At 41.7% G+C, this 288,336-nt stretch overlaps 1 protein-coding gene and 1 long non-coding RNA gene across 2 annotated transcripts; one reads left to right on the top strand and one right to left on the bottom strand.

The window, feature by feature from the left end:
* Positions 1-46,865: 46,865 nt before the first annotated feature.
* On the bottom strand, positions 46,866-278,574 carry LOC137227992 (uncharacterized). The gene is made up of 4 exons (XR_010945099.1): positions 278,187-278,574; positions 264,223-264,425; positions 137,962-138,083; positions 46,866-47,776 (listed from the first exon to the last, which is right to left on the bottom strand). It is a non-coding gene; the product is annotated as an uncharacterized lncRNA (long non-coding RNA).
* On the top strand, positions 201,270-258,873 carry SLC28A3 (solute carrier family 28 member 3). Its single transcript, XM_067744736.1, has 18 exons — positions 201,270-201,347; positions 228,827-228,925; positions 232,154-232,233; positions 235,164-235,255; positions 236,666-236,855; positions 237,898-238,042; positions 239,299-239,412; positions 240,024-240,101; positions 242,953-243,033; positions 244,432-244,512; positions 246,702-246,827; positions 248,418-248,548; positions 250,111-250,279; positions 250,678-250,875; positions 256,402-256,483; positions 257,137-257,235; positions 257,446-257,566; positions 258,414-258,873. Exons 1-18 carry the CDS (start codon positions 201,270-201,272, stop codon positions 258,532-258,534), a joined length of 2,085 nt encoding a protein of 694 aa, XP_067600837.1. The 3' UTR covers positions 258,535-258,873.
* Positions 278,575-288,336: the final 9,762 nt, after the last annotated feature.

The raw sequence follows: 288,336 nt of genomic DNA, 5'->3' as shown, positions 1-288,336 counted from the left end.
GAGTTTTCCTACCCATCTTTTTTGTGTATAAACAGATAACAAAAACATTTATTTTGTGGTCAGATAGCATGCTCTATATGTTGTCAGTCTTTTGAAATTTGTTAAGATGTGTTTTGTGGTCTATTAGGTGATTGTTTTTCACAGATTATTCTTATGTGCATTTAAAAATGTGTGTTTTGGAGTTAATTATAAAATCTGATCAAGTTTAATTGTAATATTCAAACATTCTATATGTTTATTGACTTTTAAAAGATCCATTTTATTACTAACATTGGTGAGTGAAAATCACCCACCATGATGATGAATTTGTGTTTTACTCCTTGTACTTTTAACAGCTTTCGCTTTAGATTTGTGGCTATTTTACTAAAAGTATACAAGTTTTGAATTTTAAATCTCCTGTGCATTGAATCTTTTATATTTATGTAGTGACTCATTTTATTCTGCTAAATATTGTTTTATTAATATAATTATGCCAGCTTTTTTCATTGCTACTTGTTTTTTCCACCTTTTTATTGGTACATGTTTTTTCCATCTTTTTATTGGTACATTTTTTTCCATCTTTTTATTTTCAACATTATTTGTCCCTAATTTTATGTTTTTATTAATAGCATAAAGATATTTAATTCAATCTGATAATCTTTGTCTTTTATCAGATTGATTTTCCATTGACATTAACTGGATTACTAGTATTTGGATTTATTTCTATCATTTGGTTTTGTACTGCCTATTCTAATTTTTCTCTTTTTTTCTGTTTTCTGTCTTGACCCTTTTTATATTGACTCCATTTTTATCTCATTTCAATTTTTCCCTCTAGTAATTTGAAAATTATAAAAGATTTTTTTTCTTTCTTTTTTGAGGGGAGGTGATTTCCCTAAAATTTTAACATGAAAATTTAACCTAAAAAATCCAAAACTGATCACTATGTTCACCTTTGTCACAAAGAATCCAAGAACTCCAGAATATCTTAACTTTAATCACCTTTACAACTGACTTATATGCCACTCTTAATCAGTGTTTATGTTCTATTATTTTAATCCACAAATCATCATGAGTGTTACCCAATCAATATGTGTTTATATTGACTTTTATATTTACCAGTTTATATGTTTTTCCTTCCTTCCTGCATCTCAGATCTTCTACCTGGGATCATTTTCATTTTCCCTAAAATAGACATTTCCAAATTTTCTTTACAGACAGACATCTGTGGGTAGAAACACAATTTTTGTTTATCTGAAACTAGCTTTCCTTAACTTTGAAAAACAGTTTCATTAGATATAGAATATAGAGAATAGAATATCACTAGATATAGATTCAGCACTCACGAATATTATTTTATAGTCTATGACTTCTGTTTATGGAAGTCAGCTGTAAGTTGAATTGTCATTCTTTTGTAGCTGATTTTTCTTTTCTTTTCACTGTCTTCTTTTGATTTTTTTTCTTGTTTCTGGTATCCTTTCTGTTGGTTCTAGATATGGATTTTTCTTTATTTAACTGAATTCAGATTTATTGGGCTTCCTGAAACTGAGAATTGGTGCTTTCAGTTCTCAAAGTACTGAGTATGGCTTTTTGCTTTTGAATGTTAAATCTATCTTATTCTCTCTCTTCTCTCCTTCTTGAATTCTCTTTAAACATAGCTTAGACCTGTTTCATGTTTTCCATTCCTTTGTCTTTTTTTTTGCTACATTCTATAGAATTCCTTCAGCTCTATTTCTGTTCACTTATTTTCTCTTCAGCTGTGTCTTATCTGATGTTTAAACCAGCCAATGCCTCTTACATATTAACTGTGATTTTTTTTCCAGTCTTAGAAGTTTCAATTGGCTCATTTTATATCTCTTTACTGATCTTAATACTGATCTCTTTTTCCATAATATTTCTTTCTCTTTTTTAAATTTCTTTTCATTCGCTCTGACCTTGTATTTTACTTCTCCCACTTGACTCTACCTCAGCCATCCTGACTCCCTTCTATTCCAAGTATACCCCCATATCCAAATTTTTGCTCTGACTGATCTCTCTGTAGAATGTTTTCACTTGACTACAAGAAATATGCATGCCTTACCTCCTCACTTCCTTCGAGTTTTTATTTAAATGTCATCTTCCTTATACCCACTCCCTGCTTTATCTTCCTCTACAGCACCTCTTACCTTCAAAGACTATATAGTTGAGACATTTAACTTGAATGTATATGATTAAAAGCAGAGATATATTTTGGTTTTTTCATTATTATATCTCCAGTACCTAAAATAGTACCTGACACTTAGTGGACACAATAAGTATTTGTGAATAAATATTAAATACACTTACTTTTTCTGTTGTGTCTAATAATCTTGGTTCCTGCTTTTATTTATGATGTTTTGTTTCCCTGAACTCAAGTTCCTTGAATTTATATATGTGAATTCTTTGAGACCTGCTTTGAAGCTATGGTAGCCCAGAGATTTACATTTGCTTCTGCCAGGCATCTTGGATTACAATAAATTCATGGCCTTGCTTATATAATTTATTTGTTTGAAGTTTTTCAGACTGAATACAAAATTGTTGCTAATTATATGTCAAAAACTATCAGACATGCAAATAGTAGGGTACTTTAATGTACCTTTTCAGGGCACACCTTGAAAGCAAAAAATAAGTGAGTATATAGAGTAATTAGCACATATATAAGAACTCACATCCCTGAACAGAAAACATATGCTTATTTGTATGCCCAAAATAAATCAAATACTTGGCCATAAAGAAAATCTTCATAAATTTTAAAAGGTAAGAGTTGTTGAGGTCACATGCACAACTGTAAGCTTGATAATAATAACAATAATTTCAACTATTGTAAATTGAGAAACACTTGTATCCAATCTTTGTATCAAAGATGAATTAAAACTGATACTTAAAGCTATCTAGGAAGCTATTAAAATGAGACTACCTTAGAACAAAGATTTTGGGGATGCAGCAAAAGCTGTTCTTAGAAAAAGATTATAGCTTTAAATAGTTTCAGACACTAAAATTAAAGATACTTAGCATTCATCTTAATAAATTTTTTTTGAAAAGCAATACAATTAACTGGATGTAGAAAGAAAAAGAGATAGAAAATACGAAAGTAAAGAGAAAAGAGAAATAAAAACAAAATCTCATTTTCTGAAAAGACCAATAAAAACGGTAAACCTTTCTCAGCCTGATTAGGGAAAAAGAGAAAAATTATTTAAAATTAGGGTTGAGAAACGAGACATAATCACAGATACAGAAAAGACCAAAATAATCATGAGAGAATATTCTGTGAAAATTGATGGCAATGAGTTTGAAAAGTTAGATAAAATGGATAATTTCCTAGCAAAATTCCAATAAAAAACTTGCTTAGAGCAATTACAATAGAGAAGCTGGAGCATGTGATTAAAGGTCTTCTTTCAGAATGCAACTTTCAACACAGGAAAGCACAGCAACTTCTAGGGCTGAAGAATGCACAGAGTCTTCTGGGCAATTCCAAAGTAGCCAGCTCCAGAAAAGTCGTGACCCCAACACCCTCCTCCTAAACACTGTGTAAATCCAATATTAGGATAATCGGGCCTAAGATTACAACATCACATTGAATCTTATTGGGAGCCCTGGATTCCAGAGCTAGCTTGGGGACAGGTTCAATGAAAGATGCTGAGAAGATAACAACCTATGAGGATGTTGAGTCCCTTTGGAATCAGTATGTTGGACAGGCTATAAATAAATTTCAGGTAAATCATGAAGCTGCGCCCTCTTGGTTCCAATGCCTCAGCAGAAAATTCCAACAATTTCTCAAGACATGCAAATCATCAAATTCAGCTGTGTCAAAATCTGCATTCCTGAGCTATTGTTGGTATTGGCCATTTCTTGGGAAAGTGTCAACATCATGTTCATATGATTACTTCTCAGATGGAAACATTTTAAAACTTATGAAAAGGAGAAATTAATGAGAATGCAGTCTCCAAGGTCAGAGTCATGCATTTCAGTTAAAGTTTACCTCCTTCCAAAACACAAAAAGTGATATTGAACCACAGTTTCTGGTGGGGGGCAGAGGCCAGGAAAGGAGTAAATTAACCAGTATTTTATCAAAATGGGCTGCAGAGATTATATATTACAGGGGTTTTTTGTTTTGTTTTGTTTTGTTTACCTATAGTCTCACCATTGAACCATGAAAGTTGCATGATTGTTTTTTGCAGCAGGGTGGCTGACAAACTGAAGCAGAGAATCCAGCCAAGTGGTGCCTGGAGTCCTGACCCACAGAAACTGTGAGATAATAAATATATGGGTCAGTTTAAGCTACTAAATTTGTGGCAATTTGTTATGTAGCAATAGAAAATTAATACACACCCCTCTGACTCTCTCCTCATGCTCTTCTCACTGCCTGTACAGATTCCCACCTCTCCCATCCATTCTCCAGACAGATAATTCCTACTCATCTTTTCAGGCTCAGTTTGAACATCCTCTCTTTCAAGAACCCTTCTCTTCACTCACCCCTCCACCCCTGTTCTTAGCCTCCATAATACCCACAGATACCTATTATTATACATTTATATTACATGTATATTTGAAGCTTCCTCATCTTATACGTCTGCCCCTTTGACTAGATGTGTGCACCTTTGAAGCAAAGGGGCATGTCTTCATCATTTTTATATTCTCAGTGTCAAGCATGATGCCTGCCACATAGTAAACACTCAATAACTGTTTGTGTAGTGGGTATGCACCTAAGTCCCAAAACTCCTTGTTTTGTATGTCAGCAAAATTGTCAGCCTCAAGCCCCCTCTTCACCAGGCTGGCAGGAAACTTACCCTTAGTCCTTCTTTAGTTTTCCTTCCCCCTTCCTGAAAGTCGTCTAAAAATCCAAGATCTTACCCTATGCCAAAGTATTATGGGTAGGAGTCTCCATCATCTGTCCACCCTGGTTGCTGCTAAGATATTCATTGTCTCTGTCTACAGTTTCTTTTTTTTTCTTTTTCATTTTCTAAAGCTAATGCTGACTGGTTTAACTTCCACCCTCTGTGGGACACCTTTTATAAGCCCTCTTGATTTTAGAACACCTAAGGTGGACAGCTCTATGCGTGCTGCCAGCTTTGCATCTTGAGTCTCATCTCAAGGGCCTCCCTGCTTTTCTGCCTCCAGCCTTTCTCCTAAGCCCTGGAGGACCACTAAGCCTAGGCTCAGGCTCACCCCAGAAGCAGGGAGGAGTTAACACCCCCCTCGGAAACCCTCTGCCAATGGGTCACAGGAGTTGGTGGATAAGTGTCCCAGGCTCCTGACATTCAGAAGGACAATTCCAAGGTGCATTGTACACAGTTCCCCAGAGGCCCACAGGGGACTGAGCCTCGTTGCCCACAGTGGTGACCAAGTTGATTTCACATTCTCTGTTGGCTTTTCCTCCTTCTCCATCTCACTCCTCACTCCCACATTTTGGCTTCTAGAAATCACTCCCAAATTAACTACCATTCTCAGGCTCAGCTTTCAGGGGAAACTCAGACAACCCACTGCACCTTTTCTGGAGAAGGTTCTAATGAGGAGTGATAAACCCAAGAGGTAAATTCTAGACTGAGCAGAATGGGGAGGTGGGGCAGGAATAGATGAACAAAATAAGAAAATTGGATGATCACCTACAGAGCTGCCCCAAATGAAGGAGCTGAAACTGGCCTCTAAAGTTTCATGTGTGCAATGTTTGGACCGAGTTCAAGAGGAGGAGCAAGCTGTTTCCAGGATCGGGGTACTGACAGATCGCTGCTCATAGGCGGATGGAAAGAGTGCTAGCTCAGGCTCTGACTGCTTAAGCGATGCAAATGCTGATGCACCAGCCACACTGTGACCTCATCCTCAGCCTCTCAAAGTGGGACAGCAAGGGGAGAGGAGTGCTTAGACAGCTCTCTGGGAAGAGGAACGAAGCCAGCATAACCCGAAAGGTATAAAGAATGAGGCTGCTGGGAAAGATTAGAGCATCTAGAGCAAGTCAATGAGGTCACAGTCAAGGAAAGGGAGAGAAAGGAGCAATGAGGTCAGGCATTTCCAGCGCTCCTCTAAGGTGCTCGGCACCGGGCTAAGAGGTAGACTTATATAACTGGGGTTTCCTTGGCCACACCAGTCCAGAATTAGATATGGGCATATATTGTTTCAAAATGTAGGTTTTATCATTATTCAGGTATGAGGAGGCCAAAATATTAGGAGACAACTGCCACTGAAAAGAGAGCTTGCTACTCACAGTTCCCAAGAGGAGGGAGCAGGCCATGCCATGCAGGGCCACATGGAGAAGCACCAGGATCAGTCAGGAGGGAGAAGGAGGGAGAGGAGATGGTGGGCAAGAGACCTTATTGCGCTTTCCATGGAAAGGAAAGGGAGAGGCAGGGTAAGCAGATTTAGGTTAGCTAACCTGAAAAGTTTCAGTGAGCTCTGGTATGGAGAGTCCATCCCAAGTTGTCTGGTATGATTAGGAATGATTAGGGCAGGGAGCTAGCTGCCTGAGTGTGACAGCCCTGTGAGAACCTGATGAAGGAGGTGCTTGGGAGATGGGCTTCAAATTGGCTACTTTGCATATGAAAGGCACTTTTCCAGGGAGTTGTTTGCTGTCTCTGGGAATCAGATAATCCCAGGAGGGACAGTCTCTTCCAGTGTCAGCAAGCCCCAAGATGTCAAAGCATCAAAATAAAATGATATGCTCAATCCACATATTAAGAGTAAGAATCTGCATTTCTAATCTGCTCTTGCCCCTACCTGCTACTGCAGGAGTTCCAGCCTCTACAAAGCCTTTCCCATTATTTTTGGCACGACCAGTGAGGATAATCCTGTGCTTGGCAAGAAGTCTGGGCATTCACTATATAGCAATTATTTCCTTCTTCTCTTACTCTGAGACAATAAACGTCTGTAAAGCTATAGGAAAGCAAGGGCACCACACTTGGCCATTGCTTCTGGAGTCTGTCATCAAGCTGCCTCCCACCAGACACCGTGGCTGGTCCTGCTGGGAATCAGTGCTTCTGTCTAGCGTTGCCATCTCTCGCATGCCTGCTAGGTATCACAGTTTCTACCAGAAACTACTTCTGCCTCCTCCGTGGGTAGTAACGCAACCCTTGGGAACACCAGGGACACCTCTGCTAGAGACAAGCCCCTACAACACAGCACTGCTGCCATTTCCACGGCCCCTGTGGTGGGTTGTCATCCTCAAGGCACCAGAGCCCAGCGGTGTTCAGATCAAAGGAGAAAGCACTCCTACCTCCATTTATTAGCTTTACATTCGGTTGAGGTATAAGAAAAACAGGAGTGGCCAATATATATGACGCTTTCAACTTAAGCCCATGTGCTGGCCACACAATAATGGTCCCTCAAAAGTCATGATCTCCAGAACCTGTGACCATATTACCTTACGTAGCAAAAGAGACTTTGCAGGTTTGATTAAATTAAGATCTTGAGATGGAGAGATTCTCCAGGATTCTGTGGGTGGGCCCAATGTAATCAAAAGAGTGAAAGATGGAGGCAGGAGCATCAGAATCATAGATAGATCTGAAGATACTGCATTACTAGCTCTGAGGATAGAGGGAGGGTCCACAAACCAAGGAATGAAGCCTGCTTTAAGAAGCTGGAAAAGGCAGGGGAATGGATTCTCCCTCTGTCTCCAGAAGGAATGCAGCCCTGCTGATACCTTGATTTTAGATCAGTGAGAGCCAGTTCAGTCTTCTGACCTCCAGAATCTCCAGAATTGTAAGACACTAACTTTGTGTTGTTTTAAGCCATTAAGTTTGCGGGTGTTTGTTACAGCAGCCATAGGAATCTAATACCGCCAAGTTCTGGGCCAAGTACTTTGCATGCATTGTCTCAATCCTCCCAAGAACTCGATGAGGAAATAGCACGATTAGTACCACTCAGTAAGTGAGGAAACTGAGTCATGGGTAGTTGGGTTAATTGCCCAGTCTCACAGCGACTGAGTAGCAGAACCAGGCTCCACACCAAGGCCATCTTAATTCAGAGTCAGTGCACTTAACCAATTTGCAGCACGGCCTCCTGGCCATGCATGGCATTGTGCTCAGTGTTTTGCAGCATTTTCAGTGAAATGGTAGTAGCTAGAGAATGACAGGGCCACTCCTTTGCAGTCTCAAAGGATGTGCCTTACCAAGACAGGGTAATAATTGGGGAATTCAGTCTTTCTCTGCTCCTCCTGGCCTGAGAATGTTCCGTTTCTAAACCTGTCCAGCCAGAACCCTCTACAGAAAACTGGGCTGCCACTGCTGTCCCTGGCCTTAGCCTCACCCGCCTGATCTTGACCAATCATGTGCAAGTATGTGGGGGTCTTTACTAAGGAGTCTAATGGATCTCAGTGTAGGAAAACAAACACTGAAGCTTTATGGAATTTGCCATTATTTTGGATCCCTCAGAGGAAGGTCTGGTAGCCTGAGACCTTCTAAAGGAACATGCCCAATGCTGGCACCTTCTTTCCTGACTTGTGCCAGCCCCACATTCTTCTGTGAAGTCCCCTTTTCCAAGTACCCCCAAGTCTAGGGTCCCACTTCCTTGGGATTCCCTGCCCCTCCTCATTTCTTCTTGCTATCATCTTGCAAACTGCGTGTTGATGGGGTGTTTCTCTGCTCTGTCGCTCAATCTGGAGAGGACATCTGTGACCTCAGGCTATGGGGTGAGGACAAAAGCAGTGGATGCTGACTTTCAGTGCAGTCTCCCCACCAGTAAAGGCTGTACCTGATATCCTCACTCAGCTCAACAAGGGGAGCATAACTGTTCTCAGACTCAACACCATCTAGCCCAGTATGAGGAGAGCTCCTTGTCCTAACAACGGGGCTGTGACTACTTGTGAATGAATGACCCTTTTCTCCTTGGCTGAGGACCATCTCGCTGTCTCAGGTCAGACTTAGTACCACCAGCCCAGCTGTCCTGGATCTCCCAGCCCAGCTGTCCTGGATCTCCCTTGGACAGCCTGGTGAAGCAACACTGGCTTTGATTCTATATGAAACGGGCAGGTGGGCTGCAGGAAGGAGGTTTTACCATTCATCCTAACTCTTCCATCCTCCAGCTTCCACTTCCAGGCTGGGCCAGGAGACAATTGGGCTGCAGATGCCATGCCGCTCTTAGGCCCAAAGTCCTGGGCCTAACGTCTGCCTGATTCTCCCTGACTTCGGGTTGCCTTCTCTCTAGGGATGCTCCTTACCTCCTTATGCAAAGAGATGACCAGAAGCCTTGAGCATATGAGTAAGTATCCAAAGTTTCTTGCAAAGGTCTTTGACACTTCTTGGAAGGTAGAAAAATGGACCTTTTGTTATGATTATTGCTGCTTTGGTGGCTGTTGTGTTTAACTGTGCTGATGGTTCTTTGGGGCTTTGTTCCCCGGGGAGACTGAAGTTCATACACTAAGCAGCCCTGAGGGGTGTGAGTGTATGTTTGTGTGTGACCTTCCTCCAAAGCCCCAAGAACTCTGTGAATCAGTCTTAACATTGACCGTTCGTCTAGACTGCCCAAATGGGGATCTGAAGCCCCTTCAGGCCTCTCACCTGCCAAGCTTGCTCCTGCAGACAGAGAAGCTGTTGTCCTAGACAAGGCTCCCTCAAGTTCTGTGGAAACAACTTCAGAGCTCTTAGGGTGAGGAGGTGGGCAGTAGATCTCTTTAGCTTACAGGCAATAGCCTGAGCTTGAGGCCACATGAGTTGACTACATAGCCTTTTCCTCCACCATAGCTTCTTCCTCTCCCTGGGTCCTCAGGCTCTCCTGAAGGGCTTCCTCCCTGAAAATTACCCAACCATCTCCCACTCACTCTGATCTGTACTCCCCAGCAGGGAAGGGGCAAACTGGGTGAAAGTCAGTTCCTGATCAGGGACATGGGATCCAGAAAGGTGTGCCCCTCACCACCATCCCAGAACCTGAGTTCCAGTTGACATGAGTACCATGGCTGTGAATCAGGTGGGCAGGATGGAGACCAGGATGGTGGTAGAATAACAGGGGATGGTGGGCAGATGCTATGCCAGACACTAAGTGCCAATACCAGGAGCAACTTCTTACACTCCAGCCTAAGCTTGGGAGAGTGAGTGGGTTTATTCTCACAGTTACTGGACTCGGCCCCCAATGTCACCTCAGATCCTGCGCCCTAGCTTTGGACATGATTTTCTGGCTTTATTTGGCATCTGTCCTCGTCACGATTCTTATACACCACTGCCACAGCGGAAGACTATATTGGTTTCCTGGGGCTGCTATAAAAAATACCACGAACTTGGTGGCTTAAAACAGCACATGTTTGGGGGCTTCCCTGGTGGCACAGTGGTTGAGAGTCTACCTGCCGATGCAGGGGACACAGGTTCGTGCCCCGGTCAGCGAAGATCCCACATGCCGCGGAGCGGCTGGGCCCGTGAGCCATGGCCGCTGAGCCTGCGCGTCCGGAGCCTGTGCTCCGCAACGGGAGAGGCCACAACAGTGAGAGGCCCGCGTACTGCAAAAAAAAAAAAAAAAAAAAAAAATAGCACATTTATTCTCATAGCTCTGGAGGACAAAAGTCCAAAGCCAGTTTCACTGGGCAAGAATCAAGGTGTCAGCAGGGTCATGCTCCCCCCAGAGGCTCTAGGGGAGAACCCATTTTTCTGCCTTTTCTAACTTCTGGTGGCTGCCGGCAGTCCTTGTGTTCCTTGGCTTGTGGTCCCTTCCTCCATCTTCAAAGCCGGTATGTAACATCCTCAAATCTTCCTCTGCTTCTGTCCTTATCACACTGCCCACTTCCTCTTCTGTGTCAGATAGCCCTCTGCCTCCTTCTTATATGAAGCCCACCCAGATAATCCAGGATCAGCTCCCCACCTCAGGACCCTTAACTTAATCGTATCTGCACAGACCCTTTTTCCACATAAGGTTAACATTCCCAGGATTCCAAGGCTTAGGATCTGGATATCTTTGGGGGCTTTACTCAGCCTACCACAGGGACATCCCAACCTCCTCCTCAGGCCTGGAAAGAATCAGACTCATGAGAGGACTGGCTAGTAAAGAAAAGGATTTAAATCGGGATCTTTTAGCCTCTGAAGCCCAACTTTCCCCATGCCATCATATTGCTCTCATGGAATACCTGTGAACTTCTGGATCTAGGAGTTTACAAATTTACCCTGGATCCCCCAGACAGAAATAGATCCCTGAGCTCCCGAGCCACTTAGAAGCAAGTGTCTGCGGCCTGAACTAAGGGTGACAGAGCCACTGCAATCCTTCCTGTGGCCGCAGCCCTCTGCCAGCTCCTGTGAAGCAAGCTAAGTCCTTCCAAACCTCAGACGGTCAGGGAGTGAAGTAGGGCGGAAGGAGGGTTTGCATGGCCAGCAGAGTTTTCTCATTGTTTTAAAAAACACCACTGGTGTCAGTTATCCTACGAGGAGTTGGTCAAGAGTATAGTTTTTATGGAGGCAAGAGAGCGTACTCATTATATTATAAAAATACCTGTGTTGGCTAAATGCTAAGTCAAATAATACCAAATAACACCGTAGCCATGGCTATGCCCCTTTTGTATGTCATCACATGTAAATCCTAATTTCATTAATCTCACATGCATTCCATTTACCCCTTTAAGTTCTTCCCAGAGATGCAATCTCTCACCATCTGTGTGAACAAAGCAAATGCAAGTGACATCTCCCTCACAATCAGCTCTCAGCAAAGATAAATTTACGTGTATTTCAGCAGCTTCTCCCTGCTGTGGTGGTTGTGCACAAAAGCAACACAGCTGGACTCATGAATGCCATCACCTAAGATGACTCTCCCAGCCAATCAGAGAAATGTTGGCAGTAAGATTCCACTCTAAGGGATTTTTTTTTTTTCATCAGGCAGGTGTACTTTAGCATTCCTAAAGAACTGGTTATACTGTAAATTTTGTAAAACAAATCTCATTTTAACATTGATTTCCATTATGTCAGAGACGTTCTCCCAAATCTTTTGCTCTTACTGCTTAGTTGTGATGACTGTGCAGACAAGGAGGGAGGGGAGGAGTGAGCTTCTTAAGGGCCAGCTGTCTACCTGGAAAGGATGGTCTAACAAACAGGGAGCCTCAAGCTGCAGAATATTCCTGAATCTCTCCGGTGGAATGACCCAAAGCCCGTTCCAACTCCCACAACCTCCAGTTCCTCAGCTACCATGAATTTGATGGAGAGGCAAAAGGGGGCAGAGACATATCACAGAGAGATGCCAAATCAAGGCACATTTTTGCTTCAGCAGAGGTGCAGGAGCTGGGGGTGGCTCAGTGGGGCAGCAAGGGCAGCCGTGGAGGTGACCTGGTTAGGTTAGGAAGGCAGAGGGGGTACAATGAAAGCTCTTGGACTCTGGTAACAGACTGGATAGAGGTCAAGTGTAGGTTTCATTCAGGCCTGGCGTGCTCATCCTCAGGCAAGTCAGGTACAATTTCTGAACCTGTTTCCCCATTTGTAAAAGAATAGTAATACTTACCTGGCAGTTGGTTGTGAAAGTCAGACATAACCTGAAAAGGCCACATAGTGAATGTTTTAAGCTTTGCAGGCCATATGGTCTCTGTCCCAGCAAATCAACTGTGCCCAAGTAGCATGAAAACAAGCATAGACAATACATAATGTAGGTTGTGACTGTGTTCCAGTAAAACTTTATTTATAAAAATGGGAAGTGGGCTGGATTTGACCTGTGGACCATAGTGTGCCAGCCTCTCATCTAGAATGTGCCTGGTGCACAGCCTGGTTGGGGTGCTGTTCCTGGGCCTGTTTGCTCTCAAATCCATTCGCCATCCTTGTGTGCACCTCTTTGGACCACTCTGGGGAGTGACCTCTGCAAACTATAATTCTTATCCTCCTTTGTCAGCTAGCTAGCTCCTGGATGGATTTGGCCAATGGGAGGAGTGGGTGGGAGTTTGGAGACGGGTTACTCTCTGTTTGGCCTGTGAGTCCGGCAGCATCTGTCCCACTAGACAGCTCGTCCCACCACAGCCCTGGCTTCCAGTTCCTCAGCATCTGGGCAGCAGTGCCATCTCCTGGATTTCTCTTCCACCCACCTTGGCATGGTCATAGCTGATCTCTGGGCTGCCTCACCATCCCCTGCTGGCTTTCTAGCTCTCCTGATCTTCTTGTAATTAGTTCAGTGACCTCTCCTGAACTATCTGGCTTGAACTCATTCGTTTTCCTGACTGGACTCTGACTAAAAGAGTTAGTTCTCCACAAATAGTTGATGTTCTTAATTTATTCATCTTAATACTTGGATATTTTTAATTTCACGAGGCAACATTTCTGCAGAATAAATTTCTGTAAATAGATTCTTACATAGTTCCTATAAGGAGAAACAGAATTTTTGTCATTCAATCAACAAGCAACTGTGTGGCAGGCATGGTTCTAGGCCCTGGAAATATAACAGTGAACACAAGGGTATACAGCCTAATAAACTAGTTGATGACTTTATCTGTCACTCAATCCAACTACTTCATATTGCACACAAGGAAAAAAAGACCCCCAAAATAATCACAGCTAATGTGTATTGGGAATGTAATTTGTGGAAGGCTTTCATCTAAGCACTTTGCCTGAATTAACTTACTTAACACTCATGACAGCCCAGTGACTTAGGCAGTATTGTTATTCCCCTTTTAGCAATGCACAGAGAGGTAAAATAATTTATCCAAAAGCACTTAGCTAGCAAGTGATGGAGCTGGGGTTTGAACCCAGGCAGTCTGGCTGCACATCTCAAGCTCCTAATCATATAGTAGACTGCCTCCCTCCCAAGAGAGTGAAGGATGTGTTCAAGGCCATGGTTAGTGGCGTAGTCAGACTAGAACCAGGTACTTAATTTCTAAGTATATGTTCCAACCATTAATGAATTGGCAGCCACTGCTGCAATCATTAAGGCAACAGCCATTCCTCTAGAAGAAATAACAAAAAATCACTGTATGTCTCTTTATAGTCTTTAATATACTCTGTAAAAGAATACAGAGGTCCATAAGGAATCTGCTGCACCGGCCATCAATAAGCACTTTACAAAACATCCAAAATCTAACAAACATTGGAAAAATCATGAAATCAGAAATTTCTATGTAAGAGATCATCTAGTTAAGTGGTTTTGAAACTGTTTAAACCTTGTAAGCCTTTCTTTAAGTCAAAGCTTCTAGGGGATTCCAATATGTAAAACAATTAACCCGGGTTTGGCGGAGCAGGGAAGAGGGTCCGACCTGGGAACGCTGGCAGCGCGGCTGAGGATGGGCTGGGGAGTACCAGCCGTGCGGATGAAAGGCTCTTGGTGCTGCAGCCAGGAGTTAGTGCTGTGCCTCTGAGGTGGGAGAGCCAACTTCAGGACACTGGTCCACAAGAGACCTCCCAGCTCCACATAATATCAAATGGCGAAAATCTCCATCTCAACACCAGCACCCAGCTTCACTCAATGACCAGCAAGATACAGTGCTGAACATCCTATGCCAAACAACTAGCAACACAGGAACACAACCCCACACATTAGCAGAGAGGCTGCCTAAGATCATAATAAGTCCACAGACACCCCAAAACACACCACCACACATGCACCTGCCCACCAGAAAGACAAGGTCCAGCCTCATCCACGAGAACACAGGCACTAGTCCCCTCCACCAGGAAGCCTACACAACCCACTGAACCAACCTTAGCCACTGGGCACAGACACCAAAAACAACAGGAACTACGAACCTGCAGCCTGAAAAAAGGAGACCCCAAACACAGTAAGATAAGCAAAATGAGAAGACGGAAAAACACACAGCAGATGAAGGAGCAAGATAAAAACCCACCAGACCTAACAAATGAAGAGGAAATAGGCAGTCTACCTGAAAAAGAATTCAGAATAATGATAGTAAGGATGATCCGAAATCTTGGAAATAGACAAAATGCAAGGAACATTTAACAAGGACCTAGAAGAACTAAAGATGAAACAAACACTGATGAACAACACAATAAATGAAATGAAAAATACTCTAGATGGGATCAATAGCAGAATAACTGAGGCAGAAGAACGGATAAGTGACCTGGAAGATAAAATAGTGGAAATAACTACTGCAGAGCAGAATAAAGAAAAAAGAATGAAAACAACTGAGGACAGTCTCAGAGACCTCTGGGACAATATTAAACACACCAACATTTGAATTATAGGGGTTCCAGAAGAAGAAGAGAAAAAGAAAGGGACTGAGAAGATATTTGAAGAGATTATAGGTGAAAACTTCCCTAATATGGGAAAGGAAATAGTTAATCAAGTCCAGGAATCACAGAGAGTCCCATACAGGATAAATCCAAGGAGAAATACTCCAAGACACATATTACTCAAACTGTCAAAAATTAAATACAAAGAAAACATATTAAAAGCAGCAAGGGAAAAACAACAAATAACACACAAGGGAATCCCCATAAGGTTAACAGCTGATCTTTCAGCAGAAACTCTGCAAGCCAGAAGGGACTGGCAGGACATATTTAAAGTGATGAAGGAGAAAAACCTGCAACCAAGATTACTCTACCCAGCAAGGATCTCATTCAGATTTGATGGAGAAATTAAAACCTTTACAGACAAGCAAAAGCTGAGAGAGTCCAGCACTACCAAACCAGCTCTACAACAACTGCTAAAGGAACTTCTCTAGGCAAGAAACACAAGAGAAGGAAAAGACCTACAATAACGAGCCCAAAACAATAAAGAAAATGGGACTAGGAACATACATATCGATAATTACCTTAAATGTAAATGGACTAAATGCTCCCACCAAAAGACACAGATTGGCTGAATGGATACAAAAACAAGACCCATATATTTGCTGTCTACAAGAGACCCACTTCAGACCTAGAGACACACACAGACTGAAAGTAAGGGGATGGAAAAAGATATTTCATGCAAATGGAAACCAAAAGAAAGCTGGAGTAGCAATTCTCATATCAGACAAAATAGACTTTAAAATAAAGACTATTAGAAGAGTCAAAGAAGGACACTACATAATGATCAAGGGATCAATCCAAGAAGAAGATATAACAATTGTAAATATTTATGCACCCAACATAGGAGCACCTCAATACATAAGGCAAATACTAACAGCCATAAATGGGGAAATCAACAGTAACACATTCATAGTAGGGGACTTTAACACCCCACTTTCAGCAATGGACACATCATCCAAAATGAAAATAAATAAGGAAACACAAGCTTTAAAGGATACATTAAACCAGATGGACTTAATTGATATTTATAGGACATTCCATCCAAAAACAACAGAATACACATTTTTCTCTAGTGCTCATGGAACATTCTTCAGGATAGATCATATCTTGTGTCACAAGTCAAGCCTTGCTAAATTTAAGAAAATCGAAATTGTATCAAGTATCTTTTCTGACCACAATGCTATGAGACTAGATATCAATTACAGGAAAAGATCTGTAAAAACTACAAACACATGGAGGCTAAACAATACACTACTTAATAACGAAGTGATCACTGAAGAAATCAAAGAGGAAATAAAAAAAATACCTTGAAACAATGACAATTGGAGACATGACGACCCAAAATCTATGGGATGCAGCAAAAGCAGTTCTAAGAGGGAAGTTTATAGCAATACAATCCTACCTTAAGAAACAGGAAACATCTCGAATAAACAACCTAACCTTGCACCTAAAACAATTAGAGAAAGAAGAACAAAAAAACCCCAAAGTTAGCAGAAGGAAAGAAATCATAAAAATCAGATCAGAAATAAATGAAAAAGAAATGAAGGAAACGATAGCAAAGATCAATAAAACGGAAAGCTGGTTCTTTGAGAAGATAAACAAAATTGATAAACCATTAGGCAGACTCATCAAGAAAAAAAGGGAGAAGACTCAAATCAATAGAATTAGAAATGAAAAAGGAGAAGTAACAACTGACACTGCAGAAATATAAAAGATCATGAGAGATTACTACTAGCAACTCTATGCCAATAAAATGGACAACCTGGAAGAAATAGAAAATGTGAACAGACCAATCACAAGCACTGAAATTGAAACTGTGATTAAAAATCTTCCAACAAACAAAAGCCCAGGACCAGATGGCTTCACAGGCGAATTCTATCAAACATTTAGAGAAGAACTAACACCTATCCTTCTCAAACTCTTCCAAAATACAGCAGAGGGAGGAACACTCCCAAACTCATTCTACGAGGCCACCATCACCCTGATACCAAAACCAGACAAGGATGTCACAAAGAAAGAAAACTACAGGCCAGTATCACTGATGAACATAGATGCAAAAATCCTCAACAAAATACTAGCAAACAGAATCCAACAGCACATTAAACGGATCATACACCATGATCAAGTGGGGTTTATTCCAGGAATGCAAGAATTCTTCAATATATGCAAATCAATCAACGTGATACACCATATTAACAAATTGAAGGAGAAAAACCATATGATCATCTCAATAGATGCAGAGAAAGCTTTCGACAAAATTCAACACCCATTTATGATAAAAACCCTGCATAAAGTAGGCATAGAGGGAACTTTCCTCAACATAATAAAGGCCATATATGACAAATCCACAGACAACATCGTCCTTAATGGTGAAAAACTGAAAGCATTTCCACTAAGATCAGGAACAAGACAAGGTTGCCCACTCTCACCACTCTTATTCAACATAGTTTTGGAAGTTTTAGCCACAGCAATCAGAGAAGAAAAGGAAATAAAAGGAATCCAAATCGGAAAAGAAGAAGTAAAGCTGTCACTGTTTGCAGATGACATGATACTATACATAGAGAATCCTAAAGATGCTACCAGAAAACCGCTAGAGCTAATTAATGAATTTGGTAAAGTAGCAGGATACAAAATTAAGGCACAGAAATCTCTGGCATTCCTATACACTAATGTGGAAAAATCTGAAAGTGAAATTGAGAAAACACTCCCATTTACCATTGCAACAAAAAGAATAAGATATCTAGGAATAAACCTACCTAAGGAGACAAAAGACCTGTATGCAGAAAATTATAAGACACTGATGAAAGAAATTAAAGATGATACAAATAGATGGAGACATATACCATGTTCTTGGATTGGAAGAATCAACATTGTGAAAATGACTCTACTACCCAAAGCAATCTACAGATTCAATGCAATCCCTTTCAAACTACCACTGGCATTTTTCACAGAACTAGAACAAAAAATCTCACAATTTGTATGGAAACACAAAAGACCCCCGAATAGCCAAAGCAATCTTGAGAATGAAAAATGGAGCTGGAGGAATCAGGCTCCCTGACTTCAGACTATACTACAAAGCTACAGTAATCAAGACAGTATGGTACTGGCACAAAAAAAGAAAGATAGATCAATGGAACAGGATAGAAAGCCCAGAGATAAACCCACGCACATATGGTCACCTTATCTTTGATAAAGGAGGCAGGAATGTATGGTGGAGAAAGGACAGTCTCTTCAATAAGTGGTGCTGGGGGCTTCCCTGGTGGCGCAGTGGTTGAGAGTCCGCCTGCCGATGCAGGGGACACGGGTTCGTGCCCCGGTCCGGGAAGATCCCACATGCCGCGGAGCGGCTGGGCCCGTGAGCCATGGCCGCTGCGCCTGTGCGTCCGGAGCCTGTGCTCCGCGACGGGAGAGGCCACAAAAAAAAAAAAAAAAAAAAAAAAAAAAAATAAGTGGTGCTGGGAAAACTGGACAGGTACATGTAAAAGTATGAGATTAGATCACTCCCTAACACCATACACAAAAATAATCTCAAAATGGATTAAAGACCTAAATGTAAGGCCAGAAACTATCAAACTCTTAGAGGAAAACATAGGCAGGACACTCTATGACATAAATCACAGCAATATCCTTTTTGACCCACCTCCTAGAGAAATGGAAATAGAAACAAAAATAAACAAATGGGACCTAATGAAACTTCAAAGCTTTTGCACAGCAAAGGAAACCATAAACAAGACCAAAAGACAACCCTCAGAATGGGAGAAAATATTTGCAAATGAAGCAACTGACAAAGTATTAATCTCCAAAATTTATAAGCAGCTCATGCAGCTCAATAACAAAAATACAAACAACCCAATCCAAAAATGGGCAGAAGACCTAAATAGACATTTTTCCAAAGAAGATATACAGACTGCCAAGAAACACATGAAAGAATGCTCAACATCATTAATCATTAGAGAAATACAAATCAAAACTACAATGAGATATCATCTCACACCAGTCTGAATGGCCATCATCAAAAACTCTAGAAACAATAAATGCTGGAGAGGGTGTGGAGAAAAGAGAACACTCCTGCACTGGTGGTGGGAATGTGAATTGGTACAGCCACTATGGAGAACAGTATGGAGGTGCCTTAAAAAACTACAAATAGAACTACCATATGACCCAGCAATCCCACTACTGGGCATATACCCTGAGAAAACCATAATTCAGAAAGAGTCATGTACCAAAATGTTCACTGCAGCTCTATTTACAATAGCCCAGAGATGGAAACAACCTAAGTGCCCATCATCAGATGAATGGATAAAGAATGGAATATTACTCAGCCATAAAAAGAAACGAAATTGAGCTATTTTTAATGAGGTGGATAGACCTAGAGACTGTCATACAGAGTGAAGTAAGTCAGAAAGAGAAAGACAAATACCATATGCTAACACATATATATGGAATTTAAGAAAAAAGAAAATGTCATGAAGAACCTAGGGGTAAGACAGGAATAAAGACACAGAACTACTAGAGAACGGACTTGAGGATATGGGGAGGGGGAAGGGTGAGCTGTGACAAAGCGAGAGAGAGGCATGGACATATATACACTACCAAACGTAAGGTAGATAGCTAGTGGGAAGCAGCCGCATAGCACAGAGAGATCAGCTCGGTGCTGTGTGACCGCCTGGAGGGGTGGGATAGGTAGGGTGGGAGGGTGGGAGACGCAAGGGGAAGAGATATGGGAACATATGTATATATATAACTGATTCATTTTGTTGTAAAGCAGAAACTAACACACCATTGTAAAGCAATTATACTCCAATAAAGATGTTAAAAAAAAAAACAAAAACAATTAACCCCGTAAAAGTGGACCTGCCCCAGTCGGGATGGGTGGAAGATGCTAGAAGTTTCCTCTCCTTGCCTCTGTCTCCATTTTCCACAGCCCCTGAGCAGACTCCTCGGAGCCCAGTTCTAAACCAATCAGGTCCAGTTCACCCCGGTCTCTCTAAACCCCTGAGTAGTGAGGGGACTTCCCCAAAATTATCTGGGGCAGTCCCAGCACAGTCAAGATCAGAGCCCAGACTCTGAGTCCCTCACCAATGCTCTTTTCAACTTCACCACTATATGCTCTTTTGTCTTGCTTTCTGGGAACCGTGAGTATCTTTGCAGCAGGCAAATGTGTCTGTGACTTTTGAGCTCATCCACGTGGGCAGCAATAATAGAAGCCGGAACGGCCAGCAGGGGGAGGATAAACGAGCAAAGCCTCAGAGCAGGGCTAATTTCTGAGGCTCTAACCATCCCCGGCTACACGGTCAAGGCTGTACTGAGCCAAATGGAGAAGAAAACAGCTCTTTGATGTACTTGTGGGGGGCACTCGAAACCGCTCAGGAAGAAGCGTTTCCCAAGATATCAAAAGCCCGAACTGCTGGGACTGCTGTGAGCTGGAGATGCGCATCTGCAGCCCCAGGCTTGCTGTTCCGCAGTTGTTTTTATGGCATAACAGCGGGTCTGCTGCAGCGCTGGAGCCCGGAATCAGAGAGGACCCGCGGGTTTCCATGCTGCAGTGGCTTTTACACATGATCTGTTTCTCTGAGTCTTTCCCTGATATAGCCAACAACCTCCAGCTGCCGTTTAGACTTCATGGGGCTTCCCAGTTCTCAGCAGGGAGAAAGGATAGCCCTGGAAACCCCAGCTTTGAGACAGCTCGCTTAGCTTTGGAGACCAATGACCCAGAGACAAATCCTTGATGACTGAGCAGGGCGGGCTGGATAGAGGAATCAGGGTGGCAGACCGGGTCCCTACTGCCCCGGAGTTTTTGTTATCTGCCATACACGTTCCAGCCCAATGGCCAGAGCAAGGTCACTGAAGATCATTGTCATTAACCAAGGTGGTTTCACCTCCAAAATCACTGGCCAGGTTTCACATCTGCAGCTACATATCAACTCTTTGTTCAGATTTCCTCTCCTTCTAAATAGACTATATTATCCAAATGCACTCTCTGCAGAACCAAACCTTTTCTCTGAATGGTTTATTTTCTTTACCATTAAGGTCTGGTTGAAAACTCAGAAGTTTTGCTTGATTTACCATCAAACCAAGTCTTGTAAAGACATAAGGGACTGACAGTTTTCCATTTATGGATTAGATACTCATTCTTTCTGCCTTTTAACAGCTTTTCAATCTAACTTGTCATTCCAATGTTCTTCCCATTCCAAGATGACAAGGCAAATTGGACACAGAGTGTGCACTTAGACGCGCCCTTCCAGAAAGGCTGAGCACCTAATGGTTTGTGAGGTTATTGGTTTGTGTTTTGTTTTCAAGTAAATTCTTTAAAAAACTTCCAGTAAATTGGTTAACTTCATGTCTTAAAGAAGAAAAAAAGGTCAATGTCCTTAATTGTTCTCTCTTCTCTTAGGGTGTCTTCCCATGGGAATGGGCTTCTTCAGACTTGGCTGAGGGTCCAACATGGTCAGCCTTCCTCTAATGTTCCAAGCTTTCCCTCTTCCTTTCTGTAGTCTCCAGCCTGACCTTGAAAATTTCATTCAGGAGCAATGACCAAGGCCCACAGTGCAGCAGGTTCTACCCTGCTCTGCTCTGGATGCATCAAGGTTCATCATTCAATTCCAGATTCTTCCCTTCTTAAAAAGGTGCAAAAATATTAGCAGTGGTCATGTCTAATTGGTAGGATTTGGGGAGATTTGAATTTTCTTCTCCTTTGCCTATTTTTTCCTGTATGTCCCATGGAATAAAGGAATATTATCTTTACTTCTGTGATAATCATCCCCCTGCAAACATCTTTAAGTAATAAATCTTTTAGTTTCAATTGTTCTGAAATTTCATATAAAAAGAATCCTACATTTTTTACATTTGTAAGAGTTTATCCAATAAAGGACAAAAATGTGATGATGCAGAAGGAAACTGTCTAGAACTATACTATCCAATATAATAGCTACCAACCACATGTGACTGTTGAGTACTTGAAATGAGACCAGTCCAAATTGATATGAACAGCAAGTGACAAATGCACACCAGATTTTGAAGACATTCCTTTTCATATGAGAAAAGGAATGTGAAATATCTCATTAATACTTTTATATTGATTACTTATTGAAATGTTGGTATTTTCAATATCTTGTTTTAAATAAAATATATTATCAAAATTAAGTTTACTTGTTTCTTTTTATTTTTTAAATGTAGCTACCAGAAAACTTTAAATTACACACGTGACTTGCATTAGATTTCTATTGGATGGCACTGGTCTACAAGCTCTCTGAATTCCTGACATTCAAAATTCCCACAAAACAACAGTTCTAAACAGTTTTTGGTGCCTACTGGACATCTATCCCAAGCCACTCATTTTGTTGTTGTTGTTCTTGCTTTGTTTTCTTTTTGACTTCTTCTTAGTCTAACTCCTTACAGTACAAAGCTCCTCCCGCACCCCTTGCCTTTCTCTCCTGCAGCTCTTCCACCCACCAACCAAAATGAGCATTGTGCCAATTTCTCCATGCCCCGACAAGTGGTCAGTCAGTGCCGTCATCCTCCAGTTCCTTTAACCTCCCCTTCTTTCTCCTACCCACACCAGCCCTTCATTCCTACACTTGGGTCCTCCCTCCCCACCCTCACCCCATCCTCTCATCCAAGACATCCCTTAGCTTTGGCTTACATGTGACTGATCATCACAGCCACATCACCATTGCAAGAAGACCTTCCTATCTCCTAAAACTAAAAGGCTTTACATCTCTTTTTATGTATATAATTGACATATAACATTATATTCGTTTCAGGTGTATGATGCAACAATTCGATATTTATATATGTTGTGAAATGATCACTACTATAAGTCGAGTTAACATCCATCACCACATTTTTTTCTTGTGATGAAAGCTTTGAAGATATACTTTCTTAGCAACTTGCAAATGTACAATACAGTATTATTAACTGTAGATACATCCCCAGGGCTCTTACAGCTGAAGTTTGTACTTTTAACCCACTTCACCCATTTTACCCACCCCCACCTTTTTTTTTAACATCTTTATTGGCGTATAATTGCTTTACAATGGTGTGTTAGTTTCTGCTTTATAACAAAGTGAATCAGTTATACATATACATATGTTCCCAAGCCTTTTTTTAAGGCTTTACATTTTAAAACAAAACACCTCATCATTATTTCTGCTCTACAGCAGGTTCTTTGAAGAGACAGGGCATCCATCGTGGTGATCCTGATGCCATGATGTCATGATGTGATATACTGAAGAAGCACTGGATTTAGAACCCAAAGGCCTCTCTCTGGTTATGCTTGTGCCTCTGAGCAACCTGCTTCTCCTCCTGGCAGCACAGATTCCTCCTCTGTGAAGCACAGTGCTGGATACTTATTATTTCAGACGAGCATGCTTGTTTGTGCAAAGACCGGTAACAGCCCGTTGGGGAGCGTATTATGCTCATTTTAGTGTATACTTACACTCGGTAGTTATTACTTCAGAAAAGTGTGCTGAATTTATTTTTACTTCCTTGGATCGGGCCTCCTCTCAATTTCCTCTCTTCCTGGCTGGTTCAGATCAGTTTCCAGCAGCAATGTGGATAGTGGAATCATAGCCCATGCACGACTCTTTTCAACTCTCCTCCATCTCCCATTACTTCTCTGTCCAATATCCATCCAGACGTTTTCTCATCAGATCCAACATAAGAGAAAACAGAATCTTAAATCATCCTCTTGCTCACTTTGGAGACATTATCTCAACTTCTTCCTCCCTCAAGCTTGGAGTCCTATCATTGTTTGAGATGGTTTTTCACCTCATCAGAGACCCTATAACTGCACACATGACTATTGAGCATTTGAAGTGTGGCTACTCCAAATTAAGATGTGCTGAAAGTTTAAAATATCCCCAGATTTTGAAGAGTGAGTGCAAAAATAAAAAAGGAATTAAAAACTTTTTTATATTGATTACACATTGAACTGATAACATTTTAGATATATTAGGTTAGGTAAAAATATATTAAGAAAATTAATTTCACCTGTTTATTTGACTTCTTTAATACGGCTACCAGAAGATTTTAAGTCACATGTACGATTTGCGTTATATTTCTATTGGCTAGTTAGTGCTGCATTTACAATGATCAGCTTCTACTGCTTACTACTCTGGAGTAATAGCACAGAGCCTTCCTTGTAAACTACTGGACTGCAATCAGTAAATGGAACAAATGGACATTTTGGGTGTAAGAATAAAGTGGCTTATTTTCTTCTTCCATTGTCTTTTAACTCTCTCAGGAGGGCTAGGCTGGTTTTCCCCTGCCCCTCCATGAAAATCTGACTTCTGATCACTCTTAAGTATTAGAAAATCTCAGAGTCATTTGAGTCACGAAACACATTCAATTCGTACTTAGAATTCTAAACTCACTACTAGCATCCAGCTTCATTTAAAGTTTGGAGGACTCACCCTTCCTTAGCTAGATCTGCTGTGGGGGAAAAAAAAAGCTGCAGTCAGTGAAAGAGGCAGGGCTGTCATATTCCTCTTTCTCTCCCAGTCACTCTCCCCCAGCTTGCTAACCCAGGCTTCCGATTCCTCCAGCGGTGGAGAGCAGGCAGGCAGGGAGGTGTGGTTCTGCTGAGAGCAGGCTGTGGGCTTTCCAGGCCCTGCTGCTGTTCCAAACTGGCTCTTCCTCTCAGATTCCATGAGGTCTTTTGAAACCTCCCTCGTTGCTGAGGACCACTCACTCGAAATTCCCTTGGTGTGGTGGATGTGTTCTCCAACATTTTGCTTACTGTTTCCACAGCCTGGAGGACTCCAGCAATGCTTTGCAATTCTCTCTGATGAGGCTTCTTTACTCTTTTCTTTTAGTTTTTATCGAGTACAATGTATGTATAAGTGGACCATGTGAAATGTCTCTTGGTGAGCAAACGTGTGTGACCATCACCTGAATCAACAGTCTTCACTTTTCTAATGGCTCCTGTAGACAAGGTCAACCCTTTCTGTGGTGTGGCCGCATCAGGTCCTGGGGATGCTCGTGCACCCTTTGCCTCCACAAATTCCGGGAGGACGTGCCCACGGCCATAGCAGCCCCTCCTTCACTCCCACCACCAGATCAGAAAGCAAGCTTTATGTTTCTTCAGGTGTGGATTATCCCCTTGTCCACCCAGCTGCTGGGACTGACGTCAAGCTCACTGAGTGGACTCAAAGGCCCTCCACTTGCTTTAGGGTGAAGGAGAGCCATCGTTACCCCTTGTCTTGGGTGGGGGTGGGACTGGGACTTGTAGCACTCCCCCAAAATTTTCCTCCTTCATCACCACTCCAGGTGGGAGAGGGGGCATTTGAAATGGTTCTCAGCTCCCTGCTTTGAACGTGTTCATCTTGATCTGGTGCCTCACTTGATCTAAAAATCATATTCATTTTTGCATAGATCAGAGAGCTGTGAAGACTTTGAGATAACATGTCTCTGGTCTCGACCAAGAGCATGATACACGTCCAGATCAATCTTCTTGACTTTCCATGTCTTATGTAAAAGAATATCACTGCTCCTAAAACTCAGATTATCTTTTTCTTCACCAAATATACATTTTTCCAAGCAGATTCAGTTAAAACTCTACTGCCCCTAAAAGAACAGATACATGGGTATAGTTTATACAGTACTTTGAACTTGTAAGAAGTTTGGGTTTCTTTTTTACAGCTGAATCCCAATCATTGCAGTTTCATATTTCTTTGCTTTTTAAGCAAACTAAAAGGTCTCACAGTCATCTGCCTCTAACACTGACTTACATGTTTCTCTGAGGATGCCAACATCGTCAGCTTCTCAGGGCTGCTTCTCAGACAAGGCAATCCACAGGTACAGTGGGAGACCTGAGAAAACAGTGAAAAGGGTCTCCGGGACGGCTCACACCAAGGAGTACTTCTCAGAACTTGTGCTGCAAGTGTCCTTGTCCCCGCAGTGACCACAGCCACTCCCAACCATTGCAGGAGATCCTCCAACACTAGCAGCCGTGTGGATGAAAGGCTCTTGGTGCTGCAGCCAGGAGTCAGTGCTGTGCCTCTGAGGTGGGAGAGCCAACTTCAGGACACTGGTCCACAAGAGACCTCCCAGCTCCACATAATATCAAACGGCGAAAATCTCCCAGAGATCTCCATCTCAACACCAGCACCCAGCTTCACTCAACGACCTGCAAGCTACAGTGCTAGACATCCTATGCCAAACAACTAGCAAGACAGGAACACAACCCCACTCATTAGCAGAGAGGCTGCTTAAAATCATAATAAGTCCACAGACACCCCAAAACACACCACCACACGTGGACCTGCCCACCAGAAAGATAAGATCCAGCCTCATCCACCAGAACACAGGCACTAGTCCCCTCCACCAGGAAGCCTACACAACCCACTGAACCAACCTTAGCCACTAGGGACAGTCACCAAAATCAACGGGAATTATGAACCTGCAGCCTGCAAAAAGGAGACCCCAAACACAGTAAGATAAGCAAAATGAGAAGACAGAAAAACACATAGCAGATGAAGGAGCAAGATAAAAACCCACCAGACCTAACAAATGAAGAGAAAATATGAAGTCTACTCGAAAAAGAATTCAGAATAATGATAGTAAACATGATCCAAAATCTTGGAAATAGAATAGACAAAATGCAAGAAACATTTAACAAGGACCTAGAAGAACTAAAGATGAAACAAACACTGATGAACAACACAATAAATGAAATGAAAAATACTCTAGATGGGATCAATAGCAGAATAACTGAGGCAGAAGAACGGATAAGTGACCTGGAAGATAAAATAGTGGAAATAACTACTGCAGAGCAGAATAAAGAAAAAAGAATGAAAACAACTGAGGACAGTCTCAGAGACCTCTGGGACAACATTAAACGCACCAACATTCGAATTATAGGGGTTCAAGAAGAAGAAGAGAAAAAGAAAGGAACTGAGAAAATATTTAAAGAGATTATAGATGAAAACATCCCTAATATGGGAAAGGAAATAGTTAATCAAGTCCAGGAAGCACAGAGAGTCCCATACAGGATAAATCCAAGGAGAAATACATCAAGACTCATATTAATCAAACTGTCAAAAATTAAATACAAAGAAAACATATTAAAAGCAGCAAGGGAAAAACAACAAATAACACAAAAGGGAATCCCCATAAGGTTAACAGCTGATCTTTCAGCAGAAACTCTGCAAGCCAGAAGGGACTGGCAGGACATATTTAAAGTGATGAAGGAGAAAAACCTGCAACCAAGATTACTCTACCCAGCAAGGAACTCATTCAGATTTGATGGAGAAATTAAAACCTTTACAGACAAGCAAAAGCTGAGAGAGTCCAGCACTACCAAACCAGCTCTACAACAACTGCTAAAGGAACTTCTCTAGGCAAGAAACACAAGAGAAGGAAAAGACCTACAATAACGAACCCAGAACAATTAAGAAAATGGGAATAGGAACATACATATCGATAATTACCTTAAATGTAAATGGACTAAATGCTCCCACCAAAAGACACAGATTGGCTGAATGGATACAAAAACAAGACCCATATATCTGCTGTCTACAAGAGACCCACTTCAGACCTAGACACACATAAGGACTGAAAGTAAGAGGATGGAGAAAGATATTTCATGCAAATGGAAACCAAAAGAAAGCTGGAGTAGCAATTCTCATATCAGACAAAATAGACTTTAAAATAAAGACTATTAGAAGAGTCAAAGAAGGACACTACATAATGATCAAGGGATCGATCCAAGAAGAAGATATAACAATTGTAAATATTTATGCACCTAACACAGAAGCACCTCAATACATAAGGCAAATATTAACAGCCATACAAGGGGAAATTGACAGTAACACATTCATAGTAGGGGACTTTAACATTCAACTTTCACCAATAGACACATCATCCAAAATGAAAATAAATAAGGAAACACAAGCTTTAAAGGATACATTAAACCAGATGGACTTAATTGATATTTATAGGACATTCCATCCAAAAACAACAGAATACACATTTTTCTCCAGTGCTCAAGGAACATTCTCCAGGATAGGTCATATCTTGGGTCACAAATCAAGCCTTGGTAAATTTAAGAAAATCAAAATTGTATCAAGTATCTTTTCCGACCACAATGCTATGAGACTAGATATCAATTACAGGAAAACATCTGTAAAAAATACAAACACATGGGGGCTAAACAATACACTACTTAATAATGAAGTGATCACTGAAGAAATCAAAGAGGAAATTAAAAAATACTTAGAAACAAATGACAATGGAGACACGACGACCCAAAATCTATGGGATGCAGCAAAAGCAGTTCTAAGAGGGAAGTTTATAGCAATACAATCCTACCTTAAGAAACAGGAAACATCTCGAATAAACAACCTATACTTGCACCTAAAGCAATTAGAGAAAGAAGAACAAAAAAAACCCCAAAGTTAGCAGAAGGAAAGAAATCATAAAAACCAGATCAGAAATAAATGAAAAAGAAATGAAGGAAACGATAGCAAAGATCAATAAAACTAAAAGCTGGTTCTTTGAGAAGATAAACAAAATTGATAAACCATTAGCCAGACTCATCAAGAAAAAAAGGGAGAAGACTCAAATCAATAGAATTAGAAATGAAAAAGGAGAAATAACAACTGACACTGCAGAAATACCAAAGATCATGAGAGATTACTACAAGCAACTCTATGCCAATAACATGGACAACCTGGAAGAAATGGACAAATTCTTAGAAATGCACAACCTGCCAAGACTGAATCAGGAAGAAATAGAAAATACGAACAGATCAATCTCAAGCACTGAAATTGAAACTGTGATTTAAAATCTTCCAATAAACAAAAGCCCAGGACCAGATGGCTTCACAGGCGAATTCTATCAAACATTTAGAGAAGAACTAACACCTATCCTTCTCAAACTCTTCCAAAATATAGCAGAAGGAGGAACACTCCCAAACTCATTCTACGAGGCCACCATCACCCTGATACCAAAACCAGACAAGGATGTCACAAAGAAAGAAAACTATAGGCCTATATCACTGATGAACATAGATGCAAAAATCCTCAACAAAATACTAGCAAACAGAATCCAACAGCACATTATACGGATCATACACCATGATCAAGTGGGGTTTATTCCAGGAATGCAAGGATTCTTCAGTATACGCAAATCAATCGTCGTGATACACCATATTTACAAATTGAAGGAGAAAAACCATATGATCATTTCAATAGATGCAGAGAAAGCTTTCGACAAAATTCAACACGCATTTATGATAAAACCCTGCATAAAGTAGGCATAGAGGGAACTTCCCTCAACATAATAAAGGCCATATATGACAAACTCACAGCCAATATCGTTCTCAATCGTGAAAAACTGAAACCATTTCCACTAAGATCAGAAACAAGACAAGGTTGCCCACTCTCACCACTCTTATTCAACATAGTTTTGGAAGTTTTAGCCACAGCAATCAGAGAAGAAAAGGAAAAAAAAGGAATCCAAATCGGAAAAGAAGAAGTAAAGCTGTCACTGTTTGCAGATGACATGATACTATACATAGAGAATCCTAAAGGTGCTACCAGGAAACTGCTAGAGCTAATCAGTGAATTTGGTAAAGTAGCAGGATACAAAATTAATGCACAGAAATCTCTGGCATTCCTATACAGTAATGAAAAAACATCTGAAAGTGAAATCAAGAAAACACTCCCATTTACCATTGCAACTAAAAGAATAAAATATCTAGGAATAAACCTACCTAAGGAGACAAAAGACCTGTATGCAGAAAATTATAAGACACTGATGAAAGAAATTAAAGATGATACAGATAGATGGAGACATATACCATGTTCTTGAATTGGAAGAATCAACATTGTGAAAATGACTCTACTACCCAAAGCAATCTACAGATTCAGTGCATCCCTATCAAACTACCACTGGCAATTTTCACAGAACTAGAACAAAAAAGTCTCACAATTTGTATGGAAACACAAAAGACCCCCGAATAGCCAAAGCAATCTTGAGAACGAAAAACGGAGCTGGAGGAATCAGGCTCCCTGACTTCAGACTATACTACAAAGCTACAGTAATCAAGACAGTATGGTACTGGCACAAAAAAAGAAAGATAGATCAATGGAACAGGATAGAAAGCCCAGAGATAAACCCACACACATATGGTCACCTTATCTTTGATAAAGGAGGCAGGAATGTATGGTGGAGAAAGGACAGCCTCTTCAATAAGTGGTGCTGGGAAAACTGGACAGGTACATGTAAAAGTATGAGATTAGACCACTCCCTAACACCATACACAAAAATAATCTCAAAATGGATTAAAGACCTAAATGTAAGGCCAGAAACTATCAAACTCTTAGAGGAAACATAGGCAGGACACTCTATGACATAAATCACAGCAAGATCCTTTTTGACCCACCTCCTAGAGAAATGGAAATAGAAACAAAAATAAACAAATGGGACCTAATGAAACTTCATAGCTTTTGCACAGCAAAGGAAACCATAAACAAGACCAAAACACAACCCTCAGAATGGGAGAAAATATTTGCAAATGAAGCAACTGACAAAGGATTAATCTCCAAAATTTACAAGCAGTTCATGCAGCTCAATAACAACAAAACCAACAACCCAATCCAAAAATGGGCAGAAGACCTAAATAGACATTTCTCCAAAGAAGATATACAGACTGCCAACAAACACATGAAAGAATGCTCAACAACACTAATTATTAGAGAAATGCAAATCGAAACTACAATGAGATATCATCTCACACCAGTCAGAATAGCCATCATCAAAAACTCTAGAAACCATAAATGCTGGAGAGGGTGTGGAGAAAAGGGAACCCTCTTGCACTGTTGGTGGGAATGTAAATTGATACAGCCACTGTGGAGAACAGTATGGAGGTTCCTTAAAAAACTACAAATAGAACTACCATATGACCCAGCAATCCCACTACTGGGCATATACCCTGAGAAAACCATAATTCAAAAAGAGTCACGTACCAAAATGTTCATTGCAGTTCTATTTACAATAGCCCAGAGATGGAAACACCCTAAGTGTCCATCATCAGATGAATGGATAAAGAAGATGTGGCACATATATACAATGGAATATTACTCAGCCATAAAAAGAAACGAAATTGAGCTATTTTTAATGAGGTGGATAGACCTAGAGTCTGTCATACAGAGTGAAGTAAGTTAGAAAGAGAGAGACAAATACCATATGCTAACACATATATATGGAATTTAAGAAAAAAAATGTCATGAAGAACCTAGGGGTAAGACAGGAATAAAGACACAGACCTACTAGAGAATGGACTTGAGGATATGGGGAGGGGGAAGGGTAAGCTGTGACAAAGAGAGAGAGAGGCATGGACATATATACACTACCAAACGTAAGGTAGATAGCTAGTGGGAAGCAGCCACATAGCACAGGGAGATCAGCTAGGTGCTTTGTGATCGCCTGTGCGGTGGGATAGGGAGGGTGGGAGGGAGGGAGACGTAAGAGGGAAGAGGTATGGGAACATATGTATATATATAACTGATTCATTTTGTTGTAAAGCAGAAACTGACACACCATTGTAAAGCAATTATACTCCAATAAAGATGTTAAAAAAAAAAAACAGTGAAAAGGCTGTTATGGGAGCAGACAGGATGTAGTGTTTGGCATCTGGTACAGGACAGAGAATGTGTTATGAGGCTGCTCAGCCTACTCAAGAATCCCACACATGTTTTCTGAAGTTCATCCCTGGATAATCCCACTGTAATAGGAAAAATGGTGGCCATGCTTGGTCTATTTCTACAGCTGAGTGCAAATGTCGACTGTGGAAAAGTCTACACAGGAGAACTCTGTCCTCAGTCATGGACCCTGGCCAGAGAGCATGAAATGTGTGTGGTTAGTTCAAAAGGGACCAGGACAAAAAGTACTAAAGGGTCATATGACCCATTCTCTTGGTTGGGAAAACAATTCAGTAACAGTCCCACTGACAGCGGGGCATCTCGGGAGGGAACCATCCCATGCTGTTGGGAGGTGTCGCTAGTCCTACGTGGGACTTTTCAACCACGTTCACACACCTGGCTACTGGGTTTCATCAGATGCACCATCAGGAATATGAAAGGCCAGAAATATAATAGAAACCAAAGAGTTCCTGTAGTTGAGAGACAGATGATGTCTGAAAAGCAGGGCAGAGTTGCTTCTTGTCTGGTCAGTGGCTTACTTTGTCAGACAGAAAAGGAAAATGTCTGTTACTATTTGTAGGACATAAAACAGGAGTAATAAAAGCTGTGTTCAGCACCAAAGGACCCATTGTTATAAAATACTACAAAATACCCCTGTTGGTTCTTAGAGTTTATAGAAGCTCCCCAGTGGAAGCTGTAGTTTTGCCCTTTGTGTTTTTTTGACTCCAGATGCAGCTCCTAAACTCCTGCATGTTAGTCAGAGGGACAAGGAGAGGTCATTTTGCAGCATCTTTCCCTTTCAACCCAGATGGATAGCCTGTGTTTACCTTTGCACACAGAAAACATCTTTGGAAATTTCTTCTTCCCACTCTGACTCTACTTGCCTAAACCAGTTTGTGTTCCATGAAGAGAAACAGGCAATGAATTCTCAAACAAAATAGGAGACCCTTCCAGCACACACACACACACACACGCACACGCACACACAAACACACACTCTCTCGCCTTGCCCTAAAACTCCCAGGGCAATAGAGTACGTTTCCAAGCCCAACCACCATCTGAGTAAGAGTCATTTTTTAATTAAACAAACCCAATTTCATATTTCACACAATGATGTAATGGCAGATCCTTGTGGAAACTGTGTGACACACAGCAACACATGTGAAATAGAGGTAAAAGGAAAAATTAAATGAAAATACATATTTTAGCTGGTTATTAGGAACAATAACATTTCCAGGAGTGGGTCACTTGTGGAAGCAGTTGATTTGGCTGGGGATAAACAGTGCCTCCTAAGTGTGCCCTGAGAAGAAACGATCAGAACTTAAATTTTAAATCTAAAGATTGTAATAAGAACTTGGTTATTTAAAGTCACTGCCAAAGAGAAGGGAGCAAGCATGAGCCAACCCCTAGAGGATGAATCATGGAATGCTCATGTTGCCCTTGAGGTCAGAAGGAGGGGCAGAGATTAGTTCAATATGCTAAAGCTAATTTCTTCTGGTCTTTTCCAATGCTGTAGCAATAGGAACCCTCTGGTTACACAGTTGTCTTCCGCAACAATGAGTTTCTGAGATCTGCATTAATGTATGCGGCAGAAAGGAGAGAAAAGATTCATTCCATAGAGAGCTCTCTGCCAGCTAAGGGTTTTGGTGAAATGTTTGTAATCCGATGCTTTTGGTCTTAATCTTCTCATTTATAGACTGATTTTACATTGCTGGACACTCACTATGTTCCTCCCAGACCAATGCTATTTTTGCAGAAGAATAAATACACGGTGGACATGAAATGACAATTCTTTTTTTGCCCGGGCTGGAATCTAAAATTTGAAACAGCTGATATTCTCTTCCTTAAATAACTAAAACACAGATTTGGTAGTTTACCTTGGTGTTCTACCAAGAGTGTGCTCAAATGGGCATACTTGAACAGTGCAAAGGGGTAGGAATTGAATGGTTGGGTGGGCGGGGGGGAACAGCAGGATTGGGTGCAAGATGAGCCATTTCCTGAGGCTGTGCAGGGGAGGACAACTCAGGGCAGTGCTTGGAAATGAAGAATTTGCAGTTAACAGTCCTTTAGGTATAACCCTGAGATCAAGAGAAAGCTAATGAAAGAATGATTTTACTCTGTCAGAATCAACCAAAATTAACTAGGCTCCTAATTTTACATATTATCATAAAGTCTATAAATAGATTATGTCAGGTTTAAGCTTCCCAGAGATTAAACTTGACTGTATTAATCTTTCTTTAAAGCATCATTATATTTCTCTGGAACACAAAAGCAAATGCTATGAGTCACAAAAGTATACAATTTCAAGGTCAGTTGATACTGTGTCACTCAAGGCTTCCCAGATACCAAATAAAAATTCCATTGCTTTGCATGTGTGTCTTACTGTCTTGCTCCCCTTGCCTGACTACAACTCAATGACCTTCAAATGCAATATCTATTGTTGCAGTAACTTTCATCTTTACCTAAGTGAAGCAGAATCAATGCACTTGACCAGCAATTCCAATTAGACCACTATAGACAATCCTGCTGAATCTGCAAGCTTTGGATTTATATTGAATTAATGAAAGCTGAAAGGGGTTCCCATATTACAGCCACACTTAATGCATCCTTGTCAAAAAGAAATGTAATTACAATATTACACGTACATAGTAGGTTGATCAACTTATGCAAGGTGACAACTATGAATTGATCATGTTAGAGTGTCAATAAAAATCCCTGTAACTATTACATAATGTGCCGCTTTTAGATTATTTAATTCCCTAGAGCCTGGATGGTTCAGATGATTGGTAAAGAGATATACATTTAGAGTCACTTATTTTCATGTCAATGGTTTAAATAGACTGGTAGGTAGTATCAAAGGCAACTGCTCCATATCAATTAGCTTTTAATGTTTAAACAAAACTCAGGTCTTAGTCTAACAATTTATTTCTATATGGGTAAATCCAAGAAAAAAATATTTTTAAATATTTACAGTTAATTTTTGGAGTAAAAAAAAAATCCTGAAAAAAAGGAAAAAAAAAAGCAAGGGAATGGATAAGATGGCAAAGAAACATTTACATCTACTGTCTGGGGGCTCTGATTTAAGCATTAGACATGCCTTAAAGCATTAGCTTTGCCAATCACCTTTAATATTAGTTTTTGGCTTGCTAGATTAATTAGAAGAGAAAAAGAATCTAAGCTCTAAAATGTTTTAAAAAGAGAGAGAGAAAGGTGCATCTAGTTACCTAAGTACTACGATCAGTTAACCTCTGTAGTAATGTTGACATGATGGTTAGCAAACTTGACTATCTTTTTTCATCAACAATAGTATCAATAGTATTATGTTAATTTCTTATTTGAGATATTACAGAAAAGAAGTCCCTATTCCCCTTTGACCCCTACTAACAAAAAAAACCAAAAAACAAAAACAAAAAACAAGGAAAAATAGGAAACACCATAACCCTGAACCAAAATTTATGACGAAGGGTTACTGAATGTACTGGAAACTGTGCCCAAGGAAAGGAAGACTCCAAAAGAAAAAGTCTGAGCTCTGCAGACCCTGAGATAACATGTTCTCCAGACCATATGGCCCACCAGAGGGGTCAACCCAGCTGCTTTGACTGGAGCAGCAAGGTCAGGGTGTGTGGGCTAGCCAGGCGAGCTTCCCACAGAGAGGCAGAGGACTTACTTTTGCAAGAAATAGTCTGTCAGTGAGACTGGAGCTCGAATAAACCTGGGTACAGCTTTGGTTACATGAAGATAAGTAAAATTTAAATTGCCAAAGAAGGACCTGTGTCCAAGGAGCCAGAGTGATTTCCCCCATCTGAAGGCAGAATCATACCAACCAGGCAGAGTGCTGTGACAAAGTAGTCAGAGGCAACATAGCAATTGTTTCTGTTATCCCAGTTTATCTCTGCTTATCCCTACACTTTTGTTCTCCAAACAGCTAGTCCAGGAAAACTTCCACCATTCAATGATGGACACCAACATAGAATTTATACACATACTGCAAGAAACAAGGAAGAAAGAAACAAAACAAGTGAAGAATACACATCAGAAAATTATACACAAATCAATTTGATATTATGATCAAACATCTTCATGAAAATTAAAGAAAGCAAATGTGATATGACTTCAGAGGGAGAAAAAAAACAGAAAGAAAAAAAATCAGGGCTCATAAGAGAAAAACATAAGAGAAAATGATTTGCTTTTTAAAGGACATGAAATGAAAGAAAATATAAACATAGTGAAAGTCCTATTAGAAACAGAAATTACTGGAAAAAAGTTAGAAACATATAGGAAATGCTTTAGAAAATTTGAGCATATTGAAAAGGAAAATAAATCGTTTTTTTAAAAAATGACTTAAGGGTAAACATTAATTATGTAAGACAGTTAAAGGAGAGCAGCCTCTGTATCTTGAAGAAGATAACCGAAAACTAGCAGAAAAAAATTCAAACATAAAATAGAAGACTCCTATAATTTAAATTAATTAAACAGAATGAAGGACCATACTAAGTCCCAGGAAAATGATTTGATACAAATCAGTTCTGACAAACCTTTCTAGAAAAAAAGTATATAACTTCAACCTTCTAAAAAAAGAACAAAGAGGGCTTCCGTGGTGGCGCAGTGATTGAGAGTCCGCCTGCCAATGCAGGGGACACGGGTTCGTGCCCCGGTCCGGGAAGATCCCACATGCCGCGGAGCGGCTGCGCCCATGAGCCGTGGCCGCTGAGCCTGCACATCCGGAGCCTGTTACTCCGCAACGGGAGAGGCCACAACAGTGAGAGGCCCACGTACCGCAAAAAAAAAAAAAAAAAAAAAAAAAGAACAAAGAATATCATTAGGAATGGTGGGGACTACTGAATCAATTTAAATATAAAAGTAAGTCTAAATATACTTGAAAATTATTGTTACATTTCACAATATTTAACATAATAAATTAACAAAAATGACAATGTAGAAATAATAATCTAATTAACAAAACAGGGAGAAAAGTTAGAAAAATGGCAAAAGGAAGTATTCAAAGAAATAATGGTAGAAAATTTTCCAGGATTAAAGAAAAACATTCTCCCAAAATTGAAAGGCCCTCTGAACCTCAAAGAGGATAAATAAACATAAAGTAGTCCTTACAGCAAAAGGGCAAGAATAGCCAAGACACTATTAAAGAAAAATTAATCTGGGGGGGCTTCCCTGGTGGTGCAGTGGTTGAGAGTCCACCTGCCGATGCAGGGGACTCGGGTTCGTGCCCTGGTCCGGGAAGATCCCACATGCCGCGAAGCGGCTGGGCGCGTGAGCCATGGCCGCTGAGCCTGCGCGTCCGGAGCCTGTGCTCTGCGGCGGGAGAGGCCACAACGGTGAGAGGCCCGCGTACCACAAAAAAAAAAAAATTAATCTGGGGTGTTGGCCTTGCTAGATATAGTAATTTTTTAAAGTATATTATTGACACTGAGATAGAAAAATAGCTAATGAAGCAGAAAAAAGAAGCCATAAACAAATCAAGTATATATAGAAACTCGATATATGACAAACTGGTAAGCCATATCAATGGGAAAGCAGAGACTATTCAATAAATGGTTTGGGGACAACTTTTTATTCATATGAAAAAAGTTAAAAATGGAGGCCTACCTCACATAATTTCCAACTATCAATCCCCGATGAGTAAATGTGAGAAGCAAAATTTTCAAACTTTCAAAAGTTAGTAAAGGACTTTGGTTTCAGCTCTGATGTGTCAAGAGCTTAAAAGCCACCACTCGTATCCTTACAACAAGAAAAAAGCTGAACAAAGTGAAAATCAACAACTTTTCTTGGAGCCATTAAAGAATTGAGATCACAGGTAAAACCACCACCTGAAATCAGGAGCGGCTGATGAACACAGAACATCACAACTGAGACTAGTTTACCCGAAGCAGAAGCAGCTAGAGCCCTAAATTGATAGGGACACTGAAACAGTAACTTTGACAAATTGCTGGAGGCACAGTACAGAATAGCGTGAGAATGAGAAACTCCCAGGGGCTGCAGCCAGAGAGGGTACCACACCTGCATGGGTTTCACCTCCAGAAACCCTACCAGGGTTTCATAGTGAACAGACAAGAAAAACCCTCCTTTCTGGCAGGGGGAGAGGACAGAGGACAGCATTTTGAAATATGCTCAAAGCATTCTCCGTTACAAAGGCTTATTCAATAAATACAAAGAGCCTAATCAGATGTGATAGAAGGGAAATTATTCAACTCTACCTCTTCTAGTCTTCCTGTCTCTCCTAAAAAGGAAAAAAAAAAAAACAATGTTGAGAAACACTTGTGAAGGTCTTAACACAGGGACACAGGCCCACTAAAACACTGAGATATAGTCATAAGACTGTAGAACCCTTCCCTTCATCCCACATCTGACCACCACATCAACAGGGCTCCAGTATAATAACAGTGGGTTACAGCTGAAAGAGCAGCAAGATGCAAGCTCTATTTAAGAAGGAACTTTCAAGGAAACCCAAAGCCAACAGAGGAGATAAAAACAAAGACACCAAGGGAAATTGAAGCCTCCTAAAACCTACAGCTACAGCAAATATTAAATCCAGGACAACTTCTAGCCAGATTTACATAAAACCTCACACTAAAGGCCTATTTACCTCTGTTTCTATTACTCAGTTCATGATATCCAGCTTTCAACCAAAATTTACAAGGAATGCTAAAAGGCAAGAAAAAACACAGCCTGAAGAAGCAAATAAAACATCAGAATGAGATTTAGATATGGCAGAGATTTTGGAATTATCAAACTAGGAATTTTTTTAAACTATGTTTAATATGTTAAGGGCTCTAATGGAAAAAGTTGACAATATGCAAAAACAGGTAATGTAAGCAGAGAGATGAAAACTCTAAGAAATAATTTTAAAGAAATGCTAGAAATCAAAGCACTGAAACAGAAATGAAGGAAGTCTTCGATGGGCTCATTTGTAGACAGGACACAGCCCAAGGACAGAATCAGTGAGTCTGAAGACATGTCAATAGAAAATTCCCAAACTGAAATGCAAAGAAAAAGGAGAGCAAAAAAATAGAACAAACTATCCAAGAACTGTGGGACAATTTCAAAAGGAGAAACATATGTGATGGTGAAATATCAGAAGGAGAAAAAAGAGGTGACAGAACAGAAAAAAATATTTGAAATAATAATGGCTGAGAATTTTCCAAAATTAATGAGACACAAAACCATAGATAAGAGAAACTCAAAAAACACCAAACAAGATAAATACCAAAAAAAAATCTACTCCTGGGTATATTATATTCGAACTTCAGAAAATCAAAGAGAAAATCTTGAAAGCAAACCAGAAAAAAACACACTGTACCTATAGAGGAACAAGAATAAAAATTATATCAGACTTCTCTTCAAAAACCATGCAAGCAAGAAAATAATGGAATAAAATATTTAGTGTTGAAAAAAACCCCACCAACATGAATTCTATATACAGTGAAAGTATCCTTCAAAAGTAAAAGAAAATAAAGAGTTTTTCGGTCAAACAAAAACAGGGACTCCATCACCAGCAAACCTGGTCTACAAGAAAAGTTTAAAGTTCTTAAGGGAAAAGGAAAATTATATAGGTCAGAAACTCAGTTCTACATAAAGAAAGGAGAAGTGTCAAAAAAAATAAATGAAAATAATAAAACGTTATATTTTTCATACTCTTAATTGATCTAATAGATGACAATTTGTTCAAAATAATAATAGCAATAGTGTATTGGTTGATTATAGCTTATGGGTAAGTGAAATGAATGACAGAAATGTTATAAGGGATGAAAGACGATAATTGGAAATACTCTGTTATATCTATACCACCCATAAAGTGATATAGTGCTCTTTGAAAGTAGACTAAGATTAGTTGAAAATGTATATTAAAATTCTTGAAAAACCAATAAAAAAATTTTTAAGTATAATTCATATGCTAGAGAGGAGAGAAACTGGAATCATATAAAATGTTCAATTAATATCAGGGAAGGCAGAAAAAGAGTAAAATATTTAGAAAGAAAGAACATATACAATAAATCAAAAGTTATAAAACTTGAAGACATCAATCCATATATATATCAATAATCACTTTAAACATCGATGGTCTAGTGCCCTTCAGGTCTTGGAAGGTTTTTTATTCGTTTTTTTTTCAAATGAGGTACTCTGAACTTAAAGCTTTATTACCTTCATGGTAAATATGCCTCTGTATTCTGTTTAAAAACAAAACAAAAAGAAACAAATGCATAGAAAAAGACTGAAAGGAAATACCCTGAAAATATTGACAATGTGTTTAGGTGTCATAACTACGGGTAGATTTTATTTTTTTCTATCTACTTTTCTGTACTATCAAAATTTTCTTTAAATAACCTTCTTTTGCTTTAGCATTATATTAGTTTAAGTGATATTTCCTCTGGCTTTAACTGTTCTACAGGCTGCAATCTTTTGATTAACTTTCTATCCAGCCCTTTGATGTTTCTAGGCTTGTGAATTGTTTATTCACAAGTTATAACTGCTCAACCAAATCTTCTTTAAAACACTATGTAGATGCATATATAAAGTTGCAATGCTAACAACTTCATTGATAACAAATAACAAAGGAAAGACTTAGCTGGCAGATAGCCATAATTCTTACAGATTATGAAACAAACATGTAGGCAAAACTTTCTCCTCTGGCATATAAGCAAAACGTTTTATAAGAGGCAAAAGTGCTCTCAATTTTTATTTAGTGAAACATAGTCATATTCATGCTAAACTACATTTGCCGAAGTGTTCATGGATAAATCCAAGAATAATTTTATTCAATCTTAGAATGAATTTCCTTGTGTGTTTTCCATTTAAGGAAGGCCTGTTGCTTAAACAGTGTAAAAATGCTGCACATTCCCATCATGAGTACAATAAAAAACCTAGAAGGGTCTGTATATGGTCACAATTTGTTGATGAATTTAGGGCAAATTTTCCAAACTGGAATTCCACAGAATATCCTTTCAAAGGGTATTTAAAGATATGGGATGAAAAATGACTCTTCTCAAAATATTTGGTAACATTGGGTTAAGCAAATGCTGTTTGTGTGTGTGTGTGTGTGTGTGTGTGACTTTGTTAGTTGTTGCTTTTAACTACCATCCTACTGACCTTAATGGGTAATAAGTATTATAAATTGTCAAGAGAAAATAGAGTATGCTGCATTTTCCAAAACTTTTTTGATCATGGAGCACATTTTTCTTTCTTGAGCTACTGAAGTCACTAGATGAACATTTTGAGACCGATTATTTGGGAAAATGTTGACTTGGGTTCTAATGTTTGTTCCAATATGTGTGTCCTATGAAGTGTGATATATGGAATCAATGAAAATGAGAGTCATCTGTCAACATTGAAAACTAAACAAAAACATTGCTACTGGGGAAGTGGTTTACCTTTGCCTGAAGGCAAATTCCATATTTATATTTTTAGCATAATTCAATCTGGAACATTGCAACATAGGGAAATATGCTATATTTTAGCATAATTCAATCTGGAACATTGCAATCACCCAGCCCCAGTATAGTCACTATGGAAACCTGTTTTTTTAAAAAGTGGGAGGAGGGAGAAGGAGAGAGATTGTGCAAAAGAATTATTAAAATATCCAAGATAAAATTGTAAAACGTGAGTTCACAAATGTATTCAGTTAAATGCGTGTCTACCAGTTACCCACCTCTTTCAAGTAAAAGCGAAACATTCTAAAGGAAAGCACGGGTGGGAAAAAGGATTTCACATTTTCCTTTCTCCAAGTTTTTGCTAGAAATGTAAAATTCAATGAAGTAAATGATGTATTCCAAGTCTGCCACTTTAAGTAACACAAAATACTGTTGACAACAAAGCATTACACCAAATTACAAGACTGACTGTGACACCAAATACATGAACCATAAGAATGGCACATACGTGGTTGACAGAGCAGTTCTGGAAACGCAGATGAATACCAGGTGAAGGTAAGATAAGCAAAATTCCCATGGAAAAGGGGTGCCGCACATAGGAAAGACGGAAAATACGCAAATACCCACAATAAGATCTTTGAAAACCACTTACAATTTTCTAAATTCAAGTTAGATATCCTCTTCAAGATAATATCCCTAGAGTAGGAACCACTTATGGTTTTAGGCTGCAGATAAAAGAATTTGCAATCAGGCTTTGTCATCTGCCCCTCAGATCTGCCCTCTGCTGCAGCTGTTGGCTGTCTGGGACAAGGCAATGCTCAGCACAGGACTTCCAAGTTTGTGGCCGTTGCCTGCTGGAAACTTTTTTGGACTGATTATTCTTTGAACTTTGAAAATCCAGTTTCAAAATTGTCACTAATAATTGGAATACGAATATTGATGTCCTATTTTATGTGCTATGCATACTTTGTGACCCAGTGGTGTGCTGCAGACAATTTTATATGTCTTTCTTCCCAACTTCATGTTCAGTGATATCAATACAGTGATAGCTTGAAACCTGCTGTAGTGGAAGTATCGACACTATAGACATTCGCAAATACTACATATCATGGCTTTTTCTCTTCAGAAAGCCAATTGTTTGACACTTGCCAGTACACCTCTGTTAATGCCTATTAGTGTTCTGCAATTCTCTTGATTATTGATTGTTACTATTAGCCTTCATTAAAAGATGAGGCTATTCTGATGCTTTTACCTCGATTCACATTTAGGGTATAAAAAGTGGGGAAAAAGTTATGATAAAAGATCTGGGCTCCCCCACAACCGGTTTACAAGGCAGAAATAGAGACACTGAGATAGAGAATAAACATATGGACACCAAGGAGGGAAAGCGTGGGGAGGCGGTATGAACTGGGAGATTGGGATTGGCAATATATACACTAATATGTATAAAATAGATAACTAATAAGAATCTGCTGTATAAAAATAAATAAATAAAATAAAATAAAATTCAAAAAAAAAAAAGATCTGGGCTCCCTCCAGAGTCTTGCCTAAAACACAGAGTATAATCTACTGCAAGAAATACCAAACTAATCTGACCAGAGCCCAAATGCCAGGGGAATTCTATCAGTACTCACACAGGAACAGGAAAAACTCTGCATTAATGTATAGCAACCAGGTTTTTTGGTAAGAATTCTGAAAGTACCATCAGTAAGTTCTTTCAACGTGCTAATTGTAGTTTATAAGCACCAGCTATTAGTAACCCTTAATAATTCACTTAGCAAGTTTACTGTAAACAGAGCCATTGTATGGGGAGTTTTGGGTTCTACACTGCACAAAGGAATCTTTGTAGGATTGAGCAGGGTCTGAAGTGCAGTCTGCCCTCCACCCTCAGGCTGCTGCGGGGCTGCAGCCACCTGGGCACCTTGTAATTTTTACAAAGGTGTAGTATGTGCTAAGGACTACACTGACAGTAAATAACCCTTGGTCATAGGTAAAAATACAGAACTGGAGAACTGGGAGTCTTTCAAAGACAAGAAAAACAAACAACGAGATTTGCACTTTTCAATCAGAGGGCTCCTCCTAAGACCGGGGCCTATTTAGGATACTTTAAAAATTATGCTAGAGTATTCCAGCCAGGACAACTCTGCAACTTCAAGTTCTGACCCACCCCTGCTACTCCAAGTATATAACAGTGATAGATTTGTTTTTTAAGTAGGACAAAGAAGTCACCACCAGACTCCAACACAAGACAAACATGTCTGTGGACAAGAAACAGAAGACAAGTACAAACTGATGAGCAGAGATGGAGCCTTGGCAAAACAGTAGGCAAGATGGGGAGAGAGAAGTCAAAAGATTAACGGAGAGAGAGGTGAACCGAGGGTCGGACATCTGGATGGATGTGGGGATGGAGATGGTGCAAAAGGTAAAACCAAAACTCTAGAGAAAATAACAAGATGGGCCAACAGTCACCGAGTTGGTCCAGCACATGGAGGTTCTATGATCTCTGGCAGAGGGTAGAAACATCACAAGACTTGCCATAATGTGAGAAGCTATATTGTTAAATATGTATGTTAAAATGTGAAGGGTAACCACTGAAAGGAGGGAAGTACAATCTTCAGCTTCCAAACCAGCAGATGAATGAAAAGGGAATACAGGAAAGTTTATCAGTCTGTCAGACACAGGGAAGGAACAAAGTAAAAGAATGTGAAAGGACGTGAAATAAGGCAGCAAAAAGTAACTCCAGTTCAGCAGTGCTCACAATGCAACTCACTATTAAAAGACAACATTTGTCTGAATGCATTAAAAACAAAACTTCTGTGCTGGTTACGAAAAGCATACCTGAAACAAAACTACACAGAAAGGCATAAAATGAGGTGATAGAAAAAAATATATATCGTATATATAAATGTGATACCTAAACATATATTTTATAATATAGGTATATGTTTTTTCTTTCTATCACCTCTTTTTATATCTATCTATAATGATAGTTAAGTGATAGATAGATAATCTGGCAAATATCTAGCCAAAACAAAGCTGGTATATCAGTATTTGGATTAGATAAATAGAAGCTAAAGGAAAAATCATTAAGAGAGATCATTTGGAACCCCATATAATAGTGACTAGAACAATCTATCAGGAAAATACAAAAGTCATGAGTTTCTATACAACTAACAGCAGAGCCAAAACTAAGAGAATGGCAAAAAGAATTTGGCAAATATATCATCACTGTGGGTGATGTGAACATCTTCTAACAGAAACTGATAGACCAAGCGGACCAAAGTTTAGTAAAGATATAGAAGATTTAAACGGCCAAGTTAACAAGCTTGATCTAATGGATATATGTAACCCAGCACCAGCAGAGAATATACAATCTCTTCAAGTAAACATGGAATATTTATAGAAACAGACCATGTGCTAGGCCACAAAGGAGGCCTCAACAAATCCAAAGAATAAGTATCACGTAGGCCATGTTCTCCAACAGTAAAGCAATTAAATTAGAGAGAAATAAAAAGATCCTTTTCAAAAGGAGAAGAAACACTTCTAGAATAGGAAGAACAAATGGACCAAGAATCCAGAGAGATATGCATTTAATCCCAGGTTCAACACGTGCCTGCTGACTGTCCTGAAATAAGGCACAACCTCTCTGGGCCTTGGTTTCTGCACATGTCATATGGGTATAATAATACCTCTCTCACAAAATTCTTGTGCAGATTAAATGAGGAAGTATCTTAAAATCACCTAGCACAGTACCTGGCAGAAACTCAAATACTAGTTTTAGTCCTTTCACATAGTATGTGTTCAATAAAAATGGACTGAATTAATAGCTGCATAACTAAATACCAAGTAGAGATAAATACACATTCTTTTGCAAGTGGAATTTTGAATAAAATTTAATTAATCAACAAGGTCCTCTTTTAAACAGAGACAAGAAAAAATATGGCACATTCTATGTTTTTAATTATCCTCCGATTTGAAAAGAAAGAAAAGATTTTTGTCAGGACCTCTGGAAAATCTGATGCTGTATCCTGTTTTTCCCTCTCATGTTCATTTTTCTAATTGGTTCAGATCATGAGGTCACTTCATCCAAATAAAAAACGGCTTTGCTTGTGAAAGAAGAGAAGCTTGGAGGACAACGTCTGATAGCTTACAGCTCACAGTGCAGAGAAAAGCAAGCCGTGGGCACCAGTTTTCAGAGGGAACCCAACTAAATTCAAAGAGCCTAAGTCAGCTAGATATAAGAGAGAGTTTCCTGACAAAAAGGGCTACCACTCCATCACATCAGGCAGGGGTTTGTGTGATCTCCTTCCATGTTTGATGTTTCCAGGTGTCCTGAACTTAGTACAGGCTGTGAGGCAAGCTGAGATCCACCCACCTAGCGGCCACGCCAGTTAATGAGGTGGGTGCAATGATGTGACACAGAGACACTCCCATCACTCTAATCCTCACATTGGCTGTCGCTCCTAGAAGGCTTTTCAACTTGTGTTGGGCCAGTTATTTGTTTGGTTGCTGCTTTCTTTCAGAAGAAAGCTTTTCTGCTCCCTTCATTTTTTCACTGGTGCCAAGAACTTGTCGATTTACTTGTTAGATGGAGCATGATATTCCCAAGGCTTTTTTTTTGCGGTACGCGGGCCTCTCACTGTTGTGGCCTCTCCCGTTGCGGAGCACAGGCTCCAGACGCGCAGGCTCAGCGGCCATGGCTCACGGACCATCTTCCCGGATTGGGGCACGAACCCGTGTCCCCTGCATCGGCAGGCAGACTCTCAACCACTGCGCTACCAGGGAAGCCCTTCCCAAGGCTTTGATCAAAGAAGAAAACTTATCCAGATCTTAGATAAAGGTGGCATTCATGACAAAGCTGATAAGGCCACTGATGGACAGTCCAAGTATTAAGTACTGCTACCAGGAAGACAGCTTGTGGTTCTTATGGAGCTGGACTTCAGTTTCACCCAACAAGTATAATGTCTTGGTTTTTCTCTCCCCACTAAAAATACTAAACATTTCCAAAGCAAATATGGATTAATTAGTGAACAAATAATTTGACTAGCTAGGTCAGTTCTTTATGTCATATACCAAAATAAGTTCCAGGTAGATTCAAAAATTTAAGGTAAAATTAATATAGGTGAATGCTTTTATAATCCTAATGTGGAAAAGATCTTGAGATCAATTGTAGAAACTAAAGGAAAAATTGACATATTTTAAATGTTTGTATGGTTAGAAACGTCATAAATAAATTCAAAGACAACACACAGGAAAAACAGCTTTAACATCTGTGACAAAGTTCATGTTCTTAATATATAAAAAACAGTAATAGCCAAAAAGAAAAGAAAAAGGGAAAATGGGCATGATCAGTCACTTCCCAAAGGAGGAAATACAAGTGACTAGTAAACAGACCTAAGAAAAGTGCAACTTTAGTAGTAAACAAGGAAATGCACATTAAAACAATGAAATACCATTTTATTATTTTTACTTATTTTTTATTTTTTAGTTATTGCATTGGTAAAAATTCGAGTGAATACCCAATATTATTGAACCCATTGTTGACAATTATGTGGGGAAATAAACACTCTCTTACCAAAACCGAGAATAATAAAAAAAAAAAAAAGTACAATTTTCGAGGGGTTGGGGGAGGGAGGGAAATGGAAATAGACATAATACATTAAAATCCTTAAAAATGGACACTCTTTGATCAAAGAATTTTATTTCTAGGAATTTATTCTCAGGAAGTAATCAAAAAGAAGAAATAGATGTGCTTTTAATCATCCAGGCTTGTTTATTGTAGCAATAAAGCAAATAATCAGTGTCATTCAATAGAGGAACGTTTAATTATGAAACATACACTCAGTGAAGCAGTTTGTAATGATTAAAAATGAAGATGTGGAACTAGATCTATTGACATGCCAAAACGTCCACATTACATGAAGTGAAAAATGCAGGTAAACAAGATTGTATAGCCTTATCCATTCTCCCCCAACCTTTCATCTAGATATGTATATACATATATAAAGACACAGGGAAAACTCCAAGAGGATAGAGAGTGAAATTTTCATAGATGTTTCCTCTCATTGGTAGGATTTCAAGGAATTTTCACTTTCTTCTTTGGTTTTCTGTTATCTTTTTTTTTTTTTACAATAAACTTTTTTTTTTACTTTAGGGATCAGAAAACTCATAAGGTAATTCATACTGAGGAGAATAAAAAGAAGGAAGCCATAGTTTAATGAGGCAAAGAAATTCTAGTTTTGGAAACTTCCAGTTTTGCTACAGAATTTAAACAAATCATGAATTTTGTTTAACATTTCTTTGGGTGTCTCACTGTAGCTCAAGAACTTTTTTCTCTTTTTCTTTTTAACTGAGCAGCAACTCTGTGCAAACATCCAATAGACATCCTTTCATTCAGTCCCACTAACAACCATTAAAGCCACTGTCAGCACTCTTGGTTCAACTCTAAGGAAGCACTCTGGGACCTGTACCCCAGCAGGTGGTGGAGGAAGTCCAGAGAAGCATCATGATTTGGCTACCTTCTCTGGGAGAGACACATGGTAGGAGGTTTATCAGACTTCTGTGTTCAAATCCAGCTCCGTCACCATGGCTGCATCACCTCAGGCAAGTTATTTTGCCTCAGATGGTTCCATTTTCTGACCTGTAAAATAAAGATGATGATTTGGGAGGTTGGGATTGACACATATACACTAACATGTATAAAACAGATTACTAATAAGAACCTGCTGTATAAAAAAATTAACAAAATAAAATTCAAAAAAATAGAAAAAAAAATTTTTTTTAAATAAAAAAATAAAGATGATGAAAACGGTCCCTACCTTAAGAGCTTGTTGTCAAGGATGAGTACACGTAAGGCACTTAAAATAGTGCCTGGCTCTTGGAACTGTTCTGCGTTTGTTATTATTCAGCGCGTGGTTCACAGGCTCCCTGCTTCCAAAAGCAAGGATTGCATGATGGCTTAGCAATGACCGTCTCCACCTACTAGTGTAGAATTATTGAAAAGACCTACTCTAAGGGAAAGTCCATGAGGGTGTGACTCGCGGGTCCCCACCTCTCCTCCTCTCAGCTAGTTGTGGGTTGTTGAGTCACATGCAGGGGACAAGGCTGATGCTCCGGTAGAGTCAGAACTCAGACCCACCTCCACCCAGCTCCCCTACACCCACCGTTTGCTTTCTACTCTGGCTAATAACTAAAGGGGTAAACGTGTATTTATACTACTAGGCTTACCAGGTCAACAGAGATGAAAATGTACATGCCCAGTGGCCTGTAGCATGCATCTGGTCCTGCGTGCGTTTTTGATCCTTGTGGCACCTTAATTTTTTCTCTTGCAAAAGGCATCCTTGTGGAATTGCCAAACAAAAATATTTGCCTTCCGAAACGATGATAAAAGTGATAACGAGTGAATCTTCAAAAAGGGCTAAATTTTCTTTTAAAAATAAAAGCAACCCGGTATGTGCTGCCTGAACTTGCAAAAAACTTTAGGAACATGAAGCATGTAACTTCCTTTTAGATACACTAACCCGAACTATTTTGCATATTCTGGTTTAGGCTTCAAAAGAGATTTTGATTCACGTTTCATGTTTTTAAAAAATTAGTACTACTTACTGATTGTCGGCGGTGGGGGCGGGGGGGGAATTCTAGTTTGCCTCAATTACACTGACACCCAACAGTGTTTATGGACCTTTTTCTATCATCTAGTGATGGTAGCTTCTGAAACAGCAACCAGGACATGTGGTTTGACAATCAGCAATCTGTTTATGTGGGCAGAATAGTTAGCAAACCAGAAAATTCAGGGCATATGCATGACATTAACTACATGTAATGAATAATACGTGTGAATAATGTATGCATATATGGGATGGCTAGTGTCTTTCAACTGGTTAGTGTACATGAACAGTTTCTGAGAGGGTTAACTAATTCATGTCTTTCCACCTGCTTATTTAATTTATGTCAACTGTCTTCATTAGACCAGTTAACCTGACAAAATGATAGATTATCCTTACATTTGCTCTTCTCTAAGACAAATATAAAATTATTTTTTAAACCTTTTAAACCTGCTAAGAGACTTACGAGAACTACTGTTAGAGGAAAATTGTATTAATTTGCTGTTGTTGATGGGAAAAATCACGATGACCCGCAGATGTAGTTTGAAATCATACACACATTCTAACGCAAAATAAGCATCATGGCCCATTTCTGTAAACAGGGGCATATATTTGCAAAAGAGCAGGAAAACCCTGTCTAGATGTGAAGTAGGATATAATACCTAAAAGTGCCTACATCATAGGGCTGTGGGTTCAATGAGTTTATGTTTGTGGTACACTTAAAGCAGTGCCTGGCACATGGTAAATGCTGTATAAATGCCATTTATGGTGCTGGCTTTTAAGATGGAATTAACTTTTCAAAAGTCTTTTGAAAAATCCCATGAGAGGTTTCAGCTACAGTTTATTTTTTGATATGAGGTATATTTTACTTTTCAAATATAAACTTTGTGCATTAATCATCATGAATTAAAACTCACAACCCATTTGTACTCATTTATGGTTTGTTTGGTTTTTTCCTGCAACCGTGTGGGTGATGGCCTGGAACCGAATCTTTGCCTAAACACGATCTGCTGTTCCCTCTTATTCTGGCCAATATGACCAGTCAGAACATGACAAATATGCATATACAGCTATACTGTGTTCCTAAATATGGACTCAGAGCAAACATGACAAACTATCTGAAACCTTGAATACGTAAAACATGTTAAATAAATTTGGTTAATTACAATATAAACAGGCTCTCCATTGTACTGAATGAGTCATTGATTCTCCCACAGGATCTGAATAGTTCAATGGAAATGAAGGGAAAACAAGGTATGTCTTTAGTTATTCAGGAAGCTGAGGTGAATAGGGCAACAGGGCAGGTAGAGTCAGCATGTTTCGTGCGGGGAGAGAACTGTCTGAACCTGCCTGATAAACACGCCTTCCAGAAAAGTCTATTCCATGAAGGCCTACAGAGTTTTATGGGAAAGGAATCCCATACGACAACCTTGAGCTGGCAGAAAAGCCTAGCATTGTGTTACAAAGATATGTCTCCAAACCTTAATCTGTGTCTGAATTTTATACGGGTGTGTGAGCGTGTGGGTGTGGAGCGAAAGTCAAAAAAAGTAAACTCCACAAATGCCATTCCACCAAGTGTGCCAAGACATTGAGACATGAGGCACACCACTTTGATACTCCCCTAACAAATTTAACCTAAGGAAGTCAGATCTTCTTTCCGTCCTCTCCACAGAATACCATTCAAATGAGTGTCTGTACCAGGAGGAGAGGTAGCTTCTGGGAGAAGCAGGGGAGGAACCAGGTGGCAGCCTGGGATGTGCAGGGGCAGCACAGTTAGCAGGCCTAGACAAAGGGATCCAGAAGAAGTGGCTATATCCAGCAAAGGGGCTCAGAAGACTGTGACCTGTGAAGACACGGGGGACATGGCCAGAAGCATTGTCAGGGGATGAAGATCCCGTGTCACCTAGAATAGCAATAGCCAGTTGAGGGGTTCATATGGCAGATCTGAGCAGGCAGAAGAAAGAAGCAGCCAACTTTAAGATAGGACAGTTGAAATTATTCACTCTGAGGAGCAGAAAGAAAAAAGGATGAAGAAAAGTGAACACTCGTGTAATATACTAAATGCACAATAAAGCCTGCTCCTACATTTGAATATGTGCATATAATTATTTTATGCAATAAATATGGCTTTGAAAATCAATAGAATTTTCAAAAATAAAATCATCCAAGTCTTTTTTTTTTTTTTTTACAGAACATGTTGATAATGAATAACATTCTACAAATATATTTGTCCAGTGCCTACTATGTGTCAGATATTCTGTGTGCTTAGGATGCAAAGGTGAACAGGTCAGGGAGATCAAATTCCAGTGAGTGGAGCCAGGGCAGCATCACGGGTGTATGAACTGGGCAGTCACACACTGCACTCAGTTTATTGCCCTAGTGTTGCTGTACAGAAACTCATAATGTTTGAACAAGGGCCCTGCTTTCTTAATTTGCACTGACCCCTGTAAGTTATGTAGCCAGTTCTGAGGGGCACACAGATAACAGACGAAGAGTGATGGTGCTGGGTTTCCCTGGTGGTGCAGTGGTTAAGAATCCGCCTGCCAATGCAGGGAACACGGGTTCGAGCCCTGGTCCGAGAAGATCCCACATGCCGCGAAGCAACTAAGCCCCTGCACCACAACTACTGAGCCTGCGCTCTAGAGCCCGCAAGCCACAACTAGAGAAAACCCGCGCACAGCAGTGAAGACCCAATGCAGCCAAATATAAATAAGTAAAAAAAATTTTTTTAATTAAAAGAGTGATGGTGCTAGGGCTTCCCTGGTGGTGCAGTGGTTGAGAGTCCGCCTGCCGATGCAGGGGACACGGGTTCGTGCCCCGGTCCAGGAAGATCCCACATGCCGCGGAGCGGCTGCGCCCGTGAGCCATGGCCACTGAGCCTGTGCGTCCGGAGCCTGTGCTCCGCAACGGGAGAGACCACAGCGGCGAGAGGCCCGCGTACCGCAAAAAAAAAAAAAAAAAAAGAGTGATGGTGCTAAGACAGACACTGGGAGCCCACCAGAGCCAGCAAGTGCCTGATCCAGCCTTAGGGACAGGGCAGGGCAGGGGGATAGGGTGAGACTCAGAGAAGATCTCCTGGAGCAAGTCACTGCTGAAGAGCAATAGGAATTAGCCCAAACTCTGTTCAGTTCTATTTATTCTGAAAATTAATACGTTTGGTAGTTTAGTTTTTTTAAGGTAAAACATACAACTCTGCACATATGCATAATGCTGTTGAGAAAAATCCACACCTTTAAATCAAGGCTTCAGGGTCATTCTAGAGCATTTCCTATCAGGCCTATGAAAGGGTTATTGGCCTCAGCCTCTAGACCTGGGGCTGGAAACTTTCAATAAAGGGCCAAATAGTAAACGTTTTCAGCTTTGAAGACCATATGGTTTCTGTCACAACTATTCAATCTGCCACAGTAGTGCGAAAACAGCCATAGGCTATGCTAAATGGAAAGGCATGGCTGTGACCCTAGACTACAGAGAACAGCCTACAGGCAGGGTGTTTGCTGCCCTGACCCCTGCTCTAGGACAGGTAACTTTGACTCTCGTTTTCTATGATAAAGCCCCAGACTGGGTAAAGTTAGATGTTAACTTGTAGATCAGTCAGTGATAATTGCTGTATGGCAGAGACCATAGTCTCACAAAGTGCCGCATATTGCCCTGCCGGGACATCCTATCCCAGTGATCCTGTCCCACTCAGACATATGTAAGTTATGGAGATGAAAGAAAGAGAGAGGGCTTCCCTGGTGGCGCAGTGGTTGAGAGTCCGCCTGCCGATGCAGGGGACACGGGTTCGTGCCCCGGCCCGGGAAGATCCCACATGCCGCGGAGCAGCTGGGCTCGTGAGCCATGGCCGCTAAGCCTGCGCGTCCGGAGCCTGTGCTCCGCGGCAGGAGAGGCCACAACGGTGAGAGGCCCGCGTGAGAGAGAGAGGGAGGGAGGGAGGGAAGAGAAAAAGAAAGATCAGGATAGGTATCAGTTTCTCATAGCTGTCTTTGTAGCTGCTTTGTCAACCTGCTGGTACCCTCATTGATTAGTTAAATCTTTTATATATGCTTACTATATATTTTTATAGCCACTGTGTTTTTAACTTTTTAATATTGTACTTTGTCAGCATATATGAAGAAAAGCATAGCCAGATACAGAATGAATGAAGAGTTTTTAACAGGCAACTTTGCAAATATGATTCCTGTAAAGTAACTGCAACTTGCCTCAGTAAGCCTGAATGAATCTACTCCAGTACAAAGATATCAGAATCTGCCTTATATTTCCATGCAAACCAGCTACAGGAAAGGGATCTGAAGAAGAATGCCTTTTTAACCAATATTAAGTGATCATCATTAAAATAAATACCAACCAGGAGAGGAACCTTCAGTTGAGGAAGGATCAGGACACTGGGTTCTCCCCATTACCGCCCCCTCCCTGCAAAGCTCTGCTCCTTTGTCCGTCCCAACCCCCCTCCTCTAAGCCAGGAACATGGAAGGCCAAGGTCTCCCAGCCCGTGCACTGAATTCCTCCACATTCTCCTGACTTAGTAACCACAGAACCCTCCCTCCTTAAGTCCATGAAGATGTAGTTAGAATTTTTCAAAATAATGTTTACTTTAAAACCAAAGGAAAACAAAACATAAAAGGAGACCACCCACAGGGGATGCTGTCAGCCCAAACTCCTTAGACTATGGTCCACATCTTGTGGGTGACATAGCTCACATATAGCTACAAAGTGCCGGAAGCAAAAGAAGATCTCATGGTGTGAATGGCTACACTGGGTCAGTCTACTGGCTCATGTTTCTAATGACTCTTTACTATAAGAATAGAGAGAAGTGTGTGGATCTTAAAATCAGTATTCAGTTAAGCTAGGGGTATAAACTACTTTGGAAATGGAAGCAGAGCCAGGACTATAAAGGAGTTGGGAAGGGAACCCCTACTGACAACTTCCCAAATTCCTTTCCATTACTCTCCGACTATTAGCCAACAAAAATATACGTACTAGTTCACATCTGAACTCTATAAAAAAGAGGAGTCTGATAGTAATTGAATTGGAAGGAAAGAATCTAAACAGTTGTTTGCAGCATGTTCACTAAGTACTTTCATTTTATATTGTTTCCATAGCTTTCTGACATGATTGTTTTTAACCAATAAGTAAAAAATAATAAATGAAAACAGAAGAGATTTTGTAGAAGGGACAGAAGCACATTTGCATTTACTGTCACACATGGTACTTCCTGTGCAGATCTGTCTAAATCAGAAAAGGCATAACCATTGCTGTTTCCCTTTAAATCTCCCTCCTTCAAAGTCATCTCAACCATAAAGTGAGGGTGTCCATTCTTTCTTATTTTGCTCCAGATTTGTTACAACCCAGCTCACTTGCCCTACTTAAAATGCTTCTTGTCTGGGTGTTTTTACAAGCTTATCTTCTAGTTTTCCTCTTCAGCTGACAGCACGGTAATCAAGAATTTAGGATTAGTGACAAGACAGTTGAAAATGCAAAATTGCAGTATCCTAAGGGGAGAAAAGCTATACACACCTACCCTGATCATTTGTTAAAATGCTATTTATCTTTGAAATAATTTCTTTTTTGAAAAAGTTTGTAATGTATTAGAAAGGTGGACATTTTAAAATGTATTTACATAGACATATGTTTACATTACATATATGTATGTGTGTATATATATATATATATACACACATACATATATGAGTGTGTATAATATAAAATTCAGTCCAGTACAGCACACTGTTTCTCAATCTGAATGCTAACCATTGCTCTCAGCCAATGAAGTGACATGACACAGATCCTACTGAAGCTCCTGGCCAATGGTTGTTAGTGTCCCATACTGTGAGATCTCTCAGCCAGTGAGCACATGCTCTTGATATCCAGAGTTGTATGTGTTTTGTCCTATGTGTTGTTTACTTTCTTATCTCCCTTTCTTCCATCGATAAGTATTCTCCTGAGCAATTTCTATCCACTCTGGCTGATAGAAGTTAGGCAAGTCATTCAAGATGTGAAAACTCAAATTTTATAGCAACTCAAAGAGTCTTCAAGAATGGTCAAGAAAACATTAGAAAACAGGGTTTCAGGACCCATCAAGATCTTTTCAAGACTTACCTAGCCAAAACAAGGTTTAACTTTTCTTGTAAAAGCAAAGCCACAAAAGCCTGTAACAGATATGCCTTCCCAAGTCAGATATTCACAGTCCTGCATCAGAATAGGAACAAGTTTTTCCAGCTGGGGACTGCAAAAAAAGTAGCTGTGTAATTGCCTACTACAATTCTTATTTAAGAGACTGTGAGCGTGAAATCACAGGCCAACCCTGGTCCCAGAAGAGTCAACCTGCTGGTGCCAAGACAAGGAGGAGAGACACTAGAAACAGAGCTCAGCCAGGGTCAGCTGCCCGCAGATCCATGGAAAACAAATGACTGCTGCCTTCGCCACTGGGTATTGAGATGGTTTGTTATGCAGCACTGTTGTGGGGATAGTTAACTGATAGACTCCGTAAGATTCTTTTGTCCTCCATTACCAAACTTGGCTTATTCCCGTTGGTCTAGGGGCTAAACTGACCTGTTAACTGATAATAGTAAATGATAATAATTAAATAATAAAATCCAATGATAAATAATATAATTATTAAGCAAAAATAAATGACAATAAATGATTAGAGCTACCATTTGTAAAGCTCCTACTATGTTCAAAGGTCACGCTAAGAGCTCTCTAAGTGTTATGTGTGAAACTCATGAGTTTCCAGACATAGAAGATAGGATTATGCTTAATTATAAAAGCACAAACTGAGGCTCGGGGAGGTAAAGTGACCTGCCCAAGCCCTCAAAATGAGGACTGCTTCTCCCCTAGAGCTGTCAGAGAGAGTATGGCCCTGCCAACACCTTAATATTGTACCTGAGCCTCCAGAACTGAGACAATAAACTTCTATTGCTTTAATTCACCTAGTTTATGACATTTTGTTACAGGTTCTGCCAGGACCTCCCAATTCACCTACCAAAGGCCCCCAGACTTGGCCTCCTCCCCCGTTTAATTGCGGCCTGTGTATGGGAGCTCTGGTTTCCGAACACTTCAGGACTGTGTTTTCATATCAATTGGGCAAGCTGCCAAGATACCAGAGAAAGTCTGGGTTTGTGGTGGGACATTTCAAGCTTATCTAGAACTATCCACTGAAACTATGGATGAAATCAGAGATGGGCCAAGGGTATGTGATGCAGGACACAACATATGAGTGCCTAACGCTACTTGCCAAAAATCCGCGTACTATCCAACACACATACCCTGGCAATTGCTTGGAATTTGAGGTTCAGTATTAAGTAACAACCCTAGCCTATTTTTAATCTGCTACCCCAAAACTATGTGTTTCTAGTTCAACAATTAGGCTTATAGAGTTGTTACCTAACATGACTATCTCATTGAAGGCTCAGGGCAAGGCTTGTCGTTTAGCTAAGGGGAAAATTTGCTCTTAAGAGGATGGATATTACCAGCGTCAACCATTAAGCAGAAAACAGGGTCTTCTGTGACCAGGAAAGGGTCACAGAGGCAGAAACTCTGGCTCTAGACCACTGACAAATTGGAAGAAATTCTCCAGGTAGACCAGAAGGTCATTCTAAATAAGGTTACATGGCGGTGAGAATTGCATTTCACTTCATAAAAAATCCTCTTTTATTGAAACTCTGTCAAAAATTTCAATCTAAGAGAAGCCAAGGTTTAAATCCATATTCCCTAATGACAAGTCCCATCCTCTTTTCCCTACTCCAGAATGAATTCTTCCACCTGTCAATGAGGGTTGAAAGGAGAATGTTTAGATTTGTCAAGGATAAATAGGCAGGGTTCAGCCCTCTGCTGTCTGCTATTGGCAGATGAAGGACAGGGCAGGTTTCCAGCTGTACCAAAGGTTCTCCATGGAGGAGAAGGGCCCTGAAGGAGAGACAGGCTCCCAGTGGCCAGGAGCAGAGCATGGATCAGAGGAGTAGAAGTAGATGGACTTTTCTGGAGGCTCAATGTTGTCAGGTATCCTGTCCTTGCCCCAGGTACCTTCTGATGGACTGTTCTTGCTCTGTTCTTCAAAGAAGGAACTTTACCTCTCTATCTCTCCTTCTCCCAGGTTTTGCAGCTCTCTATGGATGTTTTTCCGCTCAGAGGTTGTGCTCCTTTTTTATCCCAACTCCACCCAACAAGATCCAGAGCTATTTATTTTTCTGGGTGTGTCCCAAACAGAAGCTTCTGAACTTTTGCTCACAGTTTGGATGTTTTGACAACCTTTCCTGCCAGTTAGTTTATCATAGAGGTTCTGTGCACTGTTCTCCTCCACATTGCCTGACACTTTGCCTCACCAAAACCTTGGGTGTTTTGCATGAGTCATGCAGCAAAATAGTTCAAATCAAGCACTGCAGCAACTTCCCTTGCTCAGCCATTCTCTGCTGAGTCCCCTGACTGCTGTTTCAAAGATTTTCCTCCTTGTCATTTCCAGGAGAGCATTAACCAGTCTTTTGGAAACCAGTCCAAATCCAAGGGTCCTAGGGTCCTGTGATGAGAAGGGCATTCTGTTTCATACAAAATTCTGGTTTATTGAAATTTTGTAACAGAATATTCATCAGTCTAAGAGCCATTGTGCACCGTCAATTTTCCTCCAGTCATGAACACTTGTTCAGTCCTGTAGAAACAGATTGAAAGGAAATATCTTTCCCCAAGATTTCTGTATTTCTTAAGTGCAGCAGAAAATAGTTATTTTTGGATCCCTCTGAAGCACTCTGTCTCAAGATCATCTCATGGTTGGCTCTTGTCATTCCTCTCCCAATTCAGATGCCGCTTTCTCAGAGAGTTCTTCCCTGACCACCAATCAAATGGAGCCACCCCATCACTCTATCACATCACCCTGTTTTATTCTCTCCATAACATTTATCAAGTTCTGAAATTGATCCCATTTGTTTTCTAGTAGGGTTTTGTTTCTATTTTTTTTTGTCAGTCTCCATCTTCCACAGAACATAAACTCCATAAGAACAGGGACCGAGAGAATAGGCTCTTTTCCCTTGTTGGAGGAGTCTCCAGGACTGGTCCCCCATTTTCAGTTTCCTTCCTTCTCCATGTGTAGGAGTATATGTCCCCTCTCCAACTGAACTTTGGCGCCGCCATGTGATTTGTTTCGGCCAGTGAAATGTGAAGCATGGTACTCCGTCTCTTCCTGGAGGAAGGTTTATGAACTACTTGCCATGTAAAGATGAAGTGGTCATGGAAGCATGCGTTATGATGGTTCCTCCATCAGCCTGGGTTCCTGGCTGACAATAGTGAACAGAGCCCCCATCTGGCCCTCACTGGACTAGTAATGTGAATAAGAAATAAGCCTTTGCTGTGATAAGTCAATGAGATTTGGAAGTTGTTTGTTACCACATCATACTCTAACTCTTCTGTGTTTGTTTCCTATTGTTGCTGTAACAAATTACCACACACTTAAGGGCATAAAATAACACAAATTTATCCTCTGGCAATACTGGAGGTCAGAAATCCAAAAGGAGTCTTATGAAACTAAAATCAAGGTTGAGGCAGGATTGTGTTATTCTGAAAGTACTAAAGCAGAATCTGTTTCCTTGCTCTACAAGATTCTAGAGGCCACCTCCATTCCTTAGCTAGTGGACCCTCCCTTCATCTCCAAAGCACATCACTCCACCCTCTGCTTCCATAGTTACATCTCCCTTGTGGCTCTGACCCTCCTCCTTTCCTCTTATAAATACTCATGACTACATTGGGCCCACATAGATAATCCAGAATAATCTCCCTATCTCAAGATCCTTATCTTAATCAAACCTGAAAAGACACTTTTCCAAGTAAGGTAACATTTGTGTGTTGTGGGTTGAGGAGGGGATGTCATTATTCTATTTATCACACTGATTAATACAATAATGAGTCCATCACACCTGGGATAGTACCCGCCATACTAAGGTCACTCAGTTAATATTTGGGGGGTGAATAAATGAATGAACAGACCAGAATAGCATAGCATAGCATAGGAGAGCACAGCACAGCACACCATAACATAGAATACAATGCAAATAGATTTCTTTTTTAGTAAATAGTATTTACTAAATACTACAGTATAGCTACAGCTAAATACTACAGTATAGCTACAGTTTTAAAAAGATGGGTCCTCATATGTCTTTTTATTTAAAGTTCACCATTCATTTGCCTAAAAATGCATTGACAGAGTCTAACTTCAACTTTAAAAAGTTGATCTTACTGGTTAAGATCAGCCAGGAACATTACTTTTCTAAGTTTTGTTGTTTTTCTGTGCAAGTTACTCAAACTTTCTGTGCCTCAGTTCCTACAACTATAAAGGGAAAAGAGCTGTACATAGTACCTCATGCTGTTGCTGAGACAATTCCATAAATAATACATACAAAACTCTCTCATAAGGCTGAGCACAAAGCAGGCACTCTCTAAATGTTAGCTTCCTTCTCCCCACCCTTCACCATCCACTTTCCACCCCCCCTTACACCACAGAGAATTTTTGATACACTATTTGAAACTGCCCCTTCCCCAGCTGGCTACATCTGAGGAGCTATGGCTGTTCTCTGGAGGAATGAAACCTCTGTCCCTAACAAAAACTTGCATTCAAAAAGATACATGCACCCCAGTGGTCATAGTAGCACTGTTTACAATAGCCAAGACTGAAGCAACCTAAATGTCCATTAACAGATGAATGGATAAAGATGCGATACACATATACAATGGAATCTTACTCAGCCATAAAAAGAATGAAATAATGCCATTTGCAGCAACATGGATGAACCTAGAGATTACCACCCTAAGTGAAGTAAGTCGGACAGAGAAAGACAAATATCATATGATATCACTTATATGTGTAATCTAAAGAAGTGATACAGGGCTTCCCTGGTGGCGCAGTGGTTAAGAGTCCACCTGCTGATGCAGGGTACACGGGTTCGTGTCCCGGTCCGGGATGATCCCACATGCCGCGGAGCGGCTGGACCCGTAAGCCATGGCCACTGAGCCTGCGCGTCCGGAACCTGTGCTCCGCAACAGGAGAGCCACAACAGTGAGAGGCCCGCGTACCGCAAAAAAAAAAAAAAAAAAAAAGTGATACAAATGAACTTATTGACAAAACAGAAGTAGACTCACAGACATAGAAAACAAACTTATGGTTACCAAAATGGAAGGCAAGGAGGGATAAATTAGGAGCTGGGGACTAGCAGATACACACCACTGTACCTAAAATAGATAAACAACAAGGACCTACTGTATAGCACAGAAAACTCTAGTTAATATGCTGTAATAACCTATAATGGAAAGAATCTGAAAAAGAATTTACATATATATATATGTATAACTGAACCACTTTGCTGTATACTTGAAACTAATACAACATTGTAGATCAACTATACTTCAATAAAAAGTTGTTTAAAAAAAAAACTCTGGCCCTCTGTAAGCATGATTATCATCACAAATAATTCTTTTTTGAGAATTTGTAGCAAGAACTGTTCTAAAGCACCGTATACCTAACTATTTTCTTAGTACTCACAACCCTGTGAAGTATGTATTATTATTATTTCCATTTTACAGATGAGAAGTTAAGGCTCAAAAGTCATATAGCAAAAGTCAGGTAGAAAGGTAAACTGACTTTGGAGTCTCCATTTCCAATGACCATGCTAAACCCAGTGTACCCACGACATTCTGGGGACCAGGGAAGATATCTCCTTAGTAAGTCACAAAAGAATTATAAGCCAGGTTGAGTTAGTAGCCTGGGGCTGCTATGTCTGGCTTCTCCAGACAACTGGCCCTGCCAACTGCCCATGAACAAAGCAATGGGTGAAAGACCCACAAATAACATGGGGGTTAAAGTCAAATCAAGGGGGAAGAGTTTTCAGCATTAATGTGTCTTTTCCATTCATCTAGAGAACCTAATAAAGTAACACTTAAGTACATTTCCTGAAAATCAGAAAAACGAGTTAGAAGAGAAAGAAAACACCAAGTTGGAGCTTGAACCCAGCCTTCTGGGGCTAGACTAGTTATCCTGTGCTTTTGAACTTGGGTTCTGTTACATAAATCATATTTTCCAAGATGATTTCTTCTTGCTTTACATCTTTTTTTTTTAATTTTTTGGCTGTGCTGGGTCTTCATTGCTGAGCCTGGGCTTTCTCTAGTTGCCGTGAGCAGGGTCTACTCTTCGTTGTGGTGCACGGGCTTCTCATTGCAGTGGCTTCTCTTGTTGCAGAGCACGGGCTCTATGGGCGCGGGCTCAGTAGTTGTGGCACGCGGGCTCTAGAACGCAAGCTCAGTAGTTGTGGCGCACAGGCTTAGTTGCTCCACGACATGTGGGATCTTCCCGGACCAGGGCTCAAATCCGTGTCCCTTGTGGTGGTAAGTGGATTCTCAACCACTGCACCACCAGGGAAGCCCACCTTATATTCTTTAATGAAGTTATTTTAGATGATGTTTACCTGTCTCGGCTGACCTGAAGAATACAGAAGGAAAAGACGGGACCTATAAAGAGGGAATATGATTCATTGGCGGCTGAGTGTGGTGGTAGCAATAGGAATGGGAATGAGAGAAGTGAAGCTGGGGAGCAAATGCCAGCTTCCTGGAGCCACCACTTTCTGGGAGGTACCTTTCTGAAGCTCTTCTCAACAGAAACCATGGCCCAACTGGTGATGGTGGAAGATGGCTTGTTTGAACAAGGGTATGTCCCCTTATAACCTATTGTAGGCTACAGTTAATGGACACTCTCCTCTTGCTGGGTCTGTTCAGTAATAGTCTCCATAAGCCCATGTGGTTTCTGGCTAATGCTACTGCCAGCAGCCTCTTAAATTTGTTGGTAACATAGGCATGGAAATAGTCACTGGCCAACTGCTCTAGCCAAGTAACACTTAACACTGACAAGTAAAACAACAGCTGGTTTCATTTTGTGAGTTCCCAAAGTGCTTCCCAAGGATAATAGGGAATGAGTGTGGAAAATCGTAAATGCTCTATAATTATTTCAATGAAATCCATTTGGGAGTGGCTCCACCATGAATTATAAACCCTTCAAAGACTAAGGACTGTACCCAGAAGCATAAAGACTCATAGATGCACTCTAACACACAGCCTGAGGAACAAGGACCTTTCCAAAACTCCTTTGGTGGCATTTTACTTGGATCACTCCTTGACTACACATTCTCTCAGCAAATTATGACCCTAAGCTGCCCTGTGGGCTCTTGCAAGTGTTTTCAGAAGTCATGCAAATGCTTTCTTGCTAATTGTTTCCAGTGATAAAGATGGCCACCCATTCTTTACTCTTCCTACCTTTGAGAGGTATTGTCCAATTCTCCTCCCCTTGAATCTTGGCTGACTTGCTTGACTAACAGGATGTGGTGGAAGTGATGCACTGGAAGCTCTGAGACTAGATCACAAGAAGTTTTACAATGTCCACCTGCATTTCTTGGAATAGACTCTTGGGAGCCCCACCCCACCATGCCAATGGCCAACTACCCTGAGGCTGCCTTGCTGGAAAGACCACATGTAGGCACTCTGGTAGACAGTCCCAGTTGAATTCTACCTTCTAGATATGTCTGCCAGTGTGTCTGACTAGTGAGTGAAGCCTTCTTGGAGGCTCCAGACCAACCCATCACAAGCTGAATACCACCAAGTAACCTCACTGAATCACACATGGAGGTGGAAAATTACAGAGCCGTCCCCTGCCTTAGTTCCTGATCCACAAAATCATGTGATATAATAAAATGGTTGCCCCTTAAGTGTTAGGGTGGTTCACTACACAGCAATAAATAACCAGAACGACCATCTAATCAACTATAAATTCCTGGAAATTAATGGATTTTACTTTCTCTTAGTTTCATTTTAACTGTTCTTTCCCCACACTTAACTTCACTGTTATCCACCAAATACCTTGCTATGCATGAAAGATAAACCTAATCAAGTTTTCTGAACTAAGTGTATTTTAGTCTATCTCTTTCTGTTTTAATAAACATCTAGAAAGATCCCTCATTTTTACAGTGAACAGATTCATTTTTGTTATCAAAAAAACTCTGATTTAATTTGCCAATTCCCTGTGTATTTTAGAGATGATCAGTTTATGGGTTTAATATTTCCATTATCATCTTCATGATGACTTCCTGCAAGAAGGATATGTGACTTTTATATATGCTCTACTTCATTTACATTATTTGGGACCATTTGAAAGCCCAATCTGATAGCTGACCACAATATAATAATTGTAGAAATTAACAACAAAAAGATAGTGAGGGCTTCCCTGGTGGCGCAGTGGTTGAGAGTCTGCCTGCCGATGCAGGGGACACGGGTTCGTGCCCTGCTCTGGGAGGATCCCACATGCTGTGGAGAGGCTGGGCCTGTGGGCCATGGCCGCTGGGCCTGCGCATCCGGAGCCTGTGCTCTGCAACGGGAGAGGCCACAACAGTGAGAGGCCCGTGTACCGCAAAAAAAAAAAAAAAAAAAAAAGATAGTGAATGTGGCCAAAGTAATGTCTGCTTTGGGGAATTTAATAAGATTTCCTTTGGGTCTAATATTTAGACCACTACTCAGTATGTTGTAAGCACTCAATAAATGTTAGCAAATATTGATATTAAAGACATATATAATTTTCAAACCCAGTTTTAGCCCAGCAGGAGATAAGCTACTCTGCTGAGTTCAAAAACTCAGAGCCAAAATTCCAAGAAATGTGATGCTTTGATAAGCCTGTGCACCCTCATCAGAAAATAGGTAATGTTTCTGCTAGACTCTTTGAAATATTATAAATGATAGGAGTATCCACTTGTATGCCCCAACTGGGAATCACTAATATACTCTGTCCTTTACTTACAAGTGAGGAAACCAAATTCCAAAGATGATATTGGAAATGCTTCCATGACTCTGTCTATTCATGCTGCCTCTCTTGAAACAAACCATAATGAACCATTGTTTAGAACAAAGAAAGGGAAGGGGGGAAAAAGTTCTCCTGAACTCGGCTGAACTCATCTGTCTTAGAGATGATGGCAGAACATTGGAATAGACTTTGTACTTGACTTTTACAATGTATCAGATTAAGAACTCAGAGTATATATTTTAATTTTTTTTAAGATTTATTATTTATTTATTTTTATTTTTGGCTGCATCAGGTCTTAGTTGCGACACACAGGATCTTCGTTGAGGCACGTGGGATCTTTCTTTGCAGCCCACGGTCTTCTCTCTAGTTGTGACGTGCGGGTTTTCTTTTCTCTAGTTGTGGCGTGCAGGCTCCAGGGCGCTTGCACTCTGTAGTTGTGGTGTGTGGGTTCCAGAGCACGTGGGCTCTGTACTTTGCGGCACACGGGCTCTGGTTGAGGCACGTGAGCTCAGTAGTTGTGGCAGTCGGGCTTAGCTGTCCTGAGGCATGTGGGATCCCAGTTCCCAAACCAGGGATCAAACCCGTGTCCCCTACATTGTAAGGTGGATTCTTTACCACTGGACCACCAGGGAAGTCCCAGAGCACATTTTAGAAGATATAGGAACCTTCTGTAAGATTTTTTTCCAGCTGTGCCCTTAGACATCCAAAAACTACTTGAGACCTGGGTCTCCTATGAAAATCTTCTGTTATAGGGAATGTAATTTATGAAAAGGAAATATTAACTGGCACCTTGTACAGGTCATATCTCGGGCCCTAGATTTAGTCACCACACCAATCTATTTTTATCCTCTAGCTACAGTGTAGTATCCTAAAGCATTAAGATTTACAATCTTATTATTGTACACTCAAGTGATATATTCCCAAATATGCAGGAGGCTTTTTCCCCAAATCATCCTAAGAGATGATTATAGTCCTTTTATTTTAGTCCTTATAAATTCTTTCATAGTATGAGGGTACTCCTTTAGTTACCTTATTTTTTAGAGCCACATTAGCCTGAACAATTTCAATAAATGGTAGTTTAGCTGCTCAGAGAGATTATGTCATGAAACTTACTTTTTAAAAAAAGGAAGGAAGGAAATATATTAATCAGTATAGGGTAGGCCATGCTGCTGTAACAAATTAATCCTGAAATCTCAGAGGCTTAAAACATAAAAATTTACTTGTCACTCATACGAAAGCCAGTATGGGACAGAGTTGACACTTCAAGAAGTTGTCTTTCAAGGGGTGGCTTACCTTTAGTCTCGTCGTTTCACACTCCAACACAAGACTTTCTTAGTTGCCAATACAGACGAGAGAGAGAGTAGGAATGTCATGTAGGGGTTTCTCACTGCCTCAGATAAAAGTAATCCATGTGTTTCCACACACATTTAATTGACCAGACCTGCTCGACTACAAAGGGGTCAGGGAGGATGGTCTTGGTCTTCTATGTGCTCAGGAGAGAGGGATATGAAAAGAAGATCTAGTGAATGCAATGCATTTTCTCTTTCACAGGAGGCAAAATCTTAATACATATTTAGTAACTGTATGACCTCACAATCACAAGAGTTGAAGGGCATTATAAACAAGCTTTATAAAAAATCACCTTTAAAAGCAATACTGGAGCAATAAAAGCAATACTGGAGCAATACCCCAACTGGAACAACTGGATATTCATTTGAGAAAAAGAAATAATCTCAACCCTTTCCTTAAGACATACTTGGAAATTAATTTGATATGAGCCATAGATCTAAACTAAAAGCTAAAACTATAACAGTTCTAGAAAAAAACATAGGAGAAAATCTTCAAACTTAGGGTAGACAAAGATTTCTTGAATAATAAAAAGTATAAAACTTTTTTTTAAACTGGGCCACATTTAATTTATTTTTTTTCTTTCTGTTTTTTTTTTTTGGGGCCACGTCATGCAACTTGTGGCATCTTAGTACCCCAAAAAGAGATTGAATCCAGGTCCATAGCAGTGAAAGCACAGAGTCCTAACCACTGGACCGCCAGGGAATTCCCCTCAAAGAATAAAACTTTTGCTCTATGAAAGAAAATAAAAAGTCAAATCAGAGTCAAAGAAAATATTTACTATATCCATATTCAGAATATATATACAAATATTACAATTCATTAATAATAAGACACACAGTCTGATTTATTTTGATGGCAAAAGATTTGAACAAAAACTTTTAAAGAAGACATGACAATAGCCAGTATAGGAAGAAAAGATGTTCAACATCATTAGTCATGAGGGAAATGCAAATCAAAGCCCTCATGAAAACCCGAAACCATAAAACTCCTAAAAGAAAACGGGGAAATGCTCCTTGACATTGGTCTTGGAAATAATATTTTTTAGATCGGACACCAAAAGCACAGGCAACAAAAGCAAAAATAAACAAGTGAGACGACATCAAACTAAAAAACTCTACTCTGCAAAGGACACAATCAATAAAATGAAAAGGCAACCTATAGAATAGGAGAAAATATTTGCAAATCATATATCTGATAAGGGGTTAATATCCAGAATATACCAATAACTCCTAAAACTCAAATAGCCAAAAAACAAATAAACTGATTTTTAAAATGAGCAAAAGATCTAAATAGACATTTTTCCAAAGAAGACGTGCAAATAGACAACAGGCCAATGAAAAGGTGCTCAACATCACTAGTCATCAGGGAACTGCAAATCAAAACCAGAAAGAAATATCACCTCACACCTGTCAGAATGACTATTATTAAAAAGACAACAGATAACAAACGTTGAGAAGGATGTGGAAAAAAAGGAACCTTTGTACACTGTTGGTGGGAATGTAAATTGGTGCAGTTATTATGGAAAACAGCATGGAGTTTTCTCAAAACATTAAAAATAGAATTACTGTATGACCCAGCAATCACACTTCTGGGCATATATACAAAAGAGATGAAAACAGGATCTTGAAGAGATATCTTAACTCTCATGTTCATTGCAGCATTATTCACAATATTGAAGATATGGAAACAACCAAAGTGTTGATTGACAGATGAATGGATAAAGAAAATGTGATACACACATACACACACACACACACACACACACACACACACACACACACAGAATATTATCCAGCCATAAAAACAAAAAGAAATCCTGCCATTTGTGACAACATGGATGAAGCTGAAGGACATTATGCTAAGTGAAATAAGCCAGACACAAAAAGACAAATATTGTTTGATCTCACTTGCATGTGGAATCTAATTGTGTCCAATTCACAGAAGCAGAAGTTGCCAGGGGCTCAGTGGTGGGGAAGGAAATGGAAAGATTTGGGTCAAAGGATACAACCATTCAGTTATAAATGTACAGCATGGTGACTATAGTTAATAATACAGTATTATGTACTTGATATAGTTAATAATACAGTATTGCATACTTGAAATATGCTGAGAGAGATCTTAAGTGTTTTCACCATAAAGGAAACAAAAGGTAACCATGTGAGGTGGGGTATGTTAATTAGCTTAATTATGATAATTATTTAATAATATACAGGAATATCAAATCATCACATTATACATCTTAAATATATACAATTTTGCCAGTTACACCAAGAAAATTGGGAAAAATAAAAATTCATTTAAAGTCTAATGAGATATCACTGCACTTGGAAGGCTAAAATAAAAAGCAATGATAGGGCTTCCTGGTGGTGCAGTGGTTAAGAATCTGCCTGACAATGCAGGGGATGCGGGTTTGTACCCCGGTCCGGGAGGATCCCACATGCCACGGAGCGGCTGGGCCCATGAGCCATGGCCGCTGAGCCTGCGCGTCTGGAGCCTGTGCTCCGCAGCGGGAGAGGCCACAACAGTGAGAGGCCCGCATACCGGGAAAAAAAAAAAAAAAAAGCAATGATAATCCTAATTGCTGGTGAGGATATGAAGCAACCAGATCTCTCATACATTGTTAATGGGAATGTAAAATGGTATAACTACTTTTAAAGGACAATTTGGCATGCTCTCATAAAGTTAAACATGTACGCCATATGACTCAACAACGAAACTCCTAGATATTTACTCAAGAAAAAAATTTTTTTCACACAAAGACTTGTATATGGATTGTTATAACAGCTTTATTCATAACCCCCCAAACTGTAAACAACCCAATTTCCATCTAAAGTAAATAGATAAATTTCACTTAATCCATACCAAGAAAAAAGAAAAGTACTGATACACAGCATGACTAGATTTAAGAATCATTGTGTTAAGAGAAAGAAGCCAGACACTAAGAAAACATATTATATGATTCCATGTATATGTTATTCTAGAAAAGAAAACGCTAATTTGTAGTAACAGAAAGCAAACAGTGCCCTGGGATGGATGGATTGACCATAAAAGAGATTGAGGGAACTTCTGGGGATGATGAAGATTTTCTACTTCTTGATTGAGTCAGTGGTTACACAAGTGCTTGCATTTGTCAAAGCTCACCAAATTGTTTGCACACTTAAAGTGTCTGAATTCTATTTTGTATAAATTATACCTCAATACAGGTGATTTTTTAAAATACTATAAGTGATTGTATTTAGTGATCACAAATATATACTAGAAGGATGAATGGAAAAAAGTTTTAATATCATGAAAACTGTGCTTTGGCTTTAAGGTAAAATTACCTGCGGCAACATTATAGATGATTTTCAAGTTCTTTCTCTAAACAACTTTAATAGAAATTAATATACCGCATTGCAAAAGCCATGTTAGTGAACCAAAATAAAATGGCTATTTTAAGGACAAAATCATTAATGTAATGACCTTGAATTAATGTAAATGGGGGAAATATTTCTAAATTAATATATAATTCTTAACACATGATGGGAAAATTTTATCAAATCTCTCAGAATCTCATTAGAAGACAGAAACTACTTGAATATTTAAAGCAGAGAATCTTTAATACTGGGATTGATTGCACAGTGAAGGAAGCCCAGGACAAAAGGAGATGATGAGGCAAAAAGTAGACAAGAGGGCGACAGGGAGTTGAGTTGTCTGCTTTTTCCCTGTCTTTGAATAACATTACGGAGCCCACAAAGAGGGCTCAGCCCTCGCTGACTTGGGGACAGAACAATTACTCAACTCGCCATGCTCACAGTACACACAACAGGAATCCAAAGTCCAAAGTGCCTTTTCACAGGGACTGCCTTCTCCGTTTGCCTCTGTCCTCATCACCCCCAACTTTACACCCTGCCTACTTCATTCATTTATATGACCTTTGCCCCCACTCCTGGCCCCTGAATTTTCCCTGATGTATGGCTTTGGACCTCCTCTATCTTCTGAAATTCTCTAGTAAGACAGGTCAGGAACGTATCGATTGCTCTGCTACTGGCCAAACTTTCTAGCACACAATGGTTGATACCAGCCTCTCTGTCCTTCCACCCGTCCCTTCCTACCAATGTGTACTACTGACTCTCTCCTCTCACTGTCAGAGTTCTTGGAACTTAGTTCCAAAGTCAGAGGAACATGAGTGGGTACCACACAGGAAAGCCCCTTCTTGGCCCCAGGCACACATTTGCCTGAGCATAGGACAGTCCTCGTGCCTCTGCAGGAATATCTGTGCCTTCAGAAGGTAAGTCTCAGCTCGGCCTTCTAAATCATTGTGCAGGCCAGACACTAATAAGTTCTAAGGACGTGTACTTATTTTTTTTAACATCTTTATTGGAGTATAACTGCTTTACAATGGTGTGTTAGTTTCTGCTTTATAACAAAGTAAATCAGTTATACATATACATACATCCCCATATCTCCTCCCTCTTTCATCTCCCTCCCACCCTCCCTATCTGACCCCTCTAGGTGGTCACAAAGTACCGAGTTGATCTCCCTGTGCTATGCGGCTGCTTCCCACTAGCTAGCTATTTTACATTTGGTAGTGTATATATGACCACGCCACTCTCTCACTTCATCCCAGCTTACCCTTTCCCCTCCCCGTGCCCTCAAGTCCATTCTCTACGTCTGCATCTTTATTCCTGTCCTGACCCTAGGTTCTTCAGAACCTTTTTGGTTTTTTTTTTAGATTCTATATATATGTGTTAGCATACGGTATTTGTTTTTCTTTTTCTGACTTACTTCACTCTGTATGACAGACTATAAGTCCATCCACCTCACTACAAATAACTCAATTTCGTTTCTTTTTATGGCTGGGTAATATTCCATTGTATATATGTGCCACATCTTCTTTATCCATTCAGGACACGTACTTTAATATAAAATTTCTAAGTAAGACCAAATTCAAATGATTAGAAAAGCAAAAGACCTTTGGATGACACCCACTAAATCCCAAAAACCAAGATGGAAGGGGAGATGTTGTGTTTCAAAGTTTGTCAGTATGAAGCAAAGAACATGACTCTCTAATCAGAGAGTAGTTTTATTATCTCTTAGAGTTTCCCCTGCAAGGATTTTTGGTAAATACACTTTATGAGTTTCACTCTATGATTTGGGGGCCTAGTCCAGTTGCCGAAAGCCTTGAAGCAAATGAACTTTGGGGAGATGCCATGCAGAAAGTCAGGAAATAGCCTTGGGAAAATGCAGGGCCTGAGTTTCTTTCTGGAGGACTCTGCCTCTTGTGTCCTGAAGTTGCCTTGGTGCAGAGGCTTCCAGCGCTGGTCCAGCCCACAAACCTGGAATCAGAGCTGCCCAGACTTGGAGGGAACACAGCTGGAGGGACATGTAATTCCTAGCTCTGCACCAGAGTTTCCACACTCAACTGAGCCCTCTCCTAACTATTTTCATTCTGAAAGTTCTTAGCAATCTGGTGTACACACAGCCCAAAGGGTTTCTATCTGTACTAAATAAGTACACAGTATATATTATTGATATTTCCAAATACTGGGGGCCATTCTCAGCCAAAGTGAGAATTGTTTTATCTAGTATTTTATATGAACAGTAAAAAGTTCTTTAAATATTTTTTATTGTGAATATATTCTTTTTTTTTAATTGGGGTATAGTTGCTTGACAACGTTGTGTTAGTTTCTGAGTTAAGTAAGTCAGAAAGAGAAAAAACAAATAACATATATTAACTCATGTATGTGGAATCTAGAAAAATGGTACAGATGAGCCTATTTTCAGGGCAGGAATAGAGATGCAGACATAGGGAATGGACATGTGGATGCAGGGAGTGGGGGGAGGGAAGAGGGGTGCGATGAACTGGGAGATTGGGATTGATGTATGTGCACTGCCATGTGTAAAACAGATAGCTAGTTAGAACCTGCTGTATAGCACAGAGCTCTCAGTTCGGTGCTCTAGAGTGACCTAGATGGATGGGATGGGAGGGGGTGGGAGGGTGGTCCAAAAGGCAGGGGATACATGTATACATATAGCTGATCCATTTCATTGTACAGAAGAACAGTTCTTTAAATATTAATCCATTTTATGAATGTGCAATAACATCTTGAAGAAAGCCTATTGCCATGTCTATGACAAGTTGCACAATGGGGGTGTCTGTACAGGGACAAATTTCCCTTTTGTAGGAAAAATCTCCTTCTGATTATCTGACCTTTTGCCCATCTGTCTGTCCATCTAGCCATGCCTTTCTAAACTATTTATAGGGTTTCTTGACTCCTCTAGATAATTTGTCCCTGTTAACAAGCAGAAGGACAAAAGAATGGACCCACACTCCTCATTATCAGGATAATCCTCTTAGAATGTTTCCCCTAGACCTTCGAGAAATAGTGCAGTCAGAATTATGTCACTGCTGTACCCAGAGATCTATGACAAAGTGAGCATTTCATTATTACAAGTCAAACACTTAGCATAGATGCAAAAGCAGCCAGAATTGTTTTTCAGTTTTGCTGTTTATGCTAACACAGTTCATTATTCTATTTTTATTGTTCCAAACTGGCATTGAACAATGCAGATTACTCTTCACTGAGCCCCAGCCCCACCTATAAAATAATGAGGTCTTCTTAGGCAACTTGGTAAACTGGAAAGAGACTAGACCTATCAGAAGACTGGAGTTCTAGTTCTAATTCTGCCCCTAACAACCTTAGGCAAATCACTTAACCATCAGGGGTCAATTTTCTTATCTGCAAATGAGCTAGGTGAACTATTTCATCTTTCAGGGCCATTCCAGCTCTAACTGTCTGAAGTTTCTTCATCAGAGACCTTTTGTTTCTTTCACCACCACCCTCCACTCTATGGGCATGTACTAGGTACTGGGGATGCGAGTGACCCAGACAACTGAATGTGCTCTAGGAACCCCAGGTTGATGAGGGAGATAGAAATCCAGTGTGTGTGAGCCATATACATGTCTCATTGATAACAGAGGTGGATCCAGAGGGCCCCTGGTAGAAATTGACAGTTGGACATGATTTAGAAGAAAGTCAAGTGTTTATGGAAGAATCAGGAATACATGCTGTCTTTTTATTGGTAGCCTTCAGAAGACTGCAGATTTTAAATGTAATTTTACTGGAAAACGCTTGAGGTGCTCAACATTATATACTTAATTAAATTTAGCTTCTATTGTAATTACTGACTTTCAAGATTGCTAACTGGAAATCCACATCAGTAGTGGGTAAGTTAGGTTCTAACAGCCTAGAAACTCAAAATGTGATAACAAGGGGTAGTGATTTATGACCTTGACTGAACCTTAGAATTATCTGGGGAATTCTTTGACCATACCAAGGACTGGGCTCCACCCCATGAGAGATTCTCATTTAAAAGATCTTGGGACCCAGGCATTGGTACTTTTTGAAAGCTCTCCATGTGATTCTAATGTACAGTCAAGATTGACAATCAAATTGTGAAATTTTTTGTTCTAGTTCTGTGAAAAATGCCATTGGTAGTTTGATAGGGATTGCACTGAATCTGTAGATTGCTTTGGGTAGTAGAGTCATTTTCACAATGTTGATTCTTCCAATCCAAGAACATGGTATATCTCTCCATCTATTTGTATCATCTTTAATTTCCTTCATCAATGTCTTATAGTTTTCTGCATACAGGTCTTTTGTCTCCTTAGGTAGGTTTGTTCCTAGATATTTTATTCTTTTTGTTGCAATGGTAAATGGGAGTGTTTTCTTAATTTCACTTTCAGATTTTTCATCATTAGTTTATAAGAATGCCAGAGATTCCTGTGCATTAACTTTGTATCCTGCTACTTTACCAAATTCATTGATTAGCTCTAGTAGTTTTCTGGTAGCATCTTTAGGATTCTCTATGTATAGTATCATGTCATCTGCAAAAAGTGACAGTTTAACTTCTTCTTTTCTGATTTGGATTCCTTTTATTTCTTTTTCTTCTCTGATTGCTGTGGCTAAAACTTCCAAAACTATGTTGAATAAGAGTGGTGAGAGTGAGCAACCTTGTCTTGTTCCTGATCTTAGTGGAAAAGGTTTCAGTTTTTCACCACTGAAGATGATGTTGGCTGTGGGTTTGTCATATATGGCCTTTATTATGTTGAGAAAAGTTCCCTCTATGCCTACTTTCTGCAGGGTTTTTATCATAAATGGGTGTTGAATTTTATCGAAAGCTTTCTCTGCATCTATTGAGATGACCATAAGGTTTTTCTCCTTCAATTTGTTAATATGGTGTATCACGTTGATTGACTTGCATATATTGAAGAATCCTTGCATTCCTGGAATAAACCCCACTTGATCATGGTGTATGATCCTTTTAATGTGCTGTTGGATTCTGTTTGCTAGTATTTTGTTGAGGATTTTTGCATCTATGTTCATCAGCGATATTGGCCTGTAGCTTGGGACCTAATGAAACTTGAAAGCTTTTGCACAGCACAGGAAACCATAAACAAGACCAAAAGACAACCCTCAGAATGGGAGAAAATATTTGCAAATGAAGCAACTGACAAAGGATTAATCTCCAAAATTTACAAGCAGCTCATGCAGCTCAATAACAAAAAAACAAACAACCCAATCAAAAATGGGCAGAAGACCTAAATAGACATTTCTCCAAAGAAGATATACAGATTGCCAACAAACACATGAAAGAATGCTCAACATCATTAATCATTAGAGAAATGCACATCAAAATTACAATGAGATATTATCTCACACCAGTCAGAATGGCCATCATCAAAAAATCTAGAAACAATAAATGCTGGAGAGGGTGTGGAGAAAAGGGAACACTCTTGCACTGTTGGTGGGAATGTAAATTGATACAGCCACTATGGAGAACAGTATGTAGGTTCCTTAAAAAACTACAAATAGAACTACCATATGACCCAGCAATCCCACTACTGGGCATATGCCCTGAGAAAACCATAATTCAAACAGAGTCATGTACCAAAATGTTCATTGCAGCTCTATTTACAATAGCCAGGACATGGAAGCAACTTAAGTGTCCATCAACAGATGAATGGATAAAGAAGATGTGGCACATATATACAATAGAATATTACTCAGCCATAAAAAGAAAAAAATTGAGTTATTTGTAGTGAAGTGGATGGGCCTAGAGTCTGTCATACAGAGTGAAGTCAGAAAAAGGAAGATAAATACCATATGCTAACACATATATATGGAATCTAAGAAAAAAAAAAGGTCATGAAGTACCTAAGGGTAAGACAGGAATAAAGACACAGACCTACTAGAGAATGGATTTGAGGATATGGGGAGGGGCAAGGGTAAGCTGTGACAAAGTGAGAGAGTGGCATGGACATATATACACTACGAAACATAAAATAGCTAGCTAGTGGGAAGCAGCCGCATAGCACAGGGAGATCAGCTAGGTGGTTTGTGACCACATAGAGGGGTGGGACAGGGAGGATGGGAGGGAGGGAGATGCAAGAGGGAAGAGATATGGGAACATATGTATATGTATAACTGATTCACTTTGTTATAAAGCAGAAACTAACACACCATTGTAAAGCAATTATACTCCAATAAAGATGTTAAAAAAAAGATTGACAATCATTGAACTAGGAAAAGAACTGTTTTTTGATCAAAATTTTAGGTCAGTCATAGTCCAGGGTGAAGCAGGCTGTATTCGACCCATATTAGAAGCCTTAGTTGTTTGATTCCAAAGCTCTGATTCTCATAACACACAACTTTTAAACGAACTTATGGCAGTAGATGGGAACCCAGCTGATTTCATGCAAGACGTTGTTTTGCTGCCCAAACGTATTCCCTGTGGGATTTCTTCAAGTAGGCAGCTCAAAGCTTTGCACTGAAATCACAATTCCATTTAGCCTAAACATTTATAATACATGCAATCTCAGCAAACTATTCTGTGAAGCTATTGGTATGCCTTTCGTTTGTGTAGCACGTTAAAAGAAAAATGGCTTGCTTTTGCAAATCACTCCCATATCTGAGTTGAGGACAATTTCACCACCCCAGGGATGGATTAAATTCATCCTGTCCAGATGGCAAGACTAGAAGGCCAGCTGGGTAAGTAACTCAGCATCCCTAACACCAAGCACCAAACCAGCTAAAAGAGAGTGTGGTTAACACTTGCTAATGAACAAATCCAATTCATTTATCATGTGGACCACTGAAGTGCTGGAACCCCTCCAAACATCTCCCTTAAACCTTTCCAAATTGTTAGAGGAAATTCTGCTTGTTAGAAATACAGAATCTCAATCCTTACTCCCAACCTACTAAATTATGTGAGATGAACTAAAATTGTCAGTGGATGAAAAACAGAAATGGATACAAGACAAATTAAGGAGGTAGAATTCTCAAGATTTGGTTTTGATGGGATGTGGGAAAAGGTGACGTCAAAGATGATGCCTGGGTTTCTGGCTTGGATGACCAGCTAATGGTCACTAAGACTGAGGACACTAGAGGGGGAACAGAGCTTCTCAAGAGTTCCTCTTCTGTCTCCACCTACTTTTTCCATCCCTTAAATGTGTTGATCCCTGGGATTCCTTTTTGACCTGAGTTGCTTCTCTTTTGACACACCTGCTCTCAAAGGCTTCATCCCTCCCCCACACACACATCAACAGCCTGCTTAAGGTCCCAAAGGCACATCAAACTCCGTTTATGATCTTTCTCTCAAAACCTACTCTACCTCAATTTTCCAGTTAATAGAATCCAACTTATCTACCTGTTGATTAAGAGGAACGACCTGGAGGTCACCAAAAAGTTAAGCCTCTCTCTTGAGACTCCACATGAAATCAGTCACCAAGTCCTACTTTTCCACTGTCTAATATCTGCCCCCTTCTCCCACACCTCTCTGCTCCTATGTTAGTTCATTATTGCTCGCCTGAGCTGTCGACCAGAGTCCTTATGTTTTCCCCTATCACCACTCCTGTTAACCTACCTCTGACTGCCCCCACCATGCCCTACTACTACTACATTTAAAGAGCTATTTCTAGAACACAAATCTGGTCATGTCTTTCCCTGGTTTAATGTTCTTCAGTGGCTCCTTGGCATGCCAGGCAAGGCCTTCCATGGTGCCATCCCTGCCTACCTTTCCAACCTCATCTCCTGAGGTTTGCTCAACATATTTTGCATTCTTGTCACATGCCAGCTTTGCCACTCTGAATAAGAATATGGACTAAACAGTAATGTCAGGCATCTTATAATGCTTTTAATTCATTAAGGAGTGAATTTATCTACAAATTCAAAGTCTCTTTTTGGGTCCTCAATGTATTCACCATTGAAGGGATGAAATTCTTCATCAGCAAAGGTTTGTGGAGTGCCTTTTCTTTGTACAGTGTTCTCTAGATGCTCTGGGTAGTTTACAAAATAAGATAAGGTTTTCTTATTTGAAGGCCCAGGAAGCACCCTTCACTTCTTATTCCTTAAACCCTCCTAGTCCACAAGTAGAAAGGACCATTGAATCCTATATTAGGAGCAATGTTTATCCATATGGTGTTAAGTAGTTCCTACTAAAGGCTCAGAAATAGCTACCATTTATTGAGTACCTGCCAGCTCATTTCATCCTCACCTAGATCCCACAAGTTTGGTATTATTATCCCTTTTTTTTTTAACATCTTTATTGGCATATAATTGCTTTACATTGTTGTGTTAGTTTCTGCTGTATAACAAAGTGAATCAGCTATATGTATACATATATCCCCATATCCCCTCCCTCTTGCATCTCCCTCCCATCTTCCCTATCCCATCCCTCTAGGTGGTCACAAAGCACCGAGCTGATCTCCCTGTGCTTTGCAACTACTTCCCAACAGCTATCTACTTTACATTTGGTAGTGTATATATGTCAATGCCACTCTCTCACTTCTTCCCAGCTTACCCTTCTCCCTCCCTGTGTCCTTAAATCCATTCTCTACATCTGCATCTATATTCCTGTCCTGCCCCTATGTTCTTCAGAGCCTTTTTTTTTTGTTTTTTTAGATTCCATATGTATGTGTTAGCATACAGTATTTGCTTTTCTCTTTCTGACTTACTTCACTCTGCATGACAGATTCTAGGTCCATCCACCTCACTACAAATAACTCCATTTCATTTCTTTTTATGGATGAGTAATATTCCATTGTATATATGTGCCACATCTTCTTTATCCACTCATCTGTCGATGGACACCTAGGTTGCTTCCATGTCCTGGCTATTGTAAATAGTGCTGCAATGAACATTTTGGTACATGACTCTTTTTGAGTTACAGTTTCTCAGGGTATATGCCCAGTAGTGGGATTAAAGGAAACCATAAACAAGACGAAAAGACAACCCTCAGAATGGGAGAAAATATTTGCAAACAAAGCAACTGACAAAGGATTAATCTCCAAAATATACAAGCAGCTCATGCAGCTCAATATCAAAAAAAAAACAACCCAATCCAAAAATGGGCAGAAGACCTAAATAGACATTTCTCCAAAGAAGATATACAGATGGCCAACAAACACATGAAAGGATGCTCAACATCACTAATCATTAGAGAAATGCAAATCAAAACTACAATGAGGTATTACCTCACACCAGTGAGAATGGCCATCATCAAAAAATCTACAAACAGTAAAAGCTGGAGAGGGTGTGGAGAAAAGAGAATCCTCCCACATTGTTGGTGGGAATGCAAATTGATACAGTCACTATGGAGAACAGTATGGAGGTTCCTTATAAAACTAAAAATAGTATCCCTTTTGACAGATAAGGAACAAGGGTTGCATTCATTTAATTTACTCCCACTAGAGGCAATTGTAGACTCCACGAGGTCAATAAACATTATGCATTTAGTTTATTCCTGGAACAAAGTGCTCAAACAAGTGTGTCTTAGATGAGCAAGTGAAGGAATGAAGCAAAGAGCTAGTGAGTGGTAGAGCTGGTATCAAGACCCAGATGATCTGACCACAGAGTGGCTGCTCTATCCTTGTAACAATAAACCCAGCATAGGAGAACATCCAGCTGAGGAGAGGCCTGACCAAGCTCCTTTAGATCCACTTTTTCTGGCCTTTCTATACGTGGTCTGAAAAGAGTAGGGGAAAAAATACCTGACCAATCTCATAATGGTTCTGAAAAGAGAATTTAAGAAACATTTTATGAAACCTTAAAATAATAAAATAAATACTATAAAATAATTAAATAAATATGATTCCTAATATTAGCATTTAAGGTTCATTGTTTCTTTATGGATGCTGAATATACATTCTTTTCTAGGATTAAGGGAACAAATGAGTGAAATCCCTTCTTCATTTTGCATCATTCTTACCATCTCATGTCACCCTCACCATCAGGGCTGAAATGGAGATGTGAATGATTCTTATGTAACCTCCAGAGGGGTTTTTATGAGGTCACACAGATCCATACGTATCTGATAGATTTACATCAAACACTCCTTGTAGGAAAAATACATTAACTAAAATGAGGTGTATTTGGTCCACGTTTAGACATTGCCTATTAAACAAAATCTATTACACTGTCAAGGACACTAAATCGTTTAATTCAACATTTTAAATGTGAGAAGTTAATGTTGGTGGGAAAGTTAAGCACATTATACGTGTATCATCCTAAAGACAGAGACATGAAAATGTCTAAACCATTAGCCACATAAAGTTTCAAAAGCTTTATTCTGGTATTCAATCAGTTAAATTATGAGACGACAATTTATAATAATTATCCCTGCAGTAGTCAAGTAGATGCAGAAACCCCAAGAAGTAGACAGCTTGGCTCAGTAATATATATTAGCTTACAGCCTGAGTCTGTCTGAACAGTGACGGACTCACCAGTTTTACGTCCCTCGAATAATGTTTCATAAAATATCAAGGAAGACAGGACTTCCCTGGTGGCACAGTGGTTAAGAATCCGCCTGCCAATGCAGAGGACACACGTTCGAGCCCTGGTCCAGGAAGATCCCACATGTCGCAGGGCAACTAAGCCTGTGTGCCACAACTACTGAGCCTGCGCTCTAGAGCCCATGTGCCACAACTACCGAGCCTGCGTGCCACAGCTACTGAAGCCCATGCGCCTAGAGCCCGTGCTCCACAACAAAGAGAAGCCACCACAATGAGAAGCCTGCGCACGGCAAGGAAGAGTAGCCCCCGCTCACCGCAACTAGAGAAAGCCCACGCCCAGCAATGAAGACCCAATGCAGCCAAAAATAAATAAATAAAAATAAAAAATAAACTAAAAATATATATGTCAATGAAGAGTTTGTGGCAATGAGCAAAGAAAGATTTCAATATCCTCATCCATATCTATGCCCATCTAAAACAGGAAGTGAAAATACTCCAGAAATGATTTTCTTCTTGTTTAAATTCACACAGATGACATTAAATTCTTCATTTATTAAGTCATCCATTTACAAAACTATTCTGTAAACCCTAGCTTTAAAAAGACTTTGCAACTATTAAATATAGAACAGATAAACAAGGTCCTACCAAGTGGGGAAAGTGGGGCATGGCTCGGTGGTGGTGGGATGAATTGGGGGATTGGGGTTGACATATATACACTAATATGTATAAAATAGACAACTAATAAGAACCTGTGGTATAAAATATAAATTAAATTTAATTTAAAAATAAGTTTTAAAAAAATGAAAGATCACTGCCAAAAATATTTATCTTACTAATGACTGCAGATAAACCATTATGGATTTTTTTATTAATAAAAAAATACAACAACAAGGTCCTACTGACAGCACAGGGAACTATATTCAATATCCTGTGATAAACCATAATGGAAAAGAATATGAAAAAGAATGTGTATATGTATAACTGAATCACTTTTCTGTACAGCAGAAATTAACACAACATTGTAAATCAACTGTATTTCAATAAAATAAATTTTAAAAATAGAAAAAGATCTTGTATCTGTTGATTTCAAAAATATTTTTGAATTGTAATTTTAAGTATTGATCAAAACTAGCTGACTCCTAATATATATGTCTTTGGATCATTACTTCCAAAGCTCTCCCTTCAAGGTCTGTCATGTTTATCCTTCTTTTTTTTCCATAATGACCACTCCAGGTCATATGCAAATAGTGACCACTCAGTAAATATTTGTTGAATGAATGGATACATGAATGAACAAATGAAAGACTGGCAGGCCTCACAAAGACATCTGAACGAGACCGCAGCAGTTTTACCAACCTTCCAGTCTTCCTCTGTTCTTGTTCATCCTATAGACTTGCCAAGTTAACCTTGTCCCAAACATCACTTTCTATGCATCAGCCTCTTGCCCAAGGACTACCACCTCTGTGGTAATTGGTTTAATGATGAGACCCTGCCTCACTTAGTTCCAGCTGACTGGACTTGGCCCCTTTGCTCTCATTGGTCCCCTTCTTGGGAATGAGCTGTCTGCTCAGTTTCTGAGAGATCACAGGGCTTCCCAACATGTCAGAGCACAAATGCAGCCTTGGGGGCCCCCAATACACCAGTCTTCTCAGTCCAAAGGCCAACAGTGAGGTCCTGAACCAAACAGCTAGAAACATGCTGACACTGGGTTAATGCAGCTGCGTTGAAATCCTCTCAGGTTTTGTTAGTAATAAATATGAATCGAAATTCTTCTCCAATTTTAATAAGCATAAGAATCACCTGGAGGTCTCAGAGCCTGCATTTCTAACAAACTCCCAGGTAACATTGATGTTGCTGGTCCGTGCACTACACTTTGAGTACCAGTGCTCCGGGGCAGGGGTTGTCAAACTTGGCAGCACTCTGCAATTTTCTGGAGCGTCTTACAAATGCTAATGCCTGAGCCAAGCCCAAAGATTCTGATTTGATTCGTCTGGGGTGCAGCCTAGACATCAAGATTTTTAAAGCCCCTCCAATTATTCTAGTGTGCAACCAAGGTCGAGAACTTCAGACCTTCTTTTTCAAACCGTTTTTTGCATTATTTCCCCCTGAAGGAGACTTTTTAGACATTTTTTCCCTAAACCTCCCTCATGACAGTTTAATATCACAGGTATGTCATATATCAGTTTATGTATTCTCTGCATACCTGTGCTTCATACATAAGAAGAAGATTTTTCCATTCCCCAAGAAGCAATTTCATGCCTTTAGGGGTGAAATCACCCCCATCGAGAAGGCATGCTTCGGACTTTTGCCTAAAGACCTGGTTTTGTCCAAGCATCCGCATGTCACTCTCCAAGACAAATCCCTCCAAACGGAAGCTCTCCATCTCAGGCACAAAGGGCCAGGCTGGAGAGAGACGATCGGAAGGCGATCAGATCCAGGTGCCCACAACCCTGCATCCTAAGCCATGGAGGGCTGCATGGCCTGAAACTCCCGTGTGCTTTCTACCACCTCTTTATCCTGCAGCCACAAAGGACAATATATGTCCTGTCCAGTTAAAATAAGTAAGTTACAGTGCTTGTCTATGTACCCCTACTCCTGTTCACAAGCCAAGCCTCCTTTTATATTGCTAAATAGCAACCAAAACATCTGCTTGGAAACAAACAGGCTCTCCGTCACCATGTAAAGCAAAATGTCTTCAGGAGACTTTTTAATGTGTGTGCTAATTCCTAACACCAGCTCAAGTTACACCATAACTTGTGAAAATCACGTAGGAGGGGTGGGTCACAGCTATCGGGGAAAACAGCAGTGCATTCTAAAGACAGAGGAAGCTGGACTCCAGTTCAGGTGTAAAGCCCTGGCTGTAGGGAAGGCAGAAGGAAATGTGGTTAACAGAAGGGGGAAGGGATGGATTAAAAGAAAGGGAAGGAAAAGAAACTAACATTATTTCATGCCTACTTTGTGCCAGGTGATGGATGAACATTATTTCCTTGAATGTTCCCTCATGAGCCTAGGAGGCGGGTATCATCCTCCCATTCTACCTACAGACAAGAGTCCAGGGATTGTGAAACTGCCCGAGGTCCACTGCTAGTAACTGGGGAGCCAGCACTCAAATCCTTATCTGTCTGGCTCCAAATCCAGTGTTCTTTCCAGTCTACCATGCTGCTCTCCCAGCCCCATGACAATAACACAAAAATGAACCAGTTATCATTAAAGACAGCCCTCCCTATTTTAAACCAGGAAGAGCAGGAGGACCCTGACATGACAGCAGGGACTCTGAGTCCTGCAGCAGCTTCAGAGTATAAGTCCGAGGCTAAAATGGATATTCAAAATTGGCAAGGGCGGGATTCCCTGGTGGCGCAGTGGTTGAGAGTCCGCCTACCGATGCAAGGGACGCGGGTTCGTGCCCCGGTCCAGGAAGATCCCACATGCCGCGGAGCGGCTGGGCCCGTGAGCCATGGCCGTTGAGCCTGTGCGTCCAGAGCCTGTGCTCCGCAACGGGAGAGGCCACAGCAGTGAGAGGCCCGCGTACCGCAAAAAAAAAAAAAAAAAAAAAATTGGCAAGGGCGCATCTGCAATCAGGACCCTCACAAAGCATAGGTTCAAGTGTCTGAACCCCACTGAGGCACCTGAAGTCCTGAAGACCAAGCATAGAAGGAAGGGAGAAGTAGTGATGGGACAGGGCCAGTCTACAGCTAACCTTAAGTAGGGTGGAAAATGAGGGTCTTGAGTTTCCCAAGGACACAAAGACAGCAGAAACTATGGGGGAAAGAGGGGAGGGGTGGTGATGGTGGTAAGAATTCCAGGAAGTGGGGAAAGGACTAGAACATGGATGGCCCCAGAGCAGCACTAACTTACTTGCCCTGCAAAGACGGGGCCCTGAGCTGACAGCCCTCTGCTCTACCTGGGCGGCTCCAACCTCAATGCAGAGAAGACAGGAAGGAAAACAGAGTTGAGCAAACCCCCAGCAGTCTAAAAATGAGATCTGCTCCTCCAAGAAAAAAGCGTGATCTTCCCCATTCTCCACCCAGACCCAAATCATGGCCTCACATGCACACAAGGACACAGAACCAGTGATTAGCTGACCATTAACATCTGCTTTCATCCAGGAGAGAATCTCTTGCCCGCTCATTGGTTCCCTCTCTCTGTCTACACCGTGCAGCCTGAAACCCATCCAGCGCCATGACAGGCCACCCCTGAATTACAGGGCTGGCCCACACATCTCTCTACTGGAGTTGCAGAGGAAATCCTGGGGGTGAACCATCTGTCTTACCATCACCAACTGTGCTACTGACCACAGCCCTCTCCCTTCCCAGCAACACCGAAGTATAAGGTCCACTGTGAGGGAGACCACTTCCTGTGGACGTCCACATCATGTGTTACACTTTTCAGAATAACACATTTGTGGAAAAAGGGAAAACTCCTGAATAATATAATACATTGATAGCCAAAAGTCCCCCCAAAATTTCCACTCATAACCACCCAGAGCTGGAAATCACCAGGGATATAAGAGCTGCTTCAGGCAGGGAAGAGACACAGGCATCCACATCTCACAGCCATAACAACCTTATCATGCCTGAAAGGCTAAGAATGCTTAGGAGGCCTATTGGAGGCCCTCACCATGGGAGGAAAACGAAAGAACCACCACATAAAAGTTATCTCCTCCAAGGAATTTGTTCAGATTATTGTCACAATATTTTTAAATGGCCGGACAGACTAAGAGCAGTTTATCTCCAATGCCCCCCAGAGTCAGGTGTTTGGCAAGTTCGTATCAGGTGAATCCTGTCCGTAGGGCAGAGAGAAGGGATCTGTCCCCGTTTACAGGAACAAGGGAGAGAGCTTGTGCCCCCTTCCTCATCTTGTTACATGTTCCTAAATTTGTTTAGCTCCACAAACTAACCAGTTGGTTTCTACTCAACATGTTTATTAAAATATTGACTAAGAATTGGCAGTGTTGGGTAATGCTGTCCTGGCAGGAGAATCCCCACATGGTGTTTTGACAAGAGCAGCTCAAAGGGCCCCTCTGAACTGGCATCACAAAACTTTGCACTCCCAGGAGTAGTGAAGCAGAAATAGTTTGTTTAACTCCCAGAGGCATACTTTACTTTGAATCTCTCACTAAAGCTGACAAGAGGGTATCTGAACATTCTGATGGAAGACAACCTGCCAGCAGAGACCCGTCTCTCTTTGGCATAAGCAGTGCTGTGCAGTGAGACCAAATTTGGGGGAGTTGCTCAGTGAGAGCCTTATGTCTTGGCAACAAAGGTCAAGATCAACGTCGGGGCAGACCAAGAGAGTAGCAAATACCTGGAGTATGTACCGACTCCAAAATAAAAAAAAACAGGGAGGGAGGGAGAGAGAAAGAGGGAAAAAGGAAGGAAAGGAGGGAGGAAGAGAGAGGAGGAAAAAAATAAAAGAAAGAAGTCCAATACATTCTTACTAGTCTGAACTCGTAGAGATTCCTCAGATTCACTGCTCAGTAAATTCACTGAGTAATTGTGCAAATTCCCTGGATAGCTGTCAGATACTCTTCTTCTCCTCCTCCCATCCCCCATGGAAAGGTTCATTAAATTAAAAGTGTAGTATTGGACACCATCATTTTTTGTAAAACAGGTGGACATAAGAATTTATAGTGTTTGATTGTATTTTTATGGACACCGCCCCCCTTGCACCCAACCTGGAAATACAAACAAGTAACTGCAACAGTGGTTACCCTAGGGTGGGATGCAGGGCAACTGGGGGTGGGGTGGTGGCGAGAAAAGGGTGGAAGGGAGATTCTTCCGTGGATACCTTTTTACGCTTTTTGATATTTGAACCATGTGAACGTGTTGCCCATATAAAAAATAAATGAAAGGATGGGAATATAAAAAAACAAATTATTTAAAGAGCAGCCAGCAGAAGCCCCATGATAACATCAGATTAGGTAGAGGAGGAAAAGGGAATACTCAACTAGCATTCCCTCTTTCCCTCTACTCCCACCCTCTGCCTTTCCCCATCCCTCCCAGTCACACCTGGGGTTTGATCCTGCAAGTCACTGGGACATCTCAGGGCTCAGCAGAAGCTGAGACTGTGACAGCTGCCTGGTCCTTGGAGCAACAGTAGAAATGCCCCAAACTTGACCTGAAACCTAAAGCAAGCAAAGAAAGTCTAACTCAATCAAGACTAGGAATAGAAGCACGTGGCAGGGAGAGGTGCCCGAGGATCTGTGAAGAGCAGCAGTTAGGAGCATGTGCTCTGTGGTCAGCAACTTCAGGGCGATGGTTCTCCTCGAGCCTCGGTTTCCTCCTCTGTGAAGCTGGCGTAGTGAAGATCCAAAGACGGGATGCGTGCGCAGCCCCGCAGCCCCGCAGCCCCGGGCCCGGAGGAGCGCGGAGCTCAGGGTGTAGCAGTCACTGCTCCGCTGAACCACACCCTGAGACCGCTGCTCGTAGCAGCCTTCAGTCCTGAGCGTGGAGCAAAAGAGTGATCGGCACGAGATCAGCAAACTCTCTAAGTGCTCACTGGACAATCGGAGATGATGAGTTTCTGCTCTTCAGAAGGAGCACAATGGAGAGGCTTTGAAACCAGAAAGGAAGGCTTCACTCCCAACCCCTTCTACGTAGTAACCATGAGCCTTCACACAAATTGCTTAATCCCTCCGCTCCCCAGTTTCTACATCCGCTAAATAGGATGACCCCAGGATCTACCTTACGAGGATTGTACGTGTGTGATACAGCGCCTAGCACAGACTTGGCACCCTCAAAAAGGGAACTGTTCATTGAAGTGGGAAGGCGGGGGTGACAGGGACAGACCAGGTCCAGATGAATGAGTAACTTCTTCCACCCAAAATTTTGTTAGTGTTACTCTTATTAATTTTGCATTTAGTTCTCTGCCTTAACACAGAAGCTATGATTTCTTGTTTCTGTTGCTGGTGCTTTTTGTTGCTCATTTGTTTGTTTTAGGCATAATATTTGGAATAATACTGAAAAGAATGCCACAGGGCCAATGCTGAAGGAATCTTACTCACGTCGCAACGGCAGAAACACCGTTAACCAAGAGCATTATTGCTCCAAATCTGCAAGGACCTTGAGACACCTCTCACAGAGGGCCTATTATATTTGACACTTGGAGCAGACCACTTTTTTAACACCTGCTTCTCGTCAACCAAATTATTTTCAGTTATACTCATGTTATATGAGTAATAACCATTAGGTTTTGATGTGTTTGTTCTTTAGCTATAAAACAATTACAATTTAAAGAGGAAATTTCTATTTTAAGGATGTTATTCAAAATTTAGTAAAGTATTTCATGTATGAACCAATATTTGCACTTACCAAATAAAAATGTTACACTTTGCAATTGCTGTTTTAAACACAAAATCTCCAGGTGGTCACACAGGTGACAGAATGAAAATAACTCAGGCCCTGGTCTTTGTCTTTATATTCACTGGGATATCATGGTTCATTTCAAATCTGCTATTTAAACACAGAATCTGCAGTATCATGGGGTTTGGAGGAGTGTACTCTGCCCAAAGCAAGCTTGAACAATTCTAGACCATTACACATTTTCTCTCAAAACTCAGAGGTCTGCTATATAATAGGGAGTTCACCAAGTTAACTTGCATGTAGAATACAGTCTTTATTAAAGAATAAGGAAATTTAAATTGAGGCTGACATATGTATTATTAAGTCTCAACAGCAATTTTAATAATTGTTTAGAATATAGGCAACAAAAAGATTTTTGGGCGTAGGAGTATCTTATCACTGAAATGGTTTAGAATTGCCCACACATGGTGATAATAAAAAGCAAACCAACTTTTAGTCGGTTTTATTGTTTTTAATCTCTTTACAGACATTGCTTCCACCCAGGGCAGGCGCCCCTGCATGGAGGCCTCTCATCAATCCAGCTGCCATGGTTCCAACTCCCAACCTTAGCACATTTAAAGTGGAGGTTCATGTTAATCAAAAAAACATCCGTTGACATAGCTACTCCTGTAGTCCTGTTTTCATAATTCTTTTGTATGTCAGGCCATTTGGCCTTGAGATGGATTCATCTGTGGTCTAAGACATTTTTGTTGAAATTTGAAAACAAGAGGGTGTTGCCAGGGGAAAACTGGCTGGTTGGCTGGCAGCAGAGGCATTAGGAGGCAGGAGGCATTAGGTTGGTGAGTTTACCATGACTCAACTTTGTTCCACAGCCTTGCTGGTCTGGAAACTGGGCTTTTCCACTATTCCCAGATGCTCCAGACTTGAAACCAATGAATAATACAGACTAGTTAGTGTATTCATTGACAATGGGGAACACAGCATTCCCATGACTAGGGGCCTAACTCCTGCATCTGGCTCACCCCTGTGGTGGACCTCTGTCACTGTTTCTGTTTTGGGGGACCTTTCCCCACATGAGTGGTGTCTCCCAAGGAAGAGTCAGAGACGGTGATTTCCTGACTCCCTTGAAGCTAAGGGAAGCCATGTGACCTAGATTTTTCCAATCAGACACACCCACCTGAGATTTTGACCTAGCATTGTGCAAAATCAGAATTTTTTGAGGATGGTGTTGAAGGTGCTTTTAAGGCAGCAGTGGCCAATGAGTGGGTATCAGCTTTCCAGCACATCTTTGACCAGTGGTGGTGGCAGCAGTGAGATTGTCCCTGGAGCCATCCCACTGTGAGGTCTGCTTCAGGCCACAGAGCATCCAAGCATAACCCTCCAGCCCTCCCAGAGAGGATGTGAGCTGTCCAAAATCCTGTAATAAACTTCATTCCTGCTTCATTTAGCTGGAATGGGTTTTGGTATTTCCAGTATCCCAGGAAGCCACATTAGTAATTAGAAAGTTATATGGAGACCACGTAGTGTAGGTAGATATAACAAGGGATTTTTTTATGCAAGCCAATAACTTTATAGGAGAGCACATTTCCAGTATTTCACCCTGTCCCCCAAATAGGTAACCTACCCCTACAGTGATGGGCATGCATTGGCAGAATTTGCTTCTCTTAAATCCACTTTGTATGCTATAATAAATATGTTCTTTCTTGTACTGTATTAACATCACTGGTTAAATTACAAGTCTGAGAGCTATTCCCACAGACTGACACAGCCTATTTCATCTTATTTAAGTGGTCTAATTTATTTCTACTTAATTTGGCAATCTTATTTCTAGACTCCCATGAGCCAGCTCCTCCCATTTAATTATATTTAATTAGTCTAATTTATTTCCATTTAATTAATCCACCTTATTTCTAGGTTATTGGTGGGCATCTCACTGATACCCTCATATCCACCTACAGTTGACATAGTTCTTAGAGTTTTTTTTTCTCTAGATTTCTAAAGATAAACTCATTGAACTCACTGCAGTGTGAATTAAGGACCCCACTCAAAGCAATCAAGTTCTTCATACTCACTTTCTACTGAATTTCACCATAAGCTGTTCAGTATTATAGAAAATTCACTTTAAAGGTTGCCATTGTGTTTCAAAGTAGCAGAACAAACCACAGATCAAATGTAAGGCTAAGTGACACCAGGGAAAAATTACTCATCCATTTCCAAAGTGGATGTGATATATACCTAAACATTAACTGATGAGAGGTTCTGCTGAGAAAAAAAAAGCTCGCAGCTGGTCAATCAGCTCCTATAGCTCTTGAGTGATTTTCAGGCAGCCCCGGCAAAGGCAGAGGGATGAACAGTTGCCCCTTGATTTCCACAGATTCTAAAATTCTAGAATTCTATAAGATCAGACTCCTATGGGACCTCTAGAAGCCTGGATGTATTTAAATCATGTTTGCTATCTTATGACGAGTTATTGCCAGGTAAGGTAACTGTTGGCAATGTGGAATACTGATTTTCCAATATAGCTTTTCTGCCAATATTGTTTTGTTTTTTGTATTGTCTTTGTTCTATTTTAGCTTCATAAGGTGAAATAAAGTTTACCTAGAAAGATGCTTTTGATAAGTTCACTGCATTTAGAAGATTTGTCAGCTGTCAAAAGTTTTCCCTGGTCTTTCAAACATCCTGCTTTACTTTTTTTTTTTTTTTAGCTGATATGTGTACTTTACTTCAGGGTTTACAAGGTGCAAAGTGTTCTCACATTCTTTTTTTTTTTAACATCATTATTGGAGTATAATTGCTTTACTTGCGTCTCCCTCCCACCCTCCCACCCCACCCCTCTAGGTGGTCACAAAGCACCAAGCTGATCTCCCTGTGCTATGCAGCTACTTCCCACTAGCTATCTATTTTACATTTGGTAGTGTATATAAGTCCTGCTTTACTTTTGACAAGAAAATGTTCACTAAGCCATTTAAATCATACATCAAAAGTAAGCCAGAAGTTTTAAAGGGAATACTCTATACTGGGCCAGGATGAAACTTCCTTTAAAAAGAGAAAAATAATATACTTAGGCTGGAAATGAGGTTTTTTTACTCACTCCCAAGAAGGAAATTTTGAATGAAAATTAAATGTTCATTCAATTGTGACATGGCAGAATGTTAAAAAATGAAGTCCTCTAGACGTTATTTTTTCCTATCCTAGATCTCAAAAGATACTGATTTAAAATTTCAAACTCTTGAAATCGCAAACTAACGGCCCAGGAACCTTGCAGAAGACGGTGGTGTCCATCAGCTGCTATCCTCACAGAAGCATACTGTAGCCAAAAATGTCCCCAGGGCCGTTATCTTGTTCAGGGTCACACAAACTTCAGTTCTTCAGCTACCACTTCAGGACTTCTGTCATAGTGTGTACCATCTGCATTAGTATTTCCTTTTTCTTTTACAATATCTTTCTTTAAACCAACGCTTTTTATATTAATGTAAATTTAACTTTGCTTTAAGCATTAATATCCATGAAGTCAAGGATTTGATGTGTGTGATAAAGTCTAGTTAGATGCTCATCAAGTTAATTTTCTCTTCTGGGTGACACAGGAAGACAACCCTTCCCAGCTGCCCTGCATTAGGTTGGCACCATGTAACTGGAGTATGGCCAATGCAACCAGGGCGGAAGTAATACAAGTCTGGTCTCTAAAACATCCTGCAATTCTTCCTTGCCCTCATTCTGCCATCTGAATGACTAGAAACAATGAACTCTGAAATGGCAGCAACCAGTTCCCTAACTATTCAGAGGAGTGTTAGTCAGAAGGTCATCCAGCTCTCCACCAGACTTTACATGAACAGCAAAAAAACTTTCGTTAAGCTTAACTTTTGTTAAGCTTTCGTAGTTGTGTTGAAGGGTCCTCAAGATCACCCTTGGGTTCAGTGATTCTCTAGGACTCACAAAAGCTAGTACACTCACAATTACCGTTTGTTACAGTGAAGGATAGAGATTTAAATCAGCAAGGGAAAAGGTACATAGGGCAAGGTCCAGGAGAGACCAGGCACCAGCATCCACTTGTCCTCTCCCAGTGGAAGCCTGTGAACAGTACTTAATTCTCCTGCAATGACATGTGACAATATACATGAAGTATTGCCATCCAAGGAGTTTACCCAAATCTGGTATCCAGGGTTTTTATTAGGGGGAGAGGAGTCAATCACATAGGCATGGCTGAACTTAATTCCACCCTCTGCAGAAATCAAACTGGTACTATGTGGCCCAAGACCCCCACCATGAATCACACTGTTAAACTTTCTGAAGTGACCCAAGGCCTCAGGTAAATAAAGACACTCTTAACAGGCAGATTGTTCCAAGGGCTTATCTCCCAAGAGCTGGGCAAGGGCCAAACTATTTTTGGAATGTTTAGGGTTTGGACCTCCCAGACTTGCTAAGTCAGTCTTTTACTGTGCAATATCCTATTTGTTACACAGCATGGCCTAACCTATCCTGACTAATATAATATATAAATTACAGATTTGTCTAATGCATGTGAAAATACCCAAATGACAAAGAAATGTTTATCTATGTACTTTCTACATGTACTACACATACTATACTTTTTTTTTTTCCCCCATACTATACTTTGAGAAACATTGATCTGGTCCACCCTCTCACTTTAAAATGTGTGAAAAACCCCACTCTGCTGTTGCACTTTCTTCAGAGGGAGGGACGATGGTTGGGAGAGAGCATCGTTGGACAGAGTGGGGTCTGAGGCAGCAACGGTGTAAGGTAAGTTCTGCAGCAGCTTCTCTAGGCAGGACATCCAAAGACTACGACAGGATGTTTCCAGGAACCGTCCACGCCTTGCTCCCACCAATCCCTGGTCTCCAGATTGTTTAGATAAACTTGGCACACCCTTTCCTGAAAGATTTATTACAAGGGTTGCGATGGTTAATTTTATGTGTTGACTTGACTAGGTCTTGGGTGCCCAGATATTTGGCTAAACATTACTTATGGGTGTGTCTGGGAAGGTGTTTCTGACATGAGATTAACATTTGAATCTGTAGGCTGAGTGACGCAGACTGCCCTCCCCAGTGTGCATAGGCCTCATCCAATCTATTGAAGGCCTGAAGAGAATGAAAAGCTGAGTAAGGAAGTATTCTTTTTCTCCATGTAACTGTCTTTGAGCTGAGGCAGCCACCTTCTCCTGCCTTTGGACTCATCCTCCAAATGTAACTTACACCATCAGCTCTCTTAGTTCACAGGCCTTTGGACTCAGACTAGAGCTACAGCATTGGCTCGCCTGGGTGTCCAGCTCTCCAGTTTACTGACTGCAGATCTTGGACATTTCAGCCTCCATAATTACATGAGCCAATTCCTTCTAGTTCATATATATATATTATATTACATATTAAATATATATCTATCTCCTGTTGGCTCTTTTTTATGGAGAACCCAGACTAACAGAATGATATCAGTAAACCAAATCCTGACCAGGCCTCAACACTCAATCTTTCTCTCTTTTCCTCTATTTCTCTCACCCTCTCTCTTCCTCTCTCTCCCTCCCCACTTGTTTCTAGAATCTATTCAATACTTCATTACCATCTCTTCTGTGAGGACCAGCTCACAGCGTGACAGGGTGCAGAGAATGCGAGGGCAGGGTCCTGAGGCCATGACTCTGGCCTAACTCAAAGTGAGCCTACAAACACAGACTCCTTAACCTCCCGATTTATTCCATTTCTGTGTCTTATAATTAAAATCCAAGAGAGAGGGCTTCCCTGGTGGCACAGTGGTTAAGAATCCACCTGCCAATGTAGGGGAAATGCGTTTGAGCCCTGGTCCAGGAAGATCCCACATGCCGTGGAGCAACTAAGCCCGTGTGTCACAGCTACTGAGCCTGCACTCTAGAGCCCGCGAGCCACAACTATTGAAGCCTGCGCACCTAGAGCCTGTGCTCCGCAACAAGAGAAGACACTGCAATGAGAAGCTCGCACTCCCCGCAACTAGAGAAAGCCCATGTGCAGCAACAAAAACCCAACGCAGCCAAAAAAAATAAAATAAATTTTTAAAAAATAAAATAAAATAAATCCAAGAAAGACTGGTCCAGCTTGACCCAACTGGCTGTGACTACAGGATTGGCAGGGAAGGTGGTCAAATGACACTAACAAAGAGATGGAGCTCCTGGGAGAGCGGGGATGTGGAAAAGTGAATCCAGTACAATAGAGAACCATGAAATAATAGAACCAGTGATGAAACCCACCTTCCAAGAAAACTACAGATGTTCCTGGATGAGAATCTGGCCCTGCACTTGGAAATTTCATTTTATCTGAACTAACCTTTTCTTCAAAGTGTCAATTACTTGGGACAAATACCAGTAGCTCTCTGATACACCCATCAATCCTCAGAGGAGGTATCGGAAAGTCCAGGGGCTGAAAAGAGAAGCAGAGTCTGTTTCATGGGAGGTTCAGATGGCTGTTCTGCGTGAATAGCAGTTTAGAATTATAGTTTAATGGCTCCTGGATGATATTAGTTCAAAAAGACCAGTGGGAGATCCCTGGTCTTCCCACTTTTCTGTATTTGAGAACGCTGTGAAGGACTATTATGGTTCTGCTACCAATTTTCCTTAAAGCCATTTTCATTTCTTAAATGCCAAGTGTGTATAAATTTAGCAAGGACCAATAGCATCGGGTTTTCTTCTTGTTTTATAACTCTAACTTGTTCCATTTCAAAGTTCCCTGAGAAAGAGAACCAATTTGTACAAACTCTCTCCTGGAAGCCAGTATGATACAGGTCCACAATTCCTTATCCAAAATTATGAAATCCCAAAGCTCTGTAAATCAGAAATTTCATAAGATAGCTACAAAATCATTTGGCAGCCCCAAAATGAGGCTATTTGTACTTCTACGTATCCTATTTAGTTTCAATGTTGATATGTTTCACTGCTAAAATATTAATGGGTTTGATGGGGTGCTACTCTAGACCCCACTGGGAGTATTAAGTGCTATATGGGATGTGCATCTTATCCCCATTCTCTACCCTACTGAATTTCAAAACACATCTGGCTCCAAACCTTTTCGATAAGGAATGGTGGACTTGTTCAATAGAAAAATCAAGACTTTTGGCTCAGACAGACAGACCTGAATTTGAATCCCCTCTCTAGTTGTGTAGCAAGTGATTGAACTTCTCTGAACATCAGTTTCTTCCTCTGTAGAGTGCAGGTAACAATGGGAACTACCTCATGGAGGGTTGGGATGGGGGATAGTTAGGATTCAATGAGACAAGTTGCATAAGGAGTTTGACACCCTCCCTGGTACTGGTCCTTGCACAACAAAAGGTTTTCTTCTCTTCTCCTCATAAAACCCCCTCCCTTTCCATAGAATCCAGGCACAGTGCTATGAAAATCAAAACACAGAAAGTAGAGAAAAGAAAAAAAAATCACTCTCAATACAAGGAGGACACAAAAGCAAAGACTGACAGGATAATTTGTCAGAAATGTCATCCTGCTAATAAAAAGTCAGGTGCTCAAATGGGGCTGTGAATGAAGACCAATAATAACAAAGATCTACCCTCGTATGAAGCTCTTTATCCTTCTCTGAGATTGATTTTTTTATGGCCTGTTAACTGATTCTAGCAATTGGTGCAATTATGTGGGCAGGTGGGTAATTTCCTTTCTCCATTGCTTCTGTCATCCTGGTAAGTGATTGGTTGTAAACAATGCCAGCGTTATTGACCATATCGACTTCCAGAATCCCACACTTTACTTTATTATTTGCTCCCCTTTTGAGATGTATTCTTTATTTAAAGACTTCACCACTCTGCAATCAACTGCAAAAACCATAAGGCATCAAGATATATTTTTCTTCATGTGAATGCAATGAGCATGAAAAGCACAGGAACATGTATGTGGGTTCAAAGAACTTTGCTTAAGACTTAGAAGAAAGTCAGGAAGCAGTAGTATACAAAATTTTGACTTCTATTTTAACAATATTTTTAATAAATTGAAGTTGCAAGAAAGAGTATTTATGCTTTTAGTCCTCTCGAGTACCAACTATGATTGATTGCTACTTTCTATTTGTAGTTCAAACACAGTGTGAGGGAGCCTCTCCAGCCCCCAGAAAGAGAGATAGGATCTGTTAGCCACACCTTTCATGGGCCCAGAATTGGGAAATGGCAGCACATATGCCCCAGTTTTGCAAATCCCACTTCATATTTTCCAAGGTTTTCTCTCTATCCATCCACCCATGCCTTTTCTCTGTTAAGCAGTGAACTAACCTGCGGGTACACAGCTGAATAAGACAATCCCCAGTGGGTGAGACTGACGTGTTTTTCCTTTAAGAGTTCATAATTAACTAAAATGATGTTTTCTTTTTATATTAAAAACCTCATCAGCATCACAGGAGCTCAAACCCTACCCTCTGAGCAGGGTGAGATCTGGTCCCTGGAGGTCCTATTTTTACTGAGAGAGTTAAGATAGGTGTGGTCTGCAGGGTCAGATGTAGAAGGTAGAACACAATGAACTCTGTGTAATAAAGGGATGGAAAGCATGATGTTTCCCAGAGAAACTGGAGAATATGGAGACCAGCAAAACTGAGCTCTGAATGGAGGGAAATGCTGAGAACTGGAATAGCTAATGGTTGTGTGGGAAAGAGGAGTTTCCAGGGAGGGAGTCATGGCATCGAGAGTCAGAAAATGTCTCATGGGGAAAGTGGGCCTTTGACAATGGTTTGAAGAGGCTCCAGTTACTACTGTTGCATAATAAGACACCCTAAAACTGAGTTGCTTAAAGCAACAATTGTTTTATTATTGCACACAGTTTGTGCATGTCAGAAATTCAGAAGAACTTGGACAGAAGTTTTGGCTCAGGATCAGATGATGGTTGGAGCTGGAAAAGTGTAGGTTGGGGGTGGGGGAGGAGCTGGAAGCAGCTGGAAAATGGCCCAGCATCTCTCTCTCTCTTCAGGTAGTCTTGGGGCTTCTGCATGTGGTCTCTCCACATGGGCTAGTTTGAGCTTCCTCACAACGTGGCGGCTACAGGGCAATTGGACTACTTATAAGGTAGTTCCAGGCTCCAGAGCAAGTCCACTGTTCCAGTGCACGATATGTAAGCAGCATTGCTTTTCATTACCTAACCTTGAAGTCATGCCACATCACTTTCACCACATTCCATTGTCATAAGCTTGCCTGGATTCAAGGGGAGTGGAATTAGACCTCACTGTGTGATGGGGGAGTAGCAGAGATCCAAAGAGCAAAAGGGATGGGAGCTATAGTTGTGGCCACCTTTGAAAAGTGCAATCTGTTCACAGTGATAGAGGTAGGGGGCTGAGAAATCTGTCCCCACTTGAATCCCTAAGTGCTAACTGCTCCTACTACCAGCCAAAAAGTCCTCCTCTAATCCTACTAAATGAGAAATCGGGGAGAACCAATTAGCCACCACTTTCATTAGGTACCTGGTGCCACCTCAACAGACTGTCTTACCTTCCAGCACCTCTGAGTCTTCACTGCCCACCTGTAGTCCAAGTTCTGCTCACCCTCCCCCTTGCCCTGAGGCTAAAGTTGATGGCTCTTTGCTTACTGTCCTAGTCTCCTAGGCTGCCATACCAAAACTGCAAATTGAGTGGCTTACAGCAATAAAAATTCATTCTCTCACATTCCTGGAGGCCAGAGGTCTGAAATTCAGGTGGTAGGCAGGGCCATACGCCCCCTGAAGCTTCCAGGGAAGAATCCCTCCACGCCTCTTCCTAGTTTCTGGTGGTTGTTGGAAATCCTTGACATTCTTGGCTTCTAGCAGCATCATTCCAGTCTCTGCCTCTATCACTACATGTTCCTCTTCCCTCTTTTATTTATTTTTTTATTTATTTATTTTTTTTTGTGGTACGGAGGCCTCTCACTGTTGTGGCCTCTCCCATTGCGGAGCACAGGCTCCGGATGCGCAGGCTCAGTGGCCATGGCTCACGGGCCCGGCCGCTCCGCGGCATGTGGGATCTTCCCGGACCGGGGTACGAACCCGTGTCCCCTGCATCGGCAGGTGGACTCTCAACCACTGCGCCACCAGGGAAGCCCTTCCCTCTTTTGTGTAAGGACATGAGTCACTAAATTAGAGGCCACATTCATCCAGTATGATCTCATCTTCACTTGATTCAACTGCAAAGACCCTATTTCTAAATAAGGTCACATTCACAGGTACCAAGGGTTAGGACTTGCACATAGCTTTTGGAGGGGACACCATTCGATCTACAACACACCACTGGGCCATTAAAGTTCTCCAGTCACCTCAAGGCTTCAGGACTGTTCCTCTTTCCCAGCCTCAGCCCTCTCATGCCTTTGAAGCAAAGCTACCACGTCCCCACCCAGGGCACATCTTTTAGTCTTTTTAATGGAACTCTTAGTCACACAGTTTGCCAGGAATTCATCAATCTCTCTGCCGCCATCTCTACTCTATTACAACCCCCTCTTGCAGCACTAGTGTGTGGCTTCACCCACGGACTCACACACGCAACAAAGCCCCCTGATTCCTGACTGCAGAGAAGGGTATTCACACACAGGGGATTATTGATTTTCTCTTCTCTCGGCTTTTCATTAGTGCCCACAATTTCTTTTGTCCTCACGGCTTCCTTTACCTCGCTTTCTTTAGAATGAGATTTGTTAGCAGAAGGATCTCACTGTTTATCTTTGGCGCTCATGGAATACAACAGAGCTCTCTGGAACCCCAGATCATCTTACATCTTCTTTAGGACTATCAGTCCAGAGGGCCCTTTATGAGTCCAGAAATGTGCTATACAGACCTCTTCCTAACAGGCTTCTTCAATTTCAATAAGAGGTAGAACTCTGCAGCTGAAAGACTTAACCTGCATTTTGCAGGTTCCACCTGAGAAGGAAATGGGAACCCAGTGTGTGTAAGTTCTTGTGTGAATGAACATGCGGTCCACTACATTGTGAGAGACTAGGCTTTAAAGAGCCACAGTCTGACCCTTTTATCTGGGGGACTCTGCCTGTCCCTTATCCTTTTCCCCTCTGAGAATTGGATAAAATAAAAAAATCATCCACATGTCAACTTGCTCCCAATCATGATCAAACCACATGGCTCCATCAGAAGGGACTCAGCAATTCTTCTTAGACATATAGTGTGTTTTGTGTGTATGTGTGTGTTTATATTCATACACACATTATGGCTGATATCTTGAAATAAATCCATTACAGCACATTTGTTCTGCAAATGAAATGACTATATCATCCAAAATAAGTAAAAAGTAGTCTTTTTTCTGTGTAGAGAATTTTCTCCTTGCCTAGATACTCCTACATGGAGTAAAGAGTAAGGAGCCCTCCTTCCCTAACTTGGAAATTGAATTCAAATCATAATTGATCTAAATAGAAGTATATTAAAAAAAAAAAAAACACTGTCAGAACAGAACACAGTCATAACAACAGGCCTCAACACCTCGGATTAAAAGAAAAGAGTGAGGTGGGAGGGGGGAGGGGGGTTGGTCAGCAATGAAATCTTAGAATTAGGAGTGGTACTGTAACCTCACCCCGCCCCCCCCCCCCCAGTTCAGTTCTGTGCTGCGTTTTAGTTTATAGGTGGCCTTATCACTATTACAGGCTCTGAAGCCTGAAGCCACATGCCTCTGAGGTGTATTCCTGCAGAACTTTGCCCTAGTCCATATCTTCCCATGACCTTCAGAGAGTCTGGCTTCTAAATTCACACAGAGGCAGAGAATACCTGAGGCCTCCTAAAATAGATTTATCAGGCCTCTTTGTTTTGGTCTATTTTGTTTTTAGGCAAAGCCACTGGGGCTTTCGAAATTCCTAAATGGAGATAATAAATATAATCCTACCCAAGTGGGAACTATTTCAAGCCCCCTTTCAAAGTCATCAAACCCAAATTACTTTCAAATATGTTTTAATATTTAATTCATTGTATATGCTGTCGGGAAAGCAAGAGACCTACAATTCTGATCAGCTTCTCTCTAGGTTGCTGACATGTGACCTGATTTTTAAAAGGATTTCAATGGTTCTCCAGTTTTGAATGAGGCTATTGAAGGTCTTATGAGCATGTTTTTGTCCATATGGACTGTAACATACGTATTCAATTACATACTGAGAAGTTGGACAAGCTTATGTTTAAGAGCTCAAGCCATGGAATCAGCCAGAATTGAATTCGAATTTCCATTATGCCTCTTCATAGCTGTGTGACTTTTGGTGAATTTAACCTCTGTAAGATCAATTTCCTTAGTAGTAAGTAGGAATAAAAATGACTGCCGGACTTCATTGGTGGCGCAGTGGTTGAGAGTCCGCCTGCCGATGCAGGGGACACGGGTTCCTGCCCCGGTCCGGGAAGATCCCACGTGCCGCGGAGCGGCTGGGCCCGTGAGCCATGGCCGCTGAGCCTGCGTGTCCGGAGCCTGTGCTCCGCAACGGGAGAGGCCACAACAGCGAGAGGCCTGCGTACCGCGAAAAAAAAAAAAAAAAAAGACTGCCTCCTATGGACAGTGTAAAAATTGAATGAGATAAAATGTGTCACTCGTATTAGTCAGCTGTGTAACAAACAACTCGAAAATCTTAGTGACCTACAGCCACGAAGGTGGAGTCCCGCCTCGTGCTCCATATCCAGCTCAGGTTGGAGGGAGGGTGCCAGTCCACGCCATCCTCACCCAAGTACCACGCTGACCAAGCTGCCATCGCCTGGAGCCTCACTCCTCAGCCCCGCTGGGAGAAGGGAGTTGTAAAATAGCACACTAGCTCTGAGAATCTTCCAGGAGGAAGTGACACACACAGCCCTTCTGCTCACATTTCACTGGCCAAGCCCAGGTCTGTGGCCACGCCTATCTTCAGGGGAGAGAGGAAGTGCAATCCCACCACGTTCAGGGAAGGAAGAAAATCAGAGTGGCACTGATGTCAGCCACACACGGAGTGCGTGTACTGGCGATGCAGGATGCTTGCATCTTGTTGCTTTCCTCCTACAATTTTGACTCATCAGGTATCCTGACCCTGGAATCTGATACAGGAAAATTTTTGGCTGGTGTTAATGACCACAAACATGTTAATGCAGAATTTGTCTAAACCAATATTAGGTGAGCCTCCTGCATGACAAGCTCTCTTGGAAATATTGCAGACAAAGCCTTGAACCAAAGCCTTTGGAGCTGACATTCTGTTCAAGGAAGTAGACAAATAGATATAATAATGTCAGGAAATAATAATTACTATGAGAAAATGGAAAGCAAGGTAAAGGGGTGGAGAGTGAGTGGAGTGACATTTGAGTAGCAGCCACCATGAAGTGACAGAGTGAGCTAGGTGATATCTGTGGGAAGAACATTTCAGGCAGAGGAAACACCAAGGCCCAAGGCCCAAGGCCCAAGGAGCACATGCTTGGCACGTGGGAGGAACGACAAGAAGGCCATTGTGGCTGGAACACAGGGTGCTGGAGCTGGGCGGAGGAGATGAGGGCAGAGGGGCCAAGGGCCAGGCCACAGAGGTCAAGGCCAAGGCAAGGACTGGGGACTCAAGCTGATGCCAGACACCACTGGAGCCTGCTGTACAGCAGGAAGGCCTGAATCACACCAACATTCATACCTTTTCATAAAGAGGTAGTTTCAGGAGTAAGTTCCACTAACTCAATTTAATTCCTTAATTAGTTAAATGATACCCAATCATTTTTTTTCCATTTTTATTTCTGTTTTAATATATTTTCCAGAACTTCCCTGGTGACACAGTGGTTAAGAATCCACCTGCCAATGCAGGAGACACAGGTCCAAGCCCTGGTATGGGAAGATCCTACATGCCGCTGAGCAGCTAAGCCCGCAAGCCACAACTACTGAGCCCGTGTGCCATAACTACTGAAGCTCACACACCTAGAGCCAATGCTCCACAACAAGGGAAGCCACCGCAATGAGAAGCCCACTGACTGCAACAAAGATTAGCCCCCACTCGCCGCCAACTAGAGAAAGCCCACGTGCAGCAACAAAGACCCAACGCAGCCAAAAATAAATAAATAAGTAAATTTATTTAAATAAGTAAATAAACATATTTTCCAGAAACAGACTCACAGACACAGAAAACAAAATTATGGTTACCAAAGGGGAGAGGCCTGGGGAGGGACAAATTCAGAGTATGAGATTAACAGGTACAAAAGACTACACACAAAATAGATAAGCAACAAGTATTTACTGTATAGCACAGAGAATTATACCCAATATCTTGTAATAAGCTATAATGATATATAATCCGCAAAAACACCTGAATTACTATGCTATACCCCTGAAACTAACACAATATTTTAAATCAACCACACTTCAATTTTTACAAATAAATAAATAAACTTGTTGCCACTGGGATTATTTCTTTTCCTTGTAAAATTTATAGCATAAATTGTTCATTGATTCGTTTTATGGCCATATCAAATTTTACAAAAGCTAGCACCTGCCACTGCCAGGTGTTTGTCATTGTTTTGTCTTATCTTTCTGAGATCAATATTTTTGCCAAATCCAATTTTTCTAGCCCTGGCTTTTCAGATCTAAATTTTTTTCACAAATATTTTATTTTTCCATCATAAATTTCAATCAAAAAATTCTGTGCAATTTTAACTATTGCCTTGTTTATTTTGTGTTGATTATTTCTAATTTCTACCCAGGCAAATTTTCCCCAGGTCCCTTTTTTGCAGTTTTCTATGTATCTACCATGATGTAATTCTTCAGTCAGGGTTTTGTTAGGTGATTTGTTTTGTTTTGTTTTGCACTGCTTATATCTACCAGTAATATTATAAACTGGATAAAAAAAGAAAGAAAGAAAAGTTTGTACTGGTTTCTGTTTAAATCTGCTCAGCCTGCTATGACAAAATACCACAGACAGGGTGTTTTATAAACAACAGAAATTTATACCTCACAGTTCTGGCTGGACTTCTGGATGGAAGTCCAAGATCAGGGTGGCAGCATGGTCAGGTTCTGGTGAGAGCCCTCTGTTGGGTTGCAGACTGCCAACTTCTCACTATGTCCTCACATGGTGGAAGGGGCTAGGGAGCCCTCTGGAGCCTCTTTCATAAGGGCACTAATCCTATTCATGAGGGCTCCACCATCATGACCTAGTCACCTTCCAAACCTACCTCCAAATACCTTTGGGGGTTAGGATTTCAACATATGAATTTTAGAGAAAACAAACATTCAGACCATGGCAGTTTCTTAGAGCAGAGAGTGAAGTGTAAAATCTGGGTGCAGCAAAAGATCAAAACAACAGAGCCAAAGCTTCCTGCTCTTACCACATACAAACTTCTCAGAAAGCAGTAGTCCTTATGTCCCCTGTTACAGATGAAGACTACATACCTGAATTCCCATTTATGCACTCCCAAGTGAAGACTTATATTTACATTTTTATTGCAAAAGACAGGCATTATTAGCTGAAGTAGGATTCCATGCCTTCATTTTATACATCAATACAAAAAAGAGTATCTCTGAAAAGCAAGATGTAAATATCAAATTTACCCGTAGAACTTATTTGTACTCACAGATACAAATTATGTCACTTCGGGTTGATAGAAAACAGATAGCCTTATCAACCATAGCCCTAATTAAATTGCCCCGCATTCTTTCTTGATACACAGTACAAGATTCTATCTCTATCCTGTGACCATCACATGGCTCTTCAAAGATGCCAAGAGATTTCTGAATCTATAGAACTAGAAGCTGACTGACTGTGCTTCTTCTCCAGAAGTACAGGGGAGGAAAAACTAAAATTATTTAGCATTTGTCCAGGTGCTTTGTGTGTGTCAAATCTTCTACTCTTCAAAACATCCTTATGAGGCAAGAATTTCCTCCCCATTTTAAAGACAAAAAAACTGATGTTCTGAGAGATTAAATAACTTGCCCAAGGTGACACGACTGGTACATAAATGGCAGAGTCGAAAATAAAATCCAGAGGTCAACCTGCCTCTAGATTTTAATCCCATATAGCCCAGCTTCATAAAGATCTGTATTCCACAGCACCGGCGTTTTCAAGCACCAGAGGGTACCTTTTCCTCAGACTCTATAAGCATTTCCTCCTGCACGCTTTCGACCCCTACATCTCTCTCCCAACGTCAGGAAGCATTATTATGAAGAGACAATGCCCAGTTTTGAGCTAATGCAGGATACTCATGATCAACGATGGAACTCTGAGGTATGTCTCTCACAGTACTGTCCCCAGGCAATGTAACCTTTACAAGAGTATTCCAGACACACTATTGTACCTTGCAGTGTGCAACTCTGAGTGTTGTATCCTGAGCCACCCTGTTCCACATTTGCATTTCAGGAAAATAAATCCTAATTTCTCTGGCTCTGTGACATATGTACCACATCACGCAAAGCCTCCTATATCATCTGGCCTGTTATGTATGTTACAACCCAAGTACACTCGCTTTGTCAAAGTAAGTCATTCCTTGGAAATGAACGGCAATAATTTTTAAAGTATATATAACAGGGAACCATTTCTTTTCATGACTCCTTATCCAACCAAAGATATCTATTTTAAACAGCCACTCAAAAACGTATTAATCATAAAGGCCAACAAATGTACTTTCTCTGACTTTACGATCTGAAGAGCTCCCAGTTAATGGCAGTCACTGCTTTTCATCCTTCCTCTCTGTTAGACAGTGCAACTGACCATAAAGGGCTGGACCTGACCTGTCTGATTTATTGTTACCATTGTATGCTGTCAGTTACTCATAAGCACTGCAAATGCTGAAACATTATGTGAATGGGAGCACTATACTAAATTATAGATGGCCAGTGTGAATAAGGGTAATACATGAGGTCCCATCAGCACAACGTAGAGCACAACACTTCAAATAAAAGTCTCTGCTTTAACGATCACCAAAGGCCCATCCACATTAAGCATACGAACTCGAGAAAAATAAATCAGAGGATCACCATTTACGATCCAAAAGGGGTGCATCAAGTTCGGGAAGAGACTAATTGCTGAGTTAAGGAAGCAAAGCAGTTCAGCAAGTTAATAGCACAAAACACCACGTAATACCTATCTAAACATCCTCAAGAAGGCTTTAGACCCATCTAAAAGCCCAATTCCAATAAAGTACACTAGGAATGAGTAAGCTAAAGAATAGTGTCTTGGGTGGATTCCCTAAGGCACAAAACTAAATTATTTCTCCAACCTGGAGCGGAATGAGGGAGGGGTGGGAAAGTGAAACGATTGGGAAAGCAATTCTGGGACCTCTTTGCACTGTGTGTATAAATCATTAAACAGCAGACAAATGATTTAACACTAATACAAACAAGGGTTCCCAGAGAATTAAATTTCCCTTCCCACAAATGAGTCAGAATAAAAGTGAATTGGACACATCATCCTCTTACCAAATGCCAGGAAATATGGTGCCATTATAAAATACACCTTGTGGGGATTGATGTGATTGTATTTGAAACCGTCCATGGTCCCGTGAATTCCTCCATCCATGCAGGATCTATCCTAAGCAGATGAATGAAGTCAGTTCTCACCTAACACACATGGAGTCCCCAGAGGCCAGTCCCACAACCTGGGGCTCACCATGAAGCTATTTAAAACATAGCAGAAGCAAAGGTGGAAGATACCAACTGAGCTTTCTTAGGAAGGAGTGTTCTTTTTTCTGAGATCATGCCCTTCCCGATAACTGGCATAAAAATTCTTTTCCTTTTTAAAAAGATGACAATCATTTTGTAGTTATCAAGGTCCTTTTAGTCTAATGTCCTTAATTTGGCAAAGAGAAAAATTAACAACTCTATGTTGAACCCAGTTTCTTTTATTTACCAGTCCATAAAATCTAAAAATCATCATCTTATATTCTCAGGTAGCCCAACTTTATAAATCAACACATCCAGATAAAAGTCAAGGAATTCCTGGGACTTCCCTGGCAGTCCAGTGATTAAGACTCTGCACTTCCACTGCAGGGGAATGGGTTCGATCCCTGGTCAGGGAACTAAGATTCCACATGCTGCACGGTGCAGCCAAAAATAAAAGTCAAGGAATTCCTGTTCTGCTTGTCTTGCTGCTTAAATGTGATTGGAGGGGAGAACCATAGAGAACCATAGAGAGGGGAGAACCATAGAGTATAAACCTAACTCAAGGGGCTGGTCCTGGCTTCCAGAACATTCGGGCTTCCAGAATCATGTAAACGATTGTCTCTCAAGTGTTCACACTAAACCAAAGTTTGATCATCTGGAATTCTATGGTGGCCTATGCTCGGTTTCCACATGGCCTCGATGTCTCAGACAGCTGAGGATTCTTCCCATACTCTGGACTGACAGTTTCTTGACCTTCTTAAATTAAATTCTGTTCCACATTAGCTACCAATAATCAATGAACCTCATTTTCTCTTGTATGATGGAACTGCCCTCTCCTTTGATCTTACAGCAGGGTGAGGGAAACCCAATAACTGAGAAGTGATGACTGAGCATGGCACCTTCCAAGGCTTGGTCAACAGAAGAGGCTTTGAAGTGAACCTCACATTCCAGAAGAATTTCTGATGGGTTTCTTGCATAATGTGGAGCCAGGGTTATGCTAGTAGGGGCCATGAGTCTCTCAAGCTCAGATCTACTGCATGGTGAGATAGCTGATTATTTTTAGAAACTTAAGGACGATCAAAGGAAAAAATTAAAAACAAACACAAAGGTGAAAAAAAGTAATCTTCAAAACAGGAGCACAACCCATGCTAGGGGTCAAGGGGACTTCAACGTCACAAGAAAAGCCTGCCATTGAGAACGTACCTGTCTCTACTCAGGTCATTCCTCTGCCTGGATGCCCTCCGTCCCCCACCCCATTCTCTAAGTTCAAATCCTCTCCATTCTCTCAGACTCAGTCAGGAATCTAACTGAGTTTCTTACAATAAGCCTTGCTGCCGCTTGGTGATAAATTCTCTCTCCTTTCTCAGTGCGACCACAGCACTGAACTAGACCCCTCTTGTGAGAGTCATGCCTATCATTTCCTACTTTGTATTATTGGCTTTAAGCTAAGGGCACTATTTCTCTATTTTGAAAGAATCTGAAGAGCAAATCCATGTTTGATTCATCTTTATATACAGTTGACATTTAATAATTACTTGCTGTATAGAAAAACAAACCAATGAATGAACATAAAATGGCATTTATTCACTTTAGACTTCCTGCAATTCCACAGAGGCCTCTCTGCCACCCTAGATCAAATAAGTCAGTAAGACCTCAGGGAGTAGGGAAGCAGTCTTTAGACACCGTGAGGTGTTTGGCCATGACTTTCAGCATTTTTAATTCTCTGCTGCTTTGTATTTCCTTACTTGGCACCGGTGGGTATCTGTGCCATGGCGGGGAAGGCAAACACAACTCTCCAAGTTGTTGATGATGCTGGTAAGTGACAGTTACAAGAATTCTACTTTTGGTTCCTATAGTTACTTCTGAGTTTTCAAAAAAAATCATCTCATTTGATTCTTACTAAGACCCTGTCGTGGGAGAGACAGAAGCAACACAGGAATACCTTCCTCATGGAGTTGATGGAAAAACTGAGATTCTCAGAGACGTGGTAACTCATCCAAAGTCACAGAGCTGCCCAGTGCCAAAGGAAGTTTCAAATTTGGTTCAGTCCTTTGGCAGAGAAAACACACCTGAAGACACTCACCTGGTGGGGTCCACAAGATGAAGAAAGCAATGTTGGAAAATGGCCTTTGAGAGAAGAAGTTAATCCACATGAAATAAACAAGAGCGGATAGTGTACATTCTCCCAAGGAAACACCAAACCTCGCTAACGGGCCAATCACTGTAAGGAACCCAGGCGGTGCTTTTGAAGACTGTAAGCACGTCCTTACAGGTACTGATCCATAGGCTCAAGGCACTCGAAGTAGATGAAGCCAAACTTCAGTGTTATGGTTCATTCATTTATTCAACAAGCATGATTTGAGGCCTTATTCTACAAGGGGTTGAGATAAGTTTTGTTTCTGATTTCAAGGACTGCAAACTCTGGTAGAGAGACTTTAGCGACTTATAAGAGAAGGAAACAGAGATTTCGAAAATCAAACCTCTCAAGTCTACATAGTGGAGCAAGGATTGGAATATACATTTTCTGACCCTTAAGTCCTTGGTTTGCTCTCTGCTCTTACAGGAAGGGGGAGCTGAGTCACGGTGAGGTTGACTTAAGCCTCACTTTGGGTCACTGGAAGAGAAGAGCTAAGATTTATGAAAGCTAAATCCCACATCTATGTTTTAGCCACTAGACAAGTCTCCCTCCGAGTGAAAGTGACAGCATTACTTCCCTTCCCTTCCCACCAAAAAGGCCAAAAGTTCAAAGTCTCGTCCTCTGGAGCCCCCTGTAACGGAGCAGCTCCTCTCAGCTGTCAGCAGGGCTCTCCTGGGGCTGGCCCATGCATTTGCATAGCAGATCTCTCCAAACCAGAATCATACAAGTTCTTACCAACAGAGAGTTGCTTATTTGCCTCAAATTCAAATGACTAATTGTCTTTGATCACATGTTTTGTGGTAGGAAAATGAATTTTGCCAAAGGTATGGTCATTAGCAAATAACAAGACAAAAGGTGCCCAGTTCACAAATAATAACCTGTTTTTCACTCTGGATCTGAAAGCTCTCCACCTGACTCCAGCTTGTAATGTACAATTTTTCTGCTCTCTGTGTCTCCCTGTAAGGGGGTGAGAATGGCATGTGTCTTGCTCACCACTGTATCCCTCCCATAGTGGCTGGCATGTAGCAGAAGCCCAATCAGTATTTGTTGGATATTTTATGTGCACACATGTGCATGAAAAAAAGGCTGCTATGTAACCTGCCGCCCTTGCAATACTTACTCCTCATGGAAGGATTCATCTGATTTGCAGGGACATCCCCTAGGCTTGGGTTGGGGGGGGGCGGTACAGAGGGTGGAGGATGCTGGCTTCTCCATTCTCTCAGCAGTTCCAGTGATGATGCACCTGGACGTTAAATACCTATGAGGACCTAAATATGCCCACCCACACGGATGAGCACGTTTGTATGCAACTGCTTCCTTTAAGAGACATTTGGGCAATTGAGCCAACTGTAGCAGGCTGATCTTGGGATACCTGGACACTGGGCAGTTTGCAGAAATCTGCTGCTTCAAGTCACCATGCTGGAAAAGTAGCAAATGGTTCTGCAAAGCCACCAAGACTGTCTGGCCCAGTGCTGTGACAGGGAACAGTGACAAGGAAGAAGGGGCACAGAGTCACCATCTATTGAGCATGTCACTGAGTGTTTTACATACATTGTCTCATTGTTATCCTCACATTAGAACTGAGAAAACAGCCTTCAAAGGTCAGGTAGCTTGCCCAAGCTTATTCAGCTCTCAAGGAGCAGAGCTGGGAGGCAAACTCGGTTTCTTTGAAGCCAAACCCCATGCTCTCTCCACCCCTCCACTTGGTTTGCTGAAGGGCCCCTAGATTCCATATACAATTCTGTTCTTCCTTTTCTGAGAGCAGCATTTTGCCTGTACTTGAGCATGTGCACTCCTGTTCCAATGACAGCTCATTCGTCAGGTGAATTTCTAGTAAAATAGGTCCCACGGAAGGCAGGCTCTCCCTTCAGTGTGAACACATTTGCTCTCCCACTTTCCCCCTTCTTAATCTCTTTATCTTCCCTCTGACTTCCTGTCCTTTCTGCCTATATCTTGGGCTTGCAATGACAGCCCTGTGACCCTCAAAGCTAAAACATATGCCAAGCCCTGGCGCTAAATAGTTTAATTTAATTAGGTCCTGGGATGGCCAAGTTCACTGCTGACATCATTTCTCAGAATCCAGCAGGGCACAGCCCTTTTGCCTAAGGACACGGTGTTAGGGTCCAGAACCAGGAGCTGGTTAAATGTTCCCACCAAGAGGAGAGGCTCCAGTGGCGCGGGCACTCCACAGGTGCTAGAAGTCTCCTCCGGAAAGCTAAGTGTGCTATCTGGGTGCAGAGCTTCAGAGATGTGATAAAGCAGGAGGCATCATGTAGTTCTAACCAAGGGAAAAGGTGTCCTATTGATGTGAACAGAGGACAATGGTTGGTTAGTGGGCAGAACTTAAAGACCAACCAGGAGGGGACTTCCCTGGTGGTGCAGTGGTTAAGAATCTGCCTGCCAATGCAGGGGACACAGGTTCAAGCCCTGGTCCCGGAAGATTCCCACATGCCACAGAGCAACTAAGCCCCTGTGCCACAACTACTAAGCCTGTGTTCTAGAGCCCGTGAGACACAACTACAGAACCCCGCATGCCGCAACAAGAGCTCTAGCCCATGAGCAGCAAGAGAAGGTGCTGAAATGAGAAGCCCGCGCACCGCAATGAAGAGTAGCCCCCACTCACCACAACTAGAGAAAGCCGGCGCACGGCAACAGAGACCCAACGCAGCCAAAAATAAATTAATTAATTAATTAAAGAAAAAAAAAAGAGACCAACCAGGAAGCTGCCTCAGGGACATCTGTCATTAGGCAGCAGGGACCCAGCCACTGGCCTGAGGGTCAAAGCCAAGATCCCAGGTCCAAAAGGCTTGTCAGGAGCAAAGCAGAAGCCCAGGTGTGCAAGGGTTGGCACCTGGGCAAGTTAACAAAACCTGGACTTGGGCAAGAGGTTCAGGCATCAGAACTAGAGTTCAGGGTGGAGACCACATCTAGGGATAGAAGCTGCTTGGGACACATCAACTAATTCTCCAATTCTCTGACACCAATTCGGTGTCCTACAATTCAATTCAATTGGAGTCAGCGTCAAACTCCACAGGTTAAGGGTTCAGTCCCACAAAACTGCCCTCGTGTTGGAAACCAGTCACAAGTATTGGGTCCCCAAGTAACCTGCATTTCTGTCTCATTTAGGTACAAAGTCAGGGGCTCCCACTATCTCCTCCCCCTCAGTTTTGATAATTTACTAGATGACTCATAGAACTCAAGAAAATGCTGTACTTACTATTACAGTTTATCACAAAAATACAAATAAACAACCAGATAAAGAGGTACTAGGGTGAGGTCCAGAAAAGTCCAGAGCACAGGAGCCTCTGTCCCTGTGGAGGTGGGTGCACCACCCTCCTAGCAGATGGATATGTTCACCAACTCCAACGATCCTTGAACCCTATCATTAAAGGGTTTCTTGGAGGTTTCATTAGACAGCAGTGCAGCTGCTGGTGACTAACTCAATCCCGGAGGCTGGGAGGTAGCGTTGAAAGTTTGAAGCTTCTAATTGCAGCTGGCTTCTCTGGCAACCAGCCCCCATCCTGAAGCGAGCAGCCCCTCAACCAAGAGTCATCTCGTTAGCACTCTTATCACTCAGGAATATTCCAAGGACTTTAGGAGTGTTGTGTCAGAAAGAGGGAACGAAGACCAAACTTTTTACTTATACCACAGAGGCAAGTGTCCAGCTACCAGAACACAGGCCAGAGCCACACCGTTGGCAAGGATGACTTACAGCGAACCCCCCATATTGAGCAGAGCCTCAGAAATCCCTCCTGCTGAGAGTCAGAACCAGTTCTACGGCAAAGGACAGAGGTGAGCCTATAAACCCCAGACGATGTGGGAAAGAAAGATGCGGGAGCTTGACCAGCGATGAGAGACCAGGAAGAGGAGTCTGGAAAAGTCCTCTGCTGCTTATATTATATTCTGAGCTCCTGCAAAGGCTTGATAGTCACCAAGGCTTCTCTGCTTTCCCCAGACACATTTTAAAAATCAACTGAAGAAAAAGGATTAACTCATAGAAACAGAGAGTAGAATAGTGTTTGCCAAGGGCGGAGAGGGTGGGGAAAATAGAGAGAGGTTAGTAAAAGGGTACAAACATTCAGCTATAAGATGAATTAGGTCTGAGGATCTAATGTATAACATAGTGACTATATTGATAACATGGTATTGGGTAATTGAAATTTGCAAGAGAGTAGAACTTAAATGTTCCCACCAAGAGAGAAGGAAAGAGACAGAGAGAGAGAAGGAAAGAAGGAAGGACGGAAGGAAGGAAGGAAGGAAGGAAGGAAGGAAGGAAGGAAGGAAGAAGGAAGGAAGGAAGGAGGGAGGAAAGAGAGAGAAAGAAAAAGGTAAATATGTGAAGCGATAAATGTGTTCAGTAGATGGGAGGAATCTTTTCACAATGTATATGTATATCAAATCAACACGTACACTTTAAATATCTTACAATTATATTTGTCAATTATACCTCTGTAAAGCTGGAAAAAGTCAACAATAATTACTGAGCTCCTTTAACTATGCACTGGAGTCACAGAGGATTAACAAATAGTCCTTGCCTTTGAAGTTTTTTATTCTAGTCAAAGACAGGAAACTAACATACATGAAGTAAAGAATCTTAGCATTTGTATGTTTCCTCTTGCTGCAGTAATAAATTGCCACAAAGTGGCTAAGACAATGCAAATGTATTATCTTGCAGTTCTGGAGGTCAGAAGTCTGAAATGGTTCTTAACTGGCTAAAACCAAGGTGTCGGCACAGCTGCCTTTCTTCTGGAGGCTCTAGAGGCGAATCCATTTCTTGGCCTTTTCCAGCTCCAAGAAGCCACCTGCATTCTTTGGCTCGAAGCGTCTTTCTCCATTTTCAAAGGGCATCACTTGGACTTCTGCTTCCACAATCACATCTCCTACTTTTGATTTTGATCCTCCTGTTTCCTCTTGTAAGAGCACTGTGATGACACTGGGCCCACCCACATAATCCAGGGCAATCTCTTTGCAGGATTCTTAATCGACCTGCAAAACCCCTTTTGTCACAGAAGGTGGCATACTCACGGGTTCCAGGGATAAGGATGTGGACATCTCTGGGTTGGAGCTCCCCGCAGAGCTCCTGTAACATAGCCACCCCCATGAGGACATTTAAGCACAAGGAGGTAAACAGCTTGCCCAGGGCCGCGAGTCTAGACTAGAACCCAGGATGTCTGATTCCCATCATATTCCTAGACAAGAGTTCCTTTGGCTACCACAAAAATGAACAATACAAACCAGTATAATGGTAAGTGCAAATTACTCTATATATTTATAAATACACAGAATTACAGGATCAGAGTTCGTGCTCAGAGGACCTTAGAAATCTTCATGTCCAACCAGTCTGATCCTAGTTACACTCATATATTCCATATCTTCAGTTAAGGGGAACCTCACACCCATCAGAGCAACCCACAGCCCATTTCTGAGACTGCTAATTGTTAGCAAAGTGTTCCTTGAATAACTGGACTGCCCAGCTTCAGAGTCTGGACAATCTGCACCGTACTCCAGCCCCGAGGAGAATGACCCACACAACACTGGGAATCCCACAAGCCCAGATGGACCAGAAGTCCAGGCCCCTTCCTGGGAACTCCATCCTCTGACCCAGGCAAGAATACTGCTGGGACTTGCTCCTGGTCAAGGGCCAATCCTTGGGTTCCCGTCTCTCTGCTGCAACCAGAACCCAGATCACACCTGCAGCAAACACTGCTAGACAAGTGTCCAAATACATTCCTTATTAACAAGATTGTGGGACTTCCCTGGTGGCGCAGCTGTTAAGCATCTGCCTGCCAACGCAGGGGACATGGGTTCGATTCCTGGTCTGGGAAGATCCCACGTGCCACGGAGCAACTAAGCCCATGCGCCACAACTACTAAGCCTGCACTCTAGAGCCCGCAAGGAGCTGGAATGAGGAGGTAAGAGAATTAACTAGTTTGGTAACAAGAAAACCTCAGAGAAGTGACTGGTTAGATTCAGAGATTCCTCCATTTCCAAAATTTTGTACTTGGATAACTAGGACAGTGATTTGCCATCCATGGAAATGTGAAGAAGCAGGGCTGGTTTGGAGGAGAAGATGAGTTCCTTTACAAATGCTGAGCTTAAGGCAATAGTAAAGTATCCTAATAGAGAGGATTGGTAAGTGGCTGGAGATGTGGGACTAACACTTAATTGAAAACTCAAGTAGAGTTATAGAGTCAGGAGTCATCACTATCATGCTGATAAGCAGTAAACAAAAGTGGATTTGTTTACTGGGCCAAATGGCTGATTGAATGGTAAGGGAAAAGGCAAGAGAAGACAAATGACTCTTCTTTCAAAAGTCATGGCTGCCTGTCATGAGCCAGGTACTGTCCTAGGTGCTAGGAATGCAGAGGAGAGCCTCATTAGTTCAGTAGAACCACAGACTGATCCTGGCACAAAAAAAAGCCCTTCGTGCTGCTCCGAATGCACAACTATGGACAGCCTATTGGGCAATTACCACCAGCTCGTGCATTTCTGCATCCAGGCCACTGGCTAAATTAGAAGATGGGTAGTTTTTTACTCCTAGAACTCACTTCCTCTACAAAGCCCATGTTTCTTGACCTCCATGGAATCCTATGAGTGATATATTTTTTATTTACTTATGCCTCCCAAAAAGGCAAAATTCCCTCTCACACTCCCATCTTCCCTATTTTTCTTAAGCATTGGATTTTATCCAATGTTCTTAAATTCCTTTTTTTAAAAAATGAATTACCTTTAAAGAAATGCCTTTCAGAGAAGTATATACATTTTGACGTTTAAAATAATTGTAGATACATATATTCCAGCCCTTACATCTCCATCTCTCTTTGTGGGGGACTCCCTCCGAGCAGTTTTGTGCAGGGAGTCAAGGGGCAGAAAAGTCATTCCCTGCTGGGGGTAGAGGCAGACAAGTCAGAAAATTGTGGGAACTTGGTTTTTGGCCTCCAAGTGGGGAAAATATGTTAAAAACTACACAGAGTTTTATTTATTTATCAACATTTCTCTTTGTCTCATGATATGAAAGAGGCTAATACAAGTTACATGAATGTTAAAGGAGAGAATCTTTTTCACCTTAGTGGTGTTTCTGCTATAAAAAAGGTTATTTTTTTTTCCTCCTCAAGTTTGGATTCCAGTTTACCAAGTGGTCAGCATTCTGCACAGTCAGCCCTTTGAGTGCTTCATATTCTTTGTACTTGTTATAGAAAACCAGGACCTGTTGGGTCACTGCTGAGAACTTTCTGGCAATGGCGTTAGCACTCGTATATAAAGAAATCCATTGTTTATGCATATTTTGATTCTCTTTTTTCCAAAAGTTCATTTTAAAAATGGTTTTAAAAACAGAAAGGTGAGTCCTTGAGTTTTCTTCTTCTCACAAGAGCCTCTAAGATTTTTTTAAGAGGCCATCATTAGTATATTTTCAGTGGAGTCTCTAGTGATCTGCAATTTAATTCGGTTAAGGTAACATGTTTTTCCATGATCAATCACAATTCTGAGTTTGTTTAAAGATAGAATAAGAGTCTTCAATAATCATCATTATGAATATATATTTGGCCAAGGTGACTTTTTTCCATTGAACATAATTTTTAGAGGATGAAGTTCCCAGGAAAGAATGCATTTAAGACACTGAAAACAAAATTTGTTCTTTATTCAGTGTTGCCCTTGCCTACTCAAAGAAAGAGATTCTTCCAACAACTACACTTAAAAAAAAAAAAAAAAAGAGTGGCTAGAAACTTTAACATTGATGCAGCATCCAAGCAAGTGACTTGTTTGTTTGAACAAGGTAGAGGTCAGCTTGAAAGTCCTCTCTCTCATGTGATCACATGTGGTGAAGCCACACAGTGGTCTTGGTCTATGATGGATTAGAAATTGTAAAAATAACAATAATAAAAGAAAGAAAGAAAAAGAAGAACTGATTCTTCACCACAGACAGTTTGAGAAGTGCTGGTTTGCAAAGCTGTTGGTTTGATGTCCGTACTCTGACACAGCTTGAGGCTTCCAGAACTTCAAACTACCTGAGTTAAACTTGCACAGAATTCCAAAAATAAAAAATAATTCAATGAAATATTTATTTCCAATGAAACTGAGAAGCTGAAATTTCTAAAACCAAAAGAGTAAAAAGAGATTCTGAGTTGCTTCAGTGTTTTATTTATTTGTGGGAATTTTTAGAGAGTAAAGATACAGTTTTGTATTACACTGTACGTAAAATAAGGCAAAATAAGTTAAGTGTAGGGAAAAACAATGTATTTCCAAAGGAACTCATGGCAGCCTTCTTTATAATAGTACAAGACTGGAAACAAACTAAATGCCATGAATGAGAGGCTAGTTAATTAGAGTGTGACACCATCATGCAACAAAATAGTTTATTATAGTTGTTAGAAAGATTGAGACATCTCTACATGTCCCAATATGTCAAGATTTTCAGGACATATTATCAAGTTAAAGAAAAAAAAAAGCAGGGGTGTAAAACAGCATACGTGGTATGATACCTTTGTATAAAGGTAAGAACACATACATGCACACATGTACATTTAAATGCATGGATTACACTAGGAAGGAGAGAGGAGTTGCCCCCAGGGAAGTTAACTGGGAACCTGGTACAAAAGGAAAGAGAAGTTGTCTTACTTTTCACCTTTGCCCTTTTGAAACTTTCAAGTTTTGTTCTGTGTGCAAGTAATTTCTATTCCCAACAATATATTAAAATAATTATTAAAATATCAAAAACAGAAATTAGAAATAAATTACTCACGTTCAACCATCCCCCAAAATTGAAATGACATCTGCCCTTAAATCTCCCTGCGGGGTCTGGCACAGTGCCTTCCATTCAATATTTGTTAAATTGTTGAACTAAAAGTAATAGCTCATACAGAATTTAACATACCAAAAAAAAAAGATCATTCAATATTTATCCTTTAAACTTGATATGTTTTCAAAAAACTAAATCATTTTAGCCAAAATGAATAAACTACATTATAGGAACAGATTAAACCTCTAAAGCTGCTAAAAGACTCTGGAATCAACTTTAGTATCAAAAAGCTTCCTGCAGTGGGATAATTTACCCGATCAATTTAATCAGTAAGTTAATAAGATCATGAATTTATAATTATATTGTAATTTGACTGGAGAAGATCGGAATTATATGTCATCCATGGGCTGCTCTCAATCTTTCATTAATTTACATGAATCCATAGATTCAGCAAGGCTATTCCATGTTTGTTTAGACTGAACCTGAGAAAATAACATTGTTTTGAATGAAAATGAAGATAGCAGTAAGAAATAAAGGAAATAGTAGGGAATCAGGTATTAGGAGCTCTCTGAGGCAAGTGCAGGACTCTGCTATTCAGAATACAAGACATAAAAAAGTAACATTGAAACTGTTATAGGCAACAAAATAAATATTAGCCTGAGCTTATTTCTCTATTACTTTCTTCCAGGTATATAGCTTGGCACATCTGGTTACACAGTAACATCATGATCCCAGCTATATTTGTGTTTGTACTTTGGTGTTTATTCGAGTCAGTCTTCTCATATCCCTCAAAGAAGTTCACATCCTCTTTAGATATTCTCAAGATTCTCCTAAGACGTTCAATTTTTCTCCCAGCAAAATTGCTTACTTATCCAGTTGTTTCATTTAGGAAAGAGTAGAAGTGTTCAGCAAAAGTCTTCATGCACTTCCCCACCTCCACTCCCAAATCCACATGTGTTGCCATGGGTCATTCAATTCCCTTAACGAGGAAATGACATTGGGTCACTCTGAAAAGAATCAACTGAGGGGTTCTGTTAATTTTTTAAAGTATTCCCCTTCACATAAAGAAAAGGTTTTAAAACTGACATAATAACCCTAAGCATGTAATGTCAACTCCACCACAAACACCTCAAGAGAAGCTCAACACTTTAATGGAGAAAAATTCACACTTGATTCAAGGAAACTCACTGTACTCCCTCACTGTCATCAGGAGAGCCCTTCCAACAGTAGAATCTTGCTCCAGGATCTCACTGATTATCTGCCATCAGCAGATAATCATCTGCCAGAGGAATATATACTAATCCCTCCAGGTCTCCCAATTCCCAGGGATCTAGGGAAGTGACAAAGATAAGGGGGAAAGAGCTCATTTCAAACATTAAAAAAAAAAAAAAATCCCTGAGGGTTATATGTATCTAATCCATTCACAGCATCAATACCCTTGAGAACAAGCCAACCCCAGGGGAAGGGTTTTTTACCCCCTTAACTTCTCACATGTATCTCCCATAGCTCAGCCTTTTGGATGCTCCTAATGATCATTTGACTTTGGTTTCACTTACATAAACATACCTGGTGTACCAGTTAGCTATTGCTGTGTAAAAAACTGCCCTCAAAATTTAACAGCATCTGAGAAAGGAAAAAGAAATACACAAGTGCTTCCTCAAGCCTCTACGTGTGTCACTTGTTTTGTACCATTGGCTAAAGTCATGTCACCAAACCCAGAGTCAGAGTATAAGGCCACTACCAAAGGGCTTTGATATGGGGAGATGCAAAAAATTGGGTCCACCTATGCAATTAATCCACCATGCCTGGAGAAAAGCAACACAGGGTGGTATATTTAGAAAGCCCCCAAAATGACCCCAGCACTAAACCTTCTACTCCAATCACTTACCCTGACAGTGTGGAGTAAATTGCTGAGCTGACCAGGTGAGAACTAGGGTCAGCCTTGGCTTGTTTAGGTGCAGCATGACTGACTGGGGTATAGAAGGGATGATTTCCTGCCACACCTGGTAACTGGGATCAAGGGGCAAGGCTGGTAACTGGGATCAAGGGGCAAGACTGTACCTCCCAGCAGTTGGAAAGAGATGTTCACTACTCAATCTAGGAAATAGTGAGCCAGATGAGAAGGAAAGATATGCCCCAAGGGAGGACAGCCTGGGTGGTCAAGCTAGAAAGGGAGCCACAAGGACAGCTTTGAATTCTGTATAATGTGGTGAAATTCAAATTCCTTCTAGACCAGGGCCTAGGAAACCTGTCACGTTCCCCAAGCTGAGAGTGGCTGCAATGAATTGATTAAAGGCTTTACCTCTAGAAGCTGTACCACAGAGGGAACAGAGAAGTTGTGCTGAATGAGCAAGTAACAGAGTCCCAAGGGTGGAAGAGCTTTTTACTGGTGATGATCGGACAGGGAAGAGGAGATGCTTTGGCAAACAAAAGAGGAGATACAGGGCTTCCCTGGTGGCGCAGTGGTTGAGAGTCCGCCTGCCGATGCAGGGGACACGGGTTCATGCCCTGGTGCGGGAGGATCCTACATGCTGTGGAGCGGCTGGGCCCGTGAGCCATGGCCGCTGGGCCTGCGCGTCTGGAGCCTGTGCTCCACAACGGGAGAGGCCACAACAGTGAGAGGCCCACGTACCGCAAAAAAAAGAGGAGATACAGGCACAATGATAGGCACATCCTGGCCAGGCAACAACAGCACAGAGGAGGGAAGGTATGGGATGAGGTGGCCAAGAGGAGTGTGTGTGAGATGTCCCTATAGATTCCCTAAATAATTTAGCTAGTGGGGAATGAGCTAGATAAAGCCCTTTCAAACAATTTGAATGGAAGAATGATTTTCTTAAGTTTCTAAACTGTTATGGACTCAGACTTTTATAAATACTATAAAAAATAAATTCCTCCCCCCCAAAACTTTAAAAAGGCACAAATCCAAACAAAATGAAAGGTCAACTATTTTATTACTAGATTCAACAAACATAAGATTGTTCTGTCAAATTATCAGAGTCTCTAAACACTCATTCTCAATTTCAGTGCTTGTGCCATCAGGGACTAGTAACAAACAACTCACCAACTGGCATAAGTCTGTGAACCACACTAAGGGTAGTGCTGAGCTAGACAGCTGTCAGCTTTTGTTTGATGATATAAAAACAAGAGCTACCAGGCTTGGAGCAACTACTGTCCTCTAAGCTCTGTAGTCAGTACTTCACTTTTGCTATCTTCATTCTCTTGAAGTTATTCCCCCCATAAGGGAACCAAAGCCAGTGAGGCTACAGACTTGCTCTAGACTACAAAGAAAGTGCCAGTGACCAAGGTGGGCTTTTGTTGATGGCCTGGTCCATAGTGCTTGAATAAAGATGGCTAAGGATATAAGCACATACAGTATTCTCCACTGTCTAAGACTCAAATAAGGGTAGGAGGTGCCAGGAAGGCTTCCAAAATACCTGAGTATGAATTGCCCTTGACACTGGCTCCTCTTTGTAGCTGCCATTTTTTCCTCCCTCTAAATGCATAGACTTGAAGTTTTGCCAGATTCATTACAACAATCATCTCGGCTCAGAAGCCATTCTGCTCTTTCTCTTTAACGTAGTTTTGCCCCACAAATGCACGAAAATCCCTCTGGTGCCTTCGAGTCTTAGGTCTTCCGGCTGGAATTGACTCTGTGACCTTCGAACCAGGTGGGGTTAGACATAAAGCCATCATATTAGGGCTTCATCCCAGCTGGGACAGGCTCCTGACACTGAGCTTTAAGTTTAGTGGAGGTATTTTTGCTGTGTTGGTTGTTTTCATTTGTCTCCTCAGCTGAATATGAGTGAGTTGGGCCTGATCAATTGCCTCACCCCGTCTACAGACTCGAGCTCTAGGATGCAGGGGAAGCATGCAGGCGAGGGCTGGGCCTTGGACTTCCCCAACCAGAACTGAGGACAGCAGAGCCCTCCCCATCAGTCTGCCCTCTGGAGCAATCACAGCAGAAGGGGCTCTTGGCACCAAGCCACAGAGGAGAGTTTCCAGGGCTAGAGCCCAACACAAGATGAAGAAAAGGGAGGTTGGAATCACAGTTGGTGATTATATGGGTTGAGATGGACAAGAGAGGAGATGAGGCCATATCCTCTATGAGGCTTTCCATGACCCTGCATGCCAAGTGGACCCTCCCTCCTTTGTGTTACTACCACAGCCTCAGAGTACGTCGCGTATTCTTCTCATAGTGCAAGGCAGTTATGTGTTTACATATTCAGCTCCCACGTGAGGCTTTCACGTCCAAGGACTCTCACTCATTTGTGTATCTAGTACGATGCCTGGCAAGCTGTCGGCATTCAATAAGTGGGCTAAGGCAAACCAGTGCCAGTTGAGTCTTACAAACATTAACCAGGGAAGTCCTGTGGGCAAGATGAGCAAGAGTGCTGTGAAAATGCAAATTCCTTTTTAAGACCTGAAAGTAGAAATCAAGAGTTTAGAAAGCCTCTAAACTCTACACGTCAAGGCAATCTTGTCCCAGGAGTTCTCTTACAAGTTCAACAAAATAAACCAAAATCGTGAATTAAAAAAAAAAAAAAAAAGAGCCCCTGTCAATGTCATTGTCAAGGATCAAGCTTTCTTAGAAATGAAAAATGGGAGCTGGAAATTCCCAGGAGCCCAAGCCAGCCAGTCTAAATACAAATCAGGCTGCTTTCAAGAGCCATGTCATCCCTTCATTCAATTTAAAACACTTTTTTAAATTCTTGGCCCACAAAGACTGAATTCAGATATAAACACAAAATCTCACCACTCCTGGCAAGATTTAAAATTTAAGGAAGGAAAATTATTTTCAGATAAAGATATCCACATAGGCAAGGAAAAACAAATGCTTTCAAAAATCTCAAGGGGTTTCAGCCTGGGGCTGGCCATCCACTTAGCCTGTGACTTCCTGCTCAGTAACTCCACCATGCCTGAGCCAGAGCCTAGAGCTTCTGTGATGAAGAAACAAAGGAGAAATCTGGAAGCCCCAGCACCATCAGGAGCTGTGCCCAATGTCACTTCAACCAAATGTAAAATAGCTAGCTAGTGGGAAGCAGTCGCATAGCACAGGGAGATCAGCTCGGTGCTTTGTGACCACCTAGAGGGGTGGGATAGGGAGGGTGGGAGGGAGACGCAAGAGGGAGGGGATATGGGGATATATGTATACGTATAGCTGATTCACTTTGTTATACAGCAGAAACTAACACACCATTGTAAAGCAATTATACTCCAATAAAGATGTTAAAAAAAAAAAAAGAAGCAATAGGCCAATAGATACACTGGTCGGCTTTATACTTGCTGTGGTGGGAGGGTGGATTGAGTGCATGGACAGCTCTTGTGAACCAGTGTGAACAGCTCTGGGGGTATCTACTCAGCAGTAGCCTATCTCTGACCTGCTGAGAATTGAGTGGACCCCATGACCACGTTAGGACTGTGTGACTCTACCACCCAGCCACAGTGAATGGGTTCAGGGCTGGGTACCTGGCCCAAGCTGGGTCTCTCCCAGAAATCTGGATCTGGAATCCACTGCCGGTCAGTAAACCCCTTTTTCTGCTTAAGTTGATTTGAAGGGGGTCTCTGTTACTTTCAACCAAAGGAAACTTGACCCAGTTCATCAACATATCTGCGGGGGTGTTCAATGGGCAAAAAGCAAACAGGTTCTCTGTAAGTGGAAGTGTCTTCAAATTGTTTTGGCAAAGGAAGTGATCCTAACATCTGGAATTTTTAGCAGAGACTTCTTTCCCCATTACTCCAAAAGGATTGAGTTAACAGAATTACAAAGACAACTCCCTCCAACAAGAGTCTTACAAGCAATAACAGCAATTAGTCTAGAAAAGTATAGGTTAAAATGCAAATTATATATATCTAAATAGATCTGAAGTGCCCAAAATAGGTATCAGATTTTTTTAACCTAACACTAAAGTCATATGAGCAATCATTAATTGGACTTACTGAAATGTATTGTTTGGCATTTTTTACACTCTTACCATTTCTTTTATTGTGATGCAGGAAACTTCACACCTACCTATAATTCTAGTTTATCTCATATATAATGAGAAAAGGCCAACATAACTTGAGCATCAGTATGTATTAATATTTCATTATCATTTTGCTTTAGTTTAGTTGGGGAAGAGATGGGTCTTGATAGTATCTATATATATGGTTGATTATGTAACCTGAAATTTATATCTTAGCATTTAAAAATGCTAAGTGTCTTTTTAGATCTCAATCTGCTTTTGGTTTTTGTTGTTGTGTCCTTTCCTGGACATTGGTCTTTCAGCTGGGATAGATTTGATTAGATGCTTCCTCCCATCTTTTGCTCACATGCTTTCCTCTGAGTAATGGCCACCCTGACCTCTTTAAAAGTCAAGATGAGCTCAGTCTTTCTCAGGGGCCTCAGCTAAAAGTATGGATCTCTTACGTCAGCAAAAATTCACTTTCTCCCAAACGCCATATGGCTCTGCCCCGTTAAGCCATCATTAGGCCAACTAGAGGTTGTATTCTTAACATCCTTAAGGAGAATGTACACGTGAAAAGTAAGGAGAGGGAATTGATATTGATTCTTGCTATTCTATTTTATAAAACATTCCTTGGGTTGCAAAAACGCAGGCAGAAACTGGTTTCTATTTTAAAGATCACCAAATATACTCTTAATCCTAAAAATTTAGCATTACACCATAAGTATTATCTTTGTGTAGAGCTGCTACCGACCTGTGCTAAGTGCAAATTAGAAAAATTGTACAAATTAGAAAAGGTGCCACTGTAGGCAGACACCACCCTTAGATACTGAGATTGGCCAGAAGCCCAGGGCCAGATTCCAGGCCCCGCACACCCTCTCAGCCACTTTATGGGTTAGATCAACAGTACAGTCACAGACACTCACCTGCCTTTGTGGTTGAGAAGCTGTCTTTACCTATTTTTCCAGCTATGCATTTGAGAGAGGTGGTATAATAAAAGTGTACAATTTCTACTAACCTATGAAGTTTTGAAAATGAAAAAGTTATGGAAAACTTTGAGATCAACATTAAAGTTCTTTTCCAACAGACACCTGGGCATAAACATGGAAGAGAAATAAGCAAGAAGCTGTATTATTAGAAGTTCTGTTTTCGGGGGGAAGCTGGATATACACACAGTGAAGTGAATAAAGTATATTAATCCTAAACCTATACCCTGATGATTTTCTACTGGTCCAGACACTCAATAACAATAGCTCAGTTCAAGATCTAGAACATTTCTAGCACCCCATAAGATTTCCTCTTGCCATTTCCCAGAAAATCGCTCCTGCCCACAACAATCCCTTTCTGACCTCCATCAACTCCATTCACGTTGACTGTCCTTGGACTTGGTATAAATGTAATTACACAGTACATACTATTTTATGCCTGGCCTCTTCCACTCAGCCCCATGTCTGAGGGGTCCTTCCATGCTGTAGCATGTATCAGTAGTGTGGTCTTTTTTGTTGCTGTGTAAAATTCCGTCATATGATGGTACCACAATTTATTCACTCTCCTCTTGATGGATATTTGGGTTGTTTCTAATTTGGACCTATTATTAATATAAATGTAGTAGTTCCTTTGAATCTAAGGACTAGAAGTTCATATTTTTACTCAATGTTATTCCACAAAGAAGCTTACACAATGAAATAATAGTGAAATAGAGAAATGCAGGAAACTAAAATAAGGATAAAATATCAATGCCTTGGGCAGATAAGCCCAGTATGCAATCTGTCAGGTCTTTAGAGTTTCAGTAATTGCATTTCAACTTAAACTCTGAGCTTCCTGGAAGCCTAAACAAAGAGGGCAATGTGGTGAATTACATAACATTTGTAATAGGAAAAAAGAATTAGTCAGGAGGAACAAAACTTCTGTTGCCTCTAAGTTCCAAAGAAAGACCTTCACATGGAGCTTCATGGTAGGAATTATTGAGACATGTAAAGACTAATGTCCTCAAGGTGACTCTATAAGAAATGTATGAACAGATTTTTAGATGACTATTTCTTTTTTTTAATTAATTTTTATTGGAGTATAGTTGATTTACAATGTTGTGTTAGTTTCTGCTGTACAGCAAAGTGTCAGTTATACATATACATATAACCACTCTTTTTTAGATTCTTTTCCCATATAGGTCATTACAGAACATTGAATAGCATTCCCTGTCCTATACAGTAGGTTCTTATTAGTTATCTGTTTTATATATAGTAGTGTGTATATGTCAACCCCAATCTAGATCACATAAGACGTGATCACAACTCAGCAGATTATTCAACAATATCATAGTACAGTGGCATTGTTCATGGGTGTGTATTTTTAAAGACAGAAAAGTATATTAGAACATCATATACCCTAAGTCAGGGGTCAGCAAACACCAGCCCCCTGACCAAATGTGACTTGCCACTTGTCTTTGTAAATAGTTTTATTTATTCATTTACATACTCTCTGTGGCAACTTGCCTGAATAGTCGAATGGTTGCAACAAAGGCCATTTGACCTACGAAGGCTAAAATATTTACCATCTAACTCTTTACAGAAAATATTTGCCAACTCCTGCTGTGAATTAGCAATAGGATAGAATACCAGGTATTGTTTCCTTCTTGGTTATTGTTCATGCCTTTATATAGTCTCCATCCCTTTGGTATGGGCAGGACCTGTGACTGGCTTCTAACCAATACAATATGGCAAAAATGAAGGAATTTTGCCAAATTGGTAGATTTTTATTTCATCAAAAGAAAGATTATCCTGGATGAGCCTGACTTAATCAAGTGAAAGTGCGAAAAAGAAGGACTGGTCTACCATCAGAGACTTCTCTTCCATGCTGGCTTGAAGAAGCAGCCTGCATGCTGCGAGGGGGCCTCTGGAGAGGGCCATGTGTCAGAGAGCTTTGAATGGCCTCTAGGAGCAGAGGGCCTCAGTCCTGCAACCCCAAGGAACTGAATTCTTCCAACAACCAGATGAGCTTAAAAGAGGACCCTGGGGCTTCCCTGGTGGCACAGTGGTTGAGAGTCCGCCTGCCGATGCAGGGGACACGGGTTTGTGCCCCGGTCCGGGAAGATCCCACATGCCGCGGAGTGGCTGGGCCCATGAGCCATGGCCGCTGAGGTTGCGCGTCCGGAGCCTGTGCTCCGCAATGGAAGAGGCCGCAACAGTGAGTGGCCCGCTTACCGCAAAAAAAAAAAAAAAAAAAAAGAGGACCCTGAGCACAGGGTAAGACTACAGCACTAGCCAACACCTTGACTAAAGCCTGGTGAGACCCTGAAGCAGAGATTCATCTCAGCCATGCCTGAATTCGACCTATGGAAATGGTGAGCTAACAAATACATGTTTTAACCCACTAAGTTTGTAGGAAGTTGCTACACAGCAATAGAAAGCTAATATACTTACTTAGTCTCCCCAGTTTTTTCTACTGTACACATATGGCTTAAACATGAAAGACAACCACAATTTTTATAGAGTTCTTATCATTTAGAAGTACACACTGAATTATCTAAGGATAAAATGATATGATGTCTGAGATTTGCTTAAAAAAATGGAGACGGGACAACAGAATGATACAGATGAGATGAGATTGGCCATGTGCTCATAATTCTTGAAGCTAATTGATGGATTCATGGGGATTAATTACACTACCCCTTCCACTTTTGTGTATGTTTGAAATTTTCCATAATAAAAAAGTTTTTAAAAATTAGACTCATGCATACAGAATTAGCTTAAAGGATGTTTATAGTTTCTGATACAGGAAAACTAAACAATTTAAATGTCTACACAGGGAACTGGTTAAATTAATCACTATAGATGTACAGTCTGTTTATATGTATCTTTAAAATTGATTGCATAGAATAATGATGCTGTTAACATTTTTCTGTGGTCTTAGAATTTGATATAAAATAAAATATTTGTAAGTAACAAAACAAAAACCACAAAGCTTATGTATTTTTTAAAAATCCATCTGAGAAAATTCTGCTCTGTCAGGCAGTGACTGAATTCAGTCTAAGTTCCCTGGTGGCTCCCTTTAGTGGAAGGATCATAGTGGGCGTGCCTGGAGGAGGGGGGAGACTTGGAGCCACCCAGTGACCCCCCCCCTACCCATCACCGATCCCTCAGTCCTCTGCTGGATCACAGGCGACTTTACGTGGCATGTTTGGCTGAGGGTCTCCAATCCCGCTGTGAACAGACGGGGAAGGCAAGGAAGAGGCTGGAGCCAAACAGCTAGTTCAAAATCTCAGTACATCTTGAATAAACACAATCACGATTCTCAAGAAAGGTTTGAACTATGACCACCTTTAGGGACTTCCAATTTTTACCTCAGCCCATATGGCTTCTGATTCATATTGTCACCAAGAGATTTCTCCATTTTCCTAAAAACCGTAAGTTCCTCAGTTCTGCCATGTCCTATTTCCCCCAGGTCCCTTGGTCAGTAAGATTAAGGGACAAGTTATACCCACACTACAATGACTCTTGGGTTCATTTTTTACAATCACTATTCCAGATCACTTTAGGGCGAAATTTCAAAAGGCAATGAGAACATGGTAAATGTTCTGCCAAAATATGTGCAATCACAAAATGCCAGAGATGGAAGTGCCCTTATAAATCATGTAAATATCTTTATTTTACTAAGAAATAAAAAAAAAAGGAGAGAGAAAGAGAGAAAGAGAAAGAGAGAGAGAGAGAGAGACACAGAGAGACAGAGAGAGACACGCAAGACATAATGCAACAACAACCAAGGTCACAAGGACAGGCAGAATATCTGAAAGTTGATCCCAGATATGTGCTTTCCCACTAGTGCTGGGTTGCCCTCTTCGAGTCAGTTCTTTTCAATGTTAATGAGTAGCCCAAGTTCAGACTAATATGTAGACTTACAGAGCAGCAGCACAAACCTGAAATATGGGTGGCCAAGGAGTACAGAAGGAAAGGAGACAGGGAAGAAGGGAGAGACGAAGAAGAGAAAAAGAGAGAAATCTAAACGGGCAATAGACAAATTAAAAGATGTTCAAGGTTGTTAGTCATCAGGTAACCGCAAATCAAAATCACAGTAAGTTACCACCACCCGACATATCAGGGAAGTTAAAATCAAAAAGATTGACTGTACCAAATGTGGCAACTGGATCAGACATCACCTGTAGGGGTACAAGTGTGGTACATCATATGGTGAAACCACTTTGGAAAACTGTTTAGCAGTCTACTAAAATTAAATATATGCATACCTGGTGAGAAAGCAATTCCACTCCAAGGTGTTTTCCCAACAGAAACGCATATATACGTTCACCAAAAGAGATACACCAAAATGTTCATAGCAGCACTATTCTTAATAGGCAAAACTAGAAACTATCAAAATATCTAACAACAGCAGATATATAAATAATGTATTCCATCATTCATATGCAGAAATATGAATGAAGAACTGCCATAGGCAACAACATAGATGAATCTCACAAAAAATGTTGAGTGAAAGAAGCCAGTCACAAAACAATATATTTCAATGTATATAAGTTTCAGAAGCAGGCAAAGCTAATTAATGAGTGTGAGAAGTCAGGTTCATAATTATTTAGGGGGAGAAGAAAGTGGAAGTAATTGGAAGTGTCATGAAGGCATTTTTGGAGGTGCTGGTAGAGATCTATATCTTTACCTTAGTGGTAGTTTTATCAGAATTATTCACATTGTGAACATTTATTGTGCTATATACTTGTAGTTTGTGCACTTTTCTGAATATATACTAACTTTCAATAAAATAGTTTGTTTTATATACATTAAAATAAAGAAAGCGGAAGGAGCTGGTTTGGTAGAATTCTTCTAAGGATCTCAAGACTCTTGATCAATGCAACTTTCTTGAAGTTCCTAACACCACTGAAGGACATTTTTTCATTGTGATCTCAAATGTCAGCCCATTTCATAGCTATAAAAAGAGATGTCCAGTAGGTGGTAATACCAAGTAAAGATCATAGACATCATATTAGATCACTAATAACCTCAAAACAGCAGAAGGGAAAAAGGAACTAACATAATCAAACAACAGATAGGTTACCAGTGATATTCTCTATACTTGGTATGAGTTATCTCTAGAATTTTCTCAGTAACTCTTTGTTATAAGTATTATTATTAATTCCATTTTATAAAAGGAGGAACTAAGACTCAACGCACTTAAGCAATTTGCCCAAGGTTGCAAAGCTCCTAAAGAGCAGGACCTAGATTCAAACCCAGAATTGCTTTTGCTCCAAAACCCCAGAGTTGTTCCATCACAACCCACATGGCCCTGGGCTACTAGTGCCTTTGACTTTTACCAATAAAACAACTTCATAAAACTTGTGTCCTTATAAATATCTCATATAAACAAAATAGCCTGAGGTGATTTCCTAGGAATATTATTGCATTGTGGTTTGTTGCCATTTACAACCCATAAAATGTCCCTTTACTCCTAATCAGAAAAAGGAAGAGGAGGTACAGTTTCCCTGACTCCCAAATAATATTTAACTGCCCAGGACGTAGCCAGAGTACAGCCAAACCACTCCCACCACAGGGCCCCAGAAGCCCTTCTGCAAAAGGGTGGGAAGGGAGCTACCAAGACCAAGGTACTCTTTTAAAGCTTTTCTTATTGTAGCTGTTTTATCACTCATATACTTTTAATAGCATCTCAATGACTGTTTTATAGGCCTACTATAGCTTAAGGTAATGCTAAAGACATTACGAGTCTTTTAAATTTTTAACCTTTTTAAATTTAATTTTAAATTTAACCCTTTTAAATTTTTAACCAGAATAAAAGTTTACAAAAATCACATATGCTCCTGAAACCGTCAGATCCTGTATCCAAACAGAAACCTGGACAGTTTTACAAGGCAGCTTACGGATTTTATGAGGCCCCACCAGTATTTGATGTCCATTACAAATACAAAAACTAAAGTCTTGGTGACTATCTATAGCCAAGTATGTGATGTTTTCTGACTTAAAGGTCATTTTCAAGAAGGGTTACAGGGGCTTCCCTGGTGGCACAGTGTTTGAGAGTCCGCCTACCAATACAGGGGACACAGGTTCATGCCCCGGTCCGGGACAATCCCACATGCCGCGGAGCGGCTGGGCCCATGAGCCATGGCCGCTGAGCCTGCACGTCCGAAGCCTGTGCTCCGCAATGGGAGAGGCCACAACAGTGAAGGCCTGCGTACCGCAAAAAAAAAAAAAAAAAAGGATTACAGAAGAAGATGAAGAAAGAAGACATTCTATTTTTCTCCTTTTCATTAGACAAGAAAACCAAATGTTTCCACACTTGGGGAGGGGAGGCACTGAGCAGGAAGACAGGAAAAGTTTCAACATTATGCAACCACTGAAGAATCAATTTAAACTACCCAACTTGATAACACTTAGTTTAGAAGAGGTTAATGGCTGTCTTTTATTGAAGAGGAATGAGCTTTGTTAAATGTATCGATAGTGCAAATATTAATAACTGAAGCATAAATCTTTCCCACTATCCCATTAGACTTACTGTATCATATACACGATGAAGAATTTAATGCTTCTGCTTTTATATATAGGAGCCAATAGCAGAATCCCTCCCAAATCTAGATGGCTGGGTCTCTGAAAAGTCTTCCTGGCAGGAGAATTCCCAGCTGTAACAGTAACCTTACAAGAAAATCAGGGCTGAAGGAATAGGTGGAGGGAATCTTTATTAAATATTTTTGTATTTACTAACAAACAATGATAAAGCCAGCATATTGCAGTCAATAATGACATTTTTACACACCTTAAATTAGTAATAACGGCCTCTATACAGTTACCCTTTATTGCCTTTCTCTTGATTCCATTAAGATATTCATTAAGATCTCCTTTCCTCAAGTTTCAAAGGGATGCTAGTGAATCCACTTTATCTTTACATGTAAACTACAAGCTAAGAGGCTGCTTTTCCTGTCTTTCGTTTTTCCAGCGAAATGCCTTTCAACCATTCAGATTTCACAACTCAGAAATGTGGCTGCCGCAATCCCTCACCCCACCCAAATGACTTACTGCTTGGTCCCCCAGATGCAGGGATTCATTTTCAGTAGAGAACATCTTATAACACCTAATTGACTTGTGCATCCCAGAATTATGGCCCTGATGTCAGTATACTCCTTCCCCCTCCTACCTCCTTGCCATACCAGAATAGTCCACCTTGAGACCTAGCTTTCCTTTCCCTCAGTTTCCTTCTGCCTCACTGCAAACACTCCAGCTTTACTTCCTGTGATGGTTAGTTTTATATGGCAACTTGGCTGGGCTATGGTACCCAGTTACTCATTTAAACGCCAATCTAGGTGTTGCTGTGAAGATGATTTTGTAGACATCTGTAATCAGTAGACTTAAGTAAAAAAGACCACCCACAATAATGTGGGGGGGCCTCATCCAATCAGTTGAAGGCCTTGAGAGCGAAAACTAAGGTTTCCCAGAGAAGAAGACATTACCATCAGCTTCTGCCTGATTTTCTAAGCTGCCGGCCTGGACTGCAGATTTCAGATTTCAAACTTACCAGTCCTTACCCCACAACTGCATGAACCAATTTGAGAAGGCTCCCAGAGAAGAGACATAGACAAAGACAGAGACAGAGAGACAGAGAAAGAGCAAACCAGTTCTATGTCTCTGGAAAGCCCTGACTAATGCACACCCCCTTCCTACCTTCCCTATTCCTACTACTGCTAATTATCTCAAAACAAAAGACTCACAAGTCACTCATCTTACAAGTGGATCTCACGGTCATTCCATGGTAAATTTTACACACTAGTATTTCATAGAAGAGGAACTTAGAGTTGTGTGAAGATGGCTATAATTTTCAAGGCAGCTTCTGAAAAAGATTCTTCGCTTGGCCAAACTTTAGTCAGGCTCCTGAACCTTCTCCTGGGTCCATATGTGCACCTCCTTGTAAAAATCTAGTTTTAGAAAGAACACTGCTAAAGAGTTTACCCAGGACCTCCCCCCACCCTCAATATCTGATCCCCCTCCACCATCCTCCAGGTGATGTCTGCTCACTCTGGCCTGTCTTCAGCAAAGAATCCTGTTAGGTCAGTTTAGCCAGAATTCCCCTTACCCTTAATGTTTCCTCTTAGTATTCCATGCACTGACCTCTACCCTGCTCCTTAGCTATGAATTCCCACTTGTCCAGACTGTACTCAGAGATGAGCCTAATGTCTCTCCCTGACTGTGAAATCCCATTGCAGTGAGTCCCTGTACCTATTGCGATGGTCCTGAAGTAAGCCTGCCTTAACATCTTTAATGAGCATCATTATTTTTTTCTTTAATAGTTCCAGTTAGAAAAAAATTGCCCTGTCACTTGATTGGATTGTAAGCCAACATGGATTTGTGTCACTCACAAGACACAAGAAAGGGTGGCATTTCATCCAGAAACTTGTTTTCTCCCTCCAAAGCCGAGCACATCTGGGGAACCCAAATCAGCTTCCTCAATCCAAAGAATCGTGGGAAACCCAGACGCAGCTCCAGGACATACTGGGACAGGCCTGACTGCACCAGCGCTGAGCTGGTGCTTCTGGAACTTCACCCCACACTCTAACATTTGCAACAGAACTACTCGGGACTCCTAAGGACCTTCTGCTAGATGTCAGCCTAGGACCAGGTCAGACATGTGGGGCTACTTCCCACGAGAATGACCAGTTGCCAAGCACATCTCCAACTTGCTCTCAGAAATCTGCATAACATGTGGCTGAATTTTCTCCCCTTTGAAGGGAAAAAAAATTAAGATTTTTGAAATCTAAAACCCTACTCAGAAGTTAACATATATCCTGTAGGGAAGAAAGAAAATAACCCAGAAGTTTCATACTGCTTGAGATTCAAGCATTTATCAAACAGTTATTTTTCTATTTCTAAGAAAGTTTTTTTTGAAAGAATTTTCAAAATTCTTAAGGCTTCTAATTGGAAGAAAAAGGGTAACATAAAGCTTAGCTTATTTCCAACAGAAGAATGTCTACAAACAATCATTATTACTGGGATGGGTGGTTATTGATTTGAAAACTCACCAATAAGATATACAATGAGAACACTCCACTTTCCACGTCACTTTTCAGGACTTATGACCAGAAACTGTCATTAGTGTCCTTCGTAGGAAGAACCACTGGCCAACCCCAGTTGACTAAAGGATCCTCTGTAGATCTGGACAAACTAAATCCTAGAGCCAGTGATCAATGAATAATGAAGGAAGATTTTTTTTTAAGTTTCTCAGGTCATTGGTGAGAACAAAATATCACAGAGAAACAGGGCAGAGGTATCCTGTAACCTCTTAGTCCCCTGAGGAAAAGACCATCTACACCAGTTACCAGCTGTCCCTTTACCAGGGTCCCGAAAGCACCCAAAACTCCAACACCATCCCACTTGAGGTCACTGACCTCTGCAGGCCTGGACAAATGGGGTTTCCTGCCCAGTGCTGATGTCATCCCTGGTGAGTGGGGAGGGCAGATCTTTACCCCACATCCTGTGACTACTGTGGTTCTATAGGAAAAGGAGACACAAGATTCCAACAGACACTGTCCTGCAGAGTGCTAAGCCTCAGATCTCATGCTCCGTTTACCTCCTGATTCATCAGCAACTGGAAGAATCTCAATTAGAAACAGCTGAAGAATGCAGGGATATCCCACCATGCAGGGATAAATGCAATCTCATATTTGCAAAGCCCCGGGGTTTTGGCAACGCATGTAGAATGATTTATTTGAATAATTACTATGAGTGAAACATTATACTTTATTACATAAACATGAATGAGTCAAGGTCCCCAACCTCAGGGGGCTTATATCTGATGGGGAAGGCTGGCAAGTTCAGAGCTAAAAAGTGGTGGGTGACATTTGCTTAATTGAGGAAGACAATCCTACAGAAACCCACAGGCGGAAACAATTAATTGCAACTAGGAACACTGAAATAGCTGTCTAATAAATTAACAGGAATTTGGGTGGTTTCCCCTAGAAGCGCAAAGGAAATTTAGGGGATACTTGGAATTAAGAGAAGAAAAAATATGGAGAGAAGTGACACAAAAGGGAGAATGACCCCCAGCAACATGGCAGCAGGCAAAGGCCCCTGGAAAAAGAAGACTTGTTCTGGGTTTATAGACTGAGCTGTCTTCCCCATCTATTTTTCTTAAGCCTTCAGTGTAAGTCTGTAACACACGAGAGTCCTCTATAGAGTGCTTGGGGACAAAAAAAAGAAAGGGACTGGGTCAATGCTTGGGATCAGTGAGACAAACAGAGCCCTTTTTCCTCCAAGATATATAAATGTTGGAAACTGTATTTGGAGGATTGTGCTTGAATATTAAAGAAACAGAGACCAGAGGACTTGGCAATATTTGGGTTTCACACATAAAAATGGTAAAGCAATAAATTTAAAAATGACAGCAGGAGTGTAAAGGAAGGAAATGACTTTCACGTTCTATGACCCTGAGCCAGTCCAATCGGTATTCATGCTTTCTCTCACTGTCCTGTTGTTAACTCATTCTGGTCCCTCGGACTAAAATATCTTCTTAAGGTGCATCCAAATGCTACCTCCTTCAGGAAGTCTCTCTGCCTCTTCCAGGCCGACTTAGGCACTCCTCCTAAGCTCTCATGCACTTACCTCAATTAATCCCATTCTCACTGGCTAAAAAATGCTTAGTCACTGGAAGGTCTCCCAATTAAACAGAAAACTAGACTCAAGAATAGGAGCTGGGGCTTCCCTGGTGGCACAGTGGTTAAGAATCTGCCTGCCGATGCAGGGGACGCGGGTTCGTGCCCCGGTCCAGGAGGATCCCACATGCCGCGGAGCAGCTGGGCCCGTGAGCCATGGCCGCTGAGCCTGTGCGTCCGGAGTCTGTGCTCCGCAGCGGGAGAGGCCACAACAGTGAGAGGCCCGCGTACCGCAAAAAAAAAAAAAAAAAAAAGAATCTGCCTGCCAACGCAGGCGTTGGCAGTGGATACGGGTTCAAGCCCTGGTCCGGGAAGATCCCACATGCCGCGGAGCAACTAAGCCCCTGCACCACAACTACTGAGCCTGCGCTCTAGAGCCCGGGAGCCACAACTACTGAAGCCCAGGCACCTAGAGCCCTTGCTCCGCAGCAAGAGAAGCCACCGCAGTAAGAAGCCCACGCACTGCAACGAAGAGTAGCCCCCAATCGCCACAAATAGACAAAGTCGGCGCACAGCAACGAAGACCTAACTCAGCCAAAAGTAAATAAATAAATAATTTTTTTAATTAAAAAAAAAGAATAGGCGCTGCATGTCTCTATCTGTGTGACCTCAGTGTCCAACACAGCAGCTGGCCCATAATTGGTGCTTAATCAAAGTTTCTGAAAAAAGGAGACGAAAGAGGAAGATTTCAACTGGAATGTAAAGGACAGTTATGATGTGATTAAAAGGAAGGAGGGACATAAGAGGAATGGCCTGGTTAAATATGGTGGCCTGAATAAATGCATTTACCTCTGCTCTCTTCTGAAATGCCACTGAAATGCAAAAAATTTAAGGAATTCGAGGAATGTTTTTCATATCAAGTCACAAGACCAATATTTTGGGGAAATGGGAAGTAGAGGAGGAGTTAATGTAGCTGTAAAGGATGAAGACCAAGTGCCTAGAGAGGGAGACTCCAAAGAGCAGTAGAAATGCATGCCTTGGGAGAGACTGGATACAGGCCCAACGAATCATGGGTCCGAAAACAGGGAAGTGGGTCAAACCTGAACACAAAGCTTCCAGAGCTACCATGCAATTCCATCAGGGTACCACCATCTCCCACACTGGCAGGCCACTAGGGGATTGTTCTCTGGAGATTTTGAACGAGATTCTCTAGACCTTCTGGACGTGCTATATCCTTCTTTGATATACTACATATTAAATATATGTGTACCATATCCTTCCAGCTCCCTTATGCCAGGCCTGTCAACAACTCCGACCCTAGATCTTGAGGTTCCACCAGTGGAAAAGTCCAGTTTAGGGCCTGATAACCAGTATTGGTAAGTTGACTCTGCACACAGAACTTTTAATAAACTTTCTAGTGACTCATTATTAAATAAAAAGTTTTAAAAGCCATTACTTTCACTTTATTTCCCCTTTAACTACAATCTAATTTATTTATACCCTGCAGGTGCCCAGTGTTAGTTTTAAAATGTAAAGACTATAGCCAAACAGAGAAAATGTCTAGAGGAAACCAAAAAAGCCAAATCCAAAACGATTTAGTGTGGGTCAAGCCCCCGCAGAGAGAAGCACAGAACTAGAGACCCAATTAGAGCAGAAGGGAGTCAGGTTTTCAATAGAGAGGCTATTGTAATTAAAAATCAGAGTTTACTTTCTAAAGAAGCTCAGATAACCCTTACAGATGTCAGAGTGAGGCTGCATCAAGGATCTGTCCTCCTCTAATTCTTAATAAGATAGAAAAAATTAATAAAATAAAATAATTTTTTAATTAAAAAAAATTTTACCCAAATTCTAATCAAGGAAAGGTGATGTGACTTTTTGTCCTAAATTTGAAAAGTGGCAGTAAATGAAAGAAATGGGAGATTCTCAATAGACTTGGCGCGGGGTGGGGGGGGGCGTCTCTTGGATAGATTGGGGGAAAAATTCCCAGTTCTCTACTTCCTCCCATTTATAGACTTTTCCATCCTTGTCCTTTGCCATGTGATGCTGCTGACTGCCCACTGGGGTTAGATTTGGCCATAGGATATGTTAGCAGTCATGATGCAAACAGAGGCTTTAAATGTGCTTGTGTGACTCGACTTAGCTTTTTAGGCTGTGATCCCACCAGGTAGCAGCCCCTTTCCATCTTGCTCCCCAGAGTGAAGATACGGAGCATCTCTGAAGCAGACAGGGAGCATGGAGCCCAGTCAATGCAGCCAAACCCAGCCTAGATCAGACAAACCAGAGCTACTGGCAGACTCCTGAGCATGAAAATAAGCATTTGTTTTGTAAGGCACTGAGATTTTACAGTTGTTTATTGCACAAGAAAATACTATTATAGGCTCCTAACTTAATCCCCCTCTCTTAGAAACAATCCTGAGGGATGAAGATGTGTAGACAAAATCCTCCAATGTGTACTGTATACACACTAATTTGGAGAGAAGCATATTGAGTAGATGTACAGGCAGCCCAGGAAAATGCAGGGAGGAAATCCTCCAGAGGAGAAGCATTTACCTCCCATTACAAGAGGTCAGGATCTCAGAAGAGGCAAGAAAATCACCAGAGCTAAATTAAGGGAACTCTAAAGCCTGGGGCTTCCATGTTCCTTGGGTGTAGAATAGACGTAGGCAGAGTAGACCCTGGTGTAGGACAAGCCCAGGGCTCCAAGAAAGGACTCACTGCCCCAGCAGAACATTCCTCCACAGCCCCAGCCATACACCTGTGGACAAAGAATGCCACCTGCCACATCAGCAAACAACCCATGTTGCAGCCATCAAGTCATCAGCTACTACAGCTGCCCAGCTGGTGAGCCCTGAGGGAACTCGGGATGGAGACAAATAGGCTACTCACCACCAGGCCATCAGCCACTGTAGTTGCCCCCACGTGTGCACCCTGAAGGGATTCAGGATGGGAAAGCACAGGATACTGGCCTTAGACAGTTAAGGTGCATATCAAAGGAATGATGTCAATGAGCCCAGACTCTTTCATCTCCCCATACACAGAAAAGCACTAAATTCATTAACTTGAGATGTCCGGTTTTCTTTAATTAACAGTAATCTTTTGATGTTCCGACTACCTGGGTTTTGTTGCAAAAACTCCTATGTATCCTGGTTCCTCCCTTAGCTCCTCAGAGCATCCCTCAGGGCTGAGAGGCTGCCTGCCACCCACCTCCCCTCCACAGGGTGAAGTCCTCAGAAAGTCCACAAATAAAACATAATTCTCAACTTTTAGGTTGTGCATTTTTTTTCAGTTGACACACAACTTCACATGTCCTGGTAATGTCAAAGTAACAAGAGTACATGGAAAACAATATTCAGTCTTCAGACTGCAAGTCAGAAAGACAAATAGGTGTTAGATAAATAGAGAGTTAGGGAGAATTCATGTATAATACATTATATGGACCAGAAAGTGGGCAGAGCTGTGCAAGCTAGATCAAGATCAAAAGAAATGGTATGGCAGCCAAGCAAACACTAAAGCACAAGAAAAAACAAAGAAATAAAGAGGGAGAAATAGAGACAAGGAGGAAGTAAGAAAGGGAGGGGAGAGGCAAATAAAGGGTATAATCAGAAAGAAGGAAAGAATATAATCCACAGAAGACAAGACAAATTCCCTGTGAGTGCTTCTTGCTACAAAAGAATATAAGAAGAACATGAATTCAGTAAAGCACTAATTCAAAGTGAAAATGAAGAGGTAGTGGAGTGAAATGAAAAGGGAGATTGTGGAACTAAGGAAACAAAGTAGGGATCAAAATAACATCATTATAGAAATAGTAAGCAGAAACAGTGACTGACATGGAATTATTGGCATAGACTGACAAATTGCTGACATAGAATGAAGGCTTGGGTTAATCATAGTATAGAAGGGTAGAAAGTTTTCCTCGACCCTCTTAGGTCCCTGGCTGGGTCTGAAAATTAAACTGACAAAGACAGATTAACAAGAGAAAAGCATACAAGTTTTATTGAATTTTTACATGTACATGGGAGACTTCACAAGAGACCCAAAGAAATAACCAAAGCAGGAAGCTTTTATGTCTTCTAGACAAAGAAACAATACATTTGTGAAGAATTGACAAGAGAAAGGGATTTGAGCTAGGAGTAGTCTAACTAGGGCTAGTTAGTCCTTCTCTTCCTTAACTAGGAAGATAAAAGTTAGTTTACCAAGGTTTGTCTGCAGGATCCTCAGGTTGGTCTCTGGGCTAAGTTTCTGTCTCCAGTTATAGGAGACTTTATTTCCCACCTTTAGGCAGAAAAGGGGAAGCTTCTTCTGCATTTACTACTTCTCGATTGCTTTCATCTCAAAATAATTTTTATGTCAAAGAGGCATATTTTGGGGTGACATATTCTGGTTTCCTTCAATAGCAAATGAAAGCAAAAGTGTAAAAGCAATTGAGAGGATACACAGGAACAAAGACAATAATTGATGTCCATAAGATAAAGAATTCAATAAAGGCAACAGAGAAGATAGTAAAAAACAAAATAGAAAAAAATTTTCACAACACAAAAGAAGAACTAAACCTGAAGTTCAAAGGGGGCACACAACTGACAGGATACTGTGACATTCTCAAGAAGATATTAATTCCAACAGTAAAGAAGGATTCCTTCAGGCATGGGGAGGGAGATACCCAAAGGGATGTGAACAAAGCTGTGCTCAGGCTTCCAAAAAACAATATTCAATGCCAGAAGCCAAGGAGCAATGCCTATAATATTCTCAGGCCTGGAGAGATTACCACAAGTGTGACAGATACAGCCAAATAATCCTCCAGCATGAACACAGAGATACATGTTTTCCAACAGAAAATAACAGAAGAAATGTAGCACCCAACAGCACAGCGGGGAGGAAAAAGTGGGATTCTGGACCACAAAATACAATCAGACAAAAGAGTGGAGAAGCTGTGATTTTAAAATTATACAACACTTGACAGAAAGTGTAACCCGGGAACTTTGCAACTAGACAATTTGCCCTTCGAGTATGATGCTAAGGGGTGAACTGGGGAATAAAATTCCTATAAGTTCTTCTTGAAAAATATTACTTATAAATAAATCCAACTCAATAAAAGAAAGAACATTAAAAAAAAAAGACACAGACGTGGAGAAACCTTGATCAAAAAAAAATTAGTGGTAAGCATTAGCCCATCTATTTAAGCATCTAAGACTAAAGACCAAGGTAATTGTGGTTACAGAACAGGATGTAAATCATCAGCTTTGACAATTTAAAACAATCAAATAAGTAATGAGAACTCAGAGCAGCAGGAGAAGTAGAAGAATGCACCTTTCCTCATGGGTCACAGTAGGGAGTCCACTGCTCCATCCAAAACTGAAAACTGAAATTTAAAAAAGCAAAAGGATCCCCAACCTTTTCATCTTTTTTTTCCCCCTTAATTTCAGAAGCACTATTTTAGGAACTATTATCACATGTGGTGAAGAAACGTGTGTCTGATGTTCAGCAGTTCCTGCTGTTTCCCTTCACTTCTTCTGTTAAATTCAAGTAAAATTGAACTTAATATGTTTTAAATATAGCTTTCATTTTTATGAAAGTGCTTTCATTTACATAAAATTAGTTCTCTCCCTTTTCCTCTATGGATATATTCACAAAGACACATGTAAGAAGGAAAATATATATACATTTGGGAAGTGATGTGTACCTAATACAAATGAGGGTTATTCTAGATTAGGGATTAGCAAACCACAGCCTACAAGGCCAAATCTGGCCCTAAATAAAGTTTTATTGGAACATAGTCACACCTCTTCATTTACATGTTATCTATGGCTGCTTTTTTGCTACAAGGGCAGAATTCAGTTGTAATAACAGAGACCATTGGGCCTCCAAAAGTGAAAATATTTACCATCTACATATCTGCAGAAAGTTTGGTGATCCCTGCATATAGATGGTGAGATTTGGGGGTGTGACGTGTTTTTTGGGTTTTTACCTTTTTTGTTATTTGTTGTATTGCATAGAATTTTCAATAAGCATTGTAATTTTTAATAAACCAATGAAACTACTTTGTATTTTAAAAATAACACCCTTCACTTGTGAGGTTTAGGCTAAATGACCTTCTGGCTCACCTGGAGCTTCATGCCCTTCTTTCTGAGAGACTGGTGTTTCCACAGAGAAGACTCAACATACGGCTGGCTGTCAGCTACGGGAATCTGGGCCAGTCTGTCAGGTCCCCATCTGAAGAAGGCAGCTGTGAGACAGGAGGGAAGGGGGCAGGACACAGCCTTTAAAAGAATGACATAGCCATTGAAGATATGACAAAAAGTGGTTAGAACTAACTAAAAAATAATTATTAACTAACTAACCAATATGGCAGAAGATTCAACCTCCAGTAGACCTCATTATATGCTCGTTGTAATACATTAGCATATGCTAAATGACACACCCACAGGTGCGATGACAGTTCCGAGGCCGACCATAAAAGGCCAAAATGTGGCCCAATTCCTGGAAATCCCCACCTCTCCTCCAAAATGGTTGGAATAATCCTCCCACTTGTTAGCCTATGAAATTACCCAGCCCACAAAAACTAACCACCCCATATTTCAGGGCCACTCTCGCCTTCTGAGATGGACTACATTCTGTCTATGGAATGTGTATCTCTCTAAATAAATCCACTGCTTACCTATCACTTTGTCTCTCACTGAATTCTTTCTGTGACGAGACATAAAGAACTTGAGCTTCATTAAGTCCTGAGACCAGGTGGGCAATTTCAATTAAAAGACAGTGAGCGAAGGAGGAAACGTTTCCACACACTAGGGAGCCCCTTCACAGGCGGAGACTGCGGGTGGCGGAGGGGGAAGGCTTCGGAGCCGCGGAGGAGAGCACAGCAACAGCGCTGCGAAGGGCAAAGCGGTGAGATTCCCGCACAGAGGATTGGTGCCGACCAGCACTCACCAGGCCGAGAGGCTTGTCTGCTCACCCGCTAGGGCGGGCGGGGCCTAGAGCTGAGGCTCGGGCTTCGGTCGGAGCGCCAGGCGAGGACTGGAGTTGGCGGCGTAAACACAGCCTGCAGGGGTTTGGTGCACCACGGCTAGCCGGGAAGGAGTCCAGGGAAAAGTCTGGGCCTGCCGAAGAGGCAAGAGACTTTTTCTTCCCTCTTTGTTTCCTGGTGCGCGAGGAGAGGGGATTAAGAGCGCTGCTTAAAGGCGCTCCAGAGACGGGCACGAGCCGCGGCTAAACGCGCAGACTCCAGAGACGGGCATGAGACGCTAAGGCTGCTACTGCAGCCACCAAGGGGCCTGTGTGCGAGCACAGTTCACTCTCCCCAACCCTCTTCCACGGAGCCTGTGCAGCCCGCCACTGCCACGGTCCCGGCATCCAGGGACAACTTCCGCCGGAAGAACGCACGATGGCCTCAGGCTGGTGCAACGTCACGCCGCCGCAGGCCCGCCCCGCACTCCGTGCCCCTCCCTCCCGCCCGGCATGAGTGAGCCAGAGCTCCCGAATCAGCGGCTCCTCTAACCCTATCTTGTCTGAGCGAAGAACAGACGCCCTCCGGCGACCTACACGCAGAGGAGGGGCCAAATCCAAAGCTGAGCCCCTGGGAGCTGTGAGAACAAAGAAGAGAAAGGGAAATCTCTCCCAGCAGCCTCAGAAGCAGCGAATTAAAGCTCCACAATCAACTTGATGTACCCTGCATCTGTGGAATACATGAATAGACAACCAATCATCCCAAATTAAGGAGGTGGACTTTGAGAGCAAGATTATTTCTTCCCCTTTTCCTCTTTTTGTGAGTGTGTATGTGTATGCTTCTGTGTGAGATTTTCTCTGTATAGCTTTGCTTCCACCATTGGTCCTAGGGTTCTATCCGTCCGTTTTCTTTTTTTTAATTTTTTTTCTCTTAATAATTATTTTTTTATTTTAATAACCTTATTATATTTTATCTTATTTTATTTTACTTTATCTTCTTTTTTTCTTCCTTCCCTCCTTCCTTCCTTCCTCCCTCCCTCCCTCCCTCCCTCCCTCCTTTCTTTCTTTCTTTCTTTCTTTCTTTCTTTCTACTTCTACTACTTCTTTCTTTCTACTTTTTCTCCCTTTTATGCTGAGCCGTGTGGATGAAAGGCTCTTGGTGCTGCAGCCAGGAGTCACTGCTGTGCCTCTGAGGTGGGAGAGCCAACTTCAGGACACTGGTCCACAAGAGACCTCCCAGCTCCACATAATATCAAACCGCGAAAATCTCCCAGAGATCTCCATCTCAACACCAGCACCCAGCTTCACTCAACGACCAGCAAGCTACAGTGCTAGACATCCTATGCCAAACAACTAGCAAGACAGGAGCACAACCCCACCCATTAGCAGAGAGGCTGCCTAAAATAATGATAAGTCCACAGACACCCCAAAACACACCACCACACGTGGAACTGCCCACCAGAAAGAAAACATCCAGCCTCATCCACCAGAACACAGGCATCCAGCCACATCCACCAGAACACAGCCTCATCCACCAGAACACAGGCACAGAACACAGCCTCATCCACCAGAACACAGGCACAAACATCCAGCCTCATCCACCAGAACACAAACATCCAGCCTCATCCACCAGGAAGCCTACACAACCCACTGAACCAACCTTAGCCACTGGGGACAGTCACCAAAAACAACGGGAACTATGAACCTGCAGCCTAAAAAAAGGAGACCCCAAACACAGTAAGATAAGCAAAATGAGAAGACAGAAAAACACACAGCAGATGAAGGAGCAAGATAAAAACCCACCACACCTAACAAATGAGGAGGAAATAGGCAGTCTACCTGAAAAGGAATTCAGAATAATGATAGTAAAGATGATCCAAAATCTTGGAAATAGAATAGACAAAATGCAAGAAATATTTAACAAGGACCTAGAAGAACTAAAGATGAAAAAAACAACGATGAACAACACAATAAATGAAATGAAAAATACTCTAGATGGGATCAATAGCAGAATAACTGAGGCAGAAGAATGGATAAGTGACCTGGAAGATAAAATAGTGGAAATAACTACTGCAGAGCAGAATAAAGAAAAAAGAATGAAAACAACTGAGGACAGTCTCAGAGACCTCTGGGACAACATTAAACGCACCAACATTCAAATTATAGGGGTTCCAGAAGAAGAAGAGAAAAAGAAAGGGACTGAGAAAATATTTGAAGAGATTATAGTTGAAAACATCCCTAATATGGGAAAGGAAATAGTTAATCAAGTCCAGGAAGCACAGAGAGTCCCATACAGGAAAAATCCAAGGAGTAACACACCAAGACACATATTAATCAAACTGTCAAAAATTAAATACAAAGAAAACATTAAAAGCAGCAAGGGAAAAACAACACACAAGGGAATCCCCATAAGGTTAACAGCTGATCTTTCAGCAGAAACTCTGCAAGCCTGAAGGGACTGACAGGACATATTTAAAGTGATGAAGGAGAAAAACCTGCAACCAAGATTACTCTACCCAGCAAGGATCTCATTCAGATTTGATGGAGAAATTAAAACCTTTACAGACAAGCAAAAGCTGAGAGAGTTCAGCACCACCAAACCAGCTTTACAACAACTGCTAAAGGAACTTCTCTAGGCAAGAAACACAAGAGAAGGAAAAGACCTACAATAACGAACCCAGAACAATTAAGAAAATGGGAATAGGAACATACATATAGATAATTACCTTAAATGTAAATGGACTAAATGCTCCCACCAAAAGACACAGATTGGCTGAATGGATACAAAAACAAGACCCATATACTTGCTGTCTACAAGAGACCCACTTCAGACCTAGAGACACACACAGACTGAAAGTAAGGGGATGGAAAAAGATATTTCATGCAAATGGAAACCAAAAGAAAGCTGGAGTAGCAATTCTCATATCAGACAAAATAGACTTTAAAATAAAGACTATTAGAAGAGAAAAAGAAGGACACTACATAATGATCAAGGGATCGATCCAAGAAGAAGATATAACAATTGGAAATATTTATGCACCCAACATAGGAGCACCTCAATACATGAGGAAAATACTAACAGCCATAAAAGGGGAAATCGACAGTAACACATTCATAGTAGGGGACTTTAACACCCCACTTTCAACAATGAACAGATCATCCAAAATGAAAATAAATAAGGAAACACAAGCTTTAAATGATACAATAAACAAAATGGACTTAATTAATATTTATAGGACATTGCATCCAAAAACAACAGAATACATATTTTTCTCAAGTGCTCATGGAACAGTCTCCAGGATAGATCATATCTTGGGTCACAAGTCAAGCCTTGGTAAATTTAAGAAAATTGAAATTGTATCAAGTATCTTTTCCAACCACAACGCTATGAGACTAGATATCAATGACAGGAAAACATCTATAAAAACTACAAACACATGGAGGCTAAACAATACACTACTTAATAACGAAGTGATCACTGAAGAAATCAAAGAGGAAATTAAAAAATACCTAGAAACAAATGAAAATGGAGACACGACGACCCAAAATCTATGGGATGCAGCAAAAGCAGTTCTAAGAGGGAAGTTTATAGCAATACAATCCTACCTTAATAAACAGGAAACATCGTGAATAAACAAGCTAACCTTACACCTAAAGCAATTAGAGAAAGAAGAACAAAAAAACCTCAAAGTTAGCAGACGGAAAGAAATCATAAAGATCAGATCAGAAATAAATGAAAAAAGAATGAAGGAAACGATAGCAAAGATCAATAAAACTAAAAGCTGGTTCTTTGAGAAGATAAACAAAATTGATAAACCATTAGCCAGACTCATCAAGAAAAACAGGGAGAAGACTCAAATCAATAGAATTAGAAATGAAAAAGGAGAAGTAACAACTGACACTGCAGAAATACCAAAGATCATGAGAGATTACTACAAGCAACTCTATGCCAATAAAATGGACAACCTGGAAGAAATGGACAAATTCTTAGAAATGCACCACCTACCAAGACTGAATCAGGAAGAAATAGAAAATATGAACAGACCAGTCACAAGCACTGAAATTGAAACTGTGATTAAAAATCTTCCAACAAACAAAAGCCCAGGACCAGATGGCTTCACAGACGAATTCTATCAAACATTTAGAGAAGAGCTAACACCTATCCTTCTCAAACTCTTCCAAAATACAGCAGAGGGAGGAACACTCCCAAACTCATTCTACGAGGCCACCATCACCCTGATACCAAAACCAGACAAGGATGTCACAAAGAAAGAAAACTATAGGCCTATATCACTGATGAACATAGATGCAAAAATCCTCAACAAAATACTAGCAAACAGAATCCAACAGCACATTAAACGGATCATAATCAAGTGGGGTTTATTCCAGGAATGCAAGGATTCTTCAGTATAAGCAAATCAATCAACGTGATACACCATATTAACAAATGGAAGGAGAAAAACCATATGATCATCTCAATAGATGCAGATAAAGCTTTTGACAAAATTCAACACCGTTTATGATAAAAACCTTGCAGAAAGGAGGCATAGAGGGAACTTTCCTCAACATAATAAAGGCCATATATGACAAACCCACAGCCAACATCATCCTCAATGGTAAAAAACTGAAACCATTTCCACTAAGATCAGGAACAAGACAAGGTTGCCCACTCTCACCACTCTTATTTAACATAGCTTTGGAAGTTTTAGCCACAGCAATCAGAGAAGAAAAGGAAAAAAAAGGAATCCAAATCGGAAAAGAAGAAGTAAAGCTGTCACTGTTTGCAGATGACATGATACTATACATAGAGAATCCTAAAGATGCTACCAGAAAACTACTAGAGCTAATCAATGAATTTGGTAAAGTAGCAGGATACAAAATTAATGCACAGAAATCTCTGGCATTCCTATACATTTATGATGAAAAATCTGAAAGTGAAATCAAGAAAACACTCCCATTTACCACTGCAACAAAAAGAATAACATATCTAGGAATAAACCTACCTAAGGAGACTAAAGACCTGTATGCAGAAAATTATAAGACACTGATGAAAGAAATTAAAGATGATACAAATAGATGGAGAGATATACCATGTTCTTGGATTGGAAGAATCAAAATTGTGAAAATGACTCTACTACCCAAAGCAATCTACAGATTCAATGCAATACCTATCAAACTACCACTGGCATTTTTTACAGAACTAGAACAAAGAATTTCACAATTTGTATGGAAACACAAGAGACCCCAAATAGCCAAAGCAATCTTGAGAAAGAAAAACGGAGCTGGAGGAATCAGGCTCCCTGACTTCAGACTATACTACTAAGCTACAATAATCAAGACAGTATGTTACTGGCACAAAAACAGAAAGATAGATCAATGGTACAGGATAGAAAGCCCAGAGATAAACCCACGCACATATGGTCACCTTATCTTTGATAAAGGAGGCAGGAATGTACAGTGGAGAAAAGAGAGCCTCTTCAGTAAGTGGTGCTGGGAAAACTGGACAAGTACATGTAAAAGTATGAGATTAGATCACTCCCTAACATCATACATAAAAACAAGCTCAAAATGGATTAAAGACCTAAGTGTAAGTCCAGAAACTATCAAACTCTTAGAGGAAAACATAGGCAGAACACTCTATGACATAAATCACAGCAAGATCCTTTTTGACCCACCTCCTAGAGAAATGGAAATAAAAACAAAAATAAACAAATGGGACCTAATGAAACTTCATAGCTTTTGCACAGCAAAGGAAACCATAAACAAGACCAAAACACAACCCTCAGAATGGGAGAAAATATTTGCAAATGAAGCAACAGACAAAGGATTAATCTCCAAAATTTATAAGCAGCTCATGCAGCTCAATAACAAAAAAACAATCAACCCAATCCACAAATGGGCAGAAGATCTAAATAGACATTTCTCCAAAGAAGATATACAGACTGCCAACAAACACATGAAAGAATGCTCAACATCATTAATCATTAGAGAAATGCAAATCAAAACTACAATGAGATATCATCCCACACCAGTCAGAATGGCCATCACCAAAAAATCTAGAAACCATAAATGCTGGAGAGGGTGTGGAGAAAAGGGAACACTCTTGCACTTTTGGTGGGAATGTAAATTGATACAGCCACTGTGGAGAACAGTATGGAGGTTCCTTAAAAAAACTACAAATAGAACTACCATATGACCCAGCAATCTCACTACTGGGCATATACTCTGAGAAAACCATAATTCAAAAAGAGTCATGTACCAAAATGTTCATTGCAGCTCTATTTACAACAGCCCGGAAATGGAAACAACCTAAGTGTCCATCATCGGATGAATGGATAAAGAAGATGTGGCACATATATACAATGGAATATTACTCAGCCATAAAAAGAAACGAAATTGAGCTATTTTTAATGAGGTGGATAGACCTAGAGTCTGTCATACAGAGTGAAGTAAGTCAGAAAGAGAAAGACAAATACCGTATGCTAACACATATATATGGAATTTAAGAAAAAAAATGTCATGAAGAACCTAGGGGTAAGACAGGAATAAAGACACAGACCTACTAGAGAATGGACTTGAGGATATGCGGAGGGGGAAGGGTAAGCTGTAACAAAGCGAGAGAGAGGCATGGACATATATACACTACCAAACGTAAGGTAGATAGCTAGTGGGAAGCAGCCGCATAGCACAGGGAGATCAGCTCGGTGCTTTGTGACCGCCTGGAGGGGAGGGATAGGGAGGGTGGGAGGGAGGGAGACGGAAGAGGGAAGAGATATGGGAACATATGTACATGTATAGCTGATTCACTTTGTTATAAAGCATAAACTAACACACCATTGTAAAGCAATTATACTCCAATAAAGATGTTAAAAAAATAAAAATTAAAAATTAAAAAAAGGCAGTGGGTTCAAGCCCCAGGTCATGGGTTTAAGTCCCAATCAGAGTTTCGTCTGGGTTCGAATCCCATCTGAGTTGTGCGGTTTCAGTTGTGTCACTGATTTTGGCAAATAATTTGAGAGTACTGTCCAAATAATAAGAAAATAGATAGAGGAAGGCAGGGGAAGAGAAATTTTTTTTCTATTTAGCATTTGCCAAAATCACAGCCTTCAGCAAATATCACATAACTCATTAAAAATTTCCTCATTTACTGAAACTAAAATGGAAGTGGCCCAAGAATCCGTAGAAAAGCTAATCAATCCTGTTCATGTGTTTAAAATCTCTTTCTCAACTGCATGTTAAATTCTCCATGCCCAGATAAAGGCATTTTCTCAAGATTCACCTCATAAAATGTTTCAGAATCCACACAGTCCAAAGAAGGATGGTCAGAGCCTGTGAAATACCGTCTGATTCACTTGTGAGAGAGAGAGGTTGTCACACCTACAGCTGAGAGGAGAGAAAAGCTGCCCAGACGTGTCCATCACTTTGAGCTTCGCCCTTCAGCCTCTGGGCCACCCTCTGCACAGAGCTTTTCCACCAGGCAAACCTCCCTGATGATTTAAGCAGCCAAAGCAATCCCAGTTCGGGACGTAGGCTTGTCCCCGTTCTGCATATCAGTTCACCCAGCATAAATTATTAATTAATTGCAGAGCATTCCAAGGGCATGGAGGCCTAATTCTGCAGGATGAGCTATCAGCCACTGGAAACAAGGAGAAAACTTAAGACCTATGAATTACAGGTTTCATGATTCAAGATGTTTTCTGTCTTAAAATAATCATTAATGTTGATTTTATTCCCTCATTGAATAAATGTGCATATTCCCAGAACAGTAAATCTCCCCAACAGCAGCCAGAATAAAAAGGTCTCCAACAGAAACCTTCTGCTTCCTTCCTGATTAGAAAGCAACTTTATTTTTTTCAAGAAAAGAAAAACATTTATATTAAGGATCATTTTTACTAGAAAGGGTAACTGATCAACTATATCTAAAATCAGAAACTGCAAACATTTTTCTTCATACATCTTCAGGTTTCTTACACAATCAGAAAGTTTTTACATCATTTTTATAGGTAAAAGTTGAATTAGTTGGATATGCAACACAAGTTGAAGTTGTCTAAGAAAAGTGCTTATAGGGCTTCCCTGGTGGCACAGTGGTTAAGAATCCACCTGCCAATTCAGGGGACATGAGTTCGAGCCCTGGTCCGGGAAGATCCCACATGCCGCTGAGCAACTAAGCCCATACGCCACAACTACTGAGCCTGCACTCTAGAGCCCGTGAGCCACAACTCCTGAAGCCCGTGCACCACAACTACTGAAGCCTGCGCGGCTAGAGCCCATGCTCCGCAAACAAGAGAAGCCACCACAATGAGAAGCCCGCACACCGCAACAAAGAGTAGCCCCCACTCGCCACAACTAGAGAAAACCCGCAATGAAGACCCAGCACAGCCAAAAATAAATAAAATAAATTTTTTTAAAAGTGTTTATAAATTCTTGTCATGAAACAAAAAGCTAGAAGAGGGCTTCCTTAGTGGCACAGTGGTTAAGAATCTGCCTGCCAATGCAAGGGACATGGGTTCATGCCCTGGTCTGGGAAGATCTCACATGCCACGGAGCAACTAAACCCGTGCACCACAACTACTGAGCGTGAGCTCTAGAGCCTGCAAGCCACAACTACTGAGCCTACATGCCACAACTACTGAAGCCTGTGTGCCTAGAGCCTGTGCTCCGCAGCAAGGGAAGCCACGATAATGAGAAGTCCACGCACCTCAACAGAGTAGCCCCCGCTCACCACAACTAGAGAAAGACCACACACAGCAATGAAGACCCAACACAGCCATAAATAAATACATAAATACATAAATAATTTTTTTAAAAAACTAGAAGGTATTTCTTTTGGAGAATTTACAATTTTTTTCTCAAATTTTACAGTTCCTCCTTATCTTATTATCAGTCATCCAGATGCTCAATGAAATCTAGGATATTCTCCCAAATATGTAAAGTTCTCCACCCTGTCTTGCCTCCACTACCCCATCCCCATTCTCCAAAGTCCCCTATTGAAAAAAAGAAAAAGACAAACATGACAATCTTTTTAAAGAAGAAAGAGAGGAAATGCAGATGTGTTTCAAAATGTCATCCTTCAACTGAACCACAAAAATGCTGAGGTCCAGTTAGGGAGGCCAGCCTATCTACAGAGGTACATTTCTCCATGAATATGCAGGACAATTGCTCTGCAAATCAGCCAAGATATTAAGAGCAATTCAAAAACAAACAACTTATTATTCTGGATCAGAAATCCAATCCTGGGGATGAGAAAAATGGGTGAAGGAGGTCAAAAGATACAAACTTCCAGTCATAAAGTAAATAAGTCCTAGAAATATAATGTACAGCATGGTGACTATAATTAACAATACTGTGTTGCATATTAGAAAGTTGTTAAGAGAGTAGATTTTAAAAGTTATCATCACAAGAATAAAAATCTGTGACTACATAAGATGACAGATGTCAACTAGACTTATTGTGGTGATCATTTCACAATGTATACAAGTATGGAATCATTATGTTGTACACCTGAAACTAATATAATGTTATATGTCAAATATATCTCAATTTTAAAGAGAAAAAAAAGAAATCTAATCACATTGCTAAAGCCCAGATATTCCATGGTCCATTCATCATTTAAGTCAAACTAAAACATTCCCAAAGGAAAAAAGCCAACTGAGAGAAAATGTTTGGGGTTTCAAGCCTAAGGAAGCAAGGTCTACATATCTAACTTTACTCTTTGCCTGTCTAGACATCTTCTTTTGTGTGCTGAACATTTTGAATGATATGTTGTAGGGACTCTGAATTTTGTTGTATTCCTCTAAGAAGTGTGACAATTTGTTCTGACAAGCAGTTAAATGCTAAGAGGTCATCTTGATCCTGTTCGGTCTTGGGTTTGGGCCTTTTTAAGGCAGGTCTATTTCATCTTTGGTGTCAATGCTATGGCATGCATGCCCCTTATTCCTAGGACACAGTCCTTTCTCCTGAGATGAGCCTTTCTGGGGACTCAAATAAGTGTTCAGCTCCACTTTAGCTGGATCAGAACACCAACATCTCCCTAACATGTGCAACTTCTAAAATCACTGTTCACCTTTCAGTCCTCTAGAAGCTGTTCTCAATTGACTTTGTAGAGTCTCATTCAGTGCATATGTAGCTGAAGATTTGGCAAAGGACTTGAAGGAAGTCCCTAAACAGATTTCTGGGTCTGTTTCTCTTCAGCTCCCTCCTCTCTGGTACCCAAACCTGCAAGTTCCTCGGCCTTAGCAACTTTGACCTTCTGACTTTTCATCCTTCCCCCAGCCAGACTCCTTACAGTATAGAAAATGCCTCAGGCGAAAAGTTGGCGTGAAAGAGGACTTCACCTTGCATACTTCCCTCCTCTCAAGAGCTGCAGCCCTCTGACACTCACTGCCTGAGAATAGTTGCTCATATATTTTGCCCCATTTTATAGCTGTTAACAGTAAAAAAATAAACCTATGACTCTGTCTTGGCAAGAACGGGAAGTTCGATGTATGTTAACATGCCAATAATGTTCATTGTTCTAAGCATAACAAAGACCTCCGAGCTGAAGTCATCAACAATCAGGTTTTTGTTGTTGTTGTTGTTGTTGTTTTTAATTGAGGTATAGTTGATTTACAATATTGTATTAATTTCAGCTGTAAAGTGATTCAGTTATACATACATATTTTTTTTTCCAGATTCTTTTCCCTTATTACATTCCCTAGTTGTCATTTAAGCTCCCCGAATCTCAGTTTTCAACTCAGTAAAATAAGCTAAGCTACACTATCACTGATGTCTCTTCTGGCTCTAGCACTTTATGACCCTTCTACTTCCACTATGTATGCTGGCTTAATGAGATGCACTACTTCAGGGGATCAAACCAGCAGTTCTTTGCAAAGAAAAAGTCCTTTCTGAAGCTCTTAGCCCATAAGAAATTCGTTGGGCCTCCAAGCCCTCCAGCAGTCCTCTCCATTCTTGAACAATGGTGCACGGGGGTCCAGGTCAGCACAGAGGGTGGGAATCTACAAGCAGAGCGTGGCGGACCAAGTCAGACTTCAGAGCCCAACAGACCCAATTTCCAAGTTCCTATATAGAGAGGTCCTTTCACTTCACCTCTCTGAACCTGCTTCTTCATCTATGAAATGGCCAGAATAATGCTACCTTGCAGGGCTATTTTGGAGATCAAATGAGCTAAGCTGCTAATGTATATGTTTGGAGGTAACCCACTGAAGACTTTTTTCCTACTGATATTTATAGATGCACAGAGACCTCTGGAAAATTGCAACTCATACATTAAGTTTTGAAATTCCTTCCCCACCAGCCCATCGGCACCATCCCCCTTGCATGACTGCCATTATCACCACCACTGCATGGAGGGGGCGAGAGCAGTAATCAGTGGTCAGTAGTACCCCCAAAGTGGTGTCTCATTGCCTATACCCTTCCTTAGGAAGGAATCAGATTTGTTTTTTTTTCACTTTAAATGAAAAACAATTGGGAAGGCTTTGATCAATGAACATTATCTACAGAAGGGAATGGAATACATTTTTTAGATTTTGAGAACTGCAAAGGAAAACCACCTCAGCACCTGGTCTCCTCAATGTCTTTAACCACCTGCCCAAAATATTCTCAGAACTACAGGGAGGCAGGGTTTCAGATCCTCGGGGGAGGTCCCATGAGCCATTTAGGGGTGTTCAGCCCTAGAGGAAAAGGACTGAGGACAGAGAGCTGCTCCAGAGAATCCACCGAGTGAGGCCCAGAGGGGGGAAAACCAGCCTTCTGCACTTGGTGATGGGGCAGGGGCCACATGGTCAAATGGATGGGGATCATCTGTGTTCAGCAGCGCCCCCAAGTGTCCAAGAAGTAGCCACTACAGAGAGCTGGCCAACGCTAAGATTTTTTTCCCACACTCGAAAATGGAAGTTTGTAGTAATTTCTTCTCAGACCACAAATGTTTCAAGAAGTTTATGGATGATCCAAAAAGGAGAGGAAATCCCACGGCTGTGATCATCAGCTTTCTGCCAATCTAGTGGCTGGACACCTGGGCCTATGTGTTCTGCATCAGCTCCCACCTACATATTACAGGCATGCAGACCAGAAAAAGGGCTCATCACATGGCAGGTACTCAACAAATTCTTAATATCAACAAATGTGAGCTAAATTACATAAGGACAAATGCATATATATGATGGAGGCAGGACTTAGTCAAAATGATGTTCACTAAAATATAAGCTTTGTAAAGATAGAATTTTTCTCACTTTGTCCACGGCTCGTTCCCCAGCATTTAGAGCAATGCCTGACATGTACAGATTAACAAATATTTGTTAAATTTCATGTTAAACAAATGGAAGGGAAGGCAGGACTTCTTATAAGTGTCAAACGACTATGTCCTGATCCCTTTACTGTCTGTTATATTTATCAGCAGCTTGAAAAAAGACCTAGAAAGCCCACTTACCAAATTAGCTGACAACATTAAGCTGGGAAAAATAGTTACTATGCTGAATAACTTGCATTAAAATACTGGGGAAAAAAGGACTCAAGCTAGAAAACTGGGCTGAAACCAACAAGATGAAATGTAATTCATACAGATTTCCACATACAGGCTGAAAAAGTCAAATGTACAATTTCAGGACAGAGAAGGCCTGGCTTCACAGAAGTCTCAGAGGAAAGGACTTAAGCAACAAGACCTGTATTAGCAACACTTGACACTATCACAACACTCATGCATGACAGATGGCCTCGTTGGAAGGGAGGGTCAAGAATAATGGTGAAGTGGTGGAGTAGTTCTATGGTGTCACGTATAGAATGTCACATTCATCTGGGGTATCACTTGGGTCCAATGGGATGGGCCCAGAGAGGAATGCATAAAATAATGAGTGAGGAATCTTGAAAATGTATCATCTGAGGACAGTTAAAAACAAGAACAAGGGTTCGTTGCAGAAAAGAAAAGGCTCCTGGAGGGACAAGACTGTGTTTTCCAATACTAGTAGAACTGCCTTTGGTTCTGTGTACACTTAACAGACAAAACTAAGGCTAATAGATAGAAATTACAAGGCTTTAGAAGAGCTTCTCACAATCTAAAGCTGTTTGGAAATGGAATTAGCTGTCTTGGGAAGTTGTGGTTCCCAGTCACTAAAAGGAAAGAGAGGAGAATGAAGATTTGTATTTACTGAGCACGTGCTGTGTGTCAGGCACTGGACTAGAAGATTTGTGTGATCTCAGTTCTTCCCCACATTCATCCTGTGATATAAGCATTTATTATTGATATAGAATCCTTATATTCAAAACTACCCACCTGTAGATGGGTGGTTAATTGGGAAAAAAAATAAAGCACGGAATCATAAAAGACGATACATACATAACTCAAATATTCAATTTCGACTTAATACATATGAATGTTCTTTCATTCCCCAGCTTTGGTGTTGACCCAAGGCCTTTCTTTGAGGATAGATCTGCTGATTGGATCCACATGGTCTTTCTCTCATAAACTCCACCTATATGTAGTGATCATGATTTCCAGTTTCTATTTCTTTAAAGTGGAGCAAGAATTTAAACCCTCTTAAGAAGCAATCTAAATTGGAGACTTTTTCCAGGTTTTCACCACACCTTGATACCTATCTCCTCTACACCTAATTTAAAAGTCAGTTTTTACTACTGGAATCTAGCAATTCTACTCCTGGTTATACACCCAAAGGAAATAAAATCACTATCTTGAAGAGATCTCTGCACTCCCAAGTTCATTGCAGCATTATTTGCAATAGTCAAGACATGGAAACAACCTGGATCGATTGATAGATGAATAGATAAAGAAAATGTGATATACATATCTTATGCTAAATGAAATAAGTCAGACAGAGGAAGAAATACTGTATGATATCACTTACATGTGGAATCTAAAAAACAAACTCACAGGCGCAGAGAGTATGTTAGTGGTTGCCAGGGGGTTGGAGCAGGGGAAATGGGGAGCTGTTGGTCTGAAGGGTACGAACTCCCAGTTATAAGATGAATACGTTCCAGGGATGTAATGTACAGCATGGTGACTATAGTTAACAATACTGTATTATATGTTTGAAAGTTAAGAGAGTAGACCTTAAAAGTTCTCACCATAAAAAAAAAATAAAAGTGTAACCATGTGAGGTGATGTATGTTAACTAGATTTTGTGGTAATCATTTCACAACGTATACATATATGAAATCATCACGTGTACACCTTAAACTTACACAATGTTATTTGTCAATTCTATCTCAATAAAGCTGGGCGGGGGAAGCCAGTTTCTTATCAATTCACCCCAGAACAAACAAAGCAATGGCAGGACCCCAGAATCTGGGTATTTGATTCATTTCCCCAGTGATCCAGGGGAAGCCATGAACTGAGGACCCTGGAACCTCAAAGGTGGACCAGCCCCGTAATCTCACCTAAGAGGAACTTGGCCTAGGAGGTTGCTGAAACTGCCCAAAGGCTTCAACGCTGCAGCTTCCCCTCACTTTTCACCGCCTCGCCCTCTGCAAGTCTTGGGTGGAAGAAGCTCCCCCTTCCCCGCCCCACCCCCGACCCCTCAGAAAGAAAGGCCCTGGGGGCTCCAGCTGGTAAGTGAAAGAAAACGACAAGCTCTCCATCAAATCCAATCCCTTTCTTAGGTTCTGGGGTCTCGCCCCGTCCCCGGACACCCTTGCCTGATGGACACAACCTTGCTCTTTGCCTCGCCACCCTCACTCACATCCTGGTCTGCCTAAATCAACCCAGCTTCTCCCTCGGATTCTTTCGTGTAATACACCCCCTGCTTGCAGCTAAGGGGCTCTTAGCCAGGAGACATTCTAATAGGAAAGAAGACAGGGAAGAGCCAGAGGATATCTGTTACAGCCATTATTTTCCACTCAGGATCTTATTTAGCATTTTTACTTGAGGGCCATAAATTGAACCTAGAGGAAGCCTCCCCGCCCCTCCCCCAGTGCACAGTGGGGAGTTCATTAAAACGGGGACGCGTTACCTTGGGCCGATCCAAGGGAAACACTGTCACCACGTGGCCACTCCGGGTCATCACAGGCTGCCGCCGGCTTTCCCAGCGCCTCCTCCACCGGAGTGGGACCCAAACGGCATGAAAAAACAGGTGGGTGCTCACATCACTTCCCTTCTTCTCTTTAAAAACTATTTCGTGTATAGTAATAGAAATACACTCACATGGCACAAAACTCATAAGGTACAAAAGCTCTACAATGTAAAGGCAATCTCCCCACCCTTGCACCCAGAGGCATTATTTAACTGAGCATTTCTTGCGTAGCCGGCAGGAGGCGCTCTAAGCACACACGCAGGTACTCTCGTATCTGCACCAGTGCGAGGACGCTCGCCTATGGTGTTCGCTGCTGGATCCCTGGTGCATGGCTGACACAACCAGTCTGTGCCTTGATCTTTTCACCTACTTTATCTCATGCACAGTCCCTTTCTCTTGCAAATTTCAAAATCCCTTCTCTCACAAATACAGTAGGAGAAATCAGAGATAGTTGATAAGAGACATGATTTTAGCAAAGTGGTCCTGCCTGCCCACGCAAAATCAACCCAGAACACTCACAGTGGAATAAGTCTTAGAAACCCTCAGTTCAACCTTCTATTTTACAGATGAGAAGACAGAGGGGAAGGTGTCCTGGGCTCATGTAGATTGAGCTGAACGTTTAGTTAGGGGGTCTGTACCTTGTCTTTAACCTCGTGCCTGCCAGCTCTCCAGCTTTGCCTCCTGCCCCCTGTCCTAAGGCGCCCTGATCCCGAGGGCCCAGCGCTGACCTTCCTCCCAGTGTTTACCAGAAATCTGGGCTCATTCCACCTGAGACCTGCTGCTAAATTCGGCAACTCCAAGGACCCTCCCTGGTCCTGAACAGCCCTGAGCACCAGCCCATGGGGTGAGCCAAACAGAATGGGCCTCAGCTGCCCTTAGAGCCCAGGTGCAGCATGAGCAATTTAGGCTGGACAGACCCAAAGAAGACTTTCTAAATGGGCAAGATTGTTACAATCCAGAAATGAGTGCCAAGGAAACTAACAGAATCTTTTCTGGAGATCTTTACAGATGGATTAAGTTTTTAAAAAATGATGTGCATAATAATGAATCTATAATACCATAAAACACCAGATAAAACCTAATTAAAGAGCCGGAGGACTGCCTTGCATTTGAAATTCTCTTTCCAACATGCACTGACTGTATGCATTTTGCATAGTCAATATTTATTAATATTTAATTTTTTATTAATTCATATAAGGTGTGTATATTACACACTTATTTAGGTGAACTATATGTGCCACACTTTACACTGCCATTACCATGATGGTAACTTGAAGATTGTCAGGCAAAATATTTGCATTTCTATTTCATGAGGAAAGGAACCCAAGTGTTGTTTTCCCCTTAATTGGTAGTTTCATAATTAATTGAGTGCATTGCAAGTTTTAACTTTTTGGCTCGTTATATAATGGATCATTTTGGAATCGACCAAGGAACTATCCTTATTTTTAATGATCTGCAAATAGAAGTAATGCTAGTTGGCAGCATTTGATTTTAAGGACTCAATCAATAATTGTGTTTTAGAATATGGAAAAGCCCAAACGTGTGCAGGAAGGAATCTAGGATCATGGAAGGTTAGAGCTGGTATCTGAGAGATGGAACCCTAGCAAGATGGGGGAACTGAGGCACAGTGACAGCCAGAGAGATTTGGGGGAAGTTCAACCTCAGTCTGCCTGTGACATGGGTACCTGGTAAGCTCCCAGTTCGAAACAGGGGCTTGTTTTACCAGCTTCCTGGCCTCCTATGTATAAGCAAACATCCCTAGGGCAACTCTGAGGGAGTTCCTTCTCCGGACATTTGAAGTGACCTTCCTCCCAGCTTCTCCCACCTCCCCCCACCCCACCTACCTCCCAGCTTTGACCACCAGCCCCCTCTCCTGGCAGTTTGTTTGCATCACTGTGAATAATTGAGCGCCTTAAATGCCAGCTGCTTCTAATCAGTGCCTGCCTGCATGACATGCATAGGTTTAGGGAAGCAACTGGCAAAGACGGGGCATGCTTTCTGTCACCAGAGCCAGAGTTAGCCAAGGCCCCCGCTTTCCCTGGAGGAACAGGTACTTAAAGGTACTAAGTCCTCTGTAAGGGCCCAGGATGGCAGCTGAGTGCACCTGAGACCCGCTGATCTCAGGGAGCAGATCCCAGCTGCCCGAAGACTCTTACCATGAGTGGGATGGCCAGCCGGGAGGTGGAAAACGGGAGAAAGCAGAGAGAAAAGCGTACCGCTGAGCACGGGCCAGCAGAGCATGAGGGTCTCCTCCGAGCCCTGTGCTCTGGCCAGGAGAACACACCTTCCCGGGAGATTGCGACTCTTCCCTGCACAAAAGTGACTTCTGCTCCAAAGTTGCACATCCGAGGGCTGCAGTCTCCCTTTCTAAATTTGTCTACCAGGAAGAGACACTTTCTCCCAAAATTTACACACAGAGGCCAGCAGGGGCCCCACTCTGTCCTCCCTGAAGGCCCTGTGGGGAGCACGTTCCAGGACCGGCTGTGCAGGGTGAGAGGGTGGCTCCCCGACCTTCTTGCCAAGACAGGACAGGAGCCGAGTGGGAAAGTGCACGGTGCACAGCTGTGACCTGGAGAAGCCTTACAGCACCCAGATGGACCATATGTCATCACCTCGATCTGTGAGGTGAGCCAGGCAGGGCTGATTGCCCTGCTCTCAGGCTTCAACACCCAGGACTGAGCCCAGGGGTGGGTCAGCGAGCACTCCCAGGCCACAAACGCAGGTGGTTGTAGTGGGACTTGAACTCAAGGTTTTTACCTCCATACCTTCCATCCTCGGCTCCTCCAACAGGGCTTCCTGACGTGGTGTGATGTCCCCAGCAGGGCTGTGAGATCTGCTTTGCAGACATGCTGTGGGTTGGAAATGCGAGAGAGGTGGAGGTGTCTGGCCTTGCTCCGCATTTTTACCCCATCCCCACAGTCTGCTGATGGTATCATCCACTGTCTGTGGATGGTATCTATCCACATCCACTGCCACGGTCAAAGCTACCAACATCTCTTGCTTGAAAAACTGCAGCGGCCTCTTCAGAAGTCAAATATGTATAAAAAATTACACATGTTCTGGTTGCCTCACAGAGTCACAGTGAAGGTGAAATGAAATATTGGATTGGCCAAAAAGTTCCTTCAGTTTTTAAGTAAACATAAAAGACACATTTTTCATTTGTACCAAGAACTTTATTGAACAACATATTCACCCTTTTGTTCCACTACCTTCGGCCATTTTTTAGGCAACTTCATAATTCCATCTTCCCAAAACTTTTTATCTTTTTGAGCAAAGAACTGTTCCAGGTGCCTTTTACAGTCTTCTAGGGAATTGAAACTTCTTCCATTAGGAGAATTTTGTAAAGACTAAAATAAATGGAAATCCGAAGCTGCAATGTCTGGTGAATACAGTGGATGAATCAGACCTTCCCAGCCAAGCTGTGACAGTTTTTGCCTGCTCGTCAAAGAAACATGTGGTCTTGCGTTATCCTGATGGAAAATTATGCGTTTTCTGTTGACTAATTCTAGACGTTTTTCATCGAGTGCTGCTTTCAGTTGGTCTAATAGGGAGCAGTACTTGTTGGAATTAATCGCTTGGTTTTCCGGAAGGAGCTCATAATAGAGATCTCCCTTCCAATCCCACCATAGACACAACATCACCTTCTTTGGATGGAGACTGGCCTTTGGTGTGGTTGGTGGTGGTTCAGTTCGCTTGCCCCACGATCTCTTCCATTCCACATTGTTGTACAGTATCCATTTTTCATTGCCCATCACCATTTGTTTTAAAAACGGAACGTTTTCATTACATTTCAGTAGGGAATCATATGCAGAAATAGGGTCAAGAAGGTTTTTTTCACTTAACTTATGTGGAACCCAAACATCAAAGCGATTCATATAACCAAGCTGGTGCAAATGATTTTCAGCGCTTGATTTGGCTATTTTGAGTATGTTGTCTATCTCCCACATGGTATAACGTTGATTGTTCTCAATTAATGTCTCAATTTGATCGCTATCAACTTCAACTGGTCTACCTGACCATGGGGCATCGTCCAGCAAGAAATCTTCAGCACAAAACTTCGCAAACCACTTTTGAGAAGTTCAGTCAATCACAGCACCTTCTCCATACACTGCACAAATCGCTCTTTTGCGTTTCAGTTGCATTTTTACCTTTATTGAAATAATAAAGCATAATATGCCAAAAATGCTGCTCTTTTTCTTCCATCTTCAATATTAAAATAGCTACACAAAAATTCACCAATTTTGATAAGTTTTTATTTTTTAATAAATTTATTTAGTTATTTATTTATCTTTGGCTGTGTTGGGTCTTTGTTGCTGTGCGTGGGCTTTCTCTAGTTGAGGCGAGTGGGGGCTACTCTTCGTTGCGGTGCGCGGGCTTCTCATTGTGGTGGCTTCTCTTGTGGAGCACAGGCTCTAGGTGTGTGAGCTTCAGTAGTTGTGGCATGCGGGCTCAATAGTTGTGGCTCATGGGCTCTAGAGCACAGGCTCAGTAGTTGTGGCACACGGGCTTAGTTGCTCCATGGCATGTGGGATCTTCCCGGACCAGGGCTCAAACCCACACCCCCTGCATTGACAGGCAGATTCTAAACCACTACACCACCAGGGAAGTCTGATAAGTTTCTTTCTAATGCACACTGATATGACAGCTGTCACAATACAATCTAACAAAATTGCTTCGAATGAAGTTAAGGACAGCTAAGTGCTACTAGAGCTATCTTATGGAAAATGAACAAACAAACCTTTTGGCCAACGCAATAGTATATGGGAAAATACCTATCCCAATGCCTGGCACATTCTATGTGCTCAAAAATGTTTTCAATTTAAAAGGGAAATAAGGTGGGAAGATGCAGAGTTCGCATCTCCCCAGAACTATGGTGCCTGCTGGATGCTGGTGGGGGACCCCTACACCCAAGGAGATGGGAGGAAACACCAAGCGAACCGGTAGGATGTTGGGGGACTGAGGGGGGAGGAGAAGTGGAGGCTGGACAGGACCGGGGCCCTGAGGCGTGGCTGAGAGGGGGGAGGGGTTCCCACGCCTGGAGGGACCCTCGGGGGCTCGGGTCAGTGGGGGCGCATGCCCAGCGTTTCCCTTGCCCAGTCGCTGGGGAAGTCTGCCCAGCTCTTGGGCTGGGTTCTACACCCTCAGAGATCCCCTCCTGACCCGGTTTGTCCTGAGGGCATACGAGTGAGGCCAGGAGAGAACAGGAGAGGCAGGGGAGGGGAGTGGAGGGTGTTTGCCCCACCAACTCGGCCCGGGGAGCCTGCTGAGCTTCCAGGCCTGTCCCCCACCCTGCAAAGCCCCCTCCAGGCCACGTGGGTCCTGAGGGCATAGGAGGGAGGCTGGGGAGATCAGGAGAGGCAGGCAGGAGGGGGCCTCCTGACTGGAGGAGCAGGAGAGGACTGGAGGGCATTTATCCACCCACTCGGGGCCAGGAAGCCTGCTGGGCTCCCAGGTGGGGTCTCCCACCCTCTGAGACCAGAGGTGGGAGGCACGCCTAGGCCCCTTCTGTTCCCTTGAGCCTAAGCCCCACCCCCCACACCTCCCAGGGCCTTTTCCAGCCCTGTGGGTCCTAAGCGTAGGCCCCACCCACCACCCAGACCTCCTCCCTGCTTAGCCCTGCCCTCCACAGCCAAGGCCTTTTCCACCTTTTTTTTTTTCTCCTCCTCTTTTTGACTATTGTGGTTCTGTTTTACCTTCTGCTTGTTGTTTCACCTATATTTTTATTTTTATATTCTTTCTAACATATCTGTAGTTTCCTAGTCTAATTTTATTTTTTACTTTGTTATTGTTCTCCTTTTTTTTAATTTTTTGCCACCCCCTGCGGCTTGCAGGATGTCGGTTCACGAGCCGGGGGTCCGGCTGAAGCTCCTGAGGTGGGAGCTCTGAGTCCGAACCACTGCAGTAATAGAGAACCTCAGACCCCAGGGAATATTCACTGGAGTAAGGTCTCCCGGAGGTCCTCATCTCAGCACCAAGACCCAGCTCTACCCAACATCCTACAAACTCCAGTGTTGGAACACTCAGGCCAAACAACCAGTATGACAGGAACACAATCCGACTCACAAAAAAATAAATAAGATGGCAAAAGATATGTCACAGAGGGCTTCCCTGGTGGCAAAGTGGTTGGGAGTCCCCATGCCGATGCAGGGGACACGGGTTTGTGCCCCAGTCCGGGAAGATCCTACATGTCGCAGAGCGGCTGGGCCCATGAGCCATGGCTGCTGAGCCTGCGCGTCCGGAGCCTGTGCTCTGCAATGGGAGAGACCACAACAGTGAGAGGCCCGCGTGCCACAAAAAAAAAAAAAAAAAAAAAAAAATCTTCCAACAAACAAAAGTCCAGGACCAGATGGCTTCACAGGTGAATTCTATCAAACATTTAGAGAAAAGCTAACACCCATCCTTCTCAAACTCTTCCAAAAAATTGTGGAGGAAGGAACACTCCCAAACTCGTTCTATGAGGCCACCATCACCCTGATACCAAAACCAGACAAAGATACTACAAAAAAAGAAAATTACAGACCAATATCACTGATGAATATAGATGCAAAAATCCTCAACAAAATACTAGCAAACAGAATCTAACAACACATTAAAAGGATCATACCCCATGATCAAGTGGGATTTATCCCAGGGATGCAAGGATTCTTCAATATACACTAATCGATCAATGTGATACACCATATTAACAAATTGAAGAAGAAAAACCATATGATCATCTCAATAGATGCAGAAAAAGCTTTTAACAAAATTCAACACCCATTTATGATGAAAACTCTCCAGAAAGTGGGCATAAAGGGAACCTACCTCAACATAATAAAGGCCATATATGACAAACCCACAGCAAACATCATTCTCAATGGTGAAAAACTGAAAGCATTTCCTCTAAGATTAGGAATAAGACTAGGATGTCCACTCTTGCCACTATTATTCAACATAGTTTTGGAAGTCCCAGCCATGGCAATCAGAGAAGAAAAAGAAATAAAAGGAATACAAATTGGAAAAGAAGAAGTAAAACTGTCACTGTTTGCAGATGACATGATAGTAAACATAGAGAATCCTAAAGATGCTACCAGAAAACTACTAGAGCTAATCAATGAATTTGGTAACGTTGCAGGATACAAAATTAATGCACAGAAATCTTTTGCATTCCTATACACTAATGATGAAAAATCTGAAAGAGAAATTAAGGAAACACTTCCATTTACCATTGCAACAAAAAGAATAAATACCTAGGAATAAACCTACCTAGGGAAAGAAAAGACCTGTATGCAGAAAACTATAAGACACTGATGAAAGAAATTAAAGATGATACCAACAGTTGGAGAGATATACCATGTTCTTGGATTGGAAGAATCAATATTGTGAAAATGATTATACTACCCAAAGCATTCTACAGATTCAATGCAATCCCTATCAAATTACCAATGGCATTTTTTATGGAACTAGAACAAAAAAACTTAAGATTTGTATGGAGACATAAAAGACTCCGAATAGCCAAAGCCATCTTGAGGGAAAAAAACGGAGCTTGAGGAATCAGACTCCCTGACTTCAGACTATACTACAAAGATACAGTAATCAAGACAATATGGTACTGGCACAAAAACAGAAACATAGATGAATGGAACAAGATAGAAAGCCCAGAGATAAACCCACGCACCTATGGTCAACTTATCTATGACAAAGGCGGCAAGGATATACAATGGAGAAAAGACAGTCTCTTCAATAACTGGTGCTGGGAAAACTGGACAGCTACATGTAAAAGAATGAAATTAGAACACTGCCTAACACCATACACAAAAATAAACTCAAAATGGATTACAGACCTAAATGTAAGACCAGACACTATAAAACTCTTAGAGGAAAACATAGGAAGAACACTCTTTGACATAAATCACAGCAAGATCTTTTTTGACCCACCTCCTAGAGTAATGGAAATAAAAACAAAAATAAACAAATGGGACCTAATGAAACTTCAAAGCTTTTGCACAGCAAAGGAAACCATAAACAAGACAAAAAGACAACCCTCAGAATGGGAGAAAATATTTGCAAATGAAGCAACTGACAAAGGATTAATCTCCAAAATATACAAACAGCTCATGCAGCTCAATATCAAAAAACAAATAATTCAATTAAAAAATGGGCGGAAGACCTAAATAGACATTTCACCAAAGAAGACATACAGATGGCCGAGAAGCAGATGAAAAGATGCTCAACATCACTAATTATTAGAGCAATGCAAATCAAAACCACAATGAGGTGTCACCTCACACCAGTCAGAGTGGCCGTTGTCAAAAAATCTAGAAACAATAAATGCTGGAAAGGGTGTGGTGAAAAGGAACCCTCCTGCACTGTTGGTGGGAATGTAAATTGATACAGCCACTATGGAGAACAGTTTGGAGGTTCCTTAAAAAACTAAAAATAGAACTACCATATGACCCAGCAATCCCCCTACTGGGCATATACCCTGAGAAAACCATAATTCAAAAATAGTCATGTACCACAGTGTTCATTGCAGCACTATTTACAGTAGCCAGGACATGGAACCAACCTAAATGTCCATCAACAGATGAATGGATAAAGAAGATGTGGCACATAGATACAGTGGAGTATTACTCAGCCATAGAAGAAACGAAATTGAGTTATTTGTAGTGAGGTGGATGGACCTAGAGTCTTCATACAGAGTGAAGTAAGTCAGAAAGAGAAAAACAAATACCGTATACTAATGCATATATATAGAATCTAAAAAAAACAAAAACGTACTGATGAACTTAGCAGCAGGGCAGAAATAAAGACGTAGACATAGAGAATGGACTTGAGGATGGGAGGTGGAGGGGCAGCGGAAACTGGGGTAAAGTGAGAGTAGCATCAACATGTATACACTACAGAATGTAAAATAGTTAGCTAGTGGGTAGCAGCAGCATAGCACAGGGAGATCAGCTTGGGACTTTGCCATGACCTGGAGGGGTAGGATAGGGAGGGTGGGAGGGAGGCGATATGGGGACATGTGTATGCATATGGCTGATTCACTTTGATGTACAACAGGAACTAACACAGTATTGTGAAGTAATTATACTCCAATAAAGATCTGTTAATAAAAAAGGGAAAAAATACCAAGGATTTGTTGAGCTGCAATATTAATAAATGCAACACAAATTTTAAAAAAGAAACCTGCAGCCGTCTCCCAACTAGTCCATCCGTGCACTTGGGTCTCCTCCAGTTCCTTCCACACACAGCAGCCAGAACCAGATTTTCTAAAGCACAAATCTGATTATGTCCAACTTTGATGTTCAAAAGAAGTGGATTCACTACAGTACAAATGCCACCCGCCTCCCACCTACCCCTGGTGCCTGAACCAGCTAAGGGTACAGTAGCCCCTTCTCTTTAGGAATGGTACCTGAGGCTTGTTCCATAAATGGTCCTATATCCAGCCATTGAGAGGATTCTATTTGCATGATGCATGTAAAGTTAGCCGCATCCAACCTCCTCACTATTATTGCATCTGTGCCTCTAAACCTAGCCTCAGAGAGCTGGGGCTTCATTGAGCTCATGATTATGTTGTATGAACTGATTTGAGCCTACTTGCCAATCAGTGTGTGTTTAATACATGTCTACGTGGGGCAAAATTTGATCTGAGTCCATCTAATATTATCCACCTCTACCTACTGGTGGCTACTGTGATCTACCAAAAAAAGAATCTAATCCCTGTGCATGACCACACAAAAGGTCATGTTTCAATATAAGAAGAAAGATATGGGTGGGAAGAGGGGGAGGGGGAGGGTCCCCAAGAAAACCCTGCTGTTTACAGACCTACAGTTCCTGGAGAGAAGTTCTACCTGGCAAGAAGTATCCAATATTTGAAGTTTCCAGGACTCCAGGAAAAATCAATACAATCTTACCTATTCTTTTCAAATTCTTAAAAACTCTCCTAGGAGTGTAGCGTGTGAAAATGATGCTGCCTCCTGCTCTGCCATCTCTCTCATTCATTCATCCAACACACACATTTAGAGTCCCTGCAATGTGCCAGGCACATGTCTAAGAACTGAGGATTCAACAGTGAACAAGACAGACCAACTTCTGCCCTCAGGGAGCTTACAGTCTGATGAGTTCTGCAGGGTTGGTCCCAGTTATACTCTCCTAATTGCACAGCTGGACAATTCTGATTAGAGCACAGGGTGGGCAGAACAGCAGTGGACAATGTTGGTGCCCTACCTGGACCCCTTAGGGCTCTGTGTGAATAAACCCGGCACACTGACACAGTGCAGAACCCTACCCTCCTCCCACCCTCAACCCCTCATGCCTTCTACTCTCTCCCAGTGAAATACTTTAACCTCCTTATCTGTGCCCATTCCAGCCCATCCATCCTCCTTGACCCTTCTCCCCTCTGTCCATCCTTGATAAAATTCATCCCAGAGGACCAAATCCCCGTTTCTGAACTACACTCAGCATCCTGACCCATTTCCAGGAAGGATATACTTGTTCCAAAGACGGGGGAAGCAAGAAGCCTTCGTGTAGGAAGGCACATCTGTGTTGGACCTTGAGGATGGGTGGGATTTCCATATAGACCCACAGGGAAAAGGCCATCCCAATGAGGAGAAGCCGGAAGCAGGAAAGGAAAGGGGAGCAAAGGCAGTGGCTTCAGCTCAGAGGACACAGGGGGTGAAAGGAGGAATGAGGAAGACTGAGAGCAGGAGGTGGGGGCACAGTGTGCAAGGCCTGCAGCACCAGGCTCAGAAAAGTAGTTCTAGCCAGTGGGTAGAACTCAGGAGGTGATGAGGGGATGGAAAGAATGGTGGGTGGGTGGTGAGAGGCATTTTGCAAGAAAGGCTATTAGCTTTGGAGGCTGATTCAACCTGAGAAGGGGGAGCATCTCAAAGCCCTCAAAACTGGGAGGATTTGAGCACATAGGAGAACTGTAGTGTCACTTTAGAGACTGACACGGGAGTGGTTAAGAGCACCGCCTGGCTGGCTGTGTGACCTTGGGCTTGTTGCTTCCCTACTCTGAGCCTCCACTTACTCCACAGAAAAATTGAAATTACAATCATCCATACTGTGATGGTGAATTTTATATGTCAACTTGACTGGGCCACAGGGTGCCCAAACATTTGGTCAAACATCATTCTGGGTGTTTCTGCTACAGTGTTTGTGGTTGAGACTTACATTTTAATAGGAAGAGTAAAGCAGACTGCTCTTCCTAATGTGGGTGGGCCTCAGCCAATCAGTTGAAGGCCTGAATAGAACAAAAAGACCAACCCTCACCTGAGTAAAAAAGAATTCTCCAGCAGACTGCCTTTGGACCTCATCTACACCATAAGCTCTCTTGGGTGTCAAGCCCACTGGTCCACACTGCAGATTTGGACTTGCCAGCCTCCATAATCACATGAACCAATCCCTCATAATAAATCTCTTTCTATATATATATATACACACATTCTATTGGTTCTGTTTCTCTGCAAAACCCTGACTAACATACATTATACCTGCAAGGCACTTAGAACAATGCCTAGCACATACTAAGTCTGAAGGGGTATTATAGATATGTCTGTAAAGATTATTCTTCATCTAGGAAGGTTGGTCATCATATAAGGACCCATAATCAGGAATCCACACTCCAGAAGTGTTCAATTAGCAATAATCAGAAGAACAGTGATCATAAATCCATACTCCTATTAAAACCGTGCACCAAGCTTATGAGAAGTTGAGGCGTAATTGCTTCATGTTCTATGTCAGGCTGGAGCATCTCCCAATAAGTCTGCCTGACCCTCATCTGACACCCCCAGGGACTATAAGGTTAGAAGTTAGCCTGCATAAATTGATAAGTCATTTTGACTATATGACCTGGTAGAAATGTGAACCCCAAAGCTGTCGTAGTTTCTCTGCACTGTAGAAAGTTAAAGTCATGCATCCAACCTGGCCTCTGATCGGGCACCCATTTCCCTAAGGACTCCCCGAACCCCTTTCCTTCAAATGCCCTGAAGCAGCACTTTGGTCTACCTGCTGATTCCCTCATTAAAGAATTAAATCAAACCTTGCTTCCTGGTTACTACCTATTTGTAAGGGAATTATGTTTATAGCACCACAGAGGGTGCCACGTCTGCACCCAAGCGTTCATGATCTCTTATGAGATGTTTGAAATAATGTTTTCGTGAAAGAAAAACTGCTGCCCACGAAATGTGATTGACACAGTGCTTCTCAACCTTTTTTAGTATTAATGTCCTCCTTAAGGAGCCTTTTGAGACATTTTTCCCCTGATCATCCCCCGCCTATGAAACTTTAGTATAACAGATCTACTGTATATTTGTTGATATAATGTGGTCCTTTGGAGCACCACAAGCTGTTGTAATAGCTAATATTTTTTCACACCCCATCCAAGAGCTCATGTGTTCTCAATATGGTAATATGGCTCTGAAAGGGGAACTTTAAACTCTGGCCTACTACCCATTTGATCTTGGGGAGGTGACTTCCTTTCTCATAGAACAATTGTGGGATGCAGGGGTTGGGGAGGGAAGAGGATCACTCTTCCTAAATCTGTCTGTTTGGGCAGAGTAGTTAGACTGTAATCCCCTTCCCCACATCATCACCCCACCTCTCTGCGCATAGACACACCCATCCTGCTTTAGGGTTTGGGGGTTTTTTGGTTTGGGGTTTTTGTTTGTTTGTTTGGCTGGTTGGTTGGTTTTTTGAGCCTTCAGGTCACACTGCCTTGAAGCTCTCAGGGCAACTTTTTTCCTATTAAACATATTGCTATTTTTTTTCTATTAAAAGTATTGCTCACTCTACATTGTCTGTTGTTCATTTCAACTTACTTCTATGCTGCTTGCAAACGTGAAGCACGGATAGCTGACCCGAGCAGACCTCTCTGGTCACCAGGCTTCTGGGTGTGCTCCTCCCTTTACCTGGCTGTGAGCGATAACTTCTGTGAGGGACACCATTTCTAGCCCACAAAGAAACACACTAGAAAGACTAGAAGACCTTCTACTAAAACAACACTTTTACTAAATCCTTCAACTAAAATGATAACGGTAGTGATGTGGTCATAGCTTCAAAGATAATCCTCATAGAACTTAGTCAAATTTATTTAAAAGTTCTGTGATTTTGTCATTGAAATTTAAAATGTTTTCTCACTTCAGATTCAGAGAGGGCCAGGCTTCACATGGCAGGAAAGAACAGGATGGCCTGCTAGACTCAGGCCCACCGCTAGGTGGAGACCCTCTTAGGGATGAGACTTGAAGGCAATACCATCTCAGGGAAGGCCCTTTGCTAGGAAATGGGGGTGGGGAGGTGGGGGGGTGGGGGGCAAGACTGCGAAACGAGCCCAGGGCGGCATCTGCAGAACAAAAGAAGGGATGCCTGATTCCTCCAGCTCCATTTTTCGATCTCAAGAAGTAAGTCAGAAAGAGAAAAACAAATACCGTATGCTAACACATATATATGGAATCTAAGAAAAAAAAAAGTCATAAAGAACCTAGGGGTAAGATGGGAATAAAGACACAGACCTACTAGAGCATGGACTTGAGGATATGGGGAGGGGGAGGGGTAAGCTGTGACAAAGTGAGAGAGTGGCATGGACATATATACACTAGCAAATGTAAAATAGATAGCTAGTAGGAAGCAGCCACATAGCACAGGGAGATCAGCTAGGTGGTTTGTGACCACCTAGAGGGGTGGGATAGGGAGGATGGGAGGGAGGGAGATGCAGGAGGGAAGAGAAATGGGAACATATGTATATGTATAACTGATTCACTTTGTTATAAAGCAGAAACTAACACACCATTGTAAAGCAATTATACTCCAATAAAGATGTTAAAAAAAAAAAAAAAGGAAGGGATGCAGGTGAGAACTCCTTTCTTATCCCCACATCATGAAAAAGTTGCCCTTTCCCTTACTAGAGACCAAACCTCAGAAGTTTGGTCAAGAACAGAGGGCAAAAGTTTCAAACAGACCATGAATCAATCAATTATTCAACCAGAAAGGAGCAGGAGCATGACTAGTACAGCCAGCAGGGCGGATTGAGTGACACTGAGGCACTTGGGAAAGTGTTTCTGCTTGAAGTTACAAGCTAACTCAAGGAATAAAAGACCAAGAAGGCAATCCCAGTTTCCTCAGACCAGCCCATTTGCTTTCTTACTTCTTTTTTTTTTTTTGCGGTACGCGGGCCTCTCACTGTTGTGGCCTCTCCAGTTGCGGAGCACAGGCTCCGGACGCGCAGGCTCAGCGGCCACGGCTCACGGGCCCAGCTGCTCCGCGGCATGTGGGATCTTCCCGGACCGGAGCACGAACCCGCGTCCCCTGCATCGGCAGGCGGACTCTCAACCACTGCGCCACCAGGGAAGCCCTCTTACTACTTCTTTAGTCCTTCACACCCAGGCGTCTTCCAAATGCTTTGTGTGTCCTCTACGAGATTCCATTTGAATCAGATCACCTTAATACACGGCATATTCTTGAGCATCTACTAAGCCCCCCCGTAATGCATTTCCAGCACAAAATGGGAATTGAAATTGGATGTCCTACAATTAGTAGAAATGTTCTACAAGCAAAAGAAAATAGACAAGGGAAAAATTACAACGACTGCCTGGAGTCAAATGAAATAAAACCTTCCTGACGTCCTAGAAAGGCATATTTTCTAAGCCATCTAATGTAAAAAAGTAAAGTCATTCCTGCATATTTATTATACCCACAACGATGCACCAAATTTGTCAGCACATTTTGTAAGCCTCCACCTACTGCCACTGCAAATGTATATTTTTCAGTTTAAGGCTCAGTACAGTCAATTCTTTTCATTTGTGATAGCTGTGTTCTATAAATTCATGGCAAAAACTGAATTAGCAAGTACTGAACCACTGTTCCTAGGGGAAACCCACAGGTCAGCTCCTGAGAAACTCTGGTCACATTTTCATCAACCAACAATACACAACTTTGTTTTATATGTGTTTCTGCTTAAAGATCCCTTATTTAATATATACTGTTGTTTCGTCAATGCTGAATTTACAGCCAAAAGCACTATAACTCATGCCTGAAAGCAGCTTATCTAAGGCAGCACATCTTTTCTCTGTAAGACATGTCACAGCCTTCTTTGCCCTTGGGAATGCTAGACAGCATTTCAGCACTATGCTTGAGGCCTATATTAAATAGCAAAGTCACCAACAAATATGGGGAAAAAATATTTTTGCATAAATACGCAAAAAAAAAGTGGCCCTAAAAAGATTGGGAAAAGAACGCTTGCTCACAGTATGAGAGCTGTGTCATCTTGTCTGACCTCAGCTGGGAACGTGCAGTTGAAATTCTTCTCCAGTTCACACACATCCACAAATGACTGCAAAGGCACAAAGAGTACTTATTTGGGGATTACAAATAATTTTTAACAAGTAGGTGAACTCGCAAATACAGAATCTGAGTAATGAGAATCAACTCTTTAGCACCTATTGCGTAGATTATCAGAGCTGAGTTTGGGGAGTCCTCCGAATATATACAAACAGAACTTACATCAAATATGAGAAGCCCTTCAATTCCATTCTGACTTTCTGCGTGCAGGAATCCAGTGCTCCTCTTGGCAGCCGGTCTTACCTACAATTAAAATCTTCCTCCCGGGACTTCCTTGGTGATGCAGTGGTTAAGAATCCACCTGCCGATGCAGGGGACACAGATTCGATCCCTGGTCTGGGATGATCCCAATGCCATGGAGCAACTAAGCCCATGCGCCATAACTACTGAGGCTGCGCTCTAGAGCCCGCGGGCTGCAACTACTGAGCCCGCATGCTGCAACTACTGAGCCCGCATGCTGCAACTACTGAAGCCCGCTCACCTGGAGCCCATGTTCCACAACAAGAGAAGCCACCGCAACAAGAAGCCCACGCACCGCAACGAAGAGTAGCCCTTGCTCGTCACAACTAGAGAAAGCCTATACAGCAACAAAGACCCAATGCAGCTAAAAATAAATTAAAAAAAAAAAAAACTCCCTCCCCTGGTAGACCACTGAGCCTAGAGAGTCCACTTCTAGTTAAAAGAAGTGGACTCTCAAGCCTGCCTTCTGATTTTGTACCCCAGGCTTGTCCTTATAAAGGCTTGTCCTTTGCCAACTCAACCTCACTAATCCCTAATTTCCTTATCTTTAAAATGGGGACGGTAGGAGTATCTACCTATTGGGTTGCTGCAACACTTAAATGATACACTTACGTTTAAAGCGCTTAGCTCCATGCCTGGCATGTTCGATAGTCCTCAGTGATCAGTGAGTATTATATTGAGTTGAACAGAACACATTTCCCATCATAGTCACACAGAAGGCCATGCATGAAACACTACTTTCTTATATTTTTCAAAGCTGTGAGCTTCATTGCCAACACCATGAGAGAGAAAATAAAAGTGTCCTTAAAAGAAGGATTCCCTCTTTAACTCTTCTAGTGGATTTAATCTCAGAAAAGGGAAAAAGCAAAAGTTCCATGGGGGTTCTCCAGCATTTTTCCAGATCAAAAGCTTTGCCTTGACAAATGATCTGCCTCCCTGTACAGTGAAGTTTCCTCGGTTTCCTCATCTGTAAAGTGGAGGTTTAACCAATGATCTCCAAGGACCAATCCAGAACAGTAATGTTGCAGCCCAGCCTGACTTAGGGCAACTTTTTTCCTTCTCTTACCCCAGTCTCTCTAAGGTGCTCCAGTTAAAACAGTCTTCCCAATAACAAAATTAAAAACAAAATTTCATAAGATGATATTGTACCCTGAATTGCCCCTGATTTTCAGCCAGGGGCAATTCTGCCTCTGAGGAGACATACGGCAATGTCTGGAGACATTTCTGATTGTCACAAAGTGGGACAGGGGAGGTGCAACTGGCATCTAGAAAGGAGAGGCCAGGGATGCTGCCCACATTCTACAAGGCTCAGGACAGCCCTCACACCACAGAATTACCCAGCCCAAAACTCACTAGTGCTAAGGTTGAGAAAGTCTGGTTTCTCTTAAAGCACAATTCCCACGGATGATTTAATTGCCCTTGGCATTGAGATCCAGGGGTGTGGGTGTAAAGGGACTACCTGCTTTGCATGGTGTTCTGGTCATGACCTGTGATTTCCTGCCAACGCTGAGAGCATATGATCTGCAGCATTATTGGCTACTTGAAACCCCACACACTGCTTAATCCTGCCCTAAATCTATGTTCCAATGGCCTGACTTTTTCCTAGTGCATTGATAAGATCTGATTAAGCTATTTTTAAAACTTAAAACTAGAAACAAGTTGTGGATTTGGTTAAATTACAGACCTTCGACCTCAGTGGAACTTTTCACATGGGATGACTTTTTCCTGAGAAAGAATTAGCAGCTGCTGGGGGGATGGGAATGTTGGTGGCTGGAGAGGCTTTAGACTATGATTAACAGATTCTCACTCCATCGCACTTACTCATTCTGACTTTGGAGAAAGCAGAACATACACACCTAACGATGCTTTCAGAATTCTTTTCAGCTGATTGCCTTTTTTCTACTCCCTAAGCCTGCTATTCTTCAGGACTTTACCAGAATCACGACCGTGCTCTAAAACTATTTCCTGGACTGTTTTTGACCAACTTCCAGGGAACACAGTCCCTTAACGCCCCACACAGAGCAACAACAAACGACAGAGTTTGCTCTCAGACGTCACTCACTGCTTCAGCAAAGCACTTAAACCCATCAGGAAATCCCTCAAGGGGAAGAGATTTGACACCAAAGGTGTGTGAAATAGTCTCGCTGTTAGGTGAGCTCTTCCATCCAGGCAGAATCTTGTGCAATTAGAAGAAAAGGAGAGGCGATTCCAGTGTCCCTCCAGGTGGAATAACTCCGTCAATTTCCCAGGAGGGTGTGACAACAGAGCACCTTAATTCCTTTCCTAGACCTCGGCTAACAGCCCTGGTATCACAATTTTGGATCACGCTTTCCATTTTGAACTGATCATCTCATCAGTAGCAGCTGCAGAGAGTATTGCCCTTATCTTACAGAAATGGAAAATTGAAGTACAAAGTTCAGTACCTTGGCCCAAGAGGTCACGTGATTAGTGCGGCACTAGAGCAAGGTCCCCCTCTCCTGGCTTGGAGATGTAAACTGAGAGAATCTCACAAACTTCCAAGAAAGAATTGTACCTCCTTTTCACTAACAAAAACATTTCTGATGGTATCTAATGGTAATGTCCTGTCTTCAGTGATAATATGGGCAAAGAAGAACTGATTATTTTACAAGTTATTGAATTCTTAATCTTAAGATTTGCTAAACCTGACATATAACCATGAGGGTAGAAGCTATAATACCCATTTTACAAGTGAGAAAACTGAGGTCTGGAGACAGGGTAGTGACCTGTCCAAGTCACATACCCGGGGATTCAGACCCAGATCTACCTGAGCCCAGAGCCCGGTCTCTTAACCTGTACACTGTACTGCCCGCCTCCCATTATTTTTGTAATTGATATATAACATCCATACAGTGCACAAATTTTTACAGGTCACCACCACCCAGATCAAGGGACTGAACATTCCCATGACCTCAAAGCCCCCTTGGGCTTCCTCCCTGGGTAGGTGCTCTCTTGACACTCTACAGTATTTTTTATCACACTTCTGGAGAGCTGGAAGGTGCCGGAGCAGACACAAAGTCTGCTTTAAGACCACATACTCCTTCAAGAAACCTCTACAGAAATGCCATGGCTGATCTTTTTGTCACAGCTATAGATGTGCCTGACTGTGGTCAAAACAACAAAAAATATACCCAGCATGTGGTGCTTGAACACCTGAACATCCACATACAAAAATAAGGAATATAGTCTTCACAAAAATTAACTCAAAAGAGATCACAGACCTAAATGTAAAACACGATACTATAAAACTCCTGCAAGATAACATAGGAGAAAATCTAGATGACCTTGGGTTTGGCAATGACTTTTTTAGATAAAACACCAAAGGCCTGATCTATGAAAGAAAGAATTGATAAGTTGGACTTCATTAAAATTACATTTTTCTGCACTGTGACAGACTCTGTGAAAAGAATGAAAAAGTAAGCCACAGACTGGAAGATAATATTTGCAAAAGACACATCTGATAAAGGACTATTATCTAAAATATTCAAAGAACTCAACAATAAGGAAACAACTGATTAAAAAATGGGCCAAAGACCTTAACAGACAACTCACCAAAGAGGATATATAGATGGCAAATAAGCATATGAAATGATGCTCCGTATCATAGGTCATCAGAGAAATGCATATTAAAACAATGAGATACCACGAGACGCCTATTAAAATGGTAAAAATTCAGAACACTGAAAACATCAAATATTGGTCAGATGTGGAGCAAGAGGAAATGCAAAATGATACAGCCACTTTGGCGATTTCTTACAAAACTAAACATATTCTTACCAAATGATCAAGTAATCACGCTCCTTAGTATTGATTCAACGGGGCTGCAAACTTATGTTGACATAAAAACCTGCACATGGATGTTTATAGCAGCTTTATTCTTTCTTTTTTCTTTTCTTGTTTTGGTTGCACCAGGACTTGGTTGAGGCAGGCAGGCTCCTTAGTGGCAGCATGCGAACTCTTAGTTGCGGCGTGCCTGTGGGATCTAGTTTCCTGACCAGGGATCGCAGTCTTATCCACTGCGCCACCAGGGAAGTCCCTATAGCAGCTTTATTCTTAACTGCCAAAACTTGGATACAGCCAAGATGTACTTTACTAGGTGAATGAATAAATAAATTTTAGTACATTCAGAAAATGGAATATTATTCAACACTGAGAAGAAATGAGATATCAAGCCATGAAAAGACACGAAGGAACCTTAAATGTATATTACTAAGTGAAAGAAGCCAATCTGAGAAGACTACATACTGCATGAATACAATTATATGAACTCTAGAAGAGGCAAAACTATGGAGCAGAAAAAGATCAGTGGTTGCCAGGGGCAAGTGGGGAGGAAGGAATGAACAGACAGAGCACAGAGGAATTTGGCGATAGTGAAACTACTCTGTATGACACTATAATGATGGATGCATGTCAATATACATTTGTCCAAGCCCATAGAATGTACATCACCAAGAGTGAACCCTAATGTAAACTGTGGACTCTTGGTGATAATGCTGTGTCACTGTGGGTTCATCAACTGTGATACATGCACCACTCTATTGGGGGATGTTGATAATGGGAGAAGCTGTGCATATGTCAAGGCAGGGGATGTATGGGAAATCTCTGTTATTTTCCACTCAATTTTGCTATGAATGTAAAACCGCTCTAAAAAATAAAATCTATTAAAAAAAAAAAGTCACCTCTTCCCCAGGATATTCAGAAATTGTTGCCCTAGGGGTTCCCCCACCCCTCAACAAGGGCCCCTGATACAGCCATGTTTGGAAACCACTGGCTTCTTGTGAACCAGCACCTGCCATTTAATGGCTCTGTGACCCTGTAATCTCAGGCAAATTCTTTCACCTCTGGTTTTAATGCATTACTCATAAATCACTACCTTATGGAATCCTGGGAGGGATTAAATGAGGATTCTATGTAGAAAAAGTACTTAACCTATAATTCCTTTCCCTTTCCCTAAGGAGTTTGGGCTTGGTCTCAGAACAATTTTAAGAATTTTAAGGAGGGGAGTGATGTGATTAGCTTGGTTTAGAAGTATCACTGATTTAAAAAAATCATTTAGTAGGCAATGTGGATATGGATGGATGGAGGAGGAGAGGGCAGGCTTGAGGCCCCGGGAAGTGAGCTGACAGTGTCTGGTAGCTTCTCAGGGTGAGAGACAAGATCTGAGATAGCAGGGGCAGCTAGCCTTGACTCTTATCTCCCCTTCACAGACAACATCTGCCCCAACGGCAGGTCTTACCTTCTCCACCACAGAGTAACCAGACCCTCCCCTCTCTAACCTCTGCTGCTCCTACTGCCATCCTACACTGCTCAGTCCCTAGTCCTGGACTTGTTATAATAGGCTCCCAGCACTTTTCCTGCTTCCAACTCCAATCCATTCTCTATAAAGCAGTCATCAATGTAAATCAAATCTCATCCACTCGCCACCTTAAAATCCTCTAGTAGGTTCCCATCGCACTGAATACAATAAAATTCTCTACCCTGGCTTTAGGATCTGGCCGATTTCTCCTCCCCCGCTGTGCTCCAGCCTTTCTGTCTTCCACCAAGAGGGTCCGCACCTAGCTGTTTCCTCTTCCTACAAGGCTCTCCCTGCCCTGGCTAACCTCCACCTCATTCCTTCCCCCACCAGCCCACCCCACACCCTCCACATTTGCCTGAGGACTCAATTCTGATCTGAACTGCAATGTCACCGACTCAGAGAAGATGTCCCTTCCTGTTTTAATTTTATACCTAAAAAGATCACCACCTGCTATTTTTCTTACTCATGTATTGGTTGATCATCACATTTTCTATCTCTTCCTATTAAAATGTTGCCTCTCCAAGACCAGGAACTGCCTGTCTTGTTCCTTACAGTACCTGACCCGTAATAGGTGTGAATGAATAAAAGATCGTTGAATGAATAAAATAAAATTATGCGAGGGTGGAGCAGGTGTTTGCAAAAATGTCTCTGATGATCCCACTCCAACAACTATTACTTTCATTGCACTGTTAACCATTGTTGTAGCATACAGTGTACGTTATTGGGTATCTCTTTTGTGTATCAGTCTTTCCCATTCTTTTTCGGCAAAGGAACCATTTTCTTATTTATCTTTGCATGCCCAACATCTTGCTCAGTATCTGACAGCCAGTAAGTGTTCAACAAGCATTTGTATAATGAATGAATGAATGAATATGTCTCAGTTGAGGTTTTACTTATTGAGCCAACTTTTAATTCTCACAAAGTCACTTCCTGAATGATGCCTCCTGGCATTGATTTACATCCTCTCCCTTCCCAAACTTGTTATCAAGACATGCTCACGTTCGACATTCAACTGTCCTCATATTGGACGGGAAAGGAGATGCCCTCTAACCTCAGCTCCCCAAACTTCTCTCTTTTTCACCGCATAATTTCTCTGAAGTGGCTCACTTCCTCTCTCCTCCACTCTTGTCCAGTTTTACCTCCCCAGTTCTCCCCTATACGCCCTCTGAGACAATACTTCTCTAGGAATAGCCAGACCCAAGTTGATCAATTGTTAGAAATACACATTGCTGTGTCCACCTCGGATCTAATAGATTAGTCTCTCTGGAGGTAAGGTCTGGAAATATGCATTTTTAACGTTCCAGATAATTCAGAAGGAAACCAGGATATGTCACCCTAAAATAACCCTCTTTGACATAAAAATTATTTTGAGCTGATAGCAACTAAGAAACAGTAAATGTAGAAAGGCTTCCCCTTTTCTGCCTAAAGGCAAGAAATAAATTCTCCTTTGACTGGAGACAAACACTTATCAGCCCAGAGACCAGCCAGAAGGATCTGCAAACAAACCCTGTTAAATAACTTTTATCTTCCTAGTTAAGCAAGAGAAGGACCAACTTACCCTAGCTGGACTACTCTCTAGCCCAAACCCCACTGTCTTGTCAATTCTTCACAAATGTATTGTTTCCTCTCTGAAAGGTATAAAAGCTTCCTGCTCTGATCACTTCTGTATGTCTTCATTCTTTTATGAACTTGTAAAAATTCAATAAGATTTGTATGCTTTTCTCCTGTTAATCTTTGTCGGTTTAATTTTCAGACCCAGCCAGGAACCCTAAGAGGCTTGAGGAAAACCTTTTCCTCCCCTACAATTCTCAAGCACACCAACATTTAAGACTGCTAGTAAGCTATTTTTGATTTTTTTTAATAGTTAATATTCTTGCAATGCACAAAATTCCAAAAATGCAATAGGATTTTGACAGCTTGTTACAACTAACTGTAGAATTCCTACTAATTAATAAAATGACTAACAACCCAACAGAAAAAGGGGCAAGAGTCATGAACAGGCATTTTTCAGAATTTCCAACAAGCATATGAAAAGATGCACTATCTTGACGAATTGAACACATGTCAATCTCTTTCCTAAATATATATACCCTAACAGTTCATGAATCAGGCAGCACCTCATCTAGCAGATAGAAAGAAGCTTCAAAAAGCTCACAAAGTGGGCTTCCGTGGTGGTGCAGTGGTTGCGAGTCCGCCTGCCAATGTAGGGAATGTGGGTTCGTTCCCCGGCTTGGGAAGTTCCCACTTTCCGCGGAGCGGCTGCGCCCGTGAGCCATGGCCACTGAGCCTGCGCGTCTGGAGTCTGTGCTTTGCTACGCAGAAGGGGGCAGGACAAGGAAGCTACTACCAAAGGAGTAGATTGTTTCAAGCAAGGTCACCTTCGTAGAAGGTCATGTGTTTTTCCAGCACTGTGCACTAAATCAACAAAATTTTCCCCACTGATTTGATATGCCACCTTTTTGTGTAATAAATGCCTCTTTGTATCCGGGTCTGATGAATCCATTCATTCTAATCTGTGGTCAAAGGCAACCTGTAGCTTTGGAGCATAAAGCAAAAAAATCTGCCCACTTTATTCTTCGTTAGCTCCTTCACAGCTTTGCTAAGACAACTAGTTACAACTGGCTAAGACAGCTAGTTTAGAAGTGTTTGTAACGTACATGTCCACCTAAAGATGGTCCATGAAGATCAGAAAGCCCTTTTCAGTTTGGGTTTCAATAATGTCCAGCACAGTGTTGGGGCCCAAGTTAGGCCACCCCAAAATATGTCTCAATGACATATTGATTATTTTCAATTAAAGTTACTTAAAAGATTGGTATAAATATACATGGAATACTACTCAATCATAAAGAAGAATGGAATTTTGCCATTTGCAGCTACATGGATGGACTTGGGGGGCATTATGCTAAGTGAAGTAAGTCAGACAAAGACAAATACCGTATGATATCACTTGTATGTGGAATCTAAAAAATACAACAAACTAGTGGATATAACAAAAAAGAAGCAGACTCACAGATATAGAGAACAAACTAGTGGTTACCAGTGGGGAGCGGGAGGGGGGCAATACTGGGGTGGGTTGGCGGGTAGTGGGAGGTACAAACTATTGGGACAGGCTCAAGGATGTGTTGTACAACGCGGGGAATACAGCCAATATTTTGTAATAACTGTAAAAAAAATAAAAATAAAATAACAAAAATAAAGTTACTTAAGAAAGAGCTGAGGCAAGGGAGACACTTTGACTCTCCTCTCTGCCCCCCTGAAAGCAGGAAATAAATCTCCATGTGAAAGGTGTCCTCCCTGCATCTGGAGGTAGAGGACACCCTTATCCCCAGAGATGGGAAATTCAGACTGGGAAGCTGTATAAACAAACCTAGCTACTTATTTAATTTACTACTTATTTAATTTACTTATTTAATTTAGTAATTTTATTTACTAAATAAAATTAATTTTATTTAATTTACTACCCCCCAAATCAAACTCTGTTTAGATTTTTCACTAATTAAACACCCAAAGCCAAAGTGTCTTTGTCCTGTCAATTCCTCACAAATTTATTGTTTCTTTGTCTAAAAAGTACAAAAGCTGCCTGCTTTGGCCACTTCTTAGGTCCCATTTCCATGATACCTCCACGCAAATGAGTTAAAATTTGTTTTCCTCCTGTTAATCTGTCTTGTGCCAATTTTATGATTAGTCCAGCCAGGAGATGACCAGAAGAGGGTAGAGGGGGAAATTTCCCCCGCCCCGACAGCAGCCTGATGATGGATTAACAAAGCACATCATCTTCAGGCAGCCAGTTTGCTGCAGTTTGCCAGGGCGAGAAACATTTTCATCTGTAAATGGGGATTTTGATCTCAACTCCATGAGACCAGGACTTCAGGCAGCAAAGAACTTGGCTTTGAACCCAATGTAAGAGGAACCTTTCCTAAGGTGCCTCCACCCACGGCAGCATTTCCTTCTTCCCTAACCTCAGAGCCAATCTGAAAACAATTTTCCGATTTTCTTGGCAAGTTTTGCTCTCAGTTCACTTCTCCCACAATTCTAATTAAAATGTTCTTCTTCTCTGTTGAAGGACGTGAATAGCCTTGAGAATTCTAAGTGCGAAGGTTAGGCATTCTGAGTATCACTCCATCACCCAGTTAGTGCACCCCTGCTGTGTAAAAGGGGTGGAGCCAGGAATTATAAAGAATATAAAGACAAGTGTGACCCTGTCCCATTCCTAAAGGAGACTATAGCCCACTGGGTAAACAAATAGCAATAGTACAAGTCATAACGTGATCAGAACAATTCTTGCAAGGGTGGGGAGCTAGGCTGGTGAGTCTTTCTATATCAACTTGAGCATGCGACTTAGTCTTTCTGGGTCTCCCTTTTCTCATCAGAAAAACAGACTAAAACCCGTATCGATCTCATATAAGTATGAGAACATTTCTCTCAATGGCAGAAATAAATGAAACATTCATGTAGAGAGTATGCTACCATGCCTGGTGCACGGTGGGCACTCGATAAGTGAACTGTTCTTATTTCCAAGAGCTATAGGAGTCCACTGAAGGGACCATTCATTACATCTTTGGCCTTTGAGAACAAATAGGTTTCACAAAATTGGAAGCTTAGAATTCAGGTAAAGGCTACAATTTGGGGACAGTACTGAGGCCAGTTAGGGGAATTCCATGGTATCTAAACGGTGTGCACTGCTTTCTGAGATCAGTCTGCAAAAGCAGTAGAGGACAAGAGAAAACCAAGCAGAATGAAGTTAGTATTGAAAAAAAATGTTACTTGCCATTCCAGTTCTACAAGGATCAAGCCATTAGGCACTGCAGTCGCCCAGGAGAGTACGCTCTGAGGGGAATTCAGAATGGAAAAAAAAAAAACAGGAAGAATTCTGTGCTTTAAATATACTAGTACCTAGATAGTTAAGATGCATATCTAAGGGAAAGTTTCAAATGATCCCAGTTTCTTGCATCTTCCCATACATAGAAAAGCACTAAAATGACTAACTTGAGATGTCTGTTTTTATGTAATAAGCAGTAATCTTTTGGTGCTTGACTACATGCTTTTCCTACACAGTAGCCTCTAGCCACCTGTGCCTTACTGACCCTTAAAACGTGATTAACTTGCCCGAGGAAGTGAGTTTTTAATTCTATTTCACTTTCATTAATTTAAGTGTTTTTTAAAATGTTTATCTATTATTTATTTATTTATTTGTCTGTGCTGGGTCTTAGCTGTGGCATGTGGGATCTAGTTCCCTAACCAGGGACCGAACCCAGGCCCCCGGCACTGGTAGCGCGGAGTCTTAACCACCGGACAACCAGGGAAGTCCCATCATTAATTTAAGTTTGAATCTAAATAGCACATGTGACTAAAGGCTACCACACTGGACAGCACAGCTCTGGATTATTATCATACCCGCCTTGAGCACGCCCTTCATGGAAGATAGTGGTCAGATCACCTAAAAGGAGAGAGCTGGGACTTCATCAAGATGCCAAAACAGGTTGTATGAACTGTGCTTATGGCAGCTTGCTAACAACTGCTCATTTTATAGATTGAAAGGAAGGGAGAAAAAACAAAAAAACTTCAAATGGATCTGTTCAGAGCAGTTTTCTTTCACCTTTTTTAGAAATGGGCTTACTATTTTATTTTCTTTTTTTTAATGGTTGTCTTTCTTTTTTTTTAGTTTATTCGGCTGCTCCGGGTCTTAGTTGCAGCATGTGGGATCTTCGTTGCCGCGTGCAGGATCTTTAGTTGCAGTATGAGAACTCTTAGTTGTGGAATGTGGGATGTGGGATCTAGTTCCCCAACCAGGGATCGAACCTGGGCCCCCGGCACTGGGAGCGCAGTCTTAGTCACTGAACCATCAGGGAAGTCCAGAAATGGGCTTAGTATTTTAGCACTTGTTCGTCCAGTCACTCCCCACACCATAATCAGAATCCTGCAGATTATTTCTTACACACACACACACACAAAATGGAACAAAAGATGAACATAGACTTTTCTGAGATTTGTCAGACCTTTTACTTAGAGATGGACCTAAATCTTGTTTTATCTAGTCTTACAAAAAGTCTGTGCTCCAAAGCAATGAAACTATGATCTAGCCTCTCATCTTTTAGCAAAATAATCTTTCAATAATATATTCAAATAATTGTGCCAGACAAACATAGGTATCAAAACAGTGTCTTCGATAAAGATTCTGACTCCTCCAGAGATAGAAACTGATGAATGGGTACATTTCCAGCTGTTGTCCTGGAACTTTGAAACAACAAATGGTTCTCAGGCAGAGAGGGAAGCAGGCCAATAGAACAATGAATCATGTCTAGACAGGGATTATGGCAATCCTCATAATGCAGATGAGACAAAATGAGGTCTAAAAAGGTTACACGACTTGTCCAGAACTGGAAAAGCACATCTGTAAAATGGACTTGAACTGGGTCTTCTGACCCCAGACCCAGGGTAGTGGCTGCTTCTATTTTCAGGCATAGGATGGAAATAAGGGAATTTGGCTTTATGATTGGATTTATGGAATGTGTACTTTCCTGCATCCATGATAACTCAACTGAAATCACAGAAATCTAAAATGAGACATAACATCCAATTATGACATTTTATAAATGGGATTATGGTGACATACAAAGTATGAAAGGAGTACTGTGTTGATTCTATTATAATTAAACCATGAAAAAGTAATTTTTAAAAATCCTGGATGGTGGTAGTTTTCAAACTTTGATGTGTGCCAATCACTTGTGCCATTTACTTATTTATTTATTTATTTTTGCCCAAGCCACGCAGCTTGCGGGATCTTAGTTCCCTGACCCATGACCTCAGCAGTGAAAACGTGGAGTCCTAACTACTGGACCACCAGGGAATTCCCACTTGTGCCATTTATTTAAAACACGGTGGGGCATGGGTACCCTGACCACCAATTCTGACTCAGAATGTCTGGGGCGGGGCCTAGTCATCTTTTTTTTTTCTTCTTAACACACAATTCTAATGTAGCCCACAGTTTGAGAATTATTATTCATACACGGCATAGGGGACTGAGAAAGACTAGTAAGGTAGGAGGGAATCCAGGAGACTGATGAGTCATGGAAGCCAGAAGAAAGTGCTTCAGAAAGTGGAATGGAGGTTGGGAGGTGAAAAAGAGATACAGAGAAGTAGCTGTTGGCAACGTTCAGGTCGTGGGCATGCTGATAAGAGCAGCTTCAGATAAGTGAGGGTATCAGAATGTGTTTGGCATGGGATGAAGAAGGAGAATGAGGGGAGATGGAGGAAGCAGAGTGACAATAGACAAATTTTGGGGGGAAGTTGAGCTGTGAAAGGGGCTGTACACACCTTCCATCCATGTTCATTTCAGCATTATGCGCAATAGTCAAGGCATGGAAACCACCTTAGTGTCATCTCTTCCTTTTGATAAGTTATTTAACCTCTGCTGCCTTGAAGTCGTCTACTGAGTAATAACTTTAAAAAAGTTGTTGTGAGAATTAAATTCATAATACTGAATGCCTGTCATAGAGTAAGTGGTCATTATTTCTGTATTCCCATACTTAGAAACCTTGCTTAGTATCTTGTTGGCGTTGAAAAAAACAAATGAATGAATGAATGAACAAATGAACAGCGGGAATGGTCCAGTACAGTAGAGAGGAATCTATATGTTGTACATAGCAAGTCCCTGGAGAGATGATAAGCAGTGCAGATCCATGGGTCCTCCCCCAAAGACTTTTCCTTCTCTTGGTTTCTTGAGTCCGCCCTCTCCAGGCTCCTCTCCTACCTCACTGCCTGCATCTTCTCAGTCTCTTGAGTAATGGAGGCTTTGCTCAACCTCTTAAGTTCAGAATATCTCAGCAATTTGTCCTAGGAACCTTTTCTTCTTTGTCTTTATACTAGTTGATTTCACTGTGTTCTGTGGCTTTAAATACCATTCAAAGGATCCATGAACTTGGCTGGGGGAAAATATCCTATTTTCACTAATCACTAACTGAAATTGAGTATTTCATTCATGAATAAAGGGGTCTGAGTACAATAGTACTGCAGTACCTGTGACTTTGTCACCAACAGAAATCAGAAACATTTTCACATTACATTACAATTTTTCCACATATCTAAAGATATCAATTCCTTTTTCATTACTTTGAGATTATGGTTGTTAATTTCTCAGATCTCAGATAATTAATTTAACAGATTTACCTTCTAGATCGGTTATTTACTGTATTAATACAGGAGCATATTATATTATGCTAGTGGTTTTACCAGACTGTCAAAGGGATGCACGGCATGAAAAGTTAATCACACCCGAGACTTCTCTGGTGGTGCAGTGGTTGGGAGTCTGCCTGCCAATGCGGGGGACGGGGGTTCGGGCCCTGGTCTGGGAGGATCCCACGTGCCACGGAGCAGCTGAGCCCGTGAGCCACACGGCCCACGTGCCAGTGTTCGGCAGCAAGGACAAGCCACCGCGATGAGAAGCCCGTGCACTGAGGCGAGGAGTGGCCCCTGCTCGTCGCAACTGGAGAAAACCTATGCACAGCAATGCAGACCCAATGTAGCCAAAAATAAATAAATAAATAAATTTATTAAAAAAAAAAAGTTAATCACACCTGATTTAAATGAAGATAAGTCCTAAATTTCTACCTTCACCTTTGACTTTGCTCTAGCTCCAGCCTCATAAATTCAGTTTCACGTGGGTGTCAAGTAGGCCTTTCAATATGAACAATATAGAAACAGCTCTGTGGCTTCACACTTGCTCCTCTCCCAGTCTCCTCAGGTCTCCTCCCACTTGTTAAAGCCCCAGTTTTCTTTCTTTTTTGGCCTTGTGGGATCTCAGTTCCCGACCAGGGATAAAACCCGGCCCCCCCACCCCACCCCACCCCACCCCCGCAATGAAAGCACTGAGTCCTAACCACTAGACCGCCAGGGAATTCCCCTAAAGACCAAATTCTAACACCAAGTTAGTGTACTCTACTTTCACTCACCTTCAGAACAGCATCTGAAATTCTCTAGTCAATAAGCTTTAGTAATACAAAAAGCAGTAATAATCCAAATCTCCCCCCAGAAAAAGGCAAATGGAGTCTTTTTTTTTTTTCAGATGGACTCTTGTAATTGAAGAAAGGGGCATAATAGGATTGGAACGGCTAGCGTGAGCCTCTTCAGCAAATTTCCAAACCAGAAATTTCCCTTAGTAATTACAAGAGAGATTAATTTTTTTTTTCCTGGAGCTGAAAATTTAGATGCTTCTATTGTCTATCCTTTTGAGGCCTACCCTAGGACCTAGGGTGGGACAGATCAGGGTGGGGCAGAGTGGAAGACAGAAACAGGTCCTTTAAAATGGGTTTATCCACACCCAGCCAGCAGGACTCACAAGGCATTCTCCTTGGCGAGCTGGGGAGTGAACCTGGCGTCTGGCCCTCCATCCGACACACCAGGGAAGAGGCACCGGAGATCCTTTGTGGTTCCCATGGTGGGTACAGAGAACAGAATTTCCTTTCCTGAAATGCTTTTATTTGTGTAACTCAAAAAGTGTGCAATGGCCAGTAATCTGAATTAGCCCTGTGACCCTATTTGCAGGTTTATTCTTTTTTTTTTGGCCCGTGCCTCGCGGCATGCGGGATCTTATTTCCTCAATCAGAGATCGAACCCGAGTACCCTGCAGTGGAAGCAGATCCTAACCACTGGACTGCCAGGGAATTCCCTGCAGGTTTATTCTTAAACGTCGGTCTTGTTTGGGATTAGTTGTTGACAATCAGCTCATTTAACAAATGTTTCTTGAGGAGAAGGAAACTAACATTTACTGAGTGTCTACTCTGTTCCAGGCACTGTGTTGGGGGTTTTAAGTGTGTCTTCCATTTAATCCTCATAATGATATGTCAGAGCTCTTGGGAGTAACCTTGGACCATTTTCATCCTGTTCACTCTGCAAGTCTATATGTAGTCAACTCACATTTCTATCTCCAGCTTGACTTCTGAGGGCCACGATCTGAACTCACTCAAACTTCCTTCACCACTTCTCCGCATCCACATGCTTAGATGCCCCATGAAGAATCTCATATATTTCCAAGACTCTCCTGCCTATCCCAGCCCCCCCAAACCATTAAACTCTACGATTGTCTATCCCAGTAAATGACAGAGAAATCATCTTTAAGGCTCTATATTTTTTTGGAATTGCCACTACCCATACCTTCTCCTTTACTGAAAATCTCCCAGTGGCTTCCATAGCTCTTAGAATAGAAGGCAGAGGCCTAAAGGGGACACCTCCAAGACTTTTGCTTTGTTTTCTGCCACTCTAGCCTCAAAGACCTTGCAGTTCTAGATTTCTTCCCAATCTAGGAACTTTATCTCCTCCCCTACTAGAGATTTAGCATGAGATTAGTCTTTAAGTTTTTTGCAATTTAATACATTAAAATGGGGCCTTTTTATTTATTCCTAGGCTCTATTATATGTTGTAGCTTTCAGCTTAGTCACAAAGACATTTTAATTCAGGTACCCTGGTTTAAACCTTGAATACATGGTTTAAAATGTGCATTCATATACATGCTTCCTCCCAAACACACCCCCAAATGGGATAATAGTACAAATATTGTTCTGCAACTCACTTTTTTTTTTTTTTTACATACTCTGCAGAATCTTTTATGTCAGTTCTTACAGACGTGGCTTATTCTAACTTCTATTTATTCTCTCACGTTATGAACGTACCATAATTCACCGTTTCCCCTATAAGCTGTTCTAATGTTTTTCTTTTATTAAGCCACCATGAATATCTTTGACCATATGTCCCTGAGGATTTGTGTATTTCTGTAAGATAGATTCTTACAAGTGGAATGTTGGATCATATGAAATGTGCCTTTTTAAATGTTTATCTGTTCCATCTGCCTGCCCCAAACCAAAGTCTAGAGCTGGAAGAAGTATTAGAGGGCATGTGGTCCATCATGCTTTGTAACAGGGAAGGAATCTTGAAACCAAAAGGTGACAAATGGAGATTAGAACAGGGTTAGGATGAGAGCACAGGGCTAGGGATACTGATCTGGAAAGTGGCTCAAAAGGTGACAGGGGAGGTGGGGAGAGGTGGGGAGTGGGCTGGGAACCTAGAGAGAAAGGTGACATCTAGAGAAGCAGCCACCTCCCCCCCGGGGGTGGGAGTGGGACAGGAGCACTTGGAATGAAGACAATCAGGCTAGAGAGAGGGTCAAGGAAAGAGCGGTGTCATTAGCAGAGCCAGGGCCCAGAGAAGTTAAGGAGAATGAGACCTAGGGATTTGGCCAGGAGGGTTTCTGGTAGAGGGATCTGACCTGAATACTTATCAATGATGTGTTTGAAATTGTCAACACAGAAACAAGTACCGTTTATTGCCTGTGTACGCATAAAGCCCCCTAAGCCACCCGAGACAGAGGATGAGCCCCGCGGGTCACACAGCCCGTGAGGGCTTGAAGCCTGTTTCTACCCCGCAGGGTTTCTTCCCCTTGCCTCCTGCAACGCAGGAAACTGCATGTCTCTTCTGAACCAGTTCCTATGATCTGAAGTCCAAACGGGTTGAGTCAGCAAGTCCTCCGCGCCCCCACCCCCGCTTTGAGCCCCAAAAGCCTATGGGGTGGCCTCACTTAACACCCAAGCCCCACCCACCCGGCCAGACCACGCCCATCGGGACACGCCCACTCTGAATCACACCCGCTCTGGACCACACCCACAGCCTCCAGCAGACCTGTGAGTCAGGCTCACCTAGAGCCCCTAACTGCTTCACTCGCTTGCGTCTAGCGCCTGGTAGGCACCCTGCTTACTCAAAGGCGTGATGAATGACCTCTATAAGAATTATTAGAAAATGTCTTCTTTCTGGTTCATTATTTTGCACATTCATTCAAAAAACTCACTGAATTCTTAACAGCAAGAGACAGTACCACCTCCCACTGATGGAGAACTTACAGAGGTCTCTGCCTACTGCTAGGATCTGAGGAGAAACATTTGAAAAGACACAGCCTATGCGTCTAAGGATTGCAGAGACTGGCAGAGGAAATAAGCAAAGTAGATAATCACTACAAAGTGCATTTAGCTCTGGGTAAAATACCACTTTGCTAATCTTGTTTAATCCTCACAGCCACAAATAAATCTCAACATATACCAGAGGAATCAATGATACAAATGAAATTAAGTGGAGTGAACTCCACATGTGAGTTTTAAAATTCTCTATATAGCCCCTTCACTCCCTTTTAGCTTAGAATGATTTGGTTGCCCAGATCTCTGTGTCAAAACTTTCTTTTGCTCCTTCCATTGATTTTGCTTTGGTTCTGTATGCATGGAGAGAGTATGCTGCCTTGTGCAAATCATTTAAGGATGCAGACACTCAATGCAGTATAAAATGAAAATGCAGTATAAGAGGGGTGTGAAAGTTGGAGGTGTGTACCTAGGTAGGTGTACCTGGGAGGTAGGTGGATCCCAGGAGCCTGGTCCATGTCACCTGGAGCAGCCAAGAAGTCATCACCAAGGAGGAGGCCCTTGAGGGGAGAGGCTTAAAAGGTGGGGTGAGGTTTGCTTGGTGGATTGCAAGTGGACAATAAAGGGGGAAGTGAGGCTCTGGGGGTGATGTTCTATACAGAGAAATCACATGTGCAAAGCACTGTGGGAAAGTGTAGCCTGATCTCAAGGGATCTTTAGCGTGACCTCAAGGAGTTCAGCATGGCTGATCATATTGTTGTTGGGGGATGAAAGATAATGCCATCTGGTGGGCGAGGACCAAGACTTTACCTACCTGGCTTAGGTTTTTTTTTTTCCTGTGAGCAATGGGGAAACCACTGAAGAATAGTGAGCAGGGGAGTGACATGATGAAATGTCCACATGTGAAATACTTCTTGGGCAGTCATGTGAAGATAAACTAGAATAAAAACTATAGGTAAGAAGTTGGCAAGAAAACTATGGCTATGGTTTAAGTGAGAGGAGGTGAGTGTCTGGGCAGGTATTGAAGGTGATTGAGTGTAAGACGTTAGAATAAATTAACAACCTAAACTCTCCCCCAAGTTTCCGACATGGGAAGCAGGGTGAATGGCAATGCCACATACAGATGAAAGAAAACAGGAATGGGAACCTGTTTGGGGGTTGATTTCAAGGTTGGTCACACTGAGTTGGAAGTACCTGTGAGATAGCCAAGTGGCGATGTTTCCAAATGTGGGTATGAAGCATCTGCCTTCCGCAAACTTGGACTTCATTGGCGTCTTTTCCTCATATCCTCCTACTCTCTCTCCACTGGTTCTTATGGGGTCACGGATCTTTAAGAATGACGATGAAAGCTCAAGACGCTTTCTCCAGAAAAGTACATGTGCATAAGAAAAATCCTTCTGTGTTTCTCCTTGATTCTCACACTAGTACCACACTCATAAGAGTTCTGACACCAGATGTCAGATACCAGCTGTGTGTCCTACAATTTAACTCAATTCTGACACTATCTACCTGGAGATAGCATCAAATCCCACGGGTTAAGGGCTCAGTCCCACAAGACCTCCCCCACTCCCATTTCAGATGCCAATCACGAGTCCAGGTTGTCACCTGTGCTTCTGACCAGCACAGGTTCCAACAGCATTTTCATCAGGTTGGATTAATTTGAAAACCCCAAGATTCTCCATGGCTTGGTCTTTCTTGTGACCGGCCTCCATCCAGAAGCCATCAAGGAGCCCACCCAGAGTTGCCTCAATAGAACAAAAGACTCTCTTAGTGCTTAGGAATTTACAAGAGTTTCAGGAGCTCTGTGCCAGGAAAGGGGAAGGAAGACCAAATACGTGTGTCTTATTATAAATCATATCACAACATGCATGCAAAATGCTTGGATGCCTTTGGGAGATTCCATTCATAGACCTTATCTGAGAAACTCTGTAAATCACATCCCTGTGTTAGAGTAGGAGGAAGCCCTAGGGACACTAACAAACACCCCACGGATGGGTGGAGGAAAAGGAGTGACAAAGGCCACTAAGAGGAACTGACCGAGGGAAGAGGGGTACCAGGAAAGGGCAGCGGAAGTCTAGGGTAACTGCAACCAAGGAGGGCAGAGATTCAGCATCAGAATAAGGACTGCGGGCTTCCCTGGTGGCGCAGTGGTTGAGAGTCCACCTGCCGATGCAGGGGACGCGGGTTCGTGCCCCGGTCCGGGAAGATCCCACGTGCCTCAGAGCGGCTGGGCCCGTGAGCCATGGCCGCTGAGCCTGAGCTTCCGGAGCCTGTGCTCCGCAACGGGAGAGGCCACAACAGTGAGAGGTCCGCGTACAGCCAAAAAAAAAAAAAAAAAAAAAAAAGAATAAGGACTGCCCAGGGTTTAGGGATTTGCAGCAAGAAGGAGTCGCTAGTGACCTCAATGCATGAAGATCCTGTAGTGTGATCAGGCACACGATGAGGAGAAGTGACCTGCAGAGGAAGTGGATTTAGTGAGGTCATTATCCACAGATTGGCATTGAGTGCCCTGCATACCTGAAATGCTTTCACCTGTGACAAATAACCAATATTTACTAGTTCGAGTCTCTTGAGAAATGAAAGTCAGGTTTAAGAATAGAACACTTTGAAGAAAGAGTGAGGAGATCTGAGAAGGCAGTGAGTGGAGAAGAAAAATAGAATGTACGAAGAGACGTGAGTTACAAAGAGAATTGGTTGAGTTGGTCTATGTGGATTGTTGGAGGATGGAGGGAATGAAAAGTACCCACCCAACTGGGAAGGTATCTTGAGACCATTTAATCAACAGATCAGTTTATTACAGTTTAACTTATTCCCAGGGTGGGATCGGGCAGACAATGATCCGGAAGCATTCACAGATGCACTCCACACCACCAAGGGGCCGCTGGGACAATTTTATAGTTAACCCCAGGTATGGGGGTACGTGCTTGGAAACAGGATGTGCGTTCCTGAGTCAAGATGACTGATTGGGTAACTAGTCTCCTGGGCGCTGGGAATACGTCCGAGAAGGTCTTCATCATTGTTTGGGGACTAATAGCGCATAGAAACCACCTGGTCCTGATAATTAGTAAACAATATCTATTATCTACCAAGCCACTGACGACAGAGAAGTGATTTACTGCACAGTACAGCCCTGGGTAGGGTCAGCAGAAGGACAGGAAGAACTGTATGGGCCCAAGATGGCATCAGTCGTGTTAACAGCCATACATGGGTTCACAATTTTTTTCCTTTAAAGACTAAATTTTGAGTCATTTTTCTATTCTACATGCAAAGTCAGAAATTAATAAACTTGGGAAAAGTCATTTCACTTACAGGCAATATATAAATAAGATATAATTTTCTCTCAGCAAAGATAGCAGAAATGTGTTTGGTGTATAAACTAAAGGAGAAAAAACATCATTGCTCAACTTTAAAAATATACATGCATTTAAATAACCCACATCTGCAGTGAGGCTAATCTGCTGCACATGGAGGCTATAACTGGAAAATGGATGAAAAGAGCAGCAGGAAACAATTTTTTTAAAAAAAGAAAAAACCTTATTGTGTAGAAGGGTGTGAAAACAGCCTTGTGCCTTGCTTCTTGGAATTAATGCTTCCTGTAGATAAATTACTAATTCTTCTTGGGGCAACATGGAAGGGCCCTTTTTTGCTGGATGTCACTGAGTGGACTCAAGCAAATGCCCTGAGCATCCATATTTCAGAGCTTCTCTTCACTTCTCGCTCATGATCTGGGTCCCCTGATGCGCTCCACACATCAGGCCCACTTCGCGGAAGTCTTCGGGCCTTAGCAGAACTTCCTGGATCAAGATTGCAAAGTTTCTCTGCATTTAGAAAATCCTATCCATCTTTTTCGTTGATTAATTTACAGTTATTTATAACTACATTCTTAGTTATAGTAACAGTAACAGCTAATGCTTCGATAGTGCTATGTGTCAACCATTAGTCGAAATGCTTTCCATACCAACTCACTCAATCTTATGAACATATGAATAAAGAGAGGGTGGCTGAGTTGTTGTCCAGGATCGCACAGGTAATAAGTGACAGAGCTGGAAATGAGCCCAGGTAATCTGCTCTTAACCACTACCACCTTGTTCTAATCAATATAGTCACCACACAGGAAGCACAAGAGTAGAATAATAAACAACCATGTTCCCACCAGCCAGAATTGATAACTAACTTTCAATCCAATTTGCTCTACGACACCTCTTTGTTAAAGAATCCAAATAGTGCACACAGCTAAACAATTCTTTCACCAAGGCCCCCATTGGCCACTGAACCAGCCTTCCTTGTCTTGCTCTGAAGAGGCAATCACTGTCACAAATTTAATTCCTATTCTTCTAATCTGATCGGTAGTGATGTCACAGGCACTTTCTGGCAAACCAGTTCCCTCTATTATTACCTGATTGCTACCCGTCTCCTGTTTAAGGAATTCTAGGCTGCAAAACCTCCCACCAAAAACATCCTGCACTTGTTTACTTTTGCTTGAATTACCATTCTTGAACCAGGGATTGAGATAAAGACTACACAGAACTACAAGGACGGATAAGGCTCCACCTGGAGAAGTTTTAATGCTGAGGCTGGGCTGTGTGCAGAACATTCAGATAGGACAGGAGAGAAGCAAAGCGTGCCTTTACAGGAATTTAAAGAGCTGGCCTTCTGTCTCTGCCCCCAAGGCAAGAGCTCAAGGCGAAATTCTTGGCTTGGTCTCCAGGTCTTTCTCTTGCCTTCCAAGTCCCATAGAGCAAGACATGGATCTTTGTTTTGTTCACTGATGACTCCCAAGTGCCTAGAATAGTGCCTGGTTCATGATAGGCTCTCAGTAAATATTCGTTTGGGAGCTGAAGATGCCAAAAGCAGAAGGGGAACAGTGGGGAAAACTCAAGTCTTCAAGGCAGACAGCCTAGACTGGGTTGTCTGACTCCAGCAGGATCCAGCTGTGTGACCCGGGGCACGGTGCTTAACTTCTGAGGCTCATCTGCTTTTATGGGTCTGGACAGGGAGGGCGCTCCATCGTGGTTCACTGGGGGGACAAAGCCTTTTACCAGGCAATTCTGCCTGGGGCACCCCTTGCCCTGTCTGTGCTGTCTGCCAAGGCTGTGCTAAGTCTCCACTCTCTGATGTCCGCCTCACCCCACTCCGGAAGACCAAGACCTCAGCGCTGACAGGCTCCTTTGTGGTCAGCTGCCCTCATTTAGGAGGAACAAAGAGAGGCAGGGCTTGGAATCTGAATTCCTGCTCACTTCCTGTGACTACACAGCACAGGGAGAGTTATGGGGAAAACCCAGACTGCAACAGAGAGTTGCACACACTGCACGTACTTACGAAGCTCTTACTCAGCCTTACTTTCCCTGACTCAAAACAGTCTTGGCTGGAGACAAATGAATATAGCCATTTTACAGGACCTGAGCCCCATATTTTACAAAAACAATCACTATACCAAGCTGATAACTTTATAAGGATTCTTGAACGATTAAATTACTATTTGCCAAACATTGACGATGTGTGAGGCACTGTTGTAGGTGCTGGGAATGCATCCATGAACAAAACAAAGGTCTCTGCTGTCATGGAGCTTATGGTCTAACAGGCAAGCAGGCAATCAGTGTAGTCAATAAGTACATTGTACTGTTTTATTAGGGGACAGGGCTATGGAATTTTTATTCTGGACTAAGAATTATGATCATAACAAATTTAAAGGATTTAGTGAACAAGTTTTTGGAAGGAGTAGAATCAGGGCAGCCCTCAGTTTTACTTTGGAAGATGTTAAGAAAAATAGGCCAGTGTCCTGCCCGCCGACTGGGGGAAACATCACATTTTATCTTACATGCATTGTGTCCCAGGTTTTAGAACACAGTCATGCTGAATGACACCTTAATACCCTGTTTTGTATCATCTTTCTTCCCCAATGGCACACATTTAAGGTCCCCTCCACCATGCCCACCTCTCTTCCAGGCTCATGGTGAGGAAACTAGAGGTCAGAGCCCTTGAGTGACTGACTCACTCAGGTCCTGCAGGTGGCTTAACAATGGGAGAGTCTGGAACCTGGTTCCTGACACCTTGATGGGTTCTCATACTTAGCCTGCTGGAAGTCTAGAATCTCATGGGCTGGACTGGGATGAGGACAGGAGAGGGGAGGTTATACACAGCAATTACAGCTGTAGTATTTACTACTACAACAACAATAACAACAACAATAGCTAATTTATTGAGTCTTGAAAGTGCCAGGCCCTGGTCCAACAATTTCACAGATATTCTTATTTGGTCCTCACAAAACCCTAAGAGCTCTAGGAAAATGAGGCTCTGAGAGATTGCATACCCTGCTCAAGAACCCAACCTTGAAGAGGGGAAATAACGGGTTAGAACAGGCAGTCTAACTTCAGAGCTCTTGAGAGAAAAGACACAAAGACTTCCACATGCAAAAACAGAAGTGATGTGTACTTCACGTTGTCCCACATCAGACGCTCATAATATCTGGTGGACCCACTGAAAACAAATTGCCCATATGCATTGAAACTGGCCTGATCTCTTTCTTCTGCTATTTCACTGTCCCCCATGCCAGTATGTCACCTGTGTGCCGTGACCTTGATTCCATACGATATCCAGCACCCCACCAACTGTCCACTCAGTTATTTAAGACAAGCTGATCATCTTTGCTCAAGAGGTCTCCAAATCATGCTTTTCAAATCCCGTCATTCCTTTTATATTTGCTCTTGGCATTATATAAAGCATAGCTTCGGGCTTCCCTGGTGGCGCAGTGGTTGAGAATCCTCCTGCCAGTGCAGGGGACACGGGTTCGAGCCCTGGGTCCAGGGGGATCCCACATGCCGCGGAGCAACTAGGCCTGTGCACCACAGCTGCTGGGCCTGTGCTCTGGAGCCTGAGAGCCACAACTACTGAAGCCCGCGTGCCTAGAGCCCGTGCTCTGCAACAAGGGAAGCCCCCGCAATGAGAAGCCTGCACACCTCAGCAAAGAGTAGCCCCTGCTCACCACAACTGGAGAAGCCCGCACGCAGCAACGAAGACCCAATGCAGCCAAACCCCCCCCCCAAAAAAAAGCATAGCTTCTCATCAGCTGGAGCTATTTGGTTACCTTGAAATGCAGTTCTTGCTGGATGATGTAAATGCTTACTTTTCTCCTTAACTTTCACAGTAAGGGATTAAACCTGCTTAAGTGGTGATAAATATGAGGGGGGTTTTCTAGAGTTTTCTATTTTAAGAATGGTTATGGACGTATGAATTTTCATAGACTTAATGTATTTCCGCTATAAACATTGTTCTTTTTGATGTTAAAATCATCTTGACTTTGACTACTTTTGAAGCCCTTTTCAGAGTATTCTTTTAGATACAACCTCCGGTTTAAAAATTTCCTTTTTGGAAGAAGTCATAGGTGCACCTGTCTGGTTCCTTTTAGGGGGACGGTATTTAGAAGCTGAGAACCAGGCCTTTAGAGCCCCTGTATAGCTGTGCTGTCTCTGTGCTGCCTCCAGGCCAGGCCCTGTGCTGGCACAGGGGATTCTGTGGCACACAAGACAGTCTCAACTAGAGGAGGTCTGGCAAGAAGATTGTGTGGTCTGGGGCAGCAACCCTGAGCAGCTGAGAGCTGAACAATGAGAATGAACCAGCCCAGGGGCTACACCAAGTTCAAGTGAAAATGCTCTGAGGCCAGAACAGAGTCCCGAGGTCCTGGAAGATTTATGAGCAAGAAAGAGAGTAGAACAAAATGAGGGGAAGCCCAGGAGGTCTGCCTGGGTCCTCCTGTAACAGGACAATGACAAACAATATCTCAGTACGTGCAATCCTCACAAGAGGACGCTGGGAATAGGATTTCTTTTTTTGCTTTTAGTAACTAAAATTTGTATTGAGCGAATGAATGGAAGTTACCCAGAATGATTATTTTGATGAGTGTGAAATAATGCTAATAAACGCTAACAAAGCAAATGATAAGTAACAAACCACATGGAACAGAAAAACTCAGAAACCAAGGTTCCCTTGCTTACTTTTACATAGTTTTGTGTGTTTGTGATTGTGATTGTTACATTGCATAAGTAGGACATAGTCTTTTCCTGCTCAGATTGTTTCCAGCGCAGTAGACTGAGTAGAATTCAATATCAATATTTCCCAGCATTCACAAATAATATTGCAACTTCCAGATATTCTACCAACTGATGTAAGAACCTTGACACTATCTCAAGCTTCTGCCAATATGTGAAATAACTAGATAGTGATGGGTGAGGCTGAAAATGAGAGCTCAAGATGTGGTTTAAACATTTACTTTTAGACTTAGAGCAACTTTTAAGGACAACTTACAACTTTGGGGGTACGTCCTTAAGTTTTTTAAATTCAATGTCACTAACAATTACTTGGCATCTCTATAATTCTGAGTCACATAGCTTGACCTAGTAATGACAAATCTTACAGTTTTAGGGATATGTTATATAAGAGGAAACCCCTATACCAAAAACCTTAACCTTTTTAGGTAGCAGAATCTTTGCTGTTGCTATTAATAAATCCATCCCAACTCTGAACATAAATAATAAAATGTGTATGGAATCTGTATTTAACAACATGGGGGGAAATATGTGGGATAATATATAGTTTCAGAGATGTAAAAAATATACATTAGGGTTTCTGGGGAATTGCCTGGCAGTCCAGTGGTTAGGACTCCATGCTTTCACTGCCGAGGGTGCAGGTTCAATCCTGGTCAAGGAACTAAGATCCCGCAAGCCACGTGGCACAGCCAAATAAAGAAATAAAGAAATAAATTAGGGTTTCTGGGGCAGTGAGTGGGCAGGCTGGGGTTGGGGGAGTGGGTGCTGAGTGTTAGGATGACACCTGGCTCTGTCTGCTGGCCGCAGCCCCACAGCTCTACTTCCTCAAAGGGGGATATGAGACCTTCTAACTGGAATATCCTGAGTGTTGCATGGACATAAAACCCATTTCACAAGAGAAGGTTGAAACCAAGAGTGCCCTCATTAGACCGAGTGAGAAACCAGTGCTCACTTCAGCTATAGGCCAGCTTCTGAGCAGGGCAGCCCTGTTGCAATCCTTCTAGTCCTCAACCTTGGTGGCAGGAGATGTCAGGAGGAAAATTGTACCTACTTTGTATTCTGGGTCAGTGGCATTGAAAACGGTCATTTCCCCAGCTTGCTCTCCTTATATGTGCCTGTCTCATCTCTGTGACACTTGTTTTCTTCCCTGCCCCTGGGAGTAGTCTTCAAGATATTGACTTCTGAGGTTCACAGATTTCACAATTCGATACTATTTTTTCTATCTATAAGCCATTTCTCCTGGAGAAAAGGAAATTTCTTAAAATCCATACGGAGGTGAAGAAAAGCAGTATGTTATTGGTTGTTCTTTTTTACAGTGCAAAATAAAAAGAGAAAATATATATATATGTGTGTATATATATATATATATATATATATATACACATATATATAAATTAACAATTTCCCTGCCCACACACATAACTGACAAGGAGGTTAAGTTTATAATTTGCATATACAATAATTCACAAAACGTCTTTTTGTATCTTTTTTACTTTGATATAATTTCAAACTTATAGAAAACTTTCAAGAATAACAAAAACTCTCATCATTTAATCAGATTCACCATTAACATAATGCCTCATTTGCTTTATTTATTCTCTCTCATCTCATATACATTTACATGCTGCTTTGTTTCTGAACCATTTGGGAATAAATACAGACATCATACTCCTTTATTCCTACATACTCCAATGTCTATTTCGTAAGGACGTTCTCTTGCATAACAACAGTATCATTATCAAGATGAGGAAATTTAAGATTGATACATTACTATGACCAAAATTCAAATTTGGTCAATTGTCCCTACATTGTCCTATAAATTATAACAAACCTTTCCCTTGGTCCAGGACTCACTCCAGGATGATGTGTTGCATTTATCTGTAAAATATCTTTGGTATTCTGTAATCTGGAATGGTCCTCTGGCTTGTTTGTCTTTTATGACCATAACAATTTTGAGGAATACAGGCCAGTTATTTTATAAAACGTCCCTCAATTGGCCCTAATGTCTTTCTGATTAGACTCAGGTTATACATTTGGGACAGTAATACCACAGAAATGATGTTGTGTCCTGCTCAGTGCATCTTATCAAGAGGCACAGAATGTCACTTTTCCCCATTTTTGCTGACCGTTTGGGTAAGGTGGTGTCTTCCAGTTTTCACCATTATAAAGTTCTCGTATTCTTTTTCTTTGATTAATATGTAATTGGTGGGGAGACACTAAGAGACATGTAAATGTCCTTCTCATCAAATTCTGCCAGCCACTAGCTTTAGCATCCATTCATGATTCTTGCCATCATGGTAGCAAAATGGTGAAGAAAACATATTTGAGTTTTCTCTTTCTCATATTTCTCTTTTCCAGAGATTGCAATATTTTTTTCCAGTAGCAGCCTTATTTAGCTGACCATTCCACCCACCATTCCCTCACAAACTGTGTCTTGCTTTCTCACCTGTGAAAAGGGACGAAGAATGTTTCCCCTAGGTTGCCTTTTGGGGCAGCTGCTGGCAGGTTTGCCCTGGAATCTTGAGTGTATGCGTTCTTCCTACACAGCACCAGGCACTTATCATGCGATACCATATCAAACCCACCCAGCAGGCCTGTTATAAGGTGGGCACAACTATGAACCTCGTTTTGCAGGTAACAACAGATGTTTAGAGAGGATACCTGTGAGTAACTTGCCTGAGGTTCCAGCTAGTTAGCTTTAGTAAAAGGCAGAGCCTGGGTTGACAGCTAGACTGAGTCCAGAGCCTACGTGCTTAACTGCTACCTTATACTCATCCAAAATAGACTCATGGCTTGCTCGTGGCAGGGACAAGAGTAGGATGAGCTGGGCAAGGTGCCTGGGGTGCAAAATTTAAGAAGGCTCTCACTCTCAGGTCCTGACCCTGTGCCCGCATGATACTGAGAGTGAGTGTCCCCTTAAAATGTGCACCCTAGGCTCACTTCGCCCTCCTCCAAGCCCTGGTTCTTGGGGACGGCCGGCCAGTGGGAATTGGCCTCCATCACAGTTCATTGTACAGCTCACATATATTCCTGGGATACCTGGGAAGGTAGGGATTTCCAGTTTCTCCCTTTGGTCAATGGACAAACTATTCAGCCTTGAGCCTGATCTGTTCTAAGCAATGCTAAGCACAGAGACTACGATGAGTACCATCCCTGCCCTCCTATAGCTTGCAGGTCTAAGCATTTACTTCCAGGGGAATAAATATGACAGGTCAACACTTGGGCCTTCTTAAGAATCACGTTGGGCTTCACTGGTGGCGCAGTGGTTGAGAGTCCGCCTGCCGATGCAGGGGACACGGGTTTGTGCCCCGGTCCTGGAAGATCCCACATGCTGCGGAGCGGCTGGTCCCGTGAGCCATGGCCGCTGAGCCTGTGCGTCCGGAGCCTGTGCTCCAGGACGGGAGAGGCCACAACAGTGAGAGGCCCGCGTACCGCAAAAAAAAAAAAAAAAAAAAAATCACTTCAATATGCATTGGCACATTTTTTGAGGATTTCAAAGTACGCAAATGGATTAAACTCTGCTGTCTTGACAACCTCATTGTTTTCCCTTTTCATTAACCTTTTTGCATTTATCTTGGTTATGGTTTGCTTTCCCCACTAACAGAATGAATACTTTGGGGTATTAATTCAGTTGTGCTTCCCTTGGGCTTTATTTCCTTTCAGAACTTAGCTCTTGACAGGACCAGGTTTCAGAAGCATGGGCTCAAATTACAACGTTGCCACTTAGTACTTACGTTCTTGGAAAAGTCAGTTTGTCCCCTGAGACTCAAGTGTTTCATTGGTCCACCAATGTGCCAAGATCATCTTTCCCAGGATTCTAAGTAAAGTGATACATATGCCAAGTAATCTTAAATCACAGGTGCCATTACCCAGGTAGCAGATGCTGTGCCTGGCCTTTCCTAGTACCAACTGTATAGTGGGGGTGTTGAAAAGCAAAATCTAACTACAAAGGTGATTTTGTTGGAAAAACATCCCAAAGTATTTTCTATTTCAAATACACATTATTACTTTTTTTCTTTCTTGGATGATCGGAAAAATTCAAGTTGGTTAATCAGATTAAGCTTTGCAGCCATCCCAGGATTACACTTTTGGTTTATTAAACTACTTCAAGATGTATTAAAAAAATGTTATTCTGTAGTACGTGAAATGTCCTTCCAGGGAGGACAGTGGGAGCAGAGAAAAATTATGAAACATATAATACATTGTTCTCAACGTGGGACAATTTTTTAAAATTAATTTTACTCTTTTTGGAAACACTGTCACCAAAAGGAAAAGAATGACCTCACTATAGAACTACATGTATGAAGCAAGACCTACTATCATGTATTTATAATTTTTTTTACTTTCACATTTTTAATAAATTTGAAGGGGGTAGGGAGGTTTTTCATTAATGGGTTGGTATATATACAGCCCATGGGTCTTTGGTCTAAAAGCCAACTCTTAGGGAATGGAATAGGACATAGAAATCATTTGATTAAAAAGTCTAGTGATTTGGTTGCTACGCAATGGTTGCAAAGTTTAAAACTGAGTTTGAGGGACCCTGCAATGAAAATAGCTCAGACACAGAGGAGTCAAGAGACAGTTTCTCAGGCCTTGGCTCAGTTATTCCTTACAAATAACGATTCTGCATGACTAGGGAATGATTTAATATGCAGTCTTGGAAAGTTGAAAGGTGATTTTCTGGTCACAATTTCTATTCCAAATTGGGCAAAATGAGCCATCGCTTCTATCAAGGTACCATCATTTCTAGTGATAGTCCCATGAATCAAGTTAATTCTTGTGCTGCCAGGAAAGTCGGAATTTTCATTAGTTCTAAAAGCTCTTAACCATAGGTTTCAGATAGGTAGCATTTTAAGTTAAGACTTCTCTGGAAATGACCATCTTTTTTTTGCATTTTAGCATCCAAGTTGTATGTACAATTTGCTCTAATTAGGTCTCAATTTTTCCTATTAGCTGTTATTGCTGGAGAATGAAATGGGCAGGTCATTGTGTCTTTTAATCAACGCTGTAGTGTGATCTTGCTTGCACCATGACCTGCTCTCAAACATGCTTGTATCTTTTCAAACGTACTGTCTGTAGCCTAGGGGCAGAGAAAACATAGGATTGTTGCATTTTCAAAGGTTCATATAACAATATCTGCAAGAATGTCAGACATTTGAGTTACGTTTCTGCAATTACAACCATAAGTACAAGAATGAAGGTTTTTCTTTTTCTCTGGAGAATAAGGATCCTCCCTAACCTTAAACTAGATTGAGTCTTGAGCCGCCATAGACAATACATAAACGAATGGGCATGTTTGTGTTCCCACAAAATTTCATTTATGGACACTGAAATTTGAATTTCATAGGGTTTATTTGTATCACGAAATAGTCATCCTTTCGATTTTTTTCAACCATTTTAAAAGCTAGAAACCATTCTTAGCTCTGGGGCTGCATAAAAACAGGCAGCAGGCTGGGTTTAGCTCTTGAGCTGAGTTGTAGTTTGCTGCAGTAAGTGGCAGAGTCAGGATCTGAACCCAGGCAGTATGGGTCCAGTGAGCTCTTAACATATATATTATATATTATATTATATGTAATACATATATGTTAACATATATATATATTCAATATGATGATAATGATAGTAAATCATGCTCTTTATAGAAAATCTAGCAAAGGATGAAAGAGAAAATAGCAACCACCCACAAAACCACACCCCAGAAATAACCACTAGTAATATTTGATGTTTTCTTTCCATTCTTTTGTCTACTATATGCAGTATTCAGTTTATAAATTTTAGTTTTTTACTTATAAACATTTTTCACATTTCCACACAGGCCACACAATTATAATAATTAATGGATACGTGAGAGTTCATTTTAAATGTACTAGGGGAAATTGCTATTTTGAAAAAAATCCTACAGCTAATAATTTCATAAAGCAAAGAATCTTTTGATAAAGTTGGGCACTTTTCATTTACCTGCCACATCTTTGCATTTCTAGGAGTTGAATTTTTTAAAAGCAACCTTGATTGCAGACAGCAGTAAAAAGGCTTTGGAATCCACCAGACCTGAATTTGACTTCTCACTGACCCTTTATTGGCCAAATGGCCCTGGGCAAACCGTCAGTTTTTGTTAATCTGAGGTGTTAACTGAGATGATGTTCAGGGACACTTCAGTTTTCCCTTGTTCCGAAGAGAAACCAAGACCACTATATATAATGTCCCAAGCAGGGACCGAGCACAGAATTCTGCTCACTTGGTAGCAGCCAGTACTTATGTTCCCTGCCACCAACCACTCCCAGTGCCCAGCACCAGCACAAGAAATAGATTCCTTCCCTCAACACTGTAGAGAAAATGTCCTTTTCTGTTTTGAGCAGCACAGGAGTCTTCTTCCTGGAGTGTAAATGGGCCCGCGGGAATGAGGATAAGAAGAAGGATTAATGAGGTGGGTGGACCTGATCTGGAAGTGCCCACCCCGCCCCTTGCCACTCCTGCCTCAACCCAACCAGGAGACTTTGGTCGAAGTTTCCAAACTGAAGCAGTGTCCAGGTTCCTACAATAGCAGGTGGCATCCTGACCTAAGCAGAGGCACTGTTCTGTTTCACAGGTACAGGGGATCTCCAGCCCAAACATCTGAAAAGAATTCGGAGCCCAGCCAAATCCATGAGCAGCAAAAACTCTTTGGAGCTGCAGAGGACGGCAGCACTCACAGCTGAGGGCTGCAGCAACACTGGCTTTCAGGTGAGCAGACCTTTCCTCTTGTTTCAGACCAAGGAAATGGAAGTAATGCTCTTTCCTTGCCTTTCTGGCAAGTTTCTTAACTACAGCAGAGGGCTTCTTGGAACGCAATAAGATTTTTAGTGGCACTCTTTAAGCCTATTATTTTTCCTTCTTGGGTTCTTCTCAGGTTGACAAACCTGAAAAGTCTCTTAACCGAAACTGTTTTGGTCCCTGCCACTTAAAGACAAGATTGTCCTCTCCTACTTGTGTTTAGGGCTCATATGGCACAGATATAGTTTTGTTTTGTTTTTTTAGGTATTTATTTATTTATTTTTGGCTGTGTTGGGTCTTCATTGAGGTGCGTGGGCTTCTCCTTACGTTGGCTTCTCTTGTTGCAGGGCACGGGCTCTAGAGCGCAGGCTCGGTAGTTGTGGCGCACGGGCTTAGTTGCTCCGCGGCATGTGGGATCTTCCCGGACCAGGGCTCGAACCCGTGTCCCCTGCATTGGCAGGCGGATTCTTAACCACTGCGCCACCAGGGAAGTCCACAGATATAGTATTTACCTACAGACATTTTCCCAAAGAACTGGTGAGAGGGGAAGAATGGGGAAGAATCCAGATCCTGGATGTAGTTAGCACCTCAGGGTCCCTTTCTCTTAAACCAGGTCTCAGAGCCCCTGTCAGATGGTGGCCTGGGTACCTGTCCTGCTGCAGGGGCCAGGTACCCAAATCATCTCATGTCATCATCCAAAACTCACTGAGTGATTAACACTGCTTGGCCCAGGGCTAGGTACCACAGAAGTCCTGTCACCATAAATCACCAGGCTTTTATCTGACTGGGTCTGGAATGGGGATTTTTCAGGGCTGTACCCAAGTATACTTCTTTTTTTTTTTTTTTTTTTTTTTTTTAAAGCACTGAAGTAGCTTACTTCCCTGCCTCGAATTAGAATGAAATATATATTTTTAAAAATTTATTTATTTATCTATTTTTGCTGTGTTGGGTCTTCGTTTCTGTGCGAGGGCTTTCTCCAGCTGTGGCAAGCGGGGGCCACTCTTCATCGTGGTACGCGGGCCTCTCACTATCGCGGCCTCTCTTGCTGCGGAGCACAGGCTCCAGACGTGCAGGCTCAGTAATTGTGGCTCACGGGCCTAGTTGCTCCGCGGCATGTGGGATCTTCCCAGACCAGGGCTCGAACCCGTGTCCCCTGCATTGGTAGGCAGACTCTCAACCACTGCGCCACCAGGGAAGCCCCCAAGTATACTTCTTTTCCTAACCTGACACTCAACATGGGAAGCTCACATGAGCAGGTGTCAGCAATCCCTTGGGCTTCAGCTTCAATAAACAGGCAAAACAAATGTTTAGGCACTAACAAAGAAAGGAACAAGGAAGGTAAAAGGGCTTTGACTCAAGGTGACTCAAGTCCTGAGTCTTCTACTCACAAGTTATTGTAACTTCCTTGATCTTCGGTTTAGTTATCTGTGCATGTGTCACAGTCATGCTTATCTCATAGATTATAAGTGTAGGGGATGAAAAATCTTACCCTCTACCCTCTAATGTTCAGTTCCTGAGGTCTGTGAATTAAACTGACAAATGGCAGATAAACAGGAGCAAAGGCATATTAATAAAAATATTTATTAATATTTTTAATTTTTTGTACACATAAAAGTGACAGAAAAGAAGGCTTCACAGGAAAGAAGGGAACATCCCAAAGAAGCAGTAAGACTCAGAGGCTTATATACTATTTTAAAAAGGAGATAAGGGCTTCCCTGGTGGCGCAGTGGTTGAGAGTCCACCTGCCGATACAGGGGACACGGGTTCGTGCCCCGGTCTGGGAAGATCCCACGTGCCGCACAGCGGCTGGGCCCGTGAGCCATGGCCACTGAGCCTGCGCGTCCGGAGCCTGTGCTCTGCAACGGGAGAGGCCACAACAGTGAGAGGCCCGCGTACCGCAAAAAAAAACAACAAAAAAAAGGAGATAAATTGTGGAGAAGTGACTAGACAAAGGAAAGGGTGGTTGGGCTCTTAGGGCAAATAAATTGTGGGAAAGTGATGAGGAAATATATGGAGGTAACTACTGGAAGATAAGGTTTGACCATGAGGTATCTCCTCGCCATCTCTGTCTCCAGTGACTATGGTTGTTCTTTGTCTGTTATGGGAGAGGGCAACACTCGCACGAGGGAAAATTATGCCCTGTTTTTAAGCAGATAGAGGAAGAGAAGAGATATCTTCTAAGAATTATTTTGAACTGAAGGCAAATGAGAAAAGGCAGACACAGAAAGAGCTCTCGGCTCTTCCTCTATCTGCTTAAATATGGCATATTTAAGCCAAAGTGGCATATTTGGAGTGGCATATCCTGATCGCCATCATAAGTGAGAAAAAAGCATAAAGCAGGGAGCCTTTTCTGATTCAAAAGAATGGAAGGGTTGGAGTGGGATAAAGGGTCAAAGTGAATATGGCAGCAAGAGAAAGGCATCTGCAGTGGAGAAGGGTGCCTGTTGCCAGCAGCTGGCTGCCCATGCTCAGTGAGCAAGACACAGAGCCGCTGAAAGCCGCCCTGTTTTCTATCCCTCACACTCTTCTCCCGCAGCAGAGCATCTCCAGGCCTCAGGGTGCAGAGCAGTGCCTCTCAAACCCCGCAGAGTACCACACACCAGCACCAACAAGCGCTGACCAGGTTATTCGTCCAGTGCTTCTCCTTCAACGAGAATTTCCAGAGACACGTATTTACTCAGCAAGATTGTTAACTGCCCCCTGGATGTGGCCCCTGCTAGAGAGGGAGACGAGTTCAAGAAGGAATAATATGCTAATCTTGCATCACAGTTGTTCGGAGAACATCAGTTAGAGCTTAAGGGTGGGCAGGGATTTCCCAGTTGAACAGGGAGGGGCGTCAGCAGAGCATCACAAATAAAGAGAACTGTCTGTACCCAGGCCCAGGGGCCTGAAACAGCCTGTGTGCTTGGGGTAGAGAAGATGCGGACCTGGGGCTGGGGAGTAGGGAAAGGGGGCAGGCTGGCGTCAGATCACGTGGCCTAGGCATTTGAGAAGAAAGCAATCAACATCTACACTCTCGGGAATTCCCTGGAGGTCCAGTGGTTAGGACTCCACACTTTCACTGCTGAGGGCCCAAGTTCAATCCCTGGTGGGGGAACTAAGATCCTGCAAGCCACGCAGAGCAGCCAAAAAACAAATCTACACTATCAAATCATTAAAGGACTCTACTAGCCCTGTTAAAGATGGACAAAAAATGGAAAGAGATTTGTGTGTGGTTGGGACACCAGTTAGGAGGTTAGTGTGATGATCAGAAGTAGGTTAGAGGCGGTGGAAACTGACGCAGGGGGAAAGTACTTGTGCTCCTAAGAGGCCACTGCGTGGAATTGGGCAGAAGTCAGGGTGAGGAGTCAGAGCTGCTCTGCCTGCGAATATTTCCACGTCCTCCTCTGTAATATATGCAAAAAATACATGTAATATATGTTTTTAAAAATGCTGTCTTAGTTCACTCAGGCTTCTGTAACAAAATATCTCGGACTGGGTGGCTTATAGACAGAAACATATTTTTCACAGTTCTGGAGGCTGGGAGGTCCAAGATCATGGCATCAGCAAATTCTATGTCTGGTGAGGGCCCCGTCCAGGGGTCACATGGCCAAAAATGCAAGGGAGCTCTCTGGGCTTTTGTCTGTTTGTTTGGCCGCACTGCACAGCTTTGGATCTTAGTTCCCCGACCAGGAATTAAACCCGTGCCCTCAGCAGTGAAAGCATGGAGTCCTAACCACTGAGACTAACCATGGAGTCCTAACCACTTCCCTGGGACCACCAGGGAGGTCCTCTGGGGTCTTTTATATAAAGGCACTAAACCCATTCATGAAGGCCCTTCCCTCATGACCTAATCACCTCCCAAAGGCCCCACCTCCTAATACACCATGCGGGGCATGACATTTTCAAAACGGGAATTTGGCGGGGGGCATGGTGTGTGGACACAAACGTTCAGACCGTAGCAAGTGCCTAGCACAGTGTGAACATAGTAACAGTAGCTCTTGGTGCCAGGACAGGTTAAAGTCCACATTTCTAGCTTGAGATATCCACTTGGAAGTGATTCCCTTTTCGTAGATAGGAAATCTAGGAATCGGGTTGGAGCAAGGAAAAGAATGACTTCATTTTGAGGCTGCTGGTTGAAATTATGATGCTGAACATCCAGATACAGATATAAATGGAGCAGGAAGCTTTAGGCACACCTGCACCTGGAGCCTGGAAGGGGACATTGTACATTTGGGGGCTGTTAGCACAGAGGTGGCCAGGGTGTGGACGAGACCACTGGGAGGGAAACCTGGGAAGTGCCAGTGTTTCAGGAGCAGCAAAGTCAGAGAAGTCAGAGGATGAAACAGAGAAGCCAGAGGGAGAGAGAGGACAGAACCAGAGGAGGGAAGGTCTGGGGAAGCAGAGGGGAAAGAGAACCACAAGGTGAACAGCAAAGACCCCTCCACGGTATGGAAGAGACACGTTCATCTGATTTGCTAATTAGGATATTACTGGTGACCGGGGCTGAGGGCCGGGACAGTCTGTGTTATAAGTGGGAGTTAAGAGACTGGAGAAAACGAGGACAGAAAGGACATTCCCCTGGCAGAGAGGAGAGGAGAGAAGAGGGACAGGCTCGGGAGAGGCAAGATGGAAATTGTAGGCAGGGTTTTTCTTCTCATTGTAAATTATGACATGCAGAAAAACACATAAAACCATATAGACAACATATTATAAAGTGCGACCCAGGTCAAGAAATAGGACATTGCCATCCCTCAGCTCAGACACCCCTGCCCTGCACATTCTGTTCAACTGCCCCCCTCCCTCAGGCATAACGAGGTTCCCAACTTTGTGGTAACTACTTCGCCGTTTTGCCTTATGCCTTAACTTCTAATTATGAATCCTTAAACACTGCCTTTACCTGTTTTTGAACTTTATATAAGTAGAAAACCTCAAAAGAAATTATTTGCTTCTTTTAGAACATTTATATGGAATTAGGTAAGATGAATCATTTTGTATCTGGCTTCTTTTGCTCAGTTTTATATTTCTAAGATTCAGCCATAGTACTGTGTGTAACCAGCGTTCATCCAATTTCCTTGATACACAGTATTCTCTGTCAATGCTACACAATTTATCTATTTTACTGTCAGTGGACTTTGCCTCGTTAAGTTTGGAGCTTTGGGGAACTTCAAAATAACAAAGGCAGCTATGAATATTCTTGTACATGTCTCCTGGTGAATAACACTTGTATTTTGGGGTTATACGTAGGAGTGGAATTACGACGTCATTGGGAATACATATACACTTTCAACTTTGATAATAATTCCAGACTGGTTTCCTAAGTGGTTTTACCAGTTTATACTCCCATCCACAGAGTGTGAGTTCCTATTACTTCATAGCCTCAACAACATTTATCGAGTTTGTTAATTTCAGTGATTCTGGTAGGTGTATAGTCATATATTAGGGAGGTTTGATTTTAATTTTCCTGTGTTATTGGCCATTAGATTCCTACTTTATGAAATACTTGCTCAAGTCTCTTGTCTATTTTCTCTACTGGATTTTGTCTTTTCCCTATTGATTCGAAAGAGTTCTCTTTCAAAATGAAAGTCTTCTATCACTCTGCAGCTGTCTTTCGCTCTTTAACATTTTGATAAACAAAAGTTAATTATATTGCGGCCCCATTTATCAGATGTTTGTTTTATATATCCTGTTTAAGAAATCACTTTCTACCCTGCAAGATCATGAAGATACCCTCTCACATTTTCTATAAACTTGTTCTTGCTTTCCACATTGAGGCCTCTAGTCCCTCTGAAATGGATTTTTATGTATAGTGTAAGATGAGAGTCAAGTTTTCTGTGTTTCTACATGGACATTCAATTATTTCACCATCACTTTAAAAAGAAAAATCTTTTCTTCACTTGACAAATACCACAAATTCCAAGAGTCTATCTTGGGGTAAGTTTTTTTAGAATAGGGCAACTGAAAGATTTTTTTCAAACTCAAAGAAGGGGAAAGGATCCAGAGAAAAGGAAGAGATGAAATTGACAGTAGGAGAGATGGGATAAAACTCAGAACTTCTAACGGTGAAAATCCAGGCAAGTTTTTTTTTTTTTTTTTGCGGTACGCGGGCCTCTCTCTGTTGTGGCCTCTCCCGTTGCGGAGCACAGGCTCCAGACGCGCAGGCTCAGCGGCCATGGCTCACGGGCCCAGCCGCTGCCTGGCATGTGGGATCTTCCCACAGGGGCACGAACCAGTGTCCCCTGCATCGGCAGGCGGACTCTCAACCACTGCGCCACCAGGGAAGCCCCCAGGCAAGTTTTTGAACGAACCTCTTTCCTAAAGCATGTCCCTTAGAATCCCAGCACAAGTGTTCTCCTGCCCATGAGTAAACATTGATCTTGCCATGAGTGGCCGTTAGAGGCACAGGGCCCATCCTTGCTCTGACATCGGTTGGGTAGGACCCACTTATGAATGTCCTGAGACAGCCCTAGACTGGAATTGTGCCTCTACTCTACACATACACGGAGGAAGGCCAGCTCACTCCATGATTCACCTGGTGAGCCAGTCAGGTTTGGAGGTTGTTAAATGGAGCTCAAAATTTGGGAGGTCATATAAGTGCTGGAATGTTGGCATAGACTTTGAACCCAGATTCTTTGAATATATAAGTTCTGAGGTTGGAAGAGTGCTGTTTCTTCAACAGATTGATCAGGGAGATCAGCATGAATCACACTCAGATAACTGAGTATGTTTTCACGTAGCTCAGGACAAGCTTGGCTAGAGCTATCTAGATGCTTTTTTTTTCCCCACAGGTAAATTAAGACACAGAAAATACATGATAATAGAGTTGCCATATGACCCTGCAATCCCACTCCTGGGCGTATATCTGGACATAGGTATAATTCAAAAAGATACATGTACCTCTATGTTCATAGCAGCACTATTTACAATAGCAAGACAGGGAAGCAGTCTAAATGTCCATCAACAGATGAATGGTAAAAAATGATGTGGTACATATATACAATGGAATATTACTCAGCCATAAAAAAGAAGGAAAGAATGCCATTTGTAGCAACATAGATGGACCTAGAGATTATCATCCTAAGTGAAGTAAATCAGACAGAGAAAGACAAATATATGATATCACTTATATGTGGAATCTAAAACAAACGATACAAATGAACTTATTTACAAAACAGAAATAGACTCAGACATAAAATACAAACTAATGAAGAAATGAAATTGAGTTATTTGTAGTGAGGTGGATGGACCTAGAGTCTGTCATACAGAGTGAAGTAAGTCAGAAAGAGAAAAACAAATACCGTATGCTAACACATATATATGGAATCCAAAAAAAAAAAAAAAGATTATGAAGAACCTAGGGGCAGGACAGGAATAAAAAGGCAGACATAGAGAATGGACTTGAGGACACGGGGAGGAGGAAGGGTAAGCTGGGACAAAGTGAGAGAGTGGCATGGACATATATACACGACCAAATGTAAAATAGATAGCTAAAAAAAAAAAATAGATGGATAGCTAGTGGGAAGCAGCCGCATAGCACAGGAAGATCAGCTTGGTGATTTGTGTCCACCTAGATGGGTGGGATAGGGAGGGTGGGAGGGAGGGAGATGCAAGTAGAAAGTGATAGGGAACATATTTATATGTATAGCTGATTCACTTTGTTATAAAGCAGAAACTAACAAACACACCATTGTAAAGCAATTATACGCCAATAAAGATGTTAAAAAAAAACAAAAAAACTTATGGTTACCAAAGGGGAAAAGGGCGGGGAGGGAGGGATAAATTAGGAGTTTGGGATTAACAGATACAGACTACTATATATAAAATAGATAAATGATAAGGACCTACTGTATAGCATGGGGAATTATATTCAATATATTTTAATTACGTATAACAAAATAATCTGAAAAAGAATATATGTATAGAACTGAATCACTTTGCTGTATACCTGAAACTAACAAAACATTGTAAATCAACTAAATCAACTAGACTTTAATAAAAAAACAAAAAATAATGTGGCAATTCTGGAAAACAGATACATCCCCGTTTCTCCAGGCTTTATTGTTGTTGCTGTTTGTTGCTGTTGTCATTATTGTTACTATTTGTTTCTTTAGTGAATTAACTGAAATAATTTTATGTAGTCTGCATTTATTGTCATGTGTGGCCACTAAAGTCTCTGCTCAGTTAGTTTAAGGATCTGATATAAATTCCCAAGAGGCTGGAACCAATAAATCTCCCAGGCTTTGCTGAGGGCTCTGTGTGCCTGCTGGGGAGATTGCCTTCAGTGCTCAGGCAAGCTGGCTACAGTTCTATGTTTACTTTACTCCCTGCTTCTGTTGAGTTTCAACATCAGCCAGAGATGAGAACTTTGATTTTTCTCAGGTCTTTCTCAAGCATGAACATGACTCCGGGCATGTCCCTGGGCTTCTAATTTCCCAGGAATATCAGAGCGTTTCAAAGTCCATTATGGATATCTCATTCCCCAGCCTTTCCTTTAAATTTTTGTTTATCTCGTTTTCTCCAACTGTTATCACCACCTCAGGCAGCCGCCTACCTTAAACCATTGCCCCCAGGAAAATAGCACTGGGTGAACTCTAACTCAGATTAAATAAAGACATGCCTTGTGAGTGGGATTTTCTGAGGAACTGCAAGACAGGTCAAATAATGGCAGTTATCTTGGAATTGGACTTTGGGAGAGTGACAACCCCATTTTGCCTCATTATTTACCCATTAATATGAGGCAAGGCTCTCTGCACCATGAAAAAGTGTCACAGTCCAAAAGGGGCCAAGAGAGGCATAACAGCTCCCCTTCTGGACCACCCAGTTGCCTTATTTTGCTGACCTGCTCAGCTTTGGAAATGTACCAATCATTTTACCCTGTCAGTCACATCACTTTATAAGTTTGCTAGCTTTTAAATAATTTTTTTTAAGTATTTATTTATTTGGTTGCATCAGGTCTTAGTTGCGGCAGGCAGGCTCCTTACTTGCGGCTCAAGGGCTCCTTAGTTGCAGCGCACCAGCTCCTTAGTTGCTGCTCGCAAGCTCCTTAGTAGTGGCATGCGAAATCTTAGTTGTGGCATGCATGCAGGATCTAATTCCCGGACCAGGGATCAAACCCGGGCCCCCTGCACTGGGAGCGCAGAGTCTTAACCACTGCACCACCAGGGAAGCCCCAAGAATGTTTATTTTTCTAATTCTTATTACTGTATTCTGAGTTTCTCATCCACTAAAGTCCTTCGGTTCGGGAACACTTACAAGGAGGAAGTTGGTTAGAGAGCACTGGTCTGACTTGCGCAGCCAGGGAGGTTTGAAACAAAGTAATTGCTTAATTACTTAATTGCTTAATTGAGGACTGGTCAGACCCAGGCAGATGAAGCAGCTGGGGAGCAAAGGTTTAGGCACAGGTTATGTTGGAGTCAGCAAGGCAGGGCATAAAGTCAAGAGAAGATATTTCTAGGAGCCAGCAAATGTGAGGCTTTCTGTTGACCCACACAGCCGCTTCCTTGTTCCCCTGCAGAGCATGAGGTCTTGAGGTCAGGGAAGAGGGAAGAAAGAGGTGGGAAAGGAAGAATTTAGAAAAGCACACGTGGGAGTAAGAAGTAGTCTGCTGTGCTCCAAGTACTGACCATAGCGTATGTGGTTCTGACCTTGGCTGCAGATGGCAAGGGGCCTCGGAGAGGGAGGAAAGGGGTGAGCTCCTGAAAAAAGCCAGACAGTTGGTGGGTGGGTGGGAAAGTGAGGGTGACAGCAGGGCACAGACACTGAGACTGAAAGCTACATACTAAGTCATTACGAGGAGGGCAAAAAACCCCTTGGGTTGAGGCTTCAGAGCCAGGCTGCCAGGTCCGCCATTTAGGCAAGTGACCTAACTTCTATGCCTATTTCTTCATCCCAAAATAGGTACTAATACCCTGCATCATAAGACTTTTGGGAGATTAATGTAAAGCACTAGTACCTAGCAAGTGCTCAAGTATCAGCAACTATTATTTAAACCATTTACGTGGGGAGGCTGTTTTGGTGCAGGCCAAACCAAATTTTCAACTCCACGTGTGAAGTCTGTCTCTTCTCATAGCAAATACTGGAATCCACTGATAGAAAAACTGTGAGAGATGCCAACATGCAGATCTGAATTGTTACCATGTCAACTGAACGTAAAACCTCATGTCCCTGAGGTCTCCAGCACACTGGAGAGCTCGGCCCTCAACATCTGTCTCTCTTCAAAGCACTGTAGAAAGTTATTTACAGATATTCTGGTTCATTTTGATTCATGTTCTATTTAATCAAATGAATTTCTTTTAAAATTTTTATACACTGTTAAGTTTATTTGATGTGTTTCTAGCACTTAATTACTTAATTAGTACTCCCTGGAACGAAGTGCTTGATGGCCAAGGTGACTTTAGAAATCACCAAAAAGCAAATTTTTTCCAACTGTGAGCAAATTCAAATACCTATGACATAACGATGTGCAACTGACGGGTATAAAATACTCCAGTTCTAAGTAAGGATAATACTTAGAAACAAATGACCGTAACGCCCCACAATAACATAAGAATCAGGTAGGCACTACTGACTCAGGCTTTATCCTGCAGGTGATTCAGGCTTTGGCATAAAACACACCCTTCTTCCCCACTCCCGCACCTCGTGGCTTGAGGGATCTTAGTTCCCGGACCAGGGATCGAACCTGGGCCCCCTGTAGTGGAAGCTCAGAGTCCTGGACCACCAGGGGATTCCCTAAAACACTCCTTTACATAAAGAGGGCTGGAGAGTGGCTGAAGCAGGAACCAAAAGTAGACTTGGAGTCGATTTCACTGAACTTGCAGGAAGGTCCCAAGTTGTAATACCCACTGTATAAACCAATGGTTGCAAACGCAAAGCAGGATTTTGAATAGCTTAGGGGCTATTCAAGATAATACAAGATGAAGTTACAAGATGAAGGTGTCATTAATGATATCTGATGTCTCTTGACACCACCTGTATCTCTCCTTCCCTATTTCCCTTTTCTTCCTTCTTATTCTGTAGTACTCCAATAATAGACTTTAATAAAAGCTGAAGCCATGTTTTCTGCTCTTAATTTTAGAAATAAAATTAAGAAATAAATTTAAATATTAGAAATAAGTCTTTCAGTGACTAATCTGACTAAATTGCTTCACAGACAAGTGTTATTACATCCTTCATAGCTTTTGTATATTACAAATATTAGACAGCGTAAATTTCTTAATCTTTTGATCTTTGGCTGACAGTCAGGAGGCCTACAGAAAGAAGACCACCACCAGCCTTGTGGCCTATGGTGAAAGCATTTTTATAAACAAAACACAATCTACAGTCACCTCACCATCTGAATTTTTTTTTTCTTTTTTTTGTGGCACGCGGGCCTCTCACTGCCGGGGCCCCTCCTGCTGCGGAGCACAGGCTCCGGACGCGCAGGCTCAGCGGCCATGGCTCATGGGCCCAGCCGCTCCGCGGCATGTGGGATCTTCCCGGACCGGGGCACGAACCTGTGTCCCCTGCATCAGCAGGCAGACTCTCAACAACTGTGCCACCAGGGAAGCCCTCACCATCTGAATTTTGATCCCTTCAGACAGACTGGAGATTTGCCTACTAAAACAAATCAGAGAAGGAAATGAGAGTAAGAAGAATCTTACTTTCGACTGAGAAATTCAAAGGGATTTTATCCTTGTTTGTTAATTTTTTTCTCAACTGTAGGAAGATGTTTTCCTTATAAGAGCACCTCCGGTTCCCCTGTGACTAAATGGGTTGCATCTTTGGAATGTCAGACACAGCCAAGTTTATTCCAGTTAACCCGTAGAAGTAGTACCTTGAACTTTTTAATAGTCCTTATACCTACTATAATTAATGATCAATTAAATAATTTATTATTGACAGCTTTTCCTCTAAACTCCCTGAGAACAGGGACTGTAATGCAATGCCTTGTAACTAATACAGTGTCTATGCCATAGTAGGTGCACAGTAAGTTTTATTAAAGGAATGAATGAGAATGCTTGGGATGGAGCCCCAAGGAACTATATGTAACATTAAGGGTTGAGTGAAAAGGCTTATACGGTACAGGAAAAGGAGAAGGAGAAGTACAGATGGTAGGAAAGAACTAGCAAAATGTGATCACAGAAGTCAGGGACAAGAATATTTTAAGGAGTAAATCGTCCACTATATATGATGAAAACTGGACTTAGGGAAATGGAAACCATTGATTACTTTAGCAAGGGTGATTTCCATAGTGTGGTAAGAATGAAAGCCATTTTGGCATGGGTTCAAGAGTGAATATGAGGCAAAAAATGGAACCAGTGTCTTGTCTGATCAGGCTGCTATAACAAAATACTACAGACTCAGTAGCTTAAAGACAACAGAAATTTATTTCTGGAGACTGGAAGTCTAAGATCAGGGTGTTAGCATGGTCAGTGTTCTAGTGTGAGCCCTCTTCCTGGTTTAGAGCCAGCACCTTTGAAATTACCATGTCCTCACATGGTAGAAGAGGCTCGGTATCTCTGTGGGCTAACTTTTATAAGGGCACTAATTATTCCCATTCATGAGTGTTCCACCCTAAAGACTTAAGCAACTCTCAAAGGCCCTACTTCCTAATACCATCATTTTTGGGGGTTAGAATTTCAACATAATGATTTTTTTTTTTTTTTTTTTGTGGTACGCGGGCCTCTCACTGTTGTGGCCTCTCCCGTTGTGGAGCACAGGCTCCGGATGCGCAGGCTCAGCGGCCATGGCTCACAGGCCCAGCCTTTCCGTGGCATGTGGGATCTTCCCGGACCGGGGCACGAACCCGTGTCCCCTGCATCGGCAGGCGGACTCTCAACCGCTGCGCCACCAGGGAAGCCCCAACATAATGAATTTTGAGGGGACACAAACATTCAGACAGTAGCAACCAGTAAGTGCAGATAGAAAACTGGTGGGGTTTCTTTGGTTTTTTAAATTTTATTTATTTATTGTTTCTGGCTGTGTAGGGTCTTTGTTGCCGCGTGCGGGCTTTTCTTTGGTTGCGGTGAGCGGGTGCTACTCTTCATTGCGGTTCACCAGCTTCTCATTGCGGTGGCTTCTCTTGTTGCAGAGCACGGGCTTTAGATGCACAGGCTTCAGTAGTTGTGGCATGTGGGCTCAGTGGTTGTGGCTCGTGGGCTCTAGAGCGCAGGCTCTGTATTTGTGGCACACGGGCTTAGCTGTTCCGCGGCATGCGGGATCTTCCCGGACCAGGGATCGAACCCGTATGCCCTGCACTGGCAGGCGGATTCTCAACCACTGCACCACCAGGGAAGCCCAGAAAACTGGTTTTTAATGGGAGAAGAATTCTTGGCTTCACATATTAAAAAATTGATAAAGATGCAACTATTAGAAAATCAAGGGAAAAGAGGGTTGAGTAAGGCAGTGCATGGGAAAGCACAGAGCACTGTGTAAGAAATCCAGATGTTGTCATATTATTGCTGTTAGGATTAGCTTCTCCATGCGTGTCTTGAGACCTCTCCCTCTCAAATGTATAGTAGAAGTTCTTGTGGGAGGGTCTTCAAGTATTCAAACAACAGCCTAAGTCAAAGAAAAGCAAAAGAAACAATAACAGGAAATTGGAACCAGGCTGAAATAATCACACATTATCAAGTACAAATATGAAAAACTAAGATAAGAGTGAAAGACAACCCAGCAGGAGAAGGGCAGTGATGTCTCGGAGTGTACAATTCTACATTTATACGACTTTTAGCTAGTTCCAGGATCTGGAAACCACATGTGAAAAAAGGAAAACATATACATATGTGTTTTTGGAGAAATTTAACTCCACTATTGGTGATGAGTTGGTTAGTGTGGTGACAGGTCGACCATCCCATTATAAAATTACATTTCTCTCTTTCTAATTAGTAAGTGATCTGAGCAGTGATTCTTCAGGCTGTGTGAATATCCAGTTCCCCAGCACATTTCACCACATGGTTTTTGCATCCATTGATGACCCTTTCCTGGATCAATTATTACTTCGGGAGTTGCAAAATGGTAACTTCATTTCTTCAGTATTCCTTACCCCACATTGTTTTGAAAAGAATGAACTTCTCTTTTTTTGTCTTTCTCTCTTTTTTGAGTATCGTTGTAGACTAACGTTCCCTTTTATTCAATGTTTTATGATCAATTACCAACATTATTTGTTTCTTCCAACACTTTTTATGAAATTTTTCAAACATACAGAAAAGTTGAAAGAACTTCATAGTGAACATCACCCACATTCTACAAGTTACATTTTACTATCCTTTATCACAGATTTCTTCATCTATGCTGCCCTCTATCCATCCATCATTCCGTCGTATTTTTTGACGTAAGTTGCAGTTATTATTCACATTTTTTACTTTTTGGTACTCAATTTGTCCCAAATTTGGCCAGTGACCAGAGTATATAAAAATGAGGTCACGTTAATGGTTTTTACCAGGTTCCTGCTTCCAGACTACCAGAATCAGGAGTGGGGCTGAGGGTTGGCCTTCATGGCACCTCTATCTTGCCGCATTAGTGGAATGGCCTAAACAAGTGGACATTGCATGCAGCCATCAATCTCCAGCCTACCTGAGCTTGTCTGGTCTGGCACCAGAATTACATTGGAAGTTAATCTGCATTTCATCTTTTAAGTATAACCCAGGACTCTGATCATTTCTGATAGAAAAATACAACCTCTTTTAGAAAAATCGTATGACATCAGCCTCAGACAATTCAGCAGGAAGCTTAACCATCACTCATTTTCCCTTTACTTCAAGAATCTATATGAACCAGATGCCAAGTCCTTTATTCTTGGGCATTTTTTGACTTATCTGACTAGTAGATTTACTGGATGATAATATGGACAGAACCAGAAGTAAAACCAGGACCTCCAATGACAAAGAAAAAAAAAAGGTCCATATTCTCTCAGATGTATCCATTTATGGTGGCTTCATAAATAAGAGATACATCAGGTGGGGAGTGGGCAGGGAAACCTTTCCCATGAGCCTGAGGAGAAAGGGGCACATTCTACTCCACAGACCAAGAGGAGATTGAACTCCGTGTTTGAAATGTATGTGACAGATGCTAAAGGACCCTCACTACATTGAGCTACTAAGTACAAGTAGAAAAAAGAATTCGTATCTATTGCATAATTTACATCCATGGCATTGAAATTAAAGTGGTTATTGGAACTTGTCACTGGACCTTGCTGGGGTATTTTTTCCTTGTTTTTTAAAGTGTTAATAAAGATGCATATATGTTATTCTATCACTAATTAATTTTAATATTTTAATAACTGTATTTCAATATAATTGGCTTCCTTTTAACCCTATATATTTAATTTTATGTATTTTAAAACACTCTGAAACGGGTGCATCAGCTCCACCAACTGCCCTGCTTTAGGACAGTTCCCAGAAGTTGCACATAGCTTCCATCACAGTGGCAGAACTTCATCATAACCACTGGGAGTTTAGGAAATATGCCTTTTTCTGGGAAACCGTAGGCCCTGCTAAAATTCAGAGCTGTATTTCTAAAGGAAATGGGGAAGAATAGATGTTGGGGACAACTAGAAGTCTTGGCCGTAATATTATATTTTTTATTGGAGTCCGATAGCTGTTAATTAGATTCCTATTTTTTGTTGTTATTTTGGTTTTCCTTTATCCTTCCTTTCCCACTTGATTTGTCATAGACTGAAAGAGTTATCTCAACCTCTTTCTAAATGCGTCTCTAGATTTTTCTCCCAGTTTCCCTTGTTAATCGATGCCACTTGTACATAGATAGCCATCCTTCAGAGAGTGAGATTGGACCCCGACCACTGGCTTCTTTTTGGACGTGGTAATGGAATCTTTTGTCCTCTCTTCAGCCTTGATTGATTAAGATGATGGCCACTACGTGTTTTACCTTTCTGAGTCATTTTCAGTATATGGTTGTGTTCTGTTATTCCATCTGACTCAATCAAATAGATTTGCTTGCCCTTAGCTTCTCTCATCATATTTGATGTGATTTTTTAAAAAAAACTTTTCATTGGTTTGGTTTATTTTTGTTTGATTTCTTCTGAAGACATATTTTGTTTGTTTGTTTGTTCGTTTTAATGGCTCCTTTTATAACCAACTTAAGATTGTGAGTAATCACAAAATTTCTATATTTTCTATTTTCCATTATTTTATTTCCTTCTCTTCCATCACTTAATTTTAACTGACTATATATCTTTTAGTGTTTACCTTTCTATCTTAAACACTGCTACTTATAATCTCTTCCAGCTCCCAGAAATTAAAAGTTGAGGAAACTGGCATATTTATCCAACCATCAAAATTTTTGTTTCCTTCTCCTTCAAGTGGTGCTCTGATAATCTTTTCTACATTATCAGAGGTTGTAATGTTTATAATTTGTTCTAGAAACTTACTCCCTGGAGTTGTTTTGGATTTCGATTCATTAAAAAGATTCAAAACACGCTATCACTTCTTTTGCCAAAATTTCTCCATTTATCATTTGTTTCGCTGGTTCTTCCTCAAGGTGTTTCTTCAAGAAAGCTCACAGAAGTCATATTCCATGAATACTTGCATGTTTAAATGTATTTTTTTCTAAATCCAATAAATAGAAACCTTCCTCTAATTTTTCTCCTTCAGGTACAGAACTCTGACTCTTTCCACTTCTCCTTATGTCTCTATCCTTAGAGGTTCCTTTTGCCTATGGCAAAGATCACGAGGAGAGAATGTCATCAGTGTTCTGTAGCCCTGACTCCTTGCAGCCAACTCAAAGCTCTGTTCAGAGCATTCAGAGGTGACAGAGAATTGTTCCAGGGCAGTGTGATAATGAGTCCCAGGCTGGTCAGGTGCTTTCCTTGGCACCCGGTCTGTGAACCCACACAGCCTGGCAAGAAAAACAGGCACATCTCACGGAGAAGCAGTCTAGCCAGTGCCCATCACCTCACATTAAGGATTACGTAAACCCAAGACTTGAGCCAGAGGTTACCTGAACCAAGAGGGTCAGAAAGATCAGAGGCTTCTGGAATACTGCCTTTGAAAATGCAACCGTTCCAAGGTAATGCTCATGCAACTTGAAAGAAAATTTTAGATAGAACTGGCCTTAAAATATTTGACATTTGTAGAGTTTTAAAATAGATAGATAGACAGACAGATAGATGGATGATAGTTAAGAGGGGGGAGGAATGATTGCAATTTGAAGAGATTAGATTCACAAAACAGATGTTGACTTTTACATGCCAACTTTCAACGAGAGGACAAAGTGGCAAAGAGGCGCCACCACCTTTGAGCGGCTGGGCCCCTGCCACAGTAGGTGGGCCGCGTCACGCCACCTCTGGCCCGTAGCTTTGCCTCCCTCTCCTGTTCTGCCGCGGGCCCATGATGCCGCAGTACCAGACACAGGAGGAATTCAGTCACGCAGTGGAGAAACTCTACCTCACAGACCCTATGAAGCCATGTGTGGTTCTCAAATATAGGCATTCTGATGGGAGTTTGGGTATTAAAGTAACAGATGATTTAGTTTGTTTTGTGTATAGAACAGACCAAGCTCAAGATATAAAGAAGACTGAGAAATTCCACAGTCAAATAATGTGACTTATGGTGGCCAAGGAATCCCATCAGTGTTGCCATGGAAACGAACTGAATGTTTTGAAATGAAGACTGTCATGTTCTTAGGAAGTAAATATCTTTTGAATTTGAGAAAGTGTTGGGACAGAAAACACTTTATGTAACTAAGTGGGCTATTCAGAAGCCAAGAGATCATTTTTTTAATGTTTACTTTAGAGGGCTAGGAATGTAAATGCTTTCAGTTAGAAAGCCTTTATTTAGTTTTGGAAATGGAACAAGGAATGCCTCTATCTTGGAAACTTTTTGAAGATTGTTTGATGTTAGGCAAAATAAAAACTTACTCTCTGGTAAGTTTGTAACAGTAATTTGAAAATGAGATATCAAGAAAAGCCAATTCTTCCTTAAATTTAGTTAATCTGTCTTTAAAAGAAAATTAAATGTAACCGGATTGATATATTTCTTTTGGAGCATAAATTTTGTGCTGTTGATGACCAGCAAATACAAAATATGGTAACTGGAATTAACTGTGCACAGCAGTATAGCTGATTATATATGGTAGTGTAGTCTCTATATCTAAAAATAACTATGAAAAAAAGTATGCTTTACCTTAAACTTTACAAATTTAAACTATATATTTTGTTTTGTTTTATTTTTATAAATTTATTTATTTATTTTTGGCTGCGTTGGGTCTTCATTGCTGCATGCAGGCTTTCTCTAGTTGCAGCAAGCAGGTGCTATTATTCTTCGTTGCCGTGCAAGGGCTTCTCATTGCAGGGGCTTCTCATTGCGGTTGCTTCTCTTGTAGCGGAGCATGGGCTCTAGGTGCGTGGGCTTCAGTAGCTGTGGCACGCAGGCTCAGTAGTTGTGGCTCGCGGGCTCTAGAGCGCAGGCTCAGTAGTTGTGGTGCGTGGGCTTAGTCGGTCCACGGCATGTGGGATCTTCGAGGACCAGGGCTCAAACCTGTGTCCCCTGCATTGGCAGGCAGATTCTTAACCACTGTGCCACCAGGGAAGTCCCTGGGTTTTTTTTTTTTAACATCTTTATTGGGGTATAATTGCTTTACAATGGTGTGTCAGTTTCTGCTGTATAACGAAGTGAATCAGCTATACATATACATATATCCCTATATCTCCTCCCTCTTGCATCTCCCTCCCACCCTCCCTATCCCACCCCTCTAGGTGGACACGAAGCACAGAGCTGATCTCCCTGTGCTATGTGGCTGCTTCCCACTAGCTATCTATTTTACATTTGGTAGTGTATATATATCCATGCCACTACATCTGCATCTTTATTCCTGTCCTGCCCCTAGGTTCTTCAGAACCATTCTTTTTTTTTTTTTAGATTCCATAAACTCTATTTTTCAATATAAGGGATTCATCATATCATTAACTTGTTGAGCAAAGACTTACTCTGAATCTAATTTTCAGTGCTCAGAAACATCTACCATTACTTTAAATGCATGAACAGAATGCTCACTAATGGATTGAAACAACCATATTACACAAATATATGCCACATATTTGCCATCTATATTTTCTCAGAGGGCTAAGGATTATTTGAACTGTTAAATTTTTGCATACCTCTACGACACCCCAACCCACTTCTCTCATTACTTAATCAACGTGTTAAGCATGACCGTCACAACTGTTCTCCATTAAACCAAAACTATGATATTATTTGATATTTATCTTATATTTATAACTCGAATTTTACCACCTAAATATAATGTTCACATGTTGATTCCTACATTAAAATATTTTTTGTTAGGAATTTGTGTGTTAACCAACGTTTTAACATGGAAAGTTCCGTTAGCCATATGAATTTTGGCATGTTTCAGAGAGATCGGTAAATAAAATATTACATGAATAAAAAAAAAAAGGACAAATTGACTAAATGCCCCAGAGCAAGCAAGCAAGTAGCAAACTAAACCATAAAATTAACCTAAAAGTCAATGAGTACTCACTGTGTGTGGCACCAGACTGATCACACAGCCCCGCTAGGTAGGTAAAGAAAGCTATGTTCCCATGTAATAGGGTATGAGGCCTCAAGAAAGTAAGGCTGGGGCTTCCCTGGTGGCGCAGTGGCTGAGTATCTGCCTGCCAATGCAGGGGACATGGGTTCGAGCCCTGGTCTGGGAAGATCCCACATGCCACGGAGCAACTAGGCCCATGAGCTACAACTACTGAGCCTGTGCGTCTGGAGCTTGTACTCCACAACAAGAGAGGCCGTGACAGTGAGAGGCCCGCGCACCGCGATGAAGAGTGGCCCCCGCTCGCCGCAGCTAGAGAAAGCCCACGCACAGAAACGAAGACCCAACACAGCCAAAAATAAATAAATAAATAAAATTTTAAAAAACAAAAACAAAAAAGAAAGTAAGGCTGGATTTGAACCCAGGTATGACCATGGAACCCAAGATTTTTATCACAATGCAGCACCAATTCATATAGATAATTTACCAATATTCCAAGAAGCAGTCATCTAAGATTTATGTTAAGTCACTGCCTGTGATCTCTTTATATCGCATTTTGGAATTTTAAGTTATTATTTGAGGCTGTTGTCCTAGTCTAGTTCCATTCCATGTTCAGAGAAATGGATACAGAAAGGTTAGATCACTTGAAGAAGCTCAGAAAAGCAACTGAAACTGAAGATGTATTACTAACACCTTCACTTAGACATTTAAGGCTTCGAATATTAAAACATAAGGTAACCTTCTTAAAGAAATAGAGAAAGTAGTTCCGTGCTAGTCCTGTACCACTTGTAGAGACGCAGCTTTATCTGTTATTTTAAGTTTGAGAGCCCTTTTTCCATTCATTCAGAAACAGTCCTTGAGCACTTCTATGCCTGGCACTGTGCTGAGCACACAGTATTCAGCAGAGAACAGAGAACAAAGTATCTGCCTTCTCAGCTTAGAGTCCAGGGGGTAAAATACAGATTTACACAGTGCCAAGTCCAAATGACAGTTTGACACTTGACTTTGACCCGAAGGCCAGTTTTGTTGCTGGCCTTGGGACTTTGACATCCATGGCAACATTTAAGGCCTGCCTTGGTCTCAGAATGCACCACATTGATTGCTTCTGTTACTGAATTAAACACAAGGCCTCCGTCTTGGGGCAGCCAAACCAAAGCCCCCTTGGCTCAGTCAGGGAGTTCTTTCCTACCTGGGCTCATGCTGCCAATAATGAAACTGAGTTTGGTGCAAGCCAGATGGGCTTTTATTCTATAGCCAGAGAATGGAGAAGGGGAACTCATGCTCTAAAGGCACCTTCTCCCTGGAGGGAGTGAGTAAGGGAATTCCAAGGGTTAGGAGGCAGACAGGTCATCAGGTTCTAGGAAAGGATGGAGATATCCAAGGGCAGCTGGGGCATGCGCAGTCTTCCACGCTCCTTTGCACACGGCACGAATTGTGCCTAGCAGAGTACAAATCCCTGCTTCGGGCGGAGATCTTAGCACGGTAATGGAGCAAAGGTAACTCTTGATACCTCCAGGTTTCACCTGTGCAGGCACCTTCCTGTGGTCAAGTCAGAGCCTGCTCTGGGGGGTTGACCACTGCATATCTCTCAAAGCATGTATCTCTCACAGGACAGCTGCAAAGCACCTCTGCCAAACACCAGGTACTTTTGAAACAAACACAGAGATAGATCAGGCAAGTGTCCTTCAGCTCTCAGGAGACGGTATAGAAACACAGAGATAAATCAAGGCAAGGAAAGTGGTGACCCTTAGTCTACTTTGTCCACTATCTGGTTTTACTGTGGGCCTTTGTGGCAACCTGTTGATAAAACACAACTAGCCTGCATGGCTAAAAACCAGTTTCTACGCCTGGGGCCTGGGCTGCATAGCATGGATGACACTTCCAGGAAGTTTGCATTAAAGGTGTACAAAGATGTGAAAATAGATACACACACACATACATATGTAGAAAATTAAATAAACAACTTTTATCACCAATCTAATCTATGCTGGCAGTATAAAGCCCTCCACCCAAGGTATATTATCCCCCTAGAACTCGCCAGGTAATGCTAAGCCCTAGAATGAATTAAAGAACTTCACAGCGACTTCCCAGGATCCTTGTCAACATCCCTTTGCCAGCTGGGAAATGCCCATCTTTCATAAACCTATATGCTCCACGTCCAACCAAAGGTTAGGATCAAAGTCTACTTGGGTGAAGGTTTCCGTCCTTGCCCCAGGTCTCAAAGCCCAGCTGTGCCCCCTCAGCAAGGTCAGTCACCCAGTCAGAACACACGGGGCCAGAGCAGCTTCTATAAGGAAGGTGGAAAGAAAGGCCCCCCTGGCATAGTGATGCTGAGTCTCGGCAGAGAAACCGCGGCGGAGAAATGGAAGCCACATTGTTCAATCAGGGCCACAATGGGAGGGAGAGACCAAGTGAGTGGAGCAGGCACAGTTAGAAGAAAAAAGAATGTCAAACTCATCATGGAGACATGACCCGCCCACAAATGCAGGAGTGCCCATTCGTGTTATTTAAAGGGCACAGTTGACTTAGAACCAGTCTACGGGGTCAGAAGGCCACCGTGCTGGCATGAGAAATGACCACCAGAACCTAAATAGAGTTTAAAAGTCGCCACAAGCCTTTCTGGAATCTTCTACACCTCTGTCATTTCTACTCTTGTCTAGAGTCCAAATCAGGCTTTCTTAATTGAAAGGGAATTCAATCTGTAGGGACACTACTATGTCTTTAGACATTCCCAAGGCCAAAGGGTCTTGGCCCAAGGGCCAAACTCTATGAGTACAATATGGCCTGCAGTTGGACAGTCTGAGTTCAGATTCCATCTCATCTACTTCTGGTTGTGCAACCTGAGTCAAGTAATCTTCTCTTTGCCTTAGTTTCCTCATCTATAAAAAGAGGGATCCTGGTACCCACCTCACAGGACTCTTAGGATCAGACTTCTTTTTTTCTTTTTTTTTTGGCTGTGAGGGGTCTTCATTGCTGCACGTGGGCTTTCTCTAGTTGCAGCGAGCAGGGGCTACTCTTCATTGTGGTGTGTGGGCTTCTCATTGCGGTGGCTTCTCTTGTTGCGGAGCACGGGCTCTAGGCTCGCGGGCTTCAGTAGTTGCAGCACTCAGGCCCTAGAGCACGTGGGCTTCAGTAGTTATGGCACGTGGACTCAGTAGCTGCAGCACACAGACTCTAGGGTGGGCGGGCTCAGTAGTTGTGGCGCACAGGCTTAGTTGCTCCACGGCATGTGGGATCTTCCCAGACCAGGGATCGAACCTGTGTCCCCTGCATTGGCAGGCGGATTCTTAACCACTGCGCCACCAGGGAAGTCCGGGATCAAATACTGATACAAAACATTGCAAAGGGTTTCATGATGTGTCTTGTACCTACTAAATATTATGTAAGTTTAGGTGCACATAAAAGCGAAAACCAAAAGTAATAAGGGAGAAGTTTGTTTCCTGCAGGTAAGTCAGGAGGTGGTGGCACAGCTCAAGGTTTTCAGGGGCTCAAACCCCCCGCCCCCCAGTTCACCATTTTGACATCACCAGGATGGGGCCTGGGTGTTCATGTCCCAGCTGGAACCATCCACACACCAGGCAGCAGGACAGACAAGAAGATAGAAGGGACAAAGAGGACCTGCCAGCCATCTCTTAAGGAGTGACCCCAAGCTGCCCCACTCAGGGCTCCACTTCTATTTACATTTCATTGGCCAGAACCTAGTTAAAAGGGAAGCCTAGAATCATAGCCTTCATTCTGGGTGGCGATGTGTTCAGCTAAAATTCTATAGAAGGGGACCCCCTCCACAAAGAGATGGCGGGGGAGGGTGATTTCAGTTTTCAGAACTTCTATGTTCTAGAAGTTATATGGTTTAGGAACTGAATGAAAGGAAGAAATTAATTTAAAAGGCCTCTGTCCACCTGTACCCCCTGGAACAGCCACTGTAGATCTATAGTTGCTCGAACAGCATGGAAATGCAAGATCAGAAAGACAAGTAGGGGGCTTCCCTGGTGGCGCAGTGGTTAAGAATCCACCTGGGGGACACGGGTTCAAGCCCCGGTCCGGGAAGATCCCACATGCCGCCGAACAACTAAGCCCATGCGCCACAACAACTGAGCCCGTGCTCTAGAGCCCACGACCCACAACTACGGAAACCCACGCACTTAGAGACCCTGTTCCGCGACAAGAGAAGCCACCACAATGAGAAGCCTGTGCACCACAACGAAGAGTAGCCCCCACTCGCCGCAACCAGAGAAAGCCCACACCCAGCAACGAAGACCCAACACAGCCAGAAATAAACACATAAATAAATAAATTTATTTTAAAAAAAAGACAGGTAGGGAAAAAAACCCAGGCACCGTGTACTCCTGGCTCAAGGATCTGCCTCCAGAGGGAGCCCCGTGCAAGATCATACCCTTAGGACACTCAGCCACTAACACTAAGTAGAGAAATTAAAAGTGGTGTGCTGTAAATTGCTTAGAAATACTCATACACGACACCCACAATGTTGTTACCCATTCAGTGGACAGGTGTGCCCTCAGAATACAGTCATGGTTATAGGAGTCCGATGTACTAAGTTATCTATTAATCTAAATTGCTAAATAGATGGAAAGAAACAATGAGCTAAGAAGTAATTATGGGCCACCTGTTATATAGCTCCCACGACTCCAGTTTAAAAAGAAGCAGAGATATAGGTGTTTTAAGGGTCATTTTTCAGGCACCAATTAACACCCACAAACACCCCAATTGTTTCTATTGGAAATCCTCAGCCAGGAGATATTGTTCTTCTGAAAACACTAAAAAGCCCAAGCATGGGGGCTTCCCTGGTGGCACAGTGGTTAAGAAACCGCCTGCCAATGCAAGGGACATGGGTTCAAGCCCTGGTCCAGAAAGATCCCACATGCCACAGAGCAACTAAGCCCGTGTGCCACAACTACTGATCCTGGGCTCTAGAGCCCCCGAGCCACAACTACTGAAGCCCTGTGCTGCAACTACTGAAGCCCGCGCGCCTAGAGCTCGTGCTCCGCAACAAGAGAATCCACCGCAATGAGAAACCCGCGCACCACAACGAAGACCCAACGCACCGCAACGAAGACCCAATGCAGCCAAAAATAAAAATAAATAAATCAAAAAAAAAAAAAGCCAAAGCATGTAATCTAACAGAGGTAAAACAATCCCATTAATGTTACAAATACATCCATAGGTGCTCTTGTTGCCGCTTATGCCCACCCCCACGCCAACCCTCCCCCGCCTTCCTCTTTCATTAACTTTAAAAAGGACAGCTCCACCCTCTTGTTCCACAAGGAAGTCTCAGATTCTGTCACCAGGTGGCAGGAATAATCAGCACCAAGAAGCTGAAGCTCTTGGAACCAGAAAATGTCAGGATTCTGGAAGGGACCATGAGAACAAGTCGAAAGTATGTTGTCTAGATGGGTGGACGGAGGGGTAGGAAGATATGACCTGCCCAGGGTCACGTGTAATTAGGGACCTAAAGGACCAAGCCCCCTCTGTTACCTGTGTCCTGTTTTTCCACCAACTCTTGCTGGGTTTTATTTTTAACTTTTTATTAAGCAAATTTTCAGCACCCATGAAAGTAGGAATAGTAAAGGGAGTCCCTAAGTGCCCATCAGCCAGCTTCAGCAATTAGCAACACTTTGTCATCTTTCCACACTATATGTATTGTCCCCCACATACCTCTATATTTTGTTTTTTGGGGTTTTTTTAAATTTATTTATTTACTTATTTATTTTTGGCTGCGTTGGGTCTTCATTGCTGCGCACGGGCTTTCTCTAGTTGCGGCGAGCGGGGGCTACTCTTCGTTTCCGTGCACGGGCTTCTTATTGCGGTAGCTTCTCTTGTTGCGGAGCATGGGCTCTAGGCCCATGGGCTGCAGTAGTTGTGGCTCGCGGGCTCTAGAGTGCAGGCTCAGTAGTTGTGGCGCACAGGCTTAGCTGCTCCATGGCACGTGGGATCTTCCCTGGACCAGGGCTCGAACCCGTACCCCCTGCATTGGCAGGCAGATTCTTAACCACTGCGCCACCAGGGAAACCCCATACCACTATATTTTGATACCAAGTATCCAGAGGTACTACACTGCACTAGATAAGGCAACGTTAAAGTCACCTTCGTTCACTAATTCAACAAACAATCGTTAGTATCTGCTATGTGCAAGGAACTGGGCTAAAGTAAGGTATGAGCACTTGTAACACAATAAAGCTGTTTGGCCACAAAACTTTTATGCATAAATCATATGTGTGCAGGAAGTTAGACTTTATTCACATTTATACACTCTTGTGTTTCAGTAAATGGAACACGTAATACAAGTTGGAATTGCATTTTTTTCCCTAGATCTGTGGGGCCAGCCAGAGATTTAAATTTAAAATCAAACTCATACACTTGTTCCTTTTTCAAGGACATGGTCACAGCTGACAGGGCTAGCAGGGAATATGTCCTGAAAAGATATAGACACCTACCCGACACTGTTTATCTATCTGTTGCCTTACTTGGAATGAAGTACCATATAAAATGTCTAGTTGGGCTGAGATGCGAGAAAGATTGGACCCACCCAAAACAGGTAAAAGATAAATGAACCAGGTATTTGTCACATTTGGAAAAAGCAGTAGGGGGTCAGGATACCCATCCAAGAGCAAACCCTACTCAGTTTATTAAAGTAAAATCACAAAAAGTAAAAATAAAATTGGTCCCACAAAAGAAGCCATTTTTTTCTTATGCTCATTACTACCAGAGAATGCTGGCAACCGAACAAAACACATTTTAACATCTCATAGATCCAACATCTAAGAATAAAATGATCAAGGATCCGGCCCATGGTTTACTCTATTTTATTTTGTTTTACAATTTGAAAGTCTGTGTGATGTGTTGGAAAGGAGGTTGGAAACCAACATGCTTATCTCAGCTCTGCTTATTAGAAAGTTACATGGCCTAGACCCAGCAACTTTGTTCCATTCTGTCTTCCTCAAGTTGGACCACACCAATCTTATCTATCATAACAACACAAACCAAAATCATCCATGTTTCAGATATAAACAATGACCTTCAGTACAACACATGCATTTTTCAGGTCATCACGGTACCGGCTGAACCATGCTTTATCTTTAAATCTTGTCATATAAGGAACTGCTAATATTTTATAATTTTGCAGGATAGCAGAGAGAATATGGCAAGCTCAGGGCAGGAGAACGTAGCCTGGGCTTGGAGAAAGTCACGTAGTTCTGTTTGGCTGGGTGTCCCTTCATGGTTCCTGCAAGGGGAGCAGAGTGAGATAAATGAGCTTGATCGTGCAGCCCTGAACCATGCCAAGGAGTGTGCAACTGACTCCGCAGGCCAGGAGACTCACTTTATTATGGAGGAAGAGTAACGAAGAAGGAATATAGACAGATCTGGAGGAAAGAAAGATCAGAAGCAGAAAACTGACCAAGAACATGTTTAATCAAAGAAGTGAAATAATGCAAAACATTTAGGCATTTGTTAGTCTTGTACTTAAAGCATTCATATCTTTAAGGAAAAAAATATACGTGAAATATGTGATCCAAATTTTCAACTAAAACTTATTTTTGGTATCAACCACCATATGTACTGTAAGATCATATTAGAAAACAGAAAGATTTAGGGATTTCCCTGGTGGTCTAGTGGTTAGGACTCCGTGCTGCTGTTGCAAGGGGCACAGGTTAAATCCCTGGTCAGGGAACTAAGATCTCACAAGGCACGCGGCCCAAAAAAAGAACACAAAAGGATTTACATTTCTAGATTGAGATAATTTTCTTCTTCCTTATGTGGCTTCTACAGACAGTAAATTGTCAAAATTTTTCAAAATCATCTGTGTTTCTTTATGTGCCAAGCTTCCCTGGTTCTTTCTTTAATCAGCTGACTCATCTAAACACCTCATCTTTGCCATCCCGTCCCTCAAAAGTCTTTGGGTATCATTCATTGAAAGAACATTTGTTTTGTGGCTCTGAAATGTTATTTTTGCAATCTGTATTTTTTCCTAGTATGATGACGACTGCTTTGAAAACCAGAACACATCAGGAAATGACAACTCACTAAGGAGTAGAATTGTGCAAAACAGAGAGCAAGAAAATGGCAGACAGGTACGGCTGGAAAGCAGTGAGTGAATCTATCACCACGTTAACTACTGTGCAACAGCTATGGGGACAGAAAGCATGGCACTCAGCTGGCACTCAGAGGAATGAGTTAAATGGTAATTTGAGTGTGTAAGGCAGTCATGAGGAAAACACACATGCCCAAACAAAGATTTTGTGTTTATACAACTGTGCTCAGAGTTCTCTGATGGGGAGAGTACCCAGGCTTGCTCTGACACTTCACTATTACTATTAGATTCCAAACTCCATCCCAAGGCAGAAAGCACTGGCTTCAGCAGATAACATCTCAATTTTAAAGTAAATGAGGCAGAAAAGAGTAAGGTTCTAAGACATGGTTCTAAAACTGTGTGCATCACACCCTACAGTTCCTCAGCGACATCTAAGTGTACACAGCAAACCGAGGTGCTCTGTGACAATGCCACCTCTTATTTCTTTTATATATTGAATTCTGGGTAGGATCTCATTTTTTTGTTTGTTTGCCTGAAAATATCTTTATTATGTGTTCCCTTTTGATGGATATTTTCACTGAGTATAGACTTATTTTTAATTTAAAAAAATTTTAATGAAGTAGAGTTGGTGTACAATATTACATAAGTTACAGGTGTAAGGATCTCATTTGAAGACAGCCTTCTGCTAAAAAGGGAGCAAATTGCCCATCTATATCACCCTTAAAAAAGTAATTTTGGGTGCATATTCTGGGGGGAGTTTGCTCATGATAAAAGAATAATTTATTTGAAGTAGAAAATTTGAAATATTATTGCAGCAAAATTTGGAAGACAAAAAATGACCTACTGACCTGTAGTTCCAGCAAACGAACAAACAAATCAGTGCCTAACATATTAGAATATAGCTCACTTTAATATAAGTACATATACATCAATAGGCACATGTCACATATATTAGGATCATGCTTTCATATTATTGGGTCATTGCCTATTTCATTTAATATATTGTAAAAAGTGTTCATATCACTAAGTAGTCTTCAACCAAAAAAAGAGAAAACAATACTTCTTTTCACACAAAAACCTGCACATGGGTGCTTATAGCAGCTTGATTCATAATTGCCAAAACCTGGAAGCAACCAAGATGTCCTTCAGTAGGCGAATGGATAAATAAACTGTGGTCCATCCAGGCAATGAAATATTATTCAGCACTGAAAACAAATAAGCTATCAAGACATGAAAAGACATGGGGGAGCATTACATGTGTATTACTAAGTCACAGAAGCAATCTGAAAAGGCTGCATACTGTATGGTCCCAGATGATGTTCTGGAAAAGGCAAACTGTGGAGACGGTAAAAAGATCACTGGCTGCCGAGATGGGAGGGAGGGGTGGATGGGCACAGAGGAGTTTTAGGGCAGTGAAAACACTCTGTATGATACTATGACAGTTGATGCATGTTATTAAATGCTTGTCCAAACCCACAGAATATAGGACACCAAGAGTGAGCCCTAATGTAAACTACAGACTTTGTCGGTTCATCATTTGTAACAAACGTACCACTCTGGTGGGGAAGTCAATAATGGGGAAGGCTGCATGGGGTTGGGGGCGGGCGGAAAAGTATGGGAAATTTCTGTACCTCCCTCTCAATTTTGCTATGAACCTAAATAAAACTGCTCTTAAAAGTCTTTTTTTAATTCTTTCACCAAAAAAAGTCAAAAACAAAAAATTAGGTATTATTGTAAACAGAAATATGAAGACTGAGGAGTAGCCACTAGATTTGGCAACAATGGTCCTTAGGTGACCTTGGCAGGTGACCTTAGCAGAAGCCATCTCAGATGTAGACGTCTGGTCACAGTGGCTTGAAAAGTGAGCAGGATGCAAAGGAATGTCACCAAAAGTAAGGGCAATTCTTTCAAGTGGTTTGGCTGTGAAGGGAAGGAGGGAGGGTAGATGTCCCATGGTTGTAGGGTCAAGAAGGTTTTGTTGTTGTTTTGTTTTGTTTTAAAGATGAGAAAGGGTTAAAAACCAAAAAAGAAAACAATAGGAATGCTAGACATTCCATATAGTAGGTAACTTGGGACAATTTCACTCTAAGAAAATAATAATTATGATCATTTAAATCAAAAATTTACCAAACTTTGACTATTGGCCAAGCTTGGTGTTAGGTGGGAAAAAATGAGAAAGGCTTCTCTGTACTCCTGACCTTTGCAGCTACAGCTTGGATTCAGCTGGTCTCTATTACAATCATCCCATTACCTTCCTTGTACCTGAGGCCCAGCCCACAACAGGAAGGCAGCCTAAGTCAGGAGTACAATGGGAGTTTGGTATCAAAGGACTATATGATCTTTGAGGATCCTTTCAGCTCAGAGACATGCTAATAACTAATTTCTTTTCTTGGGGGGGGGGGTGGGGGGGTTAAAGTAAAGAGAATTGAAGGTCTCATGGGATCTGACAAAAAGCTAGAGCTGAGATTTGGCATTATACCTCTTAGGGCATGTTCAAAACTGCTCCACATCTACCAGCTTCCTCCCAGCCTTCCCTTGCCTTTGCTTACAATAGCTGGACCAGTTTGAGGCATTATTGCAAAATGATGAGACGCAGGAAATCCTCTCCACCATCACAAGAATAGGATGGGTCATGGATATTTCAAAGCTAAACAGTACCTAGAAAGATTGTCCATAAAAGATAGCCCAGGTATATACTTCACTCAGTCAGTTAGAGCAAGTACTAGCTGAGTAAGGGAAATATTTCCCTTTAACCCAACTGATAGAAGAACCCTAGTTCCCAAGGGTAGTTTAACAGCTCTTGAAGATGCTGAGCTACTGTTCATATCTGCAGACCAAGCCTTGGGCTGCCAGGAAAATAAAACCAGCCTTAGTCTCAGTCCTTTGGAAAGTGGGGCTGGCAGAGTATTAAGGAAGATTTGTGCAGCCTCTGGTATTAACTTCATTTAGCACTTGCCTGAAAACAGAGCGGGAGTTGAATGTAGAGACAGGAACTAAAAGCAGAGATATTAGCCCTCTCCCTGAAGAAATGGAGAAAATACCAATGGCTCCTTCTGAAGTAAAGGGAGAAATGTATGATTTTTTGTGGATTTTTTGTGACAAGGGGGAAAATGTCTGTGCATAGATAATTGGAGACATCATCTTGCAAAATAATTTAAAAGGACCGTTTGGGAAAATTTCCTAGCCAAAATTCTGAGCAAAAGAGATCAGAGTCCATTGTGCTCAGGATTCTCATCATTCCATCTCTGTTCCAATGTCTGATTTTGAGGGTGAAGAGCAAGTGACCATTGAGCAGGATTCTCCAAGAAATGATGAAGATGAGGATGACCAAGAGACGCATCAAAAAGGGTACAGGTTTATACCATAGAAATAACCACACTTACTTCCTCAACACAGTGGTTTTGACACTTTTTAAATTCTCATCTAATTTTTAACATTAATTATGATTTATCAGAGATGGTCACCACCAATCTCCCCTCCCTACTACCCACCCAACACCATTTTCAGAAAAAGTAATGGAGCTCTAGAATAATCAACGTGGTAAATTCAAACTGCTAATGTCCTGGGAACCCAATATCCAGGATAATCTTCTAATTAAAGCTCTGAATTGCCAACTAATTGCTCCAGTCTATACAAAAGTAGTTAATTCATCTTCACAATGTTCAATCAATAAGCAATTGATTTCTCAAAATCCAATTCACTTTAAATCCCAACAAATTTGCTCTTACCTTGTCATATCATAATGTTGCAAGTCCTTATCTCCCATTAGCAGGAGAGACAAATTATTATTTTTATTTTTTGGATCAGAAAAATGAAGCTCAGAGAAGTGACTTAGCCAAGGTTAGTGGAACAAAGCTAATTTAAACTTCAGCTTCTGATTCCCAGTCCAAGATTGTCTGGTACTCTATCATAACATGAAAGTATTTGTAAATTTTCTAAATTCCTATTTAAATTTGGTGTAAATTCCTAAGTCTCTGAGGGACTTTATTTTTATGTATCAGAAGATAGACTCGGCCAGAATTAGGATCAAAAACTCTTGTCACATATACATCATCAAGAATATTTGCCACCTTGGAAACCTGAACTTAGTTTCATCCTTTGTTTTCCTTTATGCATCTCTGATCCTGGGGGCTGAGAGCTTCTCTTGGGTGGTCAGAGGTACTCAGGTTTCATCCGTGTTAATGGATGGAAAACAACCACCAGGAGATTGGGAGTTGTTCAGCCTAGATAACCAAATGGCCAAAGCAACTATTTCTAGCTACAGTACTTCCTTTTATGAAGTGTCAAATTGCACTATATACATTCCTTGCCATTAAAAAATCTGATAAATTCAACTTAAAGTAGATGGACCTGCCCTGTTACATGCTGTCTTCCAACGCTGCTACTGTATAACACTATATCCACAGCTGAGGATAAGGCATCAGCAGCCTTTCCTAAATTAGACCATGAAAAATTTAAGTCTTTACTATACTTATATTCCCTCAATATGTTCTAGAACAGTGTTTCTAACTCTCAGTACGCATATTCACACACATACATAAGACAAAATTTTCATGAAATAATGCCTGTCGTCACTATGTATGATACACTCTGAGATGTCCTGTGCTTTTGTTTAAGGATGATCATCATGCACAGTGTGACTGACTTCGCAACCCACTAATGGGTCCCAACTCACAGTTATAAACTATTGTTCCAGAAAAGCAATACGCACTACCACTTCATTTAGCTAAGAATTCGACACAGGCCCGCCAGTCACTCTTAATGCCCATGGTGCTGGTGTTGGGCTCACAGACATCTATTCTCCACAAAGTTATGGTCAGTTAAGGCTTCATAACAAAATACAATCAAAGGAGACAGTAGGAATAAGTCGCAGGGGAATGCCCCTGTTTGACGAAATGCAAGAAGGCTTTGTAGAAGCAAAGGGCTTGAGCTGTGCCCTGAAACGTGAAGGGGGCTGAGATTTGGGCACAGGGGCATGACTGCTGGAGGGAAGGGAACTGGAGGTGTTCACCAAGGGGACGGGAGCTCCCAGCGGGGGCTGAGTCCTTTGAGATCCTGGGGATTGAGAATCTTCTATAGAGGAGAAGGGGTTGTTTTAGAAATCCTGTCCAGTGGCCTGGAAGTGGTCATGATTAAATGTGTGAGTAAATTCCTTCCATTTGGCCTCAAGTGGGAGAATGAAGGCACATTGAGCAAAGAGACATGTGCAGGGAAGCCAGGTTTCAGAGTAAGTGGAGGGCCTGGGGGGGCAACCGGGAGCACCCAGGAGAAGGAAGGACAGTTGCTATGGGTACAGGCCTGTGGCCTCTCCAGACTCCCTCACTGGTGGACAACATCCTCCCCAGAAGAAGTGATCAGATGCACACGTGGCTCACACACCACACACTGCCCTGTAACAAAGCTCTGGGCAGAAACAAATACACCAACAATTCCAGAACGTTCTGAAAAAGCTATATGACAACCCATTGGTTAACGGTCCTCAAATCCGCGAAATTTTACTTTACATGTAAGCATCCTGTGAAGTCCGTCAGCCTCCTGCTAAACAGGGTGGTGACTGAGGACAGGGAATCTCCAGCTTGCTCACACTTTGGGAACCAGAAGGGAGAACCAGAAGGGATGAGAGTTCATTGGATTTTTTTGGGGGGGCTGCGTTGGGTCTTCAATGCTGCGCGTGGGCTTTCTCTAGTTGCAGCGCGCAGGGGCTACTCTTCGTTGCGGTGGCTTCTTTTGTTGCGGAGCATGGGCTCTAGGAGCGAGGGCTTCAGTAGTTGTGGTGCATGGACTTAGTTGCTCCGAAGCATGTGGGATTTTCCCGGACTAGGGCTCAAACCCGTGTCCCCTGCATTGGCAGGCGGATTCTTAACCACTGCACCACCAAGGAAGTCCCCATTGGAATTTTCTTTTTTAAGTCAACATTTACATGAGAGCTTACAAGCTAATGGAGGCCCTCCTAGCACAGTGAGAAACACTCTCGTCCTATGGTTTATTCTCAGCTTTCGGTTAGTTATCCTGTCCCCTGCTTTATTTCCAGGAGCATGTTTTCTGCATCTCTGTAATTCCTCAGGGCTTTGGCACATCCATTCAGCAAAGGTTAGCAAGCCATGGCTGATTTTAGTCTAAAATGAAATGAGTTTCTTATTTCTATTTTGTAGGACACATACTTCATGAATGTGTTTGCCTGCTTGATTTACAAAGCCTTATCTAGCTTTAGCATGCCAGGTTATGTCGTGTATGTGGTGTTTACCTCTGTCTGCCTTCTTGCTTTTGTGTTGTTACAGGTGCCTGGAAAGGAAGTATGGTGCAGTTTATGATTTTTGTAGGGAACACCAAACAATCCTTAAGACCACGACCTGGGGCATTTTAATAGCAGGTAAATAACAAAAGGGGATGGAATACCAATGTCTCTTTTTCAGGATCCCTCAAATATTTGTTTTCTGTAGAAAACAAATAAATCTTTCCCTTCCCCTTGACTTCCCTGAACCATCCAGAGAGGAGAGAATTTAACCAGGATGCCCCTGAGTGGTGGGTCTCAACTTGAGAAGCCCATGTAGATAGCTTCCCTGTCCTGTTTATGCAGCCAGCAGCTCATTTTTTAGGTCACCTACTCTCACTTTGTTATTGTGGTATGGATTTGAGGGTTGGATATTGCAAATTCAGGTAACTGGAAAACATGGTGATAATCACAAGGCAGAAACCTAATTGAAGGGGTGATATAAGTAATCAATCAATGCCTTATATGAACACAACACAAGAAGGAGCCTAGGGTCAGGCAGCCCACTCCTCTTACCTGAAAGCAGGACTAGACTGTCTTCACAGATGAGCAGGTGTCCTGTTTTGACACCCTCCAAACAAAGGGCTCCAGGGCCCATTTGAAAGAACATTCCTGTCTATAAAATGTGAACCCTCCCACCCAAGCCCACAGACATGTATGCAAGACTGCTGCCGCCCCAGAAGGTCCGTAGTTTCCCGGTGCTCACACAGCTAGAACAGGGAGTAAGCAGGATTGAAAGCTTTCTTTGTACCAGCTCAGAGAGTATTTTGCAGACCATACTCAAAACCACACAGCTATGCCATTGTAGTACAAAGTAAGCAGATGGTGTGGCTGCGTGCCAGGGTGACTTTATTTGTAGAATTAAAATACAAATATACAAATACAACTGTCCTTGCCACCTACAAAAACAAGTGGTAGGCCAAACTTAACTTGGAAACAAAGACTTGTTTGCTGACCTTTAATGGAAAACCGTGTTGTTCTTACCCTAGAATATCATCTTCAAAAGCCATCACTTTGGTCATCGCCCTACCTCTTTCCTTTAGAGATGCTGTGGCACTTAGGGATTGTTGTTGTGACACTCAGAGATTTTCCTACTCAAGCTTAGGCAAATCTGGGCTACAAACTAGAAGACTCAATATCTTCTTGCCAGTAGTTGCTTTAGTGCCTGGCCTTTCTCTGATGGAAGCTCACCTGCTAAGTCTGAATATCAGAAAAAGTAGTACTAAGCAAGAGTCCCAATGATCAGGCAACAAGATTCAAGAATTCAGAAGGTTCTTTGAGAAAAAAGACCTAGCACCCTGTCCTCCTAGCATTCTTGGTGAGACTTTAAAATGTTTTTAAAAACCCAAAATATAGTCTTTATAATCAGAGGCACCTATAGCTATATCAAGAGTACCCCTGCGTTCAATGGTTTCCTGATTGAACCTGCCCTTGGCTGAGCCAGATAAATGCTGGAGGCTGGTCTCCAGCTGATTTGGTGATGCTCACTGTCTGCATTGCTTCCAACAGGTCACCTGGCTCTGGTGATTGCGGCCTGTGTGCTGAACTTTCACAGAGCCCTTCCTCTTTTCGTGATCACGGTGGTTGCCATCTTCTTTGTGATCTGGGATCACTTCATGGCCAAATATGAGTCTCAGATCGCTCAGTTCCTCTCTCCTGGCCAAAGGCTTCTGGACAGCCACTGGTTCTGGCTGAAGTGGTAAATGCTGTTAGTTCTCTTACTGAGGTTGAGAGTGATGTTAGTGTTTTCCAACACTGTTCCATAGATTTGTTCTGAAATTGCTTCCTCATTTATGGGATATTGAAGCTAGAAACAACCTAGGGAATAATCTGTTAAAAAATGCCTTCATTTTACAAGCAGGACATCAAGGACTAGATAAGGCAAGATGTGCTCAAATGTCCCTACAAACTGTCTTAATTTCAAGTGCCACTAAATGATAAAATGTTGTCCAAAAGTTGGGACGGTTCTGACTTAGAAAGGTGGCTTTCTGCTCTGGGCACGAATCTGGACTCTTGGGGAGGAGAGGTCTGTGAATTAGTAAAGCCAACTCTCTCTTATAGGACCCCCTGTCCTGCAAGTGACCATTCAGGGCTTTTCTTTCAGCCTCTCTCTCTGTGGGACCTCCTCTCTCTCCAGGTGGCCCTACAGGGTAGGACCCAGAACCCATTCTCCCCAGTATGGCCCACATGGAATCTACCAGGAAAGTTCACACATTCTTTGCCTAATAAACCAGGGTTGTACAATCCCAACAGAGCAACCCTCCCTGGCTCTGCCATCCACTGATTCAGTGCTATCGTATGCCCACTAGATTCCCCAAGGAGTCAGAACCCAGGCTAAAGCCTGACTTAGTTCTCTGAGGCTTGGGTGAGGTCTCCAATGCAGAGGACACATTTCAAGCTCTCCCTTGAAGGGAAGAAGGGAACGCTTCCCCCATCTCCCAAAATGAAGACGCCCAGCAGCTCTCGCAAAGAAATCACCGGACTTCCTCTCCAAGCATCGTTTCTCCCTCTGACCCCTTTATATATCCAAAGAGCCCAAGTGTTGTGGACACATTGCTTCATTTTTTGACTATGTGCCTTTATAGCTACACCCAAAAAGAGTCTCTTGCAATTTCTAGAAGCATAATTTCCTGGTGCCAGGGTGTGTTACTCAATATTTTTTGCTTGTTAGTTGAAGCCTGTTTAAGATTTTAAAGTTAGCACAGCAAATGATGCCAAAGCCTCCTTCTTTGTTCCCTTAGGGTGATTTGGGGCTGCCTGATCCTGGGAGTTATTTTCTGGCTGGTCTTTGACACCGCCAAATTGGGCCAACAGCAGCTGGTGTCCTTCGGTGGACTCATAATGTACATTACCCTGACATTTCTATTTTCCAAGCACCCAACCAAAGTAAGCACGAAATCGATCATTTCTTGGTCTTTTTCCCTCTTTTTTTTCCTCATGTGTAAATTGCTCAAAATCATGAGTATGAGAGAGTTGAACTGTTATTCAATATTTTTCTTACCTTGCTATGATATTTCAGTGGCTAAGGTGCCCTTTTCCTGAACGTTAATAGTACTGTTGCTCTCTCATTTTTCATTCTCAGTAATTTTCCAGTTGCTCAACCAGTGAGATACTCTCTCCTGTCAAGTCCGATTTCTACTCATGTACCCCCTTCCCCCCCATCAAACACACATACAAAGAAAACTTATCCATTTTTATTCAGATTTCCCCAGACCAACAAATAATCTAATATTCTACCACTGGATTCTGCAGTTATCAAATTTGTATTTGCCATTGAGGCTATTTTACTCCAAAAATTTGTACTTAAGCAGTTTTGTTCACATAGGATTCAATTCTCACCCTTGTTCTGTCAGCCTGTAACCCCATAAATGGGCAAGAATTCTGAGATATCAAAACTTTCACATATGCTTCATAATGGCAAACTCTGGAAGACTTTACTGGCTGAAAGGCTGATCCAAGAAAAGAGCATTAATCAAAACCAAAGCCACCTGATACAATCCAAATTCTTTGCCCTGTGCGGGTGACCATCTCTGCTATTTTCTGTGCCTCCAATCCCATAGTTCTTTGCAGGCCACTCATCTCTACTCCAAAAATGAAAGCACTTGATTGTCCATTACCACTGCACTCCCTGGGTCTGCATTAGAGTTAATTGGTTCCTTTTACTGTGAAATGAGAGCCCCCCAACAGGGTGGAATTTCACTTAATTCACTTACAAATTGTCAAATCAACAAACCTTGGACACAGAGAGAAGTCATGTTCGGCCTTTCCATTTTCCAAATGGGGAAATAATTATATGTATCTAACATTTACAGCATGACCGGGAAGGCCAGATTCTTCCTCTTTTAATGGCCCTTCTAAGACTACTCTTTGTGTCTAAGTGATTTTATCTTGACAAAATGGTTACATACACTGCTGGGACTGAAGGCTTAATCTCAGGTTTATGAAGAGGGAGCACAACCCTGAGATTTTTAGGTATGATTCTATGGAGGGATTCTCTGTTCACAACTGCTTTGGCCTCCGAAAGAAGGTGGATCACAGGCCACATCTGAGAAGCTTCCAAGGAAATAGTGATCCTCTGGGCATTTATGCTGAGTTCAGCATTCATTTTCTAATAACCTATATCTCTTCCTATTTCTGTATAGGTTTACTGGAGGCCTGTCTTTTGGGGTGTTGGGTTACAGTTTCTTCTTGGGCTTTTGATACTAAGGACAGAACCTGGATTTATGGCTTTTGATTGGCTGGGGAAACAAGTTCAGGTAAATTTGGTTCAAAAGAATGCCTTGCTTTTATAGTGCTTTTAACATTTGAATATAACCCTCAAGACATGTCAGAAATAGCTTTATTTGTCTGCATTAGTTGACCCAAATTTTAATTCCATAGCATGAATTAGACAAATAACTTTGTTTATGTTAATCCGTGTAGTTTATTAATATTCTGGTTGTCTCTTACCCATACCATCCACTACATCACTCCTCAATCCCATTTGACCCCTTCATCCTGCCTGAGGGGTGTCACTCTTCTAAGACGTTTCCCCCAACAGAGAAAAAGGCTTCTTTGCATCTAGTGGCAACCAGTACCTCCCATGTACCATCTGTGGCTTCTGGAGCAAGTTACCACACCCAGCTTATTCGTTAGCACCCTAGAGTCAGAGTGAATGTCAGAAACGCCAGGAAACCTGTATGCAGTTATAGTTCTAAGATATACTTCCAGGCCATCCACTGGAGGGGGAAAGTTGACAAAATTAACTCTCTAAGTCTATCCCACAACTTTTCTGAGTCCCCACCCTCTGCAGAGCCGTAGGTCCTGTGGATGGTAACTACCTCTTTAGTGCTTGTAATGATCTGCTCTTTTCCTTTCTTTAACTCAGACATTCCTGGAGTACACTAATGCTGGCGCCTCATTTGTCTTTGGTGAGAAATATGAAGACCACTTTTTTGCATTTAAGGTAAAGCCAAACACTTTTTTTCTATGTAGACACTCCCTTTTCAGTAACTTCTCAGTCTTTGTAGATGTTCAGATAGAACCTAACTGATCAGAACCCAGGCATATACCTGCCAGGCATGTCATAGGGACACAGCCCATCACTGGGCTTTCTCCTTTACCTGAAGTCAGTGGACTGAAACATTTAATTTTTTTACAGTAACATTCAGGGAAACATGTAGAGGAAGTCAGGAATACTGAAACACAGGCATACCTCAGAGATATTGCCGGTTCGGTTCCAGACCACCGCAATAAAATTAATACCGCGGTAAAGCCAGTCAAAAATTTTTTGGTTTCCCAGCTCATATAAGTTATGTTTATACCCTACTGTAGTCTAGTAAGTGTGCAATAGCAGTATGTCTAAAAAAAGTACACAGCTTAATTAAAAAATACTTTACTGCTAAAAAAATGCCAAAACAATTACAATAGTAACATCAAAGATCACTGATCACCATAACAAATATAATAATAATGAAGAAGTTTGAAATATTGTGAGAATTTACCGAAATGTGACCCAGAGACACAAAGTGAGCAAACGCTGTTGGAAAAATGGCGCCTACAGACTTGCTCACCCAAGGTTTACCAAAATCGTTCAGTTTGTAAAAAACACAACCTCCAAGAAGTGCAATAAAGCAAAGCACAATAAAACAAGGTATGCCTGTACTTTTGGATGTCTTGTAGCATTTGCTGAGATAGTTATGAAAGATCATGTGGTGGGGGGGGGGGACTTCCCTGGTGGCGCAGTGGTTAAGAATCCGCCTGCCAATGCAGGGGACACGGGTTCGAGCCCTTGTCCGAGAAGATCCCACATGTCGCGGAGCGACTAAGCCTGTGCGCCACAACTACTGAAGCCCACACACCTGGAGCCCGTGCTCTGCAACAGGAGAAGCCACCGCAATGAGAAGCCCACACACCACAACGAAGAGTAGCCCCCTCTCCCTGCAACTAGAGAAAGCCCGCGCACAGCAACAGGACCCAACGCAGCCAAAAATTAATTAATTAATTAATTTTCCTAAAAAAGATCATACGGGGTAATAGTATCTGAGATTTCAGGGAAAAGAACATTAGGTCCCTGGCAATGAATAGACATATGGCTGCTAATGCCTCCCCAGTCCAAGCTCAGTGACAGCCCTGCAGTCAGGAAACTCCTTAATCCCAGACAAACCGGGACAGCTGGTCACTCACATCAAGCTCTGTTCTTCCAGAGCCATCCCCTTGCTTAACATTTCCCCTCTCTCCTTCAGCACAGCCTTCACCTCGGCAGGCCTGCAAGCTGGGCCTCCTCCCAACCAAAGGAGGGATGTTATTTTACAGGCGAAAGGCCACTTGGCAACTTGGCCCCATGCTCAGGCCTAATCGATTCTCTCCCAGGCCTCCCCCATCCCCAGGAAGCCCATCTTCCTCTGGGAAGTCCCTGCAAATCCTTGTCGATTAGTCAGAAACATGCATTTGGCTTTTCCTTCAGATTTCTTTTTTTGTGGTGTGCTATTGTTCCTACACTTCTCCATTGTCTTCTCACTCGGGGACTCCAAATTTACCTCCAAATTACCTCAGCATCGGTTAGGCCAACTGCTATGCTGAATCTTTTTTTAAACTGCTGACTTGATACTTTGGTGCTGAGATAACTAAGCCATCTCTGAAAGGTCAAATGTTTACAAATTGAGATAGAAATATGCTCCTGTCATGAATTGAATCCAGAATTACAAAAAATAATATCACGGAGAAGGAGGAACTTGCTGCCCAGACTGCACCAGTGTCTTCAGACCTCCCCCAACCCTCTGCCCCCAGGGCAGTAGTCTCCATCCTTTCTGCCAAAGCAGATTCCTGTGGGAACATTGGGGAGATGAGCCCCTTTAACTCCCTGAAGCTTTCAGGAAGGCTCTGCCTGCCCATTAAAGCCAATAAAATCACATAAGTGAGCGAGCTCTGAATAATGGCACAAAAAGTCTTTTAATATATATTATTAATAGATTTTTCTAAATTAGATCCTGTACAAATTGTCCTTGGCCATTCTGTGTCTCTGGTGGCAGCTTGTCCCTGGCCATTTAGCTGGGAACAGAGGGGAAGGGGAACAATGGAGTAGGGGTGGGGAGGGACCCAGACCACAGCTCTGTGTGGTCTATGCAGGGAAGAAGCTGTTCCCTGTAGACACACAGGCTGCATTGAAGGCATCCAAAGAGCATCAGGAAAATCGGATCTAGAAAAAGACAACCTTTGTTAACACAGAAGTAAACTAGTTTCCAGAGTTTAATCTTTGTAAAGTGATTCAAAAATCTATAGGTAAAATAGTTATTATTCTAAAAGCTAAATCCACGAATGCTTGCTTTATACAAGGCATTGTTTAAGCACCTACTGTGTCACTACTGTGAATAAGGATCTGAGGTAGCTCACACTTAATCGTGACCCAGGTTACTTTGCTAATAAGTAGTGAAGCCCATGTCTGTTTAATATCAGAACAACAAGAATATCTGCCAGTGGCTTTCAGTTTCTTGATCTAATTATTACAAATTCCCCCCCAAAACGTCATTCCTTCTCTTAGAAACTAAAGTAAGAAAAGCTCATCATAGCAGGATTTTTTTTTTTAAGTCAAGTTTCCTATGAAATAGACTCAAGCTTATCCAGAACAAATTAGAGTAAGAGACTGTAGATGGGGAAGTTGCCTGTTAAAAACGTTGTTTAGTTCAAGAGGAGTTTCCAGTATCTTGATGACATTTCAGAGGGGGAAAAGGAGGCAGAAAGGAGACTGATCTGAAAGCTACTAATACTGCTGGGGCCAATGTTAACCCATGACCACTCTTCTCCACCACCCCCCCCAGGTCCTGCCCATCGTGGTTTTCTTCAGCACTGTGATGTCCATGTTGTACTACCTTGGATTGATGCAGTGGATCATTAAAAAGGTACCAGGACCAGAAGGCAGCGGGTGACCGGTGTAGAGCTGATTATCGCAGGGACAAATTCTTGAATGCCTTTTATCTGGGTTTTTCCAAAGTACCTTTCCCTTTGTACCAAGATCCACACCCACTCCAAGTTATTAGATTTAAACCCCAAAATCCTACATGGGTCCACAGAGGGAATTTTATCTCCAGGACTTCTAATAGGGCTGTGACTTGCAACACACTGAGCATCTTCATGAAGCAGTTATTCCGTTAGCCAAAGAATTGACTCCAAGGGATGGGGACCTGATTGTCCCTTCATCTTGGCTATCTGCCCAAGGCTTACACAGTCACTGCTTTTCCTCAGGTGATAACGAAAGTGGACCCTCCTGGTCTAGGAGTTGCTAGAGAATCAAAGCAAGAAGGGGAAGCTGATCTTTTCTCCTGAGGGATTTTTGTAAGCACACAAATTTTTTTTTTTTTAGGTCTGAAAAGTTAACCTCAGTTCTGCTGCCCCAGCAGCTGTCAGTCCTACATTATGTTAGATCACAAAACTCAGAAATTTGTAAGCTAGTTTGAATGCACATGAGAGCAAGGCAGTGTATACAGGGCTTGGGCACAGACACAGCCCTCTTTTGATCCCTGTAAAGAAATAAAATTTATTTATTTTAAAAAAGAAAAAGAGAGAGAGAGCCAGAATACCAGCAGAATTAAAAGTTTCAGCAAGAGCACCAGGGCGCATCGTTTTCTAATTGTCAGTTTAAACATTCAGCATTCCTGTGTCCACATCGAAGCAGGAAGGAAGGAGAGAGGATGCAAAAGGAAGTCCCCATTCTGAGGTGGGCACCACAGTCCCTGGTTGGAAGGACCACTACAAATTGGGACCATCAACCATGTTTGTTTGAGAGTTAAGTAGAAAAGGCCAAACCTCAACTACATCCCATTACTTATTAGCTAGGCAAACTTTGACAGAACAGCTAAACTATTCTGTGCCTTGGTTTCCTCTTCTCTAAAATGGGCCTAATTATAGGACCTCCCTCAAAGGCTTATGGTGAGGATTAAATGCATTACTCAAAACAATGGCTTAAAACAGTGCCTGGAATGCTGTGAAGACTGCCATGACTGTTAGCAATTATTACAACTTATTACTTGTACACAATAGACATTCAAAAAACTTTACTTGTATGAAATAGACATTTCAATAGACATTGTATAGTGTTCAAAGTATATACAATGACTCAGACTTACCACTCAAATAGGATTTGATCAGCCTGCACTATGGACTATATAAGGTATACTCAAGTTCAGTACAATTGTTGAAGGCCTCAGTATTTTCCTCCAGTTTAAAGATTTTTATCCCTACTTTGAAGTTCTGTGTATACAAATAGTTCTTTACTGACTTTATCCTTTTTTGCCTTTTAGGTTGGATGGGTAATGCTAGTGACTATGGGAACATCTCCTGTTGAATCTGTAGTTGCTTCTGGCAATATATTTGTTGGACAGGTAAGTTGTAATATCAAAAAACAAAACACTTGCTAAAATGGATACTCTTTCCAGAAAGAGAAATAAAAAAATATGATGGTGTTATTTCTTTTAGTGTAGGGAGAAGGGTGTCAAGATAATGAACCCTCAATATTGACAATGTCCAGATTCCAAGGAGAGAGAAAGAGAGAGAGAGAGAGAGAGAGAGAGAGCGCCCTTCTAAGAGTATCAATGCACTAGTGTGGAATTTGAGTCCTTGAAAATTTATGGAGAGGAAGAAAGATTGAATCATTTTATCAAAGCATAAGGCTTCTCATGTATAGATTCTCAATAAGTCCTTTCTGAATTAACTGAATTGTTGAGGTTTCTGGCCCACCCATCAGAGGCTAGCAGCTCATCTACTCAAATGGAGTTCACCATTTATCTTGAAGCTGCAAACATGTAACAGACAGCCTCACACTCTGTAGTATAATGCTTGTGGCAACGAAAGAGACCAAAAAGGCTTTCCACCAACACCGTGCAGCCATATAAATAGTTAAGCTCATTCTCAACTTATCTGAGCAGTCTCTTTGCTGAGCCTGAAGAAAAATGCTGATGAGCAAAAGTATTTTCACCTTCCTTATCCATCATGTGGATAAATGCTCTTTTTTTAAAAAATATTTATTTATTTACTTATTTATTTGGTTGCACCGGGTCTTAGTTGCTGCAGGAGGCCTCCTTAGTTGCGGCTCACCAGCTCCTTAGTTGTGACACACGGGCTCCTTAGTTGTGGCATGCAAACTCTTAGTTGCAGCACGCATGTGGGATCTAGTTCCCTGACCAAGGATCGAGCCTGGGCCCCCTGCATTGGGAGTGTGGAGTCTTATCCACTGCGCCACCAGGGAAGTCCCGATAGATGGTCTTTTGCCCGAAGTCCATTTAAGCAAAGAAGTATGTTGCCAAGTTCTGTCCCTCAAAATGGCAGCATTCCTAAGGGGTAGATAAGTAAGAAATGGTAATAATCATCCTCATCATTCAGGATCTATGGCTTCAGGCAGAATGGAATCACACACCAAGGAAACCAAGTGTGAATACTTGCTAGCACGGCTGTGCAAAGAAATTGAACTCGAAGCAAAAATCAAGTCACCCAGAAAAACACATGGCTCCAGATCAGTAGACTTATACAACTGCTCCAGGCAGGCTGAGCCTTCTGATTGGTAAGCCCAGCTTACTAGCCTGGAGCAAAGTCTTTAGAGTGGGGCCCATACTTCTTTGCCCAGGAGTTGAAATTGTTATAATTATAGCCATAAAATCTCTCAGGACTAATTAGGGCACCATCTTGAGTTGATTACTCCTACCTGCAGGGTAAGAGGGCTCATGTACTGAGTTTCTATTTGGTCCATAAATTGAAGCTCAACACACTCAATCTCATAGCACAATTAGAAATAATGAGGGGAAAATTGTAAAATTGCACACATGCTTCTGTGGTGCTCAATTTGATACTTAATATGCTAAAAGTACAGCTATTATTTATGGAGAGCCCATGCTGCAGGCCACCTGCCCTCCTTAATGGGACTCAAGCCTTTACAACTACACTCTAATTGATTCCTTTCCATGCAAGGGGAAGAGGGGGGTCTCTGATTCTCAATTAGGAATGGGCCTGTGGGCATCGGTATATGTTATTGCTGGTATTTTTTCATACTTGTGTCTTGTTTCCCTATAGTATCAGCAAAGAGGTTTAGGGTCTGTTGAGATGAAGCTGGAAGATAGGAAGTCACAGAGGTTTGGGAATCACAGTTCCCAAGGCCAGGCCACTGGGCAGTTACTTGGCCCATGGTGCTCCAACCTTAGAAAAGAGTACTAAGCCATCACAGTCCAATCCTAGGCTAGGTGAGAGCCTTATGTGAATTGGCCTTGCAAACTTCACACGTGACTCTGTATGCTCACTGCCCTGGAGTCCGAAAGACCCAGACAATGATGGTGTGGGTTCTCAAACATGAGCACGCATCGGAACCACCAGGAAGCCTTGTTAAAACACCACTGCTGGATCCAGCCCCAGAGTTTCTGATTCAGTAAATTTGGGAATTTGCATGTCAAACAAGTTCCTGAGTCAAGCTGATAGAGTTGATCTGAAGTCCACTCTTAGAAATACTGCTGTAGAGAATGGAATTTTGAGTAAATTAGCATGTCCTCGTAAGGGAACGTTTAATCTGATCACTTTTTGTTTCCAGACAGAGTCTCCACTGCTGATCCGACCATATTTACCGTGCGTCACCAAGTCTGAACTCCACGCAGTCATGACCGCTGGGTTCTCTACCATTGCTGGAAGTGTCTTAGGCGCATACATTTCTTTTGGGGTAAGAATGTTTGGGGATTAATTTATAAAACCTCTTCTTCCTTTGCTATTGTTATTTCTGCTTTTTCCTTTACTATTACTGCCAGATAAGGAGGGCAAAAGAGTGTTCTTTTTGCTGTCTAGTTGGTCACAGTTTCTTTGGCATTTGAATGGAGTGACCCCCAAGGAGCTTTGGTGTTTCACTCTCATATCTCTGCCACCTAAATGTGAACTATATCCACCCATAGCAGAATGAAATCATATTATGAGGTTAATTTGGCTGAAAATTTGAGTAAGTAAAAAAAAAAAAACTATTACTGACACTAAAGGCCATCTAGTTCAGTGGTCAGCAAACTATGGCCCATGGGCCAAATTTAGATCACTTCCTTTTTTTGTAACTAAAGTAAACTAAAGTTTGATTGGTAACCAGCTATCCTGTTCATTATCTAAGCAGCTTTTATGATACAGACTTGAGTAGTTGTGGCCCTAAAAGCCAAAACTATTCACCCTCTACAGAAAACATTTTCTGACTCCTGGCTTACAGCACTGATTCTCAAAACTTACTTCACGTTAGAATTACCTGGGAGCTTTTAAAAGCCCTAATGCCCAGGCCCCTACCCAGAGTAATTCAACAGAATCTCTTGGGACGAGACCCAGGCATCAGTGTTCCCTTTCAATCCTCAGGTTTCAATGTATAGCCCAGTTTGAAAGCAGGGGGTCTATGGGATGGCGCTGAAGAACGTTATGGTAACTGGTGCACATGCCCTGAGCACAGGGCTTATTTACAACCCCTGGTGGAGAAATGGAATAACACAGCAGCTGTGTGGTCCAGGTGATGAGGAATTCTTACAAGATAGGCAAGTTTCATTCCAGGACTTCATCTGAGCCTCACAGAGCGAATCAGTAGGAAGAGGGAAGAAAAAAGGGTGAAGGAGACCTCAGGAATACCAGTTTGACTGACTCCCCAGATGGATTGCTGTAGGAATTCTACCTACAAAACTGTGCTGTGTGGAATGGGAGTGGGGAGGCAGGTGCAGATTCTATAATTCTGAAAATACAGGGAAGAGAATCCAGAAACAAGATAAGGATGTGGGAAGGGAAGGGGGAAGAGTTTAAGTAGACCTGCAAAGAGGAAAACAAATCGCTTACAGATTAAACGGACTCTGGATAAACACATATTATGTAGAGGCACAAAGGACATCAGGAAAGCAAAAGGAAAATGGAGAGGGGTGTACCCATGCCTGCACCCCAGATACCCACCATCTAAACTGATGATGTAATGAAATAGCTTTAGGGACTATATGAACATTCAGAGGAACAACAGAGAGGTAGAGTTATCTTCCTTGAAAATTTCTACAACACAGGATTAATTAATTCTCTTCTGAAATGCTCAGATTGTGGTTTTGTGCTTCTCCCCAAGGATGTGGTCAACTGGTATAACTTCCTCCCTCCTCTCAAGGTGATACCCAGCGTGTGGCTCTTCCAAGCCTCCAAAGAAACATTGATTTCTGGCACGTAATCAATGCCTGCCTTGTAAGGCATTTGAGCCATTCATTCGGAACACAACCGAAAAGCTAAACCTAAGTTGGTCTTCCTTCTCCTGAAATCACAGGTTTCGTCCTCTCACTTGTTAACTGCTTCAGTTATGTCTGCACCTGCGGCATTGGCTATTTCTAAACTTTTTTGGCCTGAGACAGAAACACCTAAAATAACCCTCAAGAATGCCATGAAAATGGAAAATGGGTAAGTGGGACATGTTCACCTAGTTATTAGTTATTGACTATACAAGCAGGAGGTTGGTGGGAGGGGAGGTTTGCTCCAGTCCAAAGTACAGCAAGAATTTGATTATCAGAGAACACAATGAATTAAAGTGAATTTAATTTCCCATGACTATGTAGACTTCACCCAAAGTATCTTGTTTCAGTACTCAAGGAGATCTTTTCTAAATATCAATACCTAAATGTCAATACATTTCCTTGACTGTTCAGTGTAGATATTTCATTTAATTAACTTTTTTAGATTGAAGTATACTTGATTTTCAATATTATATTAGTTTTAGGTGAAGAGAGATTTAATTTTAAATATAGCATAGGGTTCATTGGGCCATGATTTAAGACTGTTAGAAAGCCATAGGATCACTGTTTCTGGAAGTTTCTCATATAATAGGGAAGAAAAGTGTGGTATCGGTATTCCTTTTTATTAAAATTTATTTATTTATATATTTATTAAAATATTTCTTTCTTTATTTGGCTGCATTAAGTCTTAGTTACGATGTGAGAGCTCTTCATTACAGCAGGCCGGCTTCTCTCTAGTTGTGGTGTGTGGGCTCAGTAGTTGAGGCACACAGGCTCTCTAGTTGTGGCACACAGTCTCTCTAGTTGTGATGCGTGGGCTCTAGAGCCCGTAAGCTTAGTTGTCCCACGGCATGTGGGATCTTAGTTCCCCGACCAGAGATCGAACCCACGTCCCCTGCATTGGAAGGCGGATTCTTAACCATCGGACCACCAGGGAAGTCCCAATATAGGTATTTCTAACCCCTCGTAGGTTCATTTACTTTTTGCTCTGTTCAAAAGAAAGAGAAGAGGGTGGAAAAAACTAAGGGATTTAGGGTATTCAAAAGTATGTCATTAAGTAACAGAATTCATCAACCAATATGTTTCTGAGATTCATCCCTTGTTTGTATGTAGAGAGAGTCATAACCATGAGTGAAAAAGCAAGTTGCCAAAGAATATATATGGAATATGTGGATTTCACTTATATAGTTAGCAAGTATGTAAACTGACACAATGTATTATGTAGGGATAAAGAAAATTGAAAAGAAAGGAAATCATAAGCAAATTCCAATGGGCCAAGTACCTCTGATATTAGAGAGAAGAAGATGAGATGAAGTAGGGGGTGCTCAAAGCTGATGTGACTCTCCATTTCTTAAATGAGGTGGTGGATACACAGGCCTTCCTTGAATTGCTAGTTCTTTTACTGTGAATATTTTATAAATATTCTCTGGAAGCTACTTTTAATTAAATATCATTGTTAAAACCTGTAATATTTTTATCCCAGTTTTTTATTATAAACGCCTCCAAATTAAAAGAGTAGTATAACATTTAGACACTCATATGCCCATCACCTACACTCAACAATTATAAATCCCATCATGATTTCACGGAATTCAGGTATTTCAGCCAGGACATGGGTCTGAGAGTTTGTCTCTCCATTTGAATGAGCTCTGATTATGCCATTTCTACACCTGTGATGTCCATCCACTGATAATCCCTTGGTAATTCTGGAATTGCTATTTTTTGATAAAGTGATTCAAAGAATCTCCTAGAAGCCGCAGCACAGGGAGCATCCTCATCCATTCCCCTGGTGGCAAACATCGCTGCGAATTTGATTGCCTTCCTGGCCCTGTTGTCTTTTGTGAATTCAGCCCTGTCCTGGTTTGGAAACATGTTTGACTACCCACAACTGAGTTTCGAGGTATGATTCTATCATGCTTTTCCTCCTTTTTGTTTCTGCCAATCTTTGTTTAAAAATAAAATAGGTTTGTGAACAGCCTTTCCTAACGTGTATAGTGCACTCTTATACAATGTACAAACATCATGAATCCCACACCCCTTTTGCTGTCTCCTATCACCCTCCTTACCCCAACACAGAACCATTCTGTCCTGACCCCGTTCCCCAAAATCCAGGTTACTTCAAATGACCCAATTTCAACCTTGACTCCTAATGGATATAGACAGGCTAGAGAATGCACAGGGATCTCTGTGCCTAAAAGACACACAGAGGGGGCGGGAACAATCTGGTCATGAGCGTGAGGCCGAAGAACCGGAAGCAAATCACTACTCTAATAAGGTATCCATTTTGGGGTTTTGTAGGTAATATGCTCCTACATCTTCATGCCCTTTTCCTTCATGATGGGAGTGGACTGGCAAGACAGCTTTATGGTTGCCAGACTCATAGGTTATAAGACATTCTTCAATGAATTTGTGGCTTATCAGAAACTCTCAGAATTGATCCATTTAAGGCAAGAGAGTGGACCCAAATTTGTGGATGGTGTGCAGCAATATATGTCGGTGAGTAAATTTTTCCCCCCAATATACTTCTTTGTCACACACATACATTCATCAAACAGCTGCTGGTGCCTCTGTGTGTCAGGCACCATGCCAGGCATTTGGGGTACATCAGAAGGAAACAGGCCCAAAATCTCTGACATCATAATGTACATAGTGACTCATAATTGTCAGTTGTGTTGAGTTAATCACAGCGTCTGTGCGCACGCACGTGCGCATGTGTGTGTACAGAAAGAAACGCAGCTAATCCTTACCACTGTGATCATTTACCTTTGAGCACTATCAGTACAAACCCAGAGTCATATGAGCTGGGATTGGAGTCAATCAACAGATATTTATGGAATGTCTTCTGTGAGCACTGTGCTATGTACCGAGGCCATGGTGTTGAATGAGTGATAAGGCCTCTGCTCTCATGGGGCTCATAGTCTAATGACCAGGAAGGACTCTTCCTTCCTATTTAAGAAATTTTTTGAACTCTGAGAAACTGCCTAAGTGCCGCATAGCACCTGGACATCGAAAGAAACAGTGAGACACAGTAACTACTCTCCAAGTGAATGAGGGAAGAGAAAAAGCTCAGGGCCTTTCAGACAAGCACCCTGTAATTATGTCAGGATTTCGGGTCCATAGCCTGCAAGGAGATGCTCATGTCTGCTTGGCCTTGAATGGGATGAGGGAACTTGGAGGAGGCCATTATTTAAACCATATTTGCAGCTGAGTCTCTAACTTCTACTTTCCAGAAGAACAGAATCGTCACACGTGGAAACTCTTAGGGAAATGGTGAACATTTCCGACCACCACCATGACTCATTAAAACAATCCATTTGGAATGAATGTCCTGGGCAGGTATTTGGCTTTAAAAGGAACGGGGAGGGAAAGCATGCTGCCCAAGGTTCTAACTGAGACTGCCCGCCTCTGACCACCACCACCATCTCACCCAAACACCAAACATGCAAATTTTCCTCCCACCTGTCACACAAATACCACAGCAAACTCCAGGAGAGTACTGATTTGTATTTTACGGTCAGGGCATTTTGACCCACACATCTGATATGAACAAGAGCTCTAGGACAATAGGTCTCCTGCATCTCAAATGTTCATTCTTCAACTGACCACGCAATGGAGCTTGGCCAAATGTCCTCATTGTTTGGATGCCACCACAAACTAGCTTGCTTCTCTGCCAAAAGTAAAGAATAGGCTAAATTAAGTGAAATGTTTTCCATCCCCAACTGGCAGTTGCCTGGAGAACGTAGTTTTGCTAAAAGGAAGCTCTCAGTTCTGGTTGTGCTAAGCAGGTTTGTGAACAGGTTATTAAGAGGACAGAAATAGAACAGTAGAGCTGATTTAGGTTGGGAGTGAGCCCAACCAGAGGCAGACCCACAGAAGATATTTGGAGATATGAGCTCAATGGCTTCTGCTATTGTTGAGTCACAAAGGGGAAAACATTTTGTTTTTCCCAATTTGTTATTTCCAATCAACCAAATGGGGATGAGTTCCTACAATTTCTGTTTACCAACCAACAAGTGGTGGGAGTGTCCCACCATCTACTGGAAAAAGTACCACGTGACTAAAACATTTGATCTGGGTCCATGAGGCAAAAACTCAGTGTAATCCATTGCATTATGCCCACTGATGACCTCCATCTAAGCGGTCAGAATGTGTAGGTGCAGACGGCCAACAGGCACATGGAAAGATGCTCAACATCACTAATTATTAGAGAAATGCAAATCAAAACTATGAGGTATCACCTCACACCAGTCAGAATGGCCATCATTAAAATGTCTACAAACAATAAATGCTGGAGAGGCTGTGTAGAAAAGGTAACCCTCCTACACTGTTGGTGGGAATGTACATTAGTGCAGCCACTATGGAAAACAGTATGGAGGTTCCTCAAAAAACTAAAAATAGAGTTTCCACATGGTCCAGCAATCCCACTCCTGGGCATATATCTGGACAAAACTATAATAAGAAAAGATACATGCACCCCAGTGTTCATAGCGGCACTATTTACAATAGCCAAGACATGGATGCAACCTAAATGTCCATCGACAGATGAATGGATAAAGAAGGTATGGTCGGTATACATAATGTAATACTACTCAGCCATAAAAAAGAATGAAATGATGCCATTTGCAGTGACGTGGGTGGACCTAGAGATTATCATACTAAGTGAAGTAAGTCAGAAAGAGAAAGACAAATACCATACGATATCACTTATATCTAAGTGGAATCTAAAATATGACACAGATGAACTTATTTACGAAATAGAAACAGACTCACAGACAGAAAACAAACTTATGGTTACCAACGGGGAAAGGAGGAGGGGGAAGGGATAAATTAGGAGTTTGGAATTAGCAGATACAAACTACTATATATAAAATTGATAAACAACAAGGTCCTACTGTATAGCACAGGGAACTATATTTAATACCCTATAATAAACCCTAATGGAAAAGAATATATATATATATATATATGTGTGTGTGTGTGTGTTTGTGTGTGTATATATATATATGTTTATATAAATATATATATATATAACTGAATCACTTTGCTGTACAGCAGAAACTAACACAATGTTGTAAATCAACTATACTTCAATTAAAAGAATAAGAGAAATGTGTATGTAGCACGTTGTCCCCAGAATGAGCTCTTTATCACTCCACCATTTTCATCATTTTCTCCTTCTTAAATATAATACTTTGCATGTTTGTTTGTTTACACATAAAACATACCATGGTACAGAATTCAAAAGGTACAAGAGATGTGGAGGGAAAAGGAAGTCATCCTCCCTATTTCTTTGCCATTCACCTCCTCTCCCTGTTCCACATTATGCTCACTGTTGTTAGTGTTGCTCTTTGCTCTTGGTAACATATCTTGGATGCCACGCCATATCAATGCCTGTGACACAGTATGAGCACATCATAACTTATTTTAACCAGTCCCTTGTTGATGAACACAGTTACCAATTTTTTGCTATTAGAAGTAATGCTACAATGACTGTCCTTGAGGCACCTTTGCTCCTGTGCAAGGAGAGCTGGAAGATGTATTATGGATGGATTAGATTCCACTTAGATATAAGTGATATCATATGGTATTTGTCTTTCCATCACATAATCCTGCACATTTATGGGCAAAGGCAAAGTGGAATCATCCCAGCCTCCTTTTCCTCTTATCATAAAACCCTACATGGCCACATCTGTGTATCCCTTTCCCACAGATCCCCAGAGGGAGAGAGAGGAATCTCAAGCACTTTATGCCATCTCCCTCCTCACGGTCTCTTAACAAGCTTGCCTATTTTTGAAGCCAACTGAACTAAATGAAAAGCACTAGACAGAGCAGGGGACAAAGATGATGAGCTTTTCCAGAAACAGCAGACTGCTCAAATACTTGAAATATTTTTTTCCTGCCCACTATATGCACACTGATTGAGAATATCGACAAAGGAGTTCTCAGAAATTATGAAAGAAAAGAGGAGCCTTATAATCAACAAAAAACTTACCATGAGAAAAAAAACTTAACCACGAGTACTTGAGTCTTGAATGTGAGCTTTTAAAAATCCAGTTAGTGAAAGAAAAAAGAAAAGGTTTGTTCTTTGAACCAAATCATAGATTTTCCTCAGGATTTTGGAAAAGAAAATTATTGCCTCGGTTGTGTGGGTGCCTTTGCCAGATTGGCTGTGCCTCTGGTGAACAACCGAACCTATTGAATCTTCCAAGCCTCCCATAATCAGCCCCTCAACCTGAGGAAGATTGTCTGGCCTGAGCAGCACCTCTTGCCTATTGGAATAGAGAAGGAGGGTCATGCTCACGCTTCCAAGAATTCACCTGCCATCTTCTTACTGCCCTGTGAAAGGACTATTCACTCTCCCACTACCTAACATTCCTATGGTCTGGTCAGAGCTGAGGAACAAAGAAAGGCAAGCACACACCACAGTCAGCTGAAAGGAGCCCCTCTGGTATCTGTGAGCTTCGTTTTTACTAAGGTAATTCCTTTTCACTGAAGTATAATTTGCATACAAAAAAGGCCTATTTTTGGTGTACGTATGTTTTGATAAATCTGTCACCTGTGTAACCATGACCACAAACAATCAAGATACCACACATTTCCACCACACCTAGAAAACTTCCCTCATGGCCAGTTGTCAACAACACCCCATCCCACCCCAACCCAGTCCCAGGAAACCAGTGATCTTTCTCTTACTATAGATCACTTTTGCTTGTTCTAGAATTTCATATAAATGGACTCACTTAGGATTCATGTTGTTGCATGTATTAGTTTTTTCCTTTCTACTGCAGAGTAGTATCCTTTTTTAATGCATATCCACACCTTATTTATCCATTCGCCAATTGAATGGCATTTGAGTTGTTTCCAGATTGGGGCTATTGTGAATAAAGCTGTTATAAACATTCACGTACAGTCTTCTTGAAGACACGTTTTTATTTCTCCTGGGAACATTCCTAGGAGTGGCATTACTGGGTCATACAGGCTGTTATGTTAATTTGATAAGAAACTGCCAAGTACGTTTGTATTTTACAAACAGGCCGTGTCAGTTTACTTTCCTACCAACAATGTACAAGAGTTCCAATTGCTCAACATCCCTGCCAACACTGGGTGTTGTCCTTCTTTTTTAGCCATTTTAGTGGATGTGTAGTGAGCTCATTGTTTTAATTTAATTTGCATTTTCCTGGTGATTAGTGACGTCAAACATCTTCTCATGTGCTTATTTCGGCCATTTGCTTATCTTTTGTGAAATCTCTTTATGTTTTTTATTGGGTGCTTGTCTTCTTAATGAGTTATAACAGTTCTTTATACATTCTGAATAAGTCCTTTGTCAAATAAATGTAATGTGAGTATTTTCTGGGACCAATTTTGTATTGTCAGCAGCTAGTACTGTGCCTGACACAATATAGCAAGTGGTCAGGTCATACTGAATATTAGAGTTATCATCGAGCAGAAAATAGCATTTGTAGAGGCCAACAGTACCAACTCCAAGGACTTCATGGAGAGTCTCTGAATCCACACAGCCCCTTTCCCTCCCTGAAAATTCAAGGGGAGGACTTCCCTGGTGGCGCAGTGGTTAAGAATCCACCTGCCAATGCAGGGAACACGGGTTCAATCCCTGGTCCAGCAAGATCCCACATGCCGCAGAGCAACTAAGCCCGTGCACCACAACTACTGAGCCTGCGTGCCGCAACTACTGAAGTCTGCGCGTCTAGAGCCCATGCTCCACGACAAGAGAAGCCACCGCAATGAGAAGCCCACGCACCACAACAAAGAGTAGCCCCCACTTGCTACAACTAGAGAAAGCCCACAGGCAGCAACGAAGACCGCTCACAGCCAAAAAAAAAAAAAAATTCAAGGGGAGATGGAAAAAAGAGACCAGGAAGCAACAGGTGTTTGACACCATACACTGTACATTTATTTGTCAATATTGATTCTATAGTCGGAATAGGAAGCCCAGTTAGGATATCAGATATACTCAGCTGGGTCACATCATGTATACATCTGTGTGTTTATGCTTATTTCTAGATTCGTGCTGAGACAATTGCCACTTATGCTCTCTGTGGCTTTGCCAATTTTGGTTCCCTAGGAATAGTGATCGGCGGACTCAGTAAGTGAAAAGAATATTCTCCAACAATAGATATGATATAAACATTCTTCCAATCTCCATGTTGCTCTGTAACATTATTTGTGTCTGAAAAAAAGAGCTCTGCAACAGCAATAAATTCTTTTGGGTCTATTTTTTATCCCTGCTCTGCAATGTAGTTTTTCCCATGTCTATTCAAGCTAATGTCGGGAAAAATTTGCTCAAATGTACAGGTGTTACTCCACTCAAAGATGACAAATAGATTACACTTTGTCTGCTAATTCCAATAGATTTATAATGACCAGCTAGAGAAGGATTCTGAGGGCCAGTGGAAATTCAATGGGAAAATGCCGTGATTAATTAATTCTATGCCACCACGGGCAAAGAAGGAGATGGTGACAGATGAGGTGCAGATATTTGGAATCCTTCCTTGAAACCCATTTGCCTTGTCATGCCCTCATGAACATACTGTGAGTTCTCCTACACCAGAGAAACTTCTCTGGACGTGGAGCTCATCACTAAGCTCTTGAATCTTGAATTTTCCAGCTCAGTTTAAAAAAAGAAAAGTCAACGGACCTGAGACTCCAGCCCCAGAACAATTCTCAAAGGCTGGGAATTTGGAATTCTAATCAATAGGCTCAACATTAATCTGCCATGCTTGCTTCCACATTTCCCAGCATCCATAGCTCCTTCCAGAAAGCATGACATCGCCGCAGGAGCAGTGAGAGCTCTGATTGCGGGGACCGTCGCCTGCTTCATGACAGCCTGCATCGCAGGTACTGCATTGCATCCTCTGTGTCCGGTCTCCCTGTGCTCAGAGGATGGCAGCTTTGGGGGGACGGTGCCTCTGCAGAGAGCTGAGAGGCACAGCTGCCATTAAGCAGATTGTGAAGTGAAAAGTGTGGAGCATGGTGGAGAAGCCAAGAATAGAAGGAGAGTTCAGTGACTTCATTAATTAAATAAACAGAACTCTGTTCCACTTCCAGGCATGCTTACCAGCACTCCTGTGGACAGCAACTGTCATCACATTTTGGAGAATGCCTTCAACTCCAGCTTGGTTAGAAACACAACCGATGTAGTATCTTGTTGCCAGAGTCTATTGAACAGGTATTGTATTCTTGATGATAACTTCTTTATATCCATCATTAATAATAAAAATAGACCGAAAGATCTCAACCACTTATTTTTTAACTTCATAACTCTTAATATAAGAACTTGTCTGGCAGTTCTAACCACCTTTCATCTTGACTAACTAAGACTAGAAACCATAGCACTAACCAGCGCTGCTCAAACATTTTAATATGCCCCCAGCTGTGTATTAGGTGCTTTGTATGAATTAGCTCACTTAAACCTTGCAGCCGCTGTATAAGTTAGGCACTACTGCTTTTTTAAGCATTAGATAAAATCTGGGTTTGGGGAGGCAACGTCACCTACCCAAGCAAAATGAGTGCAAACAAGATCAAGATAGAAAGACCCAAGAAAATTGGGGTCTTTCTGCCCATAGAGCCCATGCCCTAGTAGTTACTAGGTACTGCCTCCCTTTCAAGGGTATCAAGCAATGCAGGCTTCCCTGACAACATGATGATGGTGACGCTACAGTGGATGAGGGGCCATCAGTGACCCATGCCAGCCACCCCCATTCTGTACAGTCTCTATCTTCAGAAGCAGTATCACCACTCCATCTGCCCTTCTTAATGTGCACGTGTTTTTTTAAGGATTGCTTCTATCCTTTATTCTTTTACTCTAGAGGAAATAAGGTGAGTCTTTCAGGCCAAACAGGATTTAAGAGTCAAAACTACTTCTCTGGTGCCTCTGTCCTTAACCCACCCTAACTGGAATGTGAGGCAGGATATCAGCTTCTCGCCCTATGCAATCTCTAATATGTCATCTTCTGCTCATCTACTGTTTCTGTTTTCTAAGGTTCAACTAACTGTTTTATTCTACTTTTCACCAGCACTGTTGTCAACGGTCCCGGTGAGGTCATCCCAGCAGGAAACCATAGCCTATATTCTTTGAAACACTGCTGCAATTTGTTGAATCCACCAACACTAAACTGCAGTTGGATTCCTTTTTGAGTTCAGCCACTTCTCCAACAGAAAAAATGTGAAAAAAGAAAAAATGTGAAAAAGGTTTTGGAATACCTTGAGTAATTTATTTGTGTTTTCATTCTTGTTCATGCACAAGAGTAATTTTTTTAAATCCATGTGTAAATAGTTGACTTGTGTTTGTGTGTGTGTGTGTGGTGATGGTGGTGATGATGAAGTAGGGATCTAAATGCCCAAAGGACTCTTTATCTCCGAAGTACAATATACTAGGATATTTCTTATTATTGATCATTTGTAACATATTTTTCTTGGAACTTACTGTGCCCTTTCAGTATTTAGACTTTATTTTAGAAATAAAATTGCATTAAATCTTTAAAAAAATCTAGTGTATATTTTATACTTAGAGCTTATCTTGAGAAGCTAAATTTTCATTGGCAAGACGTCATAAAATTTACAACTGAAAAATAAATTTACATAAGCAGGTTGTTCCAGATAATACCTAAAAGTTTTCCAATAACTGAAATTAGTATCAGTTTTTAAATTTTAGTTCCTCAGTTCCATATATGAAATAGCTCCATATTTCAAATATTCATGATTAACATAATGGACAATGAAATTTTACAGGATGATTTCCTACATGAATTGAAGTGTGTGTATATATTTGGTTTTAATATATGTTGCCAGACTGCTTCTTAGAGAAATACGTTGTCTTAATTTTTATCCGCTTTGCAATATAAATTTTCTGATGTGTTTTATTCATCTACTTCTGTGAGTATGTATGATATTTCCTTTTAAATACTATATGTTCACATAAGTTGCATGCTGATTTCTTTTTTAATGTTGTTTCTTTCTTTTTTTTTTTTTTTTTTTTGCGGTATGCGGGCCTCTCACCGCTGTGGCCTCTCCCATTGCGGAGCACAGGCTCCGGATGCGCAGGCTCAGCGGCCATGGCTCACGGGCCCAGCCGCTCCGCGGCACGTGGGATCCTTCCAGATCGGGGCACGAACCCGCGTCCCGTGCATCGGCAGGCGGACTCCCAACCACTGCGCCACCAGGGAAGCCCTGTTGTTTCTTTTTTAATGTTTGAGGGAGGGAGATATTATTCCTGAGCCATATTATGGGAAAGGATAGTAAGGGTAGGATCAGGCAAATCAGCTGGTGAGCACTTGAGGCTCGTTGCCTGCAGAAACCTTATCAATCCCCCGTGAACATTGTGAGTGGCTCTGGGCTGGCTGGAAGTTTCCCTTTTCCCAGTGAAGCCAGTCGATGGAGAGTTTTGGTGGACGGTGATGTCTTCACTCTTCTTTGGCAGACATAGAAGCTGGAGGGCTCTTTGTTCCTCACAGTTTATCCTTCACCCAGTCATAGTCTTCTAAGATGTCAAAGATGGAGTGTCTGTGTGTTTCCTGTGTGTTTCCTCGGTTGTCGCCTGAGGTCACTTAGTGCTGACAGCATGTTGCTGTCAGTCTGTGCACCCTGACCTTGTTTCAAGCCAAGGCTGTGAAATCTACTTTGAAGAATTCTGCACTGTCTTGTCTGTCCATGAAATCCGAAGTCCCTAGCCGTCTTTCTGAGTCTGTCTTTCACACTGACACAGTTTTCACTAATCTGAAAGCCCTTTTTTATTTTATTTTATTTTTTAAACATCTTTATTGCAGTATAATTGCTGTACAATGGTGTGTTAATTTCTCCTTTATAACAAAGTGAATCAGCTATACATATACATATGTCCCCATATCTCCTCCCTCTTGCGTCTCCCTCCCCACCCTCCCTATCCCACCCCTCTAGGTGGTCACAAAGCACTGAGGTGATCTCCCTGTGCTATGTGGCTGCTTCCCACTATCTATCTATTTTACATTTGGTAGTATATATCAGTCCATGCCACTCTCTCACTTCATCCCAGCTTACCCTTCCCCCTCCCTGTGTCCTCAAGTCCATTCTCTACATCTGCATCTTTATTCCTGTCCTGCTCCTATGTTCTTCAGAACCATTTTTTGAAAGCCCTTTTTTAAATACAGTTATGAGTCCAGTTATGAATGTTTCCTAATTTCAATGAAGATGGAAGTTTGCTTTCCAGCTTTTTATTCTCCTTGTTATTTTCCATTGGCTTGCAAAAGGGGAGGGGGTCAGAAATGGCATTTCTCTCTCCAATCCAGAAGCTATAGTTATAAACAAATTCTCTGACCTTACAGAAGACTTAGGGTCTCAGCCAAAAATAGTTGGAGTCATAGAATATGGACATTTTTCTTTGATTTTTCTTTCCACTGGTAAAATAGAACATCCAAGCAATTAGGTCTGAGTGAGAAGGTCTCTGTAACTACACAGATTACTAACATGCATAATTTTGAAAATGCTCCCACCCTAATTGCTTTCATGTTTCTGTGGTTTAGTTAGGCTGGTAGGCCATTGTGAAGAGCTTAAGATGTGCACCTGCCCAGTGAGGCTGACTTCCAATTACAGAACAATTCCAAAATCAGGCATGCTTATAAAGAAGGTATTGAAGGACACAGTGTGCCAGGAAGGATTAAACTACTCTGAATGTACTGGAGCAGGGGCAGCGGAGGCGATCATTCACATTTTAAACAGGCAGGAGCACAGGATTAAAGAAATCCTTGGTACATGTGCACCATATGGGGCTAATGAACCACATGGTCCTAAGAAAAGCTACCTTTTTTACAGCCTGTTACTTAATAAAAGCAACTTTGTTTTAAGCTGAAGCAGGAAGAAAAGTGTACACTTGTCCATTCTTTTTCTGGATCACAAGCTTATGATGATGAATGTGTTTTCCTTTTTATTACAAAGGCAATGTGACTGCCCCTGGATGTAGAGGGAGTTCTTTCTACTCTGGTCTTTAGTAGACTACTTGGCATTTCTATTTCAAGAGACTCTAGAAAGTAAATGATGGATCTGCACCAAGTCAGTTCCTCTACTCACTATGCCTTTTGCAAAATAGGAAGACAGTGACTGATACAAGGGGTACAGCCTATAGCCATGGAATAGAAAAAAGCACTCAAATGACAATCTTGAGATTTAGTCCTCTGGCAACTGAAAACCAACCACTTTATTTTTTCTTTCTTTCTTTCTTTTTTCTTTTTTGGCCGCTTCCAGAGTCCTAACCACTGGACCGCCAAGGAATTCCCCAATCACTTTAGTATGAGAAACCAAGATTAGGAAAAAACTGATGTCTTACAAGTCATGTTTACGTGAAGAATCAGACCTGTATCTTCCATGCACTGGGCATGCTTCCAGTAACACTCATAAAATAAGAGGACAGTAGAATCCTAAGTCACTCAGAAATGCCTCATCTCCTTCCACACTCCCCCCAACCCACTTTAAGTCATGTAAAGCCACCAAATCTATAGATTACTATAGCTAAAAGGAGAATTAGGGCAATATTCCCTGGTCTAATCTGAGTTCCTTCAACTGCAGAGTAGTAGTAGACAGACTACTAATTCCTATGTATCTCCAGAACTAGTGCCTGACATCTAGTAGACATTCAGTAAATGTTTATTCGATGAATGAATGAATGAATATTGCAAAATGACTAACCTTCACATAAGCAAGAATAGTTAACTGGATCACTGTTAAAAACTTTGTAAAAATATCATCCAAAAATGCATACTCAGAATAAAAATTGCAAATGATATGCCAGTGTGTATAATGGAGAAATTGGAAATCTTCCTCCCACCTCAATCTCATTCCCCATAGTTAGCCACAGTGAACCCTGGTATCACTGTTAATTTTTCTCAGTATATAATAAACTATACAGTAAGTTATAACTGTCAAACTGGAGTGAATGAATCTTCTTTCAAGCCCAATGCCAGAATTACTTTCACCTTCTATTTCTTGGCAACATCATGCACATGATTTTGCTTGTCTTACAGCATTAACTGTCCTGAACAATGATTAGCAAATGAAGTTCAAGCAACTAGTCTTCCTGATAATCTCTGCAAGGCCAGTTGGCAATTCAGTAGTGTTATCTACCTTGAAGCTAAATGGAATCATTAAAAGCATCTCAATACCCAACATAAATAGGTGTACTTAAGTAACCAGATTCTTTCTGCTTGTATGAGCAATTGTTCTGCTATCATATTTGGAAAAGCTCTTATAGGAAATGGGAAACCACAAGCTGGTTGCAACTGCTGGCAGGATTCAGCAGCTAAGCGTCCATCTCTGGACCTGAACTGTCAGTGTCCAAATCCTGGCCCCAGCCACTAGCTCCATTACCTTAGATATTTATGTAACTGCTCTGTGCCTCAGTTTCCCCATCTATAAAGCGCAAACAAACACATCTCCTCCCTCATATTTTTGTGAGAATTAAGTAAGTTAAATCATATAAAGCACTTAGAAAAATGCCTCACAGAGAAAGGCTATAAAAGACACTTTTTCTTCATTAAGGTATCATTTATATACAATAAATGTACAGATTTTAAGTGTACGTTTTGATGAGTTTTGGCAAATACATACATCCATGTGACCATCGCCCCAATCAAGATGGAGCACACTTCCATCATTTCAGAAAGCTCCCTGGTACCCCTCCCCAGTCAATCTCTCCCCCACGCTTCCATACTCCCAGGCAAGCCTGATTGATTTTCTTTCCCCTAGAGATTAGTTCAAATAAATGATTCAGCTAGAACATCATGTAAATGGATCCCGACAGCACATGATTTTTTGTCTCTTGCTTTTCTCATTCAGCATAATGAATTTAAGTTTTATCCAGTAGGTCATTTTGCTTTTATTGCCGAGTATTATTCCATTGTATGACTACACCACCATTTATATATCACTTCTACTCTTGATTGACATTTAGGTTGTCTTTAGTTTTTGTAGAATATTTGCTTTTGAGAGAGATTTCTATTTGCCACACACTCTTTAGGAGTATCGGAATATCTTAAGCTTCAGAAATATAAATTGGAATGTGAAGAAGGCATCGTTTGCCACATGGGGGCTTGCTCCTTATCACCCTTCCTCTCCCTCATAATCTTGCTGAATCTTTTTACTCTATGTTGTTCTTCACAGGGATTTTCAAGATGGCGGGCTTCAGGCCACAAACTGGAAGACCAGTGATGACTGAGCCTCAGTGGGGAATAACTGAGAGACTAGAGCACCATGAGGTCACTCTTGATTGAATAGAACATTGATTAGCCTGCTGCTACATACCGCATGATGGCACTTTCACTGTACCGCATTCTGAGAAAAATCACGGGGCTTTTCTAAGTCTCCAGTAAAAATAAATTACCTTAACATTAACTGTAGTACAAGAACATGAGTTAAAAATAGACAAGAAATGTAAAAAACATTTTGTAGTTTGCAAGTATTGTAGGAAAGCCCAACACATATTTGAGGTGAGCTTTGATCATACCATGACAGATTTTGGCTCCAATAGCTTGCAAGGTACAGAAGCATCCAGCAACTAACAATTTTGTTACTTAGGAGCTATGATAAACTTAATCCCATTTGTGGGAAAGATTGGCCAGTTCTTAAAAGCACTTGCACAAAACAAAGACTCAAATTCTCATTAGAATTCACCCATCAAAATTCAACGTGCCCTTTCTGAGATGGACATCTCAAAGGGTTGAGAATTATTTGCTCTCTTTGACCATCCATTCATCAATGTCTGGCCATGTAAAACAGGTTATCCAGAAAGTGAGGGTTTCTGTGTATACTGAAACCGAAAAGAACCAAACAGAAGGAAACAATATGTTCTTGGGGACTCACCAGAGGTCCTCCTGTTGCAGTCTGACTTGAGTACGTTTCCGTAGCAACAGACTCCAGCGTTCTCAAACAAGGGTCAGGTGCTCACAGGAGGCTGCAGCTGGACACTGAAGAAAGTTTCTTTTCTCAAAAGTTACAGAAGTATTCCAAAAAAATTCGATCAAAATTCCATCTAAAATTGACAGGAGGGTGGTCTTCTAGATGACCTGAAAATAAAATTAATTTCTTAAATACTCTCTCCTCCCTCTTCCCATTATTACCAGGAAAATGTTTGGGGAGAATTTTATTCAGGTTACAGTTTTTTACAAGTGCCTCTGGTCAGATAGGACAGTGTCAATAGTGAGAAACGGGTCAGAGATCCAGAGAATTTTCCCAGCAGCTGGCCAGAGCCTGGGGGGTCCTGAGGGGATAAGGCAGAGATTTGGGGCTCCAGAGGTGGCTCCCTATGTTGGCCTGCTACAACTGTAGAGGGAGAGGTGCTCAGAGGTGTTTTTGTCTCTACCCCTTCTCATAATACCTTTTATAAGATGCTTTATTGCAAAAGTAATCAGCCTTATTTTTGTAGAAAAATATTCAAAATCCAAAGAAGAAAATAAAAACTTTATCCATATCCCATCACAAAATATAACAAGTGCTAATAATCTGTGGTATATAGTCATTCAATGTGTGTGTTTGCTTAAGACTTTCAAAATGAGATCACTATTGTGATTTACTTTGAGGCCAGCTTTTCCCTCTTAATATATCATGAACACTTTTGCATGTTGTTAAGTATTCTCCTACATCATCATTTGTAAATGGCTGTTGTGCATCCCACTGACTGTATCACTGTACCAGAATTTACCCACTCTCTTATGGTTGGCTATTACAGACGTTTCCCATTTTTCATGATTACCAACACATCGACAATACATATTCTTGTAGTCAAATCTTTGCACAAATTCATGATTAATTCCTTGTAAGACATACAAAAATGCTAGAGACACATAGAGATTTTATCTCCCAACATAAATGCTAAGTCTCAGGGCAAAGCCAAATGATCAAACTTTGAATGGACGACATATTTACAGTGTAAAGCTTGTCCACCTGCTAGATTCTGCTGGCAATCAAGAAGGTAAATGAAACATGACAGTGAACTTGGGCTTGTGTGGGATTTTATACACTAAACAGTGACATCAGCTTTGTAAAAACCCTGGGCAAATGACACACCAGGTTATCTTCATCTGATTAAAGATGAATTTTCTAGTTCCATACTTGAAACTGAAAGTGATTTCTCTGTCTTGAGTGGGCTTTTGTACTGCCAACACAGATTAACTGGGTACAAATGAAACAAAAGTAAGTTTGAATGCCAACTCCCAACCCCACTTAGACCCAGTCCAGCAAGAAGAAAGTCCTAGTCCATGGAAAATCAAAATCAAAATACAGGGCTTCCCTGGTGGCGCAGCGGTTGAGAGTCCACCTGCCAATGCAGTGGACGCGGGTTCGTGCCCTAGTCCGGGAAGATCCCACATGCCGCGGAGCGGCTGGGCCCGTGAGCCATGGCCGCTGAGCCTGCGGGTCCGGAGCCTGTGCTCCACAACGGGAGAGGCCACGACAGTGAGAGGCCCGCGTACCGCAAAAAAAAAAAAAAAAAAGTAGGGTTCCTGCCAGTTCTGCTGGATATACGGCAAGCTGACGGCAGGGGATGGGAGAGCACTGCATAGGTCCTTGGGCCTGGGTCTGTTCACCCAGTTAGGGGAGGGCCAGCAATTTCCAGCAAAAGCAGGATCCAGAATTGTGTGTCGTATCTCCTCAGGTTGCCCAGGAGAGCGGCCATGGGTTCTCCTTTGCAGGGAGACGGAGTAGAGTCAACTCCCTGTACCTACCGATGGTTCACAAATAGCCGCATACTATACACCACCAGGGAAGCCCTGTATTTTTACTTTTTTATGGTGCTTTTTTGCCATGCATACATTTTTCCCCTCCATGTTTAAATGTATTGATTTCTTTAATTATGGCTTCTAGGTTTTGTGTCATAAAAAAATCCATCTTCATTTCAAAGTCAAAAAGTAATTTCCGGGCTTCCCTGGTGGCGCAGTGGTTGAGAGTCCGCCTGCCGATGCAGGGGACACAGGTTCGTGCCCGGGTCCGGGAAGATCCCACATGCCGCGGAGCGGCTGGACCCGTGAGCCATGGCCGCTGAGCCTGCGCATCCGGAGCCTGGGCTCTGCAACGGGAGAGGCCACAATAGTGAGAGGCCTGCGTATCACAAAAAAAATAATAATTTCCTGGGAATTCCCTGGTAGTCCAGTGGTTAGGACTTGGCGCTTTCACTGCTGAGGGCCTGAGTTCAATCCCTAGTTGGAGAACTAAGATCCCACAAGCCACGCTGTGTGGTCAAAAAAAAAAGTAATTTCCTTGTAAATTTTTTATGGTTTCACTTTGCATATTTAAATTTTTGATCCATTTGAATTTTGTCCTGGTAAGTGGTGTGATATATGGCTCTAACTTCATTTTTGCTAGATGGTTGTCCCAACTTCATTTACTGAATACTGGTAGTTTCTATTTTCGCCATTTATTTAAGATACCACTTTTAACACATAATAAGATTCCATGTATTGGGGTTTATATAGACTCCGTTCTGTTCCCTTGATCTATCTCCAGTAAGGATCAATTGTTTGGTTTTGAAGGGGATCAAGGTATGCTACCCTAAAAGATGCCACTTTTGTGTAAGGATTGTTTTGAGCTGAAAGCAATTAGCTCTCTGCCCTCCCCTTTTCTGTCTAAAAGCAAGGCATAAATTTCCGTTTGTAAAAGTGTCTCCTCCTACACCAGGAAGATGATGACAACCCTTAATCACTGGAGACAACTCTTATCAATGGAGAAAATACCAACTTGAGTTTGCATAATAAATCTATAATTCTTCTCTTCCACTAGTTTCCCCTATATATTTACCTTCCCACAATTTACTGCCCCGGGAAGCACAATTTATTGCTAATTTACTTCCTACAATTTACTCCACTTCCTTTGTCTAGTAACTTCACAGTTTATCACTCTTTGTTAAGATGGTATACATGCCCCCGGGTCTAACCACTTCTTTGGGTTTCTTCTCCTTTCTTTTGAAGCGCCCATATATATGCAAAGTAAATTTCTTCTTCTGTTAACCTGTCTTTTATGTGTTTAATTCATGGCCCCAGGCACAGAATCCAAGAGGGTAGAAGAAAGGATCCTTTCCTTCCCCCACAGTCTCTAAAATGAAGGTTATAATATCTACCCCGATTAATTAGATTAGAGAACCAAATGAACGTGGGGTGTTTGGCCCATAGAGGAATTCAATAAATTTCAGCAATGATGATGAAGAGAAGGAAAATATTGCCTACCTCACTCCTGTGCAAAGAAATGCAGATACCCAGAGGGTTCACAGATAATCCTGGTTCCCAGATTAGCCTTTTCATTATACTCTGAACTAAAGATTTCTCTACATGCAAAAAGTGACATTAGCAATGACCTTGATAGTAGTTTTAGTGAATTTCTCACTAACCCAGTTTGAAAGGTAATTTCTAGCACTGTTATTCTCCTGAAACTGGACTGCCAAGGCAAAAATGGCAGGCAAGACCAGGTTCGAATTCTAGTTTAGCCACTCATCTCTGAGAATCTGTTTCCTTATCATTAGAAGAGAGATAACTATACTTCCTTCTCATTCTGACAAATGAGATAGTAAGATAAGTGGCTAGCACTGAGTTTGTCATTTAGCGTATGTTCAATCTCATGGTGGCTATTTTTGTTTTATCATCATCATGTTCTTTGTCATAATCATTAAAGATTATGGCTTTGGGTGAATGAGGACAAAAAAAAGGAGGGTAATAAACACCAGTACTGGAAGGAAAGAAAGGACATAATAATCAGAATATTTTAAAAAATTTTAAGTAGGAGAATAGAGGGATATGTGTGAATTGATGGAGAATAGAGGGATATGTGTGAATAATGTGATTAAACTAGGTAAAATAAAATGTTACCAGTAGAATCTAAGTAGTGCAAAATTATTTCAAGTTTGCTGTATGTTTGAAAAAAAATTTATAGTAAAATGTCTGGAAAAATTCGAGGCTACCATCCCTCTCTCCTTCCCATCCTAATTTTACTGTAACCTCCCACAAACACTCAAAGGCAAGGATGATTGATTTTCCTTGTGTCTTGATATTTTACATGGAGTGAAGAACTTGTAATTCACTTCCTGGCCAAAATTACAAGCTGTTGTTATGTATGTGATTCCCTCCCTTCCCCTAAAATTCATACTTTTTATTTCCTGCTGGTTCAGCTGACAGCTCCAATTTGACAGCTGTCCAATTCTGATCCACATCAGCAACCAATATCACTCACATCCCAGAATCCCCTCTCCCACCCTGTTGCTCTCAGGCCCCCAAGTCCCAGAGTCAAACAGTTTCTCACTAGGAAACTACAAAGAGGAAGAAGTTGGGACCTGGGATTGAAATGCTGTATCCAGAGCATTTGAAACGCCAAAGTCAGCTGCAGCTTTCGCCTGTTGCTATGGCACAGGTGACTCTGTAGAGTCACCAGCCTGGAAACTGACAGACATAGATCAGTGTGCACTGGTTGCCATGGTGAGGAAAAACCTAAGGATGCTTTCTCCATGCCCATTGGTGCCCAGCATGTCAGGTGTCCAGAGCTGCAAGAGAGTGCTAAAAGCCCTCATCAAATCATTAACTTTTAGGCAGGAATTCAATTGTGCTCAATTGGTCTGAGGGTCAAGCTTCACGAAAGAGATTGTCACAGGGAGGAGAAACGCTGGACCCTTCAGAAACCTGGAAAATAAAGTATTCAAAGCAAATTCTGTGGTTTTTTTAGTGACTTGTTCATGTTCTTTTTCAAAGGAAAGTTTAATTAACTCCATTTAGAAATGTTTAACCTTGGGCAATTAACATCCTTAAGTCCAATATTTGTCAAAATGCTGTCCCCAAGGTAACAAATCAGAATCTCTGGGGGTGGGGCCCAGGTACCAGCAGTTTTAACCATGTCCCTAAGGTCCTAGGCACACTGAAGTTTTAAAACTACTGCCCTAGTGTACCTATATAACTTTAAAGTCTCAATACAAAAACAATTCCGGTCAGTAGCACCAAAACATTTCACCATTCTTGTTCCTTTTTGTCATGTTCTTACATCACCATGACTCCCTAAGAGCCGCACTCTTTGAAAGATATTTGTCTACCAACAAATTGCATGTACAGTCAGCCCTCCGTATCCTGGGATTCTGCATCCACGGATTCAACCAATGCCAGTCGCAGGCTGTTGAATCCGCGGACGCAGAACCCACGGATACGCTGCCGACAGTACCAGTCATTTTCTATAAGGGACTTGCGCATCTGCAGATTTGGGTATCCGCTGGGGGTCCTGGAACCAATCTCTGAGGATACCAAGGGATAGCTATATTGAATAATGATTTTTCCCCCTTTTAATCAAAGACGTACATAGTACCCCTCAGCTCAGGTGAAACGTATATAGCTCATTAGGCTTTCAGAGATTAAAAACAATAGCTCAAGTTCCCCAGTCCTACCTTTGCCAACCCTTAGTGATCTGAGCATCCCAAGTTGGGATTACAGAAACTATTGAAGAACTCCACGGCATCAAAGACCGGTTCTGAGATGTTAAACATAAGCAATAACAAGATCCATCCTCCTTCTAAGGAATGTAAACTTATTTATTCCTTCATTACTTATAACTACCCCTGTCCCAGTATGGATAGAATTTAAAGTAATTCACAAAGATTCATAAAATAACGTAAATTAGCACAGCCTTCTACTTGTTTCCTATTAGCCCATCTCCCTTTCCTTTCCAGTATTAATAGTCCTCATTTTTAGCTAAAACACATGGCTACCCACATTTCCCAGCTGTCCTTATAGCTAGGTGTACCCATATGACTAAGGTCTGGTCAATGGGATGTACATGGAAGTTGTTTATGCAACTTCTAGGAAGTATCCTCAGAAGGGAGGATTGGTTGTGTCCCTTCCTGCTGACTGGCCACAGACATAATGGGGAGAGTAGCCATCTTGGACCATGAGTTGGAAGCCGTGTGTTGAGAATGACAGAGCATTAGAAGTCTGGGCTCCTGATGATGGTGGAGCTGCCATTCCAAACTTGGACAACCTACCCAAACTTTTTTTTTTTTTTTTTTTTTTTTTTTTTGCAGTACGCGGGCCTCTCACTGTTGTGGCCTCTCCCGTTGTGGAGCACAGGCTCAGCGGCCATGGCTCACTGGCCCAGCCGCTCCACGGCATGTGGGATCTTTCCGGACCAGGGCACGAACCCGTGTTCCCTGCATCGGCAGGCGGACTCTCAACCACTGCACCACCAGGGAAGCCCTACCCAAACTTCTTCCTGAGAAAATTGAAGCTTCTTTCTTGTTTAAGTCACTGGTGTTTGGGGTTTTTCATTCCACACAGCCAAACCTAATCCTTACTACTAACATAAATGAGGGGGAAAAAGATAAAAACATACAATAAAGCCAGAAATAAACTTAGCAGAAAAATAAATACCATATAGTCTTATATATTTGCTGTGAATAAGTTGCAACTTTAGCTTCACACTTTCTAATGGTCAGTGCGACAATAAGTCTTTTAAAGACACATCTCAGTGTCATAACGTTTATTTTTTTAATTGCTCAGGAGAAACACAACTGTTCCTGTTGCTAAGAACAAATTAATTCATCCTAAGAGTCCATAAAGAGGGCATCCATCATGTAATATAATAACAACAACTGCCACAACTTTCTTACGGTAGAAACAGTTGTCTCATGATGTTCTTCAATACAGGCCAGGAGAATCCCAGTGTAGGTAATTTGATTTGAAATTGCCCTGTCTACTCATTTATGTAGTATGCTAGATTGAATGCTCTCTTTCCCATCCCTCACAAACACTCTCTAGGTAGGACTTAGAGAGATAACAGGTGGGAGGATAAGAAGGTGGTTTAAAAAACCAAACTCTACCCACATCCAAGTTGTCTACCACCAGCATCACCATCACCTATGGGAAATGGGCAGGATTGATATGTCCTCCCTTCCATGTACCACAACCTTTCCTGTTATGATATTTTCTACTTAAAACACCCTTGAAGTTATTTTAACTTAAATTTTATAGATTATTTCAAATCTGTTAAAATTTTTGTGTGTCTGTGTGCACTGGAGGAGGAACTCAGTATGTGATTTTTCCATCTGTAGTCCCTACATATCTCTGAATTGCATAATACAAGTAGATAATGAATAAAATACAGCCAAGTAAAGCAGTCATTTACTAAAAGAAAAACACAAGGACAAAAAATGTAAATATTTAACTTATGGGTCATGTATCCCAACTGTGAATACAAAGTGGCAAATGTCAGCAGTTTGTATCCCGTAAAGGAAACTAAAATGGTTTCCAACACAACATTCTTTTGCTAGGGGCAGCAGGGCAGACACCGCCAAAGTCACAGAGACACGTTTTCAAAATTTCTAGTGAGATGCTTCCTGATGGAGCCTCATGCCTGCTCCATTGATTCTACAGCATTTCAAGCAGGATCTTGCTCTCCAACCTGGGTTCCTTTCTGGCTCTATCCTGTTGAAGGAATGATTTGTGAGACAGTGTGGGAAATGAGTAGTGAACATGTGCTACCTGAACCAGATGGTTACATACTTCACATCCAATGTGGTACCTTTATACTTTCTGGCTAGGTTTTGTTAAGGTATGCTTTCCTATTACCCAACATTGGATTTGAGAATAGAAGGATACGTTGTTTTTTGTTTGGTGGTTTTTACCCTGAGCATTACTTGTTTTCATGATGCAAATACTGCACTTAAATTGGTAAAGTAGAGATATGAGAGTATATCTGCGGTCATTGCAAGTAACCCAAGTCCCACAGAAACAGAACACAAAATGAATTCCTTTTGATCCCTCAGAGAGGATGATGGAACATCTATTTTCCCCCATTTAATTAACTGTCCAACTCCCCTAGGCAGCTACAGGCAAACACCTCAAAATTTTATCACACCAGTCTAGTTATCCTCCAGCGGCCCAAAGCCACCTTTTCACTTATATATGGAATTCACAAACAAATTCATTTCCCAAAAACGGAATCTCTAATTAGGATCAACTTCATTTGAAACTGTGAAGCAGACAGGAAAAGGAGAGCATTACAAAACATCATTAATAGCAACTGCAAATAACTTTTTAATCGATCTAGGTATTCCTCTCCAAGAAGTTACTCTTCTCTTCCATTGAGGAAACAATTTTTGCTTGCCATTAGCAACAATCTCAACATCATGCATAATAATAGTAATAATGATCATTTTTCAAAATGCCAGCCAACAACTGGGTAGATCTTTCTCATTTAAAAAAGCTTCCAGGAGACTTCCCTGGTGGTCCTACGGTTGAGACTCTGCACTCCCAATGCAGAGTCACGGGTTCGGTCCCTAGTCAGGTAGCTAGGATCCCACATGCTGCACATCACGGCCAAAATAAATAAATAAATATAAATAAAAAACCTTTCATCTGCATTATCATCTCACTTGATCTTACTTCTGCTTTGTGTATACTAAAGTAGGTGTTTTTACTTCATTTCACAGGCATAAGGCTGAGGGCTTCCCTGTGGGGACTCGTGTTACTGAGGTTTGTCTGATCGACCTTGGACAAGTTACTCAATGTCTCTGAACCTCAGTAAATCTATAAAATGAGGATAAAACTAGTACCTACCACAGACTGGTGCTGTGATGTGCAGTAACAGACATGCGGCAACCCTGGTATAGCCTTGTAATTGTTGGTTGAGCATGGAGGGGTGAGTTGGTCTTCCCAAGGATGAACAGCTTTTAATCTGCAGAACCAGGAAGAACCTGGCCTCTCAACTCCAGACTTGGGGCTTCCTTGAAGCAAGAATCTATTTAGGGGAGGGGCTTTCCTGGTGGAGCAGTGGTTGAGAGTCCACCTGCCAATGCAGGGGATACGGGTTCGTGCCCCGGTCCGGGAAGATCCCACGTGCTGCGGAGCGGCTGGGCCCGTCAGCCATGGCCGCTGGGCCTGCGCGTCCAGAGCCCGTCCTCCGCAGCGGGAGAGGCCGCAGCGGTGAGAGGCCCGCGTACCGCAAAAAAAAAAAAAAAAAAAAAAAAGAATCTATTTAGGAGCAAAACTAAGATCAGATCAGACATTTCCAAAACTTAAACCTCTCTTTATTTCTGCCATCCCATCAACTATGTGAGCTGATGTAAGCTTGAAGAGTTAAAGGATTACTGACTCTCCTTTAGGGCTGGGATGAAACACAAACATTTGATGATCAATAGAAGAGTCTGTAAATAATGAACAGAACTCACAGAATTGTGCTTGGAATCCCAAAGGCTAGAAACACCTGTCACATATAGCTTCTCTGCCCTGGCACACTTTGGGGACAATGCACAATGCTGAAGTCCACTGCTGGCCACAAGGTGGCAGAATGTCACCAGCAAGGACGCTCAAGCCCAAACTTCACGCTGGAGCAAATCAGGGCAGGTCGCTGACACCCAAGACAACAAATGAAATAATCCAGTTAACATCAGCCCTAAACCTAAGTTAGTGACAAATATTCTGCAAATGCCATTCTTCTGCCTAAATGCTCAGCTCTTATTCCAGACAGTAAAATGGGCACCTCATCGATCTTCACCTACAAAAAGGAACCTCAAGGTGACCATGAACTTATTCCAACATATATGACTACTTCTGTTTACATGAATCCCAATTTTCAAACATATAAAATAATTGAGAAACTTTAGGTGTTGGGAGCCATCCTCCAGAATCCTCAGAGCTCTCTTATATAATATTTTCTTATAAAGATGAAAATATCTTTAAAATTAAATTATTTCCATATTATGCAATTACCATAAACATTTTAAAACCTGGATTTTCCTACTAACCTACCTGTTTCTGAGCTACCTTCCCTTTTACTTTCTACAAAAGTGAATGTGTAAGGACTATGGAATAATTTAATAGCTTAACAATATACAAGGTTTTACACAGACTTGGATTGTTTTAGAGTTGGATGGTAACTGGGAGATTATTTACTTTAATGCCCTTATTCTCCCAGTGAAGAAAGTAGTACTGCCAGAAGTTAATTAACTTGCCTAAGATAACACAGAAAGTCAGTTCAGAACTGAGACCTGAACTTTTGTCATCTGACTTTCAGGATAGTTTGGACTAATTTAGATCTTTCATTTAATTGTGTCAGGAAAGTCATGATTGTCTTTACCCCACAGAATGGAAAAACTACTTGCAAGAGGAGAAAGTACCAGTCAAGTATCATGCTGTGTGATTCCAGCACTTCAGCTGGATCCATATTAGAAATTCAGCAGCGGTTAAGACAAAAACTGAGAAGCATCATGATCACAACGGTAATCCCCCCACCCTCCAAAAATTAAAACCCTAACAGATGATCCAGGGGTGAGTCTTTCTAGAACTTGAAAAAGAACCTGCCAGGTCACAGCCACTCCACTGGGATACGAGATTACATAAAATTCAGGCAGAAGGAGCAAAATGCCTCTCCGGGGACACCGGAGACCCTGAGCCTGTCTCAGGAGGTGTGACTATAAAGTAATGGGTCTGATTTTAAAAGAAGCACAACCAGCGCTTACACATCTAAGTGAGCAGTCACCTTGGGAAGCTGCATATTTGTGCCAGAGTTGCTGCAGCGGCTCCAACGTTAACTCTTCTTTGGGATTTGCCGTCAGAGCTTCACCATGTTCTGCCAGATATCTACCATGGGCGTAAATCTTGGTTGTGTGAGGGTGGACTTGTTTCTGGAAAACCTCCAGAGTCAGCTCTTGGGAGTAAGGTGGGTGGTCAAGGCAGATAATAATATTTTGGGATAAAACTGAGTTGCATATAGTCATTGGGTCGATTTCCCCTGTGGTTTATAAATTCGACCAGATGGCTCATCTAGGAAAAGAATCACCTATTGGAGGCAGTCAGGAAAAACTTTAAGGTATTACTAATGTGTACGTTACTGATTTCAAAATAAAGCCTTCTTAATTCCAGTTCTTAATCATTTTGCATCCACTGGTAAGTTACTCTTCTGTCTCCCAACTCATGTCTCAGCTCCTCTAAGGGAAAAGGCCAATTAGTAGATTAAATTACATGAAATTGCTGCCATTCAGACATATTTGACCTACAAAAATCATATAATTCAAGCTAATACATTTGAAGTCGTAATGTTTAGCCCAGTGGCAAAAAGGAGTTCAACAGCATTAAGAGATGTCACCGTGCTGAGGTGGGCGATCCTGAGTGTCAACACTGAATCGCCAGAAAACGATGCCGAACAACCCGAGAGGTAAACATCAGTTTTCTCCCTCCATAGTTCTACTTTTTAATGTACTTAGGTTTCTTTTCATTATCTAATTTAAACTGCACATCTTGAGGGTGAAAAAGCCAGCCACGCACACCAGCAAACAGGCTTTCACAAACAGGGCTATTCTGTAAGAAACATCAGTCTCACCCTAAGTCATAGCCTGCACATAATGGCCATCCATATTCCACACATTTGGAAGCCAATTTGCCAACTTAGTCCCTCTAGGTCCTGGGACTCCGCTAGATAGGCCAGATGATCCGATTTTAACTTAACTGATTTCACTAAGGAATGGAGTGTACACTTGACCTTTCCACCTCCCTCGCTCAGGGCGGGTGTGACCTTGCAAATTATGATTGAAGTCATTGTTCTGTGAGCTATCTTTCCCTTCTGGTTCGTTCTTTTTCTGTTTCTTTATGGTAATTTATTGCAAGAGTAATTTTTTTTTTTTTTTTTTTTTTTTTTTAGGTATTTGGCTTCATTTTAAGAGTAAATTTTTTGCCCCAGTTTTATTGAGATATAACCCTCTGGTTCTTCTTCACTTCATTTTTAGTTTTGTTTTTCCTTGTCCTGTATTTACCATCAAAACAGGATTAGAGAAGCTGTTCCACCATCCCTTCATTTGAATATTCAGAAAGTGTCATTCAATATCATTAACCTGCCTGGGAGAAAAGACTCATTAGGTAAAGCAGAGAACTTCTGGATGTTATTTCAGCTAATATGTCATTTACTGTTTGGGTGGAAAACTGTGTCATCCATCTGCCTCCTACAGAATTCTCTCAGGAAAAGCTTTGACGAGGGAAAGTGTCACTGGTAAAAGCTGGCCTTGAGGAATTAACCAGATGATATGCAAAGCTATAAAGACTGCAAGTTGAAGAGATGCTTCCCATCAAGATCAATCCCATCAAGATCAAGGCATGGCCAGCGGACACAGGCTGGCGTCATAGCCCAGCCCCTCCCATGAGGCTCCCGCCCTGCGCCTCTATCCCAACAGTCCCCAACCCTCAAAATTCATCGTCGGTGGGAAGTCACTCGGCACATTCAATTATATTGTGACAAATTTTAAATTGTTCACCTGCGCCTCAAAATGGGAAAAGTGGGGCTACGTGACTGTAGAGTTATGATCTCTGCTGGGGACTTCCTGATAAGCCCCAGGCTGGCCAGGACGTAGTTGCACATCCTTTGTGTTAGCCCACAAGCAGCTTGGCTGACCCGGCTTCCCCTACCCGACACTTTTTATTATCACTGCCCAAAAATGCAGTTCTTGGTTTGTTTTCTTTTTAACAACCTTTTGTGATTACAAAAGCAATATCTTTTCACTATTAAAGAATTAGATCATTTTGCAACATATATATGTATGAGTCATCACATTGTACATCTTAAACTTACACAATATTATGTGTCAATTATACCTCAATAAAGCTGGAAAAAATGGAAAATGTCAATAAGGAAAAAATGGGGAAATTAAAACATCATATTCTTATTCCCCAAGGTTACCACAATTAACACCTATATCTATATTGTGCCACACTTTCTTTCTATGCATATATATCACATATATATATAATAATTCATCTTTCCATGTACATAAATTTTATTCTAAGCTAATACCTTTCAACCACCTCCCTCCACCACCACACTGTACCCAAAATGCATTCCTGCTAGTTTAGCTAACCAAGCATCCAATCCAGGACCATGCATTATATCAGATTATTATACTCTTTAATTTTCTTTTAATTTGGGACACTCATCTCTTGTTACACATCACTGAGTCCTTGAAGACAGCAGGCCAGTTATCTAGCTGAAGTCCTATCCTTTGGATTTATTTGCCTTGTTGCTTCCTTAGGCCATCTGCCATTAAGCTTGTTCTCCCATCTCCATATTCCCTGTAAACTGGAAATTAGATCCAAAGGATTAGATACAAACACTTCCTGGCTAGCATCCATCAGAGGACCTGTGATGTATTGCATATTGCACCACACCAGGGGACAGGTAACACTTAGTTGCCTACCATTAGTGTTGCTGGGATTGCCCTCTGGATTAAGGGAGACAAGAACTTAATTCATCCAACCGGGAAGTAATCTGTGGGGTGTTACACTGGCAAATTATTTTTGAGACTCTAAACCTTTGTAGCTAATAACCTGATCCCAAAACCATACCATAAGCAAATAGGGAAGAACAGACTGCACAAGTCTGAGACTAAGAGCAGGGTTAGAGTGAGTGGGGAAGGTAATGCCAAGACTTTTGATTAGTGATCGAAGCTGGAAGAAGTGAATATTAGGGCATTCATAGTGTCCTCCACTTGCCAAAGTAATTGATGGACATTAATGCAGCTTGCTGTAAACCCACGAGTCCCAGGGACTTGGGTGAGACTAAACAACTGATAAAGTCAGCAGTGGTATCGCGCAATTTTTTTTCCGGAAGAGCTCTTACAGGAGATCGAGGACTCTGATTTCTCTTTTAACAGTCATTAGTCAAAGTTACAACGCCAGGCTCACACACGCAAGTTCTTCAGAAACAAGAACTGGATTTAATCCTCCCCAGAGGAGCCTGATCTAAGTACCTGCTTCAGCTGCAATCCTGTGAGCTGTGTACCATCACAGCAACTAGGCAATGGCAGGATAGGATCCCATCTCCCCACCTACCTACTTTAGTCCCACTCTGCATCGTGGGGGCCATAATTTTGTGACAATGACCCCGTGCACTGAGGTTGTTTGTTGATCCATGGTTGCTGAGTTCACTGCTAGACCGGGGACATCAAATGGGGCCCTCTCAGGTACAGGTAGCATCAGGCACCCACCCCCACCAGGAACAGGGATGACCTGGTACTCTTGTTAGCCATGTACGGTACAGGTTGTACTGCTTTGCTGCTTGCTTTTTCAAGATGAGAGTGGCACAGTATTTAAGACAGCAGGAAAAACCAGAATTTGTCAATCCTTTAAGCAAGTACAACTGGAAAGCCTCAGAAGGAAGATGGCTCTGAATATGTTTACCTCTGTGCCCCTGAGCAAAACATTCACGTGATGACTCAGAGCTGAGGTGGCTCTGTCTGACTGCCAGAATGGCCTATTTCTAGAATAATAACAAAAATGTGCAATTAACCTGGATAAGGTAAATTAGCCCAGGGTGTAAGAGGGAGAGAAAATAAATACCACATTCCACAACCCCCGCCCCGCCCCCCCAACACAGACTACCAGAATTTGGCCTCAAGCAAATATAATAGATTTAGACTAGTTCAAGTGAAACTCTTGGGGCAGCTCCAATAAGTTTTCCTGTCTTTCCTACTATGTAGAAAGAAAATCTGAAAGGGCTCCTGGGACCACTGCAGTGGTCTTCTGAGTGCTCAGAGTTAAAAGGGGGGTTCTTGCATGGCTGGTAGATACACAGCCTTTGGCCAAGTGGAAGCTCAATAACTTCTGACTAAATGATCCAATCAGGTAAATTTTCCTCCTAATGGACATCAAGTTGAAAATTAAAAGGAAAAAGAAGAACACAGTATTTAGAAAAATGGGTCTTAGAGGCTGTTCTACCTGCTGCTTCAACTCCAAGAAGGCACCTCTGGTCCCTGCTTTTAGTACAAGAAGCTTGGACAACCAGTTCAGCTGGAAGCGTGCCATCCGTCTCGTTAGCTACCTCTGACCTGTTGAAAAGCTGAAAATACAACCTTGAGCCATTCTCTCTGCAGCTCAACTCCTATAATTCTCTTTCTAAATATTAGCAGCAGCCCCGTTATGCCATAGTTTTAAAAGTACTTGTCCCTTTTTTGCCTTCTTTGACCACATCAACCACCACACTACTTTTCTTCAGGAAAAAGCTTTTTATGTAAAGAGTGAATTGCCTTTTTATTTGCTTTTCTCCCTATGTAGCTAGGCGTGCTACATTTTTTCTTGATGGCTTTTATACTTGGTTAAAATCACCTGGAAAAAATCAGTAGGGAAAAGGAGAGTATTTCCTTAGTTACCCATTGGCCATAGTAACTGAAGTCCACAGAAATCCATTTCCCATTTCCTATTAAAATTTTATAAGCATTTAAAATATTCACTTGGGTGCATCGTGTTTTCTTTTGCATCCCAACTGAGTTTCTTTTCCAGCCTGAGGTCTAAAGTCTGGCTGATTTTCTTCAGTGGCTTTACTCACTTAAAATAATTTTTTTCCCAATAAGTAAACACCCAGTTCTGTTCATTAAACCAGTGACCTTTGAGTTTTCTAACACAGTTCTCCAAAGCTGGAGCCAACTGTTGACAACGCTTTGGTTGATAGGCACACACAGATTAAACTGTCTGCCCCGAGATATATTTTTCTCCCCAACTTAGAAGGATTCCCTGCTTTAGATGCTGGGCTCCCCACAAATCATAAGCAAAAGTCACTGCAGCTTGCGTTTCCCAGCTTTAAAGCCAATACAAATGCCCTCTCTGGCACATGAATGGAATAGAACTTTACTAGCTCCCCAGTCCTCACTCTCTAGATCCTTATTTTAGGGAACCTAGACCCAACCAGGCTGAACATACCTTGTAACTCCCTAGAGGCTCTCAAAGATCAGACTTCTCAAAGATCTTACTTAAAACTCAGATTCCCAGGCATCACCTCCCACAGACTTTGATTCAGTAGGTCTTAGTGGGGTCCATGAACCTGCATTTTTCAACAAACTCCTGTCGCCACCTCAAGTAAATGGTCCTTGGAACTTACTTTGACAAACACTGCTCCAAGAGAGCTCATCTCAATGGCTTTTGATCAATGCTGTGTTCATTCATTTACCCAGCAAACAGTGACCTGCTATGTGTAGGCTGTCATTCAGGGGCAGATAAATTTCACTTGGGCCCTACCCTCAAGAAACTTACAGTCTAGCAGGAAAAACTGAGACATGAACATAAGTATCTACTCAAAGGGAGTGAGAGATTTGTCATGAAAAAGGAACAGGGTTCAGAAGAGGAAGAGTAACTTTGAGCTGGAGAGGGATGGGGCATGGCTTTATGGAGAGGTGACATAGGCATTAAGTCTGAAAGAATGTGTAGTATTTGGGCACATGGAGGTAAAAAAGAGGAGGCATTCTGAAACACAATAGGCGGAAGCAACGGCACTGTGTGGGTAAGTGTGAGGACCTGTGTGGGGAAGGAGGAGTCATTTAACGGGCTTGGAGCACAGGGTGCAGGAAGGGGCATAGAAGCAATCCAGTCGAGCTTATAGAAAAGAGTTATGGCCAGTCCTGAAGGGCTTTGAATGCCAAGTACAATGACTTGGTTACAAGTAAGATCTTGAGGTATCCCTGGCAAAGGAGTGAACTGCGAGCAGATTTGCAAGTAGTCCCAAGCTGCCCCAAGCATGTAGTAACATGGTGGCCCTGGGCATTTGCCCAAAGAGGTGGGAAGAAAGTCTACTAAGCTCTTCTCTGCAAGGATCCCTCAGCCCTGCAGTTCAGCCAGGAGCCTCATACACTATACCTCAGAACACGACATCCAGTGTCGGCTCATACCTTGCCTTGCAGCAACCCACTAATGTTAGAAAAGGACTAGAGCTTTCAGCCGTGGATTTTACCACCATTGAACCTATAAATTCTCCTTGAGTTGGAAGGATGAGAAAAAATGTAGAGCTAGAATGCTCCATGCTCGCACACCTTTATCCTCTTCAGAACACTGCTACATCTCTATCATCATGTTCCACCACACACACATGCACACACACACGCACGCACACACACTTAAAACTGAAGGGAGACAGAGCTATAATCTGTTGCCAGGTTAAGACTAAGAACACAGTGCTATTAAGACTAGACTTTTCCTGGCAAAATTTCCCATATCCAGTTCAATGAATAATTTTTATTTGTGTGTATAGCACTTTGTAGGCTTGCTGTGGGTTGCAACTTTCCTATCTAGACCATAACTATGAAATGAATCATTTTTTCTAGTCATAACAGTTCCATCCCCCACCACACCACCACCCCCCTCAGATACAGGTTCCCCCAACTCAGGGGCTGACTGTCCATCCGCATATCACAGGATCATGTGAAAATCCTTAATTAGAAGGCCAGTTCCTCTGCATGAACTTCAGAATCACCAACAGCATAGATTACATGAGCAAATTGTACCCATAAATTCAGCTCCCCCCCTATTCTTCACCTGAGTCTAATCAGAAATACAAACAACATGTGCCAGAGAGAAATGAATTACAATCAGAAGCAGGGACCCAGAAGAAGCAGAGGGACGTTAGGATTATTTGCCCAGGTGATGGGTCATTTCTCCAGGAAATGTAATCAGAGGCGATAATAACATGTACTTTTTCAGGGAAGGAGGGTTTTTTTCTGCTTGCTTTGCGACAGCAGCACAACCTTTAGCAAGTGCAATATGTCCCTTGAGACCTTTTTGCACATCTACTATTATAAAGAGCCATTACATGGGGAGTTAGGAATACAGCGCCTACTGCCCTCTGCCGGTTTTACTGACAGGCTATGCCAACAAATTAAAGAGAGTAGCTGCCTAGTCCTGCAGCCAGGCTGGCCCATTCCTTGTGTGACCTGCTCACTGTGGATCATGCTTTAGAAGAGGCCAGGAGGAACGATCTGAATGCTTGCGCTCCCCTTTGCATGAATGTGCACTGACATATCTTCAATCAGAGCCTCCTGGCAACCATCTCTGTCTGCTCCAATGCAGGTGCACTTGAAAGCAGATCAAAATGGAATATGGGACTGGAGTTAACACTGCTGTACTGTACGCTTGAAAAGTTGCTATGAGAGTAGAGCATTAATGTTCTCACCATAACAACAGCAACAACAATAAAAGGGTGAGATGAAACATGCGGTAAGTAACCTTATTGTGGTAAACATTTCACAACACATGAGTCTATCAGATCATTGTGCGCCTTAAACTTACACAATGTTATACATCAATTATAACTCAACAAAGCTAGAATAAAACATTTTTGATTAAAAATTATGGAATGCGTATTTGTATATGTATAGCTGATTCACTTTGTTATACAGCAGAAACTAACACACCATTGTAAAGCAATTAGACTCCAATAAAGATGTTTAAAAAAAAAAAGTATGGAATGCGGACCTTCTGTGAGTCAACGCTGGCCTCTGTGGAGACCCCGGCAATAGCTGCTGGCCAAGGCTGGCAGGGCTGGGAGCAGTGATAAAGGATCTTTAGCAAGAGATCAGTTTGCAAGCTGGTTCCTGCTGGGAGGACAACTAGGACCTGTAAAACCTGTCCCTTTTTCTCCCCCCGGGGTATCTGGGATGTCTGCCAAGGCTGCCTGCCCCGCCCCGCTGCCCACAGGCACAGCCTAAATGCTCACGGAGGTAACACACACACACACACACACACACACACAGACACACACGTAAACTGCCACCGGCTAGAAATGGGGCTACCCTAGAAGGATGCTTAGATTTCAGAATCCTGGAGGTAAGGGTCTAGAACTGTGCTTTTCGGTATGGTAGCCGCTAGTCATGTGTGGCCATTAGCGCTTGAAATGAGGAGAGCCTGAATTGAGATCTGAGCTGTGCTTTAAAGTATAAAATACACGTGAGACTTTGAATACTTAGCATGAAATAAAGAATGCAAAATATCTTGTTACTTTTTATATGATCGAATTTTGAAATGAAAATATGCTGGATTATACTAGATTCTTATTGCTAGTGTAATAAATCACTACCAAATTTCGTGGTTTAACACCGATTTTTTAGATTACAGTCATGGAGGTCAGAAATCCAAAATGGGTCTCACTGAACTAAAATGCTGGTGTACTCCTGGGCTTCCCTGGTGGCGCAGTGGTTGAGAGTCTGCCTGCCGTTGCAGGGGACGAGGGTTCGTGCCCCAGTCCGGGAGGATCCTACATGCCATGGAGCGGCCTGGCCCGTGAGCCGTGGCCGCTGAGCCTGCGCTTCCGGAGCCTGTGCTCTGCAATGGGAGAGGCCACAACGGTGAGAGGCCCGCGTACCGCAAAAATAAATAAATAAAATAAAATGCAGGTGTGTTCCTCTGTAGGCTGTAGGAGAGAATCTGTTTTCTTACTTTTTCCAGTTTCTGGAGGCTACCCACAGTCCTTGACTCATGGCCCCCTTCCTCCATCTTCAAAGCTTGCACTATTCCATCTGTCTAACCGTTCTTCCCTGACCGCAGCCAGAAAAGAATTTCAGCTTTTAACAATCCATGTGATTAGAACAGGCCCAGATAATCCAAAATAATCCAGATTTATCTCCCCATCTCAAGGCCCTTAACTTAATCACATCTGCTAAATCCCTTGTGTCCTATAGGGTAACATACCACAGGTGGCAAAATTAGAATGTGGACATCTTTGGAGGCCATTACTCTGCCTACCACATGGATATGTTGGATGAAATACAATATATTATTAAGATTAATTTCACCAGTTTCTTTTTTACTTTTTTAATGGGTCTACTAGAAAAAATTGTAATTGCTTATGTGGCTGTCGCATTACATTTCTATCAGACATTGCTAGTCTAGGGCTTTTTAATCACCAAGATTCACTACATGGACCACTTTTGGGTGCCCAGACCCTCTCTAGGGCACAGGGGTACAGCCCTGAGGTGACCTCCACTCCTAGAACACAGCCACATGGCATATACCCTATGCTCAGGGTGACCATATGCCCCTGTTTGCCAGTGGCAGTCCTGGTTTACACTGAGGTCCCAGCAGAATTAGTATCAGTGTTCCCACTCACTCTCAAAATGCCCTGGTTTGGATGATGCATTAAATGTTTGTCCTGCTCATGTGTACTGTGTGAATATGAAGTTGCTCACCCATCATCAACCAGTGCCTCCAATCAATTTGCTCATGAAGGTAATGGGTTTGCACTGGTCTTCACGTCCCGCCCCGCTGGACTTTCCCAGTCTTCTTCATGGGCAATGGCTCCCACAGCAAGTACAGCTGACACATCAAACTAGTTGGTGGTAAGCTAATCAACTTTTGAGTTTTTTAATTATACTTTGTTGTCATTTTATAATTATAAAAATAGCACTATAATTATAAAAATAAATCATTATAATAATCCATAATGTAGAAAACGTTATGTGTCCTGTAATTCTCCACACACATCCCCATAAATAACCAGTGTCAACAGTTTGCTGAATATTCCTTCAGGTATTCTATTCTCTGTGCAACAAGTTTGGTTGAAGAGTCTCAGTTCAGTGAAACAAATGTGAAGCTGGTTTCACTGTTCTTTGACGGGCATCAGGAAGACTAAATCTAGCTCAATCTGTTAAACTCAATCATCCAGTAATGATTAAATCCAGTTTGAACTTAATCTCTTTCTCTAGTTAACACTCAGTGAAACTCAGGAAGTATAATTATTAGTGCTCAGTTCAAAGTCTCAGCCCAGAGGTTTGTTTGAAGATGCTTGAAGTAAAGAAGGGAATGCTAGACCCACCTTCTCACACCCTCTATTCTCTGTTCCAGCACAGCTTTTATTGATGTGTGTGTGTGTGTGTGTGTGTGTGTGTGTGCATTTGAAGGGTACAGTCCCCTTTCCGCTGGCCATTGCCAGCTCCCTGTGCAGAGGTGCACATGGAAAGGTGGTGCTGTCTATTGGATGATTGGTCCCACAGTGAAGACTTCTACCCAGCATGTCCTTATTTAGGCAATAAGGGCTACCTGGCACTCATAGCCAGAACATGGTAGCATTGCTTTTCCTCTCCTTTCTGTACAACCCCAAGTGGTAGGTGCTGTACCCCTTGAAGTGTGTACATCTTCCACTTGACCAGGTGTGTGTCCTTCACCCAACATCCTCAGTCCCTAGCTTCCATAGTGGAATCTCCTACCTGCTCTGCTGTGCTCCCATGGGTACTGGGTGGGTGAGCTGAGGGTCTACCCAGCACCTCCAACTGCACAATTCTTTAAGAGCTTTTCCTTCTTGAGAAAACTCCACAAATTCCAAGAGCAATCTGGGCCTGCTGGCCAGGTCCCAGGGTTACCCTCAAACCTCAGAAGCAATTTTTGCATGCCCTGTCAGAGGAGTTCAGGTCTTTTGAATATTAGCTGCCCATACTCTTTGCTTGGCCTTGCAATAAACACTGTACTTTCCTTCACCACAACCCCGTGTCAGTAGATTGACTTTACTGCACAAGGCGAGCTGACCCAAGTTTGATTCAATAACAGGAATATTACTATCCCAAGAATCCTGCTGCCCCCTGTCTGCCTCCCTCTCCAGCCAGCCATCTTTGTAAATGGAAGGGGTGGTAATATTAAGTTCCTCTGGAACCCACTTCAAAAAGCCTGTGTAGTTGCTAGATGCTGAGCAGCGCTCATTGACAGCTGGGGCTGACTCCTCAGGTATCAGGTAAATCTAGAAGGAACAGAAAAGTTTCTCCACAGGTATTTACACCCTCCTACACATCCTAACAGATTTTGCTTCTAAGGTGTCCCTCTGGAGAAATTCTCCCAAGTCCTAGCATTGAAATGAATTCTACACAATTACTTCAACTGTTAAGTAAAACACACGTATGATTTTCAATATTTATGTAATTGCAACTTAAAGGCAAAACAAAAGAATAGTGACAGAAGAAATGAAACTAGGCAAATCTTGCACAGATTATCCCCATCATAAACAAGCAAGTCATAAATAGTCTGAGGGAGAAGTGATGCCCCAGACCACTCAATGGCTGCCTTTGCAGCACTCAGCTGCTGGTAAGACCAAAACGTAAAATAAAACTCATCAGAAATGTTATAAGATGGAGTCACGAAAATGGACCAGAAAGAAAAAAAAAAAAATGAACTATAAGAGGGGAAAGATAAGGGTTCCAGAGAATCAGCCCAGGAAGTCCAAAATCCAATGAAGAGAAGTTCTAAAAGAGAATGAAAAAAGTGGAGAAGCAGAAATTATGAATAATCATGACAATAATAGTAATACATTTCAGCTTGAAAATTCTCTGCATAATGAATGAATAAAGAATCATGAAAATTGACTTTCCAAATGAACTTTAAGAGAAAAACAATGACTTGTACAAAGAATTGGCCAGCAAATTAACATAGCTTGAAGATGGAAGAAGGCACGATACCTTCAAGATTCTAAATGAAAGTTATTCTCAGCGTATAACTCTATCCAGTCAAATGATCCATCAAAGAAAATGGATTAAATACTATTTTTAGACAGGTTCTCAAAAATTTACTTCATATGCACCCTTTTTAAGGAAGTTAATGGAGGAGGTGTCCTAACAAAATAATAAGTGATACATACCAGGTACTATTGGAGGTGTTTTACATATATTAATTGGTTTACTCCTCACCACACTCTTATGAGGTGGGTGCTATTATTATCTGCATTTTTTTCAAGGAGGAAATTAGGCTCAGAGAATTTAGGTGATTTGTTCAAAATCTCACAGCTCATAAGTACTAGAGAAAGTAGGAACTGAAATAAGAAAAAAGACAAGGGATCCGGGAAAAAGAAATTCAACCAGGAAAATGGCATAGAAAAACTCAGGATGATGCAAAGTGTAGCCCCTAGATGCTCACGGGTCAGCAGATGTTGAGCATCGTCGTCCAATTTGGAGCTGAAGGACGGAGGACTTTGGAAGCAACATCTGCAACGGGGAGGAATCAATTAATGAATTATCTGGTATTTTTGACTATCCGGAAAATGAAATTGATCAGTGGGGGACAGATCTGGTGGGACGTAATTATAGCACACTATTTGGCTCTATAGCTAAGACATAATAATGTAAACACTGCTTATCGATTTTGTAAAACTATGTTTTGATACAAAATAAAATAGGAAGAAGGGATAAACTGTGTGTGATGAGGAGCAGGGGAGTGAGACTGTGTAAGAAATTTAAATCCTCATCAGCCAAACAAAGAGACAATGTCTAAAATCAATAAATCCAGAAATGGCAGCACAAGCATATTCTTTAAATGGCAGCACATACCGAAATAAATGGTTAAAAACATTTTTAAGTATTTGCCTTTGGGGAGTAGGACACAGGGTAAAAAGGGATGGAAAATTTTAGTACTACCTAATCTTTTAATTAGTCTTTTAAAATATACATTAGTTACCAAATTCTATTATTTTTTCAATTATATAAAAAAGAATAAGGTGACGAACAAGAAGTATGAAAAAAGACTATTGACTCAAATATATGGGTCTGACCTGTTCCAGATTTCCAGTATTCAGATATATGAATGATTTTTTTGCATATATGGTATAATATGGAATATTAAATATGTGAAGACATTTAGGAAGTTTAAAATATATAGTCATTAAAACCCTTTTATTTAATACAAATATATCATGCAAATCAATTGTTCAACCATAACCATGTAGCCTATGGCTTTGATGTTTCTTATGTTTAAAATTAGAGGTGAAGTTATCATTTGGATGTTATCAGAAGCACGTTAGGTTTACATTTTTTCCTTTAGACCTTTTTGCATTTTTCTAAATTTTCTTCAATTAAAATACACTGCTTTTCCACAGAAAAAAAGTTTAAAGGAGAGATTTTTTAAAAGACGGTGTATTTGAATTTTAAAACTAGATTCATAGGCTACTTTGATAAATCCAAAAATTTAATTAGAAAGAAAAGAATTTAAAAGAGGAAAACATTTTTCTTTTTAAAGAAAGAGAATGGAAAGGAAAAATGTCCCTGTATCATACAAGAACATTTGCTTTTTCTAAATGACTCAAACCTAACATAACACATTCCAAAAGAATTTATTTCACATGTTCTGTTGTATGAGACTTTCAACAATGTTACTCAAAATCCCAGGCCATGGGCTGAGGATTGGAAACCCTCCATTACCTAGAGACTGCTCAGTGTGATGGTAAATGTTGTAACATAAAATGGAAAGAAAC

This window comes from Pseudorca crassidens, chromosome 7 (genome assembly GCF_039906515.1).
Source record: "Pseudorca crassidens isolate mPseCra1 chromosome 7, mPseCra1.hap1, whole genome shotgun sequence".
NCBI classification, from domain to species: domain Eukaryota; kingdom Metazoa; phylum Chordata; class Mammalia; order Artiodactyla; family Delphinidae; genus Pseudorca; species Pseudorca crassidens.
This window is presented reverse-complemented; position numbering and strand designations above follow the sequence as displayed.

Coding starts and splice junctions, on each gene's coding strand:
- SLC28A3 (XM_067744736.1), top strand. CDS start 201,270: ATGAGCAGCAAAAACTCTTTGGAGCTGCAGAGGACGGCAGCACTCACA. Junction 250,876..256,401: donor GTGTGCAGCAATATATGTCG/GTGAGTAAATTT, acceptor GCTTATTTCTAG/ATTCGTGCTGAGACAATTGC. Junction 257,567..258,413: donor TGCCAGAGTCTATTGAACAG/GTATTGTATTCT, acceptor ACTTTTCACCAG/CACTGTTGTCAACGGTCCCG.